This window comes from Ambystoma mexicanum, chromosome 13, assembly GCF_040938575.1.
Source record: "Ambystoma mexicanum isolate Mex_15411 chromosome 13, UKY_AmexF1_1, whole genome shotgun sequence".
NCBI classification, from domain to species: Eukaryota; Metazoa; Chordata; class Amphibia; order Caudata; family Ambystomatidae; genus Ambystoma; species Ambystoma mexicanum.
In genome coordinates this window covers 41,158,186-41,446,543 of record NC_090938.1, presented here as the reverse complement: position 1 = coordinate 41,446,543, position 288,358 = coordinate 41,158,186, and the positions used below count along the sequence as shown (strand labels likewise).

The window sequence follows — 288,358 nt, the reverse complement described above, 5'->3', positions numbered from 1 at the left end:
GACCAGAGAGGTGAAGGATGACGATGTGGAAACCATCGAAACAGAGGAGTTTGTGCGACTGGAAATTAGTGAACTCAGGGAGGCGTCTGCCAGTGACAGCTGTTTCCAGTTCTTAAAAGACGCTGTGCTGACTGACAGGGCAGTGGAAGACGACTCCGATGAACCTGGAAGGAAAAATCCGCGATGCGCGTCAAACGTTGGAACAATTATGGAGAGATGACGGCCTCCTGCTAAGGGTGTCGCGCACGATAGTACCCACCGCCCTCATCACCAGAGTGGTCGGACAAGCCCACCATGGGCACCAAGGGGCAGCAAAGACGAAGAATTGTCTCTGTTTAAAGGTATGGTTCCCTGCCCTCGAGCAGAAAATCAATGATTTCATTGGGTCATTTGTATGGTGCAAAGCCACGGTCCTGAAACACAAAGAGTCCTTAATGCAATGCATGCTGAGAAGTGAGGAGGCGTGGCATTGTGTACATATGCACTTCGGCTCCACCCACCGAGAATCACACTTCGTAGTCATGGTCGACCAATAGTCCTGGGACCCAGAAGTAGAGTTTCTCCAATTCACGACCCTCCAAGACATTATTCTGGTGATGGAGAAAATCTTTGCGACTCATGGGTTCTCGAATATTATCTGTTCAGACAACAGGGCCCCCTTCCAGAGCTCAGGCTTCGCAGACTTTCTAGCAGAACGGGGGATACAATATCAGAAAATCACCCCTGTGTGGTCCCGGGCAAACGGGGAGGTGGAGCGACTGATGCGCACACTGAACAAGACTTACCTAATTGCGCACAGCCAAGGGGTCTGTGAAAAGAGAGTCTTCTTCCAATTTTTACTTGAATATCGTACAACCCCACATTGCTCGACAGGAGTAGCTCCTGAGACGGCCCTATTGCAGAGTTGCCCACGGAACCTGCTCCCTGAACTTGGAGGACAGGAAACAGGATCCATTGACAATGAGGCTGTGCGTGCCAACAGGGAGGGATTGAGCGTGAAAATATCTGCAGAGGGCTCCATGACAGTAACATCGCAGTGGGCGATATGGTCCTGGTCCGCATCAGAAACCCTGCAGGGAAGATGTCTCTCACTCATGAACCAATCCCTCTTCAAGTTGTGAACATACAATGGTCACAGGTGACTGCGTCAGATGGACAGGGACGGATCACCTGCAATTCCATTTCTTTCCGTAAGCTGTCTGGAATGCCAGACAGGGGAGGAGAAAACAGCAGAAGAACGTCCGATGCCCTATACCAGGAGTGATGACACAGGACTGCGACGGGAACGATAACCACCCGAGATGGCTGACACAGAGAGAAATGAATGACCCTTTGAGTCCGGGGGGGAGGGTACAGAACCTGATACGACACCAGAAAGAGAATCTGAGCCGGTAATCAACAGAAGGTATCCGATGCAGGAGTACAGGTGCCATCCAGCTTACATGGATGACTATGAGATTGGCACATAGTGTGACAAATCAACTTCTGGGGCACCAGTGGTCCAGGGATGACTATCGGTTTCTAAACCATCAATCAACCCCACACCTCTAGTACACCAGAAGGGATCCAAACAGATTGGAATATAGGTGAATTATAAGACTTCCTTGTCCTATTTTGGTACCGTGGACGGAAAGGCAGGCTTATCTCTGCATAGTCGTGGATCGTTGGTGAGTTGCAACACAGCAAGAATACAAGTATTACCCAATGATAAAAGGGACTGTCCAGCCAAAGTTGTATAAAACAATCTACTTTATTATTACTACAACAGACAGTTCTAGCACACTCAGGCTTGGACTGGCTTATAGGGCAATAGGCCCATGGCCGAACCAAAAACACAAAATGCTTGTGTGGGCCAGTTTTTTGGGTCAAAGTGGGGCACTTTTTTGGCCAGTGTGGGCCAGTTTGATGATTTACTTCAATATGCGATCAATAGTTTTGACCAGTGTTGCTGAATAAATACAATTTGCATCACATTTGATCAAAAACCTCCCCCTTGGGTACTATTCTAACAGCGTCACAAAAGGAATCCATTCCAATTTGCAACTGTGGGCCACTTTTTCGTTGGTGCCAAAGACAATTGTATGCCCCAGTCCGACCCTGAGCACACTACAGATACAACCCTCCCTGTAAAGGAACACAGAGGACAGGCATTTTCCACAAGGAAAGGAATGCACTCTGGATACTGACAGGAGGGTAGTGGGTAAAGCAATCAGTCTTACTATTCAAGGTATTCGGTTCCAGCACCAGGTGGGCAAAGGGTTGTAACTGTCTCTAGGGGCCTTTGGAGAAGGACCAGGGGGAAGAACCACAATGTACCTGGTGCTGAAGAAGTTCTTGGTGCTCGACAGCGTGAGGCGGTTCCAGGGTGCTTTGCAGCCCTTGAGACAGAATTAGTTGTGGGAGACAGCTTCGGGTACCAGGTGGCAGGCATTCGGCAAGCGAGGCTGGACGGACGTCTGCAGGCTGTCTGGTACGGCGGCTCGGGCCAAGAATCATTGTCTATGTGCTGGTTGGCAGATCTGGAATGCTGGTCGAGGCACCTTGGACGGCTCTGGTGACTGTGGCGTGACTACAGTCAGCGGTGCAGCCGGATGTGGTTTGAGGACTTGACTGTCTTGAAAATGTCCTTAAAAGATGGACGCTGGATGATGCTTGTGTGGCACTCCTCCTAGCTTCTTCGCAAGGTTCATATTGTCCTTTCAAGGCGGACGGCCCAAAGCTCAGGAGAGTGATTGCAGGCAGCAGCCTTGTCCTTTGTCCAGAGACTCTCTGGTACTTCCCACCTGGGAAGCTTGCTGGCAGAACCTAGCAGGGCACGCTGTGTGCTGGCTGGGTACTGGTTCTGGAGCTGCTGGATGAGTCCTCTGAGTCTGGGATCTCCATCTGTTCCCTGGGAGATGTTTAGGGGAGGGATCCTGCTTCCCTCTTGGAACTCCTGGCCTGCCTTCACTGGCGGAAGCTGTAAGGTAGACTGTACCTTCAGCCCGTGTACTTATTAGTCCTTCTTCTTACTCCTTTCGAAGTCATCAGATGATCTGCTGAGGGGTTCAGCCCTATTTTAAAGCCAAATGGGCCCCAGTGATTGGTGCAGGCTAAGCCTACTTTAATGAACCGATCCTGGGTCCCCACCAACAATCTTCTGTTATGCATGAGGTCAGGACCAGAGTGCTCTGCAAAAGGAGAGATAAGGGGTGACAACATATACCCAAGTCCCACTCATCTTCCTGTCTGTTGTAGATCAAAGTGTGTCTCTTGTTAACTGAGTCCTTTGTGACTCTTGATTAAAGTGCAAGTTTCCCTTGAAGTTTGTGATGGAAGCAGACTTCCTGTCTCCCCCAAATCACATCCTTTGTCCTTCTGAAAGGGGTCTGCTGTGCATGGACACCTGCGGTAGCTGCTGGACACAGACAGGCCATTCTCTGCCTTTCATACATAGGTGGGAACTAGCTTCAAGCTGACACATTGCATACCAAAGGGGTGTTAGCCCCGCCTTCCCTGTTGTCTGTCCAGAGAAAGTCATTTTGGATTGTTGATAAAGTTCTTTTCGCCAAAAAACTCTTTTTTTGACATATGACGTCACACGCGCCTCAGTGGGGTGATGTCATCATGCCACGTCGCTAGCCCCATATCATCGCACTACAGTAACGGCCCGCTTCTGGGTCCTGCTACATGGCGAGAGAACGCGAGTCCGCATCCGTACGTGGAGTCCATTTGAATCCACTGTAAGTACCAACAAGACGCAAATGCTGCAGCTTCACTTCATAGTACTATCCCTGGCTGACTGTATGCTCCGTACATATCTTTCTAGATCCGTGACTGGCAACTGAACTCCCTTTGCTTCATCTGATGTCACAACTCTCCAAAGAAGTGATACTTACCCGACAACTTTATCTACATTTGTAAGTTTACCCCTTACGTTTTCTCTTCGGTTTCTTTATTGAATAGGATGCATTTACACCCCAGAGCACGCTGACCTCTCATAAAGACAGCCGACTGAGTTTTTACCCTCTCACTTATTCATCTATATTTTACAAACTATCCTCTGACAACTGAGACCTACCTGGGCCATGTTGCCCATTATTTTATTTAAGAACACCACACATGTGGCACACAGTTATCTATATTTAAGACATTTCTGCAATTGCCGCTTTTTTCTATCCCCCATTTTTTAGTTTCTGTGTCTTTTTATTTTTTAGAAAGTTTGTTGCAGTATACTTAGATCCCTTTCGCCGTCACAACACGGTTGACCCGAATAGCGATAACAACTTAAGCTCTGTTTTATTGTTTTACACATAGACAATGACTATAATTGAGACATTTTTCTCCTGTATAGAGGACTTCTTTGGCAAGGAGCCGATCCTGAACCCTGGTACACCGCGTTTGGACTAAGTTATTTAATTGACTCACTGCTTCTGGTTACCTTACAGGTAAAGGCCTTCCCCTTCAATTTTAGGGAGAATGTTCATCAGCCCACCCCGCTATTCCCGGCTGGGTGGTACTAGGTAATTTATGTATCCCCTTGTGTTTTTTACACAAAATACCAACAGCCTTTTGAAAACCCTTACAACCCATTCCGTTACTCATCGGACCTTAACCAAACACGCACTTGAGTAAGACTTAGGGGTTCACCTAAGCCTTTCTATTTCATTTTAACGCTTCGTTTTTATTACAATACACCAGAGACCATTGAGGCAGTCCATTTTTCCTTTATCATAGGTAAATTAGACCATTTCCCTAATTAGCTGTGTAGTCACTTATATCAACCACGTTATTTTGAAACCCTAAATGTTATCAAATTAAAAATATTATGACATGATACTTACCTTTTTTTCAATACCATTTCGTATGTGTTTTGAATACAGTATGTTTTGTGTTCAGGTACTGCAACACTAGGCGAAGACTGTTGAATTACATCAATTTTAGACATATACGATTAATCCTTTGTTCTAGGATTTCTACCATGTTGTTTACAGCATTTGAATGCTTTATACTCTCTTGATACCTAGGAACTAGAGTTGATCATTATGAAGTTGAGCCGATCACTGACATTGTAGCTAGTTTATCTTTATGTAAATTTGTTTTGATTGTCTAAATTGTTATGAAGTGTGACCGATATCTGATATTACCGTTGTTTGAATTCTCTTTGTAGAGTTCTTATATGAAGCCCCGATGAAGAGTGTCTTAACCCGAAACGCATTGGGCCATCCCTCACATTAAAATTTGATGAATCCATGGACTATTGAATGTCTCTGTTTACTGAATATGTATGAATCTAATTGACCAAGTATCTGTTATTATGCTCTAATTAACTGACTTTACCTATCTTTAATTAAGAGTAGCATAGGGTTTTCAATAAACCTTTTTAGGATTCTTTTGGAGACCTGATGCTACAGATTCTCAATTATTTGCCTAACTTTAGGCCACAAGAGAGTGCGCAGGGGATGTAAGTTCCCACATTGGGAACTTTCGTCTTTCATTTCACAGCAACCAGGCCCCTTCAGGCGTGCTTCAATGATCTCATTAGTATGTACTGCCACCAACCCGATTAGACAAAGGGAAACCAGATTCATGGAGCCTTTCATATTTCAATTAGGCTGCTCATGGCTGGAGGAAGGTTTGCCTTGCCCCTACTTGAGATGCTTGATGTACCCGTGGCTGTCACATTCCAGCTGAATATGACAGGGGAAGACGGTGCCTCTAGGCTTTAGGCTGTGCCTTCCTGGAGTACATGTGACTATGCGTTTTGTGCAGGAAGCAGATGAAATGGGTGCGGAATGGCCGCACACATTTCTCTGAGGTTGGTCACCCACCAATCCTTTTTCTTTATAAAAAAATTAAAAAGCCCAGGCGAGCACACTCTCCCCGTGCAGATAGTCGAATTCCTCACACATAGCTGCTGTTTACGAATTCAAATGGTTGTGTTTTGCAGCAAATGTTAATCAAATGGTCATGTTGGCATGTTTCGAACTTTTTTGTTCATTGATGGAAAAGATGGTATGTTTTGTGGTGCGTTAATATGCGCTGTGATGTAGCACGTCATGGTGTTCTACAATAAAGCCAGCCCCACGCCTGACGTGAGGCATTCACGAGTGGGGGGGAGGCTAGTGAAGACATCCCAGGTGTCTGTGTCTTCTTTTTGCCCTGTGCCACGCGGCCTGCCTGCACTCCCCCGCTCCTCAGTGCCCAGACATCAGAACACCCGCCACCACCAAGCCCGCAAAAATCAGTCCACGCCCTCCAGCCACGCCCCCGCCACCCTCTACCGCGCACCAGCCGCCCAGGCTTTGCGTTGTGACACCATCATTGTGCGCCATGAGGGGAAGGGGTGGGAGACAAAAGGCCAGGGGGCCGTGGCGCCATTGCTCCTCCTCTCTTGTCGCCCCTGTCTTCCCAACCTGATCACCCTTCCAATCGGAGGGTTCTTTCCTCTGTTCTGTGCCTTCCCTGCAGAGTACTCAATACATCAGCCTGTAGGAAGGACTGCTGCAGACGAGCCACATGCTCTCCATTAAATGGTCTCTATATTATTTTAAACTGCCTCAGACCTCCATATGCTTTCAGGTTCAGAGGCATGTCATGTTATCTTGCATCTATATATCGCCCCCGTGAAAAATGCACTCCCAAGGAAAGCCAGTCAGAGCAGATCCTAGCGCAGCCCACCTCCCAGACATCCATCAACACCACACCTTGCAACCCTGCTTTTATGGAGATGTGACAGCACCCCTCACCCCTGGCCGCTAAGGGGATTTCACCCTCAAGGTAAACCTAATCCCAGCAGATCTTAAACTGCCAAACTAGTTCCTAAGGAGTCCTGACACCCCCACACATGACTGCTGAGGAAAGTTACTAGACTCGTGTAAGGTGTTTCTGCCCTTGATTAGTACTGTGTGATGAGCACCTGTGGGGATGTATGATTAAACAGCAACCTATTGGTAAACCTGAGGAAGGGCGCATGCGCCTTACATGCATGCATGCGTGAGTTGTGAATCTGGGGGTCATAACGACTTCTGATCAACCACCTGTATCTATCCTCTGAACCTGAGTGCCTTTGCAGCGCAATGCTGTGGGGATAGTGCCCTGAACCCCTTCGTACCTGTGGCAAAAAGAAATCACCCATCCAATCTGTCTTGAATAAATGTCTCATGGGCAGCTTTTATATGATGGACATACATAAATAATGTAACATTAACAACGCAGTGCATAGTACAGTGGAGCAAATACATATTACTCTATGCGGTTATCTTTATAGCAAAATGTCATCTCAGCTAAGGCTTATCCAAGTGGTATAGGGGTGCCTGAGGACCACTAGAGAAATAAATCTAGCGCCTACTTACAAAATCGGACAGGCCCTGTTAACAGATGCCTTGGGGAAATAAAACATGAATACATTATTAGTGAGCTCATTACACTAGATAGTTCATTAGAACCCTGAGTAACCCAGGGTGTGGCTGAACCTGAGCCCACCACTTTGCATACGTTTATCCTTACCCTTGGATAAATACACACTGTAATAACTACAGCTGGTAAGATATGATAAAATATGATGGGTTATTTATAACGCACTTAATACCCAGAGGTTTCTAAGCGCGGACCCGGGGATCGGTGTGTTGCTCCGCGTGGTCTTGCGTCCAAGGCGAGCACGTAGCCGCTGAGCTATCCTCCCGAAACAGAAGAATCTCTGGCATTCATATAACCAATGTTTATACAATGTCTTGCATAAACTGTATATGTGCTCAGAGGTTTTCCGACAAATACATAGGTCCAGTTCTGTTACCATCAAGCTATACCTTAGTAGTAGACATATGTCACTTAGGTGCAGTTTGACAATATTACTGTATTTATTTGTTCACTGAAACCACCGAGACATATACATAATTACTGACTTCCAGTGAAACCAATAAATAACGTCTATGGTAGCTGCAGTCCACCACACCACTGAACATAAGGCACACACACACATATATTCCCACCAACCAATGACAGGGAAACCCCCTGTGAGGGCAAGTATATAACTACCAACAGTGGTATACTCTAACCCAATGTAGAACCAGAAGACCTCCTACCATTGAGAGAGAGGGATCTATACACCCAGAGATGGTGTCAGTGGCTACTGTGAGGGCTATATGTCTAAATGAAACTTACCGATCTGCTGAACCCACATCATTTTATCGACTGCCTTGGAAGAACAGCTAATGGAGTTCCTGTGAGTTATTGCGATGCCACCCGTCTGATGGCTCCCGAACTGACCCATATGACCAAGACCGAGTTAAGACAAGCGCAACTGAAGGACACTGAGATACGTGAGGTGCTCAAAGCCAAAGAAAATGGGGCAGAGGGACCACCAGACAATCTCAACCTGACAAGTCGACAGAGATGCAACAAAGAATGGAAAACTCTAGGGTGGGGTGTTGTTCAAAGGGATTCAAGTTCAAGGGTGACTTATCCACCGACTAGTGCTTCCTCGCTCGTTTCGTCCAGTGGCACTTTGAGCCCTACATGATCAATATGGGCATCTGGGAAGTGAACACACACTGTATTTTATCCAAAGTCATTTCTACTGGCCATGATTGGGCCCTGAGGTAGAGGAATACTGCCAGGCATGTGCAAGTTGCATCGCCAGGAAGAAGCTAAACCATCCGGCTGCATCACTTCAACACATGGCCACACTTCAACACATGGCCACACATGGCCTCTGCCTGAACGATGACAAAACTGAACTGCTCCTTGTCGGCTCACCCAACACTATCCGGAATCTCAGCCCGAGCTACTCTAGTTTCATCATTGACGGCAACACCATTCCCACTGCCAAAAGTGTAAAAACTCTTGGTTTCTATCTCGACACTAACACCAACCTCGCCAAACAAATTAATATGACCGCCTCAGCCACTGCTTACACTGGGAAACTAATCAGAGCCTGCAGACCTCTGATATCCTCCAACAATTGCCTTACTCTAGCCAGAGCACTTATACAATCCAAACTGGATTATTGCAACAGCCTGTATGTAGGTGCCAATAAAACGGTTGTTAACAAACTACAAGTTCTACAAAATAATGCACTCCGCGCCGCCCTTAATATTCCCAGAAGAGAACACATCTCAGCCACAAGAATCACATGCAAATGGCTATCCATCCAACAAAAAATAGACCTAAAAACTATCTGCCTCACATACAAAGCTCTTAACCACCTGGCCCCACCTTATTTAACCGATAAATTCATCTTAAGACAGAATCTTAGAACCGCCAGATCCTCTAATACACTACAACTGACAGTGCCCAAATACTCCCTCAAAAGAGCCGGCGGATCCAGTTTCCCAGTTCTAGCTTCACAATTATGGAACACTATCCCTTCGGACATCAAATCTACCCCTACATTTCAACCTTTCAGAACTAAGATCATCACCTGGTTACTTAACAATTAACTAGCACTGTATGTATGTATGTCACTCATTCTACTACAACTACTGTCATAACCGATGTTGTAACTTTACTTACATTGCACAATTGTACAAATGTTCCTACCTATGCCTGTAACTTGATGCTCAAGCGCCCATATACCTCTGGGTCAGGTGCGCTATACAAATAAATAAACAAACAAACAAACAAACAAACAAACAAACACCTAAAGAGCTCTGGACCAATGGATTTAGTCTGTGTTGACTTCCTGAGTTTCGAGTTTGACAGCAGTGGGACCCAAAACACACTACTGGTGACTGATCACTTTACCCAGTATGCCCAAGCATACCCAATAAAAGACCAAAAGAGCACCACGATAGCAAAAGTACTGTGGGAAAAATTCTTTGTACATTATGGCTGGCCAGTACGCATGCATTCAGATCAAGAGCCAGACTTTGAATCTAAGCTGATTAAAGAATTGATGCACTTGATTGGGGTGCAGAAGACAAGGACCTCCTCGTACCACCCCAAGTTGATGGGCAAGCTGATTGTTTCAATCGCACATTACTGAGTATGCTGGGAATTCTGACTGCCAAAGAAAAACCCTAATGGAGTCCGCATGTGTCAACATTAGTGCACGCCCACAATTGTACAAAAAATGACAGCACTGGTTTTACCCCCTATCACCTGATGTTTGGTAGAGATGCCAGGTTTCCCATAGACTTGAGTTTTGGGGTCTCTTCAGATGGTACCTGTGAGGAATTTGACCATCCGAATGGGAAAAGGGCACTCGCCGGGGCTTTTTTGTTTGTTTAAAAAGAATGTGTTATACAGACAAAGTAATCACATAGTCGAATGATACACATAATATGTTGGCCAGAAGCGAATCGCATCATGTGACAAATATCGCAATCCGAGAAACCTGAATGTAACCATAGGCAGTCCATTTTGTGAAATGGCGGCCATTTTCTTTTTGTGTAACGCTTTGCAAATGTATTCTATGCTTTAGATCCGCACACGGTGCGAGGCCACGGCTTGAACTCTGAAATGCTAATGCAGACAGGAATGCAGAACTGTGTAGAAATACATTGTTTTCCCTCTCACTAAGTCCTTGAAGCCATGCAGAAGCCGCGCCTAATCAGTAGTCCAGGTGCCGGTTTGTCTTGCAAGCACTGTTGTAAAAGGCAGTTAAACATGAATTATATTCTTCTAGCGGTGCTCCTTCACGGAGGATGGTATTTTCTGCTTCAGAACTGTCTGACCCTTAGCTCATGAGCCGTAACACACAGATAATGTAGTATGGAATGTTTCTCTGCTAAGAACAAGATATCCTTACCGAGCCAGAGCTCCATGTTCCTCATAACAGAAAACTGTCTCTGCAGCCTTTGCTAGAATAACTAATGTTTAGACTAAATGAAGACTTGTCATAACGTGTCATAATTGTGAATCACTGAACTCTAGCCTGTATGATATGTCTGAGGGCGGGTCGAATAGCATTAGCAAAGGATGATGTATGATGTATATATATTGCTGCTTGAGCGATGTTCGCTCTCTCTCGCATTTCACGGTGTCTGAGAACACACGTCGTGAGGCATTGAGACCCAGTCGGCCGACTGAGATACTCTGAATAAAACCAGACTTGTTTGGAAAACAAACCTCACGACTGACTTGTCTTTGGGTATATGGTTATTGTGCCTTATTTCCATGTATGGCCATTTTGCGGCCTAGCAAATAAATGATGGGGCCATTCCCGTGCACATTTTCCACGCTCACCGCACAGCAGAAAAATAGTCATGTACTCTGGGAGGACACAGCTTACTATTGCCACCCTCCCCTGTCATGTGTAGCTGACACCTGACAGCCATGGGTACATCAAAAGCATTTGGCCATGGGCAGCCTGATTAGAATTTCAAGGCCCCATGAATTTGCATCTCCATTGTGAAACCTTGCTGGTTGTGGCGAATACTGAATAATGTTAATTAGCAGGGCTCAGGGAAGGCCTGGGTGCAGGAAGTGACAATGGAGACCAGACACCTCTTTGTAATGCAATATGTCAACTTGGTACTAACACCCCTCCCTGGTATGAAAGGGCAGTGAATGTCCTGACTGGAACCACTCCTTTCAGAGCAGGGAAGTATGTGAATTGTAGGAGACAAAAGTCTGCCTGCAACTCCCTACTTCAAAGGAGGCCCATGTTGTGATCAAGCGCTGCATAAGGCTCAGTTAATTAGGGAGACACTTTGATGTACAGCTAACAGGATGATGGGTGGGACTTAGAAGTATATGTTGTCATCCTTCCCCTGTCTGTTGCCAAGCGCCCTGGTTCTGATCTGAAGCATCACTGAAGATTGTTGGTGGGGACCCAGGATTGGTCAATTAAGGTGGGCTTAGTCTACACCAATCGCTAGGGCCCATTTGGCTTTAAAAGAGGGCTGAGCCCCTCACTGATCAGATCATCTGAAGACTTTGAAAGGAGTAAGAAGGACTCATTTTGACTCAAGCTGAAGGTACTATCTACCTTACATCTTCCATCAGTGAAGGAAGGCCAGGAGATCCAAGAGGGAAGCAAGATCCCCCCCCTAAACATCTTCCAGGGAACAGAGGGAGATACCTGACTAAGAGGACCCGTCTAGCAGCTCCAGAACCGGTACCCAGCTAGCACACAGCGTCCCTGCCAGGTTCTGCCAGCAAGCTTCCCAGTTGGGAAGTGCCTATGAGTCTCTGGACAAAGGACAAGGCTGTTGCCTGCAACCACTCTCCTGAGTTTTGGGCGTCCGCCCTGAAAAGTACACAATCCCTGTGAAGAAGCTAGGAGGAGTGCCACACAAGCATCATCCAGTGTCCATCTTTTAAGGACAATTTCGAGACAGTCGAGTCCTCGAACCGCATCCGACTGCACCGCTGACTTCTTTCACGCCGCAGTCACCAGAGCTGTCTGAGATGGCTCGACCAGCATTCCAGATCCACCAACCAGCACAGAGACAGCGATTCTTGGCCTGGAGCCGCAGTGCCGGGCAGCCTGCAAACATCTGGCCAACCTTGCTTGCCGAACTGCCTGCCGCCTGGTACACGCAGCTGTCTCCCACCACTAACTCTGTCTGTTCCTCTACAGTTGGGATTGTAATTGTAGTGTGCTAGAACTGTCTGCTGTAGTAATAATAAAGTTGATAGTTTTATACAACCTTGACTGGACAGTTCCTTTTATCATTGGGTTATAATTGTATTTTCGCTGTGTTGCAACTAACCAACGATCCACAACATTGCAGGTATAAGCCTGCGGTTCCGTCCACTCTACCAAAATTGGACAAGGAGGTCTTATTATTTACTTGTATTCCAATCTGTTGGGGTCCTTTCTGGTGTACTAGAGGTGTGGAGCTGATTGATGGTTTAGAAACCGATATTCATCCCTGGACCACTGGTGCCCCGGAAGTTGATTTGTCAGAGTAGCGGTGAGGAAAACTAGCACAATTAAATGAAAGACCTTCAAGACCAACTCACTCAAGCTTTCCAACTGGCTCAAGCCGCTGCTGAAAACAAGACCAAGGAAAACGAGAAGATATGATGGCAAGGTCAGGTTCCAAAACCTGCAGCCTGGTGACCAGGTGCTCCTCATAAGTTTAGGGAAAAAAGGATGCAACAAGTTGCGGGATGGCTGAGAGTCACAGCCCTATCTTATCGATCACCAGTTGCAAGGACTGCCTGTGTTCAGGTTGAGAGCAGAGGGAAATTCCTGCTATGTGAAGAGACTGCACTAAAATCACCTCCTAGCCATAGGAACACTTTGCAACACTCATAAATGCCTCTCCAACAAAGCACCGAAATACATTAACAACGCAGTCCACAAAAAACTTGCTATGAGAACTCTTAGGTCTAATGAAAATGCTCTCCTTGAAATCCCCCCGTACAAAAGCTCCAGGGCTGGAGGCAGCAGCTTTAAAGTACTGACCCCCAAATGTGAAAACAGAAAAAGAATATCGAGGCTGAGTACCCCAAAAGGAAATACACCGAACACGGGTTACAAAGGAACATACAAAGTACTTTATTTTATACTGAATCCAGTTACAAAAACAGAGCAAAATCAGATAGCTATCGACCCTCAGAACAACACAGCGAACTCCGGTGTGGTTCAGTGTGTTCAGTGAGAGACGCTGTACATTAGAATGCATTCGCTTTTTATACATTTAGTGGGCGCGATGTCCAGCCCCACTTCGGGTTAATATTCCTTTTAAGACATCACCGATCTAGTATGCAATAACTGTGCATTCTAGAGTTTTCCATGCAGGCCTTCTTAAACATTAATACAATGTAGTTCAAACAGATGTTCTTTGCTCAGTATTTGAATACATTGTCTCAACATATGCTCGTGGATTAGTTTTCATTGGACGAGTAATCCTTCTACACATAGGTCAATGAAGGACAAGGTCTCAGTTCATGACCTCAACAAGTGGCCTGCAGGCAAATTACACATTAGCTATGTACAGAGGTCAAGACGGCCATGTTGTATTCTGGAATGACATCGTCCACCATTTTAGCTCACAGGGTGACTTTTACACAACAAATCCTAAAATGGCGGTTTGACCTAAAATGGCGGCTTACATGGATTTAAGGTCAGGACCTTGCAACACAGATTTCTTTCGCAAGCGGCTTTTGAGAAGTTTGGCGTAGGCCAATATTAATATATTTATTACAATAGGAGGCACGATATACTTTCTATTTCGACACAAACACTGGAACGCACTTCCAATAAGCATCAAGCAAGAAGAGTCCTTCCAACGCTTCATTAAATCACAAAAAACGTGGCTGTTCAACTAACTTCCAACCACCACCCATCCCACCCCACCAGTTCTCCTCCTACCCAGCTTGTATATATGCTAGCCTACTGTCTTTTAACTATGTGATAACAATGTGCTGTTTTGTTTTCCTTTTCATTCCAGCTGTGTAATAACTAAACTGTCTGTACCTACGCGGTGATAGCTCAGGGTCTGGGCGTATGACAAATGTAATAAATACACAAATAAATAAATAAATAAATAGATAGGGGATGACATGGAAATGGGCCCAGCGGGTGCCGAAGTGCCTCTTTCAGCCAGTAAGAGGGTCACTAGAAGTAGGCAACAGGTGTCACTTTACGAGGACGTCTCAAACCCCCCCCCAGCGCCGAGTACTGTCCGGCCAGTAGTCTCCAACCCTAAGGAGAATGAAGAGAGGGGGTAAGGAGAGTCACAGTGCCCAGAAGTGGCTATAGACCCCTCTGGGATTCATACAAGTCAAGAAGAAGCAGCAGAAGAAGAGTGCCAGGGTGAATCGGAATACCCTAATGTGTCAAACTTTCATGAAAGTTGAAACACAACTCGAGGGCCCTCAAGTCCAGAGAGCCACTTGAAAGCAGGGCAGAGGTGATTGTTACTGTCATCCTGGATCCTGTGTTTCCAGCGCAGGAGGATCATATGCAGAGTTCAGACTCGGTTACAATGGGCTGGCCTCCTGCAGCATTGGAAGGCACGGATGGCATCACAGTCTGAACCCCATTCGGAAACAGGTTGTGAACTCTGGAGATCTCACCGGGAAGTGAAACCTGTTAAGATGATGAGCCACGATGTTTCTCGAGAACAATATGAAACTCTTAGAAGGGGAATTCCTTTACGGGTTTCTCCATGTGCAGCTTCACACACGTTCATACAAGTTCCCACTGTGAAGTCATGGTGGGATATTCCATCTGTTGCCATCTAGGTAGCTGAAACCATCAGGGACAAGGGTTTCTACATGATAACCGGGCGGTGAGTGCAACCCTCCAGGAAGGATAGCCCAGCGGCAACATGTACGCCTTGGAAGCAAAACGACACGAAGCAACAGAGGGTTCGATCCCCGGGTTCATGCTTAAAAACCTCTGGGTATTTAAGCGAGTTATAAACACGCAACTAAGAAAAAAAAAAGACAATTATGCAACTAAAAAAATGACAATTCTTGTAACAGTGCCTCGATGCCCGCGGGCTGTGTAAGTGCTTTAAAAATGCAAAAAATAAAATAAATACTATTCCTGATTCACAGTTTCAACCCTGGACACAGGATTAATAGAAAGAGCTGCTTGTTCTAGTGTTTCATTTTCTCACCATTGACATCTGCATTTCGTCAAGAGCAACATGTGTGTGGTATGTGTAGGCAGGCATGCCGTACATATATCATGAAAGTGGAAATGTGTGTTTAGTTTTTCGTGGTTTAACGCCGACTGTATGTTAGTCATGTTTGTGGAACTCTGTGTTTTATGTGTTTCCCATCCCCTCACAACCCTTATGCAAATATATTTCTCACATTCCTTCATCCATTTTGGCCTCATTGTCGGGTTGCTATTGTTTATTTTCAGGTACCTTAAAATGGAGGAATATGGTATGGCCCGCCAGTAGGGGGAGCCGGGGTGTTCCTGTGGTGGTTTCACCTCTGGTGCTGTTGAAACTCCCCTGCATTTAGACAGGGTTGTGGATGGTCCCACGGGACGGTGGGACATACGAGGCATGGGAGAAGGGCCCCTGCAAACTCCCCAGATGGAATTTATTTATTTATTTATTTAAATTTATATAGCGCGCAAGTAACCCATGGGCATTGAGGCGCTGTTACTTGCAAGAGCTTAGTTACAGGCAAAGAGGCATTCAGCAGTACATTATGTATTCAACAGGCATAGAGCTGCTATTTTGGTTGGTACAGTTGGTCATTAAAAACAGTTTATGCACTGGAACATAAGAGATGTATTCAACTGGTGCGAGGAATCTTATGTGAATAAGATGTTTTTTATGGATTTGCGGAAGGTGCAACGGGAGGCCTCACCTCGGATTATAGGAGGTAGGGCGTTCCAGTGAGTGGGTGCGAGATATGGGAAGCTGGAACCGCCAGCTCTGGCTTTTTTTATTAATGGCACAGAAAGCATGTTAGTATTAGGCGGGAAACACGCAAGCCCCCTGCCCCGACACCTCCTGCCTCTCTCCCATGCCTCGTATGCCCCCCCCGAATAGCAGCCAACACTGATCTGCTGGGCAACAAGTACATGCAGGCCACACAGAAGGCCCTCAGCGTCCACAGGCAATACATATACACATAATTGTGCCTTTTGCAAATATGACCTGGTGTGGCTCAGTACAGAGTAAGTTTCTCCCAGCCACAAGCCGGGACCAGTCAGTATTAAAGATGGAGGGATTCCTGAAACTGAACTCTCAAAAATGCTTTATTCTGCCTGTTTCTCCGTAGAACAGAACTTCCACATGTCTACGGCACGTCTCTGGTGCCAATGCCGGCGGTGAATGTCAGCCCTCTCTTGTGCCCCGGCCTGCAGCAGAAGCCAGTCCTCTCTCTCACCCGTGCCTGAAGCAGATGCCAGTCCTCTCTCTGACCCATGCCTGCAGCAGAAGCCAGTGCTCTCTCTGACCCATGCCTGCAGCGAAGCCAGTCCTCTCTCTGACCCATGCCTGCAGAAGATGCCAGTCCTCTCTCTGATCCATGCCTGCAGCAAAAGCCCGTCCTCTCTCTGACACAGGCCTGCAGCAGAAGCCAGTCCTCTCTCTGACCCAGGCCTGAAGCAGAAGCCAGTGCTCTCTCTGACCAATGCCTACAGCAGAAGCCAGTCCTCTCTCTGACCAATGCCTGCAGCAGAAGCCAATCCTCTCTCTGACCAATGCCTGCAGCAGAGGCCAGTCCTCTCTCTGACCCAGGCCTGCAGCAGAGGCTAGTCCTCTCTCTGACCCATGCCTGCCGAAGATGCTAGTCCTCTCCCTGACCCATGCCTGAAGCAGAAGCCAGTGCTCTCTCTGACCAATGCCTGCAGCAGAGGCCAGTCCTCTCTCTGACCCATGCCTGCAGCAGAAGCCAATGCGCTCCCTGACCCAGGCCTGCAGCAGAAGCCAATTCTCTCTCTGATCCATGTCTGCAGCAGAAGCCAATCCTCTCTCTGACCCGTGCCTGAAGCAGAAGCCAGTGCTCTCTCTGACCAATGTCTGCAGCAGAAGCCAATCATCTCCCTGGCCAATACCTCCAGCAGAAGCCAATCCTCTCTCTGGCCCATGTCTGAAGCAGAAGCCAGTCCCCTCTCTGACCCATGCCTGCAGCAGAAGCCAGTCCTCTCTCTGACCTGTGCCTGCAGCAGAAGCCAGTCCTTTCTCTGACCCATGCCTGCAGCAGAAGCCAGTCCTCTCTCTGACCCATGCCTGGAGAAGATGCCAGTTCTCTCTCTGATCCATGCCTGCAGCAAAAGCCAGTCCTCTCTCTGACCCAGGCCTGCAGCAGAAGCCAGTCCTCTCTCTGACCCATGCCTGCAGAAGATGCCAGTCCTCTCTCTGACCCATGCCTGCAGCAAAAGCCAGTCCTCTCTCTGACCCATGCCTGCAGCAGAAGCCAGTGCTCTCTCTGACCAATGCCTGCAGCAGAGGCCAGTCCTCTCTCTGACCGATGCCTGCAGCAGAAGCCAATCCTCTCCCTGACCCAGGCCTGCAGCAGAAGCCAATCCTCTCTCTGATCCATGTCTGCAGCATACGCCAAATCTCTCTCTGAACCATGTCTGCAGCAGAAGCCAATCCTTTCTCTGACCCATGTCTGAAGCAGAAGCCAGTCCCCTCTCTGAGCCATGCCTGAAGCAGAAGCCAATGCCCTCTCTCACCCATGCACGAAGCAGAAGCCAATCCTCTATCTGACCCATGCCTGCAGTAGACGCAATCCTCTCCCTGACCCATGGCTGCAGCAGAAGCCAATCCTCTCTCTGAACCATGTCGCAGCAGAAGCCAATCCTCTCCCTGACCCAGGCCTGCAGCAGAAGCCAATTCTCTCTCTGATCCATGTCTGCAGCATAAGCCAAATCTCTCTCTGAACCATGTCTGCAGCAGAAGCCAATCCTCTCCCTGACCCATGCCTGAAGCAGAAGCCAATCCTCTCTCTGACCCATGACTGCAGTAGATGCCAATCCCCTCCCTGACCCATGGCTGCAGCAGAAGCCAATCCTCTCTCTGACCCATGTCTGAAGCAGAGGGCAGTCCCCTCTCTGACCCATGTCTGCAGCAGAAGCCAATCCTCAGACATCAGTCCTCTATCTGACCCATGCTTGCAGCAGAAGCCAATCCTCTCCCTGGCCAATGCCTCCAGCAGAAGTCAATCCTCTCTCTGGCCCATGTCTGAAGCAGAAGCCAATCCTCTCTGGCCCATGTCTGCAGCAGAAGCCAATCCCCTCTCTGACCAATGCCTGCAGTAGATGCCAATCCTCTCCCTGACCCATGGCTGCAGCAGAAGCCAATCCTCTTCCGTGATCATTCCTGTAGCAGAAGCCAGTCCTCTCTTGCCCCATGACTGAAGCAGAAGCCAATCCTCTCTTTAACCCATGCCTGCAGCAGAAGCCAATCCTCTCACTGACCCATGCCTGCAGTAGGCACCAATCCTCTCCCTGACCCATGGCTGCAGCAGAAGCCAATCCTCTCTCTGTCCCATGCCTGCATCAGAAGGCAATCCTCTGTCTGACCCATCCCTGTAGCAGAAGCCAGTCCTCTCTTGCCCCATGACTGAAGCAGAAGCCAATCCTCTCTCTGACCCATGCCTGCACCAGAAGCCAATCATCGGAAGTCAGTCCTCTATCTGACCCAGACCTGCAGCAGAAGCTAATCCTCTCACTGACCCATGCCTGCAGTAGGCGCCAATCCTCTCCCTGACCCATGGCTGCAGCAGAAGCCAATCCTCTCTCTGTCCCATGCCTGCATCAGAAGGCAATCCTCTGTCTGACCCATGCATGTAGCAGAAGCCAGTCCTCTCTTGCCCCATGACTGAAGCAGAAGCCAATCCTCTATCTGACCCATGCCTGTAGCAGAAGCCAGTCTTCTATTGTCCCCATGCCTGTAGCAGAAGCCAGTCCTCTATTGTCCCCATGCTGTAGCAGAAACTAGTGCTCTATTGTGCCCATGCCTGCAGCAGAATCCAGTCCTCTATTGTCCCCATACCTGTAGCAGGATCAATTCCTCTATTGTCCCCATGCCTGCAGCAGAATCCAGTCCTCTATTGTCCCCATACCCGTAGCAGAAGCAATTCCTCTATTGTCCCCATGCCTGTAGCAGAAGCAAGTCCTCTATTGTCCCCTTACCTGTAGTGGAAGCCATTCCTCTATCTTACCCATGCCTGAAGCAGATGCCAGTCCTCTATTGTCCCCATACCTGTAGCAGAAGCAATTCCTCTATTGTCCACATACCTGTAGTGGAAGCCATTCCTCTATCTTGCCCATGCCTGAATCAGATGCCAGTCCTCTATTGTCCCCATGCTTGCAACAGAAGCCAGTCCTCTATTGTCCCCATGCTTGTAGCAGAAGCAAGTCCTCTATTGTCCCCATACCTGTAGTGGAAGCCATTCCTCTATCTTACCCATGCTTGCAACAGAAGCCAGTCCTCTATTGTCCCCATGCCTGTAGCAGAAGCCAGTCCTCTATTGTCTGTTGACTCTAATCTCTCTTCTGTCCTACTTCTCCTTGATGTATCCTCTGATTTTGACACGGTCAACCATGCCATCCTGCTCAATCGTCTCTCGGACAACCATGGTATTAGTGATCAGGCCCTGGCCTGGTTGACCTCTTTTCTCGCCAACCGACCCTCTCAGGTTCAACTGGGCTCCTTTCTCTCTTCTATCTCTCTCTCTACTTGTAATGTTCCCCAGGAGTATAACCTCTCTCTCTGGCTCTTCAACTACTACCTGGCTCCTCTTGCCCACCGCATTACTACTTTCTGCTCCAATTTTCAATGTTATGCAGATGACACTCAGCTCTCCTACAGGCTCCCCTCAGCCACCTCTGCTTCTTCTCTCATACCAGACCGTCTGGCCGCATTTCAGGAATGGTGTGATGCCAATGAGCTCTCCCTTAATGCCAGTAAGGCAGAGATCCTCCTCATCAGCACACCCGCTCCCTCCTTTCCTGTTACTCTCTGGCCGGCCTCTCTTAGCCCTCTTCCTGCTCCTTCCTGTGAGGCTAAGAACATTGGTGTGATCTTCGACTCCACCTACTCCTTCTCTCCGCACATCCCTGACGTCTGTAAGAAGTCAAACTATCAGCTGCACCTCCTCAGAGGTATTCTTCCTTCCCCCAGAAGCTCACTGTTTCCCGAGCTCTGGTGCTCTCTAGGCTGGACTATTGCAACAGCTTCTTTCTAAATCTTCCTGCCTCTACTCTGCGACCTTTACAACTTATCCAGAACAGGACTGTGAGACTTGACCTTGGCCTCAAGCCCAGGGATCATATTTCTCCAGCTCTGAAATTTCTTCACTGGCACCCTGTGGCTGCAAGGATCAACTTCAATACCCTTGGGATTGCCCACAAGGCTTTCTCGGGCCGGGGACCACTATACCTCCAACTTTCCCTTCCAGAACATCTTCCTTCTCGAGCACTCTGCTCATCCACCTCCAACTCGCTGAGGTTCAGACGCTTCTCTAAGCAGAGTGTTGGGGGAAGATCTATTTCCTCGGCTGGGGCCTCCCTCTGGAACAGCCTCCCTGCCTCTCTCAAACTTGAGCAGAACCAACTCCGGTTACGGAAGCAACTCAAGATCTTCCTTTTTGCTTCCGCTTTCACTCTTCCTCTCCCCTGCTGATGCACCTGACTGCTCTGCGCACTGGTCACCCTCTGCCAGGCTCCTGCATGTCTAGTTGCCCTGGCACTGCCTCTGGGCTCCCCAGCACTTAAGGGTCTGTATCTGTAACTCTACAGTCCCTTCTCTCTGCACTTATGAGCCACCGCTGGCTGCACTTGTGAATTAACTGCACTTCTCCCCTTCCCTCTTCCCAGCACTTGCGTGATCTGAATGACACAAGGCCTAGTAAGATAGTTATTTTGTCCTCCCTTGTTTTGCCCTCCTTGTCTTGTTGCACCTAGAAACACTTGTGTACAGGTGCGTTATAAATGCCACATCATATCTAGGGTTTCCGAAATTCTTAGAAATACTGAACAAATCTGATATATGCCCCCTGTTTCCATTATTATATTCCTTGTGGACTCCAATAAACCCCAATATTTTCTATGCAAAGTGCGGGGTGCGGGAATCTAACCCCAATTGTTCTGCGTTGTCTTGTTTTCAAGACCGAAGCATTGCTGAGGAGCTATCCTCACAGCTCTGCTTCAGCATTGTCTATTGGAACTGACATTGTTATGAAGTGTCAAATGATTATCCACCATTGCCACCTTGTGGCGGAAGGTGGAATTGACTGCCTAGTCGGAACACGGACACGACCAATGAAACGAAACACAACTTCTTTCCATTTCTTTTAAATAATTTAAATGTCATTGTTTAGGTGCTACATCAGTTCATACAAATCCACAAGAGCCTGCTCAACATGCATATTAACAGGCCCCTTATTGTTTTTTGACTGAGCCATGTTCTTTTGAGTTGGGGTCTTACATTGTGCACTATTAACGCTTTAGTGACAAACGGAGAAGAAAGCAAACACCTTTTCCTTTCACGATCTGACGTACAGTCCCATGGGATTTCTTTTCCCTGAAAATGAAACATTGGAAACAAAAGAACTTTTCGTGCATTCAGTGGACAGGACCTGTTTCATTGGATCTGAGCTGTAATAATTTGATATCTGCCTTTGTTCTTCTGTGTGCCGCCACCTTGTCTGCTGCTCTGACATGAACTAAAAATCATTTTCTGGTGAAACAAGGGATCTGTTGTTTTGAGCAAAGTACTGCACTGTATTTTTCTGCCTGCGCTGATAAAAGAACGTGGCTCCAGTGAGGCACCAGTATGGTTGCCTATTTTGATTTCTTTAGAAAAGTCACTTGCAGTGTTTGCAAGACAGGCAACAGGCCCATGGCCTAAACATGCATGTAGAGGAGGTACCGACAACTGAATGCAGTAGGGGGCAACCCCCCCCCCCACTTAAAGCTAGGCATAGACATTTGTGTGGGGTGATATAGTATTGTAAATGTGTGAAAATATAACCCATAGGGTTAGAAGACATTAGTGCTTTAATGGTGTTATGTTTATAAAGTCGAAAATGCTTTATATCATGATTTAGTAAGTAGGCAGGATACAGAATATGTATTATAAAAATTGGGTAGAAAAACAACCAAGTGTTTAAATGTAACCAGACAGAAATGAAATCCACCATTTTGTGTAAGTGGCCAATGCCTTTAATTAAAACAATGCCTTTAATGACCAATAGAATGGTTTTAATGAAGCTCATCTTTGCAGACAGTGTTGAAGTGAGTCAGCCCTGAGCAGGAAAGTTTCAAGGCCACAGAGCCCTGCGGAATCAGATAAGCAGCCTGACACCAGACAGATAACGAGGCCGTGTCTGGGTTTTAAGCAAAAGGACACAGCTGCATGACCAAATAAGGGTATTTTGACCAGGAAATTCCAGTGACGGGTGCCAAAATGTATCTCAATTTGAAGGTTTAAGCCGAGAATGACTAAATGCCAGGTGCAAGAGTAAAGTCAATTGAGAGATTTGCCTGGGCATGTATTAGGAAAGGGTGGGGGGTTGGACATTTTCGAAAAATGGTATTTAAACAAGCTCCTTCTTCAGCATGGGGCCAGAGTTCCTGTACTTGATAAGGATGCATTGAGTGTATCAGTCTGGCGTGATGAAACAGAACGTCCCTGAAAAGCTGTCTCTGCCTCATGGTATGCTTCCTGAGTGTTTCTTCTGAGTGTAGAGAGCCCAAGAAAGCCCAGGAGAGCCTGTCAGAGCCAGAAGAGGTGCTGAGGAGCAAGATGGGGGTCCGAGGACCTCGAGAACATGCGTGTACAGAAATGCATTTAATGTTGGTGCACTAGGTGGCATGTACCACGGTATAGACATACATAACATATGTAATAGTGTGGCTGTAGCCTTGCTGCAGATTAACATTACGTTTTTGACGGAGGCCTGACAGCAGAGCAGGTATTTGTTTCAAGCTTTGCAGTGAAATGCAGAATAGATAAGATCACATTCAAAAGAACTTGTTTTGAAATATGCACCATGCATGTAGCCGAGAGATATTGTAATTATGGACTTTATGCTATTGGCATCATAGTTCTAGTTCTACCTGACCATAAACAAAACAAGAAACATTAAACCTCTGATCCCATTTCTCGCCATAGTTCCCACTAAATAAAACATGGCTGACTTCAAGAATAGCATTGTGTGGTGCACTTTTTTGGGCCCAGGGCAGCAGTAAGCCTAAATACGCCACTGATTGCCATTCCTCTCTTGTCCCCATGCCTGTAGCAGACGCCAGTCCCCTCTTGGCCCCATGCCTGCAGCACGAGCCAGTCCCCTTTTGTTCCCATGCCTGCTGCAGAAGCCATTCCTCTATCGTGCTCCTGTCCAGAGCCGGATGCCAGGTCTCAATTATGCACATGCCTGTGGCAGAGATCATGCATGCATGCATGTGCTGATTTTGTTTGTAGGGCAGTCCTCTATTGGGCCCATTGATCCGGTCAAACCTAATGTTCTATCATACCCAACCCTGCTGCAAAGCCAGCCCCTACAGTGCCCTCAGTCATGTACCCTGCCATAGCCCTGTAACCTGCTCCCTTCTCTTAAACAGCCCAAGAGCATTACTGCCCTCAGTATAATACCCTGGCACAGCCCGTACCCTAAAACATCCCCTTACCTTCATTGAAGATATGTGGATGAATGTTGCCCAGGTGTAAAGGACACTGAGCCTAGCCCACCCCATACTGGTTTCAGTGTAACCACTGGCGTAACAGGGGCTGCCGCAGCCCCTGCAGTGCTGGGGACCCCGCGACCACATCTCCTGAGAGGGGGACCCACTTGGAGTTAAAAAAAAAGAAAAGAAAATTGTTTTTCTTTTTCTTTTTTTTACATAACAGAAATAATTTCTTTATGAAGGCAGGGTGAATACAAAAATAAACTTTCTTTTTGAAGTATGAGCGCTATCCCCTCCCCATGACATGAAGATCCTAGGCTGGAGGCCTCCATGTCATGGGGTGGGGTAAGCCCTATGACTTCAGAAATAAATAGTTTATTTTTTAAGTGACTCTGCCTTCATACAGAAATTACTTTTGAAGTATTATGGCTCCCCTCAACCCCATGACGTGTGCGTGTGAGTGTATGGTGAAAGCGTGCACACAAATATATGGGTGGCTGGGTATGCGTGTGTGCGTGTACAGTGAAAGGATGCACAGTTAAATGTATGGGTGGCTGCCTGCATGAGTGGATGGTGAAAGGGTGAACACTTAAATGTAGGGGTGGCTGCCTGGGTGTGCCTGTATGGTGAAAGGGTGCAACGTTAAATGTATGGATGGCTCAGTGTGCGTGTGTAAATATGGTGAATGGTGTGTGTGCTTGTGTTCAGGGGCACGGCAAAACCTACATTTCAGGGGGGCTAACCCTTCAAATGTTGGGAGAGGCGCTAACTTCACGTGTGGTGGGGAGGAGCAAACTTATTTGTGTGGGGGCATCTAACTTCCTCACACATTTTAATGAGACTATTCTAGTGCAGCTTCAATGGTACAAGCAGTTAACTCTCTCCTTTAAGTCTGAAAGCACCCACTTCTGGACTGCTGTGAGAATGACTGGAATGAAGGGTTCCCTCTCTACCCTTCCAATCACTCCCCTGGCATGCAAGTAGTGAACCCACATCACAATTTCAATTGCTTAAAAAATTTGGCATTTGAATGCAAGTACTAACAGCGAAATGCTGTACATTAGTAATTAATGTCCCGGGCCCTTGTTAACAGCGAAAACCAGGTGCCATTTAACATCTGTGTCCTTTTCTGTCCGGCAACTGCTCTGTAGGTCAGCCAGGTCAAGTCAACATAGCCCACAATTTCAGGAGGGGGAGTGCTGAAGCCCATTCAGCTCAATGGTGTTGCACCACTACTTGTGTTTAATGCCTTGATTACTTATTGGTAATCTTCATTACTCCTAGTCCCACTCTTCCTCATCCCAGTACTTACCTGTGAGGCAAGGAGCCTCATACGTAAGCACTGGGACAAGGAAGAGGGACGTGGAGGTAATTCTGGGCCAATGAGCTGATTTTGGAGGTTGGGATAGGGGATATGAGGGAGAGGGGATGTGTGGGGGGTTGGGATTGTGCAATAAATCAGAATGGTCGGCCTTGTCCATGCTAAGCAGGCATGATATGTGGTATGAGTGGCTAGAGAGGCATTTTGGTGCAGGCAGTCTAGTCACTCCTATGTTTGGTATGACTTTTTTAACTGGGCATTTCTGATAAAGCAGTAATGCTAAGTGTAATTACCTAGCTAGACTGGCATTTGCATTCTGCCAGTCTAGCCGTTTCTTACTGCGGCATTGTATATTTTTCTGGGCATCTGTGATAAAATTATATGATATGATATGATAAGTCATATATAACGTGCCTGTACACAAGTGTTTTAGGCACGACAAGACAAGGGAAGGAAAACAGAGGGAGGACAAGACAAATGATCTTACTAAGCCTTGTGTCATTCAGATCGTGCAAGTGCGAGAATCAGAAGTGCAAGGAGAAAGGGAGGGGGGAAGTGCAAGGGAGAGGGGAGGGGAAAACAGGGCAGCAATGCTCTGATTAAGTGAAGCCAGGGCAGCGCAGCTCTGGGTAGTACAAGGAGAACAAGAGACTGTATGGTTACAGTTACAGCCCCTAACTGCATGGAAGGCCCGGAGGCAGTGCAAGGGTAACTGATCAAGAAAGAGCCTGGACTCAGTGAGACTGAGGATATCCAAGCAACCAGTTGGTACAGCAGGCAGGTAGGTCAGGTAGGTCAGCAGGGGAGGGAGAGAGAGAGAGAGCAGAGGAGAAGAGGAATGTTTTGAGCTGCTTCCAGAACTTCAGGTGGTCGGGCTCAAGTTTGGGAGGGTCAGGCAGGCCATTCCAGAGGGAGGTACCTGCAGGGGAGAGGGGCCTACCCCCCACCCTGCTCTCTGCCTGGAGAAGCATATAACCCTTAGGGCTCGAGAAGGAAGCTATTTTGGAAGAGACCGTTGCATGTAGTGCGGATCCCAGCACCAGAAAGTCTTGTGGAGAATGCAAAGGGTCTTCAACTTGATCCTTGCAGCCACCGGGAGCCAGTGGAGAGATTTCATGGCTGGAGAGATACGGTCCCTGGGCTTTAGGCCAAGGATAAGTCTCGCAGTCCTGTTCTGGATTAGTTGCAGAGGTCAGAGAGTAGAGGAAAGCAGATTGAGAAAGTGGCTGTTGCAGTAGTTCAGCCTAGAGAACCAGGGCTCTGGAGACAGTGAGCATCTGGAGGATAGTGAGAAAGGGAAGAGTCCCTTTGAAGAGGTGCAGCTGGTAGTGGGACTTCTTGGCGATGTCCGAGATGTGAGGAGAGAAAGTGAGAGTGGAGTTGAAGATGACACCAGGAATGAGCGAGAGAGGCGAGTAGGCTGAGGGGAGCCTGACGGAAAGTTGAGTGTCATCCGCATAACACTGAAAGTTAGTGAAGGTAGAGATCAGGTGGGCCAAAGGGCCAAGTAGAGGTTGGAAAGATAGGGTGAGAGGATAGTGCCCTGGGGAACGCCACAGGTAGAGAGAGGTGGTTGAGTGAAAGGGACCAAGTTGAACCTGAGAGGGGCGGTCCAAGCGGAAGGAGGTCAGCCGCTGCAGGGCCTGATCCAAGATGCCCAGATTCTCACTGAGTCAATTGATCAGGTGTTGAGGATGAGGACAGAAGGAATGCTGGAATCAAAGTTAGATATCAGATCTTAACAGGTGTTCAGGAGAACAGTCTGGCAGCTCTTAAGCCAGACTGATGGTCATGGAGACAGCCAACAGATTCAGTGTGGAGAGTAAGCTGGGAGATGGCCAGCTTTTCCAAAGGTTTGGGGGAGGTGAAAGTTCCGGTGGCAAAAGAATGATTACAGAAATCGGCCAGGGCTGGAGCAAGGGTGTCAATGTGGTCCTTGATGGTTCTGGAGCAGCAGGCGAGCACCTGTTTCAACAACACTTCCATAGATGGGACGTGTCTAGAAACCTCGTCAGGTGTTAGAGGGAAAGAGAGAAAGGAGGAGGAGAGGGGAGAGATGGCTAAAGGGGTCAGAGAGAGGAAGAGGGAGAGGAAGAGGAGATAGTGGACAGGATGTCCTGAGTTTTAGCGGAGAAGCGAGAGGCCAAAGCCGTACCGAGGTCCTGTTGAGGGAACAGGAGAGGTAGAGACCGCAACAGAATTGGCCAGTTCCTTGCAGATTTTAAAGAGTTTGTCTGTGTTGTTAGAGGCCGCTGAGACACAGGCTTGAATGTGTGCTCTCTTCTTGATGAGTCTTATTGCTTCGGCTGGCATTTTGGAGCAACCAGTCTAGGTATGTCTTAATGTGGCCTGGCGTGTGCAGCCAGTTGGAAATGTTTTCATTGTGGTATGGCATTTTTAATAGCAAAGCATTAATGTTCATGTGCACTGTTGGAGACTTGCATGTATTGGATTGGTGCTAACCTACAAAACAATAGCAAACACTGGCTTTCTAGGCAATTTTTCTCAGAAAGTGTGCTGTAAATTGCATTAAAACACATATTTATATCTTTCTCTTACTGCAGTTTGCGCCATACCTCTTCAGTAGCACGTTCGTGCGTATTGCGCAAGCGTGGTAATCTAGGACGGCCCAGAGTGTGGCACGACCTGTGATTTGTTGCCAAGTTGGGAGGAGGGCCCCCCTCAGCATGACTCGCAGGGGGCCCCCAGATCTTGTGTTACGCCACTGAGTGTAACAGAATAATAGTAAGTAGGAGGGTGGACCCTGGGTGGTGTGGGCTAGTGCTCCATGCTCTTCCCAACCGCGCCAGAGCTTTCGCAAAGCGAGAGTATTCCAATGTGGCATGGAGAGAGCCATCAAATACTGAGGGCTAGAACCAACAGAATAACCCACACCAGCCTATTATCCAAGGGCACAACTCTAATATAGAGCGAGACAAGATCCAAGAAACCGGAACTGGTCTCAGACCCAGACACAAACCCCCTGCTCACCATCTAACACGCAGCCATTCACAGCAATGCCCCAAAAAGCAACTCATACGCCTCAGCCAGCAGGCCACACTAACCCCAAAACCAGCCTATTATCCAAGTGCACGACTCTAATATAGGGCGAGACAAGATCCAAGAAACCGGAACTGGTCTCAGACCCAGACACAAACCCCCTGCTCACCATCTAACATGCAGCCATTCACAGCATTGCCTCACAAAGCAAATCATGCGCTTCAGCCAGCAGGCCACACTAACCCCAAAACCAGCCTATTATCCAAGGGCACGACTCTAATATAGAGCGAGACAAGATCCAAGAAACCGGAACTGGTCTCAGACCCAGACACAAACCCTCTGCTCACCATCTAACATGCAGCCATTCACAGCATTGCCTCACAAAGCAAATCATGCGCTTTAGCCAGCAGGCCACACTAACCCCAAAACCAGCCTATTATCCAAGGGCACGACTCTAATATAGAGCGAGGCCTAAGAAACTGGAATTGGCCTCAAACCCAGGCACGAACCCCCTGCTCACCATCTAACAGGCAACCATTCACAGCAATGCTCCACAAAGCAACTTGGGCGCTTCAGCCAGCAGGCCACACTAACCCCAAAACCAGCCTATTATCCAAGTGCACGACTCTAATATAGGGTGAGACCCAAGAAACCGGAACTGGCCTCAGACCCAGGCACGAACCCCCTGCTCACCATCTAACACAGAGCCATTCACAGCAATGCTCCACAAAGCAACTCATGCGCTTCAGCCAGCAGGTCACACTAACCACAAAACCAGCCTATTATCCAAGTGCACGACTCAAAGATAGGGCGAGGCATAAGAAACCGGAACTGGCCTCAGACCCAGGCACGAACCCCCTGCTCACCATCTAACACGCAGCCATTCAAAGCAATGCCCCACAAAGCAAATTCTGCTCTTCAGCAAGCCGGCCACACTAACCCCAAAACCAGCCTATTATCCAAGTGCACGACTCTAATATAGGGCGAGACATAAGAAACCTGAACTGGCCTCAGACCCAGACACGAGCCCGCTGCTCACCATCTAACACGCAGGCAGTCATAGCAATGCCCCACAAAGCAACTCACACGCTTCAGCCAGCAGGCCACAATAACCCCTAAACCAGCCTATTATCCAAGTGCACGACTCTAATGTAGGGCGAGACCCAAGAAACCTGAACTGGCCTCAAACCCAGGCACGAAACCCCTGCTCACCATCTAACACGCAGCCATTCACAGCAATGCCCCACAAAGCAACTCATGCGCTTCAGCCAGCAGGCCACACTAACCCCAAAACCAGCCTATTATCCAAGGGCACGACTCTAATATAGAGCGAGACAAGATCCAAGAAACCGGAACTGGTCTCAGACCCAGACATAAACCCCCTGCTCACCATCTAACAAGCAGCAATTCACAGCAATGCCCCACAAAGCAACTCATGCGCTTCAGCCAGCAGGCCACACTAACCCCAAAACCAGCCTATTATCCAAGTGCACGACTCTAATATAGGGCGAGACCTAAGAAACCTGAACTGGCCTCGACCCAGGCACAAACCCCTGCTCACCATCTAACACACAGCCATTCACAGCATTGTCCCACAAACCAACTCATGCGCTTCAGCCAGCAGGCCACACTAACCCCAAAACCAGGTTATTATCCAAGTGCACGACTCTAATATAGGGCGAGGCCTAAGAAACCTGAACTGTCCTCCATCCAAGGCACAAACCCCTGCTCACCATCTAACACAGAGCCATTCAAAGCAATGCCCCACAAAGCAACTTGTGCTCTTCAGCCAGCAGGCCACACTAACCCCAAAACCATCCTATTATCCAAGTGCACAACTCTAATATAGGGCGAGACCTAAGAAACCTGAACTGGCCTCAGACCCAGACACGAACCCGCTGCTCACCATCTAACACGCAGGCAGTCATAGCAATGCCCCACAAAGCAACTCGCGCTCTTCAGCCAGCAGGCCACACTAACCCCAAAACCAGCCTATTATCCAAGTGCACGACTCTAATATAGGGCGAGGCCTAAGAAACCTGAACTGGCCTCAAACCCAGGCACGAAACCCCTGCTCACCATCTAACACACAGCCATTCACAGCAATGCCCCACAAAGCAACTCATGGGCTTCAGCAAGCAGGCCACACTAACCCCAAGACCACCCTATTTCCAAGTGCACGACTCAAATACACAGCGGCACCCAAGAAACCTGAACTGGCCTCCAACCCTGGCACGTACCGCCTGCTCACCATCTAACACGCAGCCATTCACAGCAATGCTCCACAAACCAACTTATGCGCTTCAGCCAGCAGGCTACACTAACCCCAAAACCAGCCTATTATCCAAGTGCATGACTCAACGATAGGGCAAGGCCTAAGAAACCAGAACTGGCCTCCAACCCAGACACAAACCCCTGCTCAGCATCTAACACGCGGCCATTCACAGCAATGCCCCACAAAGCAACTCATGCGCTTCAGCCAGCAGGCCACACTAACCCCAAAACCAGCCAATTATCCAAGTGCAAGACTCAAAGATAGGGCGAGACCCAAGAAACCTGAACTCACCTCCAACCCAGGCACGAAACCCTGCTCACCATCTAACACACAGCCATTCACAGCAATGCCCCACAAAGCAACTCGTGCGCTTCAGCCAGCAGGCCACACTAACCCCAAAACCAGCCTATTATCCAAGTGCACGACTCAAAGATAGGGCGAGACCCAAGAAACCTGAACTGGCCTCCAACCAAGTCACGAAACCCCTGCTCACCATCCAACACGCAGCCATACACAGCAATGCCCCACAAAGCAACTCGTGCGCTTCATCCAGCAGGCCACACTAACCCCAAAACGCCTCAACTCAAAATCAATCCATGCGGAACACCCATCATTGCAAATGCCAAAAATTAAACCGCCCAGCCCGCCATCCAATATTAAAAAGCGACACTGCATGAAATGTGCAAAATCCGCACACTCGGACACTCCGTCACATGCCAAAAACCAACACAAATAAGCGCTCGGTTAATATAAAAATCAGCCCACCCCAACACCTCAAGGCAAAAAATCAACTAACACAGACATGGCATCAAATGCCAAACATACACATATGTAACAGCAGCTAGACGCTTCATCAATACCAAAACCAACCCATCTAAACACTGCATCAATGCTAAAAACCAACCCACAAAAATACTTCAATAAAGACAAAAGCTGAGCACTGCATCAAATGCCAAAGAAGAATTGATGCTCCAACACCCAGACACTTAATAAGAGGCCAAAAATCAATTCACCCTGACACTCCATGAAATACCCAACATCAACAATGCTCAAATTCCCAGACACTCCATGAAATACCCAACTTCAACAATGCTCCAATACCCAGACACTCCATGAAATACCAAACATCAACAATGCTCAAATTCCCAGACACTCCATGAAATACCCAACATCAACAATGCTCCAATACCCAGGCACTACATGAAACACCCAACATCAACAATACTCCAATACGCAGACACTCCATGAAATACCCCAAATCAACAATGCTCCAATACCCAGACACTCCATGAAATACCCAACACCAACAATGCTCCAATAAACAGACACTCCATGAAATACCCAACATCAACAATGCTCCAATACCCAGACACTCCATGAAACACCCAACATCAACAATGCTCCAATACCCAGACACTCCATGAAACACCCAACATCAACAATACTCCAATAGGCAGACACTCCATGAAATACCCCAAATCAACAATGCTCCAATACCCAGACACTCCATGAAATACCCAACATCAACAATGCTCCAATACGCAGACACTCCATGAAATACCCAACATCAACAATGCTCCAATACCCAGACACTCCATGAAATACCCAACATCAACAATGCTCCAATACGCAGACACTCCATGAAATACCCAACATCAGCAATGCTTCAATACACAGACACTTCATGAAATACCCAACATCAACAATACTCCAATACGCAGACACTCCATGAAACACCCAACATCAACAATACTCCAATACGCAGACACTCCATGAAATACCCCAAATCAACAATGCTCCAATACCCAGACACTCCATGAAATACCCAACATCAACAATGCTCCAATACGCAGACACTCCATGAAATACCCAACATCAGCAATACTCCAATACCCAGACACTCCATGAAATACCCAACATCAACAATGCTGCAATACCCAGACACTCCATGAAATACCCAACATCAGCAATGCTTCAATACCCAGGCACTCCATGAAATACCCAACATCAACAATACTCCAATACGCAGACACTCCATGAAATACCCAACACCAACAATGCTCCAATACGCAGACACTCCATGAAATACCCAACAATGCTCCAATACCCAGACACTCCATGAAATACCCAACATCAACACTGCTCCAATACCCAGACACTCCATGAAATACCCAACATCAAAAATGCTCCAATACCCTGGCACTCCATGAAATACCCAACATCAACAATGCTCCAAAACCCAGGCACTCAATGAAATACCCAACATCAACAATGCTCCAATACCCAGGCACTCCATGAAACACCCAACATCAACAATGCTCCAATACCCAGGCACTGCATGAAATACCCAACATCAACAATGCTCCAATACCCAACATCAACAATGCTCCAATACCCAGACACTCCATGAAACAACCAGCATCAACGATGCTCACATACCCAGGCACTCCATGAAACACCCAACATCAACAATGCTCCAATACCCAGACACTCCATGAAATACCCAACATCAACAATGCTCCAATACCCAGGCACTCCATGAAACACCCAACATCAACCATGCTCCAATACTCAGACACTCAATGAAATACCCAGCATCAACAATGCTCCAATACCAAGGCACTCCATTAAATACCCAACATCAACAATGCTCCAATACCCAGGCACTCCATGAAATACCCAACATCAACAATGCTCCAATACCCAGGCACTCAATGAAATACCCAACGTCAACAATGCTCCAATACCCAGACACTCCATGAAACACCAAACATCACCAATGCTCCAATACCCAGGCACTCCATGAAACAACCAACATCAACAATGCTCCAATACCCAGGCACTCCATGAAACACCTAACATCAACAATGCTCCAATACCCAGACACTCCATGAAATACCCAACATCAACAATGCTCCAATACCCAGGCACTCCATGAAACACCCAACATCAACAATGCTCCAATACCCAGACACTCAATGAAATACCCAACATCAACAATGCTCCAATACCCAGGCACTCCATGAAATACCCAATATCAACAATGCTCCAAAACTCAGGCACTTCACGAAATACCCAACATTAACAATGCTCCAATACCCAGGCACTCCATGAAATACGCAACATCAGCAATGCTTCAATACCAAGGCACTCCATGAAATACCCAACATCAACAATGCTCCAATACCCAGGCACTCCATGAAATACCCAACATCAGCAATGCTCCAATACCCAGGCACTCCATGAAATACCCAACATCAACAAGCTGCAATACCCAGACACTCCATGAAATACCCAACATCAACTATGCTCCAATACGCAGACACTCCATGAAATACCCCAAATCAACAATGCTCCAATATCCAGACACTACATGAAATACCCAACATCAACAATGCTCCAATACCCAGACACTCCATGAAATACCCAACATCAACAATGCTCTAATACCCAGACACTCCATGAAATACCCAACATCAGCAATGCTCCAATACCCAGACACTCCATGAAATACCCAACATGAACAAGCTGCAATACCCAGACACTCCATGAAATACCTAACATCAACAATGCTCCAATACCCAAACACTCCATGAAATACCCAACATCAACAATGCTGCAATACCCAGACACTCCATGAAATACCCAACACCAACAATGCTCCAATATCCAGACACTCCATGAAATACCCAACATCAACAAGCTGCAATACCCAGACACTCCATGAAATACCCAACAACAATAATGCACCATAACCCGGACACTCCATGAAATACCCAACATCAACACTGCTCCAATACACAGACACTCCATGAAATACCCCAAATCAACAATGCTCCAATATTCAGACACTCCATGAAATACCCAACATCAACAATGCTCCAATACGCAGACACTCCATGAAATACCCCAAATCAACAATGCTCCAATAACCAGACACTCCATGAAATACCCAACATCAGCAATGCTCCAATACCCAGACACTCCATGAAATACCCAACATCAACAAGCTGCAATACCCAGACACTCCATGAAATACTTAACATCAACAATGCTCCAATACCCAGGCACTCCATGAAACACCCAACATCAACAATGCTCCAATACCCAGACACTCAATGAAATACCCAACATCAACAATGCTCCAATACCCAGGCACTCCATGAAATACCCAACATCAACAATGCTCCAATAATCAGGCACTCCATGAAATACCCAACATCAACAAGCTGCAATACCCAGACACTCCATGAAACACCCAACATCAACAATGCTCCAATACCCAGACACTCCATGAAACACCCAACATCAACAATACTCCAATACGCAGACACTCCATGAAATACCCCAAATCAACAATGCTCCAATACCCAGAAACTCCATGAAACACCCAACATCAACAATGTTCCAATACGGGGGCGTGGCCTGCATGCGATCGATGCGGACGTGAGCCCGTGGAGCTCCGGCAGGCGCCAAATACATCCTGCTTAAATATCCTTATTCTGGCGGATTACGAACCGACTAACGGCTTGGATCGGACCAGCGAGGCGGCAGGTGCTGCCCGACCAAATTTGCTGTTACCATCTGGCCGGGCAACCGAGCAATCCGAGAAGCACAGAGGGCCGGAGCACGGGGACCAGACACCTAAAATGGCCACCGCCTGAGAGCGATACCCCTCCAGCTTCTGGAAGTGCAGCAGCGACTTCACGCGGCCGCGAAGCAGAGGAGGCACCAAGACCTGCCAAATAACCTCCCCCCGAAGCTCGATCCGAGGGACAGGAGGTGGGGAGCTACCAACACCCTCTCGCCGGAGGCCCGTGGAGAGGCGTGTGTCCCCGAAATAGACTCCCCCCGGGGTCGCGCTGGCGGCGCGGAGTGCGGGATCCAAGAGACGGAGGGTAAGAGACGCACCTCCCACGGACCTCCCTCGTAGCACGACCCGGGGGACAAGAGGTGGGGAGCAACAACATCCACGTACCGGAAACCCGCAGGGAAGCGTACTTCCCCGAAACAGACTCCCGGAGCAGCGCTGAATACGGATTCAAGAGGCGGAGGGTAGGCGGCCCAAACCCCCCACCGGAGAACAGTGGCGGAGTGTGCACCATATACACGCCTCCGCTGCCCAAATGTGAGTTTAGCACCCACAACTACGGGTCGCCTCTCTGCCGGCGGCCCGGAGCAGAGGGACTAATTAAGGAGAAGACTACCCGTGTAACGGAGAAAGCGGGACTGTATCCGTGACACACGGCAGGTAACTGGGCCCCCCCCTCAGCTGAACAATCCTCCTGGCTGGACCTGTGACATAGAAGAGGAGATTTCAGGGCTGGGGGAGGCCATCCACTTTCTGTAAAGACGCACAGGTGCAATGGGACTCCATACAAACTAATCAGGACAGAACGGCCAGCGAATAGCGCGGGGAGCCGGCTGCAAGGCCCTGTCCGGGAACACCACAGCCGCCATTGGGGAGAGAGCTTCCCCCATCGGTCACCTCTGCCTGGAGTCGCCTCAATAACCCACCATGTCAATGCCCATAACACGATACCGGGACACAAGGAGTTAATCCATAGTAGAGACAGAGCACATCCCGGCGGACCGGAGAAGGGTTAAAGCAGAAGGAGGGAGATCTGTTGATCCTTGCCACCCTCGATCTGGCAAGACTGGTACTGCAGGCGACCTCGCACCGGTTCAGCTACCAAGCTCAAGCTTCATAACCTCCGCAAAATGGTCAAAGACAGACAAAAGAAAACTTCCACACAAAGCAGCATGGACCAGTTTGCGGTCGCCTCCGCCCCAGCTCCGACCAACCGACCAACGCGATCGAACTCCCCTGTAGGAGAAGAGGCTCTTTCACTCCGTGATGTGATGGCGGCGATTGCTAGTTCCCGCTCCTCGATGGAGATAAAAATGGATAGCATAGCGGCGGATGTTTCCTTCTTGCGCCATGACCTGCAGAAATTAACCGCGAGAACCGGGGAAGCAGAACACCGTATCTCTGAAGCTGAGGACAACATCACTGGGATCAACAGGAAGTTATCACAAGCCATAACCCGCCTCAAAACCCTAGAATCAAGGGTGGATGAGGGAGAGGGAAGGTCTCGCCATAACAATGTGCGTATCCTCGCACTACCGGAGGGAGAGGAGGGGCAATGCATGGAACTATTCCTCAAACAATGGCTTAAGGACCTCTATGAACCCTATCCCTTCTCAAAATTCTTTTCGGTGGAAAGAGCCCACAGAATACCCTCGGGCAAAAGGATCCCAGGGGCTCCACCTCGAACTATAATTGCCCGATTACTAAACTACTGCAACAGGGACGCTCTCCTCCAGATGTCGTGCTCACGCGGGACGATCACATATAATGGCTCGAGAATCGCAATATTTCCTGATTATACCCGTGAAGTACAGCGAGCGAGACAATTGTTCGAACCACTCAAGAAACAGCTGGCTAACATGAATGTAAAATACGGCCTGCTCTTCCCGGCGCAACTTAAGATTTACCACAAGGGAACGACGGTACATTTTTCTGATCCACAGGAGGCCTGGAAATGGGCAGAAACCCACATCGAAGGGGACTGGACTGCAGGACCAAGGAGACAGAAAGGAAGACCCCAAAACGGGCCAGGAAGGGCCTCCCCGAGGAGGGACCCGGAAAGGGCCGGTCAGGACGCCCCAGAACAGGCAGCAGAACCAAATGAGTAAGGTCCAGGCCACAAGCCCACATAAAAAGGAGAGCGTGACCCACTGCAGTTCACACGCCGACCCAAGACCTCTGACCCTATAGCATGCAGCAATCCACCAAGAATGACTCTAACAGCTGGCGCAGGAGAAGGGACTCCCAGATGGGCTCCTCCCACCCCCCGGTAGGAACTCACACTTTCTTGAGCTCTACACACCAGCGCCAGCAGCGGCACTCCCCCCCCTTGTTGCATTTCTCAAAGGGGAGCCGCCTATATCCCTAAAGAGTATAGCAGTACTACTTGGGGAATAGTTCTTAGTTGATGAGTTGACTGTCCTTTGACAGTGTGTTGCATTTGTATGTTTGGGCGACAGGTACTTCAAGTTGGGGTGGAGTATAGGGAGGGGGATGAAAGGGAAAGTTCTTATGTTGTTTTGTTAGTTCGGATCTATAGCATGTCCAAATACCGACCCAAACACAGCCCTCTGCACATTATACCCTGCTGCACTACGTATCGGGACCATATTCCCGGCAGACACCAGGGAGAGGCAGCTCTCCCGACCAAAGTATCCTGCATGCCCTCCAACAGGAAGTTTTAGATGACACACCCACAAATACACCCACCACCGCCTGACCGCCCCAGGTCCCTTAAGCTGCTCACTTGGAACGTGAACGGAATGGGCTCTGGGATTAAGAGACGTCTGATTAAGCAGCTGTTGAATAGACACTCTCCCGATCTGGCCCTCTTATCAGAGACGCACCTAGCAGGGACACACTGCACCCTTTTCCACAGAACAAATTACAGGGCCGCATTCCATGCGGGGTACACAATGGGATCCAGGGGCCCCCTTATCCTTATACACAAGAGGCTCCCGTTCTGCCCACAAGTTGTGGAATTGGACCCACGGGGTCGCTATGGACTCATCCTGGGTTCGCTCTGGGGAGAAACACTGGCCATTGTGTCAATATATTCCCCGCCCGGGCTGGGCCAGAGATTACTGGAGGATGTCACCACTCTCCTAGGGAAACACCACCCAGACCGATGGATCCTGGAAGGAGACTTTAACAATGTTATGTGCAACACCATGGATCGTACCCACCTTAGAGGGCGTAACCCAGATGCTCCCACGAAACTCTCCAACTTTGTGTCTGCTCTAGGCCTCCGGATGTGTGGCGCGAGCTACACCCCCAAGGCAGAGGCTACTCGTTCCACTCCGGAACCCATGGCTCCCTCTCTAGACTCGATTACCTCCTCGTCCCGAACACAGACCTACATAGGGCGATATCCGCAGAATTCCTCCCTCGTGGAATCTCGGACCACTCCCCCCTAATAATAGAAATACGAACGCACGCCGTGACCCCCCCTAGAACATGGACACTAAACAACTACCACCTTGGATTCCCAGAATTGGTGGACCACCTCACGGAGGTGTCCGATGAATACTTCGACATAAACGAACCAGCAGTGGATGACCCGGTAGTGGTGTGGGAGGCTTATAAAACGGTGCTGCGTGGGGAAATCATCTCCTGGGTAGCGAACAAAAAGAGGGAGAGGCTCCACAAAATAGTAGAGGTGGAGGCTGCAATGATCCAGGCCGAAAACACACATGTTCTTGACCCCACCCCACAGACTCAAAGGTCCCTCAAATTAACCACAGAGACCCTCAGAAATATTATGCTGGATAATGCCAAGCAGGTCCACTGGGACACCAGAGCGAGGATATATGAACTGGGGGACAAAGCAGGCAAAATGTTGGCCTGGCTAGAGAGGAGGGAGGAGGGGAGACGTCATGTCCGGGAAATTGTTGCCCCGAACGGTGCCGGGTACCAGACGGATGCTGAAATAGCAGAGGCTTTTGCCCAGTTCTATGCGGAACTCTACCGAGTCCCGACAACACCATTCGACCCGACCCTTCTAGATGAAGTAACACTCCCAGCACTGAACCACAACAACGTGAAGAGCTGGACTCGGATCTCTCTGAATCCGAAATAGCCAAAGCCTTAGCGCAACTTCAAACAGGGAAAACACCAGGCCCTAACGGATTCCTGGCCGAGGCCTGGCAAAAACTTGGAGGGAATAAAATAGCAACCCCCCTCTACAAGATGTTTCTCGGCGCCCGCGACCAAGGCACCCTCCCACCTGACCTATGTAAAGCCACCATTGTGGTCATTCCAAAACCCGATAAGCCCCCGGAACTGTGCGCCTCTTATCGGCCCATCTCATTAATTAACAGTGAAGCCAAGGTTCTTGCCAAGCTCCTTGCCAACCGATTGCAGTCAGTGACCCATATCTTGATCCACCCGGATCAATGTGGCTTTATGCCACACAAATCGACCCGTATGAACCTGCGTCGGCTCCACTTGGCGCTAGAGCGCGTCCCGATCATTGATACCCCTCTCGCTCTACAAGCAATCGATTTTGAAAAGACCTTCGACTCGGTCAGGTGGGACTGCCTTTGGAGGTCATGAGACGTATGGAGTTCGGAGACAGCTTCTTGAGATGGGTGAAATTACTCTACACTAACATTCAAGCGGAGGTCAGGGTGAACGGTTGGCTGTCCCGATCCTTCCCACTGGGAAAGGGCACGAGACAGGGTTGTCCCCTTTCTCCCCTTCTCTTTGCCCTGGCAATTGAACCTCTTGCCCTTTGGCTTCGCCAGAATGCCGCATGGACAGGGTTCAGGTGGCCTGAAGGAGATGAGGACCGCGTCTCCTTGTACGCAGATGACCTCCTGATCTACCTGTTTGTTTATTTATTTGGTATAGCGCAAAACCAAACCCGAAGGGGTAGCTGGGCGCAGACAATACAAGGATACTTGAGAACTTGGTTACAGGAAAAATACAGTTATACCTGGGGGACCCAGCTCGATCCTGCCCCAGGGTGACACAGATGCTTACCCGCTTTGGAGAACTTAGTGGGCTAAAAATTAATTGGGGAAAATCAGTTCTCTTCCCAGTGAAAGGCAATGTGCAGGTTGACCCCCAGGAATGTCCATACCAAATGGAATCACAAGGGTTTCGATACTTAGGGATCTGGGTGACTACAAACCTGACTGAATACATACTACACAATTTCCAACCGGTCCTTGATAGTTTTGTCAATGACGTCCACCACTGGAGGCTTCTCCCTCTTACGCCCATGGGGAGAGCTGCACTCTTTAAGATGATGACTCTTCCAAGGTTTCTCTATGTCTTACAGAGCGCCCCATTAAAGATCCCAGATTCCGACTTCAAACGGGTTGAATCCCTCTTCCGGGAACTAATATGGGGGGGAGGCCAGCCGAGGATAGCGCTAACCACGCTCCACAGATCGATCTGGGAAGGTGGGATAGGAGCTCCCCGCCTCCAACCCTATTATTGGGCTGCACAGTTGGCAGTGGTAAATGACCTGCTTCATGGAGATAGGGAACTCCCCCACATCAAGGCCGAGGTTGCGGCCATGCACGGTACCGACCCATGGCAACTGCTATACCAAACCCTTCCGAGACCCCTTCCACCAACGACCACGACTCATATTATTGCGGTTTGGAAGCAGGCGCACAGATTCGTTGGGTGGGAACATAACGTAACTGTGGCACAACCCCTGTGGAGAAATTGCAACCTGCCCGAGATAAAGAAACTCCAACCATGGCCCCGATGGGTAACGGCCGGGATTCTGAGGGTCGGGGATATTCTTGAGGAGGGGGATATAGCCTTGTTTGAAATCATCCAGCAAAAATTCCAACTCCCGGGCACTGAACGATACCACTATGTACAGCTGGCTCACGCCCTAAGAAACCACATACCTGCAGGCACCAATGTCCTGGACTATACACCAATAGAGCGCAAGATGTTGCCAGCCTTCATCCCCACCAAATGCACCTCCATCCTATATAATGCTATTACATCCTTTGCTACGCCAGAACTCACGACTCTGAAAGCCAAATGGGAGGTGGATGTAGGGGTAATAGATCCAGAAGACTGGATCCAAGTACTAATGCACCCAAGGGAGGTGGCCATTTCTTCCAGGCTTCGGCTGGTCCAATTAAAGATCCTGCACAGGGTCTATTACCCCAGGACGATACTATATAGGTGGGAGAGAGCCTCAAACCCGAACTGTCTCCGATGCGGAGAAGAGGAGGGGACCTTCTTTCACATCCTCTGGACATGTCCCCGAATCCGTACCTTCTGGAATGAATGCTGTACTGTACTTAGCAATGTTTTGGCGTGCCGTATACCACTGGACCCAAAGATTCTCATTTTGGGTGTTCCGGATGAGATTGCACTTGACAAATGGGGCAAACTGCTCTTGAACATGGCAGCGGGATTGATGAAGCGCAATATAGCGCAAAAATGGGGAGCCCCAGAGTCCCCAACGATGGAGCAATGGGCAACAGACATGAACATTTGTGCAACTATAGAGCACAGAGTATATACTGCCAGAGGTTGCCCTACCAAGGCGGATAAGATATGGGGGAGGTGGAAAGAAGATGGACCTTAGATCCTGTTGGACCCTGTTGTATGCAGTGAGGGGGATATGGTTTAATCGCACTAAAGACCTGGGGTAATGAAATGGGTGATTGATAACTGATCTGTTAATGATGGAATCTTGAAAGGACATGCTAGTCCACACATGTTGTTGTGTCAATGAGAATGTAAAACAATAAAAAATGTTTTATCAAAAAAAAAAAACAATGCTCCAATACGCAGACACTCCATGAAATACCCAACATCAACAATGCTCCAATACCCAGACACTCCATGAAACACCCAACATCAACAATACTCCAATACACAGACACTCCATGAAATACCCCAAATCAACAATGCTCCAATACCCAGACACTCCATGAAATACCCAACATCAACAATGCTCCAATACCCAGACACTCCATGAAACACCCAACATCAACAATACTCCAATACACAGACACTCCATGAAATACCCCAAATCAACAATGCTCCAATACACAGACACTCCATGAAACACCCAACATCAACAATGCTCCAATACCCAGGCACTCCATGAAATACCCAATATAAACAATGCTCCAATACTCAGGCACTCCATGAAATACGCAACATCAGCAATGCTTCAATACCAAGGCACTCCATGAAATACCCAACATCAACAATGCTCCAATACCCAGGCACTCCATGAAATACCCAACATCAGCAATGCTCCAATACCCAGGCACTCCATGAAATACCCAACATCAACAAGCTGCAATACCCAGACACTCCATGAAATGCCCAACATCAACAATGCTCCAATACGCAGACACTCCATGAAATACCCCAAATCAACAATGCTCCAATATCCAGACACTATATGAAATACCCAACATCAACAATGCTCCAATACCCAGACACTCCATGAAATACCCAACATCAACAATGCTCCAATACCCAGACACTCCATGAAATACCCAACATCAGCAATGCTCCAATACCCAGACACTCCATGAAATACCCAACATGAACAAGCTGCAATACCCAGACACTCCATGAAATACCTAACATCAACAATGCTCCAATACCCAAACACTCCATGAAATACCCAACATGAACAAGCTGCAATACCCAGACACTCCATGAAATACCTAACATCAACAATGCTCCAATACCCAAACACTCCATGAAATACCCAACATCAACAATGCTGCAATACCCAGACACTCCATGAAATACCCAACACCAACAATGCTCCAATATCCAGACACTCCATGAAATACCCAACATCAACAAGCTGCAATACCCAGACACTCCATGAAATACCCAACATCAACAATGCTCCAATACCCAGACACTCCATGAAATACCCAACATCAACACTGCTCCAATACGCAGACACTCCATGAAATACCCAACATCAACAATGCTGCAATACCCAGACACTCCATGAAATACACATCAACAATGCTCCAATACGCAGACACTCCATGAAATACCCCAAATCAACAATGCTCCAATGTTCAGACACTCCATGAAATACCCAACATCAACAATGCTCCAATATTCAGGCACTCAATGAAATACCCAACATCAACAATGGTCCAATAACCAGACACTCCATGAAATACCCAACATCAGCAATGCTCCAATACCCAGACACTCCATGAAATACCCAACATCAACAAGCTGCAATACCCAGACACTCCATGAAATACCCAACATCAACAATGTTCCAATACACAGGCACTCCATGAAATACCCAACATCAACAATGCTCCAATAATCAGGCACTCCATGAAATACCCAACATCAACAATGCTCCAATAATCAGGCACTCCATGAAATACCCAACATCAACAATCTGCAATACCCAGACACTCCAAGAAATACCCCAAATCAACAATGCTCCAATATCCAGACACTACATGAAATACCCAACATCAACAATGCTCCAATACCGAGACACTCCATGAAATACCCAACATCAACAATTCTCCAATACCAGACACTCCATGAAATACCCAACATGAACAAGCTGCAATACCCAGACACTCCATGAAATACCTAACATCAACAATGCTCCAATACCCAGACACTCCATGAAATACCCAACATCAACAATGCTGCAATACCCAGACACTCCATGAAATACCCAACACCAACAATGCTTCAATATCCAGACACTCCATGAAATACCCAACACCAACAATGCTCCAATATCCAGACACTCCATGAAATACCCAACATCAACAAGCTGCAATACCCAGACACTCCATGAAATACCCAACATCAACACTGCTCCAATACGCAGACACTCCATGAAATACCCAACATCAACAATGCTGCAATACCCAGACACTCCATGAAATACACATCAACAATGCTGCAATACCCAGACACTCCATGAAATACCCCAAATCAACAATGCTCCAATATTCAGACACTCCATGAAATACCCAACATCAACAATGCTCCAATACGCAGACACTCCATGAAATACCCCAAATCAACAATGCTCCAATACCCAGACACTCCATGAAATACCCAAAATCAACAAGCTGCAATACCCAGACACTCCATGAAATACCCAACATCAACAATGCTCCAATAATCAGGCACTCCATGAAATACCCAACATCAACAATGCTCCAATACCCAGGCACTCCATGAAATACCCAACATCAACAATGCTTCAACAGCCAGGCACTCCATGAAATACCCAACATCAACAATGCTCCAATACCCAGGCACTCCATGAAATACCCAACATCAACAATGCTCCAATACCCAGACACTCCATGAAACACCAAACATCAACAATGCTCCAATACGCAGACACTCCATGAAATACCCCAAATCAACAATGCTCCAATATTCAGACACTCCATGAAATACCCAACATCAACAATGCTCCAATACGCAGACACTCCATGAAATACCCAACATCAACAATGCTGCAATACCCAGACACTCCATGAAATACCCCAAATCAACAATGCTCCAATATTCAGACACTCCATGAAATACCCAACATCAACAATGCTCCAATACGCAGACACTCCATGAAATACCCCAAATCAACAATGCTCCAATACCCAGACACTCCATGAAATACCCAACATCAACAATGCTCCAATAATCAGGCACTCCATGAAATACCCAACATCAACAATGCTCCAATACCCAGACACTCCATGAAACACCAAACATCAACACTGCTCCAATACGCAGACACTCCATGAAATACCCAACATCAACAATGCTGCAATACCCAGACACTCCATGAAATACACATCAACAATGCTGCAATACCCAGACACTCCATGAAATACCCCAAATCAACAATGCTCCAATATTCAGACACTCCATGAAATACCCAACATCAACAATGCTCCAATACGCAGACACTCCATGAAATACCCCAAATCAACAATGCTCCAATACCCAGACACTCCATGAAATACCCAACATCAACAAGCTGCAATACCCAGACACTCCATGAAATACCCAACATCAACAATGCTCCAATAATCAGGCACTCCATGAAATACCCAACATCAACAATGCTCCAATACCCAGGCACTCCATGAAATACCCAACATCAACAATGCTTCAACAGCCAGGCACTCCATGAAATACCCAACATCAACAATGCTCCAATACCCAGGCACTCCATGAAATACCCAACATCAACAATGCTCCAATACCCAGACACTCCATGAAACAACAAACATCAACAATGCTCCAATACCCAGGCACTCCATGAAATACCCAACATCAACAATGCTCCAATACCCAGACACTCCATGAAACACCAAACATCAACAATGCTCCAATACCCAGGCACTCCATGAAACACCCAACATCAACAATTCTCCAATACCCAGGCACTCCATGAAATACCCAACATCAACAATGGTACAATACCCAGGCACTCCACGAAACACTCAACATCAACAATGCTCCAATACCCAGACACTCCAGGAAACACCCAACATCATCAATGCTCCAATACGCAGGCACTCCATGAAATACCCAACATCAACAATTCTCCAATACCCAGACACTCCATGAAACAACCAACATCAACAATGCTCCAATACCCAGGCACTCCATGAAACACTCAACATCAACAATGCTCCAATACCCAGACACTCCATGAAATACCCAAAATCAACAATGCTCCAATACCCAGACACTCCATGAAACACCCAACATCATCAATGCTCCAATATCCAGGCACTCCATGAAATACCCAACATCAACAATTCTCCAATACCCAGACACTCCATGAAATACCCAACAACAACAATGCTCCAATATCCAGGCACTCCATGAAACACCCAACATCAACAATGCTCCAATACCCAGACACTCCATGAAATACCCAAAACCAACAATGCTCCAATACCCAGACACTCCATGAAACACCCAACATCAACAATGCTCCAATACCCAGACACTCCATGAAACACCCAACATCAACAATGCTCCAATACCCAGGCACTCCATGAAACACCCAACATCAACAATGCTCCAATACCCAGACACTCAATGAAATACCCAACATCAACAATGCTCCAATACCCAGACACTCCATGAAACACCCAACATCAACAATGCTCAAATACCCAGACACTCAATGAAATACCCAACATCAACAATGCTCCAATACCCAGACACTCCATGAAACACCCAACATCAACAATGCTCCAATACCCAGACACTCAATGAAATACCCAACATCAACAATGCTCCAATACCCAGACACTCAATGAAATACCCAACATCAGCAATGCTTCAATATGCAGACACTCCATGAAATATCCCAAATCAACAATGCTCCAATATCCAGACACTCCATGAAATACCCAACATCACCAATGCTCCAACACGCAGACACTCCATGAAATACCCCAAATCAACAATGCTCCAATATCCAGACACTCCATGAAATACCCAACATCAACAATGCTGCAATACCCAGACACTCCATGAAATACCCAACATCAGCAATGCTCCAATACCCAGACACTCCATGAAATACCCAACATCAACAATGCTGCAATACCCAGACACTCCCTGAAATACACAACATCAACAATGCTCCAACACGCAGACACTCCATGAAATACCCCAAATCAACAATGCTCCTATATCCGGACACTCCATGAAATACCCAACATCAACAATGCTCCAATACCCAGACACTCAATGAAATACCCAACATCAGCAATGCTGCAATACCCAGACACTCCATGAAATACACAACATCAACAATGCTCCAATAACCAGACACTCCATGAAATACCCAACATCAGCAATGCTCCAATACCCAGACACTCCATGAAATACCCAACATCAACAAGCTGCAATACCCAGACACTCCATGAAATACCTAACATCAACAATGCTCCAATACCCAGACACTCCATGAAAAACCCAACATCAACAATGCTGCAATACCCAGACACTCCATGAAATACCCAACATCAGCAATGCTCCAATACCCAGACACTCCATGAAATACCCAACATCAACAAGCTGCAATACCCAGACACTCCATGAAATACCTAACATCAACAATGCTCCAATACCCAGACACTCCATGAAATACCCAACATCAGCAATGCTCCAATACCCAGACACTCCATGAAATACCCAACATCAACAAGCTGCAATACCCAGACACTCAATGAAATACCCAACATCAACAATGATCCAATACCCAGACACTCCATGAAATACACAACATCAACAATGCTCCAATAACCAGACACTCCATGAAATACCCAACATCAGCAATGCTCCAATACCCAGACACTCCATGAAATACCCAACATCAACAAGCTGCAATACCCAGACACTCCATGAAATACCTAACATCAACAATGCTCCAATACCCAGACACTCCATGAAATACCCAACATCAACAATGCTGCAATACCCAGACACTCCATGAAATACCCAACATCAGCAATGCTCCAATACCCAGACACTCCATGAAATACCCAACATCAACAAGCTGCAATACCCAGACACTCCATGAAATACCTAACATCAACAATGCTCCAATACCCAGACACTCCATGAAATACCCAACATCAGCAATGCTCCAATACCCAGACACTCCATGAAATACCCAACATCAACAAGCTGCAATACCCAGACACTCAATGAAATACCCAACATCAACAATGATCCAATACCCAGACACTCCATGAAATACACAACATCAACAATGCTCCAATACCCAGACACTCCATGAAATACCCAACATCAACAAGCTGCAATACCCAGACACTCCATGAAATACCTAAAATCAACAATGCTCCAATACCCAGACACTCCATGAAATACCCAACATCAGCAATGCTCCAATACCCAGACACTCCATGAAATACCCAACATCAACAAGCTGCAATACCCAGACACTCAATGAAATACCCAACATCAGCAATGCTCCAATACCCAGACACTCCATGAAATACCCAACATCAACAATGCTGCAATACCCAGACACTCCATGAAATACCCAACATCAACAATGCTGCAATACCCAGACACTCCATGAAATACCCAACATCAACAATGCTGCAATACCCAGACACTCCATGAAATACCCAACACCAACAATGCTCCAATATCCAGACACTCCATGAAATACCCAACACCAACAATGCTCCAATATCCAGACACTCCATGAAATACCCAACATCAACAAGCTGCAATACCCAGACACTCCATGAAATACCCAACATCAACACTGCTCCAATACGCAGACACTCCATGAAATACCCAACATCAACAATGCTCCAATACCCAGGCACTCCATGAAACACTCAACATCAACAATGCTCCAATACCCAGACACTCCATGAAATACCCAAAATCAACAATGCTCCAATACCCAGACACTCCATGAAACACCCAACATCATCAATGCTCCAATATCCAGGCACTCCATGAAATACCCAACATCAACAATTCTCCAATACCCAGACACTCCATGAAATACCCAACAACAACAATGCTCCAATATCCAGGCACTCCATGAAACACCCAACATCAACAATGCTCCAATACCCAGACACTCCATGAAATACCCAAAACCAACAATGCTCCAATACCCAGACACTCCATGAAACACCCAACATCAACAATGCTCCAATACCCAGACACTCCATGAAACACCCAACATCAACAATGCTCCAATACCCAGGCACTCCATGAAACACCCAACATCAACAATGCTCCAATACCCAGACACTCAATGAAATACCCAACATCAACAATGCTCCAATACCCAGACACTCCATGAAACACCCAACATCAACAATGCTCAAATACCCAGACACTCAATGAAATACCCAACATCAACAATGCTCCAATACCCAGACACTCCATGAAACACCCAACATCAACAATGCTCCAATACCCAGACACTCAATGAAATACCCAACATCAACAATGCTCCAATACCCAGACACTCAATGAAATACCCAACATCAGCAATGCTTCAATATGCAGACACTCCATGAAATATCCCAAATCAACAATGCTCCAATATCCAGACACTCCATGAAATACCCAACATCACCAATGCTCCAACACGCAGACACTCCATGAAATACCCCAAATCAACAATGCTCCAATATCCAGACACTCCATGAAATACCCAACATCAACAATGCTGCAATACCCAGACACTCCATGAAATACCCAACATCAGCAATGCTCCAATACCCAGACACTCCATGAAATACCCAACATCAACAATGCTGCAATACCCAGACACTCCCTGAAATACACAACATCAACAATGCTCCAACACGCAGACACTCCATGAAATACCCCAAATCAACAATGCTCCTATATCCGGACACTCCATGAAATACCCAACATCAACAATGCTCCAATACCCAGACACTCAATGAAATACCCAACATCAGCAATGCTGCAATACCCAGACACTCCATGAAATACACAACATCAACAATGCTCCAATAACCAGACACTCCATGAAATACCCAACATCAGCAATGCTCCAATACCCAGACACTCCATGAAATACCCAACATCAACAAGCTGCAATACCCAGACACTCCATGAAATACCTAACATCAACAATGCTCCAATACCCAGACACTCCATGAAAAACCCAACATCAACAATGCTGCAATACCCAGACACTCCATGAAATACCCAACATCAGCAATGCTCCAATACCCAGACACTCCATGAAATACCCAACATCAACAAGCTGCAATACCCAGACACTCCATGAAATACCTAACATCAACAATGCTCCAATACCCAGACACTCCATGAAATACCCAACATCAGCAATGCTCCAATACCCAGACACTCCATGAAATACCCAACATCAACAAGCTGCAATACCCAGACACTCAATGAAATACCCAACATCAACAATGATCCAATACCCAGACACTCCATGAAATACACAACATCAACAATGCTCCAATAACCAGACACTCCATGAAATACCCAACATCAGCAATGCTCCAATACCCAGACACTCCATGAAATACCCAACATCAACAAGCTGCAATACCCAGACACTCCATGAAATACCTAACATCAACAATGCTCCAATACCCAGACACTCCATGAAATACCCAACATCAACAATGCTGCAATACCCAGACACTCCATGAAATACCCAACATCAGCAATGCTCCAATACCCAGACACTCCATGAAATACCCAACATCAACAAGCTGCAATACCCAGACACTCCATGAAATACCTAACATCAACAATGCTCCAATACCCAGACACTCCATGAAATACCCAACATCAGCAATGCTCCAATACCCAGACACTCCATGAAATACCCAACATCAACAAGCTGCAATACCCAGACACTCAATGAAATACCCAACATCAACAATGATCCAATACCCAGACACTCCATGAAATACACAACATCAACAATGCTCCAATACCCAGACACTCCATGAAATACCCAACATCAACAAGCTGCAATACCCAGACACTCCATGAAATACCTAAAATCAACAATGCTCCAATACCCAGACACTCCATGAAATACCCAACATCAGCAATGCTCCAATACCCAGACACTCCATGAAATACCCAACATCAACAAGCTGCAATACCCAGACACTCAATGAAATACCCAACATCAGCAATGCTCCAATACCCAGACACTCCATGAAATACCCAACATCAACAATGCTGCAATACCCAGACACTCCATGAAATACCCAACACCAACAATGCTCCAATATCCAGACACTCCATGAAATACCCAACACCAACAATGCTCCAATATCCAGACACTCCATGAAATACCCAACATCAACAAGCTGCAATACCCAGACACTCCATGAAATACCCAACATCAACACTGCTCCAATACGCAGACACTCCATGAAATACCCAACATCAACAATGCTCCAATACCCAGACACTCCATGAAATACCCAACATCAGCAATGCTCCAATACCCAGACACTCCATGAAATACCCAACATCAACAATGCTGCAATACCCAGACACTCCATGAAATACCCAACACCAACAATGCTCCAATATCCAGACACTCCATGAAATACCCAACACCAACAATGCTCCAATATCCAGACACTCCATGAAATACCCAACATCAACAAGCTGCAATACCCAGACACTCCATGAAATACCCAACATCAACACTGCTCCAATACGCAGACACTCCATGAAATACCCAACATCAACAATGCTGCAATACCCAGACACTCCATGAAATACACATCAACAATGCTGCAATACCCAGACACTCCATGAAATACCCCAAATCAACAATGCTCCAATATTCAGACACTCCATGAAATACCCAACATCAACAATGCTCCAATACGCAGACACTCCATGAAATACCCCAAATCAACAATGCTCCAATACCCAGACACTCCATGAAATACCCAACATCAACAAGCTGCAATACCCAGACACTCCATGAAATACCCAACATCAACAATGCTCCAATAATCAGGCACTCCATGAAATACCCAACATCAACAATGCTCCAATACCCAGGCACTCCATGAAATACCCAACATCAACAATGCTTCAACAGCCAGGCACTCCATGAAATACCCAACATCAACAATGCTCCAATACCCAGGCACTCCATGAAATACCCAACATCAACAATGCTCCAATACCCAGACACTCCATGAAACACCAAACATCAACAATGCTCCAATACCCAGGCACTCCATGAAATACCCAACATCAACAATGCTCCAATACCCAGACACTCCATGAAACACCAAACATCAACAATGCTCCAATACCCAGGCACTCCATGAAACACCCAACATCAACAATGATCCAATACCCAGGCACTCCATGAAATACCCAACATCAACAATGGTACAATACCCAGGCACTCCACGAAACACTCAACATCAACAATGCTCCAATACCCAGACACTCCAGGAAACACCCAACATCATTAATGCTCCAATACCCAGGCACTCCATGAAATACCCAACATCAACAATTCTCCAATACCCAGACACTCCATGAAACAACCAACATCAATAATGCTCCAATACCCAGGCACTCCATGAAACACTCAACATCAACAATGCTCCAATACCCAGACACTCCATGAAATACCCAAAATCAACAATGCTCCAATACCCAGACACTCCATGAAACACCCAACATCATCAATGCTCCAATACCCAGGCACTCCATGAAATACCCAACATCAACAATTCTCCAATACCCAGACACTCCATGAAGTACCCAACAACAACAATGCTCCAATATCCAGGCACTCCATGAAACAACCAACATCAACAATGCTCCAATACCCAGACACTCCATGAAATACCCAAAATCAACAATGCTCCAATACCCAGACACTCCATGAAACACCCAAAATCAACAATGCTCCAATACCCAGACACTCCATGAAACACCCAACATCAACAATGCTCCAATACCCAGGCACTCCATGAAACACCCAACATCAACAATGCTCCAATACCCAGACACTCAATGAAATACCCAACATCAGCAATGCTCCAATACCCAGACACTCCATGAAACACCCAACATCAACAATGCTCAAATACCCAGACACTCAATGAAATACCCAACATCAACAATGCTCCAATACCCAGACACTCCATGAAACACCCAACATCAACAATGCTCCAATACCCAGACACTCAATGAAATACCCAACATCAACAATGATCCAATACCCAGACACTCCATGAAACACCCAACATCAACAATGCTCCAATACCCAGACACTCAATGAAATACCCAACATCAGCAATGCTTCAATATGCAGACACTCCATGAAATATCCCAAATCAACAATGCTCCAATATCCAGACACTCCATGAAATACCCAACATCACCAATGCTCCAATACGCAGACACTCCATGAAATACCCAAATCAACAATGCTCCAATACCCAGACACTCCATGAAATACCCAACATCAACAATGCTGCAATACCCAGACACTCCATGAAATACCCAACATCAACAATGCTCCAACACGCAGACACTCCATGAAATACCCCAAATCAACAATGCTCCAATATCCGGACACTCCATGAAATACCCAACATCAACAATGCTCCAATACCCAGACACTCAATGAAATACCCAACATCAGCAATGCTGCAATACCCAGACACTCCATGAAATACACAACATCAACAATGCTCCAATAACCAGACACTCCATGAAATACCCAACATCAGCAATGCTCCAATACCCAGACACTCCATGAAACACCCAACATCAACAAGCTGCAATACCCAGACACTCCATGAAATACCTAACATCAACAATGCTCCAATACCCAGACACTCCATGAAATACCCAACATCAACAATGCTGCAATACCCAGACACTCCATGAAATACCCAACATCAGCAATGCTCCAATACCCAGACACTCCATGAAATACCCAACATCAACAAGCTGCAATACCCAGACACTCAATGAAATACCCAACATCAACAATGATCCAATACCCAGACACTCAATGAAATACCCAACATCAGCAATGCTCCAATACCCAGACAATCCATGAAATACCCAACATCAACAATGCTCCAATACCCAGACACTCCATGAAACACCCAACATCAACAATGCTCAAATACCCAGACACTCAATGAAATACCCAACATCAACAATGCTCCAATACCCAGACACTCCATGAAACACCCAACATCAACAATGCTCCAATACCCAGACACTCCATGAAATATCCCAAATCAACAATGCTCCAATATCCAGACACTCCATGAAATACCCAACATCACCAATGCTCCAATACGCAGACACTCCATGAAATACCCAAATCAACAATGCTCCAATACCCAGACACTCCATGAAATACCCAACATCAACAATGCTGCAATACCCAGACACTCCATGAAATACCCAACATCAACAATGCTCCAACACGCAGACACTCCATGAAATACCCCAAATCAACAATGCTCCAATATCCGGACACTCCATGAAATACCCAACATCAACAATGCTCCAATACCCAGACACTCAATGAAATACCCAACATCAGCAATGCTGCAATACCCAGACACTCCATGAAATACACAACATCAACAATGCTCCAATAACCAGACACTCCATGAAATACCCAACATAAGCAATGCTCCAATACCCAGACACTCCATGAAATACCCAACAATGCTCCAATACCCAGACACTCCATGAAATACACAACATCAACAATGCTCCAATAACCAGACACTCCATGAAATACCCAACATCAGCAATGCTCCAATACCCAGACACTCCATGAAACACCCAACATCAACAAGCTGCAATACCCAGACACTCCATGAAATACCTAACATCAACAATGCTCCAATACCCAGACACTCCATGAAATACCCAACATCAACAATGCTGCAATACCCAGACACTCCATGAAATACCCAACATCAGCAATGTTCCAATACCCAGACACTCCATGAAATACCCAACATCAACAATGCTCCAATACCCAGACACTCCATGAAATACCCAACATCAGCAATGCTCCAATACCCAGACACTCCATGAAATACCCAACATGAACAAGCTGCAATACCCAGACACTCCATGAAATACCTAACATCAACAATGCTCCAATACCCAGACACGTCATGAAATACCCAACATCAACAATGCTGCAATACCCAGACTCTCCATGAAATACCCAACACCAACAATGCTCCAATACCCAGACACTCCATGAAATACCCAACATCAACAAGCTGCAATACCCAGATACTCCATGAAATACCCAACATCAACAAGCTGCAATACCCAGACACTCAATGAAATACCCAACATCAACAATGCTCCAATACCCAGACACTCCATGAAACACCCAACATCAACAATGCTCCAATACCCAGACACTCAATGAAATACCCAACATCAACAATGATCCAATACCCAGACACTCCATGAAACACCCAACATCAACAATGCTCCAATACCCAGACACTCAATGAAATACCCAACATCAGCAACGCTGCAATACCCAGACACTCCATGAAATACCCCAAATCAACAATGCTCCAATATCCAGACACTCCATGAAATACCCAACATCACCAATGCTCCAATACGCAGACACTCCATGAAATACCCCAAATCAACAATGCTCCAATACCCAGACACTCCATGAAATACCCAACATCAACAATGCTGCAATACCCAGACACTCCCTGAAATACACAACATCAACAATGCTCCAACACGCAGACACTCCATGAAATACCCCAAATCAACAATGCTCCAATATCCAGACACTCCATGAAATACCCAACATCAACAATGCTCCAATACGCAGACACTCCATGAAATACCCCAAATCAACAATGCTCCAATATCCGGACACTCCATGAAATACCCGACATCAACAATGCTCCAATACCCAGACACTCAATGAAATACCCAACATCAGCAATGCTGCAATACCCAGACACTCCATGAAATACACAACATCAACAATGCTCCAATACGCAGACACTCCATGAAATACCCAACATCAGCAATGCTCCAATACCCAGACACTCCATGAAATACCCAACAATGCTCCAATACCCAGACACTCCATGAAATACCCAACATCAACAATGCTCTAATACCCAGACACTCCATGAAATACCCAACATCAGCAATGCTCCAATACCCAGACACTCCATGAAATACCCAACATCAACAAGCTGCAATACCCAGACACTCCATGAAATACCTAACATCAACAATGCTCCAATACCCAGACACTCCATGAAATACCCAACATCAACAATGCTGCAATACCCAGACACTCCATGAAATACCCAACATCAGCAATGCTCCAATACCCAGACACGCCATGAAATACCCAACATCAACAAGCTGCAATACCCAGACACTCAATGAAATACCCAACATCAACAATGATCCAATACCCAGACACTCAATGAAATACCCAACATCAGCAATGCTCCAATACCCAGACACTCCATGAAATACCCAACATCAACAATGCTCCAATATGCAGACACTCCATGAAATACCCAACATCAACAAGCTGCAATACCCAGACACTCAATGAAATACCCAACATCAACAATGCTCCAATACCCAGACACTCCATGAAATACCTAACATCAACAATGCTCCAATACCCAGACACGCCATGAAATACCCAACATCAACCATGCTGCAATACCCAGACACTCCATGAAATACCCAACCCCAACAATGCTCCAATACCCAGACACTCCATGAAATACCCAACATCAACAAGCTGCAATACCCAGATACTCCATGAAATAGCCAACATCAACAATGCTTTAATACCCAGACACTCCATGAAATACCCAACATCATCACTGCTCCAATACGCAGACACTCCATGAAATACCCAACATCAACAATGGTCCAATACCCAGGCACTCCATGAAATACCCAACATCAACAATGCTCCAATACCCAGACACTCCATGAAATACTGTCGAACGGGAAATCATATTATACCCTCTAGATCGTGTGTATATATATTAGCCTAGGCTAAGTCGCTCTGCAAGGAAATCCGCGTTGCAAGGTCCTGACCTTAGATCAGTGTTAGCCGCCATTTTAGGTTCATCTGCCATTTTAGATTCTCTCTCTAAAGTCACCCTGTGTTCTAAGATGGTGGACAGTGTTGTTTTGAATGTAACATGGCCGTCTTGACCTCTGTGTATAAGTTAATGTGTAAACTGCCTGCAGGTCAAATGTTAGGGTCATGTACTGAGACCTTGTCCTTCATTGATCTGTGTATAGAGGATTACCTGTACCAACGAAACTAATCCATGAACATATATCGTGCACAATACTGTTTAAGCATCTAAAGTGAACACTTCTGTAACTATATTGTATAAATGTGTATGAATGCTCAATATGAAATCCAAAGAAACACTGTTGCTATTGTAACTTGTTGGCAAATGTATTAAGGATAACCCCTAAATTTATAGATGCATAAATTAGGAACTAAGTCGGCACAAACCCTAGATCCGAGATTCATTAACTACAAGTGGGTTGGACATCATGTTTTGGAGTGTATAAAAGGTGCGACTATTCTGATGTACAGTCCCACTCACTGAACACACCAAACAGGGCTGGAATTCGCTGTGTTGTACTGAGGTCCTGATAGCTATCTGTTGCTTTGTCCTTTGAAACGGTTCAGTTGTAGAATAAAGATCTGTGTATCTTTTGAACCTGCGTTTGGTGTATTTCCTTTTGGGGTACTCAGCCTCGATATCTTCTTTTTGATTTCACAGATGGCGCCCGAATAGGGACCCTCAAGATTGATGCCAGCTCGTTGAAGGTTGACGCGGCTATCGGACCGGGATCGGACGGTGTAAAATGGGCCCCTTTCCTAAATGAGAAGCGACACCTCAGCAGCGCTGCATGGCCCGATCCCTGGACGCTGAGCATGCGGTCGGAGTCGGCATCTTGACGAGGGTCCACTTATCGAGGCGGGCAGATTTGCCAAAATCACCAAACACGAGGTAAAATTTGTTAGTAAATTTTTAAATCCGATCGGACTGCCTTAGACTTGATCAGGTGAGTCGTGACCCGATTCTTAAGTATCCTGATAATTTGTTTTGGGGCATTGTGCTTGCAAGTACAATTATTTACCAGGTAACACCAGAACTCTGATATGCCTGGGAAATTGTCTGCCTGCTTCAGGGCGTTATTCCGCAGTGACAGACAATCTTTGGAATTAAGCCGTCCGGCGCCACAGGAGGGGTCGCCGGTCTGTACTATGTACTGTAAGCATGACATTGGTAGTATAGTGTTTAATGATATTTGGCACAGACAAACTAGACATGCTTCCAAACTTCAGTGGCCAATCAATGGTAGTTTTGAAATCCCTCGTATTGAGTATTTAGAATCTATATTATTAAAGAAAAAGGCTAGACCTGCAGCATTTGATGTATTACAGAATTGGAAGAAAGAAGATTTACAGCAGCTTAAGAGTAGAGAAAAACATGCGCGCTGTCATAAGACGAACGCCGAAAAAGCGTTGTTATATGACCAAAATAAACAGTCTGAGTCAGCTAGGAATATGGATAGGGCTTTCTCACTGGGTATCCAGATAATCTATCCTTCCAAAGACTTTCATGTTTCCGATGAACTTATCGATAAATTGTTAAATGAGCGAAGGCCTGATGCCACTGTGCCACCTCCGTATGTTCCTCTCCCTGCTGGTTTGCCTCTTCCTGCTGCTTTGCCTCCTGCTCCTCCTACTGGTCCTCCTCCTCCAATTGTTGGTCCTCCTTTTGTCGCTGCTCCTGCACCTGCTCCTCCGCCTTTGCCTGTTGTACCAGTGGTAACACCTCCGTTGAACATGCCTACTCTCCCACTTCCAAGTGGTTCTATACCGCCTGTAGTAGATCAGGGAGCGGGATCGAGGGTTGTCACTCATAATACTGTACCTCCAGAGAAGAAACGTGAGTTAATTGCGTGGGCTGAGTATTGTATGGAGAAGGATGATCAAGCTAATGTTTTTGCCACACTCTCTAATATGGACAATTTTCCTGAGAAAAATGTTTTATTGAGGGATTAGGGATTAATTTGTGTGTAATGTGGGACAGATTAAACGATACAGACCTCCCACAAGGGTTGAGGGATCTGAACACCTTAGCGTTCTCTAGAGCCTCTACAGAGAAAGTACAAGAGCATGTTAAGAGGGTACTTGAGTATAGAAAGGAGTTGGAAAGTTTGCAGATTGAGGATGAAGATGGAGATAGTATGTATGTGCAGAAACGGTTCCTTCCTTGTCGCAAATTGATATCTGAGGAAATGCGAATCTGCATGAAAGAAGCGATTAGATGGATCTCAGACACATCAATAACTCTTGTTGAAGTATATGACAAATATAGTCAGTATACGCTAGAAATGCAGAGGAAAATGATACAGGTAATGGTAGAGTACCTACAGGATGAGTGTGTAAAAAGAAAGATTTGTTGTCCCGCAGAGTTATTCAGTATTTACAAGAGAGTTTTTTCATTTGACACTTCTTCGGCTGCTTTAGCGCTCGATTTAGCTCTGTTGCTTAGTAAGCGTTCGGAGTTCCCTACTTCTAAGTTGCCTATGGGAGAGGTTCCTCCGACAATTGTCCCAATAATCGAGATCCCTGCTAATGTTGCAGCGAGTACAGCTGCTCAGGAAATCCCTGCACACTATGTGTCTCAGTTTGTTCACGTCCCGTTCTCAAGATGGAAGTGAACACCATTAGGCAATCTATTCCCGACATTAGGAAAAATCCGACAGGGTTCTATAAAGAAATAGGGTCTGTTTTGCAATCCTCAGTATTCACTTTGAGTGATATTGATCTGTTATTTCCCGTACGCCTGCCCGTAGATTTGTGGAAACAGGTTAGAACTATAGATGATGTAGCAGGGTTAGGAGATACATGGGCTAACATAATTAGACTCGATGGAGAAAGGCCAGCTGGCGAAAGACCGCCTCAGGTGATACTAACTTTGCCTGACAGAATAGTCACGAAATTGTAAACTATAATTCCTGAGAAAAGAATTATTTGGGACAAGCTTACTGCTTGTGTACAAGGGAAGTCTGAGGGTGCTACTGAGTTCTTTAATGGGTTCAAACAGGTATTCTCGGATTTCAGTGGACAAGATTTAGGCACAGACTCTGGGAAATTTGTGCGTGGATTGCTGCCTGACATCCAGTCGCAAATTATGTCTTCCGAGAGCGCTTGGCAAGCAAAGTCTCAATCAGAAGTATTGCACATGGCTCAGTACTATGAGAATCATGTCAATAATGAAAAGGAAAGGGTCGAAAAAGAGAAAAGGTGATTTGAAGACAAATGTATTGTTACAGAAACTTGTTAGAGGCCCTAGAGTGGGTAGTTCCCAAATGTGTGGTCAGTATGTTCCACAAGGAAATGTGCCCTTGGGTCCCATAAACATTAACCAGTGTGCCTATTGTAGGCAAGAGGGTCATTGGCGTGCACAATGCCAATTCTCTGACAGAGGTCAAATAACACATTTGGGAATATGGGTAGATGGTCCAGAGGTCGCCCGGGCGTAGGGGGCCCTGGTAGAGGTCAGTTTGCACAAGATTCACAGCAACCTTTTTCACAGGATAATCAGGCACCAAGTGTGGATACTAGAAACATTTTTGACCATACTTCTGTCGCTTACCTCTCTGAAGAACTACCTTTTGATGACATTCTGTTTCATTGGGATTGCCCGAAGCAGGGTTTGGAACCGACGCCTATTCCCGTTAATCAGAAAGGTCCCTACGTTGAAATGATAGTGGGAAATAGGAAACATCTATTCTTGATAGATACAGGGGCACAGAAGTGTTCCATTGATCATTCTCGGGTTCCAAACATTCCACTGTCAGGGAAAACTAATGTTTCTGTAGGGTTTTCTGGCACACCAGTTGTCTGCCCGGTTTCCTCACCGGTACCTATTTCTTTAGGTCCCTTTACGGACCACTGTCCATTCCTTTTGACTTTGAATCGTGGAGAGCATTTGCTGGAGTTAAATCTGTTGAAGGAATTAAATGCGGTAATTCATTGTTCCTCTGGTGGAGTGCGTTTGACGATTTCACCACAGCAACTTTCTGTCTCTCAATTCTTGACTAGACCTTAGCCGCTGGAAATTGGTGATGTTCCAGAGTGTTTGTAGGCTATCGACGATAATGATGTTAGTGTTTTGTAAATTGAGCCTGTTAAAATTGTCTTGAAACATGGAGTGAAGCTGCCACGTATTCCACAGTATAAGAATTCAGTCGACGGTGAGCAAGCTTTGAAATGCATCGTCTCCGATTTTGTGCATCGAGGGGTGATTGAGGAAATTGCAGATAGTTTGTGCAATGGTTCGATTTTGCCCATGTACAAAAAAGGCGATAATGCAATTCCTTTTCGTTTCATAATTGATTTGCGTGCTATCAATAAGATCGTCGCTCCACAATTTCCAATTGTGCCTGATGTGACAACGATATTGACTATGATTCCGGCTTCAGCTACTCACTTTAGTGTTGTGGATCTAAAGAATGCTTTCTTTAGTATTCCTATACACAAGGACAGTAGATACTTGTTCGTGTTCACCTTGGGGGGACACTCCTTCACATTTACCTGTGCACCACATGGTTACAAGAAAGTCCTAGCATTTACAGTAGGGCTTTGAAAGAGCACCTTTATACCCTTGAGTTGCCCTCTACTTGTACACTGCTTCAATATGTTGATGACTTGCTTTTAGCTGCCAACTCAGAGAGCGCTTGTAAGGAGGGCACTGTGTTGTTACTTATTCACCTGGCTAAACACGGACATAAAGCTTCGCTTAAAAAATGTCAATATTGTTGCCAGGAGGTCGCCTATTTAGGCTATCTCCTGTCAAAGGAGAGAAGAAGATTGATGCCTGAACGGATAAAACTCATTTCTAGCATGTCTGTTCCAAATACACAGAAGAAAGTCAGAGCCTTGATAGGAATGGCTTCTTACTGTAGGCAGTGGATCCCTAATTTTTTGTTAACGATTAAGCCGATGTTGGCTCTGACGAAGAAGGGCATTTCTTCGCCATTGCCGTGGAACATGGAGCACCAGTGTGCATTTGATTTGCTCAAGACTGCATTGTGCTCGGCACCGGTTTTGGGCACACCAAATTATGAAAAGGCCTTTGTGTTGTTTGTGCATGTATGTGATGGATTTGCTTTGGTTGTATTAACGCAGGAACATGGAGGGAAGAATAGGCCGTGCAGTTACTTTTCTTCCGCCCTTGATCCTGTAGCATGCGCTTTGCTAAGATGTTTGCGAGCTGTCGCTGCTGTTGCTGTGTCTGTAAAACAGAGTGAGGGAATGGTCCTAGGCCATGCTTTAACCCTGATGGTACGTCACTCTGTAGACGTTCTACCGAACAGAACTCAAACGCAACACCTCACTTCCGCACGGTTGACGAGATATGAATTGATCTTGTTTGCGCCACACATTCAAATTAAGAGGTGTTGTGTTCTTAATCTGGCTGAACTCTTACCTTTCCCGCAAGGAACTGCTTGCAGTGATGAAGAGTCATATGACTGCCTTTACACCACCGAACAAGAGACAAAAGGTAGAATTGATCTAAAAGATACTCCTTTGAACAGCCCACAAGGGGAGCTGTTTTGCGATGGCTCCTGCTTCAAACTTCCGGATGGTACATCCACAACTGCTTATGCAATCACTACATTGAGCACAATCGTGGAAACCAAGAGAATCACGCATAACTCTGCGCAGGCCGCAGAGATTATAGCATTGACCCGAGCTTGCAAACTTTCTGAAGGGCTTACCGTGAATATATACACTGACAGTCAGTATGCCTTTGGGGTGGTTCACAACTTTGGGAGACTTTGGTCAGAAAGAGGGTTCTTAACTTCACATGGTACAAAAATCCACCATGGCCCCCTGATAGTACAGCTACTCTCAGTGCTTGCACCCCTTACTCAGCTGGCTATTGTAAAATGCGCAGCGCATCAAAAGATTGTAGATGATGTAGGAAAAGGGAACGCTTTCGCTGATCAGATAGCCAAACAGACTGCCACTGATCTCTCTTCAGATATGTACACTTCAAGGGAGGCCACAAATGCCTGTACTATGGATGAGGGTATTGATTCCGTAAGGGATATCCAAGCTGATGCCACATTAGAAGAGTCTAAGAAATGGGCTGAGGGCTTGGGAAAACTTGATGACGACGAGTGTTGGGTGGACAGAGTTGAAGGGAAGTGGCTACTTCCTGACGCGTACATTATGATGATGGTTGTTATGGCCCATGGTCCCACACATATATGTGCACGTAAAATCACAAAAATGCTGGAAAAAGTATGGGTAAATGACAAAATCTCTAAGGTAGCTGAACGCTTTGTCCAAGACTGCATGATCTGTTTACAGCATAATGTGGGAAAGGGAACGTCAACTCCTAGGGGATGTTTTGGTCTGCCTTCTGTCCCCTTCGAGGTTATACACTTTTATTTTATTGAGATGGAACAGTGTAATAATCTGAAGTATGTGTTAGTTGTCATCTGTGCTTTCAGCAAATGGGTTGAGGCTTTTCCTGTTAAAGATGCCACAGCTATGACCACGGCAAAGACTATGTTAAAGGAATATTTTCCAAGATCTGGGCAACCAAGAGTCATCTGGTCGGACAATGGTCCACATTTTATCGCTGCTGTAATCCTGCAGATATGCGAGGGATTACAGATCGATAAATGGTTGCATTCAGCCAGACATGCTCAGAGTGCTGGACTAGTGGAAAGGCACAACGGCATCATCAAGAACAAGCTCGCTAAGACGTGTGCCGGCACCAAACTAAAATGGCCGGACGCCTTACCGATCGTGTTGTTATCAATGCGTACAACCCCTCAAACTAAGACTGGACTCTCTCCCTTTGAGGTGGTAATGGGGAGGCCTGCTAACATCTGGAACATTCCAAAATGTCGTTCCTTTAGAAATGTTGAAAATGTACTTCTTTCAGATTACTGTAGCCAGTTGACTAAAAACTTGTATTTCATTTATCACCAGGTGCGAGAGGCGTTACCTGTACGATACAAGGGCCCCAGTCACAGTATACGACCTGGGGAATGGGTTCTTGTAAAGGCCTTCGAACGATCGTCTTGCCTTGTACCTCGTTGGCAGGGCCCCTTCCAGGTCCTACTGGTCACACAGACGGCAGTGCGAGTGGCAGGCAGGAAAAATTGGATCCACGCAACACACACCAAGAAAATTCCACACCCAGTGCCATACGATACAGAAGAAGCAGAACCCCTCATCAGTACTGCCACCAACGATCCCGAAGCAGTAACTGGCATCGAAAGTGTGTTGGGGATTCTCCCTGATCCTGTGAGGTCTGGGGAAACAGCCATTCCACCCCCACACTCTCCAACCATTTTGTTTCCAGAGGCAATCCACAATTGTGCCTCTAACCTTACTTCCGTTCATTCGCCGCTTCCAGTGGGAAGTGACGACATGTTGTTCATGGATCAATCAGTACCAGGGATCGCAAGATACGATCTGCTTCCAAAGAAATAGACTTAAGGCACGGTTCGGCTGTGCGCTTGGAAAAGAAGAAAGTCATCAGGGGCTTACTTTTGGCCCGATTAATTGTTTAAAACAGGGGATTCTGTTGGCTAGGGTTTGTGGAAGGACTAAGAAGACGCTCGGCCTGGAGGCCGCCAGCTAAAAACACTGGTGTTTTTCATTTGAAGACTACAATGCCTGCAACTGCTTCCGCTCGTATGGAAAAGGGAAAAGACTGTGTGACCAGCTACTGAAACGAACACTTAACTATGTGGGCCCCAAAAACCTACTGCTGCTTTTTGATGATGTTAATTGGTTTTATAATAGTCATTGTTTTAGGCTTCTGGTACCTAGGAGAAGTAGATCCACTTGTGTATTGCCGATTGAAAATGTACCTACTGTTTCTACTCCTTTCGTGCATCTGCACACTCTTTCTCCTAGAGACTCTCAACGTAGACAGAAATATTATAACAACACATTATTACTTATCATGAATGCTACACATGCCATTATTAATAAATCCAACTGTTGGGTCTGCTCACATTTACCGCAGTATGGGGATAAGGGGCTGGGTTGGTATATTCATCCTTTACCTTTGACAACCGCATGCTATGCTTCTCTTAGAGCACTATTCTTTGGTTGCTGGAACGACAGCATCTCAGGGAACTTTGATGGGACTAATTTGAATCAGTTTGAAAAGCGTGTTCTGACTCCCTTGGGATGCTTGCTCTTTGCGATTAGGAGTAAGCCTAATGTTGCTTCTATTAGACCTTCTGATAGACTGTCTCGTCCTTTTCAATCTTTGATTCCTTTTTAAATGGCTCCTATAGGCAATAAGGATGCCACACCTCCTTCCTATACTGTCAATCATAGCCCCGATTCAGTTTCTTTCTGCATACAGAGGAATGGTACCAACGTTGCGAATTTGACTGGGGAAGACAGACCTTTGTTTGTAGTCGAACCTGTCTACTTCGTTTGCGGTAATGTAGCATTTCCATGGTTACCTAGGGATTGGCAGGGAACTTGTTATTTAGGGACCCTGTTATCTGGGGTATTCATAGCCAGTACTGTAGAGGTTTCAAAGGCTCGTCCACGGCGGGACGAGGATGGTGACACTTCAGCGCAAATTCTGGACGATGTAGCTAAGTCCTTTGTGCCATTTTGGGTACAAATACTGAACTCTGAAGATATCAGGAGACTAGCGAGAGTACTGGAGAGAACCATCAACCGGACCACTGACATACTCTATAATATGACTCTAGAACAAAAAGCAATAAGGTCAGTAGCACTTCAGAACCGGGTGGCATTAGATGTCATCCTAGCTGAACATGGAGGGGTATGTAAATTAGTGTGGTCCGCTTGCTGTGTTTTTGTGCCAGATTCCTCCCCAACTATCTTCAAGGCAATACAGAATCTGCATGTCCTAAGTTCAGAAGTTCATGTTCCCAAAGGAAACTGGGATCTTAGCGCTTGGTTCTGGGACTTCTTGCGATCTTGGGGTTGGAAGGTACTTCCAGTATTGCTGAGCATTTTGGGAATTCTGTTGTTCCTTTGTTTCTGTATACAATGTCTTCCTGGTATATGTTCGATGCTAGGGGGATGTTGCGCACAGGCGATGGGTACATTAGGACGCAAGGTATACGCCCCAGACAAGAACTCCAATGAATATGTGCTGAAAGAAATTCTGGTGACCAACCTAATGGCAATAGATATCTCCGATGGTGATTCAGGGTGTATGGACATTAAGACGTGGAATTATTCGTAAAGAGATTAGAAGTAGTTTAGCGCTTGGCATAGGCCAAAAGGAGGGTTTGTCGAACGGGAAATCATATTATACCCTCTAGATCGTGTGTGTATATATATATTGGCCTAGGCCAAGTTGCTCTGCAAGGAAATCCGCGTTGCAAGGTCCTGACCTTAGATCAGTGTTAGCCGCCATTTTAGGTTCATCTGCCATTTTAGATTCTTTCTCTGAAGTCACCCTGTGTTCTAAGATGGTGGACAGTGTTGTTTTGAATGTAACATGGCCGTCTTGATCTCTGTGTACAAGTTAATGTGTAAACTGCCTGCAGGTCAAATGTTAGGGTCATGTACTGAGACCTTGTCCTTCGTTGATCTGTGTATAGAGGATTACCTGTACCAACGAAACTAATCCATGAACATATATTGTGCACAATACTGTTTAAGCATCTAAAGTGAACACTTCTGTAACTATATTGTATAAATGTGTACGAATGCTCAATATGAAATCCAAAGACACACTGTTGCTATTGTAACTTGTTGGCAAATGTATTAAGGATAACTCCTAAATGTATAGATGCATAAATTAGGAACGAAGTCGGCACAAACCCTAGATCCGAGATTCATTAACTACAAGTGGGTTGGACATCATGTTTTGGAGTGTATAAAAGGTGTGACTATTCTGGTGTACAGTCCTACTCACTGAACACACAGAACAGGGCAAGAATTTGCTGTGTTGTACTGAGGGCCTGATAGCTATCTGTTGCTTTGTCCTTTGAAACTGTTCAGTTGTAGAATAAAGATCATAAAGATCTGTGTATCTTTTGAACCCGCGTTTGGTGTATTTCCTTTTGGGGTACTCAGCCTCGATATCTTCTTTTTGCTTTCACAATACCCAACATCAACAATGCTCCAATACCCAGCCACTCCATGAAATACCCAACATCAACAATGCTCCAATACCCAGCCACTCCATGAAATACCCAACATCAACAATGCTCCAATACCCAGACACTCCATGAAATACCCAACATCAACACTGCTCCAATACGCAGACACTCCATGAAATACCCAACATCAACAATGCTCCAATACGCAGACACTCCATGAAATACCCAACATCAACAATGCTCCAATAGCCAGACACTCCATGAAATACCCCAAATCAACAATGCTCCAATACCCAGACACTCCATGAAATACCCAACATCAACAATGCTGCAATACCCAGACACTCCATGAAATACCCAACATCAACAATGCTCCAATACCCAGACACTCCATGAAATACCCAACATCAACAATGCTCCAATACCCAGACACTCCATGAAATACCCAACATCAACATTGCTCCAATACCCAGACACTCCATGAAATACCCAACATCAACAATGCTCCAATACCCAGACACTTCATGAAATACCCAACATCAACAATGCTCCAATACGGGGGGGCGTGGCTTGATGGCTATGTGAGAGGACGTTCCTTGGAGGAGCTCCCGATATCCTGATCCTGGGAAGAAGTGATGGTTTTTGGCGGACTTTCGAGCCCACAGTGTAACCAAAGGCGTATGAAAGTGGGGGGCACATGGTGAGTGCCCTCCCCACCAGCGAGACTGCATATCCACGGAACTAGACTCTGAAGAAGGTGGCGGTCGCGCAAAGGAAGGGGAGCACCCAAGATGGCCGTCTGTGGACAAAGGGCCATAAATGGTCCGATGAGCTGAGGAAGTTGGTCGGAACGTGGGCAAGCCCAACCAGACAGACGGGTCGCATGCGCCTCTGGCAGAAGGCAAAAACATAAGGGCGAGCCCACACTGAAGAGGCCCTGGATCGTGGTGGGCTAGCAGAGTGAACCCGGGTCCAGCGGAACCTCGCTGTGAAGAGGCCGGTGAGCGAACCCCGCGAGGATACAGCTGGGCGCGTGGGCCCAACCGACGCCGCAGGATGTCCTCCAAGGTGGTGCAACCCCGGATCAAACAGCCCACGATGGAGACCTACGTTAGGTCGCCCTTGGGCGCGGAAGGGGGCAAGAGCAAAGAAACCCCCGCGGCGGCGACGGACCCACCGGGTACTATCCAGGAGGTGCTGGCAGCAATTGCCGACTTGAAGGTGGCCTGGGAGACGAAGCTGGGCCTTGCCATGAAAGAGCTGCAAGAGGGCCTAAACCTTAAGATAGGAGCGGTCCGAGAAGAGGTGAACCTGTTGCGCCAGGATGTGCGAACGATCGCGGAACGCACTGGGGAACTGGAGAAGGAGTTGGCCCCGACCACGGAGGCGTGCAACACACACGCCAAGGAGCTTCATGCCCTCGTGCAACGAGTGGGCAATTTGGAGGACAGAGCAGAGCAGGCAGAGGGGCGCGCCAGGCGCAACAACATTCGCATAGTGGGGGTACCGGAGGGAATGGAAGGATTGAACCCCACGGATTTCGTTGAAACCATGCTTTTGCAGGAGATTACAGGCGGGGAGCTGACCCAGGGGTTCGCGGTCGAAAGGGCGCACAGGGCCCTGACTAGGAGACCGGCCCCAGGAGCCCCCCCGCGGCCATTGATCGCGAAGATCTTGAACTATCGTGACCGCGAGAAGATTCTCGAATTTTTCCGGAAAGGAGGCACGATAGAAAGGGGGTCAGCGAATATAACGGCGTATCCGGATTATACGCTGCTCGTACAATGGAGTCGAATGAACTTTGGAACGGTGAAGAGGAGGCTTAGAGAAACAGGCCACCGCTACATGTTGCTTTACCCCGCCAGGTTAAAGGTGTTTTATAAGAACAGATCCCTCTTCTTTGAGACGCCGAGTGAAGCGATGGAATGGTTGGATATGCAAGGTCGACCTCAGGAATCGGATGCCCAGACAGAAGCGGCTGGAGATAAGTAGCACATGGCAGAGGCACCCGTGAGGCCATAGCTATGACATTGGGACTGGAATTTAGTTTGATATTGTGCTTGTGTGGAGGAAGTCACGGCATCTGCCGGCGGGTCCCGTTGAATTCACTTCTCCTAAATAGATGACTGGGAGCTCCTGGGGAGCAACCTCTGCACCCGATAGTAGTATATTTAGTTAGGTCACTGTTAGATTGGTGACACCCCGCGGGGTCCTTGTTCTTGGTCACGAGACGGGTTCAGACGTGGGTAGGCCTGAGATCCAGGGATGGAGCTGGGCTATTGTTGGGGGTTGGCGGGGAGGGGGGGGAGTTATGTGCAGTGGTGTGAGGTTGGGGAAGGGGGGAGGGGGGCACTGTTCGTGAATAGAAGGGAAAGAGCCTACGTGGGGAACATTATGGGAAGGAGCGGGATGGAGATAGACCGACCGGATGGCATCGGGTAATCTCAGAATCGTGACCTGGAATGTACGGGGCCTCAAAAGCTACCTTAAACGTAACAAAGTGATGTTGTATTTAAAGAGGATGCGCGTAGACATAGCCCTGCTGCAAGAGACCCACCTCACTAGGGAAAGGCTGGAGGTGGTCAGGAGGAAATGGAAGGGCACTGTTGTGGGGGCGGCGTACTCGGCGTATGGCAGAGGGGTTGTCACCTGAGTGGCGCCCCACGTGCCGTTTCGGGTGCTTGATTCTACGGTGGACCCGGAGGGTAGAATGGTGGTGGTAACGGGTCTCTTGGAAAACAGAGAAGTGCACATCATAAATTTGTATGCCCCCAATAACGATACAGCGGCTTACTTTAGGACCCTCTACGGTAATCTTGGCCTCCTGGCAGGGGGTACGGTAGTGTGTGGGGGGACTTTAACTGTACCGTAGACCCCAGAATGGACAGGTCCAAGGACAGGGCAGGAAAAACGGCACCGGCGGCTAAAGCGCTGAGTACCTTACTGAAAGACCTAGGCCTAGAGGATGCGTGGAGAAGGCTACATCCCACGGATAGACAGTACTCACACAACACAGCGCCACATGATTTGTACACTAGGTTAGACTACGTGTTTGTAACAGCCGAGATAGTGAGAGATATAGAAGGAGCGGAATACAAAGCCCGAGTGCTGTCGGACCACTCGCCCTTGGTGGTAGACTAGAGACACCAGCCCCCACAACCGCGGATCCCTACATGGAGACTTAGGACCGAGGCTCTGCAGGATGAGGGGTTTCGGGAGGGCCTGAGGGATGCCATTGAAGAATACTTTGATACAAATACGGGAAGCGTAGGCTCTGTGGGCACACTGTGGGAAGCGTTTAAGGTGGTGGTGCGTGGGGTAGCCATTTCCCAAGCTAAGGGGCTACAGGTGGGGGTCGAAAGGGAGCCCCGGGAGGCGGAAAGGGAGCTAGAGGAGCTCATGCCTTGCGAGAGCACCGCTTATGATAACAGAACCAAAGTAGAGGAGCTACAGTTGTCCTGCAGCTCACTCTGGGATAGACTGTGCAGACTCAGCTACAGGAAATATACGGAGAGGATACATGCAGGGGGCGACAAGGCGGGCAGACTGCTGGCTTGGCTGTATAAGAGTGAGACCCCCCGCTCAGTGATTAGTGAGATTCAGGGCGAGGGAGGTTGCATATGCAACACCCAGAAAGAGGTAAATGAGGAATTCCTTAAGTTTTACAGACACTTGTATGAGGACACGGGGGAGGATATGGGTCAAGACATACTGGACACATTGGGGGACATTGAGCTGCCCACCTTAGATGATCTAGAACGTTCTGAGTTAGACGCACCCGTCACCTCGGACGAGCTGGAGGTAGTGATTCGGAACTGGCCCACTTGCAAGGCGCCGGGTTCGGATGGGCTGCCCAGCGAGTTCTACAAAACATACCAGCAAGAGTTGCTTCTGCCACTGCTTGCTACTTTCAACGAGGCCTATGAGCAGGGAGAACTCCCGTTGTCCCTCCGTGAGGCTGTAATCATCCCACTCCTGAAACCAGGCAAACCGGCCGTGGAGCGCGGGTCTTACAGACCGTTGTCCATGCTTAACCAGGACAGCAAAATACTCACGGTGGTGCTGGCTAATAGACTGAAGAGGGTGATTAAGAAACTGATACACCCAGATAAGACGGGATATGTTCCAGGTAGGAACATCACCGATAACCACAGGAGGCTACACCATGTCATAGACCAAACTGAGGAAGACATGGGCGAGTTGGCTATAGTGTTGTTAGACGCGGTCAAGGCCTTCGCCTCGGTACGATGGCCCTGGCTGAAAGCGGTCCTGAAGGGGTACGGAATGGGACCTGGATACCTCAGATGGGTCCAGTTGTTTTATAGCACCACGATGGCGAGGGTCAAGACAGGGTCCATAGTCTCAGATTCTTGGCAACTAGACAGGGGGACCAGACAGGGATGCCCCTGGTCACCCATGCTATATATACTGGCATTGGAGCCGCTGGTAATATGCCTGCGACAACAATATGGGGAGGTGGGCATAAACACGGCCAGTGGAGAGCATCTGATATCATTATATGCGGATGATATGCTCCTTTATTTGCGCTACCCAGAGAAAAACCTACAGTACGTACTTGAGGTAATAGAACGGTACGCCATCCTCTGGGGAATATCGGTGAACCCTGGAAAGTCCAGTCTGTTCCTCTTGGGCAGATATAGGAATGTCCCGGTGCAGAGGCTGCCTGTCCTGCCAATACCATGGCAGCCCGTGACATTTAGGTATTTGGGAATAAATATTTACCACAAGGTTGAGGCAGAACACAAGCACAACACGGAAACAGCGATTTAGGGGATCAAGAACAGCATGGTATTCTGGTCCAGATTGCCCCTGACCATGATGGGTAGGGCAGCCTTGCTCAAGATGGTGGTCCTGCCTAGACTTTTGCACTTCTTCGTAAACGTCCCGTTTCTGATACCCAGGAGCCTATTCGCGAAACTTCACAGAGTGTGTAGGGGTTTCGTGTGGGGCAGCTCTAGGAAAAGGGTGGCTCTGTGGAAGCTCCAGAACCAGTGTGACAGGGGGGGGGATAGGCCTGCCTAATTTCGAACTCTATTACCTGGCGGGGCAGCTGCAGTATGTGGCCAGGTGGCTCTCAGCTGAAGACTCGGCGGAAGCCAGGCTCCTGCGTGGAGATACAGCCCCATACTTTCTGATGGAAGTGGTGTGGTTGGGCAGGGACAAACTAGTGGGCAGGGGGCGGCTACTGAGGCTGGGCTGGGAGATCTGGCACAGGACATGGAAGATTGGGGGGGACTCGGAGCCGTACTCCCAGCAGGCCCCTTTGCCGGCACTGTGCGGGAGCGACCCCCAACTACTTGAATCGGTCCGCAGATACTGGGAACAGGTAGGCCTAGCCACCCTCAGGGACATATGGCAGGAAGGGGAGGCAGTGGACTTTCAGAGGTTGCAGGAAGAGACGGGAGTACATGGTGGCCAATATATAACCTACACTAGGCTTGTGAAAAAGACTAGAGAAAGATGGCCCGAGACAGTGCTAGCGGAAGACCCAGACGCCTCCCTGGAAACCATGTATGATGTATCGGAGGGGGGGCACGAAATATCGAGGATATATGAGCTCCTGCGAGTAAGGGCAGGGAAGGAGTTGCTCCAATTGAGACAAGATTGGGAGGAGGAGGTGGGAGGACCCATGACGGATGGGCAGTGGGAACGGGCTCAGAGGTACCACAAAAAGGTGTCCCGAAACGCGAGATTCCAACAGCTTCAACTGTATGTTACCCACAGGGCTTATTTAACACCCGGGAAGATTGCAAAGTTTGGGGGATCAGCTATGCAGCAATGCCCCAGGTGTGGGGAGATGAATGCGGGATTGCTACACATGTTGTGGGCTTGCCCGGAGGTGCATTGATTTTGGGACGAGGTCAAGACGAAACTGGCCGGCGGGGGGTGGTGCTGGATGTGGAATCGGCCTGGTGGTCATGCATGCTTGGGCTTTTCCCTAGACCCCGGCATTTGAAACACATAAGCAAGATAAAGGACCTGGCTTATGTCTTGGCCAAACGTAGGATTGCCATGGGCTGGAAGGCAGCCCACAGACCTAGGGTGGAGTTATGGTGGACAGACCTCTTGAGGTGGGCGGAAGCTGAATCCGTAGTCTGGTTTGAAGCGGTCTCTAGGGGGGGCGAGGAGGAAGTCGGGCCCTTGCTGGCCTGGCGGCAATTGGTGGCCTCGTTGGCAAACCCTCACCAGGGTGACAACGAAACAGAAGACCCGGATGATGGCTGCCTAAGTATTGTGCCACCCAATGATGTTCCCGTAAACGACATGTGAGAACCGGCTCTAGTTTAAGGGGGGAGAGGGGAGTTGGGGAGTTTGAAAATATGTTGGAATATGATGCTTTCTATGTTTTGAAACAGTTGTAGTGTGTTTGTTTGATTTTATAAAATAAAATAAAAATATTTAAAATAAAAACAATGCTCCAATACGCAGACACTACATGAAATACCCCAAATCAACAATGCTCCAATACCCACACTCCATGAAATACCCAACATCAACAATGCTCCAATACGCAGACACTCCATGTAATACCCAACATAAACAATGCTCCAATATCCAGAAACTCCATGAAATACCCAACATCAACAATGCTCCAATACCCACACACTCCATGAAATACCCAACATCAACAATGCTCCAATACCCAGACACTCCATGAAATACCCAACATCAACACTGTTCCAATACGCAGATACTCCATGAAATACCCACCATCAACAATGCTCCAATATGCAGACACTCCATGAAATACCCACCATCAACAATGCTCCAATACGCAGACACCCCATGAAATACCCAACATCAACAATGCTCCAATACCCAGACACTCCGTGAAATACCCAGCATCAACAATGCTCCAATACCCAAACACTCCATGAAATACCCAACATCAACAATGCTCCAATACGCAGACACTCCATGAAATATCCCAAATCAACAATGCTCCAATACCCAGACACTCCATGAAACACCCAACATCAACAATGCTCCAATACGCAGACACTCCATGAAATACCCAACATCAACAAGCTGCAATACCCAGACAATCCCTGAAATACCCAACATCAACAATGCTCCAATACCCAGGCAATCCATGAAATACCCAACATCTACAATGCTCCAATACCCAGTCACTCCATGAAATACCCAACATCAACACTGCTCAAATACGCAGACACTCCATGAAATACCCAATATCAACAATGCTGCACTACCCAGACTCTCCATGAAATACCCAACATCAACAATGCTCCAACACGCAGACACTCCATGAAACACCCAACATCAACAATGCTCCAATACGCAGACACTCCATGAAATACCCAACATCAACAAGCTGCAATACCCAGACAATCCCTGAAATACCCAACATCAACAATGCTCCAATACCCAGGCACTCCATGAAATACCCAACATCTACAATGCTCCAATACCCAGTCACTCCATGAAATACCCAACATCAACACTGCTCAAATATGCACACACTCCATGAAATACCCAATATCAACAATGCTGCAATACCCAGACACTCCATGAAATACCCAACATCAACAATGCTCCAATACCCAGACACTCCATGAAATACCCAACATCAACAATGCTCCAATACCCAGACGCTCCATGAAATACCCAACACAAACAAGCTGCAATACGCAGACACTCCATGAAATACCCCAAATCAACAATGCTCCAATATCCAGACACTCCATCAAATTACTGAAAATCTACCTAGGCTCCAACACGAAGACTCTCAAATAGAAAAAATCAAGCCGGGCTCTTTTCTTGAGATCTAATCCTCAACGCTGTCTTCAAATACCAAAAATGATCTATTCCCCAACGCTGTCTTCAAATACCAAAAATGAACTCCAGTTCCAACATCCAGACTATCAAACACCAATAATGATCCCACGATTCGACCAACACCCATACTGACCTTACGTTAAAAAAAATCAACTCAACTCTACCAAACCTTAAGATATGCTTTACTCCTATTGGCCTACAGACACCACCTGACCTCCAAACACCTAAACTCGGCACAAAGTGTTCCAGTCACAAACTGCTTGTTGCTCTGCAGGGTTTTTTATTTTCCTGCGGTGACTTTGGAACTAGGTGGCCCTCCGCTTGCCATGCCATAGGAGTTCATATGTTTTACATTCACTTTGGCCATAGCGGCTGGTCAAGGGGGAACATATTGACACCCTATTCAGTTCTGCACAGAGGACCCCCTGAACAGGCACCAGTGCACCGCCAATCAGAGCTCTGAAAGCAGGCATTCATGCTCAGCTTTGTGTGGATCTACACGATGTAACAGTGCAAGTAATAGTAAGTACTGCGTCAAATGTGCAGTAGTGTTTCTTCTTCCAGTCTCCCGCACCAAGCCATTCCATACCTAGTTCCTTTTCGTGTAACGACGTGGTTCACGCGATATTGCGCCATCATCTTCGTAAAATTCCACAATCCTTGCACCAAAACAAGATTACCGCTGCTGGCTCTCGGAAAGGAGGCGAAATGTCAAGGTAATTAGTTTTATTAACAAAAGGGTGAAATCAAAGTGCCACAAAACATTCTTAAAGCTACGGCTGCCTGGTGACATTGCTCGCGTTGCTGCTGCGGCGGCCATCTTGGAATTGGCTTTCTGCAGCCATTTGGGTTGAAGGTTTGGAAGGTTTTAAAGCTGCCATATTTTGTCTTCCACTCTCCGAATTCCACTAAAAAGATGTCAATGTCCCAGTGCACTTATTGATGTCATAATTAATACGATCTAACACTGCCTGTGACTTGATGGGAAACGCATGTAAATCGTAAATGGGTATACAGGGAGGGTTTTTACCAAAGAAATGTACGCTTTCATAAATATCTTCACAAAATGCTAGGGGGAGCTTCGGGAGAGTCAATGTGCGATGAGGGGAGTGGTGGGTGGACGAGGTGAAGTCTGAGGTCTTCCCTAGCATTTTGCAGCATGAAAATTGCTTTAAAAAATTAAGTAAAAAATAGAGCAGCGACATTTCTGCAGTAAAAACGTGTGACACTGAGGCTTTGCTGGAGGGGAGGTGGATGGGGCTATAGCCCCTGATCTTTTGGTTGTAGCCCCGGGTAGAAGTTCAGGGTCCTGATAGCCCAGCATTAGCATAGCCCCGGATCTTTTGGTTACAGCCCTGGATAGAAGTGTAGCCCCGGATCTTTTGGTTATAGCCCTGGATAGAAGTTCAAGGTCCTGACATTAGCATAGCCCCGGATCTTTTGGTTATAGCCCCAGATAGAAGTTCAGGGTCCAGACATTAGCATAGCCCCGAATCTTTTGGTTATAGCCCCGGATAAAAGTTCAGGGTCCCGAAATTAGCATAGCCCCGGATCTTTTGGTTATAGGCCCAGATAGAAGTTCAGGCTCCCGACATTGGCATAGCCCCGGATCATTTGGATATAGCCCCAGATAGAAGTTCAGGCTCCCGACATTGGCATAGCCCCGGATCATTTGGATATAGCCCCAGATAGAAGTTCAGGCTCCCGACATTGGCATAGCCCCGGATCTTTTGGTTATAGGCCCAGATAGAAGTTCAGGCTCCCGACATTAGCATAGCCCCGGATCTTTTGGTTGTAGCCCCAGATAGAAGTTCAGGCTCCCGACATTAGCATAGCCCCGGATCATTTGGTTGTAGCCCCAGATAGAAGTTCAGGCTCCCGACATTAGCATAGCCCCGGATCTTTTGGTTGTAGCCCCAGATAGAAGTTCAGGGTCCAGTAGCCCCAGAGAGAAGTTCAGGGTCCTGACAGCCCAGCATTAGCATAGCCCTGGATCTTTTGCAAACTTAGCGACACCAAATGCATTTACATGACAGCTCGCTCTGGGGGGGCACTTTGAGTGATCAGCATGTGTGCATACACCGCCATCATTCTGACTTTGGTTGCAAGTGGGTATGAGCTGGCGTTGTCTGGCAGAGGAACAAGGTGAGGCGGCTTAGGAGATTTCTGGGACGGGGTGTAATCTTCTAAAATGAACCATATACCACATCACGAGCATTAAATAGGCACACAGGGTATTTAAAGATCCAGGCTTTCTTTTGGGAATAGGCGAGTCTTCATCCGGACCCGTGGCTTCCTGTGTGTTTGCTTTGTTTTGGTTTTTTTCTCCCCTGGTTGCTTATGGTGGTGGTTTCTTGTATTTTTTGTACTTTTATTGTTTTCTAGTCTTACTAGGCAGGCCGTGCCCTGTGCCCTTGTGTTTGATGGAGATACATTTGTGGGTAACTGTCCCCCTTAAACACATGCGCCTAGAATGAGCATCTTTTGAGGGGAGACTGGGCGGTCTTGGGGACAACCTCTCAAGTAAGGGACACCTGGCTGCTCAGAGGGTTCGGTGCCAGCTGTGCCAATGCTCTTGGCTTTAGACCCATCATTGCTTTCTTAAGTTAGTGGACTTTACCCAGTGTAGGCCCCCTCTACGGACTCCACCCCCCCTCCACCAATAATGGGCTATTATAAATAACTTTTTTTTTAGCAGGACGGGGTAGACCTTACAGGGCCATTTATTCCGAGGGATTCCCAGGTTGGAAATGAAATGCAGAGTCATTTTAAAAAAACATTCTTTGTTTTCAGAATCATGTTTATACATGGTTTTATAAGGCAAAACAAGCGAGTAGATAAGCAGCTTCAAGTTTTGGCGCCAAATTTTCCTGTTTTTTTGGTAGCTTAAAAAAAAAGTCCCTGCCTTTTGGATATCCACACCATGACGTATGAGACGTTCTAGCGTCTAAAAATATGTTCCTGGTGTTGGCAAAAGCTTCTGCATCTAAGCACTTTGCACGCGTGGCCTGTCGTTGCCAACAATATCCTGTGTGGAGTGAGGTTTCCCCCTCACCCTGTTTGCTTCTCCTCCATGTCTTGTAGTATTCTGTAACGCCATAGGCTGAGGTCAGTGCTCCAGGGAACCAATCAGGAGCAGTGTCATCATGGCGCCTGTCACAGCGGCGGACGTCATGACGCTGGCAGAGGATTTTCCCACCATCATATTCGTGCCTGTAACCAGATAAAATAGGAAATTCCTGAATTCAAAAGATAAACAGGTTCATATGAAAATTCAGCTATTGAATTGGAACCCACCAAGTTGGGTAGAGCTTGACGTTTTTCATACCCCAGCCAGGCCAGCAGTCACCCACAAAGCAGCTCCCTCAGCACCTGACTTCTTGAGCTACTTAGCCTAGCCTGCGTTTTACAGTGTTTTTCAAAAGCGAGCAGCGACTCAGCAAGACCAGCCCTTCCTGCGCCGCTTCTAATGTGCTGAGCACACAGCATTGAATTGAATTGATATTTTATTTCTATCGCGCTCGTACACAAGTGTTTCAGAGCGCGACAAGACAAGCGAGGGGAACAGGGGAGAACACAACAGCGATCTTACATCTTTCTAGGCCCAGTGATATTGAGAACGCGCAAGTGCATGGAAGAGGGAGGGGAAAAGTGCAAGGAAGGGGTGAGAAGTGGAAAGTGCGGAGCAAACGGAGAACAGAATACATAATAAATAAATAAATAATAAAAGCAACAAAAGTGGTAGTGCAGCCAGCAAGTGCTGAGTTTAAGGCAGCAGACAGGGTAGGCCAGATAAGTGCTGATCCCTGCACGCTCAACGTCACGGGACAGCTTGCTTGGCCTTCTTGGAATACAAACCAGACCATTCTTAATGAATTTGCTTGCAGAGTTTTCTATAGTAGTGGCCATGTCACAGCACTGTTGGGCTGTAGGACCAAGCGATAAAACCACTCCTTGGTTGATGGAGGGCGGGGGTGGGGTGGGGAGAGACATCCATCCTGGGGTGTGTGATGTTATATCTAAGTTTCAACAATAGCTCCCGCCTCGCCTCCCTATATCCTCCTAACTGCAGCCATAATATTCTGGCTTTCCAGCTCGCTCATTGTCATATGCTATCACTCTTGCTGTGCAGCGCTCTGCTGTTTCACACCTTTGCCAGTGCTACACAACCCAATACATACATGCATACATACACAGATTAATAAGAAAGCACACAAGTGGATAAGATAGCTCTCAGGGTTAAAGTGCCTGCTGCGTGGTCCACGCGCGACCGCTGGGTACTGACATCTTTTATTTGAGCGCGCCACATGCAAGTTCCACATTGTATGAAGTCGATGTGACACCATCACCCGTGATCCGACGCTCATGGATGGAGGAGAGGTGTCTAGACGTACCGCTGTCCCGGGGGATGTGGACCTCCGCCGGCGTGCCATCGCCACCGACGCCCGTGGCCCTGATCTGCACCGTTGCGTGGCTGGCGTCCTCCGGCAGGGGGAAGTCGAACCGTGTCTTCGTGGTCACGTAGAGCGTGGGCGCGGACTGGGAGTCCAGACGGTAGAGCATCTGTGGGCGGACAAGAGATGGCTGCATTTCATTATTTATTTATGACGTGCCTGGTGTCAGCTGCACGGCCAGCCGCTCAGTGGCGCCCTCGAGGTGAATGGGAAAGGGCAGGGGTCTTCCGCAGGCCTTGGGAGAATTCCGACCAGTAAGTGCAAGGAGGGGCGTGCGGGGGGGGGGGGGGGGTGACCGGGGAGACAGGAAAGTGCTAAGAGCCAGTAAGTGTCAGTATGGTCAGACATGAACGGCAGGTTCCCGCGCCATTCGGAGAATGGGTTTCGGCGGGGGCCTCCCCTTAGTGCCGACACCCCTCATTGGGGCACGGCGGGAGCAAGGGGGGGCGGGGCCACGGCCAACCATGGCTCCGCCCAGAGGAGAGGGTGGGTGATGTCATCGCGGGGCGCAGGCGACAGCCGGGGACTTATAAAAGAGGCCCCTGCAAATGGGTTGGGTCTCTTGCTTCTTGCTCCCAGGAATTTTGACCTCCCACCCGCCCTTTTATATTGTGTGTTACTTATTATCATGTTTTTTCTTACAGGCAAGCCCAGCGGATGTTACCTGGTGTTCCCGTTAGAAAGTACTGGCGGATACCACAAGGGGAACTGCACAGCCATCAGTTTATTATGAACGGCACCCAGGAGTATTACACTCAGGGGAGGCCCATGTTTAAAGGGGAGGGTTAGGGGGCTTGGAAGACCTTCCAACTCCAAAAGTGGGTGGGGGAAATGGGAAGTGCATCGTTGGAAACAAAAATGGAGAGCAACAATGAAGGCAGCAAGGTGGGGGGAATGAAAGATTGTCAGCAAACGGGGCTCGGCCAAGTAGGTTGGAAACTGGGGGGAGGGGGTCTGTATGGGATTAGGAGTTGGTGAGGGGGGTGTTAAGAGAAGTGGGGCATTGCAATTGTCAGCTATAGGAGATGTGTAGAAACACATGGGAGGGGGGTGCTTAGAATGCGGGGGGTAGGGGCCGAGAGGAACAGGGGGGATAGTTGGGGAGGTCCCCTCTTTAGCGAAAGGCAGGGGAAGAGGATGGGGATAAGAAGGCTGCTGGGCTCTGGGGTGGAGGTAGCACTGGATGGGGCTCTTGGGAACAGGAGCGTGCGATGGGGAAAGAGGGACAACTAAGCTAAGGCTGGGGGAGCTAGGGCAGCCCGGGGTCACTCGGCGGAAGGGGGGGTGATCCCTGGCTGGACGGGCTAGGGGAAGACCTTTTGGGGGAGAGAAAAAATTAACAAGGATTAATAAGCCAACCCGGGGAAAGGGGAAGAGGGAATCCAGGGGTAAAGGAAAGCAAGAGGGGGAAAAAGGAGACTGCAACACATCCTTAAAAAAGGAGCCAAAGCGGAAAATGGAGAAGGAAAAGAAAGAGAAAATGCACGTAAATAGAGATGGGGAAAAGAAAATGAAAAGAAAAATTGCAAAAGAAAGAAATGGCCAAAGGGTAGAGAGGGACTGTTAGGGAGGGGCGGGGTGGGCGCCGGCGACGGGTCCCCCAAGGACCCGAAGGGGCAGGGGGGGGGGTTGCAAAGTTGCATTGCTCTCAGCGCAGAATCCTGAGTTTAAAACGGAACACCTGTAAGCTAACTCCTGACTTTATGTATTCAATAAAGTTTGCTGTGGCAATTTTTCTCCCGCTCAGTCAACTGGTCATGCCTCTCATTTGTTGCAGGGGAGGGGGTGGAGGGGCGGCTCCAAGGGAGGAGGGCAGCGGGTAGGGAATAGGGATAAGGGGGGGGGGTTGTGCATGCAGCATATGTACGTAGACGTGCCCCCACTGAGACTCTCGGCGCTAAGTGCTGGGGTTGTGATGGAGTGGCAGCCGCGTGACCCTGATCAGGGATGCATGGTGACACGTTCAGTGTGAAGTCTTTTTCAAAATGACAAGTTTTCACTTTATTCTTGAACCCCAAGTGTCTCTTTTAGCCAGGCAGGGAGCCCATGAGTAAAGGGCTAGTCTTTGACATGAGGACAGCCTGTACTTAGCATGTTCAAATCTGTTGACTTGAATGCATGTGTCAGTTGCCACCTAGTGCCCATCGTATGTAAATGGCTCGGGTAGCAGTCAGACACTGCTACAGTAGTGACACCTTGTGGCCATTCAGAGTAATGGCACTGGTTCTGGAGGCCATAGTCACTGGTGCAATGGTGACTTCCAGAGGACACTTAAGGTATGTTATGGACTGTCGGTGTGGCGCAGTCAAGCAGACGCAGCAGCACTGCCTTTGTGTATGGAAGGAGATAGCAGAAACCACAGTAACAGTAACTTCCCGTGAGCAGCCACAGTGCTGCACTGTTTAAGGTCTTGGGTGCCGCAGTTAGACACACGTGCCACAGTGACACCGATGGCCAGAGCATGACATTCCTAGGGCTATGCAGTGGATTAAGTGGGATGCTAAATCGAGGGGGGGCTCTCATTAGGGTGCGTGGCCTATGTATGTGTGTACTTAGGCCACCCCCCCTAATGAGAGACCCCGCACCACCGCTAATGGGGGTAGGGGTGCTGGTGAAAGAAGAAGAGCTGGGGCGCATTGGTTTTATTACATTTGGTGCGCCCAGCCCTTCTGGGGTGGGCACACCAAAGGTGTAACACCAGTGCGCCCCAACTCACACACACAGCAGGCAGCCCTTTCATTGAAGGCGCTGCATGTAGAAAAATCACAGGCTCCTTGAATAAAAGGGCTGCGTGATGACTCAGTACTCCGAAACAGGAGGAGGGCTAGAGGTCCCATCTCTCCTTTTGATTCCGAGTAAAGAGTCATCACACAGCATGAAGCCTCGTTTAAAAGGCTTCATGCTGTATGATGACTTTTGACTCAGAAACAAAAGGAGAGACCGGACCCTCCAGCCCATCCTCCTGTTACAGAGTTCAGAGTCACCTGGCAGCCCATGGAGCAGAAGCCACAGTTACACTGGCTGTCTGCAGATGCCAGTGCTTCCGAAGTGCTGATACCTGCACGCAGTCCCTTTAACTGTGCAGCGCTTCTGCTACATGGCTGCCAGAGGTGTTGGCATGGCTGGGGCTAGTCGGGGTTAGCCCGGTAGGGCCCCAGCTTGGGGGCCTTTCCTGGTGACTGCTGGTGCTTGGCCCTGGCTGGCCCCAGCCCACTTAAAGCGCCAGGGTTATGGCATTAGCAGTCACACATTCGGGTGTCCGAGGCTTTGGGTGGTGCAGGAAGCAGCTAGACACGGTGCACCCCTGAGGACTTTTTAGAGGTCTGGAAGGAAGCATCCCATGTGCCACAGCGACCCCCAACGGCCAGTAAGAGCAGGCATGGGTTGGCGCCCTGGAGAGAATACAAAGACACTTATCCCAGAGGCCTTGAAGTGGGCAGTTGGGCAATGATAAAACCCTTACACCTAGCGGACAGGCATAACCTGAGATTTGTTAAGAAGCCGGTAATGGGCAGCATTTCAAACTTGACAATGAATGGTCAGTCAGATTAGGAATGACTTCAAAGATGTAGAGATTAAAGTCAGTTAGTTTATGGTGTTTGCTTATTTCCCTCAGTGGGCATTCCACCACTGACGCAGCAGTGACACACAGTCGCGAGTCATTGGGCCTCATTACGAGTTTGGCTGTACGTTGTAAAGTTGGCGGTAAATCCTTACCGCCATGTTTACCACTATGCCAAATTATGGGTATGGGGTGGAGGATTTGCTTGCAGGAAAAACCTGGAGGTAAATCCTCCAACCCACCACTGAAAAATCAGCAGAATCGGCAGAATTGCTGCAGCGGTAATTCCACCAAAAAAACACCATTGGACTCAAATTTAATGGGGAATTACACCGCCACCACAACTTGTAATCCATCATAAATTCCGCCTGACCAAGTGGCAGTAACAGTAATTCATTTGGGTGGAATTCCAGCAGTTTTACCACCACGATAACGCCCATCTTGTAATGAGGCCCATTGTATGGTATCAGTGGTATTGTGGAAGTTGAAAAGACTGGCGCAGCAGTGGCACCCAGCGCTTATTTAAGGTGGGGTATTGGTAGCATTGTGGAGGTAAAGAAAGACACTGGTGCTGCTCTGACACCCAGTGCCCAGTTACAGTACGGTGGTGTTATGGCAGTAGACATAGACATTGGTACAACAGTGATTGGTTTTGCTGGTGCTGTGGAGGGATAGGCCAACATAAGTGCAGCAGTGTCACTGGTGGCTACTTAGGGTATTGTATTGGTGGAGCTGTGGAAGTACAGCAAGATACTGATGCGGTGGGGACACCCAGTGGCCAGTAAGAGTATGGTATTGCTGCTGTCACGGAAGTAGAGGCAGACAGTGGTGCAGCAGTGACACCCATTGGTGACTGGATGGTACTGGCTGGTTTCCTGGAGGGAGATCTGTATTACAGAGAAACCATGCAACAAGAGTCTGGGATTGGTTTAGGGACATGAGAAGATGTGCTGGTAATTTCTCAGTCACAGGCGTTCGTTGTGAAAGGTTGTCTCTGCGAGGAGAGCAATGCAAAACAAGCATTGACAATGCCAACTGTTTCAGTTTTTGTGTGGGCATGAGAAAGGCACTTGCCAGGCACTGACGTAGTGGTATTAACTGTCCATTAATGGTAACAGGTGCCAAATGGTGCAAGTGCCTGGGCATCTAATAGTGCCTGGCAACTGCCTACAAGCCAAAACTCTTTGCTTTACCAATGCTTGTTTTTAACAGGAGTTCGGTGATGGACACACAGGGCCTCATTACAACCTTGGTGCTAAGTGCACCAACTTTACCACCATGGTGTAAACTCCGTTTACACCATGGTGGATGGCGGATTTACCGCCCCATTCCAAGGTGAGTGGGGCGGTAAATCCCCATTTCCCATTTTCCCTTCCCCATTCCCATTTTTGCCCCATAGGGCATAATGGGAGTGGGGAAGGCGCTAATTACGGCACCGTAAATTACGGTGCCGTAATTAGCACCAAGGTGCCTTAGCACCATGGAACTTAACGCCTGCAAAAAGCAGGCGTTAAGGTGGGAATCAGGCGTTAAGGGTTAACGGTGGCGTTAACCCTTAACGCCTGAGTTGTAATGAGGCCCACAGAGTGCTTATAAATCAAGAGGCTGAAGGCAGGACTGGTAAGACAGCTGGTTTACAACTCCAATTAAGTAATGAACTGTCAGACGGCTGCTTTGAGATAATACTGACAGGGACTTTGAGTGCAAAGTTTGATGGTAAGGCTTGATTAAAGCGAGCTCAAAGAGTTCCCATGAGGAGGTGTTTAGGGCACGGAGGGGCAGGAACTGGGTGGGAACGGCCATAGGAATTAGCATGGCCATGGACAGTCAACGGGCGTACAAATAACCAAACAACACCTACAAGCTGCGGGGCCCTCCTCATATGCCATTTCTCCCCATCTCCACTCTAATACAATAGTTTCGACATATAGCCCAAAGTAAAAACAGGGTAGAAACCCAGGTGAGCCTGTGCCAGTATAAGTGAGAAGTTGGGGTTCTCTCATTTGTACACAAATGAGTGGGCAAGCAAACACATGGCACAGAAATGATGCCGCCCGTCCACCTACAAGACCTTTATTTTCACGAAAGCCTATATACCGGGGAACATAGGCCATTAAATTATTGAAAGCGTTGCAAACCACATTTTTAAATGTAACTATCGTTTTGTTTGTGTGCATGTCACCGACTGGCCGTGATGCCGGCGACGGGGAGAGTGGCATTGCTGTGAGGGGCTTTTCCTCCCCTGAAATAATAGGCAGTCGGTTTAGTGCCAAGAAACAAACACTCCATGATGCCCTTCTCCGCGACTGTTCCCCTGCTCTGGGTGATGAACGAGACGTTCATCCGCCCGCTACAATGACAATGATGTATGATCATTGAGCTTATTGGACGTGTTAAATGATAAATGCTTCTGGTATAAAATCAATAAAGGATAGGAGTCGAGATGAAGAAAAAAAAACGTGGACCACTTGAAAGCTCTCTGCTAGTCCCACTCTCACTTGAAGCGAAGGAGGGAGAGAAGTGTTGAACTCTGCAATCACCACCTTATCTATTAGTCTCGTTAGGACCTGCTCATCCTCTCCTTCTGGGAGACCCAACAGCCCAAGTTATGTGTTTCTGAGTGTGTTCTCAACAGTTGTTCTGGCTCATTTCTTGAGGGTGTTGGTTAGTCTGAGATATGTGTGCTTTCTGTTTGGTTATTATTGAGAGTGAGATATTGGTGCTATTGATGCAGAGTTAGAAAGTGGGGGTGAAATCTATGCAGGGTGCTATTGGTTTGTTCTAGGTGTAGACGGGAACCCTTTGTGGGACTCGAATTGGCCCTAATGGTACTTGTGTCTCCCTTTCTTCTGGTAATGACACAAAGCCGGTAAGAATTGGGCCACCTAGACCCATCAAGTGCTGTACGCCACTAAGGAGAGTAATGCGGTTGTGTATGTTGAATGTGGCTGTGCAGTCTGTGAGGATGGAGACATTGGGCTTCTATTTCTCCAGGGACTTGAGGAGTTAATTCCTGATGTTAGTTGCGGTCATTCCTCTGCTCTTCGCCAGTCTCAAACCTTATTGGCAGCTATTCAAGTGCCGTGATCATCGTTGTATGACTGCAGTTAAAGAAATATGATTTTTTTTCTCTCAAGTCTTTTGGAGTTTGAGATTGAGCAGTAGTTTGCTAAGGGGATGGAAGCAGCATTTGGGTTTTTCTCCAGGATGGACCTGGTCATGGCATTCTTCAGCAAGAGTTGTGATTCTTCCCTTAATGTGGTGAGTTGGACACAAGTAGCTCTGGGTTGTTGAGGCTTTCCTTAGCTTGCAGAGTTGACCCTTTGTGATGGGCGAGGAAGCGAGGAAGGCGAAGGTGGTGAGGCGATCAGCATAAGAGCAGACCTCCGGCACAGTTTGGTGTTCGGAGATGCTGTTGATAGTTTGAAGGCAGTCCTCCAAGGCGGCCCCCAGTCTCTTTGGTAAGCCCTTGGTTTAGGAGGGGCTGTAGGATGTCCTGCTGAGGGTTGCTCAGTTGCTTGTAAATTTGAAACAGCAGGCCCGGCATTTTATTTGCTGCCATGAGACGCAGCGAGTGTAGAGTTCTATCTTTCTACGTGCAGTTCTATAGCCCTTGGTACCCACACGCTGAGATGCTTCAGGTAAGTGTGTTTTGGAGGGTCAGGGAGAGTGTCATCGATTTGGCCCATCCTCTGTCCCGCCTCCTTTTATAAGGGCTAAGTCTTTATGGGGCCATCCACTGGCCTGTTTGGGGTGGATTGTGTTTTTTGGTGATTGCTGGGACTATGGTGTCTTTAGTTCTTTCTTGATCTTTGGAGGGGAACTGAGCAAGGGGTGCCAGTGGATCCGCAAAGGTGTTCACCAAGGTTTCCTGGGTGATCAGTTCTGTGATTCAGTAGGACCCGTTGGGTTCTTTGGCTGATTTCTGGTGTGTGTGTTGTTGCTTGGCGACCTTCTCATCTTGATGCCGATTAGAATGTGATCCAATCAGGAATTCCAGCTCGAGGTTGGTAGAGAAGATGATGTCCATCTAACTTTCTGGGTTCTAGATCCGACCCTTTGAGTACAGCCTAAGCTGTGCGTATTCTATTGGAATTTCTGGGCAGGTTTGCTGGTGGCAATCTCTAGCCACGAGCGGAGGACCTCAGTGCTAAACTATTCTCAGTGGAAGTCTGTAGAATTGGACGCTACAAACCATTTATCCAGGAAGGCAGAGATGTTTCTGGGTCGGCGGTGGGCGGTCACTATTATAAGAGAGGTATATTATTACTTTAAGTTCTTCAAAGCAAGGATGGCTATGGTGGTTATTTTGCGGCACTCTCGTTAGTTAAGTGACACCCTCTTTCCTATTTGTGGGTACATCCAAATGGACAAAAAATAATGAAATGATTAGTCCCCAGGAGCTCCAGTTCACGTGTTTGAGACACTACATTTGTAGCTGGTTTGTCCAACGAGGAGATAGAGTTAAACACTGTTTTTTAAGGTAAGGCACACAATAAACTATATCTGTTTAAAATAGCAACCTAGCATAATGAACATAGAAAGTAACCAGAGGAGGCGTTAGGGCAAGTGGCCGGTACACAGGAAGATGAAGTGGTATTACTCTGTCATGTCCACAATTGAAGGGCCTCAATAATGGCAATGAGTACACAATCGACTCTACTTGCAGGGATTGGTTTAGCCAGGTCGGCACTGAGAATCGCTTGCTATACTCAATTAGCTGCTACGTTGAGCAGTGAGCTGAGCTGAGCCGATATCTTTCTTGGCAGCCATCTTGGATCAGAGAATTGTGGTCCGCACTGTGGTCTTCAGACTAGACTGCTCACGTGCACTTCTCTTTCTGCCTGAACTCAGTGTTTGCTCTCCTTCGGCTGCCGTGGCTCTTGCCTGATGTCCAGGAAAGGTTTGCAGGTGGTGCGAAAGGTGGGACCCTCGGCTTGCTGACACTGAGAACTCCTGAACATTAAAAGCCCTGAACATAACCTGATTAGACACTCACTCACCAGGCAGGTTCCTTAAGGGTGCTTGGGTGCTGACTCAATGACACATGGTCTAACAGCCCTTCAAAGGGGCAAGAAATATTTCATTATTGTGAGCTGCTGCCAAGTGACTGGGGCATTGGGGGATTAGGGGTGTAAGTCAAGGGATCCCTTAGTATGTAGCAGTACCCTGGCGCCCATGGATACCCCAAACATTATCCCAAGAGTCAGGCCAAGAACTTCGTCATAGAACCCTCAACACAGTAGTCAAAACCTCACCCCATACTGCGGCACGAGCCCCAGTTTTTGCCCCCCCGGAGCGCATGTCCAAGTGACCAGCAGGGAGTGGCCCTGTTCTCTGGCACACTACGCCTCCATTGTATCGGACCAATGGTTACTATTAACACAAGGAGCGGACTCACCACTGATGCCCTTACCTTGTATCCGGTAACAGATGATTCGTTCTCCAGCGCCATCACCGGATCCCACTTAACGCTCAGACTAGAGCTGGAGAGCTTCCATGAGATGTTCCCCGGGGGGTTACTCGGGGCTACAAAACACAAGGGGGGACAGGAATAAGTGCTACTTTTAGCCCTTTCTGGAAGGTCTTATGTGCCCCACCACCCTCCAACCTTGCATATCAAGGCCTCGTCTCCCCACCTTCATCAAAACGGAGGATCTCTCCATTGTAGACACCTCAACATTCTCATTGCATCTCCCTCCAGTCTTGGCCCTACCCCTTTTCTTGAACCATATGGTTTCCCACGCCTGGCCTTTCACCCCCAAACAGGCCCTGTGATCACCCCCTCTCCAGATTTCAATGTTGCCTGTCACAAGCACCATCACCCATCATCCTCTCTTATCTGATCCCTGTCATCCCCTCTAAAGAGCCCCCCCACAGTTCCGGTCTCAGTCAATTCTCATAGGGTCACCAGTATAATTATTATTATGGTATTTATTAAGCACGGAGATGGATGTGAGCGGTAACGAAGCACGCTACAGTCATAAGAGGAAGAACATGTGGTTGCTGTCCCCCCACAAAGACTATTTCGGTAGCCAGTGATTTTAACGAAAACATTTCAGAGAATGATTTTATAATGAAACAATTATAACGAAATAACAAGCGGTTAAAACAGGTGGGGAGGGGGTTGGGGTTAAAAGCAAAGGAAAACTGGGGATACTGGGGGTGGACCCCCAAATAAAAAAAATAAAATAGTACCCTTTCTTTTTACCTGTTCCCCGACCCCAGACTCTTTCCATACCTGCCCCCACAGAGACTCTTCCATTACCTGCCCCCACAGCGACTCTTTCATTTGACCTGCCTCCCCACAGAGACTCTTTCATTCCCTTCTCCCCACAGAGACTCTTATTATCTGTCCCCCAACAGAGACTCTTTCATTATCTCTCCCCCCACAGAGACTCTTTCATTGCATGTCCCCCTACAGAGAATCTTTCATTACCGGCCCCCACAGAGACTCTTTCAGTACCTGCCGCCCAGAGAGTCTTTCATTACCTGCTCCGCCACAGAGACTCTTTCATTACCTTCCCCCCACAGAGAGTCTTTCATTACCTCTCCCCCAACAGAGACTATTTCATTACATGCCCCCACAGAGACTCTTTCATTATCTCTCCCTCCACAGAGACTCGTTCATTACCTTCCCCCCACAGGGACTCTTTCATTACCTGTCCCCAAACAGAGACTCTTTATTTGACCTGCCCCCCACAGAGACTTTCATTTGACCTGCCCCCCACAGCCACTCTTTCGATACCTGCCCCCCACAGACCCTTTCATTACCTGTTCCCCCACAGAGATTTTCATTACCTGCCCGGCACAGCGACTCTTTCATTGCCGCCCTCCCGCAGCGACTCTTTCATTACATGTCCCTCCACAGAGACTCTTCCCTTACCTGCTTCCCCACAGAGACTCTCATTACCATTCACCCCAGAGTGACTTTTTCATTACCTGTCCCCCAAAGAGACTCTTTCATTACCTGCTCCCCACAGAGACTTTCATTTGACCTGCCCCTCACAGACTCTTTCATTACCTGTCCCCCACAGAGACTATTTCATTACCTGCCCCGCAGAGAGATCCTTTCACTACTTGTCCCCCCACAGAGACTCTTTCATGATCTGTCCCCCAAATAGACTCTTTCTTTACATGTCCCTACACAGAGACTCTTTCATTACGTGGCTCCTGCAGAGACTTTTTCATTACCTGTCTCCCCACAGAGACTCTTTCATTTGAACTGTCCCCACACAGAGACTTTCATTAAACTGCCTCCCCACAGAGACTCTTTCATTACCTGTCCCCGACATAGAATCTTTATTTGACCCGTCTCCCCACAGAGACTCTTTCATTACCTGCTCCCCACAGAGACTTTCATTTGACCTTCTCCCCACGGCAACTCTTTCAATACCTGCTCCCACAGACTCTTTCATTACCTGTCCCCCCACAGAGACTCTTTCATTCCCTTCTCCCCACAGAGACTCTTTCATTACCTGCCCCCCCCACAGAGACTCTTTCATTCCCTTCTCCCCACAGAGACTCTTTCATTACCTGCCCCCCACAGAGACTCTTTCATTACCTGTCCCCTACAGAGACTCTTTCATTACCTTCCCCCCACAGAGACTCTTTTATTACCTCTCCCCCAACAGAGACCATTTCATTACCTGCCCCCACAGAGACTCTTTCATTATCTCTCCCCCCGTAGAGACTCTTTCACTACCTGCCCCCACAGAGACTCTTCTCTTACCTGCAACCCCACACAGACTCTTTCATTACTGCCTCCCACACAGACTCTTTCATTACCTGCCCCCTACAGGGACTCTTTCATTACCTGTCCCCACACAGAGACTCTTTATTTGACCTGCCCCCCACAGAGACTTTCATTTGACCTGCCCCCCACAGCCACTCTTGCGATACCTGCCCCCCACAGACCCTTTCATTACCTGTTCCCCCACAGAGATTTTCATTACATGCCCTGCACAGCGACTATTTCATTGCCAGCCCCCCGCAGCGAATCTTTCATTACCTGTCCCTCCACAGACTCTTCCCTTACTTGCCCCCCCACAGAGACGCTTTCATTACCTTTCACCCCAGAGTGACTCTTTCATTACCTTTCCCCCAAAGAGACTCTTTCATTACCTGCTCCCCACAGAGACTTTCATTTGACCTGCCCCTCACAGACTCTTTCATTACCTGTCCCCCACAGAGACTCTCTCATTACCTGCCCCGCACAGAGATGCTTTCACTACCTGTCTCCCCACAGAGACTCTTTCATTACCTGTCCCCCAAAGAAACTCTTTCATTACATGTCCCTACACAGAGACTCTTTCAATACCTGTCCCCTGCAGACTCTTTCATTACCTGTCTCCCCACAGAGACTCTTCCCTTACCTGCTTCCCCACACAGACTCTTTCATTACTGCCTCCCACAGAGACTTTCATTCCCTTCCCCCACAGAGACTCTTTCATTACCTGCCCCCACAGACTCTTTCCTTACCTGACCCCACAGTGACTCTTTCATTACCTGCCCCCTGCAGAGACTCTTTCATTACCTGCCCCCACAGACTCTTTCATTACCTGTCCCCACAGTGACTCTTTCATTACCTGCTTCCCCACAGAGACTCTTACATTACCTTTCACCCAGAGTGACTCTTTCATTACCTGTCCCCCAAAGAGACTCTTTCATTACCTGCTCCCCAAAGAGACTTTCATTTGACCTTCCCCTCACAGACCCTTTCATTACCTGTCCCCCACAGAGACTCTTTCATTACCTGTCCCCCACAGAGACTCTTTCATTAGCTGCCCCCTGCAGAGACTCTTTCATTACCTGCCCCCTGCAGAGACTCTTTCATTACCTGCCCCCACAGACTCTATCATTACCTGTCCCCACAGTGACTCTTTCATTACCTGCTTCCCCACAGAGACTCTTTCATTACCTTTCACCCCAGAGTGACTCTTTCATTACCTGTCCCTCAAAGAGACTTTTCCATTACCTGCTCCCCAAAGAAACTTTCATTTGACCTTCCCCTCACAGACTCTTTCATTACCTGTCCCCCACAGAGACTCTTTCATTACCTGTCCCCAACAGAGACTCTTTCATTACCTGCTCCCCACAGAGACTTTCATTTGACCTGCCCCTCACAGACTCTTTCATTACCTGTCCCCCACAGAGACTCTTTCATTACCTTTCACCCCAGAGTGACTCTTTCATTACCTGTCCCCCAAAGAGACTCTTTCATTACCTGCTTCCCACAGAGACTTTCATTCGACCTGCCCCTCACAGACTCTTTCATTACCTGTCCCCCACAGAGACTCTTTCATTACCTGCCCCGCACAGAGATACTTTCACTACCTGTCCCCCCCACAGAGACTCTTTCATTACCTGTCCCCCAAAGAGACTCTTTCATTACATGTCCCTACACAGAGACTCTTTCAACACCTGTCCCCTGCAGAGACTCTTTCATTACCTGTCTCCCCACAGAGACTCTTCCCTTACCTGCTTCCCCACACAGACTCTTTCATTACTGCCTCCCACAGAGACTTTCATTCCCTTCCCCCACAGAGACTCTTTCATTACCTGCCCCCACAGACGCTTTCATTACCTGTCTCCAGAGCGACTCTTTCATTACCTGCTTCCCCACAGAGACTTTTTCATTACCTTTCACCCGAGAGTGACTATTTCATTACCTGTCCCCCACAGAGACTCTTTCATTACCTGCTCCCCACAGAGACTTTCATTTGACCTGCCCCTCACAGACTCTTTCATTACCTTTCACCCCAGAGTTACTCTTTCATTACCTGTCCCCCAAAGAGACTCTTTCATTACCTGCTCCCCACAGAGACTTTCATTTTACCTGCCCCTCACAGACTCTTTCATTACCTGTCCCCCACAGAGACTCTTTCATTACCTTTCCCCCACAGAGTGACTCTTTCATTACCTGTCCCCCAAAGAGACTCTTTCATTACCTGCTCCCCACAGAGACTTTCATTTGACCTGCCCCTCACAGACTCTTTCATTACCTGTCCCCCACAGAGACTCTTTCATTACCTGCCCCGCACAGAGATGTTTTCACTACCTGTCCCCCCACAGAGACTCTTTCATTACCTGTCCCCCAAAGAGACTCTTTCATTACATGTCCCTACACAGAGACTCTTCCCTTACCTGCTTCCCCACACAGACTCTTTCAGAGACTTTCATTTGACCTGCCCCTCACAGACTCTTTCATTACCTGTCCCCCACAGAGACTATTTCATTACCTGCCCCGCAGAGAGATCCTTTCACTACTTGTCCCCCCACAGAGACTCTTTCATGACCTGTCCCCCAAATAGACTCTTTCTTTACATGTCCCTACACAGAGACTCTTTCATTACCTGTCTCCTGCAGAGACTTTTTCATTACCTGTCTCCCCACAGAGACTCTTTCATTTGAACTGTCCCCACACAGAGACTTTCATTAAACTGCCTCCCCACAGAGACTCTTTCATTACCTGTCCCCGACATAGAATCTTTATTTGACCCGTCTCCCCACAGAGACTCTTTCATTACCTGCTCCCCACAGAGACTTTCATTTGACCTTCTCCCCACGGCAACTCTTTCAATACCTGCTCCCACAGACTCTTTCATTACCTGTCCCCCCACAGAGACTCTTTCATTCCCTTCTCCCCACAGAGACTCTTTCATTACCTGCCCCCCTCACAGAGACTCTTTCATTCCCTTCTCCCCACAGAGACTCTTTCATTACCTGCCCCCCACAGAGACTCTTTCATTACTTCTCCCCACAGAGACTCTTTCATTACCTGCCCCCCCCACAGAGACTCTTTCATTCCCTTCCCCCCACAGAGACTCTTTTATTACCTCTCCCCCAACAGAGACCATTTCATTACCTGCCCCCACAGAGACTCTTTCATTATCTCTCCCCCCGTAGAGACTCTTTCACTACCTGCCCCCACAGAGACTCTTCTCTTACCTGCAACCCCACACAGACTCTTTCATTACTGCCTCCCACACAGACTCTTTCATTACCTGCCCCCTACAGGGACTCTTTCATTACCTGTCCCCACACAGAGACTCTTTATTTGACCTGCCCCCCACAGAGACTTTCATTTGACCTGCCCCCCACAGCCACTCTTGCGATACCTGCCCCCCACAGACCCTTTCATTACCTGTTCCCCCACAGAGATTTTCATTACATGCCCTGCACAGCGACTATTTCATTGCCAGCCCCCCGCAGCGACTCTTTCATTACCTGTCCCTCCACAGACTCTTCCCTTACCTGCCCCCCCACAGAGACGCTTTCATTACCTTTCACCCCAGAGTGACTCTTTCATTACCTTTCCCCCAAAGAGACTCTTTCATTACCTGCTCCCCACAGAGACTTTAATTGACCTGCCCCTCACAGACTCTTTCATTACCTGTCCCCCACAGAGACTCTTTCATTACCTGCCCCGCACAGAGATGCTTTCACTACTTGTCCCCCCACAGAGACTCTTTCATTACCTTTCACCCCAGAGTGACTCTTTCATTACCTGTCCCCCAAAGAGACTCTTTCATTACATGTCCCCCAAAGAGACTCTTTCATTACATGTCCCTACACAGAGACTCTTTCAATACCTGTCCCCTGCAGACTCTTTCATTACCTGTCTCCCCACAGAGACTCTTCCCTTACCTGCTTCCCCACACAGACTCTTTCATTACTGCCTCCCACAGAGACTTTCATTCCCTTCTCCCACAGAGACTCTTTCATTACCTGCCCCCACAGACTCTTTCCTTACCTGACCCCACAGTGACTCTTTCATTACCTGCCCCCTGCAGAGACTCTTTCATTACCTGCCCCCACAGACTCTTTCATTACCTGTCCCCACAGTGACTCTTTCATTACCTGCTTCCCCACGGAGACTCTTTCATTACCTTTCACCCCAGAGTGACTCTTTCATTACCTGTCCCCCAAAGAGACTCTTTCATTACCTGCTCCCCAAAGAGACTTTCATTTGACCTTCCCCTCACAGACCCTTTCATTACCTGTCCCCCACAGAGACTCTTTCATTACCTGTCCCCCACAGAGACTCTTTCATTAGCTGCCCCCTGCAGAGACTCTTTCATTACCTGCCCCCTGCAGAGACTCTTTCATTACCTGCCCCCTGCAGAGACTCTTTCATTACCTGCCCCCACAGACTCTTTCATTACCTGTCCCCACAGTGACTCTTTCATTACCTGCTTCCCCACAGAGACTCTTTCATTACCTTTCACCCCAGAGTGACTCTTTCATTACCTGTCCCCCAAAGAGACTTTTCCATTACCTGCTCCCCAAAGAGACTTTCATTTGACCTTCCCCTCACAGACTCTTTCATTACCTGTCCCCCACAGAGACTCTTTCATTACCTGCTCCCCACAGAGACTTTCATTTGACCTGCCCCTCACAGACTCTTTCATTACCTGTCCCCCACAGAGACTCTTTCATTACCTTTCACCCCAGAGTGACTCTTTCATTACCTGTCCCCCAAAGAGACTCTTTCATTACCTGCTTCCCACAGAGACTTTCATTCGACCTGCCCCTCACAGACTCTTTCATTACCTGTCCCCCACAGAGACTCTTTCATTACCTGCCCCGCACAGAGATACTTTCACTACCTGTCCCCCCACAGAGACTCTTTCATTACCTGTCCCCCAAAGAGACTCTTTCATTACATGTCCCTACACAGAGACTCTTTCAACACCTGTCCCCTGCAGAGACTCTTTCATTACCTGTCTCCCCACAGAGACTCTTCCCTTACCTGCTTCCCCACACAGACTCTTTCATTACTGCCTCCCACAGAGACTTTCATTCCCTTCCCCCACAGAGACTCTTTCATTACCTGCCTCCAACAGAGACCATTTCATTACCTGCCCCCACAGAGACTCTTTCATTATCTCTCCCCCGTAGAGACTCTTTCACTACCTGCCCCCACAGAGACTCTTCTCTTACCTGCAACCCCACACAGACTCTTTCATTACTGCCTCCCACACAGACTCTTTCATTACCTGCCCCCTACAGGGACTCTTTCATTACCTGTCCCCACACAGAGACTCTTTATTTGACCTGTCCCCCACAGAGACTTTCATTTGACCTGCCCCCCACAGCCACTCTTGCGATACCTGCCCCCCACAGACCCTTTCATTACCTGTTCCCCCACAGAGATTTTCATTACATGCCCTGCACAGCGACTATTTCATTGCCAGCCCCCCGCAGCGACTCTTTCATTACCTGTCCCTCCACAGACTCTTCCCTTACCTGCCCCCCCACAGAGACGCTTTCATTACCTTTCACCCCAGAGTGACTCTTTCATTACCTTTCCCCCAAAGAGACTCTTTCATTACCTGCTCCCCACAGAGACTTTAATTGACCTGCCCCTCACAGACTCTTTCATTACCTGTCCCCCACAGAGACTCTTTCATTACCTGCCCCGCACAGAGATGCTTTCACTACTTGTCCCCCCACAGAGACTCTTTCATTACCTTTCACCCCAGAGTGACTCTTTCATTACCTGTCCCCCAAAGAGACTCTTTCATTACATGTCCCCCAAAGAGACTCTTTCATTACATGTCCCTACACAGAGACTCTTTCAATACCTGTCCCCTGCAGACTCTTTCATTACCTGTCTCCCCACAGAGACTCTTCCCTTACCTGCTTCCCCACACAGACTCTTTCATTACTGCCTCCCACAGAGACTTTCATTCCCTTCTCCCACAGAGACTCTTTCATTACCTGCCCCCACAGACTCTTTCCTTACCTGACCCCACAGTGACTCTTTCATTACCTGCCCCCTGCAGAGACTCTTTCATTACCTGCCCCCACAGACTCTTTCATTACCTGTCCCCACAGTGACTCTTTCATTACCTGCTTCCCCACGGAGACTCTTTCATTACCTTTCACCCCAGAGTGACTCTTTCATTACTTGTCCCCCAAAGAGACTCTTTCATTACCTGCTCCCCACAGAGACTTTCATTTGACCTGCCCCTCACAGACTCTTTCATTACCTGTCCCCCACAGAGACTCTTTCATTACCTGCCCCGCACAGAGATGTTTTCACTACCTGTCCCCCCACAGAGACTCTTTCATTACCTGTCCCCCAAAGAGACTCTTTCATTACATGTCCCTACACAGAGACTCTTCCCTTACCTGCTTACCCACACAGACTCTTTCAGAGACTTTCATTTGACCTGCCCCTCACAGACTCTTTCATTACCTGTCCCCCACAGAGACTATTTCATTACCTGCCCCGCAGAGAGATCCTTTCACTACTTGTCCCCCCACAGAGACTCTTTCATGACCTGTCCCCCAAATAGACTCTTTCTTTACATGTCCCTACACAGAGACTCTTTCATTACCTGTCTCCTGCAGAGACTTTTTCATTACCTGTCTCCCCACAGAGACTCTTTCATTTGAACTGTCCCCACACAGAGACTTTCATTAAACTGCCTCCCCACAGAGACTCTTTCATTACCTGTCCCCGACATAGAATCTTTATTTGACCCGTCTCCCCACAGAGACTCTTTCATTACCTGCTCCCCACAGAGACTTTCATTTGACCTTCTCCCCACGGCAACTCTTTCAATACCTGCTCCCACAGACTCTTTCATTACCTGTCCCCCCACAGAGACTCTTTCATTCCCTTCTCCCCACAGAGACTCTTTCATTACCTGCCCCCCCCACAGAGACTCTTTCATTCCCTTCTCCCCACAGAGACTCTTTCATTACCTGCCCCCCACAGAGACTCTTTCATTACTTCTCCCCACAGAGACTCTTTCATTACCTGCCCCCCCCACAGAGACTCTTTCATTCCCTTCCCCCCACAGAGACTCTTTTATTACCTCTCCCCCAACAGAGACCATTTCATTACCTGCCCCCACAGAGACTCTTTCATTATCTCTCCCCCCGTAGAGACTCTTTCACTACCTGCCCCCACAGAGACTCTTCTCTTACCTGCAACCCCACACAGACTCTTTCATTACTGCCTCCCACACAGACTCTTTCATTACCTGCCCCCTACAGGGACTCTTTCATTACCTGTCCCCACACAGAGACTCTTTATTTGACCTGCCCCCCACAGAGACTTTCATTTGACCTGCCCCCCACAGCCACTCTTGCGATACCTGCCCCCCACAGACCCTTTCATTACCTGTTCCCCCACAGAGATTTTCATTACATGCCCTGCACAGCGACTATTTCATTGCCAGCCCCCCGCAGCGACTTTCATTACCTGTCCCTCCACAGACTCTTCCCTTACCTGCCCCCCCACAGAGACGCTTTCATTACCTTTCACCCCAGAGTGACTCTTTCATTACCTTTCCCCCAAAGAGACTCTTTCATTACCTGCTCCCCACAGAGACTTTAATTGACCTGCCCCTCACAGACTCTTTCATTACCTGTCCCCCACAGAGACTCTTTCATTACCTGCCCCGCACAGAGATGCTTTCACTACTTGTCCCCCCACAGAGACTCTTTCATTACCTTTCACCCCAGAGTGACTCTTTCATTACCTGTCCCCCAAAGAGACTCTTTCATTACATGTCCCCCAAAGAGACTCTTTCATTACATGTCCCTACACAGAGACTCTTTCAATACCTGTCCCCTGCAGACTCTTTCATTACCTGTCTCCCCACAGAGACTCTTCCCTTACCTGCTTCCCCACACAGACTCTTTCATTACTGCCTCCCACAGAGACTTTCATTCCCTTCTCCCACAGAGACTCTTTCATTACCTGCCCCCACAGACTCTTTCCTTACCTGACCCCACAGTGACTCTTTCATTACCTGCCCCCTGCAGAGACTCTTTCATTACCTGCCCCCACAGACTCTTTCATTACCTGTCCCCACAGTGACTCTTTCATTACCTGCTTCCCCACGGAGACTCTTTCATTACCTTTCACCCCAGAGTGACTCTTTCATTACCTGTCCCCCAAAGAGACTCTTTCATTACCTGCTCCCCAAAGAGACTTTCATTTGACCTTCCCCTCACAGACCCTTTCATTACCTGTCCCCCACAGAGACTATTTCATTACCTGTCCCCCACAGAGACTCTTTCATTAGCTGCCCCCTGCAGAGACTCTTTCATTACCTGCCCCCTGCAGAGACTCTTTCATTACCTGCCCCCACAGACTCTTTCATTACCTGTCCCCACAGTGACTCTTTCATTACCTGCTTCCCCACAGAGACTCTTTCATTACCTTTCACCCCAGAGTGACTCTTTCATTACCTGTCCCCCAAAGAGACTTTTCCATTACCTGCTCCCCAAAGAGACTTTCATTTGACCTTCCCCTCACAGACTCTTTCATTACCTGTCCCCCACAGAGACTCTTTCATTACCTGTCCCCCACAGAGACTCTTTCATTACCTGCTCCCCACAGAGACTTTCATTTGACCTGCCCCTCACAGACTCTTTCATTACCTGTCCCCCACAGAGACTCTTTCATTACCTTTCACCCCAGAGTGACTCTTTCATTACCTGTCCCCCAAAGAGACTCTTTCATTACCTGCTTCCCACAGAGACTTTCATTCGACCTGCCCCTCACAGACTCTTTCATTACCTGTCCCCCACAGAGACTCTTTCATTACCTGCCCCGCACAGAGATACTTTCACTACCTGTCCCCCCCACAGAGACTCTTTCATTACCTGTCCCCCAAAGAGACTCTTTCATTACATGTCCCTACACAGAGACTCTTTCAACACCTGTCCCCTGCAGAGACTCTTTCATTACCTGTCTCCCCACAGAGACTCTTCCCTTACCTGCTTCCCCACACAGACTCTTTCATTACTGCCTCCCACAGAGACTTTCATTCCCTTCCCCCACAGAGACTCTTTCATTACCTGCCACCACAGTGACTCTTTCATTACCTGCCCCCTGCAGAGACTCTTTCATTACCTGCCCCCACAGACGCTTTCATTACCTGTCTCCAGAGCGACTCTTTCATTACCTGCTTCCCCACAGAGACTCTTTCATTACCTTTCACCCCAGAGTGACTCTTTCATTACCTGTCCCCCACAGAGACTCTTTCATTACCTGCTCCCCACAGAGACTTTCATTTGACCTGCCCCTCACAGACTCTTTCATTACCTTTCACCCCAGAGTGACTCTTTCATTACCTGTCCCCCAAAGAGACTCTTTCATTACCTGCTCCCCACAGAGAGTCTTTCATTTTACCTGCCCCTCACAGACTCTTTCATTACCTGTCCCCCACAGAGACTCTTTCATTACCTTTCACCCCAGAGTGACTCTTTCATTACCTGTCCCCCAAAGAGACTCTTTCATTACCTGCTCCCCACAGAGACTTTCATTTGACCTGCCCCTCACAGACTCTTTCATTACCTGTCCCCCACAGAGACTCTTTCATTACCTGCCCCGCACAGAGATGTTTTCACTACCCGTCCCCCCACAGAGACTCTTTCATTACCTGTCCCCCAAAGAGACTCTTTCATTACATGTCCCTACACAGAGACTGTTTCAATACCTGTCCCCCGCAGAGACTCTTTCATTACCTGTCTCCCCACAGAGACTCTTCCCTTACCTGCTTCCCCACACAGACTCTTTCATTACTGCCTCCTACAGAGACTTTCATTCCCTTTCCCCACAGAGACTCTTTCATTACCTGCCCCCACATACTCTTTCATTACCTGCCCCTGCAGAGACTCTTTCATTACCTGCCCCCACAGACTCTTTCATTACCTGTCCCCACAGTGACTCTTTCATTACCTGCTTCCCCACAGAGACTCTTTCATTACCTTTCACCTCAGAGTGACTCTTTCATTACCTGTCCCCCAAAGAGACTCTTTCATTACCTGCTCCCCACGGAGACTTTCATTTGACCTGCCCCTCACAGACTCTTTCATTACCTGTCCCCCACAGAGACTCTTTCATTACCTGTCCCCCACAGAGACTCTTTCATTACCTGCCCCCTGCAGAGACTCTTTCATTACCTGCTCCCCACAGAGACTTTCATTTGACCTGCCCCTCATAGACTCTTTCATTACCTGTCCCCCACAGAGACTCTTTCATTACCTTTCACCCCAGAGTGACTCTTTCATTACCTGTCCCCCAAAGAGACTCTTTCATTACCTGCTTCCCACAGAGACTTTCATTCGACCTGCCCCTCACAGACTCTTTCATTACCTGTCCCCCACAGAGACTCTTTCATTACCTGCCCCGCACAGAGATACTTTCACTACCTGTCCCCCCCACAGAGACTCTTTCATTACGTGTCCCCCAAAGAGACTCTTTCATTACATGTCCCTACACATAGACTCTTTCAACACCTGTCCCATGCAGAGACTCTTTCATTACCTGTCTCCCCACAGAGACTCTTCCCTTACCTGCTTCCCCACACAGACTCTTTCATTACTGCCTCCCACAGAGACTTTCATTCCCTTCCCCCACAGAGACTCTTTCATTACCTGCCCCCACAGTGACTCTTTCATTACCTGCCCCCACAGTGACTCTTTCATTACCTGCCCCCTGCAGAGACTCTTTCATTACCTGCTTCCCACAGAGACTTTCATTCGACCTGCCCCCCACAGACTCTTTCATTACCTGTCCCCATAGTGACTCTTTCATTACCTGCTTCCCCACAGAGACTCTTTCATTACCTTTCACCTCAGAGTGACTCTTTGATTACCTGTCCCCCAAAGAGACTCTTTCATTACCTGCTCCCCACGGAGACTTTCATTTGACCTGCCCCTCACAGACTCTTTCATTACCTGTCCCCCACAGAGACTCTTTCATTACCTGTCCCCCACAGAGACTCTTTCATTACCTGCTCCCCACAGAGACTTTCATTTGACCTGCCCCTCACAGACTCTTTCATTACCTGTCCCCCACAGAGACTCTTTCATTACCTGCCCCCTGCAGAGACTCTTTCATTACCTGCTCCCCACAGAGACTTTCATTTGACCTGCCCCTCATAGACTCTTTCATTACCTGTCCCCCACAGAGACTCTTTCATTACCTTTCACCCCAGAGTGACTCTTTCATTACCTGTCCCCCAAAGAGACTCTTTCATTACCTGCTTCCCACAGAGACTTTCATTCGACCTGCCCCTCACAGACTCTTTCATTACCTGTCCCCCACAGAGACTCTTTCATTACCTGCCCCGCACAGAGATACTTTCACTACCTGTCCCCCCCACAGAGACTCTTTCATTACGTGTCCCCCAAAGAGACTCTTTCATTACATGTCCCTACACATAGACTCTTTCAACACCTGTCCCATGCAGAGACTCTTTCATTACCTGTCTCCCCACAGAGACTCTTCCCTTACCTGCTTCCCCACACAGACTCTTTCATTACTGCCTCCCACAGAGACTTTCATTCCCTTCCCCCACAGAGACTCTTTCATTACCTGCCCCCACAGTGACTCTTTCATTACCTGCCCCCACAGTGACTCTTTCATTACCTGCCCCCTGCAGAGACTCTTTCATTACCTGCTTCCCACAGAGACTTTCATTCGACCTGCCCCCCACAGACTCTTTCATTACCTGTCCCCACAGTGACTCTTTCATTACCTGCTTCCCCACAGAGACTCTTTCATTACCTTTCACCTCAGAGTGACTCTTTGATTACCTGTCCCCCAAAGAGACTCTTTCATTACCTGCTCCCCACGGAGACTTTCATTTGACCTGCCCCTCACAGACTCTTTCATTACCTGTCCCCCACAGAGACTCTTTCATTACCTGTCCCCCACAGAGACTCTTTCATTACCTGCTCCCCACAGAGACTTTCATTTGACCTGCCCCTCACAGACTCTTTCATTACCTGTCCCCCACAGAGACTCTTTCATTACCTTTCACCCCAGAGTGACTCTTTCATTACCTGTCCCCCAAAGAGACTCTTTCATTACCTGCTTCCCACAGAGACTTTCATTCGACCTGCCCCTCACAGACTCTTTCATTACCTGTCCCCCACAGAGACTCTTTCATTACCTGCCCCGCACAGAGATACTTTCACTACCTGTCCCCCACAGAGACTCTTTCATTACCTGTCCCCCACAGAGACTCTTTCATTACCTGCTCCCCACAGAGACTTTCATTTGACCTGCCCCTCACAGACTCTTTCATTACCTGTCCCCCACAGAGACTCTTTCATTACCTTTCACCCCAGAGTGACTCTTTCATTACCTGTCCCCCAAAGAGACTCTTTCATTACCTGCTTCCCACAGAGACTTTCATTCGACCTGCCCCTCACAGACTCTTTCATTACCTGTCCCCCACAGAGATTCTTTCATTACCTGCCCCGCACAGAGATACTTTCACTACCTGTCCCCCCCACAGAGACTCTTTCATTACCTGTCCCCCACAGAGACTCTTTCATTACCTGTCCCCCACAGAGACTCTTTCATTACCTGTCTCCCCACAGAGACTCTTCCCTTACCTGCTTCCCCACACAGACTCTTTCATTACTGCCTCCCACAGAGACTTTCATTCCCTTCCCCCACAGAGACTCTTTCATTACCTGCCCCCACAGTGACTCTTTCATTACCTGCCCCCTGCAGAGACTCTTTCATTACCTGCCCCCACAGACGCTTTCATTACCTGTCTCCAGAGCGACTCTTTCATTACCTGCTTCCCCACAGAGACTCTTTCATTACCTTTCACCCCAGAGTGACTCTTTCATTACCTGTCCCCCACAGAGACTCTTTCATTACCTGCTCCCCACAGAGACTTTCATTTGACCTGCCCCTCACAGACTCTTTCATTACCTTTCACCCCAGAGTGACTCTTTCATTACCTGTCCCCCAAAGAGACTCTTTCATTACCTGCTCCCCACAGAGACTTTCATTTTACCTGCCCCTCACAGACTCTTTCATTACCTGTCCCCCACAGAGACTCTTTCATTACCTTTCACCCCAGAGTGACTCTTTCATTACCTGTCCCCCAAAGAGACTCTTTCATTACCTGCTCCCCACAGAGACTTTCATTTGACCTGCCCCTCACAGACTCTTTCATTACCTGTCCCCCACAGAGACTCTTTCATTACCTGCCCCGCACAGAGATGTTTTCACTACCTGTCCCCCCACAGAGACTCTTTCATTACCTGTCCCCCAAAGAGACTCTTTCATTACATGTCCCTACACAGAGACTGTTTCAATACCTGTCCCCTGCAGAGACTCTTTCATTACCTGTCTCCCCACAGAGACTCTTCCCTTACCTGCTTCCCCACCAGACTCTTTCATTACTGCCTCCTACAGAGACTTTCATTCCCTTTCCCCACAGAGACTCTTTCATTACCTGCCCCCACAGACTCTTTCATTACCTGTCCCCACAGTGACTCTTTCATTACCTGCCCCTGCAGAGACTCTTTCATTACCTGCCCCCACAGACTCTTTCATTACCTGTCCCCACAGTGACTCTTTCATTACCTGCTTCCCCACAGAGACTCTTTCATTACCTTTCACCTCAGAGTGACTCTTTCATTACCTGTCCCCCAAAGAGACTCTTTCATTACCTGCTCCCCACGGAGACTTTCATTTGACCTGCCCCTCACAGACTCTTGCATTACCTGTCCCCCACAGAGACTCTTTCATTACCTTTCACCCCAGAGTGACTCTTTCATTACCTGTCCCCCAAAGAGACTCTTTCATTACCTGCTTCCCACAGAGACTTTCATTCGACCTGCCCCTCACAGACTCTTTCATTACCTGTCCCCCAAAGAGACTCTTTCATTACATGTCCCTACACATAGACTCTTTCAACACCTGTCCCCTGCAGAGACTCTTTCATTACCTGTCTCCCCACAGAGACTCTTCCCTTACCTGCTTCCCCACACAGACTCTTTCATTACTGCCTCCCACAGAGACTTTCATTCCCTTCCCCCACAGAGACTCTTTCATTACCTGCCCCCACAAAGACTCTTCCATTAACTTCCCCCCACAGCGACTCTTTCATTACCTGTCCCCCACAGAGACTCTTTCATTACCTGCGCTCACAGACTCTTTCATTACCTGCCCCCACAGAGACTCTTTCATTACCTGTCCCCCACAGAGACTCTTTCATTACCTGCCCCCACAAAGTCTCTTTCATTATCTGCCCCCACAGACTTTCATTAGCTGCCCCCCACAGAGACTCTTTTAACTGTTCAGTACAGAGACTCTTTCATGACCTGCCCCCTCACAGACACTCTTTTATTACCTGCCCCTCCACAGACTCTTTTATTACCTGCCCCCTCACAGAGTCTCTTTCATTACCTGCCCCCCACAGAGACTTTTATTACCTGCCCCCCACAGCGACTCCTTCATTACCTTTCCCGCACAGAGACTTTCATTACCTGCCCCCCACAGAGACTCTTTCATTACCTGCCCCCACATAGACTATTTCATTTGACCTGCCCACCACAGAGACTTTCATTATCTGCCCCCCACAGAGACTCTTTCATTACCTGCCCCACACAGAGACTTTCATTACCTGCCCCCCACAGAGACTCTTTCATTACCTGCCCCACACAGAGACTTTCATTATCTGCCCCCCCACAGATACTATTTCATTACCTGCCCCCTCACAGGGACTCTTTCATTACCTGCCCCCCGCAGAGACTCTTTCGTTACCTGCCCCCAGAGAGACTCTTTCATTACCTGCCACCCAGAGACTCTTTCATTACCTGCCCCCCGCAGAGACTCTTTCGTTACCTGCCCCCCACAAAGACTTTTTCATTACCTGTTCCCCACAGAGACTCTTTAATTTGACCTGCGTCCCACAGAGACTCTGATTACCTGTACCCCCAGAGACTGTTTCATTTGACCTGCCCCCCACAGAGACTCCTTCATTACCTGCCCCCACCAAGACTCTTTCATTACCTGCCCCCCCTACAGAGGCTCTTTCATTACCTGCCCCCCACAGAGACTCCTTCTTTACCTTCCCCCCACTGAGACTTTCATTACCTGCCCCCCAAAGAGACGCTTTCATTACCTGCCCCCACAGAGACTCTTTCATTACCTGCCCCCCACAGAAACTCTTTTATTAACTGCCCCCCACAGAGACTCTTTCATTCCCTTCCCCACACAGAGACTCTTTCATTACATGTCCCTCCACATAGACTCTTTCATTACCTGCCCCCCCTACAGAGGCTCTTTCATTACCTGCCCCCCACAGAGACTCCTTCTTTACCTTCCCCCCACTGAGACTTTCATTACCTGCCCCCCAAAGAGACGCTTTCATTACCTGCCCCCACAGAGACTCTTTCATTACCTGCCCCCCACAGAAACTCTTTTATTAACTGCCCCCCACAGAGACTCTTTCATTCCCTTCCCCACACAGAGACTCTTTCATTACATGTCCCTCCACATAGACTCTTTCATTACCTGCCCCCCGCAGAGACTCTTTCATTACCTGTCTCCACAGTGACTCTTTCATTACCTGTCTCCCCAGAGAGACTCTCATTACCTGCCTCCCCCCCACAGAGACTTTCATTTGGCCTGCCCCCCAGAGACCCTTTCATTACCTGTTCCCTCCCAGCGATTTTGATTACATGTCCGGCACATCGACTCTTTCATTACCTGTCCCCCCACAGAGACTCTTCTATTACCTGCTTCCACAGAGACTCTTTCATCTGAACTGTTAATGCACAGAGACTTTCATTACCTGTCCCCCACAGAGACTCTTCTATTACCTGTCCTCCAAAGAGACTCTTTCATTACATGTCCCATCACAGAGACTCTTTCATTACCTGTCCCCCCACAGAGACACTTTCATTACCTGACCCCCACAGAGACTTCCATTTGACCTGCCCCCACAGAGACTCTTTGAATACCGGTTCCCCACAGACTCTTTCATTACCAGTTCCCCCACAGAGATTCTTTCTTTACCTGCCCCCCACAGAGACTCTTTCATTACCTGTTCCCCCACAGAGATTTTCATTAACTGCCCCCCACAGCCACTCTGTCATTACCTGCCTCCCACAGAGACTCTTTCATTCCCTTCCCCCCACAGAGACTCTTTTATTACCTGCCCCCACAGAGTCTCTTTCATGAACTGTCCCTCTACAGAGACTCTTTCCTTACCTGCCACCCCACAGAGACTGCTTCATTACCTGCCCCCCACACAGACTATTTCATTACCTGCCCCACACAGAGGCTCTTTCATTACCTGACCCCTTCAGAGACTTTTCCATTACCTGTTCCCCACAGAGACTCTTTAATTTGACCTGCGTCCCACAGAGACTCTGATTACCTGTACCCCCAGAGACTGTTTCATTTGACCTGCCCCCCACAGAGACTCTTTCATTACCTGCCCCCACAGTGACTCTTTCATTACCTGCCCCCACAGTGACTCTTTCATTACCTGCCCCCTGCAGAGACTCTTTCATTACCTGCTTCCCACAGAGACTTTCATTCGACCTGCCCCCCACAGACTCTTTCATTACCTGTCCCCACAGTGACTCTTTCATTACCTGCTTCCCCACAGAGACTCTTTCATTACCTTTCACCTCAGAGTGACTCTTTGATTACCTGTCCCCCAAAGAGACTCTTTCATTACCTGCTCCCCACGGAGACTTTCATTTGACCTGCCCCTCACAGACTCTTTCATTACCTGTCCCCCACAGAGACTCTTTCATTACCTGTCCCCCACAGAGACTCTTTCATTACCTGCTCCCCACAGAGACTTTCATTTGACCTGCCCCTCACAGACTCTTTCATTACCTGTCCCCCACAGAGACTCTTTCATTACCTTTCACCCCAGAGTGACTCTTTCATTACCTGTCCCCCAAAGAGACTCTTTCATTACCTGCTTCCCACAGAGACTTTCATTCGACCTGCCCCTCACAGACTCTTTCATTACCTGTCCCCCACAGAGACTCTTTCATTACCTGCCCCGCACAGAGATACTTTCACTACCTGTCCCCCACAGAGACTCTTTCATTACCTGTCCCCCACAGAGACTCTTTCATTACCTGCTCCCCACAGAGACTTTCATTTGACCTGCCCCTCACAGACTCTTTCATTACCTGTCCCCCACAGAGACTCTTTCATTACCTTTCACCCCAGAGTGACTCTTTCATTACCTGTCCCCCAAAGAGACTCTTTCATTACCTGCTTCCCACAGAGACTTTCATTCGACCTGCCCCTCACAGACTCTTTCATTACCTGTCCCCCACAGAGATTCTTTCATTACCTGCCCCGCACAGAGATACTTTCACTACCTGTCCCCCCCACAGAGACTCTTTCATTACCTGTCCCCCACAGAGACTCTTTCATTACCTGTCCCCCACAGAGACTCTTTCATTACCTGTCTCCCCACAGAGACTCTTCCCTTACCTGCTTCCCCACACAGACTCTTTCATTACTACCTCCCACAGAGACTTTCATTCCCTTCCCCCACAGAGACTCTTTCATTACCTGCCCCCACAGTGACTCTTTCATTACCTGCCCCCTGCAGAGACTCTTTCATTACCTGCCCCCACAGACGCTTTCATTACCTGTCTCCAGAGCGACTCTTTCATTACCTGCTTCCCCACAGAGACTCTTTCATTACCTTTCACCCCAGAGTGACTCTTTCATTACCTGTCCCCCACAGAGACTCTTTCATTACCTGCTCCCCACAGAGACTTTCATTTGACCTGCCCCTCACAGACTCTTTCATTACCTTTCACCCCAGAGTGACTCTTTCATTACCTGTCCCCCAAAGAGACTCTTTCATTACCTGCTCCCCACAGAGACTTTCATTTTACCTGCCCCTCACAGACTCTTTCATTACCTGTCCCCCACAGAGACTCTTTCATTACCTTTCACCCCAGAGTGACTCTTTCATTACCTGTCCCCCAAAGAGACTCTTTCATTACCTGCTCCCCACAGAGACTTTCATTTGACCTGCCCCTCACAGACTCTTTCATTACCTGTCCCCCACAGAGACTCTTTCATTACCTGCCCCGCACAGAGATGTTTTCACTACCTGTCCCCCCACAGAGACTCTTTCATTACCTGTCCCCCAAAGAGACTCTTTCATTACATGTCCCTACACAGAGACTGTTTCAATACCTGTCCCCTGCAGAGACTCTTTCATTACCTGTCTCCCCACAGAGACTCTTCCCTTACCTGCTTCCCCACCAGACTCTTTCATTACTGCCTCCTACAGAGACTTTCATTCCCTTTCCCCACAGAGACTCTTTCATTACCTGCCCCCACAGACTCTTTCATTACCTGTCCCCACAGTGACTCTTTCATTACCTGCCCCTGCAGAGACTCTTTCATTACCTGCCCCCACAGACTCTTTCATTACCTGTCCCCACAGTGACTCTTTCATTACCTGCTTCCCCACAGAGACTCTTTCATTACCTTTCACCTCAGAGTGACTCTTTCATTACCTGTCCCCCAAAGAGACTCTTTCATTACCTGCTCCCCACGGAGACTTTCATTTGACCTGCCCCTCACAGACTCTTGCATTACCTGTCCCCCACAGAGACTCTTTCATTACCTTTCACCCCAGAGTGACTCTTTCATTACCTGTCCCCCAAAGAGACTCTTTCATTACCTGCTTCCCACAGAGACTTTCATTCGACCTGCCCCTCACAGACTCTTTCATTACCTGTCCCCCAAAGAGACTCTTTCATTACATGTCCCTACACATAGACTCTTTCAACACCTGTCCCCTGCAGAGACTCTTTCATTACCTGTCTCCCCACAGAGACTCTTCCCTTACCTGCTTCCCCACACAGACTCTTTCATTACTGCCTCCCACAGAGACTTTCATTCCCTTCCCCCACAGAGACTCTTTCATTACCTGCCCCCACAAAGACTCTTCCATTAACTTCCCCCCACAGCGACTCTTTCATTACCTGTCCCCCACAGAGACTCTTTCATTACCTGCGCTCACAGACTCTTTCATTACCTGCCCCCACAGAGACTCTTTCATTACCTGTCCCCCACAGAGACTCTTTCATTACCTGCCCCCACAAAGTCTCTTTCATTATCTGCCCCCACAGACTTTCATTAGCTGCCCCCCACAGAGACTCTTTTAACTGCTCAGTACAGAGACTCTTTCATGACCTGCCCCCTCACAGACACTCTTTTATTACCTGCCCCTCCACAGACTCTTTTATTACCTGCCCCCTCACAGAGTCTCTTTCATTACCTGCCCCCCACAGAGACTTTTATTACCTGCCCCCCACAGCGACTCCTTCATTACCTTTCCCGCACAGAGACTTTCATTACCTGCCCCCCACAGAGACTCTTTCATTACCTGCCCCCACATAGACTATTTCATTTGACCTGCCCACCACAGAGACTTTCATTATCTGCCCCCCACAGAGACTCTTTCATTACCTGCCCCACACAGAGACTTTCATTACCTGCCCCCCACAGAGACTCTTTCATTACCTGCCCCACACAGAGACTTTCATTATCTGCCCCCCCACAGATACTATTTCATTACCTGCCCCCTCACAGGGACTCTTTCATTACCTGCCCCCCGCAGAGACTCTTTCGTTACCTGCCCCCAGAGAGACTCTTTCATTACCTGCCACCCAGAGACTCTTTCATTACCTGCCCCCCGCAGAGACTCTTTCGTTACCTGCCCCCCACAAAGACTTTTTCATTACCTGTTCCCCACAGAGACTCTTTAATTTGACCTGCGTCCCACAGAGACTCTGATTACCTGTACCCCCAGAGACTGTTTCATTTGACCTGCCCCCCACAGAGACTCCTTCATTACCTGCCCCCACCAAGACTCTTTCATTACCTGCCCCCCCTACAGAGGCTCTTTCATTACCTGCCCCCCACAGAGACTCTTCTATTACCTGTCCTCCAAAGAGACTCTTTCATTACATGTCCCATCACAGAGACTCTTTCATTACCTGTCCCCCCACAGAGACACTTTCATTACCTGCCCCCCCACAGAGACTTCCATTTGACCTGCCCCCACAGAGACTCTTTGAATACCGGTTCCCCACAGACTCTTTCATTACCAGTTCCCCCACAGAGATTCTTTCTTTACCTGCCCCCCACAGAGACTCTTTCATTACCTGTTCCCCCACAGAGATTTTCATTAACTGCCCCCCACAGCCACTCTGTCATTACCTGCCTCCCACAGAGACTCTTTCATTCCCTTCCCCCCACAGAGACTCTTTTATTACCTGCCCCCACAGAGTCTCTTTCATGACCTGTCCCTCTACAGAGACTCTTTCCTTACCTGCCACCCCACAGAGACTGCTTCATTACCTGCCCCCCACACAGACTATTTCATTACCTGCCCCACACAGAGGCTCTTTCATTACCTGACCCCTTCAGAGACTTTTCCATTACCTGTTCCCCACAGAGACTCTTTAATTTGACCTGCGTCCCACAGAGACTCTGATTACCTGTACCCCCAGAGACTGTTTCATTTGACCTGCCCCCCACAGAGACTCCTTCATTACCTGCCCCCACCAAGACTCTTTCATTACCTGCCCCCCCTACAGAGGCTCTTTCATTACCTGCCCCCCACAGAGACTCCTTCTTTACCTTCCCCCCACTGAGACTTTCATTACCTGCCCCCCAAAGAGACGCTTTCATTACCTGCCCCCACAGAGACTCTTTCATTACCTGCCCCCCACAGAAACTCTTTTATTAACTGCCCCCCACAGAGACTCTTTCATTACCTTCCCCACACAGAGACTCTTTCATTACATGTCCCTCCACATAGACTCTTTCATTACCTGCCCCCCGCAGAGACTCTTTCATTACCTGTCTCCACAGTGACTCTTTCATTACCTGTCTCCCCAGAGAGACTCTCATTACCTGCCTCCCCCCCACAGAGACTTTCATTTGGCCTGCCCCCCAGAGACCCTTTCATTACCTGTTCCCTCCCAGCGATTTTGATTACATGTCCGGCACATCGACTCTTTCATTACCTGTCCCCCCATAGAGACTCTTCTATTACCTGCTTCCACAGAGACTCTTTCATCTGAACTGTTAATGCACAGAGACTTTCATTACCTGTCCCCCACAGAGACTCTTCTATTACCTGTCCTCCAAAGAGACTCTTTCATTACATGTCCCATCACAGAGACTCTTTCATTACCTGTCCCCCCACAGAGACACTTTCATTACCTGCCCCCCCACAGAGACTTCCATTTGACCTGCCCCCACAGAGACTCTTTGAATACCGGTTCCCCACAGACTCTTTCATTACCAGTTCCCCCACAGAGATTCTTTCTTTACCTGCCCCCCACAGAGACTCTTTCATTACCTGTTCCCCCACAGAGATTTTCATTAACTGCCCCCCACAGCCACTCTGTCATTACCTGCCTCCCACAGAGACTCTTTCATTCCCTTCCCCCCACAGAGACTCTTTTATTACCTGCCCCCACAGAGTCTCTTTCATGACCTGTCCCTCTACAGAGACTCTTTCCTTACCTGCCACCCCACAGAGACTGCTTCATTACCTGCCCCCCACACAGACTATTTCATTACCTGCCCCACACAGAGGCTCTTTCATTACCTGACCCCTTCAGAGACTCTTTTATTACCTTCCCTCCACAGAGACTCTTTCATTACCTGTCCCCCCAGAGACTCTTTCATCTGAACTGTCCCTGCACAGAGACTTTCATTAACTGCCTCCCCACAAAGACTCTTTAATTACCTGTCCCCCATAGTGACTCTTTTGTTACCTGTCCCCCACAGAGACTCTTTCATTAACTGCCCCCCAGAGAGACTCTTTCATTACCTGTTCCCGACAGAGATTTCATTACATGCCCCCCACAGACACTCTTTCATTACCTGTCCCCCAAAGAGACTCTTTCATTACCTGTCTCCCCACAGAGACTCCTTCAATACCTGTCCCCCACACAGAGACTTTCATTCCCTTCACCCCACAGAGACTCTTGCATAACCTCTCCCTCACAGAGACTCCTTCATTACCTGCCCCCCACAGAGACTCCTTCATTACCTGCCCCCACCGACGCTTTCATTATCTGTCCCCACAGTGACTCTTTCATTACCTGCCCCCTGCATAGATTCTTTTATTACCTGTCCACCCACAGAGACTCTTTATTTGACCTGCCCCCCCACAAAGACTCTTTAATTACCTGTCCCCCCATAGTGACTCTTTCGTTACCTGTCCCCCCACAGAGATTCTTTCAATTCCTGCCCCCACAGACTCGTTCATTACATGTTTCCCCCACAGAGACTCTTTCATTACCTGTTCCCCCACTGAGATTTCATTACCTGCCCCCCCACAGACACTCTTTCATTACCTGCCCCCCAGAGAGACTCTTTCATTACATGTTCCCCCACAGAGACTCTTTCATTACCTGCCCCCCACAGACACTCTTTCAATACCTGCCCCCCAGAGAGACACTTTCATTACATGTTCCCCCACAGAGACTCTTTCATTACTGCCCCCACAGCGACTCTTTCATTCCCTTGTCCCCACATAGACTTTCATTACCTGTCTGCACAGAGACTCTTTCATTTGACCTGCCTCCCCACAGAGACTCTTTCATTATCTGCCCCCTACAGAGACTCTTTCATTCCCTGCCCCCCACAGAGTCTTTCGTTACCTGCCCCGCACAGACTTTCATTACCTGCCCGCCACAGAGACTCTTTTATTAACTGCCCGCACAGAGACTGCTTCATTACCTGCCCCCCACAGAGACTCTTCCATTACCTGCAGCGTAGAGAGACTCTTCCATTTGACCTGTCCCCCCACAGATACTCTTTCGTTACCTGCCGACCACAGAGACTCTTTCATTATCTACCCCCCACAGAGACTTTCATTACCTGCCCCCCACAGAGACTCTTTATTTGACCCGTCTCCCCACAGAGACTCTTTCATTACTGCCCCCCACAGCGACTCTTTCATTCCCTTGTCCCCACATAGACTTTCATTACCTGTCTGCACAGAGACTCTTTCATTTGACCTGCCTCCTCACAGAGACTCTTTCATTATCTGCCCCCTTCAGAGACTCTTTCATTCCCTGCCCCCCACAGAGTCTTTCGTTACCTGCCCCGCACAGACTTTCATTACCTGCCCGCCACAGAGACTCTTTTATTAACTGCCCGCACAGAGACTGCTTCATTACCTGCCCCCCACAGAGACTCTTCTATTACCTGCAGCGTAGAGAGACTCTTCCATTTGACCTGTCCCCCCACAGATACTCTTTCGTTACCTGACGTCCACAGAGACTCTTTCATTATCTACCCCCCACAGAGACTTTCATTACCTGCCCCCCACAGAGACTCTTTATTTGACCCGTCTCCCCACAGAGACTCTTTCATTACCTGTCTCCCCACAGAGACTCTTTCTTTACCTGCTTCCCCAAAGAGACTCTTTCATTACATGTCTCCCCACAGAGACTCTTTCATTCCCTTCCCCACACAGAGACTCTTTCATTACATGTCCCTCCACATAGACTCTTTCATTACGTGCCCCCCGCAGAGACTCTTTCATTACATGTCCCGTCACAGAGACTCTTTCATTACCTGTCCCACACAGAGACTCTTTCATTACCTGCCCCCCCCACAGAGACTTCCATTTGACCTGCCCCCACAGAGACTCTTTGAATACCGGTCCCCCACAGACTCTTTCATTACCAGTTCCCCCACAGAGATTCTTTCTTTACCTGCCCCCCACAGAGACTCTTTCATTACCTGTTCCCCCACAGAGAGTTTCATTAACTGCCCCCCACAGACACTCTGTCATTACCTGCCTCCCACAGAGACTCTTTCATTCCCTTCCCCCCACAGAGACTCTTTCATTACCTGCCCCCCCCACAAAGACTCTTCCATTAACTTCCCCCCACAGCGACTCTTTCATTACCTGTCCCCCACAGAGACTCTTTCATTACCTGCCCTCACAGACTCTTTCATTACCTGCCCCCACAGAGACTCTTTCATTACCTGTCCCCCACAGAGACTCTTTCATTACCTGCCCCCACAAAGTCTCTTTCATTATCTGCCCCCACAGACTTTCATTAGCTGCCCCCCACAGAGACTCTTTTAACTGCTCAGTACAGAGACTCTTTCATGACCTGCCCCCTCACAGACACTCTTTTATTACCTGCCCCTCCACAGACTCTTTTATTACCTGCCCCCTCACAGAGTCTCTTTCATTACCTGCCCCCCACACAGACTTTTATTACCTGCCCCCCACAGTGACTCCTTCATTACCTTTCCCGCACAGAGACTCTTTCATTACCTGCCCCCACATAGACTATTTCATTTGACCTACCCACCACAGAGACTTTCATTATCTGCCCCCCACAGAGACTCTTTCATTACCTGCCCCACACAGAGACTTTCATTACCTGCCCCCCACAGAGACTCTTTCATTACCTGCCCCACACAGAGACTTTCATTATCTGCCCCCCCACAGATACTATTTCATTACCTGCCCCCTCACAGGGACTCTTTCATTACCTGCCCCTCGCAGAGACTCTTTCAATACCTGCCCCCAGAGAGACTCTTTCATTACCTGCCACCCAGAGACTCTTTCATTACCTGCCCCCCGCAGAGACTCTTTCGTTACCTGCCCCCCACAAAGACTTTTTCATTACCTGTTCCCCACAGAGGCTCTTTAATTTGACCTGCGTCCCACAGAGACTCTGATTACCTGTACCCACAGAGACTGTTTCATTTGACCTGCCCCCCACAGAGACTCCTTCATTACCTGCCCCCACCAAGACTCTTTCATTACCTGCCCCCCCTACAGAGGCTCTTTCATTACCTGCCCCCCACAGAGACTCCTTCATTACCTTCCCCCCACTGAGACTTTCATTACCTGCCCCCCAAAGAGACGCTTTCATTACCTGCCCCCACAGAGACTCTTTCATTACCTGCCCCCGACAGAGACTCTTTTATTAACTACCCCGCACAGAGACTCTTTCATTACCTGCCCCCCCACAGAGACTCTTTCGTTACCAGCCCTCCACAGAGACTCTTTCATTACCTGTCCCCCCACAGAGACTCTTCCATTACCTGCCCCCCCACCAAGACTCTTTCATTACCTGCCCCATGACCAAGACTCTTTCAATACCTGCCCCCCACAGAGGCTCTTTCATTACCTGCCCCGCACAGACACTCTTTCATTACCTGCCCCAAACAGAGACTCTTTCATTTGACCTGCCTCCCCACAGAGATTCTTTAATTACCTGCCCCACCGAGTCTTTTTTCATTACCTGCTCCGAACACAGACTCTTTCATTACCTGCCCCCCACAGAGACTTTTATTTCCTGCCCCGCACAGAGACTCTTTCATTACTTGCCCCCCACAGAGCTCTTTCATTATAGGCCCCTCAAAGAGACTCTTTCATTACCTGCCCCCACAGAAACTTTTATTACCTGCCACCCAGAGACTCTTTCATTTCCTGCCCCCCCACAGAGACTCTTTCATTACCTGCCCCCACAGAGACTCTTTCATTACCTGCCCCCCGCAGAGACTCTTTCATTACCTGCCCCAAACAGAGAGTCTTTCATTACCTGCCCCCCACAGAGACTCTTTCATTACCTGCCCCCCACAGAGACTGTTTCATTACCTGCCCCCACAGCGACTCTTTCATTACCTGCCCCCCACAGAGACTCTTTCATTACCTGCCCCCCGCAGAGACTCTTTCATTACCTACTGCCTCCCACAGAGACTCTTTCATTACCTGCCCCCCACAGCGACTCTTTCATTACCTGCCCACCACAGAGACTGTTTCATTTCCTGCCCCCACAGCAACTCTTTCATTACCCGCCCCCACAGCGACTCTTTCATTACCTGCCCCCCAAAGAGACTCTTTCATTACCTGTCCCCCACAGAGACTCTTTCATTACCTGCTCCCCACAGAGACTTTCATTTGACCTGCCCCTCACAGACTCTTTCATTACCTTTCACCCTAGAGTGACTCTTTCATTACCTGTCCCCCAAAGAGACTCTTTCATTACCTGCTCCCCACAGAGACTTTCATTTGACCTGCCCCTCACAGACTCTTTCATTACCTGTCCCCCACAGAGACTCTTTCTTTACCTGCCCCCTGCAGAGACTCTTTCATTACCTGTCCCCCACAGAGACTTTCATTTGACCTGCCCCTCGCAGACTCATTCATTACCTGTCCCCCAAAGAGACTCTTTCATTACCTGTCCCCCACAGAGACTCTTTTATTACCTGCCCCCACAGAGACTCTTTCATTACCTGCCCCCACAGAGTCTCTTTCATGACCTGTCCCTCTACAGAGACTCTTTCCTTGCCTGCCACCCCACAGAGACTGCTTCATTACCTGCCCCCCCCACACACAGACGATTTCATTACCTGCCCCACACAGAGGCTCTTTCATTACCGGCCCCCTGCAGGGACTCTTTCATTACCTTCCCTCCACAGAGACTCTTTCATTACCCTTCCCCCAGAGACTCTTTCATCTGAACTGTCCCTGCACAGAGACTTTCATTAACTGCCTCCCCACAAAGACTCTTTAATTACCTGTCCCCCATAGTGACTCTTTCGTTACCTATCCCCCACAGAGATTTCATTACATGCCCCCCACAGACACTCTTTCATTACCTGTCCCCCAAAGAGACTATTTCATTACCTGTCTCCCCACAGAGACTCCTTCATTACCTGTCCCCCACACAGAGACTTTCATTCCCTTCACCCCACAGAGACTCTTGCATAACCTCTCCCCCACAGAGACTCCTTCATTACCTGCCCCCACAGAAATTCCTTCATTACCTGCCCCCACCGACTCTTTCATTATCTGTCCCCACAGTGACTCTTTCATTGCCTGCCCCCTGCAGAGACTCTTTCATTACCTGTCCACCCACAGAGACTCTTTATTTGACCTGCCCCCCCACAAAGACTCTTTAATTACCTGTCCCCCCACAGTGACTCTTATGTTACCTGTCCCCCCACAGAGATTCTTTCAATAACTGCCCCCACAGACTCGTTCATTACATGTTCCCCCACAGAGACTCTTTCATTACCTGCCCACCAGAGAGACTCTTCATTACCTGTTCCCCCACAGAGATTTCATTACCTGCCCCCCACAGACACTCTTTCATTACCTGCCCCCCAGAGAGACTCTTTCATTACATGTTCCCCCACAGAGACTCTTTCATTACCTGCCCCCCACAGACACTCTTTCATTATCTGCCCCCAGAGAGACTCTTTCATTACATGTTCCCCCACAGAGACTCTTTCATTACCTGCCCCCCACAGACACTCTTTCATTACCTGCCCCCCAGAGAGACACTTTCATTACATGTTCCCCCACTGAGACTTTCATTACCTGCCCCCCAAAGAGACGCTTTCATTACCTGCCCCCACAGAGACTCTTTCATTACCTGCCCCCCACAGAGACTCTTTTATTAACTACCCCGCACAGAGACTCTTTCATTACCTGCCCCCCCACAGAGACTCTTTCGTTACCAGCCCTCCACAGAGACTCTTTCATTACCTGTCCCCCCACAGAGACTCTTCCATTACCTGCCCCCCACCAAGACTCTTTCATTACCTGCCCCATGACCGAGACTCTTTCATTACCTGTCTCCCCACAGCGACTCTTTCAATACCTGCCCCCCACAGAGGCTCTTTCATTACCTGCCCCCCACAGACACTCTTTCATTACCTGCCCCAAACAGAGACTCTTTCATTTGACCTGCCTCCCCACAGAGATTCTTTAATTACCTGCCCCACCGAGTCTTTTTTCATTACCTGCTCCGAACACAGACTCTTTCATTACCTGCCCCCCACAGAGACTTTTATTTCCTGCCCCGCACAGAGACTCTTTCATTACTTGCCCCCCACAGAGCTCTTTCATTATAGGCCCATCAAAGAGACTCTTTCATTACCTGCCCCCACAAAAACTTTTATTACCTGCCACCCAGAGACTCTTTCATTACCTGCCCCCCACAGAGACTCTTTCATTACCTGCCCCCACAGAGACTCTTTCATTACCTGCCCCCCGCAGAGACTCTTTCATTACCTGCCCCCCACACAGACTCTTTCATTACCTGCTCCCCACAGAGACTCTTTCATTACCTACTGCCTCCCACAGAGACTCTTTCATTACCTGTCCCCCACAGAGACTCTTTCATTACCTGCTCCCCACAGAGACTTTCATTTGACCTGCCCCTCACAGACTCTTTCATTACCTTTCAACCTAGAGTGACTCTTTCATTACCTGTCCCCCAAAGAGACTCTTTCATTACCTGCTCCCCACAGAGACTTTCATTTGACCTGCCCCTCACAGACTCTTTCATTACCTGTCCCCCACAGAGACTCTTTCATTACCTGTCCCCCACAGAGACTCTTTCTTTACCTGCCCCCACAGAGACTCTTTCATTACCTGCCCCCACAGAGACTCTTTCATTACCTGCCCCCTTGCAGACTCATTCATTACCTGCCCCCCGCAGAGACTCTTTCATTACCTGCCCCCCACACAGACTCTTTCATTACCTGCTCCCCACAGAGACTCTTTCATTACCTACTGCCTCCCACAGAGACTCTTTCATTACGTGCCCCCCACAGTGACTCTTTCATTACCTGCCACCCACAGAGACTGTTTCATTACCTGCCCCCACAGCGACTCTTTCATTACCTGCCCCCACAGAGACTCTTTCATTACCTGCCCCCCAAAGAGACTCTTTCATTACCTGTCCCCCACAGAGACTCTTTCATTACCTGCTCCCCACAGAGACTTTCATTTGACCTGCCCCTCACAGACTCTTTCATTACCTTTCACCCCAGAGTGACTCTTTCATTACCTGTCCCCCAAAGAGACTCTTTCATTACCTGCTCCCCACAGAGACTTTCATTTGACCTGCCCCTCACAGACTCTTTCATTACCTTTCACCCCAGAGTGACTCTTTCATTACCTGTCCCCCACAGAGACTCTTTCATTACCTGCCCCCACAGAGACTCTTTCATTACCTGCCCCCTTGCAGACTCATTCATTACCTGCCCCCCGCAGAGACTCTTTCATTACCTGCCCCCCACACAGACTCTTTCATTACCTGCTCCCCACAGAGACTCTTTCATTACCTACTGCCTCCCACAGAGACTCTTTCATTACGTGCCCCCCACAGCGACTCTTTCATTACCTGCCACCCACAGAGACTGTTTCATTACCTGCCCCCACAGCGACTCTTTCATTACCTGCCCCCACAGAGACTCTTTCATTACCTGCCCCCCAAAGAGACTCTTTCATTACCTGTCCCCCACAGAGACTCTTTCATTACCTGCTCCCCACAGAGACTTTCATTTGACCTGCCCCTCACAGACTCTTTCATTACCTTTCACCCCAGAGTGACTCTTTCATTACCTGTCCCCCAAAGAGACTCTTTCATTACCTGCTCCCCACAGAGACTTTCATTTGACCTGCCCCTCACAGACTCTTTCATTACCTGTCCCCCACAGAGACTCTTTCATTACCTGTCCCCCACAGAGACTCTTTCTTTACCTGCCCACTGCATAGATTCTTTCATTACCTGTCCCCCACAGAGACTTTCATTTGACCTGCCCCTCGCAGACTCATTCATTACCTGTCCCCCAAAGAGACTCTTTCATTACCTGCCCCCCACAGACACTCTTTCATTACCTGCCCCCAGAGAGACTCTTTCATTACATGTTCCCCCACAGAGACTCTTTCATTACCTGCCCCCCAAAGACACTCTTTCATTACCTGCCCCCCAGAGAGACACTTTCATTACATGTTCCCCCACTGAGACTTTCATTACCTGCCCCCCAAAGAGACGCTTTCATTACCTGCCCCCACAGAGACTCTTTCATTACCTGCCCCCCACAGAGACTCTTTTATTAACTACCCCGCACAGAGACTCTTTCATTACCTGCCCCCCCACAGAGACTCTTTCATTACCAGCCCTCCACAGAGACTCTTTCATTAGCTGTCCCCCCACAGAGACTCTTCCATTACCTGCCCCCCACCAAGACTCTTTCATTACCTGCCCCATGACCGAGACTCTTTCATTACCTGTCTCCCCACAGCGACTCTTTCAATACCTGCCCCCCACAGAGGGTCTTTCATTACCTGCCCCCCACAGACACTCTTTCATTACCTGCCCCAAACAGAGAGTCTTTCATTTGACCTGCCTCCCCACAGAGATTCTTTAATTACCTGCCCCACCGAGTCTTTTTTCATTACCTGCTCCGAACACAGACTCTTTCATTACCTGCCCCCCACAGAGACTTTTATTTCCTGCCCCGCACAGAGACTCTTTCATTACTTGCCCCCCGCAGAGCTCTTTCATTATAGGCCCATCAAAGAGACTCTTTCATTACCTGCCCCCACAAAAACTTTTATTACCTGCCACCCAGAGACTCTTTCATTACCTGCCCCCCACAGAGACTCTTTCATTACCTGCCCCCACAGAGACTCTTTCATTACCTGCCCCCCGCAGAGACTCTTTCATTACCTGCCCCCCACACAGACTCTTTCATTACCTGCTCCCCACAGAGACTCTTTCATTACCTGTCCCCCACAGAGACTCTTTCATTACCTGCTCCCCACAGAGACTTTCATTTGACCTGCCCCTCACAGACTCTTTCATTACCTTTCAACCCAGAGTGACTCTTTCATTACCTGTCCACCAAAGAGACTCTTTCATTACCTGCTCCCCACAGAGACTTTCATTTGACCTGCCCCTCACAGACTCTTTCATTACCTGTCCCCCACAGAGACTCTTTCATTACCTGTCCCCCACAGAGACTCTTTCTTTACCTGCCCCCACAGAGACTCTTTCATTACCTGCCCCCACAGAGACTCTTTCATTACCTGCCCCCACAGAGACTCTTTCATTACCTGCCCCCCGCAGAGACTCTTTCATTACCTGCCCCCCACACAGACTCTTTCATTACCTGCTCCCCACAGAGACTCTTTCATTACCTACTGCCTCCCACAGAGACTCTTTCATTACGTGCCCCCCACAGCGACTCTTTCATTACCTGCCACCCACAGAGACTCTTTCATTACCTGTCCCCCACAGAGACTCTTTCATTACCTGCTCCCCACAGAGACTTTCATTTGACCTGCCCCTCACAGACTCTTTCATTACCTTTCACCCCAGAGTGACTCTTTCATTACCTGTCCCCCAAAGAGACTCTTTCATTACCTGCTCCCCACAGAGACTTTCATTTGACCTGCCCCTCACAGACTCTTTCATTACCTGTCCCCCACAGAGACTCTTTCATTACCTGTCCCCCACAGAGACTCTTTCTTTACCTGCCCCCTGCATAGACTCTTTCATTACCTGTCCCCCACAGAGACTTTCATTTGACCTGCCCGTCGCAGACTCATTCATTACCTGTCCCCCAAAGAGACTCTTTCATTACCTGCTCCCCACAGAGACTTTCATTTGACCTCCCCCTCACAGACTCTTTCATTACCTGTCTGCACAGAGACTCTTTCATTACCTGTCCCCCACAGAGACTCTTTTATTACCTGCCCCCACAGAGACTCTTTCATTACCTGCCCCCACAGAGTCTCTTTCATGACCCGTCCCTCTACAGAGACTCTTTCCTTACCTGCCACCCCACAGAGACTGCTTCATTACCTGCCCCCCCCACACACAGACTATTTCATTACCTGCCCCACACAGAGGCTCTTTCATTACCTGCCCCCTGCAGGGACTCTTTCATTACCTACCCTCCACAGAGACTCTTTCATTACCCTTCCCCCCGAGACTCTTTCATCTGAACTGTCCCTGCACAGAGACTTTCATTAACTGCCTCCCCACAAAGACTCTTTAATTACCTGTCCCCCATAGTGACTCTTTCGTTACCTATCCCCCACAGAGACTCTTTCATTACCTGCCCCCTTGCAGACTCATTCATTACCTGCCCCCCGCAGAGACTCTTTCATTACCTGCCCCCCACACAGACTCTTTCATTACCCTTCCCCCCGAGACTCTTTCATCTGAACTGTCCCTGCACAGAGACTTTCATTAACTGCCTCCCCACAAAGACTCTTTCATTACCTGTCCCCCACAGAGACTCTTTCATTACCTGCCCCCACAGAGACTCTTTCATTACCTGCCCCCTTGCAGACTCATTCATTACCTGCCCCCCGCAGAGACTCTTTCATTACCTGCCCCCCACACAGACTCTTTCATTACCTGCTCCCCACAGAGACTCTTTCATTACCTACTGCCTCCCACAGAGACTCTTTCATTACGTGCCCCCCACAGCGACTCTTTCATTACCTGCCACCCACAGAGACTGTTTCATTACCTGCCCCCACAGCGACTCTTTCATTACCTGCCCCCACAGAGACTCTTTCATTACCTGCCCCCCAAAGAGACTCTTTCATTACCTGTCCCCCACAGAGACTCTTTCATTACCTGCTCCCCACAGAGACTTTCATTTGACCTGCCCCTCACAGACTCTTTCATTACCTTTCACCCCAGAGTGACTCTTTCATTACCTGTCCCCCAAAGAGACTCTTTCATTACCTGCTCCCCACAGAGACTTTCATTTGACCTGCCCCTCACAGACTCTTTCATTACCTGTCCCCCACAGAGACTCTTTCATTACCTGTCCCCCACAGAGACTCTTTCTTTACCTGCCCACTGCATAGATTCTTTCATTACCTGTCCCCCACAGAGACTTTCATTTGACCTGCCCCTCGCAGACTCATTCATTACCTGTCCCCCAAAGAGACTCTTTCATTACCTGCCCCCCACAGACACTCTTTCATTACCTGCCCCCAGAGAGACTCTTTCATTACATGTTCCCCCACAGAGACTCTTTCATTACCTGCCCCCCAAAGACACTCTTTCATTACCTGCCCCCCAGAGAGACACTTTCATTACATGTTCCCCCACTGAGACTTTCATTACCTGCCCCCCAAAGAGACGCTTTCATTACCTGCCCCCACAGAGACTCTTTCATTACCTGCCCCCCACAGAGACTCTTTTATTAACTACCCCGCACAAACACTCTTTCATTACCTGCCCCCCCACAGAGACTCTTTCATTACCAGCCCTCCACAGAGACTCTTTCATTAGCTGTCCCCCCACAGAGACTCTTCCATTACCTGCCCCCCACCAAGACTCTTTCATTACCTGCCCCATGACCGAGACTCTTTCATTACCTGTCTCCCCACAGCGACTCTTTCAATACCTGCCCCCCACAGAGGGTCTTTCATTACCTGCCCCCCACAGACACTCTTTCATTACCTGCCCCAAACAGAGAGTCTTTCATTTGACCTGCCTCCCCACAGAGATTCTTTAATTACCTGCCCCACCGAGTCTTTTTTCATTACCTGCTCCGAACACAGACTCTTTCATTACCTGCCCCCCACAGAGACTTTTATTTCCTGCCCCGCACAGAGACTCTTTCATTACTTGCCCCCCGCAGAGCTCTTTCATTATAGGCCCATCAAAGAGACTCTTTCATTACCTGCCCCCACAAAAACTTTTATTACCTGCCACCCAGAGACTCTTTCATTACCTGCCCCCCACAGAGACTCTTTCATTACCTGCCCCCACAGAGACTCTTTCATTACCTGCCCCCCGCAGAGACTCTTTCATTACCTGCCCCCCACACAGACTCTTTCATTACCTGCTCCCCACAGAGACTCTTTCATTACCTGTCCCCCACAGAGACTCTTTCATTACCTGCTCCCCACAGAGACTTTCATTTGACCTGCCCCTCACAGACTCTTTCATTACCTTTCAACCCAGAGTGACTCTTTCATTACCTGTCCACCAAAGAGACTCTTTCATTACCTGCTCCCCACAGAGACTTTCATTTGACCTGCCCCTCACAGACTCTTTCATTACCTGTCCCCCACAGAGACTCTTTCATTACCTGTCCCCCACAGAGACTCTTTCTTTACCTGCCCCCACAGAGACTCTTTCATTACCTGCCCCCACAGAGACTCTTTCATTACCTGCCCCCACAGAGACTCTTTCATTACCTGCCCCCCGCAGAGACTCTTTCATTACCTGCCCCCCACACAGACTCTTTCATTACCTGCTCCCCACAGAGACTCTTTCATTACCTACTGCCTCCCACAGAGACTCTTTCATTACGTGCCCCCCACAGCGACTCTTTCATTACCTGCCACCCACAGAGACTCTTTCATTACCTGTCCCCCACAGAGACTCTTTCATTACCTGCTCCCCACAGAGACTTTCATTTGACCTGCCCCTCACAGACTCTTTCATTACCTTTCACCCCAGAGTGACTCTTTCATTACCTGTCCCCCAAAGAGACTCTTTCATTACCTGCTCCCCACAGAGACTTTCATTTGACCTGCCCCTCACAGACTCTTTCATTACCTGTCCCCCACAGAGACTCTTTCATTACCTGTCCCCCACAGAGACTCTTTCTTTACCTGCCCCCTGCATAGACTCTTTCATTACCTGTCCCCCACAGAGACTTTCATTTGACCTGCCCGTCGCAGACTCATTCATTACCTGTCCCCCAAAGAGACTCTTTCATTACCTGCTCCCCACAGAGACTTTCATTTGACCTCCCCCTCACAGACTCTTTCATTACCTGTCTGCACAGAGACTCTTTCATTACCTGTCCCCCACAGAGACTCTTTTATTACCTGCCCCCACAGAGACTCTTTCATTACCTGCCCCCACAGAGTCTCTTTCATGACCCGTCCCTCTACAGAGACTCTTTCCTTACCTGCCACCCCACAGAGACTGCTTCATTACCTGCCCCCCCCACACACAGACTATTTCATTACCTGCCCCACACAGAGGCTCTTTCATTACCTGCCCCCTGCAGGGACTCTTTCATTACCTACCCTCCACAGAGACTCTTTCATTACCCTTCCCCCCGAGACTCTTTCATCTGAACTGTCCCTGCACAGAGACTTTCATTAACTGCCTCCCCACAAAGACTCTTTAATTACCTGTCCCCCATAGTGACTCTTTCGTTACCTATCCCCCACAGACTCTTTCATTACCTGTTCCCCCACAGAGATTTCATTACATGCCCCCCACAGACACTCTTTCATTACCTGTCCCCCAAAAAGACTCTTTCATTACCTGTCTCCCCACAGAGACTCCTTCATTACCTGTCCCCCACACAGAGACTTTCATTCCCTTCACCCCACAGAGACTCTTGCATAACCTCTCCCCCACAGAGACTCCTTCATTACCTGCCCCCACAGAAATTCCTTCATTACCTGTCCCGACCGACTCTTTCATTATCTGTCCCCACAGTGACTCTTTCATTGCCTGCCCCCTGCAGAGACTCTTTCATTACCTGTCCACCCACAGAGACTCTTTATTTGACCTGCCCCCCCACAAAGACTCTTTAATTACCTGTCCCCCCACAGTGACTCTTTCGTTACCTGTCCCCCCACAGAGATTCTTTCAATAACTGCCCCCACAGACTCGTTCATTACATGTTCCCCCACGGAGACTCTTTCATTACCTGCCCCCCAGAGAGACTCTTCATTACCTGTTCCCCCACAGAGATTTCATTACCTGCCCCCCACAGACACTCTTTCATTACCTGCCCCCCAGAGAGACTCTTTCATTACATGTTCCCCCACAGAGACTCTTTCATTACCTGCCCCCCACAGACACTCTTTCATTACCTGCCCCCAGAGAGACTCTTTCATTACACGTTCCCCCACAGAGACTCTTTCATTACCTGCCCCCCACAGACACTCTTTCATTACCTGCCCCCCAGAGAGACACTTTCATTACATGTTCCCCCACTGAGACTTTCATTACCTGCCCCCCAAAGAGACGCTTTCATTACCTGCCCCCACAGAGACTCTTTCATTACCTGCCCCCCACAGAGACTCTTTTATTAACTACCCCGCACAGATACTCTTTCATTACCTGCCCCCCACAGAGACTCTTTCGTTACCAGCCCTCCACAGAGACTCTTTCATTACCTGTCCCCCCACAGAGACTCTTCCATTACCTTCCCCCCACCAAGACTCTTTCATTACCTGCCCCATGACCGAGACTCTTTCATTACCTGTCTCCCCACAGCCACTCTTTCAATACCTGCCCCCCACAGAGGCTCTTTCATTACCTGCCCCCCACAGACACTCTTTCATTACCTGCCCCAAACAGAGACTCTTTCATTTGACCTGCCTCCCCACAGAGATTCTTTAATTACCTGCCCCACCGAGTCTTTTTTCATTACCTGCTCCGAACACAGACTCTTTCATTACCTGCCCCCCACAGAGACTTTTATTTCCTGCCCCGCATAGAGACTCTTTCATTACTTGCCCCCCACAGAGCTCTTTCATTATAGGCCCATCAAAGAGACTCTTTCATTACCTGCCCCCACAGAAACTTTTATTACCTGCCACCCAGAGACTCTTTCATTACCTGCCCCCCACAGAGACTCTTTCATTACCTGCCCCCACAGAGACTCTTTCATTACCTGCCCCCCGCAGAGACTCTTTCATTACCTGCCCCCCACACAGACTCTTTCATTACCTGCTCCCCACAGAGACTCTTTCATTACCTACTACCTCCCACAGAGACTCTTTCATTACCTGTCCCCCACAGAGACTCTTTCATTACCTGCTCCCCACAGAGACTTTCATTTGACCTGCCCCTCACAGACTCTTTCATTACCTTTCAACCCAGAGTGACTCTTTCATTACCTGTCCCCCAAAGAGACTCTTTCATTACCTGCTCCCCACAGAGACTTTCATTTGACCTGCCCCTCACAGACTCTTTCATTACCTGTCCCCCACAGAGACTCTTTCATTACCTGTCCCCCACAGAGACTCTTTCTTTACCTGCCCCCTGCAGAGACTCTTTCATTACCTGTCCCCCACAGAGACTTTCATTTGACCTGCCCCTCGCAAACTCATTCATTACCTGTCCCCCAAAGAGACTCTTTCATTACCTGCTCCCCACAGAGACTTTCATTTGACCTGCCCCTCACAGACTCTTTCATTACCTGTCCTCCACAGAGACTCTTTCATTACCTGTCCCCCACAGAGACTCTTTTACTACCTGCCCCCACAGAGACTCTTTCATTACCTGCCCCCACAGAGTCTCTTTCATGACCTGTCCCTCTACAGAGACTCTTTCCTTACCTGCCACCCCACAGAGACTGCTTCATTACCTGCCCCCCACACACAGACTATTTCATTACCTGCCCCACACAGAGGCTCTTTCATTACCTGCCCCCTGCAGGGACTCTTTCATTACCTTCCATCCACAGAGACTCTTTCATTACCCTTCCCCCAGAGACTCTTTCATCTGAACTGTCCCTGCACAGAGACTTTCATTAACTGCCTCCCCACAAAGACTCTTTAATTACCTGTCCCCCATAGTGACTCTTTCGTTACCTATCCGCCACAGACTCTTTCATTACATGTTCCCCCACAGAGACTCTTTCATTCTCTGCCCCCCAGAGAGACTCTTTCATTACCTGTTCCCCCACAGAGATTTCATTACATGCCTCCCACAGACACCCTTTCATTACCTGTCCCCCAAAGAGAATCTTTCATTACCTGTCTCCCCACAGAGACTCCTTCATTACCTGTCCCCCACACAGAGACTTTCATTCCCTTCACCCCACAGAGACTCTTACATAACCTCTCCCCCACAGAGACTCCTTCATTACCTGCCCCCAAAGAGATTCCTTCATTACCTGCCCCCACCGACTCTTTCATTATCTGTCCCCACAGTGACTCTTTCATTACCTGCCCCCTGCAGAGACTCTTTCATTACCTGTCGACCCACAGAGACCCTTTATTTGACCTGCCCCCCCACAAAGACTCTTCAATTACCTGTCCCCCCACAGTGACTCTTTCGTTACCTGTCCCCCCACAGAGATACTTTCAATAACTGCCCCCACAGACTCGTTTATTACATGTTCCCCCACAGAGACTCTTTCATTACCTGCCCCCCAGAGAGACTCTTTCATTACCTGTTCCCCCACAGAGATTTCATTACCTGCCCCCCACAGACACTCTTTCATTACCTGCCCCCCAGAGAGACTCTTTCATTACATGTTCCCCCACAGAGACTATTTCATTACTTGCCCCCCACAGACACTCTTTCATTACCTGCCCCCCAGAGAGACTCTTTCATTACATGTTCCCCCACAGAGACTCTTTCATTACCTGCCCCCCACAGACACTCTTTCATTACCTGCCCCCCAGAGAGACACTTTCATTACATGTTCCCCCACAGAGACTCTTTCATTACTGCCCCCAACAGCGACTCATTCATTCCCTTGTCCCCACATAGACTTTCATTACCTGTCTGCACAGAGACTCTTTCATTTGACCTGCCTCCCCACAGAGATTCTTTCATTATCTGCCCCCCACACAGACTCTTTCATTCCCTGCCCCCCACAGAGTCTCTTTCGTTACCTGCCCCGCACAGACTTTCATTACCTGCCCGCCACAGAGACTCTTTTATTAACTGCCCGCACAGAGACTCCTTCATTACCTGCCCCCACCGACTCTTTCATTATCTGTCCCCACAGTGACTCTTTCATTACCTGCCCCCTGCAGAGACTCTTTCATTACCTGTCGACCCACAGAGACCCTTTATTTGACCTGCCCCCCCACAAAGACTCTTCAATTACCTGTCCCCCCACAGTGACTCTTTCGTTACCTGTCCCCCCACAGAGATACTTTCAATAACTGCCCCCACAGACTCGTTCATTACATGTTCCCCCACAGAGACTCTTTCATTACCTGCCCCCCAGAGAGACTCTTTCATTACCTGTTCCCCCACAGAGATTTCATTACCTGCCCCCCACAGACACTCTTTCATTACCTGCCCCCCAGAGAGACTCTTTCATTACATGTTCCCCCACAGAGACTATTTCATTACTTGCCCCCCACAGACACTCTTTCATTACCTGCCCCCCAGAGAGACTCTTTCATTACATGTTCCCCCACAGAGACTCTTTCATTACCTGCCCCCCACAGACACTCTTTCATTACCTGCCCCCCAGAGAGACACTTTCATTACATGTTCCCCCACAGAGACTCTTTCATTACTGCCCCCAACAGCGACTCATTCATTCCCTTGTCCCCACATAGACTTTCATTACCTGTCTGCACAGAGACTCTTTCATTTGACCTGCCTCCCCACAGAGATTCTTTCATTATCTGCCCCCCACACAGACTCTTTCATTCCCTGCCCCCCACAGAGTCTCTTTCGTTACCTGCCCCGCACAGACTTTCATTACCTGCCCGCCACAGAGACTCTTTTATTAACTGCCCGCACAGAGACTCCTTCATTACCTGCCCCCCACAGAGACTCTTCCATTACCTGCAGCGTAGAGAGACTCTTCCATTTGACCTGTCCCCCCACAAAGACTCTTTCGTTACCTGCCCTCCACAGAGACTCTTTCATTATCTCCCCCCCCACAGAGACTTTCATTACCTGCCCCCCACAGAGACTCTTTATTTGACCCGTCTCCCCACAGAGACTCTTTATTTGACCCGTCTCCCCACAGAGACTCTTTCATTACCTTTCCCCCCACAGTGACTTTCATTGTCTGTCCCCCCCACAGAGACTCTTTCATTACCTGCCTCCCACAGAGACTTTCATTTGTCCTGCTCAGCACAACAACTCTTTCAACACCTGCTCCCACAGACTCTTTCATTACCTGTTCCCCCACAGAGACTCTTTGATTACCTGCCCCCACACAAACTCTTTGATTACCTTGTGCCCCACAGAGATTTTCATTACCTGCCCTCACAGAGACTCCCATTACCCGTCCCCCCAAAGAGACTCCTTCATTACATGTCTCCCCACAGAGACTCTTTCATTCCCTTCCCCACACAGAGACTCTTTCATTACATGTCCCTCCACATAGACTCTTTCATTACGTGCCCCCCGCAGAGACTCTTTCATTACCTGTCCCCACAGTGACTCTTTCATTACCTGTCCCCCCACAGAGACTCTCATTACCTCCCCCCACCACAGAGAATTTCATTTGGCCTGTCCCCCACTGCCACTCTTTCGATACCTGCCCCCCAGAGACCCTTTCATTACATGTTCCCTCCCAGCGATTTTGATTACATGTCCGGCACATCGACTCTTTCATTACCTGTCCCCCCACAGAGACTCTTCTATTACCTGTCCTCCAAAGAGACTCTTTCATTACATGTCCCATCACAGAGACTCTTTCATTACCAGTTCCCCCACAGAGATTCTTTCTTTACCTGCCCCCCACAGAGACTCTTTCATTACCTGTTCCCCCACAGAGATTTTCATTAACTGCCCCCCACAGACACTCTGTTATTACCTGCCTCCCACAGAGACTCTTTCATTACCTGCCCCCACAGAGTCTCTTTCATGACCTGTCCCTCTACAGAGACTCTTTCCTTACCTGCCACCCCACAGAGACAGCTTCATTACCTGCCCCCCCCCACACAGACTATTTCATTACCTGCCCCACACAGAGGCTCTTTCATTACCTGCCCCCTGCAGAGACTCTTTCATCTGAACTGTCCCTGCACAGAGACTTTCATTAACTGCCTCCCCACAAAGACTCTTTAATTACCTGTCCCTCATAGTGACTCTTTCGTTACCTGTCCCCCACAGACTCTTTCATTACCTGTTCCCCCACAGAGATTTCATTACATGCCCCCCACAGACACTCTTTCATTACCTGTCCCCCAAAGAGACTCTTTCATTACCTGTCTCCCCACAGAGACTCCTTCATTACCTGCCCCCCACACAGAGACTTTCATTCCCTTCACCCCACAGAGACTCTTGCATAACCTCTCCCCCACAGAGACTCCTTCATTACCTGCCTCCCACAGAGACTCCTTCATTACCTGCCCCCACCGACTCTTTCATTATCTGTCCCCACAGTGACTCTTTCATTACCTGCTCCCTGCAGAGACTCTTTCATTACCTGTCCACCCACAGTGACTCTTTCGTTACCTGTCCCCCCACAGAGATTCTTTCAATACCTGCCCCCACAGACTCGTTCATTATATGTTTCCCCACAGAGACTCTTTCATTACCTGCCCCCCACAGAGACTCCTTCATTACCTGCCCCCACCGACTCTTTCATTATCTATCCCCACAGAGACTCTTTCATTACCTGCTCCCTGCAGAGACTCTTTCATTACCTGTCCACCCACAGTGACTCTTTCGTTACCTGTCCCCCCACAGAGATTCTTTCAATACCTGCCCCCACAGACTCGTTCATTATATGTTTCCCCACAGAGACTCTTTCATTACCTGCCCCCCACAGAGACTCTTTCATTACCTGCCCCCCAGAGAGACTCTTTCATTACCTGTTCCCCCACAGAGATTTCATTACCTGCCCCCCACAGACACTCTTTCATTACCTGCCCCCCAGAGGGACTCTTTCATTACATGTTCCCCAACAGAGACTCTTTCATTACCTGCCCCCCACAGACACTCTTTCATTACCTGCCCCCCGGAGAGACTCTTTCATTACATGTTCCCCCCAGAGACTCTTTCATTACCTGCCCCCCACAGACACTCTTTCATTACCTGCCCCCCAGAGAGACACTTTCATTACATGTTCCCCCACAGAGACTCTTTCATTAATGCCCGCCACAGCGACTCTTTCATTCCCTTGTCCCCACATAGACTTTCATTATCTGTCTGCACAGAGACTCTTTCATTTGACCTGCCTCCCCACAGAGACTCTTTCATTATCTGCCCCCCACAGAGACTCTTTCATTCCCTGCCCCCCACAGAGTCTCTTTCGTTACCTGCCCCACACAGACTTTCATTACCTGCCCGCCACAGAGACTCTTTTATTAACTGCCCGCACAGAGACTCCTTCATTACCTGCCCCCCACAGAGACTCTTCCATTACCTACAGCGTAGAGAGACTCTTCCATTTGACGTGTCCCCCCACAGAGACTCTTTCGTTACCTGCCCTCCACAGAGACTCTTTCATTATCTACCCCACAGAGACTTTCATTACCTGCCCCCCACAGAGACTCTTTATTTGACCCGTCTCCCCACAGAGACTCTTTATTTGACCCGTCTCCCCACAGAGACTCTTTCATTACCTGTCCCCCCACAGTGACTTTCATTGTCTGTCCCCCCCACAGAGGCTCTTTCATTACCTGCCCCCCACCGAGACTTTCATTTGTCCTGCTCAGCACAACAACTCTTTCAACACCTGCTCCCACAGACTCTTTCATTACCTGTTCCCCCACAGAGACTCTTTGATTACCTGCCCCCACACAAACTCTTTGATTACCTTGTGCCCCACAGAGATTTTCATTACCTGCCCTCACAGAGACTCTCATTACCCGTTCCCCCACAGAGACTCTTTCTTTACCTGCTTCCCCAAAGAGACTCTTTCATTACATGTCTCCCCACAGAGACTCTTTCATTCCCTTCCCCACACAGAGACTCTTTCATTACCTGCCCCCCAAAGAGACTCTTTCATTACATGTCTCCCCACAGAGACTCTTTCATTACATGTCTCCCCACAGAGACTCTTTCATTCCCTTCCCCACACAGAGACTCTTTCATTACATGTCCCTCCACATAAACTCTTTCATTACCTGCCCCCCGCAGAGACTCTTTCATTACCTGTCCCCAGAGTGACTCTTTCATTACCTGTCCCCCCACAGAGACTCTCATTACCTGCCCCCCGCAGAGACTCTTTCATTACGTGTCCCCACAGTGACTCTTTCATTACCTGTCCCCCCACAGAGACTCTCATTACCTGCCCCCCCCACAGAGACTTTCATTTGGCCTGCCCCCCACTGCCACTCTTTCGATACCTGCCCCCCAGAGACCCTTTCATTACCTGTTCCCTCCCAGCGATTTTGATTACATGTCCGGCACATCGACTCTTTCATTACCTGTCCCCCCACAGAGACTCCTCTATAACCTGCTTCCACAGAGACTCTTTCTTCTGAACTGTCAATGCACAGAGACTTTCATTACCTGTCCCCCACAGAGACTCTTCTATTACCTGTCCTCCAAAGAGACTCTTTCATTACATGCCCCGTCACAGAGACTCTTTCATTACCTGTCCCCCCACAGAGACTTCCATTTGACCTGCCCCCTCAGAGACTCTTTGAATACCGATCCCCCCCAGACTCTTTCATTACCAGTTCCCCCACAGAGATTCTTTCTTTACCTGCCCCCCACAGAGACTCTTTCATTACCTGTTCTCCCACAGAGATTTTCATTAACTGCCCCCCACAGACACTCTGTCATTACCTGCCTCCCACAGAGACTCTTTCATTCCCTTCCCCCCACAGAGACTCTTGCATTACCTGCCCCCCCACAAAGACTCTTCCATTAACTTCCCCCCACAGTGACTCTTTCATTACCTGTCCCCCACAGAGACTCTTTCATTACCTGCCCCCACAGACTCTTTCATTACCTGCCCCCACAAAGTCTCTTTCATTACCTGCCCCCACAGACTTTCATTAGCTGCCCCCCACAGAGACTCTTTTATTAACTGCTCAGCACAGAGACTCCTTCATTACCTGCCCCCACCGACTCTTTCATTATCTATCCCCACAGAGACTCTTTCATTACCTGCTCCCTGCAGAGACTCTTTCATTACCTGTCCACCCACAGTGACTCTTTCGTTACCTGTCCCCCCACAGAGATTCTTTCAATACCTGCCCCCACAGACTCGTTCATTATATGTTTCCCCACAGAGACTCTTTCATTACCTGCCCCCCACAGAGACTCTTTCATTACCTGCCCCCCAGAGAGACTCTTTCATTACCTGTTCCCCCACAGAGATTTCATTACCTGCCCCCCACAGACACTCTTTCATTACCTGCCCCCCAGAGAGACTCTTTCATTACATGTTCCCCAACAGAGACTCTTTCATTACCTGCCCCCCACAGACACTCTTTCATTACCTGCCCCCCGGAGAGACTCTTTCATTACATGTTCCCCCCAGAGACTCTTTCATTACCTGCCCCCCACAGACACTCTTTCATTACCTGCCCCCCAGAGAGACACTTTCATTACATGTTCCCCCACAGAGACTCTTTCATTAATGCCCGCCACAGCGACTCTTTCATTCCCTTGTCCCCACATAGACTTTCATTATCTGTCTGCACAGAGACTCTTTCATTTGACCTGCCTCCCCACAGAGACTCTTTCATTATCTGCCCCCCACAGAGACTCTTTCATTCCCTGCCCCCCACAGAGTCTCTTTCGTTACCTGCCCCACACAGACTTTCATTACCTGCCCGCCACAGAGACTCTTTTATTAACTGCCCGCACAGAGACTCCTTCATTACCTGCCCCCCACAGAGACTCTTCCATTACCTACAGCGTAGAGAGACTCTTCCATTTGACGTGTCCCCCCACAGAGACTCTTTCGTTACCTGCCCTCCACAGAGACTCTTTCATTATCTACCCCCACAGAGACTTTCATTACCTGCCCCCCACAGAGACTCTTTATTTGACCCGTCTCCCCACAGAGACTCTTTATTTGACCCGTCTTCCCACAGAGACTCTTTCATTACCTGTCCCCCCACAGTGACTTTCATTGTCTGTCCCCCCCACAGAGACTCTTTCATTACCTGCCCCCCACCGAGACTTTCATTTGTCCTGCTCAGCACAACAACTCTTTCAACACCTGCTCCCACAGACTCTTTCATTACCTGTTCCCCCACAGAGACTCTTTGATTACCTGCCCCCACACAAACTCTTTGATTACCTTGTGCCCCACAGAGATTTTCATTACCTGCCCTCACAGAGACTCTCATTACCCGTTCCCCCACAGAGACTCTTTCTTTACCTGCTTCCCCAAAGAGACTCTTTCATTACATGTCTCCCCACAGAGACTCTTTCATTCCCTTCCCCACACAGAGACTCTTTCATTACCTGCCCCCCAAAGAGACTCTTTCATTACATGTCTCCCCACAGAGACTCTTTCATTACATGTCTCCCCACAGAGACTCTTTCATTCCCTTCCCCACACAGAGACTCTTTCATTACATGTCCCTCCACATAGACTCTTTCATTACCTGCCCCCCGCAGAGACTCTTTCATTACCTGTCCCCACAGTGACTCTTTCATTACCTGTCCCCCCACAGAGACTCTCATTACCTGCCCCCCGCAGAGACTCTTTCATTACCTGTCCCCACAGTGACTCTTTCATTACCTGTCCCCCCACAGAGACTCTCATTACCTGCCCCCCCCCCCACAGAGACTTTCATTTGGCCTGCCCCCCACTGCCACTCTTTCGATACCTGCCCCCCAGAGACCCTTTCATTACCTGTTCCCTCCCAGCGATTTTGATTACATGTCCGGCACATCGACTCTTTCATTACCTGTCCCCCCACAGAGACTCCTCTATAACCTGCTTCCACAGAGACTCTTTCTTCTGAACTGTCAATGCACAGAGACTTTCATTACCTGTCCCCCACAGAGACTCTTCTATTACCTGTCCTCCAAAGAGACTCTTTCATTACATGCCCCGTCACAGAGACTCTTTCATTACCTGTCCCCCCACAGAGACTTCCATTTGACCTGCCCCCTCAGAGACTCTTTGAATACCGATCCCCCCCAGACTCTTTCATTACCAGTTCCCCCACAGAGATTCTTTCTTTACCTGCCCCCCACAGAGACTCTTTCATTACCTGTTCTCCCACAGAGATTTTCATTAACTGCCCCCCACAGGCACTCTGTCATTACCTGCCTCCCACAGAGACTCTTTCATTCCCTTCCCCCCACAGAGACTCTTGCATTACCTGCCCCCCCACAAAGACTCTTCCATTAACTTCCCCCCACAGTGACTCTTTCATTACCTGTCCCCCACAGAGACTCTTTCATTACCTGCCCCCACAGACTCTTTCATTACCTGCCCCCACAAAGTCTCTTTCATTACCTGCCCCCACAGACTTTCATTAGCTGCCCCCCACAGAGACTCTTTTATTAACTGCTCAGCACAGAGACTCTTTCATGACCTGCCCCCTCACAGACACTCTTTTATTACCTGCCCCTCCACAGACTCTTTCATTACCTGCCCCCCACACAGACTTTTATTACCTGCCCCCCACAGCGACTCCTTCATTACCTTCCCCGCACAGAGACTCTTTCATTACCTGCCCCCACATAGACTATTTCATTTGACCTGCCCACCACAGAGACTTTCATTATCTGCCCCCCACAGAGACTCTTTCATTACCTGCCCCACACAGAGACTTTCATTACCTGCCCCCCACAGAGACTTTTTCATTACCTGCCCCACACAGAGACTTTCATTATCTGCCCCCCCACAGATACTATTTCATTACCTGCCCCCTCACAGGGACTCTTTCATTACCTGCCCCCCGCAGAGACTCTTTCGTTACCTGCCCCCAGAGAGACTCTTTCATTACCTGCCACCCAGAGACTCTTTCATTACCTGCCCCCCGCAGATACTCTTTCGTTACCTGCCCCCCACAAAGACTTTTTCATTACCTGTTCCCCACAGAGACTCTTTAATTTGACCTGCCTCCCACATAGACTCTGATTACCTGTACCCCCACAGAGACTGTTTCATTTGACCTGCCCCCCACAGAGACTCCTTCATTACCTGCCCCCCACCAAGACTTTTTCATTACCTGCCCCCCCTACAGAGACTCTTTCATTACCTGCCCTCCACAGAGACTCCTTCATTACCTTCCCCCCACTGAGACTTTCATTACCTGCCCCCCAAAGAGACGCTTTCATTACCTGCCCCCCACAGAGACTCTTTCAGTACCTCCCCCCACAGAGACTCTTTTATTAACCACCCCGCACAGAGACTCTTTCATTACCTGCCCCCCACAGAGACTGTTTCGTTACCTGCCCTCCACAGAGACTCTTTCATTACCTGTCCCCCCACAGAGACTCTTTCATTACCTGCCCCCCCACCAAGACTCTTTCATTACCTGCCCCCGACCGAGACTCTTTCATTACCTGTCTCCCCACAGCGACTCTTTCAATACCTGCCCCCCACAGAGGTCCTTTCATTACATGCCCCCCACAGACACTCTTTCATTACCTGCCCCAAACAGAGACTCTTTCATTTGACCTGCCTCCCCACAGAGATTCTTTAATTACCTGCCCCACCGACTCTTTTTTCATTACCTGCTCCGAACACAGACTCTTTCATTACCTGCCCCCCACAGAGACTTTTATTTCCTGCCCCGCACAGAGACTCTTTCATTACTTGCCCCCCACAGAGCTCTTTCATTATAGGCCCCTCAAAGAGACTCTTTCAATACCTGCCCCCCACAGAGGCTCTTTGATTACCTGCCCCCCACAGAGATTCTTTAATTACCTGCCCCACCATTGCTCCGAACACAGACTCTTTCATTACCTGCCCCCCACAGAGACTTTTATTTCCTGCCCCCCACAGAGACTCTTTCATTACCTACCACCTCCCACATAGACTCTTTCATTACCTGCCCCCCACAGAGACTCTTTCATTACCTGCCCCCACAGCGACTCTTCCCTTACCTGCTTCCCCACACAGACTCTTTCATTACTGCCTCCCACAGAGACTTTAATTCCCTTCCCCCACAGAGAGTCTTTCATTACCTGCCCCCCACAGAGACTCTTTCATTACCTGCCCCCCGCAGAGACTCTTTCATTACCTGCCCCCCACAGAGACTTTCATTACCTACCGCCTCCCACAGAGACTCTTTCATTACCTGCCTCCCACAGATACTCTTTCATTACCTGCCCCCCACAGCGACTCTTTCATTACCTGTCTCCCACAGAGACTCTTTCATTACCTGCCCCCACAGCGACTCTTCCCTTACCTGCTTCCCCACACAGACTCTTTCAGTACTGCCTCCCACAGAGACTTTTATTCCCTTCCCCCACAGAGACTCTTTCATTACCTGCCCCCCACAGAGACTCTTTCATTACCTGCCCCCCGCAGAGACTCTTTCATTACCTGCCCCCCACAGAGACTTTCATTACCTACCGCCTCCCACAGAGACTCTTTCATTACCTGCCTCCCACAGAGACTCTTTCATTACCTGCCCCCCACAGCGACTCTTTCATTACCTGCCCTCCACAGAGACTCTTTCATTACCTGCCACCCCACAGAGACTCTTTCATTACCTGCCTCCCACAGAGACTCTTTCATTACCTGCCTCCCACAGAGACTCTTTCATTAGCTGCCTCCCACAGCGACTCTTTCATTACCTGCCCTCCACAGAGACTCTTTCATTGCCTGCCCTCCACAGAGACTCTTTCATTACCTGCCTCCCACAGAGACTCTTTCATTACCTGCCCTCCACAGAGACTCTTTCATTACCTGCCCTCCGCAGAGACTCTTTCATTACCTGCCTCCCACAGAGACCCTTTCATTACCTGCCTCCCACAGCGACTCTTTCATTGCCTGCCCTCCACAGACTCTTTCATTACCTGCCTCCCACAGAGACTCTTTCATTACCTTCCGCCTCCCACAGAGACTCTTTCATTACCCGCCTCCCACAGAGACTCTTTCATTACCTGCCTCCCACAGAGACTCCTTCATTACCCGCCTCCCACAGAGACTCTTTCATTACCCACCTCCCACAGAGACTCTTTCATTACCTGCCGCCTCCCACAGAGACTCTTTCATTACCCGCCTCCCACAGAGCCTCTTTCATTACCTGCCGCCTCCCACAGAGACTCTTTCATTACCCGCCTCCCACAGAGACTCTTTCATTACCCGCCTCCCACAGAGACTCTTTCATTACCTGCCGCCTCCCACAGAGACTCTTTCATTACCCGCCTCCCACAGAGACTCTTTCATTACCCGCCTCCCACAGAGACTCTTTCATTACCCGCCTCCCACAGAGACTCTTTCATTTCCTGCCTCTCACAGAGACTCTTTCATTACCCGCCTCCCACAGGGACTCTTTCATTACCCGCCTCCCACAGAGACTCTTTCATTACCTGTCTCCCACAGAGACTATTTCATTACCCGCCTCCCACAGAGACTCTTTCATTACCCGCCTCCCACAGAGACTCTTTCATTACCTGCCTCCCACAGAGACTCTTTCATTACCCGCCTCCCACAGAGACTCTTTCATTTCCTGCCTCCCACAGAGACTCTTTCATTACCCGCCTCCCACAGAGACTCTTTCATTACCTGCCGCCTCCCACAGAGACTCTTTCATTTCCTGCCGCCTCCCACAGAGACTCTTTCATTACCCGCCTCCCACAGAGACTCTTTTATTACCCGCCTCCCACAGAGACTCTTTTATTACCCGCCTCCCACAGAGACTCTTTTATTACCCGCCTCCCACAGAGACTCTTTTATTACCCGCCTCCCACAGAGACTCTTTTATTACCCGCCTCCCACAGAGACTCTTTTATTACCCGCCTCCCACAGAGACTCTTTTATTACCCGCCTCCCACAGAGACTCTTTTATTTCCTGCCGCCTCCCACAGAGACTCTTTCATTACCCGCCTCCCACAGAGACTCTTTCATTACCTGCCGCCTCCCACAGAGACTCTTTTATTTCCTGCCGCCTCCCACAGAGACTCTTTCATTTCCTGCCTCCTCGCCATTGTTTCTACCTTTGTGATATTTCTTCATAAGTTGATTTCTGCTGTTCTCTCATAAACTCTTTCTTTTTACTTAATATTAATGTCAGAGTGGGGCTTATTCGGGAAACACCTCATCACTCCACCCCAATGAGGCACTATGCATGACTCTTAGCACAGGAGGCGCGTGGGGAGGGGAGCAAGGGGTTAATACTGTTCCCAGACCCACCCCCCTGGACAGGGAACTTCCTTCCGGAGGTTGTACATAATCATGAGGGTATCAGTGGAAACATCCCCACTCTCCTGCACCTCTACAGTGGCGTTGCTAGGGGCTAGAGGGCGGGCCCCTCATCTGAAATCCTTGGACCCCCTACGTCAGCTGGGCTACTCACTCTGCAATGCTGTGTTCGCCCGCACAGCACACACACACACACAAGGCCGCAATCAACATTGAAGAGCTGTAAAGTTCCCTCTGCCGTCAAGAGCAGCCCCTCCAATCAGAATGTAGCGCACGCAACTGTGAACGATGGGTCATTAGTGACTTAATGGTTTCGTGCCTACATTCTGATGGGAGGGGAGGTGCAGTGGGGTGCGGTAGTTGGTATGCTTACGTGCTTTTGTGGTGGTCAGGTTGGTGGAGGGACTGGGTGGCCCGGTCCCTGCGCGGTTGTAGGCTCGGACCGCCACATGGTACGCGGTGTCCGGCTTCAGACCACTGACCCGAGCGGTGGTCTCCAGTCCAGCCGTCCTGACTCTGTCTGCCGCCGCTTCCTTGTCCCCATCCTTCCAGTACCGGATCTGAGTGGAACAAGAGTGCAGAGGGGTCACTGGCACATTCTGGGGTTTAGGCATCTGCCCCCACCCTGCACCCTTTCACCAATGCCCCACCAGTCTCATAAAGAAGGCGCCCTGGCGAGTGCACATATCGGGGCAATAATAGTAGCTGGAACCAGAATATCATAAATCAGTCTCTCTCTCTCTCCTCTCTCTCTCTCTCTCTCTCTCTCTCTCTCTCTCTCACACACAAACACACACACACTCACTCTCACACTCTCACTCTCTCACTCTCTCATTCTCACACTCTTACTCTCACTCTCACACTGTCACACTGTCACACTCTCTCTCTCTCTCTCTCTCTCTCTCCTCTCCTCTCTTCTCTCTCTCTCTCTCTCTCTCTCCTCTCTCTCTCTCTCCCTCACACACAAACACCCACCACTCACTCTCACACTCTCACTCACTCTCACTCTCATTCTCACACTCTTACTCTCCCTCTCACACTGTCACACTCTCACACTCTCACTCACTCTCTCACACTCACTCTCACTCTCTCTCTCTCTCTCTCACACACAAACACACACACACTCACTCTCACACTCTCTCACACTCTCATTCTCACACTCCTACTCTCACTCACACTCTCACACTCTCACATTCTCTCTCTCTCTCTCTCTCTCTCTCTCTCTCTCTCTCTCTCTCTCTCTCTCTCCCTCTCTCTCTCTCACACACAAACACACACACACTCACTCTCACACTCTCACTCTCTCACACTCTCATTCTCACACTCTTACTCTCACTCTCACACTGTCACACTGTCACACTCTCACTCACTCTCACTCTTGCTCTCTTTCACTCTCTCTTTCTCTCTTCTCTCCTTCCTCACTCTTTCTCTCCCTGTATTGTCTCTCTTCTTCCCCCCCCTCTCTCTCTCTCTCTGTCTCTCTCTCTCTATCTCTCTCTCCCTCTCTCTCCAACCTAGTGGTCTGGAGATTTCCCAGTGGGCCTCTACACACTCTGCAAGAGCTGCATTTTTAAGCTTTTCTGTCTCTCAGGAGTGTTTAGCTGCTTCTTGGGACTGCATCGCTGGCTCTGTTTTTGACTCTGTCTCTCTGTGTCTGTATGTTTCACTCTCTCTGTCCCCCCCCTCGCTATATTTCTTCCCTCTTTCTAGCGCTCTTCCATCCCCTTGCGCCTCCTCTCTTCCCACCCCACTCTACCTCTATCTCCCTTTCCCCCCTGGGCCCTGTGCGTTGATGAGGGAGTCCTCCTTATCGCTCTCCCCTCTTCTCTCTTTCTCTAGCCCGTTCTCCCTCATCCCCACCCACCTCTGCCATCCCTCTCATCTTTCCCCGCATACCCCCTTCACCCCCCTCGCCTCCAACCCCCCTTTCTGCTGTGTTTCCTTCCCATCGCCCCCTCTCTCTCTCCCTCCGTTTCATGTTCCTTCCCCCTGCGAGTGTGAGTCCGTGTACCTTCCTTCACCCCCAAGCCAACTCTGGCAGCTTTCTATGGCAGCTAAGCGCGTGCCCACCTGAAAGGCATGCGTGCCCACCTGCGCCTGGCAGCTTGAAAGGGCACCCCCAGCCAGAACGCTCTTGCACGACTCGTTTTGTTAGGGACGGTTTGCAGGCCCTGGGCAACGCATGACCCTGGGCTGCAGGCATGGGTGTCATTTTATGGGGGTGAGGGAGGCAAGGGTGTTTGTGCCCCCCAACATTTTGTGGCACACCATTTTGCCCCACTTATTTGGCAGGGTGCCCTTTTTTCATTTAGAGATCATGCCCTCCCCCCGCTTCTCCCCCCTACCCCCAAACATTTTCAGCAAAGTGGACTCCACTGGCGCAGGAAGAGGTGCCCAGAAGACTAGGGCACGACGTTCGGCTTCGCCCATGAACATTTCTAAATATGACCTGGAATAAAAGAACGCAGCTCCCGGCCCGCACTGACCCCTGGTGGACAACTGAGGGAACTTTATTTTATTGAGGGGTGAGTGGCTGTGGGAGGAGGGAGAGACGTAGGGTCTCATTCACAGAAGCGTTTTATAATGGCAAAGCCCTATTGGAGAGGGCTCTGTGAATAAGACTCTTAGAGTGAGACAGAGAGAGACTGTGCAGGGCTATAGGACTATGCAAAGCTTATGGCATTCTCAATATCCAAAAGAATAGTGTTCGGGAATGTTTGGGATCTGCCCGAGCAGGTGTGTCTTGTAGGGCCACTGTTTTAGAACTATATGAACAAGACACATCTGTTGTTCCTCGCTCGCCACAGGGAACCAGGCTGCACCTCACTGAGGAGGCCCAACAAGGCCGAAACATGTCTGGGGTTGCTCGTGTTTCCTGCAGGGAGGACCTGGCCTAGCAGTTCAGGCAGGGCTGCTCCCATTGGTGGCAGTACCTAACTGATTTGCATATGGCTGGACCCCTTTTGCAATGGCGCAGACGGGCTAAAAAAAACGGTGGTGTGGAAGGTTGCCCAGAGCATTGCCAGTGGTTTAGATTCATTCGAAACCTTCCACCCATCACTTTTTTGATTTTTGATGTAAACACAAGCTGAGTACAGTTTATAATGAGTTCTACTAGCCGAGTATTATTATCCAGTGACTGTATGAATATCAGCACTGTCTCTTTAAAATCCCCTACTCCCTTCCCCTTTTCCATACCCTTTCCTTTCCCCTTTTTCTACAGCTTTCTAGAGATCCATAAACAGCCTAATCTCCTTAAAGCAAAGCATGTGCCGGGACAGGTGTGTCCGCTGCTTCTTTTGTAGTCTGTGCACGTCAAGATAATTCTAATGATTATAAATGTTCTTTTGTAACACGCTTAATACTCCAGGCCAGCTTCTAAGCGTGAGTGCGGGAGTCAAACCTGCGTTGCTATGCGTTGTCTTGCTTCCAAGAAAAAAGCGTTGCCCCTGAGAGAGAGATTCCCAAGTTTCCCTGCATGCTACAGTGTGAGACATGACCGTTCAGGCATCGGCCTGCATAGGCTCGGGCGCCATTACCAGCCCTGTATGCCCCCTCGACATGGGGATGAGAGCCATTTCAAAACTTAGGGGATAGGTTGGTCACAACATTTGTATAACATGCTATTCTACTTTACTTTGGGAACTATACAGTAGGGGGGGGGGGGGGGGGGGGGGGGGGGGGGGGGGGGTGGTGTGTGTGTGTGTGTGTGTGTGTGTGTGTGTGTGTGTGTGTGTGTGTGTGTGTGTGTGTGTGTGTGTGTGTGTGTGTGTGTGTGTGTGTGTGTGTGTGTGTGTGTGTGTGTGTGTGTGTGTGTGTGTGTGTGTGTGTGTGTGTGTGTGTGTGTGTGTGTGTGTGTGTGTGTGTGTGTGTGTGTGTGTGTGTGTGTGTGTGTGTGTGTGTGTGTGTGTGTGTGTGTGTGTGTGTGTGTGTGTGTGTTTTTTTTTTTTTTTTTTTTTTCATGGAACTCTGTCATCTATTCCAAGGGCGCTGAGCTAACGATGGAATGAGCAAAGTGGGAGGCTTGTCACTGTCTATCCCAAAGCAACTGACTGCACTTGTGGGCCCTGCAATACTGTGAGGAACTGTATGTTACATTTCAGGCAAATGATCAGATCAACTGTACAGTACACTACATTTCAGGGAAGTAATCATTGCTTTGACAGAGGTGGGGAATACAGTAATGATCTGCACTACATGTTGAGGGGCTACAATCTATCCTGAAGCAACTGATTGCTGTTGTGGGCTCTGCCATTATACCCAGCACTTACCACACCCCTTTGGGGCCATGAATCTTTGTAATCAGCTTAGATGTTTTACTGACCTGAGGGCATATTTGTACGTGCCAACGGGGGACACACACACACACACACACACACACAACCCCCCCCCTCCTCCCCACCCACCCCCACTTTTCATGGGATACCCTGGTTTGTACGTGCGACTGACTCTCTACTCACAGCAGCGACCATTAGAAGGGCTTCAGTGTTTGATGTGGTGCCTCGAGTATGCCCTCTCTCTGAAGTGTAATACTCGGCTCTTAGTAGCACCTGGATCAGAGTGTGCTTGCAAACTCACCTTAAAATGCGGTAAAGATATGTGGTAATGGAAGGGCCACGTCACCTGTGCTACCGGTGTTTTCACCTGTTCTACGTAGAACATCATGACAGGTGGCCTTCCCAAAGATGTACCCTTGTCAACTGGCTTTGGGACTGGAGCCAGTTCTGGTGGACAGTGAATGGGGTCTATAAAATGCATGCACCCCTTGATGTTGTGGGACTGACTAGCCTGCATCAATACATGTCCCACATCAAGGGAGCAGTGAAGCGGCGTAGGTGGGGTTGATGAGCAGGTTCTTGAGCCGCCCAGTTCAAGGGTCTGCAGCATTTGGCTCTGCAGATGTTTTTTGACTGACACCCTGGAAACTTTGCCATTGACTATGCTAGTGTAGAGGAGCAGCTGAATGCCTCTGCAGGAAGTCCCACCCCCAGACTTCCTGTATGTTGCAAGGGCTCCAAGCTCGCTGGCGAGGGCGATGGGAGGTGTGGTCCGAATCATAGGAGAGACAAACGATGCAGACATCCAGCCCCATCACATCTGCTCACCTGGATATGGACCAATCAGAGATATGGAAATGAGAGGGAGGTTCACAGCTTGATGGGTGTGGCTTGGGCTGACCACTGGGAGGGGTTAACTCACCCACTCAAAATGTTAAACTTCAACACCAAACATGCACTCTCGTTTAAATGTCGTCCCTTTGCATATCGCGGTATTCGGCCACGTATTAACTAGTGACCTAAGTAGCAAGGAGGAACGCTACGCAGAAACCCAGTCATACCCGCTGCTGTGCAAAGGCATAACAGCAGAGACAGTGGGCCACCCCGAGATTGGAGTCAACCCTGAGGTTAGTATGACACCTTGAGAGTTTCCTGCTGTTAGTGTCTGTGTATTTGTGTTTTCCATTTGTATTTATATGAAGAACAAGGAGGTCAATTACGATCAGAAATGACTTAAAATAACACACTTACAGATGGCGGAGGCATGCCCCAGAAGGGTGCCTCTACAATAGCACACAGATGAGGACCAAGGGTGTGCCATGTTCATGGTGTAAACAAAGCGGGGCATAGAGCGGGGACAGTACAAACACAAACAAACAAAATATATATGAGATTCAGGCGACTTACAAAATTAGCAATAAACTGTCAGGGGCAAGTGCTTCGACCTAAAGAGGGGCAGCCTAGGAGCAAAGAAAGTGTCATTATTTAGCGTCCCTCTGAGGAGTGCTGCGGTCAGGTAGGGAGGGTGGGGAGAGGGCAGGGGGAGCTCCCTCTTTAGCAAGTACGTGAAGTTTAAGCTGAGCTTTGAATGGATGCCCAGTTGGGCCAGCTTTGATTGGCATGGGCGGTGGGTTGCAGTGGAGCGGGCGAGTAGGGAGAAAGAGCGGAAGCGATAGGAGGCACAGGGAAGGTGCGGGGCAGTGAGGCGTTGTGCAGAGGAGGAGCTGTTCTGGTGTGTGTGTGCATGGCTAAGCCATTTGCCATTTGTAACAGCGAGTGTGTGTGTGCCGTACTTTGCAAGGCACTTTAACCTTGCCAAATTGTGTATGTCTGTACTTTTTCTAATCGTTTATTTAATTTCGAAACAAAATCCATGTAGAGAAACAAGTACATGTTATCAATATCAGGAAGGAATTATAATAAAAGAAACTCATTCTTTTTCTATTAGGAATCGCATCTTCTGCTGCGCAACTAATGTGCGCTTTGATGAACCCTTGGGGGCGCATTTATGAAGTTGCTCAGGTGTAATCTTGATTTTCACTACCCCCAGGGATTACTGCCACAGCACCGCCTTCAAAGCTCAGCCCCATTTGCTGGACATTTTACACACACTAGACTTAATGTTGCCCTGCGCAGCCATGAAAAGATGGAAGGTTGGATATTACAATTTATTTCACTTACCTGAACGCAAATTGCCTGAATGTATTAACATTTGCGGATATGGAGTCAAGGTGCCTGGGATAGTTCATTCCTTTCCTCAGATGACAATAACATTTCATTGCGTAATTATCATAGACGCTGTAATGGGTTCTGCACCGGCAGCCGCGGTCCATTAGCTGCATCTGGGTTCAGCGCGAGCGCAGGCCATTTAGAAATGAATGGGTCCCTGAAAAGACGCATGACGTCACACTGTGTTTGGCTATACGTTGTAGAGTCTGCGGCGTGACATGATTAGAATACCTGCATTTAAATTCATTACTCAAATGGCCTGTTTAGCGCCATGCCCGTAATGATACAAAGTGGGTGCGACCTCGCCAGACATCTCCCCCGCGTGCATCTGTCATGCGTCCCTGCATCGCGTGCGAGTGGCTTTAGTTAGAGGTGCATGCCAGGTTTGGAAAGTATTTTTATCTGGGAATGTTTCTGTGTTTGCATTCATGGCAGTGTGTGTCTGTCTCTTCAAACTGTGGGGCTTGTCCAGAGAGAGGGGTGCAAGAATCTCATTGGTGTATGGTGTGAGGAATCACGAGATTTGATCCCTTCTCCCCAGGGGGAGCCTTTCCTCCTGAGGCTAGGGAGGTGAGCCTGCTACGCAACATTCCCCCTAGGGGTGGTGGTAAGCGGGAACTCACTGGGAGAGACTTCCCTTTTGGGGACAAAGACTCCTGCTCTGTAGAGGATTTCCCTACAACCCTTTCTCGTGGGCCAACAGTAACATCAGGGCTTTAGAAAAGTCCACCACTACAAGCCACTGTTTGTTATCCAACATTAGTCCCCACATTCAACTTGAAGAAGTGTCTGGTAAAATTAACTAGGAGAAAGGTGAGCGAGTAATGTCGACCGTTCAATGTTTGGAAACCAACCATACTGTGATGACGAAGAACGAACGAGCAATGGAGAATGCTCAACTAAGAACGAGAAAGGACTATAATCCTCTGCTGGGGAGGATCTAGCAGTCTGACAAGAAAAGTAAAGAAGGACTAACATGGAGGAGCTGTGAAATCCAGGAGTTTCAAATCAGCAAGATCGTGGACACTAAGGAAGACCGTGAGATCCTCTGTTGGGAGGAAACAGCCAGTTGGTGTGTGTGCAGGAAGCACAGAGAGAGCAGAGAGCCGAAGCATGCAGGGGAGGCGAACCCCAAGTGAAGGAGCCAAGAGTGAGCAGTGGCTTGACCAGCGTAAGGTGGATTCTACAGTCTGGAAACAATGCCGAGACCAGTGCAGCATTGGCTCTGTGGAGCCGCGAGGAAGAAACAGAAAGAGTCGGAGTGAACACCGGACCCTTTCTAACTGCTAGTGTCGTCCCGATCCTGTACGCAGAACTGGTGATGCAAGCCTGTGAGAAACAAGGTAACGGGAACAGTGGAAGATCTGGGAGGGACCACGGGAATAAAGAGCACACTTCACCTACTCAGTCCAGTTAATGATCAAGTGTCGGACGGAGTGAGAAGCATTCAGGGACTCAGCCTACTCGTCCCAGTTAATGGGCAAATATCAAGTGGAGTGGGAATCCCTCAGGGACTCGGCATACTCGTCCCAGTGAATGGTCAAGTATTCAGACGAGGGAGAATAATTCAGGGACTCAAACTACTCATCCCAGTGAATGGCCTAATCCTACGAAAGGTGAAACTCACCAGGGAAGTCATCAAATTGATCCCCTTAATCCAAGAGGGAGTCAAGAGAGTAAGAATTACAGTGCAACCTATTTTACTAATTTCCACAAGGCAGGAACTGATCAAAGTGATAAAAGCAGCTATTTTGGCTACTATATTCGTGCCAAAGAGAAAGTCTGTATATAGGGCAAGGAGAAACAGGATATGAGAGATGTTGCTAATGAGGACCTCGAGAACTAGAGATATATGAAGAGCAGTGACCAAGTAAATGGGGATTTCAGTTTCCCAAAGGTCTCTGAGAAATATAGCTTTAAAGAGACACTTCAAGAAAACATAGTATGAGAGGGTCCCAACCCCAAAACAGTGAGAAGAAGTTTACCACAAGAAGGAAAAGGGCACCTGAGAGATGGAAAAGTCCCCTGGAGCAACTGAACAAATTAATATGAGAAATAGCCAAGAACTATTTAGAAATCATATACTGAGGCTGAGGAAGCCTATCCAGGAGAAGGAAGCCATTCTCCTGGGCTTTCTATACTGAGGCTGAGGAAGCCTATCCAGGAGACGGGAGTCATTCTCCTGGAACCTCTATACTAAGGCTGGGGAAGCCTATCCAGGAGAAGGGGGTCATTCTCCTAGACTTTCTATACTGAGGCTGGGGAAGCCTATCCAGGAGAAGGAAGCCATTCTCCTGGGCTTTCTATACTGAGGCTGGGGAAGCCTATCCAGGAGAAGGAAGCCATTCTCCTGGGCTTTCTATACTGAGGCTGAGGAAGCCTATCCAGGAGACGGGAGTCATTCTCCTGGAACCTCTATACTAAGGCTGGGGAAGCCTATCCAGGAGAAGGGGGTCATTCTCCTAGACTTTCTATACTGAGGCTGGGGAAGCCTATCCAGGAGAAAGAAGCCATTCTCCTGGGCTTTCTATACTGAGGCTGGGGAAGCCTATCCAGGAGAAGGAAGCCATTCTCCTGGGCTTTCTATACTGAGGCTGAGGAAGCCTATCCAGGAGAGGGGAGTCATTCTCCTGGAACCTCTATACTGAGGGTGGGGAAGCCTATCCAGGAGAAGGAAGCCATTCTCCTGGGTTTTCTATACCGAGGCTGGGGAAGCCTATCCAGGAGAAGGGAGTCATTCTCCTGGGCTTTCTACTCTAAAGCTGGGGAAGCCTATCTACGAGAAGGAAGTCATTCTCCTGGGATTTCTATACTGAGGCTGGGGAAGCCTATCCAGGAGAAGGGATTCATTTTCCTGGGCTTTCTATACTAAAGCTGGGGGAGCCTATCTACGAGAAGGAAGTCATTCTCCTGGGATTTCTATACTGAGGCTGGGGAAGCCTATCCAGGAGAAGAATGCCATTCTCCTGGGCTTTCTATACTAAGGCTGGGGAAGCCTATCCAGGAGAAGGGGGGGTCATTCTCCTAGACTTTCTATACTAAGGCAGAGGAAGCCTATCCAGGAGAAGGGAGCCGTTCTCCTGGGTTTTCTATACTGAGGCTGGGGAAGCCCATCCAGGAGAAGGGAGCCATTCCCCTGGGCTTTCTATACTGAGGATGGGGAAGCCTATCCAGGAGAAAGGAGACATTCTGCTGGGTTTTCTATGCTGGGTCTGGCAAAGCCTATCCAGAAGAAGAGAGTCATTCTCTTGGGCTTTCCATACTGAGGCTGGGGAAGCCTATCAAGGACAATGGAGACATTCTCTGGGGCTTTCTATACTGAGGGTGGAGAAGCCTATGTAAGAGAAGAAAGTCATTCTCCTGGGCTTTCTATACTGAGGGTGGAGAAGCCTATGTAAGAGAAGAAAGTCATTCTCCTGGGCTTTCTATACTGAGGCTGGGGTTGCCTATCAAGAAGAAGAAAACCATTCTCCTGGACCTTTTATACTAAGGATGGGGAAGCCTATGCAGGAGAAGGGAGCCGTTCTCCTGGGTTTTCTATACTGAGGCTGGGGAAGCCTATGCAGGAGAAGGAAGTAATTCTCCTGGACTTTCTATACTGAGGCTGAGGAAGCCTATGCAGGAGAAGGAAGCCATTCTCCTGGGCTGTCTATACTGAGGCTGAGGAAGCCTATCCAGGAGAGGGGAGCCATTCTCCTTGTCTTTCTATACTAGGGCCGGGGAAGCCTATGCAGGAGAAGGCAGTCATTTTCCTGGAATTTCTATACTTAGGCTGGGAAGCCTATCCAGGAGAAGGGAGTCATTCTCCTGGGCTTTCTATACTATCGCTCGGGACACCTATCCAGGAGAAGGGAGACATTTTCTGGGCTTTCTGTACTGAAGCTGGGGAAGCCTATCTAGGAGATGAAAGCCATTCTTCTGGACTTTCTATACTGAGGTTTGAGGAGGCCTATGCAGGAGAAGGGAGTCATTGTCCTGGACTTTCTATTGTTTTCTGTTAGTGGTAGGGACAGAGTAGATTCGTTTTAGGATGTAAGGCAGTTGGCTTATTCTAAACTTCAGTGTTGCCAACAAGCCCTCTAGTTAGTTTTGTTAGGCAGGGGAACCCATAGATTAGGGATTTTGCCAATAATGCCAACAACTGGTCTGTCTCCTTCCTCTGACCTACCACAATGGTTATGCATGCAGATTTATAAGTGCTTGCAGTGCGTGCGTGTGGTGAGATGGGTTGGTGGGTGTGGAGTTGTGCTTACAGTTGTTGTTCCATGTCTCTGCCTGTGTGGAGGATGGCTGTGTATACAGTAGTATTGGTAGAGCTGCAGTGCATGTGTGTGGAGAGGTGTGAGGTCATGGCATGGTTGGCACGGTGTGTGTGGGGCACTGGAAAGGATTGGCGTGTGCCCACCACGGCTCACTCACCTCGTAGCCCTGCAGCACTCCATTGATGTCCCCCTCCTCGATGGCCTGCCAGGCAACTTCCATTTCACTTGCAGACAGCACCGTGGCGCTCACGTCACTGGGGGCCACGCGGGGTTCTGGAAAACGAGAACATTGGAACAAGGTTTCACACAAGCACCCCTCCGATATCCCTTACAACTCCCTGCCTAGTTCTGGCCTCTGCTGGTTGGACAGGGTCCTGGAAAGTGTGGCTGTTTCACGCTCCGGCCTCCACTGGTTGGGCATGGTCCTGGAGAGCATGGCGGTTCCACACTCTGGCCTATGCTGGTTGGACATGGTCCTGGAAAGCGTGGCTGTTTCACGCTCTGGTCTACGCTGGTTGGACATGGTCCTGGAAAGCGTGGCTGTTTCACGCTCTGGCCTCCGCTGGTTGGACATGGTCCTGGAGAGCGTGGCTGTTTCATGCTCTGGCCTCCGCTGGTTGGACATGGTCCTGGAAAGCGTGGCTGTTTCACGCTCTGGTCTACGCTGGTTGGACATGGTCCTGGAAAGCGTGGCTGTTTCACGCTCTGGCCTCCGCTGGTTGGACATGGTCCTGGAGAGCGTGTCTGTTTCATGCTATGGTCTACGCTGGTTGGACATGGTCCTGGAAAGCGTGGCTGTTTCACGCTCCGGCCTCCACTGGTTGGGCATGGTCCTGGAGAGCATGGCTGTTCCACACTCTGGCCTATGCTGGTTGGACATGGTCCTGGAAAGCGTGGCTATTTCACGCTCTGGTCTACGCTGGTTGGACATGGTCCTGGAAAGCGTGGCTGTTTCACGCTCTGGCCTCCGCTGGTTGGACATGGTCCTGGAAAGCGTGGCTGTTTCACGCTCTGGCCTCCGCTGGTTGGACATGGTCCTGGAGAGCGTGGCTGTTTCATGCTCTGGCCTCCGCTGGTTGGACATGGTCCTGGAGAGCGTGGCTGTTTCCATGCAGGGGCACGCAGCTTCAAGGATATCTGGGGGTCCAGTGCTTGTAGTAGTAGTAGCCCTGACCAGAAGCACTGTTCCATGCAGGCCAGACTGTGCAGCCCACCCTCCTAGACCCCTGCTGGGAATGGTCCCTGCAGTAGCCCCCCCTAAGCAGGAGGCCTGCCTATCAGTGCCCCCCCTCACCCCTAGCCACCTTCGAGACACCTTCTGGGAATGCCACCCGCAGAAGCCCCCTGATCTAGTTCCCATAGTCCGGGCTACTCCAATATCACCTTTCAGTTCAGCAGCTGAGCCAAACACATGGCTCTTGTAGGCCAGGTTTCTCTTAGCCCACCCCCCCCCCCCCCCTTCCTGAATTTCATGGCAGCAGAATTTTGAGGGTGCAAGCACTGGAGTTGTCTGAAGAAGGCCATGTTGCACATATCTGCTGGGGGTTAGTAGATACCCGAACATGAGGACCGTGCCATAGAGGCTGCCACAGGCCGGGTTATGGAAACGCAAAGGGACACATTTCAAAAACCCTGGTGTTCAGACTCTTCTTAAAAGTTTGACCATTTTCCAAATACCCCAATGGAAGTTCTGGATGAACATGTGTCACTCCTAAGGTTCGTCCGGGTATCCTTCCCTGAGCATTTAACCCCACAACAGGGATCAGATAATGGCCCTAGAGATTGAAAATCCCAAATGAGAGAATGTCTCCAGACCTCCAAGCCCACCCCGGAAGGAGTGTTCCAGGAAAGGGCCATAGACACAAAGAGACATTGTACTACAGACCACGCCTGCTCTCATCCCCTCCGCTCTCCCGTGCGTGGGTTCTACGCTCCTCACCGTCCTCCGCGGAGTACACCAGCGCAGCCAGGCTCTCGGGCCCTTCGCCTTTGCGGTTGTACGCTCTCACTTTCACGTCGAATGGCGTGTAGGGTGCGATGCTCTCGTTGCGGTAGACGTAGTGGAGGGATTCTGCCGCCGGCACCTTGGCAGTCTGCCAGTCGCTGGTGCCCTGCTTGCGGAAGGCCAGGATGTAGCCAAAACCATCTCCGTTCTGGTACTCCCGAATCATGGGCTGCAGGAGGTAAAACGCAACGGTGAAGCCCAAGTGATTCGATGCACAGTGCACGTATATTCATGTCATTATATATGTTTATGACCGTTTTATAATGTACCACATGTATACAAGATACTTCAGAGCAGGAAATCCCACTGAGAACACCATTCATGCGGTGACATCACACTGAGAGCCGCCCAGATGTCATCAGCTAACCCCAGCATCGCCATCTCGGCTCCACTATCCCTACCCGACTCCGGCCCAGCGGTATCACCAACTGAGTCCACCATCGCCAAGTGGTGACTCGGCATGACTAGCAGACCCCCGATCCGGCGTAAGACCCCGACACTTACCGTCCAGGTGATTATCAGCTCGTTGGGTGCGCCTCCCCCTCCGCTGAGCCCGGACGGCGCGACTGTGGGAGCTGAAGCGGGAAAAAGAGAGTGCGTTTGTCAGTACTTTGCATAGTAATACCACAATTTACGCCGCAAGGTGAGACCAAATGTACTCCCAGGGCCATGCCGCACCTTATGCACTGGCACACTACAGACAAGGTCACCTGCCTCTTTGCAGCACACCAGTGCCAATGTATGTAGCAAGGACAGATGTGTGCCTCACATACACACGTGCAAACCATAACGCAAATCATGCACCCCTTATCTTTTCAGGGAGTAGCTGCTGCCCCGTATTCTTATTCATCACTAAGGTTAATATTGAGCTTGGTGCCCCGGGTGGTCTGCTTGTTTGTTCAGCATACCTTTGTGATGCCCCGCCCTCCTCTCTCTGGATACTCTGGCCAATCACTGATTGCTCCACTCAACCCAACTTCTCCATTCAGGAATCCGCCCCCCCTGGAGCCCCCTTGCCCCGGCCAGTTCCTCTGCTACTCCCGCACTCTACACGTAACCCCCTGGGTCTGGGCACACTTCTACAGAGCGCCCTGGTCTCCTCAGCCAGGTTACATGTTATACACCCCATACATACAGATTCTGTAAACATGAAAGGCTTTGGAGAGGAGCATCTCCCTACATCTTACTTTCGGCTATCAAGTGACCCTTTGGGGGCATTGGCAAGTTGTTGGCACATTGTCCTGATGCTGACCCCCTAGCCCGCTAGCCCCCTCGGTAGTGAATTGAATTTCATCACCTGCCTCTGTCCTTAAAAGGATCAATAAAACATGTTTACTACATTTCAGTGGAGATCATTTTTAGTGCTGGATAAAAACGAGACACGTGAAACAAGCAAAAGCAAGCGTCTGATGTTATTCTGGCGTGACAGGCTTTCTGGTCCCTTCAGTTGCACTGGAGCCAAATCAGAGGATTGGATTCAGGGTCTTGGGTGAGATCCCTACTTCTACTTTTCAATCCTGCACGGTGCTTGCGTCACAAGGATCTCCGCAGCAGGCGCATGTACGCACTCTGCGATCTCACCGCTGTGTTTTGGGTATTTGTATATCACTGACAATATGATGGTAGAATGCAACTATTAGAAAAGTTTGGCATTATTTGTTTGTAAAACCACTAGATCACGTTCACTATGAAAGATACATGTTGATTTGTAAGACTAATGATGACTATCAATACTATTTCATGTAATTAACAGTCTCATGATTAAATAATCAATATCATTGAATAAGAAGCTGTCTATACTGTAAGCGCTTTCTGTGCTTGGTTTCTCCCTGAGGAAGCGATAGATTCTCTCGAGACATTGGTTGAATCATTAAATATTGCGGTTCCAGTGTCTGTTGGTCTTTTTTAGGGGCCGAAAATGTAGGGTGATATCTTGTGTAATACATTTTCCATGATTGCCTTCTTTTAATATTTTAATCGTGCTCCATTGCAGGTCGGATTCTGGAAGCCCCAAAACCTGAAATGCTTGCACGAGGGTTCCCATTCGCTCCTCAGGAATTTTGTTTTGCAACGAGGCTGTTCTAACTTTGCAGCACGTTGGGTTGAACGTTTCTGGTTCTATTTAATTTGGGGTCTCACCCGCCAGGTATCGTAACATGTGTTGGTTTTTGCTTTAGGGCTAAACATCATGTTGGTCAGTGGTCTTGGGAGGATAGCTCAGGGGCACCATGCTCGCCTAAGAAGCAAGACAACACGGAGCACCACAGGTTCGGCACCCGGGTCTGCACTTAGAAACCTCTGGGTATTAAGCATGTTATAAATAACGTATCATATCACATCTGTGGTCGTAATGTGGTTGCTTCAGCCTATGCCTGTGGTCCCGGGATTGGGATCAGAGCTAGCTGCACTGGAGTTCTGCAATCCTTGGCTCTCCAGATATTGTTAAACTTCAACTTCATCTCCCTAGAATGCATAGTCAATGTTGAGGTATTATGGGAGTTGTAGTGCAAAACATCTGCAGAGCAACAGGTTGCAGACCCCTGGTACATTGTCTCTTGGGTCTTGGGCCTGTGTTTTGTTCATGTTATCTGCCCAGAGATTAGAGTACTCCAGAAGTATTGTGTATCCTAGATGCAGTAATTCAGTTAGTAAAAACAGAAATATTTGTGGTCAAACACTGGTAGTTCTGGGATGTGTTTTCTCTCTTATCTTATTAATGCGCATAAGGACGACAGGAGGGTGTTTCTCAGACTTCTGTTCCCACCTGCTTCTTTGGTGCGTGTTTTGGCGGATGGGCCGCTTGGCTCCCCCACCCCGAGGATGTTACTGGCTAGCACTCGAAACTCATAGTCCATCCAGGGGGTGAGGTTGATCACCTCGGCCGTCTCGGCGTTGCCCTCGATGGTTGCTGGATCTGAAAAATATAATGAGTCGAGAATGAACATAGTGAAAAGACTTCCCAGGGAGGACCTGATGGAAGGAGGAAGGGGCCGGGAGAAGGAGGCCCTGGGTTAAACAGTGAACCCCTAAACACGCGAAGGATACCACTATAAAGAGGAAACACTGCTCTTGATATATAGTCTATAGTACTATACTGGGAAACAGGCAAAGCACAGAGGGAAGTCTTGAAAAAATCTCTGCTGTCAGATGAATCTTCCGGGGAAGTCTTACTGGTGCGTGCTGGTTTCCAGTGGTTGGCCAAAATGCTGCGGTACTGGATGCTGTACTTGGCGATGGGGCTGTGGTTGTCAGACCCATGACTCCAGCTGAGCCGCATTGTGGTCTCCCCGATATCCCGGACCACCACGCCTCCTGGGGGACCGGGAGGACCTGCAACCACAAAAGAAGAACCTCTTACACCGTACTCTTTACAGAGGTGTTGCTTCATTTATAAAATAGATTTTAAAATAGTAAATTCTACAAGGGAAATGTATACAAACAATTTTATTTAAAGGATCCTCATATGCGTGTCAAAAGCTCCGGCAAACGTAAACAGAAAATAGGCCCGCCGCAAGATTTATCTTTATGAATTAGAGGATAATGATCGCAATCCATATTTTTTCTATGGTGCCTTAAATGCAGACACATGAAAGAACACTGCCCAACCTTTTCTTCATAAACAAACACTGGAGTGCCTTCTTCTATGGATATAGATGGGGAGAAAGTTTCCATGGGTTGTTTTTCTGCATAGACCTCCTGTCCACTTAAATGCAAATAATCGCTAAACCCTTCCCAAGCTTCTTACTCTTGCTATTTCCAAACATAAGTTATTTGGCTGAATCAAGATGTTGGTGCAGATAACAGAGCACCCCTGGATGAGGAAGGCTAAATGGTTACCTCTCACAATCAGGATCGCAGACTCTGAGGTGCTATCCACAACGGTCTGGGCCGTGCAGGTGTATTTGCCAGCATGCTTCAGCTGGGCGTGGACCACAGTCAGATCACCAATGGCCTCATTCTGTGCATGTGGAAAGGAAACATTAGGGTCAGAAGAGATTTTGTGTTGATACAAGGGGAGTGGCCAGGCCACACATGCCAGCCTTGGCATTGAAGCACTCGCACTGTCACACGGCCAGTATATCACACACTGGAACACTCTGCATCACAGCCAGTATATCTCACCCTGGAACACTTTTATTGCCACAGAGTTAGTATACCTGACACTGGCGCATTCTCACACAACCCGTGTATCACACAATGGAGTACTCCATCACAATCAGTAAAGCTGACACTGGAACACGCTTACAGTCACAAAGTCAGCATCTCTCACACTAGCACTGTCACGAAGTCAGAGTATATGACAATGAAGAAATATCACAAATTCAGAAAATATCTCAATGGTACACTAACACACTGTCAGTATACTTCACACAGTAGCACTTTCAAACTATTATGTTTAACACTTGAGTGATGTTGCTGTTTCAAAGCCTCATACATAAGCCTGCTCAGAAAAAGGTGTGTAGTCTGGATACATTATCTGGTCCAGCAGAGGGTGGTGCACCAATTGTGCATATTTGCACTAACTCTTAAGTGCTCCAGGCTTTCTCAGGCCCAGACTGCAGGTGACCAGGAGAGGAGGGTCTTTCTCCTAAGAATTGGTCTGGCAGTGGGTGGCACATGAAGTGGTGGCACACGTGTAGTTATTATCGTGGATCCCCAGACCCACCGGTACTTACTGTTGTAGTTGTCAGGTAGTGCCCTGATGCCTTCTCCGCGTCGATGGGGAGGCCTTGCAGGGACCAGGTGAAGGACAGGTCCATGGTGGGATCATGTGACGCATGACACTGCAATGTTACGTTGTCTCCCATGTTGATGTCTGCGTTGGTGGGGGCCAGGGTGATTTTAGTGGCATCTAAAGAGCAAGGCAAAGGTGATGAAAATATCTAATTCATGACAGTTTGCCCATGGTACCCCCTTTCTTTGATACATTCTTAGGGGCTATTGTAGTGATGGCATGCGCAGTCTTTTCTGTCTCAGATACATTCTTAGGGATTATCACAGTGACTGCCTGGCCCTAGTCCTCTTTGTCAATGATAGCTCCTTGGGGCTTATCACACTGATAACCTAGACCCAGTCCTCTGGGTCTATGTAAATCATTAGGGTTTAATATAGTGATGGCCTAGCTCCCACCCTCTTTTGGGGGTACATCCTTAGAGTGTATCATGTTGACAAACTATAGCCAGACCTCTTTGGCTAGGATAAATCTTAAGGCTTATCATAGTGATGACGTAGACTCAGTGCTTGGATTTAATGTGGTGATGACCTAGAAAGAATTGTCTTTGTTGAGGGTAAAGCCCTTGGATGTATCATGCTGAAGAGCTATTCCTAGTGCTCTGTTAAGGATAAATCCTTAGGTTTAATGTGATGATGCCCAGTGCGTTTTGGGACAAGGATAAATCCTAAGGTTTATCATAGCGAGGATATAGATTGACGCCTCTTTGTCGAGGATAAATCCTTAGGGTTTATCATATTGACGTCCTTGTGTCCCTTGTCAAGGATAAATCCTTAGGGTTTCTTGTAGTGGTGGCCTAGACCCAGTTTTCTTTGTTACGGATATATCCTAAGGTTTATCATAGTGAATATTTTGACCCAGTGCTTTTTGTCGAGGATAGATACTTAGGGTTTATCATATTGACGACCTCAACTTAGTGCTTTTTGTTAAGAATAAATCCTCAGGGTTTATCATGCTGACGATCTATACCCAGTTTTCCTTGTCAAGATAAACCCTCAGGGTTTGTGCTGACGGCATAGACCCAGTGCTCGTTGTTGAGGATAAATCCATAGGGTTCATAGTACTGATGACATGGTTCCAGTTCTGTTTGTTGAGGTTACATGCATAGGGGTTGTGGTAGTGATTCTGCTTGGAAAAAATACTAAATTTCTGCTGCAGTGTTGCATACAGCTGTGGGAGAGAGGTCAGTGGAGAGTGTTTTGTGCAGGGGCCTGGTTTGCAGGCTGCTTCAAGTGTGGTGCTGGAGTGTGTGCCAGTTTGGGGGGTGGGGAGGAGTGTTGCTGAAGGATCCTGTTTACTTCTGTGTATGTGTGTGAGTAATTCAACCATCTGCACGGGGAGTGTGCGCTCGCCAGGGCTTTTTTGAAATTTTGTAAGAAATGGCATGATGGGAGATCAACCTCAGAAAATGGGTGGGGCTAATCTGCCCACATAATCCTATGCTCGCCGCACAACAAACACATAGTCAAGTGTACTCCAGGGGGGGGACACAGTCTACAGGCACAGTCCTCCCTGTCACATTTAGCTGGAATGTGACAGCCATGGGTACATCAAAGCATCTCAGGAAGGCGGAAGGCAACACAATCCTAATTATACATCACAGTCCCCCTGGATCCGCGCTGTTCTATTGTCAAAGTTATGTGTGGTGGCAGCACATACTGATGAGAGTTAAATGAAAGCAGGCCTGAGAAGTGGCATATCATAGAACTAACATAAGGGACAGGAAACTAACACCTTTGGGTATGAAATATGTCAGCTTGAAGCTAGCTCCCACCCCTCTGTATGAAGGGCAGTGAATGGCATGTCTGGGACAGCTGTTTACAGTAGGCAACCCTGCAGGAAACAACCTTTCAGAAGGAAGAAGTATGTGATTTGATGGAGACAGAAAGTCTGTTCTTGCCACAAACTTCAAGGGAGACCTGCACTTTGATCAGGAGCTACCGAGAGCTCAATTAACCAGAGAAACACTTTGATCAGCTACAGACAAGAAGATTGGTGGAATTTAGTAGTACATATTGTCACCCCTTACCTTTCTTGTTGCAAAGTACTACTGTGGTTATGACCTCACACATTAAAGAATATTGTTGATGGGGACCAAATATTGGTTTATTAAGGTAGGCTTAGCATGCACTAATCACTGGGGCCCATTTGGCTTTAAGAGAGGGTTGAGCCCCTCTTTTGGCAGATCATCTGACAACTTCGAAAGGAGTAAGAAGGACTCATTTGGACCATGGCTGAAGGTACAATCTACCTTACAGCTTCTGCCAGTGAAGGAAGGCCAGGATTTCCAAGAGGGAAGCAAGACCCCTCTCCTAAACATCACCCAGGAGGGAACAGAGGGAGATACTGGACTCAGAGGACCTGTCCAGCAGCTCCAGAACCGGTACCCAGCCTGCACACAGTGTCCCTGCTAGGTTCTGCCAGCAAGCATCCTAGGTGGGAGGTGCCAGAGAGTCCCTGAACAAACGACAAGGCCGTTGCCAGCAAACACTCTACTCAGCTTTGGGACATCTGCCTTAAAGGACGATGCAAGCCCTGCGAAGAATCTAGGAGGAGCACATCGACAAGCATCAACCATCGTTCATCTTGTAAGGACATTTCTGAGGCATTCAAGTCCTCAAACCACGACCGCTGCACCACTGACTGTTGTCACGCTGCAATCACTAAAGCCGTCCGACACGCCTCGAACAGCATTCCAGATCTGCCAACCAGCACAGAGAAAACAGTTCTTGACCCTGAACCGCTGTGTAGGTCAGCCTGCAGCCATCTGTCCAGCTTTGCTTGCCGAACTGCCTGCCGCCTGATACCCACAGCTGTCTCCCCTCTTGAACTGGAATCGCCTCGACGCTGTCGGGCATCATGAACATCTCAAGCACCAGGTACATTGTGGTTCTGACTCCCTGGTCCTTGTCCAAAGGCCCCTAGTGACATTTGCGACCCCTTGCTCACTAGCTGCTGAAACCAAATAACCTTGAACAGTTAGGACGGATTGCTTTACCGACAATCCTCTTGTCAGTATCCAGCGTGCATCCCTTTTCTTCATGAAACTGTCTGTCCTCTGCGGTCCGTTACAGTGTGGGTTGTAGTTTGTAGTGTGATAGAACTGTCTGTTGAATAATAATAAAGTAGATATCTGTATACAACCTTGACTGGACAGTCCCTTTTATTTTTGGGAAATAATTTTACTTTCGCTGTGTTGCAACTAACCACAATCCACGACCTTGCAGAGATGAGCCTGCCGCTCTGTCCACGTTACTAAAATTGGACAAGGAGGTTTATAATTGGCTTGTGTTTCTAATCTGTTCGGATCCCTTCTGGTGTACTAGAGGTGTGGGGCTGATTGATAGTTTAGAAACCGATATTCATCCCTGGGCTTGAATCGTCACAGTGTGATTGGGGTCCTCTGTGTGCCTGCGTACACATGTGGACTGGCCGCATGTGAACACAGTAACAGAACGCACACACAGTCATGCATGGAAGAGTGTCTTCTTCCTGGTGCGTTTGCCTCTACTTCGGGAAGATGAAACTGGCGAAGTTGGCAGATTTTGCGAATTTCTGCCTCGTTAGCTGGCATTGCCCCAAGTTTCCCCATGTGTACATCCGTTCACTTAGAATGCCCCAGAAACGGGGCCGGACTCTAATATCCGGGTGGAGAAAAGCGCCCAAACAAAAAATTACGCTCTGGCCAGTTTTGGCCGCATTTTCTGCACACACAGACTTGGGGTGCAAGTCCATTCTCGGTGCAGAAGATGGGACTGCATCCCTGCAGCCATTGAATGGCCATGCAGACTCCTTGGGGATTCCGTCTGCAGCTCATAGGGATTCAGTGGGACGCCACCGCCATGCGCGTACATGGCAGTGGGCATTGACTATGTCTTTCTGTATTGGCAGTAGTAGAAATGGAAAAAAAATGGGTGGGTCCGAGGTGGGGGCAGAGATGGGTGGGGGTCAGAGGAGGCAGGGTTTGGGCGGGCGCAGCTGGCAGTTGCCCTCCGATCAAAGGAAATGTGCCAAATAATAGTTTAAAGCGGCGCTATTTCTTTCGTGCTGCTTCTTTTCCAAACTATAGATCAATTCCACTTTAAACCACTTCCATGGCACTGGTGATGAGTTACTTCACTGTGAGCATAATAGTTTTGGCCAGTGTTGCCGAGTAAATATTCTTTAAAATGCACAATTTGCATCCCATTTTATTTTTAATAAATCCCCCTTGCGTACTATGCAAACAGGGTGATTTCTGTTCGTCATAAGCAACGTTTTCTTTTACTTGAATCCCACCCAGAACAGCTCCTGCATCTCCCTTCAATCGTGTGTGATGTTAATAGGGGTATTTATTCATGCAATGTTTGTTGGATACCTGTATATTTATTTATTTATGCAACGTTTGTCAGATATAAATTTCCGGCAAACATTGCATGAATAAATAAATAATCCGGCTCCATGTATCCGACAAACATTGCATAAATAAATCGAGTCATGGCTGAGGACTGCAACTTCCTCTTGTGACCTCTCCCATGGGGTCACCAGAGGAAGTTCCAGTTTGCTTGTGTGAGTCTTTTTTTTCTTCGCGCCAGCGCTGGCCGGATCTCGAGATGTGTAATCCCCTGTGCTATCGTTAAAACCATGATTGCTGTAGGTCTTACAGCACAATGTCTATAGACCCTAGGTTTTTCTCACCAGTCCTTCAACATTCCCGCTCAAGCCAGTCCACCTTTTCTCGATCGCCACCGACCATGTAGGTAGCACCATTCAAATTCTCTGTATTCAGTTTATTTTACGTGGATAACTCGAAAAACCGGAGTGGATTTCACTTTTAAGGACTGAACTTGGACTCCTCCAGTGGGACTTAGATATGTGGACAGATGACATCACTTGTAGGATCGGTATAGACCTAAAACCCGTCCGGGAGATCAACAAGAAGGAAACATCCATGACACAAGAGGGCACGAGGAGGCCTCATGTCCAAATTCAGGGAGTCAAAACAATCCTGGATTAAAAAATCCTTAACTGACAGGCTATTATGCAAGTCTATGCAAAAACCACGAGCATACTCGTCTGCCAGGCTATTATGCAAGTCTATGCAAAAACCACGAGCATACTCGTCCTTAAGGGGTTTAACCTCAATTTGCGACATGCACGTAAATTGCCGGCAATCCAGATCGATCTCATTGGAGCTGTTCCTTCAACGCCAAGACCAGTGAATGCGGCGCTATCGCTCCAGCAAAAGCTTGAGATCATTTTGACAGTCCTGTTAATCACACTTGCAATACTCTAGAACCGCAAACCCTGAGGTTCCGAAAGACAGTAATTAAAGTGGACTGTACTGTACTCAAGCAAGCTGCGAGTTATAAAAAGCCCAGGCTGCAGGTTGAAATCGGCTTGGATCATGCTCCAAGCCTCCCTTAGACACATTGCTATTCCAGACACATCGAAAGAGTCCTCGAAGTACAGATACAGGACGCCGAGAAGAGTGCTTTGCACAAGGGACCTGAGACAGCAGCAGCAGCTCTGCTCGGTTATTCAATATCCTCAAGGAGTGATCCAATAGCGTTGGCCAAGCGCATGTACATTGACTCGAGCACGGATTTGGCAATACCTTGCACGAATAAGTCGGGAACAAAAAGAGCTGATCCGCTGTAATCTTGGAGGAGCACGGCGAGGCGCGACACAACAACAGCGAAGAGTGCCAATTCACCTGCCTGTCCTTTACCCAACTTAATTCTTCTCACTCTAGAGGAAATGGACACATAAATCCGTCCTCTTCGCACTGGGGGGTTTCATAAATCGTCAATTTTCGTACTCATGGGAAGGATCAGGCAATCAAACCAGACTGAAAGCTTTCCATTGGCTACCAGTTAACGGAACTGTCCAGACCCTCTACGCTTCAAGAAAAAGACCAAGTTAAGGATACCGAGGAGTTCATGTGATTAGGGGGTGTAGGCTCCTGGGGGCCTCGTTGTTTTATCTGCTTCTTTCTTATTCCCTGACCCCTCTTCTAGCTCAAGCGCTTCAAATCTGCCATTAGATGGTGAGTGCTGTGCAAGCAACACAAATAAACAAAAACGTTACATTTTATTTGTGTCTGTTTAGTGGATCCAGTAAGCAAATAAATATGTTGTATATTACCGCCTTGCATTTTTGCTTGAACCCAATGCGCGCGGGCAAGGTGGCTTGCCAGGAAGGGTGCATTAGTAATAGCGCACTGTTATACAGTGATGTACCACTCAGCAGAGTTTTTTGGAGGCCTGCCGGTGGTCTACAGGCGAGGGGGCTTCAGAAGTTTGCCATGATGGGAAGCATGTGTTGGTCTGTCTTCTTGGAGATTCTGGCGCTCGCGCCCCTTACCTCGCACGGACAGGGTCCCGGTGCTGTTGGCTTTGCCCATCAGGTTCTCCGCAAAGCAGGTGTATTTGCCTTCGTCGGAGCGGCTAATGTTGCGGATGATCAGCGTGCCGTCCAGCATGATGGACACTCTGCGGAGACAGACAAGCAGACTGCGTGAAACACTGGGCTCCTACTGGGTACAGAAGAGGGCTCACACCTCACTTACTAGATGCAGAGGCATTGCTGCGGGGGGGTGGGGGGGGCTGAGCGGGCTATAGCCCCGGATAGAAGCTCAGGGGCTACAACCAAAAGGCTAGCTAGTGCCGAATCCCGCGAGTCTCGACATTAGCGTAGCCCCGGATCTTTTCCAGACCTAGCAACACATGGGACGAGGAGCTCATAGGCGGGGCTTTGCAGGAGCTCCTCCCCAGGGTTGACAAAGAACTGCACTCAGGCCAAGAATGATAATATTTGCAACCGGTACATCCACCACCAGGTCAAGCACGACTGAAGCCCAGGAAGTTATCACACAACTCAGTGCTCATCACTCTCTCAACCCCACAGTGTCCATCTTGGCCCAGTGGCCCTGACACTCCCCCTGGCACCTACCTGGTGTTGTTGACCAGCAGCTCCGTCCCTTTGCTCCAGAAGACGATGGGGCTGGGTGCGGCTCTCGGCTGGCACGGAATCCTAACCTCGCCACCTCGTGCCGCCGGAATCAGCCGCTTCACCGGGTTGAGACGGAAATCCGGAGCCAGAGCTGGAAAGAGCAGAGAGTTGAGGTGAAGCTGCAGGAAGGGCCTCAACACCAGCGATTCTAAGCGTGGCCAGACCCTAGAACTGCACAGTGATGGCCTGGCCATCCCCACATGTGCACTGCATTTCTGTGCTCAGAAAAACTGACCCGAACTAAAAGGAGAGCATGGGGGCTTAACACCCTTGCCTTGAGCTGCCTCAACACCCTCGTAAGGATTCAGGACAGAAGCAGGCCATACAGACACTTTGAAACACATGGATCTGCCCCTATGGTAGGATAGGCTTACATTTTTCAGAAGTTCTGGGGGATGTGGTGGAGGGGGGGGGGTGGGCTTAAATCATTCAAGGCACATACAGGAGTATTTAAACTCAGGACTTTCTCACAAGATCTCAGGGCATTTCAAGTTAGAAGAAAGTAAAAAGGAAACGTCCCTTGCCTATCACAGCAGTGGTTTTCTATTTCAATATTTAATACAGATTTACACACAGTACATAATCCTGCCCCCTAGAGGTCATTTTAGGGAATTGCATCTTGTTTTGTCCAAGTGTCACCTGTAGCTGTCAACCCATTGGTCTGTCAAATAACCCAAAAATCCCTGCGATTTTTAAATGATATTTTCGTCTCCTTCGCTACTCCTGGTTGGGGATAACCACAGGGGCGACCCATTAGTCTGGCTCGAGTGGGACCCACCCTGCTACACACGTGAGCGCCATTTTTGTTTTTAGTGCTGTTGGATCAGGATACGGGGGCTCATGTGGCGAAAAGGCGACTGGCCTCTGTGACGAAATAAACTCGGGTGCAAATAAGAACGGATTCAACGATTGGCCTTTTGCTTTCTTACTCTTGGAAAGGCGGAAGTACCTTCGTTTTGTAGAACATGGGATTACAGAGGCATGCACCTCTCTACCATTTCTCGGCACTAGTTCGGCTGGACGGAATTACCGTTAACGGCGATGGTTGGTGCGCGCAACAGCTGTCGGTAATTCTGCTGAACAACACGGCGTTCATGGTAATTTCTTCCAGCAGAATGATTGCCAAAGTCACTGCCACACTCGTAATGAGGGCCTGTGTTTTTAGCCGGTCAGAGTCTATTAAGGTGTATGGCCGGGTAAGCGGCTTAGTGGGTGAGTGAAATGACTCCATGGTGGGTGAGACCAGCTAGAAATGTGTGAGTTGAGAGGTACAGGCGTGCACTGTGGGGCTTGTGATTTGTAAAACACTTAACGTGATTATCTTCAATTAAGAAGGGCGCTGAAAACCTTTCTGTTTTAGGGCCACAGCTGGGGCCGGTATTTCTTCTTTTCCTCGTGCCAAGATGCCCTCGGGCGAAAGTGCGCACTGTAAGTACTCCTAACATAACAAGAAAAGATGTTGGCTCCGTAACATAACAGGTGTGCGGATTGAGTACATGTTGACCTGACCGAGGCATCTTGGCCCTGATAGGAGATGCTTATTGTTTCCCAACTCAATGGTACTCCTTTCACCAACCTCGAAAGGATAAAGTGGACTGCCTGGGATTCAAACCCCTGACCAGGAGGTCAATCAAAGATCCCTGTAGCGGGTGCATTAGCCCACTGAGCTATAGACCCGCTTATGGAGAGGCGCAGAATCCAGCGGGCAGGTCGCAGCACATGCTACTCAGCTGGAGCCGAGCAGTCAGGACACGAGCACCCCTGTAGTGTTCAGAAAGGGAGACTTATTCAAGAGGAGGAACTTCTCACAGAAGCACCTTAGACAATAACTGAGGCATGTCCATCAAATATCTATGATTTAAAAACAATGAAACCTAGAGTGGCCCACACTGACCCTCATGGCAAAACACCCTCACAAGGACAAACCCGAGGAAGGAAAAATCAAAAATATATTTAATGAACGCCTTTACAGGAGTGACACATCATCTATATGTCACTTTGCGTGTTGACGTCCCTGCGTCCTGTCGTAGTGCCCTGTACCAGGCCTTTCTCCCATCGCCGAGGCCTCGCTTCCATTGCACCCCCTTCTCGTGCTCTACCAGTCCCTGCGTCCTGTCCTAGTGCCCTGTGCCAGGCCTTTCTCCCATCGCCGAGGCCTCGCTTCCATTGCGCCCCGTTCTCGTGCTCTACCAGTCCCTGCGTCCTGTCCTAGTGCCCTGTACCAGGCCTTTCTCCCATCGCCGAGCCAACACTGCCATTGCGCCCCTTCTCGTGCTCTACCAGTCCCTGCGTCCTGTCCTAGTGCCCTGTACCAGGCCTTTCTCCCATCGCCGAGGCCTCGCTTCCATTGCGCCCCCTTCTCGTGCTCTACCAGTCCCTGCCTCCTGTCCTAGTGCCCTGTACCAGGCCTTTCTTCCATCGCCGAGACCTCGCTTCCATTGCGCCCCCTTCTCGTGCTCTACCAGTCCCTGCGTCCTGCCCTAGTGCCCTGTACCAGGCCTTTCTCCCATCGCCGAGGCCTCGCTTCCATTGCGCCCCCTTCTCGTGCTCTACCAGTCCCTGCCTCCTGCCCTAGTGGCCTGTACCAGGCCTTTCTCCCATCGACGAGGCCTCGCTTCCATTGCGCCCCCTTCTCGTGCTCTACCAGTCCCTACCTCCTGTCCTAGTGCCCTGTACCAGGCCTTTCTCCCATCGCCGAGGCCACACTGCTATTGCGCCCCCTCCTCGTGCTCTACCAGTCCCTGCGTCCTGTCCTAGTGCCCTGTACCAGGCCTTTCTTCCATCGCCGAGGCCTCGCTTCCATTGCACCCCTTCGCGTGCTCTACCAGTCCCTGCGTCCTGCCCTAGTGCCCCGTACCAGGCCTTTCTCCCATCGCCGAGGCCTCGCTTCCATTGCACCCCCTTCTTGTGCTCTACCAGTCCCTGCGTCCTGCCCTAGTGCCCTGTACCAGGCCTTTCTCCCATCGCCGAGGCCTCGCTTCCATTGCACCCCCTTCTTGTGCTCTACCAGTCCCTGCCTCCTGTCCGAGTGCCCTGTACAAGGCCTTTCTCCCACGCCAAGGACTCCCTTCCATTGCGATCCCTTCTCCTGCTCTACCAGTCCCTACCTCCTGTCCTAGTGCCCTGTACCAGGCCTTTCTCCCATCGCTGAGGCTTCGCTTCCATTGCACCCCCTTCTCGTGCTCTAACAGACCCTGGGTCCTGCCCCTGTGCTCTGCCAGTTCTCTGCCCTGCGTGCTCCCTTTCCCAGGCGCAGGCTTCTTGGCACTTCTTACCCTGCACTGCAAGCTCTGCACTGCTGTATATGATTCCGTGCTTGTTCTCAGCGATGCACTGGTACATCCCAGACTCCTGCAGGGTCAGTTTTGAGAAGCGTATTTCCCCGTTCTTGACACTGATTCGCTCCTGTGAAGAGAAGTAACAGCTTTAGCTTAAAAAGGAGAAAACACCAAGGCAAGTTTGAGAGAGTCTTGGGTACAAAACGGAGAAGACATTACAAGGATGTAAGTGACTCATGATGCAAAAATACAGTAAATAATTGGAGTATGTAACACAAACTAGAAGTCCAACTGCCCAAAATATGCTATTGCTTCCTGTTGGATCTTCTCCTGCTGCAACTCTTCTCTCACTGTGTCACTTTCTATTGAAGCTCTTCCTAACCCAACCCAGAAACACTCCATCCCTTCCTAACCCAACCCATAAGCACTGTATCCCTTCCTAACCCAACGCAGAAGCACTGCATCCCTTCCTAACCCAACGCAGAAGCACTGCATCCCTTACTAACCAAAAGCAGAAGCACTGCATCCCTCCCTAACCCAACCCAGAAGTACTGCATCCCTTCGTAACCCAACCAAGAAGCACTGCATCCTTCCTAACCCAACACAGAAGTACTGCATCCCTTCCTAACCCAACCAAGAAACCCTTCATCGTTCCTAACCCAACCTGGAAGCACTGCTTCCTTCCTAACACCAACCCAACCCAACCCAACCCAGAAGCACTGCATCCCTTCCTAACCCAACACAGAAGCACTGCATCCCCTCCTAACCCAACACAGAAGCACTGCATCACTTCCTAACCCAAACCAGAAGCACTGCATCCATTCCTAACCCAACCCAGAAGCACCGCATCCCTTCCTAACCCAACACAGAAGTACTGCTTGCCTTCCTATCCAAACACAGAAGCACTGCATACCTTCCTGGCCCAATACAGAAGTACTGCATCCCTTCCTGGCCCAACACAGAAACACTGCATCCCTTCCTAACCCAACACAGAAGCAGTGCGTCCCTTTCTACCCCAACCCAGAAGCACTGCATCCCTTCCTAACCCAACCTAGAAGCACTTCATCCCTTTCTAACCCAACCTAGAAGTACTGCCTCCCTTCCTAACCCAACCCAGCAGCACTGCATCCCTTCGTAACCCATCCCAGAAGCACTGCATTCCCCCTAACCCAACCCACAAGCACTGCATCCCCCCTAACTCAACCCACAAGCACTGCATCACTTCCTAACCCAACACAAAAGCACTTCATCCCTTCCTAACACAACCCAGAAGCACCGCATCCCTTCCTAACCCAACCCAGAAGTACTGCTTCCCTTCCTATCCAAACACAGAAGCACTGCATACCTTCCTGGCCCAATACAGAAGTACTGCATCCCTTCCTGGCCCAACACAGAAACACTGCATCCCTTCTTAACCCAACACAGAAGCAGTGCGTCCCTTTCTACCCCAACCCAGAAGCACTGCATCCCTTCCTAACCCAACCTAGAAGCACTTCATCCCTTTCTAACCCAACCTAGAAGTACTGCCTCCCTTCCTAACCCAACCCAGCAGCACTGCATCCCTTCGTAACCCATCCCAGAAGCACTGCATTCCCCCTAACCCAACCCACAAGCACTGCATCCCCCCTAACTCAACCCACAAGCACTGCATCACTTCCTAACCCAACACAAAAGCACTTCATCCCTTCCTAACACAACCCAGAAGCACCACATCCCTTCCTAATCCAACCCAGAAGAACTGCATCCTTCCTATGTCAACCCAGGAGCACTGCATCCCATCCTGGCCAAACACAGAAGCACTACATACCTTCCTAACCCAACCCAGAAGCACTGCATCCCTCCCTAAACCAACCCAGAAGCACTGCATCCCCTCCTAACCCAACTCAGATGGACTGTATCCCTTCCTAACCCAACCAAGAAGCACCAAATCCCTTCCTAACTCAACCAAGAAGCACTGAATCCCTTCCTAACCCAACCCAGAAGCATTGCACCCCTTCCTAATGCAACACAGAAGCACTGCATTGCTTCCTGACCCAACACAGAAACACTGCACACCTTCCTAACCCAACACAGAAGAACTGCATCCCTTCCTAACCCAACCCCAAAGCACTGCATCCCTTCCTAACCCAACACAGAAGTACTGCTTCCCTTCCTAACCCAACCCAGGGACGTCATTTGGGGGTCGCCAGGGGTCGCAATTGCGACCCCTGAGATCTCCCTTGCTACCCCTGGGGTCTCCCTTGCTACCCCTAGAAAGAAAAAATAGTAATTTTTATATTTTTTACTATTTTTAATTTTTTTAAATGTAAGCTCATGGGCTGTGGCCAGTTTCATGTGTCTCTTTATTTTTGGAGTGGCCTACTTTCTTGATCAGGCCTCTGAAAAAAAACAGGGTTCCACAAGTGTATCACTTTGAGCAGTGACGCTAAATAAAGAAAGAATAGGAATAACACATAATTAGTCTTTCTGGAATTCTATCCAATAATTGGCAGACTCATAACGGTTTATTTCCAGGCACACTTCAGGTGGTGAGTCACTGATTTAGCCTGTTCGTAAACACCTCAACTCAGAATTTGACCCTCCTGGGGTTGGTAAATGAGAACCAACACAGGTTGGGTGATATTGTATGTATAAGCGCTTAAGCGTAAGTGCTATATAATAACATATCATTCTCATTAGACTTGGAACGTCTGCTTGCATTCACAGTAATTTGGTAATATGGGCCTATACGCACTGATATTAACGATATGTATAGTGATCCATTCTTCTATGAAATGTATATAACATTATAGTGATATTGCAACCATATTTCTCGTAGTATACTTAGGAACAATATGTCATGTCCCTTCCTGTTTAGTCAAGGGGTGAAAGGTTGTGTTCCATCGCTTCTCGTGATGTCACTTTGAGGTGGGGGGTCAAATTATATCACTTCCTATGATGCCATCAGAGTTCAAAGGTCATGTGATGTCACTTCCGCTACCCCTGGCATTTTGGTGAAATGACATCCCTGACCCAACCCAGAATCACCGTATCCCTTCCTAACCCAACCCAAAAGCACTGCATCTTTACCTAACCCAACACAGAAACACTGCACCCCTTCCTAACCCAACCCAGAAGCACAGCCTCCCTTCCCACCCCAACCCAGAAACACTGCATCCCTTACTAACCCAACCCAGAAGCACTGCATCCCTTCCTAACCCAACCAAGAAGCACTGAATCCCTTCCTAACCCAACCCAAAAGCACTGCACCCCTTCCTAACCCAACCGAGAAGCACTGCCTCCCTTCCTATCCCAACCCAGAAACACTGCATCCTTACTAACCCAACCCAGAAGCACTGCATCCCTTCCTAAACCAACGAAGAAGCACTGAATCCCTTCCTAACCCAACCCAAAAGCACTGCACCCCTTCCTAACCCAACCAAGAAGCACTGCCTCCCTTCCTATCCCAACCCAGAAACACTGCATCCTTACTAACCCAACCCAGAAGCACTGCATCCCTTCCTAACGCAACCAAGAAGCACTGAATCCCTTCCTAACCCAACCCAAAAGCACTGCATCCCTTCCTAACCCAACCAAGAAGCACTGCACCCCTTCGTAACCCAGCCCTGAAGCAATGCACCCCTTCCTAACCCAACCCAGAAGCACTGCATCCCTTCCCAACCCAACCAGGAAGCATTGAATCCCTTCCTACCCCAACCCAGAAGCACTGCATCCCTTCATAACCCAACACAGAAGCGCTGCATCCCTTCCTGGCCAAACACGGGAGCACTGTATACCTTCCTAACCCAACACAGAAGCACTGCATCCATTCCTTACCCAACCCAGAAGAACTGCATCCTTCCTAAGTCAACCCAGGAGCACTGCATCCCTTCTTGGCCAAACACAGAAGCACTGCATACCTTCCTAACCCAACACAGAAGAACTGCATCCCTCCCTAAACCAACCCCGAAGCACTGCATCCCTTCCTAACCCAACCAGGAAGCACTGAATCCCTTCCTAACATAACCAAGAAGCACTGAATCCCTTCCTAATCCAACCCAGAAGCATTGCACCCCTTCCTAATGCAACACAGAAGCACTGCATTGCTTCCTGACCCTACACAGAAACACTGCACACCTTCCTAACCCAACACAGAAGCACTGCATCCCTTCCTAACCCAACCCCAAAGCACTGCATCCCTTCCTAACCCAACACAGAGGTATTGCTTCCCTTCCTAACCCAACCCAAATCACTGTATCCCTTCCTAACCCAACCCAAAAGCACCGCATCTCTACCCAACCCAATACAGAAGCACTGCACCCCTTCCTAACCCAACCCAGAAGCACTGCCTCCCTTCCTATCCCAACCCAGAAACACTGCATCCCTTACTAACCCAACCCAGAAGCACTGCATCCCTTCCTAACCCAAGCATGAAGCACTGAATCCCTTCCTAACCCAACCCAAAAGCACTGCACCCCTTCCTAACCCAACCCAGAAGCACTGCCTCCCTTCCTATCCCAACCCAGAAACACTGCATCCTTACTAACCCAACCCAGAAGCACTGCATCCCTTCCTAACCCAAGCAAGAAGCACTGAATCCCTTCCTAACCCAACCCAAAAGCACTGCACCCCTTCCTAACCCAACCCAGAAGCACTGCCTCCCTTCCTATCCCAACCCAGAAACACTGCATCCTTACTAACGCAACCCAGAAGCACTGCATCCCTTCCTAACCCAACCAAGAAGCACTGAATCCCTTCCTAACCCAACCCAAAAGCACTGCGCCCCTTCACAACCCAGCCCAGAAGCACTGCACCCCTTCCAAACCCAACCCAGAAGCACTGCATCCCTTCATAACCCAACACAGAAGCACTGCATCCCTTCCTGGCCAAACACGGGAGCACTGTATACCTTCCTAACCCAACACAGAAGCACTGCATCCCTCCCTAACCCAGAAGCAGTGCATCCCTTCCTAACCCAACATAGAAGTACTGCTTCCCTTCCTAACCCAACCCAGAATCACTGTATCCCTTCCTAACCCAACTCAAAAGATCTGCACCCCTTCCTAACCCAACCCAGAAGCACTGCCTCCCTTCCTATCCCAACCCAGAAACACTGCATCCTTACTAACCCAACCCAGAAGCACTGCATCCCTTCCTAACCCAAGCAAGAAGCACTGAATCCCTTCCTAACCCAACCCAAAAGCACTGCACCCCTTCCTAACCCAACCCAGAAGCACTGCCTCCCTTCATAACCCAACACAGAAGTACTGTGTCCCTTTCTAAACCAACCCAGAAGCACTGCATCCTTCCTAACCCAACCAAGAAGCACTGAATCCCTTCCTAACCCAACCCAAAAGCACTGCGCCCCTTCACAACCCAGCCCAGAAGCACTGCACCCCTTCCAAACCCAACCCAGAAGCACTGCATCCCTTCATAACCCAACACAGAAGCACTGCATCCCTTCCTGGCCAAACACGGGAGCACTGTATACCTTCCTAACCCAACACAGAAGCACTGCATCCCTCCCTAACCCAGAAGCAGTGCATCCCTTCCTAACCCAACATAGAAGTACTGCTTCCCTTCCTAACCCAACCCAGAATCACTGTATCCCTTCCTAACCCAACTCAAAAGATCTGCATACCTTCCTAACCCAACACAGAAGTACTGCATCCCTTCCTAACCCAACCCAGAAACACTGCATCCCTTACTAACCCAACCAAAAAGCACTGCACCCTTTCATAACCCAGCCCAGAAGCACTGCACCCCTTCCAAACCCAACCCAGAAGCACTGCATCCCTTCATAACCCAACACAGAAGCACTGCATCCCTTCCTGGCCAAACACGGGAGCACTGTATACCTTCCTAACCCAACACAGAAGCACTGCATCCCTCCCTAACCCAACCCAGAAGCAGTGCATCCCTTCCTAACCCAACCCAGAAGCACTGCATCCCTTCCTAACCCAAACCAGAAGCATTGCACCCGTTCCTAATGCAACACAGAAGCACTGCATTGCTTCCTGACCCAACACAGAAACACTGCACCCCTTCCTAACCCAACCCAAAAGCACTACATCCCTTCCTAACCCAACATAGAAGTACTGCTTCCCTTACTAACCCAACCCAGAATCACTGTATCCCTTCCTAACCCAACTCAAAAGCACTGCATACCTTCCTAACCCAACACAGAAGTACTGCATCCCTTCGTAACCCAACCCAAAAGCACTGCATCCCTTCCTAGCCCAACACAGAAGCACTGCATCCCTTCCTAACCCAACCCAGAAACACTGCCTCCCTTCCTATCCCAACCTGGAAACACTGCATCCCTTACTAATCCAACCCAGAAGCACTGCATCCTTACTAACCCAACCCAGAAGCACTGCATCCCTTCCTAACCCAACCACGAAGCACTGAATCCCTTCCTAACCCAACCCAAAAGCACTGCATACCTTCCTAACCCAACACAGAAGTACTGCATCCCTTTCCTGGCCCAACACAGAAGTACTGCATCCCTTCCTGGCCCAACACAGAAACACTGCATCCCTTCCTAACCCAACCCAGAAGTATTGCACCCCTTCCTAACCCAGCACAGACGCACTGCATCCCATCCTAACCCACCAGAGAAGCCCTGCACCCATTCCTTGTGCAACACAAAAGCACTGCATCCACTCCTAACCCAAAAACAGACGCCCTGCATCCCTTGCTAGCCCAATACAGAAGCACTACATCCCTTCCTAACGCAACACAGAAACACTGTATCCCTTCCTAACCCAACACAGAAGCACTGCATCCATTTCTAATGCAACACAGAAGCACTGCATCCCTTCCTAGCCCATCAGAGAAACACTGCATCCTGTCCTAATCCAAGCCAGAAGCACTACATCATGTCCTAATCCAACACAGACACACTCGGTCCCTTCTCAACCCAACACAGTAGTACTACATCCCTTGCTGTCCCAACACAGAAACACTGCAACCCTTTCTGACCCATCACATAAGCACTGCATTCCTTCCTGGCCCAACTCATAAGTATTACATCCATTCCTAACCCACCACAGAAGCACTGCATCCCATCCTAACCCATCACAGAAGCCCTGCACCCATTCCTAGTGCAACACAGGAGCACTGCACCCTTTCTAACTGAACACAGAAGCCCTGTGCCCATTCCTAAGCCAACACAGAAGCACTGCATCCCTTCATGGCCCAACACAGACACACTGCATCCCTTCCTAGCCCAACACAGAATCAATGCATCCTGTCCTAACCCAACACAGGCACACTGCATCCATTCCTAACCCAACACAGAAGTACTGCCTCCCTTACTAACCCAACACAGAAGTACTGCTTCCCTTCCTAACCCAACACAGAAGCACTGCATCCCTTCGTGGCCCAACACATAAACACTGCACCCCTTCCTAACGAAACACAGAAGCACTACATACCTTCCTGGCCCAACACATAAGTACTGCATCCTGTCCAACCCAACACAGAAGTACTACTTCCCTTCCTAACCCAACACAGAAGCACTGCATACCTTCATGGCCCAACACAGAAGTACTACATCCCTTCCTGGCCCAACACAGAAACACTGCATCCCTTTCTAAAGCAACACAGAAGTACTGCATCCCTTCCCGACCCAACACAGAAGCACTGCATCCTTTATTAACCCAGCACAGAAGTACGGCTTCACTTCCTGGCTCAACCCAGAAGTACTGCATCCCTTCCTACCCCAACCCAGAAGCACTGCATCCCTTACTAGCCCAACCCAGAAGCACTGCATCCCTTACTAGCCCAACCCAGAAGCACTGCATCCCTTCCTAACCCGACCAGAATTACTGCCTCCCTTCCTACCCCAACACAGAAGTACTGCATCCCTTCCTAACCCAATCCTGAAGCACTGCATCCTTCCTTACCCAACCCAGAAGCACTGCATCCCCTCCTAACCCAACACAGAAGTACTTCATCCCTTCCTGGCCCAACACAGAAACACTGCATCCCTTCCTAATCCAACACAGAAGCACTGCATCCCTTCCTATACCCAACACAGAAGTATTGCATCCCTTCCTAATCCAACACATAAGTACAGCATCCCGCCCTAACCCACCACAGAAGCCATGTGCCCATTCCTAGTGCAGCACAGAAGCACTGCACCCCTTTCTAACTCAACACAGAAGCAGTGCATCCTTTCCCAACCCAAACCAGAAGTATAGCATCCTGTCTTAATCCAACACAGAAGCAGTGCATCCTGTCTTAATCCAACACAGACACACTGCATCCCTTAATGACCCAACACAAAAGCAATACACCCCTTCCTACCCCAAAGCAGAAGCAATGCATCCCTCCTTGTCCCAAAACAAAAGCACTGCATTCTTTCCTGTTGCATCATGCAACACAAAAGCACTGCATCCCCTCCTAACCCCAAAACACACACCCTGCATCTCTTGCTAGCCCAATAAAGAAGCACTGTATACCTTCCTAACCCAAACCAGAAGAACTGCACCCTTTCCTGGCCCAACACAGAAGTACTGCATCCCTTCCTGGCCCAACACAGAAACACTGCATCCCTTCCTAACCCAACCCAGAAGTATTGCACCCCTTCCTAACCCAGCACAGATGCACTGCATCCCATCCTAACCCACCAGAGAAGCCCTGCACCAATTCCTTGTGCAACACAAAAGCACTGCACCCACCCCTAACCCAAAAACAGACGCCCTGAATCCCTTGCTAGCCCAATACAGAAGCACTACATCCCTTCCTAACGCAACACAGAAACACTGCATCCCTTTCTAACCCAACACAGAAGCACTGCATCCATTTCGAATGCAACACAGAAGCACTGCATCCCTTCCTAGCCCATCACAGAAACACTGCATCCTGTCCTAATCCAAGCCAGAAGCACTACATCATGTCCTAATCCAACACAGACACACTCGGTCCCTTCTCAACCCAACACAGTAGTACTACATCCCTTGCTGTCCCAACACAGAAACACTGCAACCCTTTCTGACCCATCACATAAGCACTGCATTCCTTCCTGACCCAACTCAGAAGTATTACACCCATTCCTAACCCAACACAGAAGCACTACATCCCATCCTAACCCATCACAGAAGCCCTGCACCCATTCCTAGTGCAACACAGAAGCACTGCACCCTTTCTAACTGAACACAGAAGCCCTGCACCCATTCCTAAACCAACACAGAAGCACTGCATCCCTTCATGGCCCAACACAGAAGCACTGCATCCTGTCCTACCTAACACAGACACACTGCATCCCTTCCTAGCCCAACACAGAATCACTGCATCCTGTCCTAACCCAACACAGGCACACTGCATCCATTCCTAACCCAACACAGAAGTACTGCCTCCCTTACTAACCCAACACAGAAGTACTGCTTCCCTTCCTAACCCAACACAGAAGCACTGCATACCTTCCTGGCCCAACACATAAGTACTGCATCCTGTTCCAACCCAACACAGAAGTACTACTTCCCTTCCTAACCCAACACAGAAGCACTGCATACCTTCCTGGCCCAACACAGAAGTACTGCATCCCTTTCTAAAGCAACACAGAAGTACTGCATCCCTTCTCGACCCAACACAGAAGCACTGCATCCTTTATTAACCCAGCACAGAAGTACAGCTTCACTTCCTGGCTCAACCCAGAAGTACTGCATCCCTTCCTACCCCAACCCAGAAGCACTGCATCCCTTACTAGCCCAACCCAGAAGCACTGCACCCCTTACTAGCCCAACCCAGAAGCACTGCATCCCTTCCTAACCCAACACAGAAGTACTACATCCCTTCCTGGCCCAACACAGAAACACTGCATCCCTTTCTAAAGCAACACAGAAGTACTGCATCCCTTCCCGACCCAACACAGAAGCACTGCATCCCTTACTAGCCCAACCCAGAAGCACTGCATCCCTTACTAGCCCAACCCAGAAGCACTGCATCCCTTCCAAACCCAACCAGAAGTACTGCCTCCCTTCCTAGCCCAACACAGAAGTACTTCATCCCTTCCTAACCCAATCCTGAAGCACTGCATCCTTCCTTACCCAACCCAGAAGCACTGCCTCCCTTCCTATCCCAACCCAGAAACACTGCATCCTTACTAACCCAACCCAGAAGCACTGCATCCCTTCCTAACCCAACCAAGAAGCACTGAATCCCTTCCTAACCCAACCCAAAAGCACTGCATCCCTTCATAACCCAACACAGAAGTACTGTGTCCCTTCCTAAGTCAACACAGAAGCACTGCATACCTTCCTAACCCAACATAGAAGCACTGCATCCCTCCCTAAACCAACCCCAAAGCACTGCACCCCCTCCTTACCCAACCCAGAAGCACCACATCCCTTCCTAACCCAACCAGGAAGCACTGAATCCCTTCCTAACCCAACCAAGAAGCACTGAATCCCTTTCTAACCCAACCCAGAAGCATTGCACCCCTTCCTAATGCAACACAGAAGCACTGCATTGCTTCCTGACCCTACACAGAAACACTGCAAACCTTCCTAACCCAACACAGAAGCACTGCATCCCTTCCTAACCCAACACAGAAGCACTGCATCCCTTCCTAACCCAACCCCAACACACTGAATCCCTTCCTAACCCAACACAGAGGTATTGCTTCCCTTCCTAACCCAACCCAAATCACTGTATCCCTTCCTAACCCAACCCAAAAGCACTGCATCTCTACCCAACCCAATACAGAAGCACTGCACCCCTTCCTAACCCAACCCAGAAGCACTGCCTCCCTTCCTATCCCAACCCAGAAACACTGCATCCCTTACTAACCCAACCCAGAAGCACTGCATCCCTTCCTAACCCAAGCAAGAAGCACTGAATCCCTTCCTAACCCAACCCAAAAGCACTGCACCCCTTCCTAACCCAACCCAGAAGCACTGCCTCCCTTCCTATCCCAACCCAGAAACACTGCATCCCTTACTAACCCAACCCAGAAGCACTGCATCCCTTCCTAACCCAAGCAAGAAGCACTGAATCCCTTCCTAACCCAACCCAAAAGCACTGCACCCCTTCCTAACCCAGCCCAGAAGCACTGCACCCCTTCCAAACCCAACCCAGAAGCACTGCATCCCTTCATAACCCAACACAGAAGCACTGCATACCTTCCTGGCCAAACACGGGAGCACTCTATACCTTCCTAACCCAACACAGAAGCACTGCATCCCTCCCTAACCCAGCCCAGAAGCAGTGCATCCCTTCCTAACCCAACCCAGAAGCACAGCATCCCTTCCTAACCCAACCCAGAAGCATTGCACCCGTTCCTAATGCAACACAGAAGCACTGCATTGCTTCCTGACCCAACACAGAAACACTGCACCCCTTCCTAACCTAACCCAAAAGCACTGCATCCCTTCCTAACCCAACATAGAAGTACTGCTTCCCTTCCTAACCCAACCCAGAATCACTGTATCCCTTCCTAACCCAACTCAAAAGCACTGCATATCTTCCTAACCCAACACAGAAGCACTGCATCCTTCCTAACCCAACCCAGAAGCACTGCATCCCGTCCTAACCCAACACAGAAGCACTGCATCACTTCCTAACCCAAACCAGAAGCACTGCATCCATTCCTAACCCAACCCAGAAGCACCACATCCCATCCTAACCCAAACCCAGAAGCACAGCCTCCCTTCCTATCCCAACCCAGAAACACTGCATCCTTACTAACCCAACCCAGAAGCACTGCATCCCTTCCTAACCCAACCAAGAAGCACTGAATCCCTTCCTAACCCAACCCAAAAGCACTGCATCCCTTCATAACCCAACACAGAAGTACTGTGTCCCTTCCTAAGTCAACACAGAAGCACTGCATACCTTCCTAACCCAACACAGAAGCATTGCATCCCTCCCTAAACCAACCCCGAAGCACTGCATCCCCTCCTTACCCAACCCAGAAGCACTGCATCCCTTCCTAACCCAACCAGGAAGCACTGAATCCCTTCCTAACCCAAACAAGAAGCACTGAATCCCTTCCTAACCCAACCCAGAAGCATTGCACCCCTTCCTAATGCAACACAGAAGCACTGCATTGCTTCCTGACCCTATACAGAAACACTGCACACCTTCCTAACCCAACACAGAAGCACTGCATCCCTTCCTAACCCAACACAGAAGCACTGCATCCCTTCCTAACCCAACCCCAACACACTGCATCCCTTCCTAACCCAACACAGAGGTATTGCTTCCCTTCCTAACCCAACCCAAAAGCACTGCATCTCTACCCAACCCAATACAGAAGCACTGCACCCCTTCCTAACCCAACCCTGAAGCACTGCCTCCCTTCCTATCCCAACCCAGAAACACTGCATCCCTTACTAACCCAACCCAGAAGCACTGCATCCCTTCCTAACCCAAGCAAGAAGCACTGAATCCCTTCCTAACCCAACCCAAAAGCACTGCACCCCTTCCTAACCCAACCCAGAAGCACTGCCTCCCTTCCTATCCCAACCCAGAAACACTGCATCCTTACTAACGCAACCCAGAAGCACTGCATCCCTTCCTAACCCAACCAAGAAGCACTGAATCCCTTCCTAACCCAACCCAAAAGCACTGCATCCCTTCATAACCCGACACAGAAGTACTGTGTCCCTTTCTAAACCAACCCAGAAGCACTGCATCCTTCCTAACCCAACCAAGAAGCACTGAATCCCTTCCTAACCCAACCCAAAAGCACTGCACCCCTTCACAACCCAGCCCAGAAGCACTGCACCCCTTCCAAACCCAACCCAGAAGCACTGCATCCCTTCATAACCCAACACAGAAGCACTGCATCCCTTCCTGGCCAAACACGGGAGCACTGTATACCTTCCAAACCCAACACAGAAGCACTGCATCCCTCCCTAACCCAGAAGCAGTGCATCCCTTCCTAACCCAACATAGAAGTACTGCTTCCCTTCCTAACCCAACCCAGAATCACTGTATCCCTTCCTAACCCAACTCAAAAGATCTGCATACCTTCCTAACCCAACACAGAAGTACTGCATCCCTTCCTAACCCAACCCAGAAACACTGCATCCCTTACTAACCCAACCCAAAAGCACTGCACCCTTTCATAACCCAGCCCAGAAGCACTGCACCCCTTCCAAACCCAACCCAGAAGCACTGCATCCCTTCATAACCCAACCCCAACACACTGCATCCCTTCCTAACCCAACACAGAGGTATTGCTTCCCTTCCTAACCCAACCCAAAAGCACTGCATCTCTACCCAACCCAATACAGAAGCACTGCACCCCTTCCTAACCCAACCCTGAAGCACTGCCTCCCTTCCTATCCCAACCCAGAAACACTGCATCCCTTACTAACCCAACCCAGAAGCACTGCATCCCTTCCTAACCCAAGCAAGAAGCACTGAATCCCTTCCTAACCCAACCCAAAAGCACTGCACCCCTTCCTAACCCAACCCAGAAGCACTGCCTCCCTTCCTATCCCAACCCAGAAACACTGCATCCTTACTAACGCAACCCAGAAGCACTGCATCCCTTCCTAACCCAGCCAAGAAGCACTGAATCCCTTCCTAACCCAACCCAAAAGCACTGCATCCCTTCATAACCCAACACAGAAGTACTGTGTCCCTTTCTAAACCAACCCAGAAGCACTGCATCCTTCCTAACCCAACCAAGAAGCACTGAATCCCTTCCTAACCCAACCCAAAAGCACTGCACCCCTTCACAACCCAGCCCAGAAGCACTGCACCCCTTCCAAACCCAACCCAGAAGCACTGCATCCCTTCATAACCCAACACAGAAGCACTACATCCCTTCCTGGCCAAACACGGGAGCACTGTATACCTTCCAAACCCAACACAGAAGCACTGCATCCCTCCCTAACCCAGAAGCAGTGCATCCCTTCCTAACCCAACATAGAAGTACTGCTTCCCTTCCTAACCCAACCCAGAATCACTGTATCCCTTCCTAACCCAACTCAAAAGATCTGCATACCTTCCTAACCCAACACAGAAGTACTGCATCCCTTCCTAACCCAACCCAGAAACACTGCATCCCTTACTAACCCAACCCAAAAGCACTGCACCCTTTCATAACCCAGCCCAGAAGCACTGCACCCCTTCCAAACCCAACCCAGAAGCACTGCATCCCTTCATAACCCAACACAGAAGCACTGCATCCCTTCCTGGCCAAACACGGGAGCACTGTATACCTTCCTAACCCAACACAGAAGCATTGCATCCCTCCCTAACCCAACCCAGAAGCAGTGCATCCCTTCCTAACCCAACCCAGAAGCACTGCATCCCTTCCTAACCCAAACCAGAAGCATTGCACCCGTTCCTAATGCAACACAGAAGCACTGCATTGCTTCCTGACCCAACACAGAAACACTGCACCCCTTCCTAACCCAACCCAAAAGCAATACATCCCTTCTTAACCCAACATAGAAGTACTGCTTCCCTTACTAACCCAACCCAGAATCACTGTATCCCTTCCTAACCCAACTCAAAAGCACTGCATACCTTCCTAACCCAACACAGAAGTACTGCATCCCTTCGTAACCCAACCCAAAAGCACTGCATCCCTTCCTAGCCCAACACAGAAGCACTGCATCCCTTCCTAACCCAACCCAGAAACACTGCCTCCCTTCCTATCCCAACCTGGAAACACTGCATCCCTTACTAATCCAACCCAGAAGCACTGCATCCTTACTAACCCAACCCAGAAGCACTGCATCCCTTCCTAACCCAACCACGAAGCACTGAATCCCTTCCTAACCCAACCCAAAAGCACTGCATACCTTCCTAACCCAACACAGAAGTACTGCATCCCTTTCCTGGCCCAACACAGAAGTACTGCATCCCTTCCTGGCCCAACACAGAAACACTGCATCCCTTCCTAACCCAACCCAGAAGTATTGCACCCCTTCCTAACCCAGCACAGACGCACTGCATCCCATCCTAACCCAGCAGAGAAGCCCTGCACCCATTCCTTGTGCAACACAAAAGCACTGCATCCACTCCTAACCCAAAAACAGACGCCCTGCATCCCTTGCTAGCCCAATACAGAAGCACTACATCCCTTCCTAACGCAACACAGAAACACTGTATCCCTTCCTAACCCAACACAGAAGCACTGCATCCATTTCTAATGCAACACAGAAGCACTGCATCCCTTCCTAGCCCATCAGAGAAACACTGCATCCTGTCCTAATCCAAGCCAGAAGCACCACATCATGTCCTAATCCAACACAGACACACTCGGTCCCTTCTCAACCCAACACAGTAGTACTACATCCCTTGCTGTCCCAACACAGAAACACTGCAACCCTTTCTGACCCATCACATAAGCACTGCATTCCTTCCTGGCCCAACTCATAAGTATTACATCCATTCCTAACCCACCACAGAAGCACTGCATCCCATCCTAACCCATCACAGAAGCCCTGCATCCATTCTTAGTGCAACACAGGAGCACTGCACCCTTTCTAACTGAACACAGAAGCCCTGCGCCCATTCCTAAGCCAACACAGAAGCACTGCATCCTGTCCTACCTAACACAGACACACTGCATCCCTTCCTAGCCCAACACAGAATCAATGCATCCTGTCCTAACCCAACACAGGCACACTGCATCCATTCCTAACCCAACACAGAAGTACTGCCTCCCTTACTAACCCAACACAGAAGTACTGCTTCCCTTCCTAACCCAACACAGAAGCACTGCATCCCTTCGTGGCCCAACACATAAACACTGCACCCCTTCCTAACGAAACACAGAAGCACTACATACCTTCCTGGCCCAACACATAAGTACTGCATCCTGTTCCAACCCAACACAGAAGTACTACTTCCCTTCCTAACCCAACACAGAAGCACTGCATACCTTCCTGGCCCAACACAGAAGTACTACATCCCTTCCTGGCCCAACACAGAAACACTGCATCCCTTTCTAAAGCAACACAGAAGTACTGCATCCCTTCCCGACCCAACACAGAAGCACTGCATCCTTTATTAACCCAGCACAGAAGTACGGCTTCACTTCCTGGCTCAACCCAGAAGTACTGCATCCCTTCCTACCCCAACCCAGAAGCACTGCATCCCTTACTAGCCCAACCCAGAAGCACTGCATCCCTTACTAGCCCAACCCAGAAGCACTGCATCCCTTCCTAACCCGACCAGAATTACTGCCTCCCTTCCTACCCCAACACAGAAGTACTGCATCCCTTCCTAACCCAATCCTGAAGCACTGCATCCTTCCTTACCCAACCCAGAAGCACTGCATCCCCTCCTAACCCAACACAGAAGTACTTCATCCCTTCCTGGCCCAACACAGAAACACTGCATCCCTTCCTAATCCAACACAGAAGCACTGCATCCCTTCCTATACCCAACACAGAAGTATTGCATCCCTTCCTAATCCAACACATAAGTACAGCATCCCGCCCTAACCCACCACAGAAGCCATGTGCCCATTCCTAGTGCAGCACAGAAGCACTGCACCCCTTTCTAACTCAACACAGAAGCAGTGCATCCTTTCCCAACCCAAACCAGAAGTATAGCATCCTGTCTTAATCCAACACAGAAGCAGTGCATCCTGTCTTAATCCAACACAGACACACTGCATCCCTTAATGACCCAAAACAAAAGCAATACACCCCTTCCTACCCCAAAGCAGAAGCAATGCATCCCTCCTTGTCCCAAAACAAAAGCACTGCATTCTTTCCTGTTGCATCATGCAACACAAAAGCACTGCATCCCCTCCTAACCCCAAAACACACACCCTGCATCTCTTGCTAGCCCAATAAAGAAGCACTGTATACCTTCCTAACCCAAACCAGAAGAACTGCACCCTTTCCTGGCCCAACACAGAAGTACTGCATCCCTTCCTTGCCCAACACATAAACACTGCATCCCTTCCTAACCCAACCCAGAAGTATTGCACCCCTTCCTAACCCAGCACAGATGCACTGCATCCCATCCTAACCCACCAGAGAAGCCCTGCACCCATTCCTTGTGCAACACAAAAGCACTGCACCCACCCCTAACCCAAAAACAGACGCCCTGCATCCCTTGCTAGCCCAATACAGAAGCACTACATCCCTTCCTAACGCAACACAGAAACACTGCATCCCTTTCTAACCCAACACAGAAGCACTGCATCCATTTCTAATGCAACACAGAAGCACTGCATCCCTTCCTAGCCCATCACAGAAACACTGCATCCTGTCCTAATCCAAGCCAGAAGCACTACATCATGTCCTAATCCAACACAGACACACTCAGTCCCTTCTCAACCCAACACAGTAGTACTACATCCCTTGCTGTCCCAACACAGAAACACTGCAACCCTTTCTGACCCATCACATAAGCACTGCATTCCTTCCTGACCCAACTCAGAAGTATTACACCCATTCCTAACCCAACACAGAAGCACTACATCCCATCCTAACCCATCACAGAAGCCCTGCACCCATTCCTAGTGCAACACAGAAGCACTGCACCCTTTCTAACTGAACACAGAAGCCCTGCACCCATTCCTAAACCAACACAGAAGCACTGCATCCCTTCATGGCCCAACACAGAAGCACTGCATCCTGTCCTACCTAACACAGACACACTGCATCCCTTCCTAGCCCAACACAGAATCACTGCATCCTGTCCTAACCCAACACAGGCACACTGCATCCATTCCTAACCCAACACAGAAGTACTGCCTCCCTTACTAACCCAACACAGAAGTACTGCTTCCCATCCTAACCCAACACAGAAGCACTGCATACCTTCCTGGCCCAACACATAAGTACTGCATCCTGTTCCAACCCAACACAGAAGTACTACTTCCCTTCCTAACCCAACACAGAAGCACTGCATACCTTCCTGGCCCAACACAGAAGTACTGCATCCCTTTCTAAAGCAACTCAGAAGTACTGCATCCCTTCTCGACCCAACACAGAAGCACTGCATCCTTTATTAACCCAGCACAGAAGTACAGCTTCACTTCCTGGCTCAACCCAGAAGTACTGCATCCCTTCCTACCCCAACCCAGAAGCACTGCATCCCTTACTAGCCCAACCCAGAAGCACTGCACCCCTTACTAGCCCACCCCAGAAGCACTGCATCCCTTCCTAACCCAACACAGAAGTACTACAGCCCTTCCTGGCCCAACACAGAAACACTGCATCCCTTTCTAAAGCAACACAGAAGTACTGCATCCCTTCCCGACCCAACACAGAAGCACTGCATCCCTTACTAGCCCAACCCAGAAGCACTGCATCCCTTACTAGCCCAACCCAGAAGCACTGCATCCCTTCCTAACCCAACCAGAAGTACTGCCTCCCTTCCTAGCCCAACACAGAAGTACTTCATCCCTTCCTAACCCAATCCTGAAGCACTGCATCCTTCCTTACCCAACCCAGAAGCACGGCATCCCCTCCTAACCCAAAACAGAAGTACTTCATCCCTTCCTGGCCCAACACAGAAACACTGCATCCCTTCCTAATCCAACACAGAAGCACTGCATCCCTTCCTATACCCAACACAGAAGTATTGCATCCCTTCCTCATCCAACACATAAGCACAGCATCCCGCCCTAACCCACCACAGAAGCCATGTGCCCATTCCTAGTGCAGCACAGAAGCACTGTACCCCTTTCTAACTCAACACAGAAGCAGTGCATCCCTTCCCAACCCAACCCAGAAGTATAGCATCCTGTCTTAATCAAACACAGAAGCAGTGCATCCTGTCTTAATCCAACACAGACACACTGCATCCCTTAATGACCCAACACAAAAGCAATACACCCCTTCCTACCCCAACGCAGAAGCAATGCATCCCTCCTTGTCCCAAAACAAAAGCACTGCATTCTTTCCTGTTGCATCATGCAACACAAAAGCACTGCATCCCCTCCTAACCCAAAAACACACACCCTGCATCTCTTGCTAGCCCAATAAAGAAGCACTGCATACCTTCCTAACCCAAACCAGAAGCACTGCACCCTTTCCTGGCCCAACACAGAAGTAGTGCACCCCTTCCTAACCCAGCAAAGACGCACTGCATCCCATCCTAACCCACCAGAGAAGCCCTGCACCCATTCTTTGTGCAACACAAAAGCACTGCATCCCCTCCTAACCCAAAAACAGACGCCCTGCATCCCTTGCTAGCCCAATGCAGAAGCACTGTACCCCTTCCTAACGCAACACAGAAACACTGCATCCCTTCCTAACCCAACACAGAGGCACTGCATCCATTTCTAATGCAACACAGAAGCACTGAATCCCTTCCTAGCCCATCATAGAAACACTGCATCCTGTCCTAATCCAAGCCAGAAGCACTACATCATGTCCTAATCCAACACAGACACACTCGGTCCCTTCTCAACCCAACACAGTAGTACTACATCCCTTGCTGTCCCAACACAGAAACACTGCAACCCTTTCTGACACATCACATAAGCACTGCATTTCTTCCTGACCCAACTCAGAAGTATTACACCCATTCCTAACCCAACACAGAAGTACTGTTATGTTATGTGTTATGTTATTAAATTTCTATAGCGCTACAAGCCCTGAGGCATCCAAGCGCTCCATCACAAGCAGAGAGGTCAGTGAGGACAACCGAAGATGTAGGTTAGATGAAAAGTTCTGTCTTCAAGAGTTTCCGGAAAGCCAGGTGATTGCTCTCTGTACGGAGCCCTAACGGTAGATTATTCCAGGCCTTAGCCACGAGCACCGGGAAAGAACGTCCATTTCCACGGGCTTTCTTAGTCCTTGGCACCTGCAGACTTAGAGTCGTTGTAGAGCGCAGATTTCTTGCCGGTTGATATATCATGATTTTGTCCTTCAAATAATTAGGGACTGTTCCATAGATGCATTTATGACCTAACGTCAATAATTTAAAGGAAATCCTGGCTGATACTGGGAGCCAATGTAGCTCCCTTCTCGCGTTAGAGGTGGGTTCATGCCTCTTCATACCGTATATTATACGTACGGAGGCATTTTGGATTTTCTGCAATTGCTGTACGTCTTCTCTACTAGCCCCCCCCAACAGAGCATTGCAATAGTCAAGTCGTGGCAAGATAACGGCTCTGACCAGTTTGGCTCGGTTGTTTTCAGAGATAAGAGGGGCGACCTGCCTCAATACTCGTAGATGATATTGGGTATTTTTTACTATAGCATCCACGTGTACGCCTGCATCCAAGGAAGCCTCCATATAAACACCTAATGTTTTTACCTTGCCAACAACTTCAATAAAGCTATCATCAACCTGAAAGCCAGTGAAAGCCTTAGCTAGTCCCTCTCTCGGTTTATTGGGCCCGTAGATCATTAGTTCCGTCTTTCCTGCATTTAGGCATAGCCAGTTTGTGGTCATCCAGTCTTTTATTACACTGTATAACTTATTTAATTTGAGTTGGTCTGCTTGATGGTCACCTGAAAGTTCCATTGACAACTGGAAATCATCTGCATAATTGGTGAAAAAATAGCCCAACTTCTCCAATTCTCTGCATAGAGGGACAATATAAATGTTAAAGAGCAAGGGCGACAGACAAGCTCCTTGTGGAACGCCACAAAGGATAGTCTCTACTTCCGAGAAGGCCTCGCCCCAATGCACCCTGGAACTTCTACTCTCTAAAAAAGATCTCACCCAGTTAACAGTTTCAATGGCCAAGCCGCCGGTATCCCGCAGTCTATGTAGTAGAATCTTATGATCTAAAAGATCAAAAGCAGCACTGAGATCAAGTAATATTAACAGGCCTAATCTGCCTTTCTCAATTAGTGATAGCATCTGCGTCTGGAGATCGACCAAGGCGCTCTCTGTGCCATAGAAGCGGCGGAAACCCGATTGCCTCTCGTGCAACCTTCCCGTGTTTTCAATATATGATTGAAGTTGAGAGGTAGCAACCTTATCTACCAGTTTTAGAAAGAAAAGAGTGTTGGTAATTGGACGATAGTTAGCAGCATCTTTAGGATCCAAGCCAGCTTTTTTTAGAAGGGGGGTAACAGCCACTGATTTAATGGCTTGTGGAACTGTACAATGCCTGAAAGAGGCGTTTACAAATCTGCACAAAAATGGTGCAAAGATGTTTTGATGATCTAATATGATTTTCGATGGAATCAAGTCTCCTGGACAACTGGTAGGATTCATAACTCTCATGATGTTTTCAATCTCTGCCAATGTGATTTCAGGGAATTTAAAACCAGTATCCATTGATTTTTGCTCCTCTTCTTGTGGTTCAGTGTGATTGATCATATGGTTAAAATTTACCTCTTGAGTTAAAGTAGGGTTTATCTCAAGGGTTTGTTGAGGTAATTGCCTCCGAATTTTATCTTGGGCACATGTAAGTTTATCAGAGAAGGCTTTTTGTGTTCTAAACAGTCCTCTTTAGTGGGGATAATTGAGTGATTTAAAACTTCCGGTTTTTCCCAGGACCTAAAAAGGCGAAAAAGTTCCTTAGTGTCATTATCAGCTGAAGCTATTTGATCATTGTAATAAGTCCGCTTTGCTTCCGCAATGGCGTCTTTGTATGTTTTGGCATGGGTTTTCCAGATAACTCTGCCAAATTTTGGTCTTTGCGCCAAGCGCGCTCTGCTCGTCGCTTAGTGGCCTTCAGTATAGTTAACTGTGGTGAGAACCATTTTTGTTTGTGGTTAGATTTTCTTATACTTTTTAATTTCATAGGGGCTACTGAATCCAATAAGATGGCCATTTTGGAATTATATTTTTCCACAAGGTGATCCGGATGATCGGAATCAGTTGTGGCGGACATGAGTGAGGACAGGCATTCTGTTAGAATTTCTGTAGTAAGTGCCTTGTAATTACTACATCCCTTCCTGGCCCAACACAGAAACACTGCACCCCTTTCTAAAGCAACACAGAAGTACTGCATCCCTTCCCGACCCAACACAGAAGCACTGCATCCTTTATTAACCCAGCACAGAAGTACGGCTTCACTTCCTGGCTCAACCCAGAAGTACTGCATCCCTTCCTACCCCAACCCAGAAGCACTGCATCCCTTACTAGCCCAACCCAGAAGCACTGCATCCCTTCCTAACCCAACACAGAAGTACTGCATCCCTTCCTCACCCAATCCTGAAGCACTGCATCCTTCCTTACCCAACCCAGAAGCACTGCATCCCCTCCTAACCCAAAACAGAAGTACTTCATCCCTTCCTGGCCCAACACAGAAACACTGCATCCCTTCCTAATCCAACACAGAAGCACTGCATGCCTTCCTATACCCAACACAGAAGTATTGCATCCCTTCCTAATCCAACAAATAAGCACAGCATCCCGCCCTAACCCACCACAGAAGCCATGTGCCCATTCCTAGTGCAGCACAGAAGCACTGTACCCCTTTCTAACTCAACACAGAAGCAGTGCATCCCTTCCCAACCCAAACCAGATGTATAGCATCCTGTCTTAATCCAACACAGAAGCAGTGCATCCTGTCTTAATCCAACACAGACGCACTGCATCCCTTAATGACCCAACACAAAAGCAATACACCCCTTCCTACCCTAACGCAGAAGCAATGCATCCCTCCTTGTCCCAAAACAAAAGCACTGCATTCTTTCCTGTTGCATCATGCAACACAAAAGCACTGCATCCCCTCCTAACCCAAAAACACATACCCTGCATCTCTTGCTAGCCCAATAAAGAAGCACTGCATACCTTCCTAACCCAAACCAGAAGCACTGCACCCTTTCCTGGCCCAACACAGAAGTATTGCACCCCTTCCTAACCCAGCAAAGACGCACTGCATCCCATCCTAACCCAACAGAGAAGCCCTGCACCCATTCTTTGTGCAACACAAAAGCACTGCATCCCCTCCTAACCCAAAAACAGACGCCCTGCATCCCTTGCTAGCCCAATACAGAAGCACTGTACCCCTTCCTAACGCAACACAGAAACACTGCATCCCTTCCTAACCCAACACAGAAGCACTGCATCCATTTCTAATGCAACACAGAAGCACTGAATCCCTTCCTAGCCCATCACAGAAACACTGCATCCTGTCCTAATCCAAGCCAGAAGCACTACATCATGTCCTAATCCAACACAGACACACTCGGTCCCTTCTCAACCCAACAAAGTAGTACTACATCCCTTGCTGTCCCAACACAGAAACACTGCAACCCTTTCTGACCCATCACATAAGCACTGCATTCCTTTCTGACCCAACTCAGAAGTATTACACCCATTCCTAACCCAACACAGAAGTACTACATCCCTTCCTGGCCCAACACAGAAACACTGCATCCCTTTCTAAAGCAACACAGAAGTACTGCATCCCTTCCCGACCCAACACAGAAGCACTGCATCCCTTACTAGCCCAACCCAGAAGCACTGCACCCCTTACTAGCCCAACCCAGAAGCACTGCATCCCTTCTTAACCCAACCAGAAGTACTGCCTCCCTTCCTAACCCAACACAGAAGTACTTCATCCCTTCCTAACCCAATCCTGAAGCACTGCATCCTTCCTTACCCAACCCAGAAGCACTGCATCCCCTCCTAACCCAAAACAGAAGTACTTCATCCCTTCCTGGCCCAACACAGAAACACTGCATCCATTCCTAATCCAACACAGAAGCACTGCATCCCTTCCTATACCCAACACAGAAGTATTGCATCCCTTCCTAATCCAACACATGAGCACAGCATCCCGCCCTAACCCACCACAGAAGCCATGTGCCCATTCCTAGTGCAGCACAGAAGCACTGTACCCCTTTCTAACTCAACACAGAAGCAGTGCATCCCTTCCCAACCCAACCCAGAAGTATAGCATCCTGTCTGAATCCAACACAGAAGCAGTGCATCCTGTCTTAATCCAACACAGACACACTGCATCCCTTAATGACCCAACAAAAAAGCAATACACCCCTTCCTACCCCAACGCAGAAGCAATGCATCCCTCCTTGTCCCAAAACAAAAGCACTGCATTCTTTCCTGTTGCATCATGCAACACAAAAGCACTGCATCCCCTCCTAACCCAAACACACACACCCTGCATCTCTTGCTAGCCCAATAAAGAAGCACTGCATACCTTCCTAACCCAAACCAGAAGCACTGCACCCTTTCCTGGCCCAACACAGAAGTATTGCACCCCTTCCTAACCCAGCACAAACGCACTGCATCCCATCCTAACCCAGCAGAGAAGCCCTGCACCCATTATTTGTGCAACACAAAAGCACTGCATCCCCTCCTAACCCAAAAACAGACGCCCTGCATCCCTTGCTAGCCCAATACAGAAGCACTGTACCCCTTCCTAACGCAACACAGAAACACTGCATCCCTTCCTAACCCAACACTGAAGCACTGCATCCATTTCTAATGCAACACAGAAGCACTGAATCCCTTCCTAGCCCATCACGGAAACACTGCATCCTGTCCTAATCCAAGCCAGAAGCACTACATCATGTCCTAATCCAACACAGACACACTCGGTCCCTTCTCAACCCAACACAGTAGTACTACATCCCTTGCTGTCCGAACACAGAAACACTGCAACCCTTTCTGACCCATCACATAAGCACTGCATTCCTTCCTGGTCCAACTCATAAGTATTACATCCATTCCTAACCCACCACAGAAGCACTGCATCCCATCCTAACCCATCACAGAAGCCCTGCACCCATTCCTAGTGCAACACAGGAGCACTGCACCCTTTCTGACCCATCACATAAGCACTGCATTCCTTTCTGACCCAACTCAGAAGTATTACACCCATTCCTAACCCAACACAGAAGTACTACATCCCTTCCTGGCCCAACACAGAAACACTGCATCCCTTTCTAAAGCAACACAGAAGTACTGCATCCCTTCCCGACCCAACACAGAAGCACTGCATCCCTTACTAGCCCAACCCAGAAGCACTGCATCCCTTACTAGCCCAACCCAGAAGCACTGCATCCCTTCTTAACCCAACCAGAAGTACTGCCTCCCTTCCTAACCCAACACAGAAGTACTTCATCCCTTCCTAACCCAATCCTGAAGCACTGCATCCTTCCTTACCCAACCCAGAAGCACTGCATCCCCTCCTAACCCAAAACAGAAGTACTTCATCCCTTCCTGGCCCAACACAGAAACACTGCATCCCTTCCTAATCCAACACAGAAGCACTGCATCCCTTCCTATACCCAACACAGAAGTATTGCATCCCTTCCTAATCCAACACATAAGCACAGCATCCCGCCCTAACCCACCACAGAAGCCATGTGCCCATTCCTAGTGCAGCACAGAAGCACTGTACCCCTTTCTAACTCAACACAGAAGCAGTGCATCCCTTCCCAACCCAACCCAGAAGTATAGCATCCTGTCTGAATCCAACACAGAAGCAGTGCATCCTGTCTTAATCCAACACAGACACACTGCATCCCTTAATGATCCAACAAAAAAGCAATACACCCCTTCCTACCCCAACGCAGAAGCAATGCATCCCTCCTTGTCCCAAAACAAAAGCACTGCATTCTTTCCTGTTGCATCATGCAACACAAAAGCACTGCATCCCCTCCTAACCCAAACACACACACCCTGCATCTCTTGCTAGCCCAATAAAGAAGCACTGCATACCTTCCTAACCCAAACCAGAAGCACTGCACCCTTTCCTGGCCCAACACAGAAGTATTGCACCCCTTCCTAACCCAGCACAAACGCACTGCATCCCATCCTAACCCAGCAGAGAAGCCCTGCACCCATTATTTGTGCAACACAAAAGCACTGCATCCCCTCCTAACCCAAAAACAGACGCCCTGCATCCCTTGCTAGCCCAATACAGAAGCACTGTACCCCTTCCTAACGCAACACAGAAACATTGCATCCCTTCCTAACCAACACAGAAGCACTGCATCCATTTCTAATGCAACACAGAAGCACTGAATCCCTTCCTAGCCCATCACAGAAACACTGCATCCTGTCCTAATCCAAGCCAGAAGCACTACATCATGTCCTAATCCAACACAGACACACTCGGTCCCTTCTCAACCCAACACAGTAGTACTAAATCCCTTGCTGTCCCAACACAGAAACACTACAACCCTTTCTGACCCATCACATAAGCACTGCATTCCTTCCTGGTCCAACTCATAAGTATTACATCCATTCCTAACCCACCACAGAAGCACTGCATCCCATCCTAACCCATCACAGAAGCCCTGCACCCATTCCTAAGCCAACACAGAAGCACTGCATCCCTTCATGGCCCAACACAGAAGCACTGCATCCTGTCCTACCTAACACAGACACTCTGCATTCCTTCCTGACCCAACTAAGAAGTATTACACCCATTCCTAACCCACCACAGAAGCACTGCATCCCTTCCTAACCCAGCCCAAAAACAATGCAACCCCTCCTGGCCCAACACAGAAGCACATGCCAACAAAAAAGATGTGTCCCCTTTCCCATTTTACAAAATTTGAGTGCCCTCCTCAAGGCTAATGGGGGCATCAACTTGTTCCTGCCTTGTCTATGTATGAATCATCACTGGATGTTTTGACAAGGGGGCTACTGAGGAGCTTTCCTACATTTCCCTATATTGGTTGCGGTCTGTAACTGCTTCTATAGTTTATGCATATGCCTTTTTGCTTTAGGCCATTTAATGGCTGAACTAGAGAAGAAAGACCGTAATTTACGGTGGCGTAATTAACGCCTTCCCCACTCCCATTATGCCCTATGGGGCAAAAATGGGAATGGGGAAGGGTAAATGGGGATTGGGGACTTACCGCCCGCCAAGGTCGGAATGGGGCGGTAAGTCCGCCAACCACCATGGCGTAAACGTAGTTTACGCCATGGTGGTAAAGTCACGGCCCAGGCGGTAACTTACCGCCTGGGTCGTAATGAGGGCCAATATCTTAAAAGAACAATTTATATAATCAAACGACAATTGCTGTGGTACAGGTGTGTAACAGTCAAATAGTGGTGATACATATAGACAGTATGTGACCAAAGCCAAATGAAATACATCTATGTTGCACTTTTGAATTCTTAGTGACAACCAAAATAAATCAAGCTACATTAGTGTTGCACTACAAGTTCTTGGTGTCAACCACATTTTTGTTTGAAAAGGAATAAGCATGAATTCTGCCTAAACATTTCTTACAACCTTTTTTAAGAAACAAAAAAACAAGGAAAAAAGGAAGAAAAAGTGACATGCAATCAGACAGAATAATTACAAAACATAACTAAAATGTCACATGTGTTCTGAGGCGTGGTAGCCTCACAAAATTATTTCTTTGAGCAGAGTGTTAACAGTTCTTTCAACTACAGTGCTCAAGGTAGGTTTTCTGAAGTCAAGGTTATCGGACTAAAGGGATATCTCTGTTTTTTTCAACACAGAAGCACTGCATCCCTTCCTTGTCCAACACAGAAACACTGCGTCCCTTCCTAACCCAACACAGGAGCACTGCATCCCTTCTTAACCCAACACAGAAGCACTGCACCCCCTCCTGGCCCAACCAGAAGCACTGCAACCCCCCCTGACCCAACACAGAAGCACTGCAACCCCCCCCCCCCCCGACCCAACACAGAAATACTGAATACCTTCTTGTCCCAGCTCAATCAGGTCGCATTGCATGACTTCCTAACCCGACAGAGAAACACTGCATCATTTTTCAGGGATGAGTGTTAGGGAAAGCGTGGGCAGCAGGGCCTGACTCAGGCCTCAGAGGAGAAGCAAAGCCAGGGTCATGGGATGACTGAGAGTTTTGACAGGCAGCTAAAGCAGTGACTGGAATTGAGGAGGTGAGTTAGATGCTTTTGGTACCTGTGAGGTCAAGGGTTGCCCGTTCCTCAGCCATCGTGTCGTAGGTCGAGGTTTGCCTGCAGCCGCACAGCTCCAGTGCAGGTTGGAACCAATGTTGGCCTCAGTGTCGGTAATGACCTTCAGCCACTCAGGAGAAGCTGAAAGAGCAGAAAATACAGAAGTGAGGGGGTCAGCCATTATGGGCCAGAAATACCAAGGGCAGCCATAATGGGTCAGAGGTGAGAATACAAGTCATGGTGGGTTAGAGGAGTGAACGGCAGCCATGAATGGATCACAGGGGAAGAAGTCAGCCATGATGGGAAGGGATAAGAATGGCAGCCATGATCGGAGGCGATGAGTGCCCGCCCTGAAGGATGCACAGGGAAGATGGAAGCCATGATGGAGCAGTGATGAGGAGGGCCACCATGATGGATCAGAGGTGAGGTTGGAAGCCGTGATGGGGAAGAGACAAGGATGGCAGCCATGACTGGAGGTGTGGAGGGCAGCCCTGAAGGATCCACTGGGAAAATGGAAGCCATGATGGAGCAGTGATGAGGAGGGCCGCCATGATAGATCAGAGGTGAGGTTGGAAGCCATGATGGGCAAGTGGGGAGAAGGAAAGTCAAGAGTTGACAGAGACATGGTGAATCCAGATAGTTTCCTGTGGCAGCACCACATAACTGTGTCGCCATGGGAGCACCGCATGGCTTTATCATTGTGGGTGCATTCCTGGGCTATGTCTCCACAGCGCCTTTCCACTGCCATTACGGCAACATTTTTGGGGGTACTGCTCCTACCTGCAAGGCAAAAAACCTCGGGGTCATCTTCGACTCCACACTCTCCTTCTCTCCTCATATATCTGACGTCTCTAAGAAGTCACATTACCAGCTGCACCTCCTCAGAGGTATTCTTCCCTTCCTCTCCTTCCCCCAGAAGCTCACTGTCTCCCGAGCCCTGGTTCTCTCAAAGCTGGACTACTGTAACAGCCTCTATCTTAATCTGCCTGCCTCCACTCTCCGCCCTCTGCAACTCATCCAGAACAGAACTGCGAGACTTGTCCTTGGCCTCAAGCCCAGGGACCGTATCTCTCCAGGACTGAAATCTCTACACTGGCTCCCAGTGGCTGCGAGGATTAAGTTCAAAACCCTCTGCATTGTCCACAAGGCCTTCTGGGGCCTGGGGCCTAAATACCTTCAACTCTCTCTTCCTAAATATCTTCCTTCCCGAGCCCTACGCTCATCCGTCTCCAACTCCCTCAGGGTCAGCCGCTTCTCGAAGCAACGAGCTGGGGGTAGATCTCTCTCCGCGGCAGGGGCCTCCCTCTGGAACAGCCTTCCTGCCTCCCTGAAACTTGAGGAGAACCATCTCCGGTTCCGGAAGCACCTCAAAACCTTCCTCTTCACTTCTGCTTTCTCTCTCCCTCTCCCCTGCTAAATTCTTCACCTAAACTGCACTGATTCTGCAACTGGGCCACTCTCACCGACCTCGGTCCTGGACCCAGTCACTCTTCACTTGCACTGCCTCCCTGGCAACCCCTGCACTGCGGGACTGTCTCTGTATCCCTACAGCCCACCCACCCCCCAGCACTTGTCTGCACTTACCTTGCACTTGCCACCAGCTGGCCCTATTTATTTATTATTTTATTTCTATTCTACTTATTTGTACTGCACTCCCCCCCCCTTCCCCTTGCACTTTTTCCCTTCCCCCACCCCTGCACTTGCGCGGTCTGAATGACACCTGGCCTAGTAGGATCGTTGTCTGTCTTCCCCTTGTTCCCCCCTCCCTGCCTCGTCGCGCCTTGAAACACTTGTGTATAGGCGCGTTAGAAATGCCATATCATATCATACTGCAATCAGGCACAAAGACCTTTTGGTCTTTGGTAGAAGTGTACGAAAAGGAGTCCTGGAACAATGTTTCCTTCCCATTCTGGAACGGTTTATTTTTTAAATAAATGTATAGCACCTTGAAACTTAATTTAAAAAGTAGAGGATCAGCGCCACCAACCGCTCTCGCCCACTTCGACCAACGCTTGTGGTAGAATTCTCAGGGCTGTGTCTGCATGCACCCAGGTGCCCCGGTCCCAGGGCAGCACCAGCGTGTAAGCAGCCTGTGTGGCAGTGTCTCCGCTGCAGTGTCCCTGTGGTGGCACCCCAGTGCCCGCATGGCCCTGGCTGTACCCCAGTAACCGTGTCCCACAGTCCAAGAGAAAGCGCCCCGCGCCCCCACTGTGGCAGTGGTCGCCCTTACCCTGCACGATGACACGCCCCTGGAAGGTGTCACGCCCCTTGGCGTTGGAGGCTTCGCACTCGTACGTCCCTTCGTCCTCGAAGCCCACGTTGGTGATCTGCAGGGTTGGCTCCGTGGACGCCCACTTTGGGGACAGTGCCCCGTCCACTTTACGCCACTTGATCTTGGGAATCGGGCTGGAATGAAAGAGAAAGACACCTGATGTTACGGAGGGGGCACAGGGAAGGGCGGTGCAGCGCAGTGAAGCAGGCTTGGGGAACTAAGCGCACTGCTGCCAGTGCCAGCTAGAGGTGTCACTGCAGTTCAGAAGAATGGCAGGAGCGTGTCTTCCACCGCTAGGGGCGCACGGTCTCATTCTAATAGCATATCGTCTTAATGACATAATAACAGGCCGGAGGATAGCTCAGGGGCAACGCGCGTGTCTTGGAAGCAAGACACTGCAGAGCAAAACACGTCGAATCACCCCTCCAGTATTAAGCCTGTAATCAAAGATTAATGAATAACATTCTTAACCCACCTACATAAAGTGAAGGCGCTCTAACGCGGGTTCCCTTGATTTCCCATTCGTGTGAATCTGGCGCCACTGTGTGGCGGGCTCAGAAACTGCAGTTTAAAGTTCGATTAAAATAGTGTGAATTTGGTGACGTGTGGAGTGGAGTGGAGTGGAGTGTCCCTGGGGAGTTAGTCTTTGATGAACCTGGCTTAGAGGAGCAGCGTATCGGACAACCACAGGGTGGCGCCAGATTCCGATGATTCGGCAGTGGTGGGGAAACTTTTGGCGCCGCCAGTTCGACTCACGTCGTTTTGGTGCCGACGTTTAGCCGCACGACCCGTTTCGGCGCGCACTCTAAAACTAGGGATGAAATATCACACAGGCCGCAATTATTGGGGAATCTGGATAACCTCCCACCTTCACCCCAGCCACAAGATGTGCAAGCGATGCAGGTGATTGAGGCCTCAGAACTGTGATGTGCGTCATTGAGGACTCAGAGCCAAGATGTGGGGGATTGAGTCCTCAGAACCGCGATGCCGGTGATTGAGTCCTCAGAACCGCGATGCAGGTGATTGAGACCTCAAAACTGCCAATGAGGGTAACTTCGTCATCTTGTTCGCCATTGCTCCGCGGGTGAATGGCGCTATGAATGAGTGCCATGTTGCTCGCTTATATTAAAGCGACTCCGCTCAAGGCGCTTATTGACTAAGTGTTTCCTGGCACCCACCTCAAACCAGAACCAGCCAAAACTGTGAATCCACCCTCTTCAGCAGCGAAGCTAAGCCAGCAGTAGTGCAGCGATGGCTGGAAGAACGGGTACCCCTCGAACCCCATGCACAGTTTCATGGCTTTACCACCAGAAAGTGCTCCCTAACACCTCATCTGCTGGGCTATTATGTATGTCTATGCAAATAGGACGAGCATACCCGTGCCCTCATGTTGCACAGACATGTCTCGGGAGCTGGAACTGGTGCCTTCAAGCTAACCCTCACAGTCGCCTGTTAGTGCCGTTGGGATGGGCGATGATTTGACATGAGGGTGTTTAGACTGGCTGCAATCTCAGTCACATCCAACTGTCCCTGTGCCAAATGGAAGGCGTCAGACAGGCTTCCGCACCGAAATGGACGCGCCGAAACGGCGGCTGCGGGCGAAGGAGCCATGCTGAACCGGCCTGCGTCGAAACGGCAGCATCGAGAGAGGGTGTACCGAAACCCCTGAGGTCAAGGCGGCCTGCACTCAAGTTTCCACAAGAGTTTAATGGAATAAATGTGCCAACAGCCACCACCTTCCAGGCTGTGGCTATGGGGGGCATTTTAACCAGGCAAACATGGTCCAGAGAAGACATGCCGCGGAAGTAATTCAGATGTGCAACGGGCCTTCAGGATAAGTCGACTCCAGTGTGTGTGTGTATCCACGCTGTGCTGATCAAGTGATAAGGCTGTTAACAGTGGCGGAGCCAGGGGGTTTGGGGAGGGGGCGGTAGCGCCATCCAGCTTCTTACTGGTGCCCTATTAGCTGCCCCTCTCCCTGGGCACCAAAAGCCGCCTCAACTACTAGTTAAGTGCACAGGCCAACAGCCTTCTGCCCTGATATCGTGGGCTGAGGGGCTATCGTTGGATGCGAGAAATGTAAATCAATGATCCTTCCCTATTCTAGTACTCCTCACACCGCAGGGGCAAATTGGAGAGTACCCCCCACCAGTGAGTTCATAATTGGGTGAGTTGCTGCCTTACTGTTATTTTATTTGAGTGTGAAAAGCAAATCTATGTCCCCAAAGGTTCACCTGGTGATGAGGGGATCTAACCAGCAAAGTCCTGAACAGGCAAAGTCTGGGTGTTGCGATGATAACAGCAGGCCAGGCCGGCTGCTCTGTGGACATCTGACATTTCAGGGCTGCCTTCTTCCGGGGTGGCTTGTGATTGGATAGTGTTCATAAACTGGGTTTCCCGGGCTGGCCCATGATTGGTTGGTCACGTGCACGTGCTGTCATTGTTCTCATGAACTCACCTTCCAAAGGCGAAGCACTCGAGGGTCAGCGTCTGCCCAGACAGCGCGTAGGTCTCTGCGGGGAACTTGGCTTTCAGGCTGGGCGCGTACTGCCGGGCATTTACTGCAAGGATACAAGAAAACGAGATGAGCACACACCCATCACACTGGCCTGTGCACAGAACGAGGCCTCACCGTCGCCACACACACAGAAACAAAGGGACCGCGGCCTGCAGACATCACATGCACGAGAACAAGGCCCAGCGGCCATAGGGCATGCTTAGAACACGTCCTGTGGCCGTGCTACTGCTGGGAACAAGGCCCAGCGGCCATAGGGCACGCTTAGAACACGTCCTGTGGCCGTGCTACTGCTGGGAACAAGGCCCGGTGGCCATAGGGCAAGCTTAGAAGACGTCCTGTGGCCGTGCTACTGCTGGGAACAAGGCCCGGTGGCCATAGGGCAAGCTTAGAAGACGTCCTGTGGCCGTGCTACTGCTGGGAACAAGGCCCAGCGGCCATTGGGCATGCTTAGAAGACGTCCGTGGCCGTGCTACTGCTGGGAACAAGGCCCGGTGGCCATAGGGCAAGCTTAGAAGACGTCCTGTGGCCGTGCTACTGCTGGGAACAAGGCCCGGTGGCCGCAGGAAATGCTTAGAAGACGTCCGTGGCCGTGCTATTAGTGGGAACAAGGCCCAGTGGTATTCGCTATTACTGGGAACAAGACCCGGTGGTATTCGCTATTACTGGGAACAAGGCACAGTGGTATTCGTATATACTGGGAACAAGGCGCAGTGGTATTCGCTATTACTGGGAACAAGGCCCGGTGGTATTTGCTATTACAGGGAACAAGGCACGGTGGTATTCACATATACTGGGAACAAGGCCCAGTGGTATTCACATATACTAGGAACAAGGCCCTGTGGTATTCACTATTACTGGGAACAAGGCACAGTGGTATTCGCATATACTGGGAACAAGGCCCGGTGGTATTCACTAATACTGGGAACAAGGCCCGGTGGTATTCGCTATTACTGGGAACAAGGCACGGTGGTATTCACATATACTGGGAACAAGGCCCAGTGGTATTTGCATATACTGGGAACAAGGCCCAGTGGTATTCGTTATTAAAGGGAACAAGGCCCAGTGGTATTCGCATATACTGGGAACAAGGCCCAGTGGTATTTGATATTACTGGGAACACGGCCCAGTGGTATTTGCTATTACTGGGAACAAGGCACGGTGGTATTCACATGTACTGCGAACAAGACCCGGTGGTATTTGCATATACTGGGAACAAGGCCCGGTGGTATTCGCATATACTGGGAACAAGGCCCGGTGGTATTTGCATATACTCGGAACAAGGCCCGGTTGTATTCGCATATACTGGGAACAAGGCCCGGTTGTATTCACATATACTAGGAACAAGGCCCGGTGGTATTCGCTATTACTGGGAACAAGGCCCAGTGGTATTCACATATACTGGGAACAAGGCCCGGTGGTATTCGCTATTAATGGGAACAAGGCACAGTGGGATTCGCATATACTGGGAACAAGGCCCGGTGGTATTCACTAATACTGGGAACAAGGCCCGGTGGTATTCACTATTACTGGGAACAAGGCAGGGTGGTATTCACATATACTGGGAACAAGACCCAGTGGTATTTGCATATACTGGGAACAAGGTCTGGTGGTATTCGCTATTAATGGGAACAAGGCCCAGTGGTATTTGTATATACTGGGAACAAGGCCCAGTGGTATTCGCCATTACTGGGAACATGGCCCGGTGGTATTTGCATATACTGGGAACAAGGCCCGGTGGTGTTTGCCTATACTGGGAACAAGGCACAGTGGTATTCGCATATAATGGGAACACGGCCCGGTTGTATTTGCATATACTGGGAACAAGGCCCGGTGGTATTCGCATATACTAGGAACAAGGCCCGATGGTATTTGTATTTATTGGGACAGGCCCGGTGGTATTCGCATATACTGGGAACAAGGCCCGGTTGTATTCGCATATACTGGGAACAAGGCCCAGTTGTATTCGCATATACTCGGAACAAGGCCCGGTGGTATTCGCATATACTAGGAACAAGGCCCGATGGTATTTGCGTTTATTGGGACAAGGCCCGGTGGTATTTGCTATTACTGGGAACAAGGCCCGGTGGTGTTCGCTATTACTGGGAACAAGGCCCAGTGGTATTCCCATATACTGGGAACAAGGCCCGGTGGTATTTGCATATACTAGGAACATGGCCTGGTGGTATTCGCTATTACTGGGAACAAGGCCCGGTGGTATTTGCTATTACTGGGGACAAGGCCCGGTGGTGTTCGCTATTACTGGGGACAAGGCCCGGTGGTGTTCGCTATTACTGGGAACAAGGCCCGGTGGTGTTCGCTATTACTGGGAACAAGGCCCAGTGATATTCCCATATACTGGGAACAAGGCCGGGTGGTATTTGCATATACTAGGAACAAGGCCCGGTGGTATTCGCATATACTGTGAACAAGGCCCGGTGGTATTCACTATTACTGAGAACAAGGCTCGGTGGTATTCACATATACTGGGAACAAGGCCAGGTGGTATTCGTATATACTGGGAACAAGACCCGGTGGTATTCGCTATTACTGGGAACAAGGCCCGGTGGTGTTCGCTATTACTGGGAACAAGGCCCGGTGGTATTCGCATGTACCAACGGGCATCACATATGCTGAGAACACGGCCCATGCACGTCACATATGCTGAGCACCTGGCCTGCGGGCATTGCTATTAATGAGATTCTATCCTGCGGTTACTGCACATATTAAGATAAAGTCCGCGCTCACACACATGCTGAGAACAAGGCCTGAGGCTACCACATGTAATGAGGGTAAGGACTCACACTATCGCACACACTGAAAACAAGGGCTTTGGCAATCACACACACTGTAAACAAACACGGGCACGCACACACACACACACACCCACACCCCCAGGCCACACTTTAAACTTGGCACCCATAGACTCACATCATGTGTGCCCCCCAAACTCACCGTCACCAATGACGTTGAGGGTGGTGAACGTGCTGAAGACGCTCTTAGTCACAAAGTCAAGATGGCTGGTTGCAAAGCACGCGTAGCCTCCCTGGTCCGCCGCCTCTGCCCGCGCGATGTACAGGTTCCCCGTCACCTGTGACACGAAGCGCCGCTCGTCCACCGCCACGAACTTGGGAAACTCGTTGAGGAGCCAACGGTAAATGAGCACTGCCGGGAAAAAAGGGGGTGTAGGTCACTTCAGGGCATGGGGCAGGTATCAAACATTACTGATAAAATGTTGATCTGCCAACCAGATCATTAAGCCTTGTGGGGCATCCCTGGGCCTTGTAGTTCTCGAGTCACCTTTCATCAAAGAGGCCAAGGACTCAATAGATAGGGTGGGCGGAGCTGCCCTCTCACCTCCCAGTGATCTATGTTAGGTTGTGATGCCACAGTTTGCAGAGTAGGGGCACCAAAGCCCCTCCTTGTATGATATGATATGATAGGTTATTTATAACGCGCTTAATACCCAGAGGTTTCTAAGCGCCGACTCTGGGATCGAACCTGTGTTGCTCAGTGTCGTCTTGCTTCCAAGGCGAGCACGTTGCCCCTGAGCTATCCTCCAGGCATTGTGTAGAAAGGGGTGTTGGGGGTTAATAAGGGACCACAGAAACCCACAGTAGGCATGGCAGAGGATGTGTGCACACTAGAACCCAACTTTAACATGTTGCTGATTATCCCGAGCCTTATCTGCCGGGGAAGTGGATGCTGTGTCCTTATCTGCCGGGGCGTGGGTGAGGAAGTGGATGCTGTGTCCTTATCTGCCGGGGCGAGGGTGAGGAAGTGGATGCTGTGTCCTTATCTGCCGGGGCGTGGGTGAGGAAGTGGATGCTGTGTCCTTATCTGCCGGGGCGAGGGAGAGGGAGTGGATGCTGTGTCCTTATCTGCGCGGGCGTGGGTGAGGAAGTGGATGCTGTGTCCTTATCTGCCGGGGCGTGGATGAGGAAGTGGATGCTGTGTCCTTATATGCCGGGGCGTGGGTGAGGAAGTGGATGCTGTGTCCTTATCTGCCGGGGCGTGGGTGAGGAAGTGGATGCTGTGTCCTTATCTGCCGGGGCGTGGGTGAGGAAGAGGATGCTGTGTCTTTATCTGCCGGGGCGTGGGTGAGGAAGTGGATGCTGTGTCCTTATCTGCGGGGGCGTGGGTGATGAAGTGGATGCTGTGTCCTTATCTCCCGGGGCGTGGGTGAGGAAGTGAATGCTGTGTCCTTATCTGCCGGGGTGTGGGTGAGGAAGTGGATGCTGTGTCCTTATCTGCCGGGGCGTGGGTGAGGAAGTGGATGCTGTGTCCTTATGTGCGGGGGCGTGGGTGAGGAAGTGGATGCTGTGTCCTTATCTGCCGGGGCGTGGGTGAGGAAGTGGCTGCTGTGTCCTTATCTGCCGGGGTTTAGGTGAGGAAGTGGATGCTGTGTCCTTATCTGCCGGGGCGAGGGGGAGGGAGTGGATGCTGTGTCCTTATCTGCCGGGGTGTGGGTGAGGAAGTGGATGCTGTGTCCTTATCTGCCGGGGCGAGGGTGAGGGAGTGGATGCTGTGTCCTTATCTGCCGGGGCGAGGGTGAGGAAGTGGATGCTGTGTCCTTATCTGCCAGGGCGAGGGTGAGGGAGTAGATGCTGTGTCCTTATCTGCCAGGGCGTGGGTGAGGAAGTGGATGCTGTGTCCTTATCTGCCGGGGCGAGGGTGAGGGAGTGGATGCTGTGTCCTTATCTGCCAGGGAGTGGGTGAGGAAGTGGATGCTGTGTCCTTATCTGCCGGGGCGAGGGTGAGGGAGAGGATGCTGTGTCCTTATCTGCGGGGGCGTGGGTGAGGAAGTGGATGCTGTGTCCTTATCTGCCGGGGCGAGGGTGAGGGAGTGGATGCTGTGTCCTTATCTGCCGGGGCGAGGGTGAGGGAGTGGATGCTGTGTCCTTATCTGCCAGGGCGTGGGTGAGGAAGTGGATGCTGTGTCCTTATCTGCCGGGGCGAGGGTGAGGGAGTGGATGCTGTGTCCTTATCTGCGGGGGGGTGGGTGAGGAAGTGGATGCTGTGTCCTTATCTGCCGGGGCGTGGGTGAGGAAGTGGATGCTGTGTCCTTATCTGCCGGGGCGTGGGTGAGGAAGTGGATGCTGTGTCCTTATCTGCGGGGGCGTGGGTGAGGAAGTGGATGCTGTGTCCTTATCTGCCGGGGCGTGGGTGAGGAAGTGGATGCTGTGTCCTTATCTGCCGGGGCGTGGGTGAGGAAGTGGATGCTCTGCCGGGGCGTGGGTGAGGAAGTGGATGCTGTGTCCTTATCTGCCGGGGCGTGGGTGAGGAAGTGGATGCTCTGCCGGGGCGTGGGTGAGGAAGTGGATGCTGTGTCCTTATCTGCCGGGGCGAGGATGAGGAAGTGAATGCTGTGTCCTTATCTGCCGGGGCTTGGGTGAGGAAGTGGATGCTGTGTCCTTATCTGCCGGGGCGTGGGTGAGGAAGTGGATGCTGTGTCCTTATCTGCCGGGGCGTGGGTGAGGAAGTGGATGCTGTATCCTTATCTGCCGGGGTGAGGGTGAGGAAGTGGATGCTGTGTCCTTATCTGCCGGGGCGAGGGTGAGGAAGTGGATGCTGTGTCCTTATCTGCCGGGGCGTGGGTGAGGAAGTGGATGCTGTGTCCTTATCTGCCGGGGCGTGGGTGAGGAAGTGGATGCTCTGCCGGGGCGTGGGTGAGGAAGTGGATGCTGTGTCCTTATCTGCCGGGGCGAGGGTGAGGAAGTGGATGCTGTGTCCTTATCTGCCGGGGCGAGGGTGAGGAAGTGGATGCTGTGTCCTTATCTGCCAGGGCGTGGGTGAGGAAGTGGATGCTGTGTCCTTATCTGCCGGGGCGTGGGTGAGGAAGTGGATGCTCTGCCGGGGAGTGGGTGAGGAAGTGGATGCTGTGTCCTTATCTGCCGGGGCGTGGGTGAGGAAGTGGATGCTCTGCCGGGGCGTGGGTGAGGAAGTGGATGCTGTGTCCTTATCTGCCGGGGCGAGGATGAGGAAGTGAATGCTGTGTCCTTATCTGCCGGGGCTTGGGTGAGGAAGTGGATGCTGTATCCTTATCTGCCGGGGCGTGGGTGAGGAAGTGGATGCTGTGTCCTTATCTGCCGGGGCGTGGGTGAGGAAGTGGATGCTGTATCCTTATCTGCCGGGGTGAGGGTGAGGAAGTGGATGCTGTGTCCTTATCTGCCGGGGCGAGGGTGAGGAAGTGGATGCTGTGTCCTTATCTGCCGGGGCGTGGGTGAGGAAGTGGATGCTGTGTCCTTATCTGCCGGGCGTGGGTGAGGAAGTGGATGCTGTGTCTTTATCTGCCGGGGCGTGGGTGAGGAAGTGGATGCTGTGTCCTTATCTGCGGGGGCGTGGGTGATGAAGTGGATGCTGTGTCCTTATCTACCGGGGCGTGGGTGAGGAAGTGAATGCTGTGTCCTTATCTGCCGGGGTGTGGGTGAGGAAGTGGATGCTGTGTCCTTATCTGCCGGGGCGTGGGTGAGGAAGTGGATGCTGTGTCCTTATGTGCGGGGGCGTGGGTGAGGAAGTGGATGCTGTGTCCTTATCTGCCGGGGCGTGGGTGAGGAAGTGGCTGCTGTGTCCTTATCTGCCGGGGTTTAGGTGAGGAAGTGGATGCTGTGTCCTTATCTGCCGGGGCGAGGGTGAGGGAGTGGATGCTGTGTCCTTATCTGCCGGGGCGTGGGTGAGGAAGTGGATGCTGTGTCCTTATCTGCCGGGGCGAGGGTGAGGGAGCGGATGCTGTGTCCTTATCTGCCGGGGCGAGGGTGAGGAAGTGGATGCTGTGTCCTTATCTGCCAGGGCGAGGGTGAGGGAGTGGATACTGTGTCCTTATCTGCCAGGGCGTGGGTGAGGAAGTGGATGCTGTGTCCTTATCTGCCGGGGCGAGGGTGAGGGAGTGGATGCTCTGCCGGGGCGAGGGTGAGGGAGAGGATGCTGTGTCCTTATCTGCCGGGGCGAGGGTGAGTGAGTGGATGCTGTGCCCTTATCTGCCGGGGCGTGGGTGAGGAAGTGGATGCTGTGTCCTTATCTGCCGGGGCGTGGGTGAGGAAGTGGATGCTGTGTCCTTATCTGCGGGGGCGTGGGTGAGGAAGTGGATGCTCTGCCGGGGCGTGGGTGAGGAAGTGGATGCTGTGTCCTTATCTGCCGGGGTGTGGGTGAGGAAGTGGATGCTCTGCCGGGGCGTGGGTGAGGAAGTGGATGCTGTGTCCTTATCTGCCGGGGCGAGGATGAGGAAGTGAATGCTGTGTCCTTATCTGCCGGGGCTTGGGTGAGGAAGTGGATGCTGTGTCCTTATCTGCCGGGGCGTGGGTGAGGAAGTGGATGCTGTGTCCTTATCTGCCGGGGCGTGGGTGAGGAAGTGGATGCTGTATCCTTATCTGCCGGGGTGAGGGTGAGGAAGTGGATGCTGTGTCCTTATCTGCCGGGGCGAGGGTGAGGAAGTGGATGCTGTGTCCTTATCTGCCGGGGCGTGGGTGAGGAAGTGGATGCTCTGCCGGGGCGTGCGTGAGGAAGTGGATGCTGTGTCCTTATCTACCGGGGCGTGGATGAGGAAGAGGATGCTGTGTCCTTATCTGCCGGGGCGAGGGTGAGGAAGTGGATGCTGTGTCCTTATCTGCCGGGGCGAGGGTGAGGAAGTGGATGCTGTGTCCTTATCTGCCGGGGCGAGGGTGAGGAAGTGGATGCTGTGTCCTTATCTGCTGGGGCGAGGGTGTGGATGCTGTGTCCTTATCTGCTGGGGCGTGGGTGAGGAAGTGGATGCAGTCTCCTTATCTGCCGGGGCGAGGGTGAGGGAGTGGATGCTGTGTCCTTATCTGCCGGGGCGTGGGTGAGGAAGTGGATGCTGTGTCCTTATCTGCCGGGGCGAGGGTGAGGAAGTGGATGCTGTGTCCTTATCTGCCGGGGCGTGGGTGAGGAAGTGGATGCTGTGTCCTTATCTGCCGGGGTGAGGAAGAGGATGCTCTGCCGGGGCGTGGGTGAGGAAGTGGATGCTGTGTCCTTATCTGCCAGGGCTTGGGTGAGGAAGTGGATGCTGTGTCCTTATCTGCCGGAGTGTGGGTGAGGAAGTGGATGCTGTGTCCTTATCTGCCGGGGCGTGGGTGAGGAAGTGGATGCTGTGTCCTTATCTGCCGGGGCGAGGGTGAGGAAGTGGATGCTGTGTCCTTATCTGCCGGGGCGTGGGTGAGGAAGTGGATGTTGTGTCCTTATGTGCGGGGGCGTGGGTGAGGAAGTGGATGCTGTGTCCTTATCTGCCGGGGCGAGGATGAGGAAGTGGATGCTGTGTCCTTATCTGCCGGGGCTTGGGTGAGGAAGTGGATGCTGTGTCCTTATCTGCCGGGGCGTGGGTGAGGAAGTGGATGCTGTGTCCTTATCTGCCGGGGCGTGGGTGAGGAAGTGGATGCTCTGCCGGGGCGTGGGTGAGGAAGTGGATGCTGTGTCCTTATCTGCCGGGGCTTGGGTGAGGAAGTGGATGCTGTGTCCTTATCTGCCGGGGCGAGGATTAGGAAGTGGATGCTGTGTCCTTATCTGCCGGGGCTTGGGTGAGGAAGTGGATGCTGTGTCCTTATCTGCCGGGGCGTGGGTGAGGAAGTGGATGCTGTGTCCTTATCTGCCGGGGCGAGGGTGAGGAAGTGGATGCTGTGTCCTTATCTGCCGGGGCGTGGGTGAGGAATGCCAGGGCGTGGGTGAGGAAGTGGATGCTGTGTCCTTATCTGCCGGGGCGTGGGTGAGGAAGTGGATGCTGTGTCCTTATCTGCCGGGGTGTGGGTGAAGTGCTGCCGGGGCGAGGATGAGGAAGTGGATGCTGTGTCCTTATCTGCCGGTGCGAGGGTGAGGAAGTGGATGCTGTGTCCTTATCTGCCTGGGCGTGGGTGAGGAAGTGGATGCTGTGTCCTTATCTGCCGGGGCGTGGTTGAGGAAGTGGATGCTGTGTCCTTATCTGCCGGTGCGTGGGTGAGGAAGTGGATGCTGTGTCCTTATCGGCCGGGGCGTGGATGAGGAAGTGGATGCTGTGTCCTTGGGTGAGGAAGTGGATGCTGTGTCCTTATCTGCCGGGGCGTGGGTGAGGAAGTGGATGCTGTGTCCTTATCTGCCGGGGCGTGGGTGAGGAAGTGGATGCTGTGCCTTATATGCAGGGGCGTGGGTGAGGAAGTGGATGCTGTGTCCTTATCTGCCGGGGCGTGGGTGAGGAAGTGGATGCTGTGTCCTTATCTGCCGGGGCGTGGGTGAGGAAGTGGATGCTGTGTCCTTATCTGCCGGGGCGTGGGTGAGGAAGTGGATGCTGTGTCCTTATCTGCCGGGGCGTGGGTGAGGAAGTGGATGCTGTGTCCTTATCTGCCGGGGCGTGGGTGAGGAAGTGGATGCTGTGTCCTTATCTGCCGGGGCGAGACTGAGGAAGTGGATGCTTTATCCTTATCTGCTGGGGCGAGGGTGAGGAAGTGGATGCTGTGTCCTTATCTGCCGGGGGTGAGTGAGGAAGTGGAGGCTGTGTCCTTATCTGCCGGGGCGAGGGTGAGGAAGTGGATGCTGTGTCCTTATCTGCCGGGGCGTGGGTGAGGAAGTGGATGCTGTGTCCTTATCTGCCGAGGATGAGGAAGTGGATGCTATGTCCTTATCTGCCGGGGAATGGGTGAGGAAATGGATGCTGTGTCCTTATCTGCGGGGGCGTGGGTGAGGAAGTGGATGCTGTGTCCTTATCTGCGGGGGCGTGGGTGAGGAAGTGGATGCTGTGTCCTTATCTGCCGGGGCGTGGGTGAGGAAGTGGATGCTGTGTCCTTATCTGCCTGGGCGTAGGTGAGGAAGTGGATGCTGTGTCCTTATCTGCCGGGGCGAGGATGAGGAAGTGGATGCTGTGTCCTTATCTGCCGGGGCGTGGGTGAGGAAGTGGATGCTGTGTCCTTATCTGCCGGGGCGTGGGTGAGGAAGTGGATGCTGTGTCCTTATCTGCCGGGGCGTGGGTGAGGAAGTGGATGCTGTGTCCTTATCTGCCGGGGCGTGGGTGAGGAAGTGGATGCTGTGTCCTTATCTGCCGGGGCGTGGGTGAGGAAGTGGATGCTGTGTCCTTATCTGCCGGGGCGTGGGTGAGGAAGTGGATGCTGTGTCCTTATCTGCAGGGGCGTGGGTGAGGAAGTGGATGCTGTGTCCTTATCTGCGGTGGCGTGGGTGAGGAAGTGGATGCTGTGTCCTTATCTGCGGTGGCGTGGGTGAGGAAGTGGATGCTGTGTCCTTATCTGCCGGGGCGTGGGTGAGGAAGTGGATGCTGTGTCCTTATCTGCCGGGGCGTGGATGAGGAAGTGGATGCTGTGTCCTTATCTGCCGGGGCGTGGGTGAGGAAGTGGATGCTGTGTCCTTATCTGCCGGGGCGTGGGTGAGGAAGTGGATGCTGTGTCCTTATCTGCCGGGGCGTGGGTGAGGAAGTGGATGCTGTGTCCTTATCTGCCGGGGCGAGGGTGAGGAAGTGGATGCTGTGTCCTTATCTGCCGGGGCGTGGGTGAGGAAGTGGATGCTGTGTCCTTATCTGCCGGGGCGTGGGTGAGGAAGTGGATGCTGTGTCCTTATCTGCCGGGGCGTGGGTGAGGAAGTGGATGCTGTGTCCTTATCTGCCGGGGCGAGAATGAGGAAGTGGATGCTTTGTCCTTATCTGCTGGGGCGAGGGTGAGGAAGTGGATGCTGTGTCCTTATCTGCCGGGGGTGAGTGAGGAAGTGGATGCTGTGTCCTTATCTGCCGGGGCGAGGGTGAGGAAGTGGATGCTGTGTCCTTATCTGCCGGGGCGTGGGTGAGGAAGTGGATGCTGTGTCCTTATCTGCCGAGGACGAGGAAGTGGATGCTATGTCCTTATCTGCCGGGGAATGGGTGAGGAAATGGATGCTGTGTCCTTATCTGCGGGGGCGTGGGTGAGGAAGTGGATGCTGTGTCCTTATCTGCGGGGGCGTGGGTGAGGAAGTGGATGCTGTGTCCTTATCTGCCGGGGCGTGGGTGAGGAAGTGGATGCTGTGTCCTTATCTGCCTGGGCGTAGGTGAGGAAGTGGATGCTGTGTCCTTATCTGCCGGGGCGAGGATGAGGAAGTGGATGCTGTGTCCTTATCTGCCGGGGCGTGGGTGAGGAAGTGGATGCTGTGTCCTTATCTGCCGGGGCGTGGGTGAGGAAGTGGATGCTGTGTCCTTATCTGCCGGGGCGTGGGTGAGGAAGTGGATGCTGTGTCCTTATCTGCCGGGGCGAGGGTGAGGAAGTGGATGCTGTGTCCTTATCTGCCGGGGCGTGGGTGAGGAAGTGGATGCTGTGTCCTTATCTGCCGGGGCGTGGGTGAGGAAGTGGATGCTGTGTCCTTATCTGCCGGGGCGTGGGTGAGGAAGTGGATGCTGTGTCCTTATCTGCAGGGGCGTGGGTGAGGAAGTGGATGCTGTGTCCTTATCTGCGGTGGCGTGGGTGAGGAAGTGGATGCTGTGTCCTTATCTGCGGTGGCGTGGGTGAGGAAGTGGATGCTGTGTCCTTATCTGCCGGGGCGTGGGTGAGGAAGTGGATGCTGTGTCCTTATCTGCCGGGGCGTGGATGAGGAAGTGGATGCTGTGTCCTTATCTGCCGGGGCGTGGGTGAGGAAGTGGATGCTGTGTCCTTATCTGCCGGGGCGTGGGTGAGGAAGTGGATGCTGTGTCCTTATCTGCCGGGGCGTGGGTGAGGAAGTGGATGCTGTGTCCTTATCTGCCGGGGCGAGGGTGAGGAAGTGGATGCTGTGTCCTTATCTGCCGGGGCGTGGGTGAGGAAGTGGATGCTGTGTCCTTATCTGCCGGGGCGTGGGTGAGGAAGTGGATGCTGTGTCCTTATCTGCCGGGGCGTGGGTGAGGAAGTGGATGCTGTGTCCTTATCTGCAGGGGCGTGGGTGAGGAAGTGGATGCTGTGTCCTTATCTGCGGTGGCGTGGGTGAGGAAGTGGATGCTGTGTCCTTATCTGCGGTGGCGTGGGTGAGGAAGTGGATGCTGTGTCCTTATCTGCCGGGGCGTGGGTGAGGAAGTGGATGCTGTGTCCTTATCTGCCGGGGCGTGGATGAGGAAGTGGATGCTGTGTCCTTATCTGCCGGGGCGTGGGTGAGGAAGTGGATGCTGTGTCCTTATCTGCCGGGGCGTGGGTGAGGAAGTGGATGCTGTGTCCTTATCTGCCGGGGCGTGGGTGAGGAAGTGGATGCTGTGTCCTTATCTGCCGGGGCGAGGGTGAGGAAGTGGATGCTGTGTCCTTATCTGCCGGGGCGTGGGTGAGGAAGTGGATGCTGTGTCCTTATCTGCCGGGGCGTGGGTGAGGAAGTGGATGCTGTGTCCTTATCTGCCGGGGCGAGGGTGAGGAAGTGGATGCTGTGTCCTTATCTGCCGGGGCGTGGGTGAGGAAGTGGATGCTGTGTCCTTATCTGCCGGGGCGTGGGTGAGGAAGTGGATGCTGTGTCCTTATCTGCCGGGGCGAGGGTGAGGAAGTGGATGCTGTGTCCTTATCTGCCGGGGTGTGGGTCAGGAAGTGGATGCTGTGTCCTTATCTGCCGGGGCGAGGGTGAGGAAGTGGATGCTGTGTCCTTATCTGCCGGGGCGAGGGTGAGGAAGTGGATGCTGTGTCCTTATCTGCCGGGCGTGGGTGAGGAAGTGGATGCTGTGTCCTTATCTGCCGGGGCGTGGGTGAGGAAGTGGATGCTGTGTCCTTATCTGCCGGGGCGTGGGTGAGGAAGTGGATGCTGTGTCCTTATCTGCCGGGGCGTGGGTGAGGAAGTGGATGCTGTGTCCTTATCTGCCGGGGCGAGGGTGAGGAAGTGGATGCTGTGTCCTTATCTGCCGGGGCGTGGGTGAGGAAGTGGATGCTGTGTCCTTATCTGCCGGGGCGTAGGTGAGGAAGTGGATGCTGTGTCCTTATCTGCCGGGGCGTGGGTGAGGAAGTGGATGCTGTGTCCTTATCTGCCGGGGCGTGGGTGAGGAAGTGGATGCTGTCTCCTTATCTGCCGGGGCGTGGGTGAGGAAGTGGATGCTGTGTTCTTATCTGCCGGGGCGTGGGTGAGGAAGTGGATGCTGTGTCCTTATCTGCCGGGGCGTGGGTGAGGAAGTGGATGCTGAGTCCTTATCTGCCGGGGCGTGGGTGAGGAAGTGGATGCTGTGTCCTTATCTGCCGGGGCGAGGGTGAGGAAGTGGATGCTGTGTCCTTATCTGCCGGGGCGTGGGTGAGGAAGTGGATGCTGTGTCCTTAGCTGCCGGGGCGTGGTGAGGAAGTGGATGCTGTGTCCTTATCTGCCGGGGGCGTGGGTGAGGAAGTGAATGCTGTGTCCTTATCTGCCGGGGCGTAGCTGAGGAAGTGTATGCTGTGTCCTTATCTGCCGGGGCGTGGGTGAGGAAGTGGATGCTGTGTCCTTATCTGCCGGGGCGTGGGTGAGGAAGTGGATGCTGTGTCCTTATCGGCCGGGGCGTGGGTGAGGAAGTGGATGCTGTGAACTTATCTGTGCGTGGGTGAGGAAGTGGATGCTGTGTCCGTATCTGCCGGGGCGTGGGTGAGGAAGTGGATGCTGTGTCCTTATCTGCCGGGGCGTGGGTGAGGAAGTGGATGCTGTGTCCTTATCTGCCGGGGCGTGGGTGAGGAAGTGGATGCTGTGTCCTTATCTGCCGGGGGTGAGTGAGGAAGTGGATGCTGTGTCCTTATCTGCCGGGGCGAGGGTGAGGAAGTGGATGCTGTGTCCTTATCTGCCGGGGCGTGGGTGAGGAAGTGGATGCTGTGTCCTTATCTGCCGATGATGAGGAAGTGGATGCTATGTCCTTATCTGCCGGGGAATGGGTGAGGAAATGGATGCTGTGTCCTTATCTGCGGGGGCGTGGGTGAGGAAGTGGATGCTGTGTCCTTATCTGCGGGGGCGTGGGTGAGGAAGTGGATGCTGTGTCCTTATCTGCCGGGGCGTGGGTGAGGAAGTGGATGCTGTGTCCTTATCTGCCTGGGCGTAGGTGAGGAAGTGGATGCTGTGTCCTTATCTGCCGGGGCGAGGATGAGGAAGTGGATGCTGTGTCCTTATCTGCCGGGGCGTGGGTGAGGAAGTGGATGCTGTGTCCTTATCTGCCGGGGCGTGGGTGAGGAAGTGGATGCTGTGTCCTTATCTGCCGGGGCGTGGGTGAGGAAGTGGATGCTGTGTCCTTATCTGCCGGGGCGTGGGTGAGGAAGTGGATGCTGTGTCCTTATCTGCCGGGGCGTGGGTGAGGAAGTGGATGCTGTGTCCTTATCTGCCGGGGCGTGGGTGAGGAAGTGGATGCTGTGTCCTTATCTGCAGGGGCGTGGGTGAGGAAGTGGATGCTGTGTCCTTATCTGCGGTGGCGTGGGTGAGGAAGTGGATGCTGTGTCCTTATCTGCGGTGGCGTGGGTGAGGAAGTGGATGCTGTGTCCTTATCTGCCGGGGCGTGGGTGAGGAAGTGGATGCTGTGTCCTTATCTGCCGGGGCGTGGATGAGGAAGTGGATGCTGTGTCCTTATCTGCCGGGGCGTGGGTGAGGAAGTGGATGCTGTGTCCTTATCTGCCGGGGCGTGGGTGAGGAAGTGGATGCTGTGTCCTTATCTGCCGGGGCGTGGGTGAGGAAGTGGATGCTGTGTCCTTATCTGCCGGGGCGAGGGTGAGGAAGTGGATGCTGTGTCCTTATCTGCCGGGGCGTGGGTGAGGAAGTGGATGCTGTGTCCTTATCTGCCGGGGCGTGGGTGAGGAAGTGGATGCTGTGTCCTTATCTGCCGGGGCGTGGGTGAGGAAGTGGATGCTGTGTCCTTATCTGCCGGGGCGAGAATGAGGAAGTGGATGCTTTGTCCTTATCTGCTGGGGCGAGGGTGAGGAAGTGGATGCTGTGTCCTTATCTCCCGGGGGTGAGTGAGGAAGTGGATGCTGTGTCCTTATCTGCCGGGGCGAGGGTGAGGAAGTGGATGCTGTGTCCTTATCTGCCGGGGCGTGGGTGAGGAAGTGGATGCTGTGTCCTTATCTGCCGAGGATGAGGAAGTGGATGCTATGTCCTTATCTGCCGGGGAATGGGTGAGGAAATGGATGCTGTGTCCTTATCTGCGGGGGCGTGGGTGAGGAGGTGGATGCTGTGTCCTTATCTGCCGGGGCGTGGGTGAGGAAGTGGATGCTGTGTCCTTATCTGCCTGGGCGTAGGTGAGGAAGTGGATGCTGTGTCCTTATCTGCCGGGGCGAGGATGAGGAAGTGGATGCTGTGTCCTTATCTGCCGGGGCGTGGGTGAGGAAGTGGATGCTGTGTCCTTATCTGCCGGGGCGTGGGTGAGGAAGTGGATGCTGTGTCCTTATCTGCCGGGGCGTGGGTGAGGAAGTGGATGCTGTGTCCTTATCTGCCGGGGCGAGGGTGAGGAAGTGGATGCTGTGTCCTTATCTGCCGGGGCGTGGGTGAGGAAGTGGATGCTGTGTCCTTATCTGCCGGGGCGTGGGTGAGGAAGTGGATGCTGTGTCCTTATCTGCCGGGGCGTGGGTGAGGAAGTGGATGCTGTGTCCTTATCTGCAGGGGCGTGGGTGAGGAAGTGGATGCTGTGTCCTTATCTGCGGTGGCGTGGGTGAGGAAGTGGATGCTGTGTCCTTATCTGCGGTGGCGTGGGTGAGGAAGTGGATGCTGTGTCCTTATCTGCCGGGGCGTGGGTGAGGAAGTGGATGCTGTGTCCTTATCTGCCGGGGCGTGGATGAGGAAGTGGATGCTGTGTCCTTATCTGCCGGGGCGTGGGTGAGGAAGTGGATGCTGTGTCCTTATCTGCCGGGGCGTGGGTGAGGAAGTGGATGCTGTGTCCTTATCTGCCGGGGCGTGGGTGAGGAAGTGGATGCTGTGTCCTTATCTGCCGGGGCGAGGGTGAGGAAGTGGATGCTGTGTCCTTATCTGCCGGGGCGTGGGTGAGGAAGTGGATGCTGTGTCCTTATCTGCCGGGGCGTGGGTGAGGAAGTGGATGCTGTGTCCTTATCTGCCGGGGCGTGGGTGAGGAAGTGGATGCTGTGTCCTTATCTGCAGGGGCGTGGGTGAGGAAGTGGATGCTGTGTCCTTATCTGCGGTGGCGTGGGTGAGGAAGTGGATGCTGTGTCCTTATCTGCGGTGGCGTGGGTGAGGAAGTGGATGCTGTGTCCTTATCTGCCGGGGCATGGGTGAGGAAGTGGATGCTGTGTCCTTATCTGCCGGGGCGTGGATGAGGAAGTGGATGCTGTGTCCTTATCTGCCGGGGCGTGGGTGAGGAAGTGGATGCTGTGTCCTTATCTGCCGGGGCGTGGGTGAGGAAGTGGATGCTGTGTCCTTATCTGCCGGGGCGTGGGTGAGGATGTGGATGCTGTGTCCTTATCTGCCGGGGCGAGGGTGAGGAAGTGGATGCTGTGTCCTTATCTGCCGGGGCGTGGGTGAGGAAGTGGATGCTGTGTCCTTATCTGCGGGGGCGTGGGTGAGGAAGTGGATGCTGTGTCCTTATCTGCCGGGGCGAGGGTGAGGAAGTGGATGCTGTGTCCTTATCTGCCGGGGCGTGGGTGAGGAAGTGGATGCTGTGTCCTTATCTGCCGGGGCATGGGTGAGGAAGTGGATGCTGTGTCCTTATCTGCCGGGGCGAGGGTGAGGAAGTGGATGCTGTGTCCTTATCTGCCGGGGTGTGGGTCAGGAAGTGGATGCTGTGTCCTTATCTGCCGGGGCGAGGGTGAGGAAGTGGATGCTGTGTCCTTATCTGCCGGGGCGAGGGTGAGGAAGTGGATGCTGTGTCCTTATCTGCCGGGCGTGGGTGAGGAAGTGGATGCTGTGTCCTTATCTGCCGGGGCGTGGGTGAGGAAGTGGATGCTGTGTCCTTATCTGCCGGGGCGTGGGTGAGGAAGTGGATGCTGTGTCCTTATCTGCCGGGGCGTGGGTGAGGAAGTGGATGCTGTGTCCTTATCTGCCGGGGCGAGGGTGAGGAAGTGGATGCTGTGTCCTTATCTGCCGGGGCGTGGGTGAGGAAGTGGATGCTGTGTCCTTATCTGCCGGGGCGTAGGTGAGGAAGTGGATGCTGTGTCCTTATCTGCCGGGGCGTGGGTGAGGAAGTGGATGCTGTGTCCTTATCTGCCGGGGCGTGGGTGAGGAAGTGGATGCTGTCTCCTTATCTGCCGGGGCGTGGGTGAGGAAGTGGATGCTGTGTTTTTATCTGCCGGGGCGTGGGTGAGGAAGTGGATGCTGTGTCCTTATCTGCCGGGGCGTGGGTGAGGAAGTGGATGCTGAGTCCTTATCTGCCGGGGCGTGGGTGAGGAAGTGGATGCTGTGTCCTTATCTGCCGGGGCGAGGGTGAGGAAGTGGATGCTGTGTCCTTATCTGCCGGGGCGTGGGTGAGGAAGTGGATGCTGTGTCCTTAGCTGCCGGGGCGTGGGTGAGGAAGTGGATGCTGTGTCCTTATCTGCCGGGGGCGTGGGTGAGGAAGTGAATGCTGTGTCCTTATCTGCCGGGGCGTAGCTGAGGAAGTGTATGCTGTGTCCTTATCTGCCGGGGCGTGGGTGAGGAAGTGGATGCTGTGTCCTTATCTGCCGGGGCGTGGGTGAGGAAGTGGATGCTGTGTCCTTATCGGCCGGGGCGTGGGTGAGGAAGTGGATGCTGTGAACTTATCTGTGCGTGGGTGAGGAAGTGGATGCTGTGTCCGTATCTGCCGGGGCGTGGGTGAGGAAGTGGATGCTGTGTCCTTATCTGCCGGGGCGTGGGTGAGGAAGTGGATGCTGTGTTTTTAAGGAGTGATATTCCAGTTATGTCTCATGATGTTACCAAATTGGCAGGGCAGTAGAAAGTTCTTCAATTCTTTAATGAATGTATCAGTTTGGTAGACCGCCATCATATGTTGTGGATGAGCCATCGCTTGTTACAGTCCATGCCACAATGCTGTTGTGGAAAGTGCACAGTATTACTTCTATATAATAAAAGGCCAGATGTATGCTTGTCCGAAGCAGTCATGCTTAGTAGAGACTGCCTGCTTCACCTGTTGTCACCACTAGAGGGAGATTTTGCCTTAGGAAATATATAAAGTTCTACTGTCATTTCCTTACGCACTTTGGCCCATGTACACAGGCTTTGGCACCAGTTACACCATAAAAGCACAGCGCCACTAGCACTGGACCAATCAGGGTTTTCAGAAACCGCAGTGATCAGCTTAAGGGATCGCTGAAAACTGGAGCACAAACCTATATTATTTCTTCTCTCTTCCAGGTGAAGAGAAATTCTCATCCATCTCTCTTTCGGATTAAGAGCCGGAAGGACATTGATGGCTTGAGCTGCACATGCGTCAGAGCAACCACAGAACTCCTAACTAGTCTTCAGATCCTTTGCATTGTACCACGTATGATGCAAACGGCATGAATGATTTAGTGCCCTGTTGTATTGTGGTGGGTCGACATTTGGCAGAGCAGGGCGCTTGGATGGGAAGGCAATGTACTCATGATGCATCATCCAGAATGCCATGGCTATCCTACTTTAGATGTGTTATCCTGCTCCTGCAAACCCAGTCTCACCCCCACTTTTGAATTGCCCCCCTTTCCATGAAAGTTGAACACCAGTACCCTCTACATCGCTGCTTTTGCAGTATGAGATGAAGGTGAAATGAACTGTTTTTAGAGATCCGCGCCAGGACAGTTGCTAAGACCTCTGCAAAGTGGGAAGTGTTCAAAGCATACATTAGAGGCGAAAATATTTAAGCTAGTCCATTTTTTGGAAGCCTAAATACTTCACTGCTGAAATTGTTTAGAGTAAATGCCTTCCTCATCAAGAAATACATGTCTATTCATTAGGAATTGTTAGGTAAGGTTCGAGCAGAACCTGACCACTCTCCACCTCTGTTTTTTCAAGTTTGAAAGCTACATTGAGGGCGGGGCAATCAGCTGAATTTGTGAACATCCCAATCTGGTCCCAGAAAGGGAAGGGAGTGGGGTATGTGTTTTAAGGCGACATGCTAGATGTGAGCTGCCTTAAGTGCACACTGGAGGGGCTCCAGGTTGAGGTTGTGGCTATATTTTAAACACACTGAAATCTAGGGAAGTCTTGGCCCATAATTTAAGCTTCTTCTGACCTCAAAAATACCCCAAAGAGCACAAATTATGCACCATTAGGGTTGTTTTGTCAATGAAGGGTCACATGGGACTAACGTCGGTAAGATTGCGGAAGAGATGAAAAATTTGAGGAGACAACATGACTGGTTGTGCGACACGTTGTTGCATCCTTCATTGCGGTTTAAATTTGTGTAGCGTTCCACACAACGTCTTGCAGGGAAGTGCAGTGTTGAATATGTATTGAAGTGGCAGAAAATATACTGTAGGCGAGAGGCGGATACCGAGACGCGGAAGCAGGAGAAGGGGTTGGCCGCAATTAGGAAAGTCACCGGGTTTGATGGACATCCAATGTCACTTCTGGAATTGCTTTTCCAGTTTTATCACTCCCTGGGCAGAGCACAAATGAATATCATTCCGACTGACCTCCATTTGTACTTGGCACAGACTTCACTGTGTAAATTTGATTTGGATATGAAGACCGCGTATGACGCTCTCTTGGAAAGATCGGTGGTCGGTTCTTGCGTTCGGTGATCACTCCGGCCCTGACGGCTGATATTATAAGGCCTTACCCTCGTTTCTGCTTCCGTAACTGTGAGCCGGGGGATGCTAGTTGCAGTCTCGCTCTTTACTAAGGTACAGAGAATACTACATGTTACACTCAGTGTTTTGTTGTAGATCATGTGTGGGGAACAATGAAACCGGATCATCTTACCACATTCAACATGACATGGGTAAGGCTTTCCGCGGTTCCATTTGGCCTAAATGGGAGTGGTGCTGCACCATAGAATGGGGCAAGACAGGAGTTCAGAAAAGGGTCACAAGAGGGCTCGTGGGTCACAGTGAGGAAAGGGGAATAAGGGGGTCACATTTGGCACATGGGATTTTACAGGCCTTCTCTACCAACGAATAGAATTAATTTGAAGAATTGGGTGACAATGAATAAAATTTGTGAATAAGTCAAGGGATCGCCACTTATCTTCTGAGGTTCGCCTCATTCACTGATAAGTCTTATTTTTCTTGATATTTGGTTTCACAGTGTACTAAGGGTGACCTTTTCAGGGGTCTCCAGGGGGACATACCCCTGTGAAAGACTCCTCTCAACCAAAAGCACAGTAGTCGAGCTAGACCTGCACCAGGGACAGAGTGCTGTAGAGCACCATCTCAGTGGGCGGAAGCCGGTCCTGGTGCAATGGGGGGGGGGGCTGTGGTTCGACATCAGGGGACGGGAAGCTGGGGGGTTTGTGGATTTCCCGTCTCAGCAAGAAAGCAAGGGGAGCAGTTTGGTGTACCCCGGAAACATGGCTCTGATGGCCTTCTGATGGACCAGCATCTTCTGCTTATCAATATGTGTATGGTTTTGGGACCTCAGTGGATGTTTTGTAGGGCTCAAATGAACACAGTTATCAATGCCTCCCTTTGGAAGGACCCTCAGATGTTCTGAAGTATTACACTTCACCTCTTACATCAACATTGGGCCTGGCTCCTATCTAAGTTCCTTCTCTGGTCTCTTTCATCAGTATTAGGCTTGGCTCCTATCTAAGATCCCTCTCTGGTCTCTTGCATCAGCATTAGGCCTGGCTCCTATCTAAGATCCCTCTCTGGTCTCTTGCATCAGCATTACGCTTGGCTCCGATCCAAGTTCCCTCTCTGGTCTCTTGCATCAGCATTAGGCTTGGCTCCTATCTAAGTTTCCTCTCTGGTCTCTTGCATCAGCATTAGGCGTGGCTACTATGTTAGTTCCCTCTCTGGTCTCTTGCATAAGCATTAGGCTTGGCTCCTATCTAAGTTCCGTCTCTGGGCTCTTGCATCAGCAGTCGTTAGCTGGAGTCAGGACAACTGGGCCAAACTCCGGTCTACTGCTAGTGGGACAGGCCGCTCGATCGAAAAGTTGCAGGTCGACAGTCTCTCTTGGATTTGGCCATTGACTTCTCTTACTGGGACTATTCGTTCACACAAGGGAATTACAACTATGACCTGGAATAATGTGAGAAGTTCTCCTCCTTATAAAATCACTCTTTCAGTATTACATTAAATTAAAAATACCTGTTTTGCATTTTGTATTTCTGCATTGGGATTTCTGTGATACAATAGTGTATGTTATGTCGGTAGGCTTTTATACTGCACCAAATAACCACTGTAGTCATTTTAGAGCACCCAAGCTTGGCCGTGGAGTGCTGCACTGTTCAATTATATTCGGTCAAATATTTTTTAAACAATTATAACGTGCAAGTCCACTCTAAAAGACACAGAACAGGATGTTTCTAACCCAAAAGGGACAAACAAAGACCAGGTGAAGTGTTGGTGCATAAATCAATTGTTTTGTTTCCTAATCATTCCCAATATTATCACATTTACTCGATTTTCTTCCTGTTTCACTAGTTGTTTAACACCGCCTCAGCTTTACAAACCATCCCAATGTCTGGTACAAGAAAGAGAGAGTAACAGCATGAAACTGTGAGAAGTAAATCTAAACGAATCCTGGCGCTTTCGAGACTGCATGTGCTCTTGGGCAACTGCCACCTGTTGAGACAGTGGATTCCACACAGTGGAGAAGAGAAAACTGTTCCCAGGTATTAAAACTAATCTGCGTGCCAATGCGGCGATCCGGCAGCATGCCAAGCTATATAAATACAAGACTCTGGTACATCTGACCACGTGGCCCAATTTACCTCAGTTTTCTGCACATGCTCCCAGTTCTACCCCCGCACCCCTCATCACCCCAACCAGCCAGACACCTACCCCTATTCTACCCTTACCCTGTTCACCTTGGCCCCAAATCCTACCGTTGTAAAATGTCATAAGTTGACCCTCTGGCTAATGTGTTCAGTCGGCTGCGGCCAGATACCAAATAAAATACATGTAGTGCTAAATAAAGAAATAAAGTGGCATTCATGGATCACCAACGCGGGGAACGCTTGCAGTTGTCTATCAAAGGGTTCAAATTGAACAAATTAACAGGAGTGTATCAACTATGCAAAGTGTGAACTAGGCAAACTTTAAGCACTTTAAAGAGACAAACAATACATCACGTGGCTGAGCTCAGTCTCTTAAGAGGATTTGGACTAGAACTCCCATCAGCCCTAGCAAGCCTATGTCGAGGGTTCTTGGGAGTCTCAGTCCGAACCATCTGGTGATATTCAGGTTGCATGCCCTGGGGCTACTGGAACCGCCCATTCCATGGAAGGCTACAAATGCAACTGAACAGATCTCCACTAGTCGTGTGGAGCTGCTCCTACTGAAGAACTCTTCTTAAATAAGGCAGCTGCTACTTTACTGTTAGTGGCCGATTAATGTGTTCTTGTTGTTATTTTGATTTATGTTAACCATGGTAATGTAAGAGGCTGCAGCAATGAACATATGAACATTGGTGTCAGTAGTGGGATCTGCCTGGAGCACTTGGCAAAAGAATTTGGAACTCTGCATTGATGCTTGCCAACGAGTGACAAATTTGTTAGCCCTGCTTACCTGGGTAATGTGGGGGTGGGTGGCAGGGGATCATTACGCCCCAGCCTTCTGTGGCCTTCACTGCAACTCGCTCATCCGTGGAAGGGAACTCCTGCAGATCTGCAATGACAGTGGGTCATTGTTGAGTGGGTGACAGAGGTGAAGCAATGGAAACATAGAATGTTATGCCAAGTATGAACTGCCTGGTCATAACCCAGCGTTCCATATGCTCACTCAGCAAAAGCAGGGTATAGGCACAATTCAAAACACTTCTAAATGTTCCAAGTTTAAAGTCATTCATCACCAGGTGAGAGTTTTTAAGCCAAATGGGGGTGACAAAACCCTAGCCGCAGCCTAAACCTTTTGATTAAAGAAATCACTATAGTGTTGTTTTCAGCAACAACAAAAAAGGAAAACACGTCATAATAAAAATACAAACAGGAGCAAAGGCCTGGCCACGCCCACTTTCATCCACATTTGCAAGATCACTGAAAAAATGTGCCACTTCTAAACAGGCTGCAGCTGAAGGTGAGATTCTCTGAGCAGTGTGTATAGCATATCTTTGAAAATGTAAGAGTAGTTTGTGTTTGCACACATGCCATTTTCAACCAGCACAGGAAGTCCTAACCACAGCCTGTTACTTCTACATGAACACATGGAGTCATGCATTGAAAGGTCAGTGGGCTGTGCCTTCAATCAGAGAGCTTGTATCTGGTCGAGAAATAGCCAAATCATAGGATTAAAGTGTTGTTTACAAAATATATTTGTTGGGGTCAATCAGCCCTCATCCAAAGTGGCTGATGCAGTGTGCAAGGCGTTGGTGGCCATAAGCAGTGGTAAAGCTGTGGCCCTTTGTCTGAATGAAGGCACGCGGCCTGGTGCGAGCAGCCCCTTCCTCACCTATATGCCTCTATAGTATTGGGGTGGCGAGAGAGGTGAAGTGTGGAAGGCTTGCTGCTCTTATGACGTTGCTCTGGTCGGTTCCGAACACCAATAGTGGCCTCTGCGACCGTCCCCAACCCCCTACTCAACGTTTCACTTGCCTGCACAGATGAATGTCTACTGCCCCTCCCCGCCCCCCGAAAATAGGATCCTTACCTCATATGTTACTCTCAACAACATGTACACCGCATCGGCCATATAAAACCCACATACAGAAATACCTATGGTCCCTGGAAATCCGGCGCCGGACTGATGCCAGGTGAAAGGCTGCTGTACCCCCCCCCCCTTACCCCCTGCAGAGTAATACTGCACTGGCGTTCTGCGTGTGCACGCTTAAGGCACTTAAATGTACGCGCGGCACAGCGCACGGAGCCCTTTCCATCTTCCATGTTATTACTGCCTGTTCTCTAGATAATGAATCGGTCTGCAGGTGTAGAGGAGTGCATTAAGGTAAAAATGCCACTGGATTGTAATGTGCAGTCTTATAATAGCATCATCTATTATTAACGTATTACGCCCACTGGCCAGCATAATACGCATAATACGGGCAGTAGCAGCTAGGAACCTTAGCCACTCTTTCATGTTACGTGTGAAACTATTGTCGACTTAGGCCCAATCTATTGAAAGTGGCTTTTGGATGGATGGCCTCATGTCATTTTCCTCTTCAATTTGCATGAGTGCTTGTTTGCCTTTTTTGCTCTTTCCCTTTTTTATGCTTTCCTTCTATTTTCTGCCTTGCTTTCCATTTGACCCTTTCTTTTGCTGTATTCTACCTTTTTGCTCCTTTTACTCCTTTCTCTTGCTCGCGCTTTCTTTCTGTTGGGTGACATCTACTGGGGTGACTACAAGTTAAGATTGTCGTCACTTCCCACACATTGAATTTCATAGGTTTTGTTGCAATAAGATAATTTACTCCTCTTGACTAAAGACTGTCACAGAATTCTAAATTGGAAGCGTTTTGTTGTGCAACATCTTCTCCCTGGGACTTTTTCCATTCTCTTCGGCCCTGGTCACGGCCCACTCTGGAAGAGTGGCCACAGCCTTCCACTGACTACGTTGCAACAATTAATTGGATCCCGCCGGCGGCGGCCGTGGCCTCATGCTGTGGCCATTGTCTCGGTTGCCACAAATAGGATGAAAAACCAGACTGTGGCCGTGGCCATGTGCCCCTCACTAGTAAATAACCAGATTCCACCGGCCGCAGCCTTTGGCCACAGCCATTGCTCCAGGTCCTACAATTAGGCTAAATGACCATGATCCATTGGCAACTGGCCCATAGCCCCCTTTTCCCCCTTCTTTCATTACTGCCTTAGTTTCCTTCAGCAATTTCCCATATTAACATTCCCGCAAACACATGACAGCATCTTGAGTTGCCTCGGTAATCATTCCAGCCGTAACATAGCCTTTTCGAATTATCGCGATAAGCCGCTAATTCTGGGAAATTAAAAAGCCTTTCCCATCGCCACTGCCACTCTCCATGTTCACCCATCTCCCCTACCCCCAAAGTGTATATCCCTCCTGACCACCTCCTGTTAGCCAATTTCCCCCGCTGTTTCACCTGACCCACTTTTTTGACGGTGTTTTTTTATGTTCCCGCGGAATTCCCATCTATAAGACCAAAACGATGTGACTCAAAACGGCTTTCCAGCCCCCCCCAACATGGCCGCCTAAGTATTTGGTCCCCTTTCCCACTCTCCACCCCTAACCTGAAGGCAAATCATCCCTTTCCCAACGTGTTTCTTATTTGGGGAAAATCCATCGCGCGGTTTTCGTGCTACCTGTGTTCAATGGAATTATCCTTTTCTCTATGTTATGTTATGGGGTCTTGCACCGCTCACTGCTGCCACTTGCACAGTCTCTTGGTGCTTCTGTGGGAACTGAATGAGGGGAGGCTGAAAACATTTTTGTTTTCTTGATGACTTTTGAACCGTTCAAGCAATTTGACCCATCATTTCCAGTTTGGAGGGCCCATGCCAGACATTGTTTTGGGAAAATGTCAGGCAAATTCGTCCAGCGGGTCAAAAGTTATTAGCAATAGAATTTTGAGAAAAGTCTATGCAAATTGTTATTATTGACTGTAGGGCTGCGACCCCCTCGCCGCCCTACGCGCAGCTCTGTGCAAAATCCGTTCTTGCCCTTTTCAACGGGTGTGCGATTCTGGCTGGGGCAGTTGGGGCTCAACGCCTGAACCCCCCCAAATGTGGCACAGCCACAGCAAGACCCCCCAATGCCCTTGCTCATCGACTCTGCCTCTTCTGGCCTGCCCACCAGACCCCTGTCTGCATGCCTCTTACCCGTCATGCCCGACTCACTAAATCACTGTCATTGTTTTTTAAAAGAAACATTTAATCATTTGTTATTCGATTCGCATCCTTTTTATATTTAAAATCCAATGTTTTTAAATCATCTTTAAAAAAATCTTTTTTCATGTACTTCTCTCAAAATTTTTTCTAGATGAGTGTTAATGACTGTGAGAATGTTTCTTTGCTCTCCCAGGACTCTTGGACCAGCAGTGTGTGTGATCTTCCCTGCGCTGCCATCTGCTGCCTGCGCTTGGTACTGCAGCCCAGTCCTTGTATAGGCCCATTAGTGAAGCAGAGAACTCATTAGCTGACCTCTGGTGTCAAGTCCTGGAATTGCAGTCCAGCTCTTTCATCTGTTGCTCTGTGGTGGCTAGGTGTGGAAATGCTGCAAGCCACATTCATGTGGTGCCCTCTAGTGGCTAGAAGTTGGAATGCAGCCCAGCTGCTTCAGATATTGCCCTCTGGTGGCTAGATGCGGTAATGCAGCCAGGCTCCTTCATGTGTTGCCCTCTGGTGGTGAGGTGTGGGATTGCAGCTCTTGCAACGAGGACAGTCACAGTCTACAGTAGTTTTACCAGTTGCCATACACTGAATCAGGACCTGGCGGGTACAAACTGATGCAAGAGCTTCATCTGTAAAAGCTGGAGCTGTGGCATGACAATGTGGTGCCAAGGTCTGAAATTCAAGACTAGTGCCATGATAGGATAAGCTAATGCCAGAACCTGCTGGGGAAAAGCATTTCGATTTAGTTGAGCATGACAAACTCTGTGCCACCGTAGCGAAGGACTTACTGCTCGAATGAAGCCACATCCTGGGTTAAATCCTTTTTAGCCGATAGAACATCCTGTGTCTCCTTTGGAAAGGAGGCTGCAGACCCCATTCTAGTACCTATAGGAGTTCCACAAAGATCCTGCTTGTCCTCCACGTTATACAACGCCTACACCAAGCTGGTATTTGCTGCACTGGATGCCATGGGTGTCATCTACATGAACTTTGCCGATGACATGCAAATACTTATCCCCATCACAGGGAATTACGATCAGGACACAAACATGATCAACAAAATCTACATTATAATCCAAAACTGGATGGCACTAAATAGCCTCAGGCTCGATGATGAGAAGGTAGGCTCGCCAGCAAGAAGCAATACCCTTCACGTAGACTATTCAGCCATCAACATTGACGGCACCCTCATTCCAGTCCTAAAACAGGTTAAAACGCTAGGCGTGTACCTAGACACCACCCTAACAATGTCCAAGCACTTCACCGCTCTATCATCAGCCACATTCTACACAGCCAAATTGATTGCCTTGAGCCGTCAATTCCTATCAGCACAGAACTGCATCACCCTATCCCGGGCTCTCAAAGTATCGAAGTTGGATTACTGTAATGTCCTACTACTACTACTAGGCACCTCAGCCACCAAGTTGGAAAACATGATCAGACCACATATCCACCATCAGAAGGGAAGCCCATTGGCTTCCCATAAAAGCCAGAATTTTATTGAAAGCCCTTTGCATCACTCGTAAGTGCCTCGCTAGAAAAGCACCCACTTACCTCAACAATACTGGGCCTCATTACGAGTCTGGTGGTAGCCGTGCCGGAAAAAACCAGCAGGCTGCCGCCAGACTCGTAGTGAATTACCGGCTCCGGACTTGCCGGAATCACCGGGGCATTACAATCCCGGTGGTCCGGTAAATTTGGAGCCGGCTTTCTGTTACTCCCCATTCCCATGGAAACACTGGCACCGTAATTGATGGTGCCGGTGTTTCCATTTCCGTCTGCAGGCGGGTGGCGTTACTCCCACCAGGTCAGACCTGGTGGGAGTAAGGCCACCCGCCTGCAGAACTCGTAGTTTGCCGGTCCGGATCCAATGGTGGCGGCAAGGTTTACCACCACCGTTGTTTCAGGACCGGCAACTTTGTAATAAGGCCCACTGTCTCTGTGAATAGGTCAGTAAGAACGCTTAGATCCAATGAACACGCCCACCTGGCGGTCCCTTGATCCAAATATGCTAGAGCCGGGGGCAGCAGCTTTCCAGTAATGTCTCCAAAAATCTGGAACATTCTCCCATTACTCATCAGAAATGAGTCCTCCCACCAATGCTTCAAAAAAGCCCTAAAAACCTGGTTATTCAACAAATACCAGGCACCAGCCTTTTTGCACCCTTACACCACTAGCCCGCCCGCTTGCACTACTCAGATGCCTAGTGTAAGTCACGATTCTAATGTTAAATAATTGCTACCAAATGTAATGTTATTTGAGTGTAAAGTAATATTCTATCTGTAATAATTGTCACCTAATATAATATTAGCTAAAATGTAACTGTACTGAATTATGCCAAATTGTCTGTAACTACGCCGTGACACCCAAGGGTTTGGGCGTATAACAAATGCAATGAATACATAAAATAAATAAATAAATGCTATTGTTAGGGCCCTGTGAGAGGAGTCTCCGGCTAGGACCTGACAGGGCACCTAGTGCCAGGGCCTGAGGTAAGGGATTAAAGCCACGGCCTGCTGACCCCTGGGTGTGCTGAGGCCTGAGAAAATAACCCACTGCTGATAACAACATCTGACAGTACCCACTGCTAATGCCAGGTCCGGCAACCAAAATTACCCACCGGTCAATACTCGGCCCCACCCATCCTCCAACATACTTACATCCAAAGCGTAAAATGGCCTCTCTGCTGAGCACCGTGCCCATGTCGTTGGTGGCCACGCACTGGTAGGTGCCCGTGTCAGTGGCTTTCACTGGGCTCTCAATCACCAGGTTACCCCCCACCAGCTCGTAGCGAGTGTCCGCGTCTAGGTGCAGGTCCGTGCCGTTCATTCTCCACCTGGCGGAGAGAGAAGCAGGAATTCAGTGCAGGCAGGTACAGGATGTGTCCCCAGCTAGGGCAGGGGGGCAGATCTGGTTGCTGGGGGCAGTGAATATTACCAAGTTATAGGTGGCGGGATGGGGGCTTCCCTGCGGTTGGAGCTTGGCCCACACATCGGCGGTGGGAAGCTTACGTGTAGGTGGTAGGGCCATTGCCCGTGGTTGCTGTGTGGCTTACTCTTATATTTAAAGTTGTCTTACCAGTTTCCATGTAGGCCCTAGGTAGGTACCACTGTAGGTGGGTGGGGGATGTTCCTAGAAATGGCTGGTAGATACCAAATGTACCTGTAGTTGTACGTGAAGTGCTTGTAGATGGCAAGGTCACTTGGAAATCTGTGGGTTCACCCCATTTTATGACAGTGTGGTATCACAGGGCGGGTGAGCGGGCTTATTTATAGTTTGCATTGCACTTACTGTGGGTGGGCTGCAGGTGGGATGGGTGACGAGGATAGGGCTTACCTGTAAGTCGCGGGTGGGCTTGCTCTTGCTCGACAGGCCAGGGTGACCCTCGCCTCTGTTGAGCCTTCAGGAAAGAGTGCGTTGGATGGCTGTTCTTCAAACACGGGTCCATAATTCCCCCCAACGCTCTCAGTGGGGCACCAGACTATGAAAAACAAGAACACATGATTTGCAGATGGTACAACAGTCCTGCAGACCTTCGGAGCACTACCCCGCCTGACCCTAAGCCATCATTGGATCACATGCAAAACTGAACGGCCCTGCTTGGGAGGTTGGGAATCAATCATAACCACTGGCATTGCTCGAGGCAACCCTCCAGGCTTTTGTTTTTCAGCCTGCCAAGCGAGTAGACAAGGAGCATTAGGACATATACATATGAATCAGGGTTTGTCCCACCATAAAAGAGGCAGTTCAGTGGCCCACTGGGCCACATCCCTTCTGCACGAGGCCACATTGGCCTCTTTCAGTCAAGTGAGGTGAATCTGAGGTCTCTAAACACAGCAAGCTTAAGGCATCCTTTTTTGTTGGCTATTGTGAGTGTGTGTTTTGACAATGCCAAAAAGATCTTCATTGAACACAAGGCACACCCACAGTGGTCTTCATTGGAGCACATGGAACACCCACAGTATTCAGTGGTGTGCACTGTACAGCCCTCTAGGTCCTATTTGGAGCACATGGCATAGCCGCAGAAGTCTACATGGGGGTACAAAAAACAGTCACATTGGTCTTCATAGGAACACTTGACACACCCACAGAAGTCTTCAGTAGCACACACAGCACAGCCACCGAGTTCCTCATTGTATTACATTTCACAGCTACGGGGAGGCTTGTTGGAGCATGCGGCAAAGCCACAAACCTCCTCTTTGGTGCTTGGTTTGGTGCTATCATTGGGTTCTCCTTGTAGAACAGTTTAGCACTGGCATGTGAGTCCTCATCGAGCACGAGACCCATCCACGGAAGTCCTCCATGGAGGATGTTTTGCCACAGCCACAAAGGTTGCCTTTGGTGCTCGGTGTGGTGCTATCATAGAAGTTCTCCTTGTGGCACATGAGTCCTCACCGAGCACAAGACGCTTCCACAGACGTCATCGATGGAGGATGTTTTGGCACAGCCAAAGAGCTCCTCATTAGACCATACTCCAACGTAGCCACAGGCATATCTTTAGTGCACAAAAACTGGCACAGCCACATGCACCTTAATAAGAGAATTCTCTGCCCTGATAATGGGGGTGCTCATTGGATCGCGCTGTGGCACAGCCATGGGGACCCATATTGGATCATGCTGTGGCACAGCCAGGGGGACCCACATTGGATCATGCTGGGGCACAGCCACAGGGAGCCACATTGGATCATGCTATGACACAGCCATGGGGACCCATATTGGATCATGCTGGGGCACAGCCATGGGGACCCACCTTGGATCATGCTGTGGCACAGCCGTGGGGACCCACATTGGATCATGCTATGGCACAGCCATGGGGACCCACATTGGATCATGCTGGGCACAGCCATGGGGACCCACATTGGATCATGCTGTGGCACAGCCATGGGGACCCACATTGGATCATGCTGGGGCACAGCCATGGGGACCAACATTGGATCATGCTGTGGCACAGCCGTGGGGACCCACATTGGATCATGCTGGTGCACAGCCATGGGGACCCACATTGGATCATGCTATGGCACAGCCATGGGGACCCACATTGGATCATGCTGGGGCACAGCCATGGGGACCCACATTGGATCATGCTATGGCACAGCCATGGGGACCCACATTGGATCATGCTGGGGCACAGCCACAGGGAGCCACATTGGATCATGCTGGGGCACAGCCATGGGGACCCACATTGGATCATGCTATGGCACAGCCATGGTGATCCACATTGGATCACCCTGCGGCACAGCCATGGGGAGCCACATTGGATCACTCTATGGCAACACCACATACATTTGTTCTATGATAAAGCCACAGAATTTGGTCAATGATGTGAATTGAATATGTTTTGCCTGTGTGGACAGTGGATTCTCAAGCCTGGGTGCTTGACAAGAGTCGGGTATCTGCACACTCTGATGCCTAAGGCCGAATCCTAGAAATCTGGCACTTTTGGAAGGCTGTTACAGCTGGGCGCAAGTCACACACTGGATGCTTCTTGCAAAAGTCCTTGAACTGAATCCTTCATTTGTCGATGTACAGTAATAGACCACTGGTTCTGGGGCTTTTCATCAGATTAAGCATCTGTGCCTTAACCACTCGATGGGCACCTTGTTTTTTATCCTTGGTTTTATTTCGCAAACCAAAAGATTCTTTGAGTTTTTGTCTTTGTTCACAGTGAATCCAATCTGAATGCGGTCACAGGAATGCAATGTCTGGGCTGGGTATATGCTGTTCCGGGGAATGGACAGTCCCACAGTGGCAGAACTCTAGGCAGCTTCTGTGCTTTCATGAGCATGGAGGCCCCAGAGGCGCCAGACTGGCCATATAAGCAACAAATCGGGCATCATTGCAAGGAGGTTGGTGGCACCAACATGGCACTTCGAGTGAGGTGGCATGGGTCCTTGCCATCAGCCTGTGTCTTGTTGGTCAATCAGAGCTTGTACCCAGTCCTTGCTTGCAAGCGCCCACCCCGCCCCCACCTCAGCTCTGGTATCCTTCCACTAAGTGACTTTAATGGATGGAACATTTTCTGAGTGCTTTGATCTGCTGGCTCTGGAGCACCTAGAGCCCCCCCGCCCATATATGAGTGGTCCATATTACCTCATTGCCCCCATCACCTGGATCTAATGAAGTGAGCAGTTTAATAGTCTGGTGGGTGAATGCCCTTGCGCAGAGTGGGGGCAGAGCACTCTGCAAGCAGCCTAATGGCTCTCTGGTGCTCAAGAGACCCTTGGAAGGCTGCCAGTTAAGGCCTATTTAATAAGGAGGATGGGGTCTGCCTCACCCCTCCCACAATCAGGCGTAATCTTCACTTGCCCTTGGGTCGTGTGGGTGATTCCATAGGATTCTGTGTCTGTTGTAGGGCCAAGACGTTACCCTTTCTCTGACCCTGAGGGGGAAGGGTATGAAAGCACCCTATCCGAAATACTTAAGTACTGAAATACTACCCTGTGGACAGAGACCCCCCCAGACACACCCTAATGGGCCCAATTGTCAGGTTGTAGGTTGACACACTAAGCTATAGGGAATTGGTGTTTGCATAATACCACCCACCCCCCTCAGACGTCAGTATGCTGCCCTCTGGTGAGGGGTGCAATAGCTCACTGTCCGGATAAGCATTGGTGCTGGAAGACCTCTACAGCCATGATTGGTCACAGTACAAAAGCTTATTAACATAACATACGTGTGAGTACTCACTCAGAGGAGGCAGCCGGGGCTGGTAAACGGCTGCCCAATCCCCTTGGTTACGCATACGAGGCACCTATATGTAAGACTTCAGTTGCACTTGTAGCAAAGGACTTACTGCTCGAATGAAGCCACATCCTGGGTTAAATCCTTTTTAGCCGATAGAACATCCTGTGCCTCCTTTGGAAAGGAGGCTGCAGACCCCATTCTAGTACCTATAGGAGTTCCACAAAGATCTTGCTTGTCCTCCACGTTATACAACGCCTACACCAAGCTGGTATTTGCTGCACTGGATGCCATGGGTGTCATCTACATGAACTTTGCCGATGACATGCAAATACTTATCCCCATCTTCTGAGGAGAAGAGTGGGCAACTGGCAACGCGTCTGGGATGCTAAGCCCTTGAGGATTAACACTGCACAAAATGTCTGTGAAAAGTCCCAATGACCACAATACCCAGTGTGTATCTGTATTATTTAGACACCACTTGATTATTTGCCATCCCACAAACATCATGGTCCATGCCTTGGCCATGCTGTGGTATCTACAGTTGACCAGGTTCCCCAGCCAGTGGTCGCCTCTTGATGTGATGCCATCATCAGACAGTCAGATTTGAAGTTGACAGTAGGTGAGCTGTGGCTGTGGTCTGACAGCATGGCTGTGTGGGTTAAAGCAAGGGCTCACGAGTCTAAGTCACACCGTGGCACCTGATAATCCCATTCATGAGCCGGTCATCACGGCTCCACTGATTCCTCATCTCCATCCCAGTCATCAGCTGCCATCACAGTTCTACCTGTTTCATCATCTAGTCCTCCCAGTGCCATCAGATTCACCAGACAGACATCAAAGCCATGGGTGTTGCTAGGTCTGGGGGTACGCTAATGTTAGGACTGCCGGGACTCCTGGCTATAGCCTCCACCCCCATTTCCCTGCTAGCAATGCCTGTGGTCAGAGCTCAGACCCCCATCAGATTCCTTAGTCAGCCAATAGCGCTTACTCAGATTCATCAGACAGCACTCACAGCACCATCGTATTTATGAGCTTCCATCAGGCATCCATCAGATTCATCAGCATGAGGTCACAGATTCATCAGCAGACCATCCAGGCTCCATTGGATTTATCAGCCAGCCACCACGCCACCATCAGATTCATCAGCCAGCTATCATTCCTTCATCAGATTCATGACTCAACTATAATTCCCTCATCAGATTCATGAGCCAACTATCATTCCTCCATCAGATTCATGACTCAACTACAATTCCCTCATCAGATTCATGAGCCAACTATCATTCCTCCATCAGATTCATGAGCCAACTATCATTCCTCCATCAGATTCATGAGTCAACCATAATTCCCTCATCAGATTCATCAGCCAACTATCATTCCTCCATCAGATTCATGAGTCAACTATAATTCCCTCATCAGATTCAAGAGTCAACTATCGTTCCTCCATCAGATTCATGAGTCAACTATCATTCCGCCATCAGATTCATGAGCCAACTATCATTCCTCCATCAGATTCATGAGCCAATTATCATTCCTCCATCAGATTCATGAGTCAACTATAATTCCCTCAACAGATTCAAGAGTCAACTATCATTCCTCCATCAGATTCATGAGCCAACTATCATTCCTCCATCAGATTCCGGAGTCAACTATAATTCCCTCATCAGATTCATGAGTCAACTATCATTCCTCCATCGGATTCATAAGTCAACTATAATTCCCTCATCAGATTCATGAGCCAACTATCATTCCTCCATCAGATTCACGAGCCAACTATCATTCCTCCATCAGATCCATGAGTAAACTATAATTCTCTCATCAGATTCATGAGCCAAATATCATTCCTCCATCAGATTCATGCGCCGCCATCAGGGTTTCAACAGATTCATCTGCCACAATCACGCCTCCATCAGATTTATTAGTCTGAGGTCATGGCTTCACGCAATGGGAGGAGCCAATCAAATTCAGCTTTTGATCACAGCGTTGTGACTTGGAAGGGTCAGAGAGGTGCATGGTGTTCCAAGTCTCGCTCCGCGAAGAAGCAAGAATTTAGCTTTCCTGAGTGGTCACTCCTTGCGGAGGCAGCCACCATCCTCTGCACAGTGTTTGAATTCCAGCTGCTGCCACCTACAGGCACCCTCCAGGTGTCCCCCCCACCTGGAACCCCTGGAGTTAGGCTCTCCTCTCCCATCACTCACCAGCAAGACTGAACACGGCCAAGGAGAGGAACATGGAGACCATTGTGGCGTGCATCCTGTGGGAGGCAGGTGCGCGTCACCCAAAGGCAGGGGCACAGTATGTGTGACCTATAGTAGACAAAGAAAAGGGACAACAGTGAGGAGAAAGGTTTCATGACCCCGGAAGAACAACAGCCTATACACACCAAGAGGCTGGCAGATAGATGCCTCAACTGTTTGTTGAAGGACTACACAACAATGTCCTTAGTTCGCTTTCATCACCATCCACCCATCAATCAACAGCTCACGTGAGGGAAAGAGGAGCTATTCCCCAAGCCCCAAGGGGCTCCCTTGAGTAGCCTGACTGTGCAAGACCCTCCACTTGCTCTGCCGTGCACCGCAGTTACACACCCTGTGTTACATTAGTGCTCTCCAGGGCGCTCCGGAGGCTTAAGTAGTTACAGCCCAGTCTTTCACTAGAAAAGCACCACATATGAGCTCAGCTCAAAGAGGCACACATATGAATAATTTAAAATGTACGGATGCTGCGCTAACTACTCCAGGAAGCTATAAAAAGCCAGTAGAGAGAAAATAGCCACTACAGGTAGTCAGCGTGAGATTCACAATGTCCTGTCTTTGAGCCCTAGTGATGTGAAATCACACCATGCCTCCATCACGCCCAATGGGCATCTCCAACTCTGCCCCCTGGTGGCTCTCAGGCCAGCTGCCAGCGCCGCCCTTCTGAACAAAGAGTTGTGAAGTCCTGAGGTTTTCTCTGGAGGCAGTGGCTACTTGCCAGGAGGTTTGGTGCTGGCTCGCTCCCATGTCCTTCGGGCCTAGCCTGGGTGTGAGTCAGGGGTGTTACTAGGCCTGGAAAAGATCTGGGCCACGCTAATGTCAGGACTCGGGGCTAGCAAGCCTTTTGGCTGTAAACGCTGATCTTCTATCCGGGGCTACAACCAAAAGACCCAGGGCTATAGCCCCCCCCCCCAGTTTCTCCCTAGCAATGCCTCTCATGTGAGTGAACTACACACACATAGCAAGTGTGTATGTGACGTCTGGTCCTTAATTCACCCAGACCAAATTATCGCACCCCGTGTGCGATTATCAACCCAGGTGGTGTTTTGAAATGTTGTCATGACTTACGGGTATTGTAGGTTATACCTACTGTGGCTTGGCCCGGCGTGCAAAGCCCACAAGATCTGACAACCACTTTCCAGTTTCCTAAAGGGAATTTATGTACAAGAGGTTCATTTACAACAAACGCAACGTTCCCCAAAACCAAACTGAGTAAGATAGAGGATGGTGTCACACCCTGGGGAGTTCTGTCACTGCCTCCCCCCGCCCCCAGGATTCACAGTCAGTCTGTTGAATAGGCCCTCTGCTCAGGGGCTACACTAATGTCGGGACTCGGGGCTAGCGAGCCTTTTGGTTGTTTTCACTGAGCTTCTATCCAGGGCTACAAGCAAAAGACCCAGGGCTATACCCCCCACCCCACAGGCCACCTAGCAACGCCTCTGCCTCTGCTAGGTGTGGGCTCTGGGGACCCAAATCCCAACACTGTCTACCAAAGAACAGTTCACAATGGCCTTCTTGCCCAAGCCCCAAATGTTGCTCCGTCCCTGGTTAATGAGAAGGAGGTGTCCAGCAATCCCAACTTCACTTTCTCGGCCGATGGTCCCATGGTGCGGGCTTCCCTTGGATCTGTGTCCAGTGGAGAGGGAGGAGAGGGGTCCAGAGGAGTGGCCTACACTACTGCGAGACCACCTCTGCACCTGCATCTGGTCAGCTGACCCCCTGGGCCACTCCTTTCCATTCATTCGTTCGTTCGACAGAACAAGTCATAAAAGCAACAACTCGTAGATGCATCACATATATACACTTAAGAGAATTCATTTATAAAACCCACGGTCTTCCATCATCACAAGAACGCATATAGTAGTGTAAAACAATACCACATGCAATGCTCAAATTGCAAACACTTTAAAAATCAAGTTATTCATGTACTCCTTTCCCCTCTTTGAGCGAGCTCTCCATGCCCATTTAAGGTCACAGAGACTGCAGGAGTGTCTGCTGAATTTAGGCAGAGACCCGTGGCTTCAGTAACTGTCCCGCAGCCGCGCCTCAGAAATAGCGGTTTCAGGAATCGTTTCCATAAATCCATAGAGACCGGGCGCAGCAACATTAGGTGTTGTGCGTCTTCTTTAAGGTCCTTGCATAACAAGCACGATGAAGAAACAGCATTATCACGCCTATGCAAGAGGTCGGCCGTGCGCAAAATCCCCAAGCGAAGGTTTACATACAGAGATCTTTCAAATGTAGAGGGAATGCAATCTACGTGTTCTTCGCAGCCAACCTGGTTTTTGATGGCAAGATAACGAACTAAGGTTACAGAAGCTTGGGAACTCAGCACGTTGTGACGCTCCACCGTGACCAGAGTAGCCCTCTTCACCACAGCGCTAGAGGCAAAGGTTAGTGCATAAGGGTCCCGCCAGTACTCCTAGAGCCCCAGGTCCTCCAGCAGATTCTTAGCATGCTTGAACCATTGCAATGAGCTGCCTCCTTGTTGGGCCAGAACCTCTTGCAGTGCCTCTCTAAATACCACGAGAGTTCCACTGGGTCACAAGCGGACTCAGTACAGCACCGGTCAGAGCTGGCCAATTGAGACAATACCTTGCATGCCTGTCTCTAAGAGTACTGGTGCACTAACTGGGAGCCCAGGTATGTTTTTCAAGAATGTATTCCCCCCCCCCCTTGGTCCAGTGCCAGCCGGATACCCTTCTGTCTCCTCCTAGCCATCGTATTAAAGATCATGAACTTAGTTTTACTAATGTTAAGCCATAGACCATTTTTCCTGCAGAAGGAGATGACGATCTCCTACTGCTTGCGGACGCCCTAAGGTGTTAGCGATAATAGGACCGCATCGTCCGCAAACAACAGAGCCGGGATCTTTTCAGCGGCCAGAGATGGGCCATCAGTGTGGGGACCCAAAAGCTCCCTTGGTGAACAGCAGAACAGTATCTGCGCCAAAACACACCCTTGGCGGACACCCTTCCTGGTGCCTATGCCGCCCGAGGTACTCCCTTCAGTTCCCCACCGCACCTCTGCAGTGTTGTCTGAGTGAAGACTCTGGACGGCTGACAGAAGTGCACCCGGGAATACTCCTTCCCCTCTATTGTAAGTACCGTCTGAAACCTCCACCCACCTCTGCGTCTGCCTGGGACCGGCCTGGCCTGCCGGATGCTCCCGTTTTATTTCTAGCTCAGAGTTTCCTGTTCTCATGCTTCTAGTTACACCTTTAGCCATCTTAGATCCCCAAAACTTGCAGTGACCCCCCTGGTGACAGGGAAGCTGTTATGCGGGCAGAATCCATCTGCTTTCAGACTTCTGCCACCCAGCTGTGCCCTCTTGAAAGGTACAACTGTTAGCATTTTCTAACCCGAGGATCTCAGAAGCCTTGCACAAAGGTTTTTTTTCTTTTCTGTTGGAGATACAAACATTCTTTGCTCCAGTAACTTCTGCGAATAAGGCAGAGGACCCGGTAGTCAATACGGGCTCAGACCGGGAGCCAATGTAGAGACACAAGAGCTGCCGTGATGTGCTCTCTGGATGCGAGGGCGAGTATAAGTCCAGCTGCTACACACTGCTGGGTGTGTGCGAGGTAGTTAGGGAGCTCAGTGAGAAGACGGCTACACTATTCGGGGCATGAAAGTATCATCGGGAGGGGACCCAAACAATGGCTACACTAGTCAGGCATGGCAATATCATCGAAGAATGGAGGGGTCCCAGAAGGTGGCTACACTATTCGGGGCATGGCAATATCATCGCAGAGGGTCCCAGAAGATGGCTATACTATTCAGGTCAGCAGCATCATTGTGGAGGGGTCCCAGAAGATGGCTACACTATTCAGGGCATGGCAGCATCATTGTGGAGGGGTCCCAGAAGATGGCTACACTATTCGAGTATGGCAATATCATCGCAGAGGGTCCCAAAAGATGGCTACGCTATTTGAGACATGGCAGTATTTTCGCGAAGGGGTCCCAGAAGATGGCTACACTATTCGGGGCATGGCAGAATCATCACAGAGGGGCACCCAGAAAATGGCTACACTATTCGGGGCATGACAGTATCATCGCAGAGGGGTCCCAGAAGATGGCTACACTATTCGGGGCATGGCAGAATCATCACAGAGGGGCACCCAGAAAATGGCTACACTATTCGGGGCATGGCAGAATCATCACAGAGGGGCACCCAGAAAATGGCTACACTATTCGGGGCATGACAGTATCATCGCAGAGGGGTCCCAGAAGATGGCTACACTATTCGGGGCATGGCAATATCATCGCAGAGGGTCCCAGAAGATGGCTACACTATTCGGGGCATGGCAATATCATCGCAGAGGGTCCCAGAAGATGGCTACACTATTCGGGGCATGGCAGTATCAGGGCAGAGGGGTCCCAGAAGATGGCTACACTATTCGGGGCATGGCAGTATCATCATGGAGGGGCACCCAGAAGATGGCTACACTATTCGGGGCATGGCAGAATCAGGGCAGAGGGGTCCCAGAAGATGGATACACTATTCGGGGCATGGCAGAATCATTGAGGAGGGGTCCCAGAAGATGGCTACACTATTCGGGGCATGGCAGAATCATCACAGAGGGGCACCCAGAAGATGGCTACACTATTCGGGGCATGACAGTATCATCGCAGAGGGGTCCCAGAAGATGGCTACACTATTCGGGGCATGGCAGTATCAGGGCAGAGGGGTCCCAGGAGATGGCTACACTATTCGGGGCATGGCAATATCATCGCAGAGGGTCCCAGAAGATGGCTACACTATTCGGGGCATGGCAGTATCAGGGCAGAGGGGTCCCAGAAGATGGCTACACTATTCGGGGCATGGCAGAATCAGGGCAGAGGGGTCCCAGAAGATGGATACACTATTCGGGGCATGGCAGAATCATTGAGGAGGGGTCCCAGAAGATGCCTACACTATTCGGGGCATGGCAGAATCATTGAGGAGGGGTCCCAGAAGATGGCTACACTATTCGGGGCATGGCAGAATCATCACAGAGGGGCACCCAGAAGATGGCTACACTATTCGGGGCATGGCAGAATCAGGACAGAGGGGTCCCAGAAGATGGCTACACTATTCGGGGCACGGCAGAATCATTGAGGAGGGGTCCCAGAAGATGGCTACACTATTCGGGGCATGGCAGAATCATCACAGAGGGGCACCCAGAAGATGGCTACACTATTCGGGGCATGGCAGAATCATTGAGGAGGGGTCCCAGAAGATGGCTACACTATTCGGGGCATGGCAGAATCATCACAGAGGGGCACCCAGAAGATGGCTACACTATTCGGGGCATGGCAGAATCAGGGCAGAGGGGTCCCAGAAGATGGATACACTATTCGGGGCATGGCAGAATCATTGAGGAGGGGTCCCAGAAGATGGCTACACTATTCGGGGCATGGCAGAATCAGGGCAGAGGGGTCCCAGAAGATGGCTACACTATTCGGGGCATGGCAGTATCAGGGCAGAGGGGTCCCAGGAGATGGCTACACTATTCGGGGCATGGCAGTATCAGGGCAGAGGGGTCCCAGAAGATGGCTACACTATTCGGGGCATGGCAGTATCAGGGCAGAGGGGTCCCAGAAGATGGCTACACTATTCGGGGCATGGCAGTATCAGGGCAGAGGGGTCCCAGGAGATGGCTACACTATTCGGGGCATGGCAGTATCAGGGCAGAGGGGTCCCAGGAGATGGCTACACTATTCGGGGCATGGCAGTATCAGGGCAGAGGGGTCCCAGGAGATGGCTACACTATTCGGGGCATGGCAGTATCAGGGCAGAGGGGTCCCAGGAGATGGCTACACTATTCGGGGCATGACAGTATCATCGCGGAGGGATCCCAGAAGATGGCTACACTATTTGGGGCATGGCAGTATCGTCGCAGAGCGGAGGGGTCCCAGAAGATGGCTACACTATTCGGGGCATGGCAGAATCATTGAGGAGGGGTCCCAGAAGATGGCTACACTATTCGGGGCATGGCAGAATCAGGGCAGAGGGGTCCCAGAAGATGGCTACACTATTCGGGGCATGGCAGTATCAGGGCAGAGGGGTCCCAGGAGATGGCTACACTATTCGGGGCATGGCAGTATCAGGGCAGAGGGGTCCCAGGAGATGGCTACACTATTCGGGGCATGGCAGTATCAGGGCAGAGGGGTCCCAGGAGATGGCTACACTATTCGGGGCATGACAGTATCATCGCGGAGGGATCCCAGAAGATGGCTACACTATTTGGGGCATGGCAGTATCGTCGCAGAGCGGAGGGGTCCCAGAAGATGGCTACACTATTCGGGGCATGGCAGAATCATTGAGGAGGGGTCCCAGAAGATGGCTACACTATTCGGGGCATGGCAGTATCAGGGCAGAGGGGTCCCAGGAGATGGCTACACTATTCGGGGCATGGCAGTATCAGGGCAGAGGGGTCCCAGGAGATGGCTACACTATTCGGGGCATGACAGTATCATCGCAGAGGGATCCCAGAAGATGGCTACACTATTTGGGGCATGGCAGTATCGTCGCAGAGCGGAGGGGTCCCAGAAGATGGCTACACTATTCGGGGCATGGCAGAATCATTGAGGAGGGGTCCCAGAAGATGGCTACACTATTCGGGGCATGGCAGAATCAGGGCAGAGGGGTCCCAGAAGATGGCTACACTATTCGGGGCATGGCAGTATCAGGGCAGAGGGGTCCCAGGAGATGGCTACACTATTCGGGGCATGGCAGTATCAGGGCAGAGGGGTCCCAGAAGATGGCTACACTATTCGGGGCATGGCAGTATCAGGGCAGAGGGGTCCCAGAAGATGGCTACACTATTCGGGGCATGGCAGTATCAGGGCAGAGGGGTCCCAGGAGATGGCTACACTATTCGGGGCATGGCAGTATCAGGGCAGAGGGGTCCCAGGAGATGGCTACACTATTCGGGGCATGGCAGTATCAGGGCAGAGGGGTCCCAGGAGATGGCTACACTATTCGGGGCATGGCAGTATCAGGGCAGAGGGGTCCCAGGAGATGGCTACACTATTCGGGGCATGGCATTATCATCGCGGAGGGATCCCAGAAGATGGCTACACTATTTGGGGCATGGCAGTATCGTCGCAGAGCGGAGGGGTCCCAGAAGATGGCTACACTATTCGGGGCATGGCAGAATCAGGGCAGAGGGGTCCCAGAAGATGGCTACACTATTCGGGGCATGGCAGTATCATCATGGAGGGGCACCCAGAAGATGGCTACACTATTCGGGGCATGGCAGAATCATCACAGATGGGTTCTGGATGCTTTGGGACACATTGGGGAGCGGGAGGGTGCACCTCAGGTCATGAGTTTTTGGATCTGAGATGCAAAGGGCAGTAGAGTCTCAAAGATGGCTCCAAGGTTTTCGGGAGAGGTGACACGGTGGGGGGGGGGGGACCCTGTTTTTTCACATCTAATATGTGTTGTAAAAATCAAGCTAATATTCCCTTTTTGAAACTCTTAGGTTTAATTTTAGCCAAGAGCAAAGTCTACTTTTGCGTTTGTGAGCTGTTTTTCTATTACAGTAAGTAAGTACACAGTGCTTTAAGTGGGGTGAGAAATCGAGGTGGGGCTGCAACGAGGGGGTGTGGCCTGCATTACGGGCGTGGTCTGAAGTGTCCCCAGCATTGGACATCGGTTACTTTTTTTTTATATTGTGCCGTGCTGGGGATTCGAACCCGAGCCCTTTAGGTAAAAAGACATTGCACTGTGCCATTTCATGTGTGCTCAATTTCGTTTGTTTCATTCAATAGACTGCTTGACACAATAGAGCACAAATAAAATAGCAGAGTGCAATGTCAGGGCTCGGGTTCGGATCCCCGGCGCGGCACAATACATAAAATTGCTTTTTTTTTTTTTGTAGTGCCTTGCTCGGGGTTTCAGCCCTGCCGCTGACAAACCAGTGTTGCATCGCATGGTGCTATTTCATAGGTGCAGTTTCTTTTGTTTTAACGCAATAGACTGCTTGACACATGAAGCCTGTTGTGAGCGTTATGTGACACGCAGTCTATTGAATGAAGCAAAAGAAATACAGCACCTACCAAACAGCACAGTGCAATGTGGCTCTGGCTAGTCACGGCACTGTACGGGTATGAGAAAGTGGCTATCGGGGGTAGTGTGAAACGGCAGAGCCCTGGGTCGATTGAGGTTTTGGGAGACTGCTGGGACTCACCCCGGCTAGCTCCGCCCCACTTAAAGCCCTGACAGACAATCCACTGAAAAGAGACCCAGTTTAAAGGTAGACACGGCAACACGGGAGGGCAGATGGTAACGCCGCGTGAGGAGAGCAACGCTGCGTGAGGACGGAGAGCAACGGCACACTCGCAGGGTCTGATGGGTAATTACAGAATAGATTGTACCGGCGGTAATGGAGTGTATATAACCATGGGCACACAGTAAGGGACCAGGTAATGGCATGTGATCAATCAGATACGGAAAACACTCCTGTGGTATTCAATGCATACGCCTGGGTGTGTGTGAATTCACTTCTGGAAGTGGAAAAAACATTTTTTCGAAAAGAGTTAATTTATTTATCGTGTGATACAGTTTAGGTGACTAGCTATGAAAGGGTGAAGTCTGCACACGTTGGGAAAGCCAATGGAACGACGTATGTCCCTAATGTAGAGTCCACAGTGGGCTCGTTTAACACTTTCTTACACTTCACGTCACACGACTCACTTTACCAACAGCCCGATGTGTGATTCCTAGCGCCGAATTCGTGGAATTTCCTGCACTGATGAAAAGTGACTTTGCACTGCCGACACAAACCCTGATTCATGGAACTGCGGCAACGGTATTTTTGCAGTGCAAAGTCATTTTTGCAGTACAGAAAAAAAGTCACTTTGAACCGTGCAAAAAATTCCATGAATCGGGCCCCTATTATTATTTAATAATTGTAATCAATCATACCTACCTACACTTTCATGTAAAAAGCGCCTCTTAGCCTTTGGGCTGTAGTGCGCTCTACAAATGTAAAAAACTAAAACAATCAAAAATAAAAGTAACTCTTGTGGAGCAGTGACTCGTGGAGTAATATCTAGGATGGATTTTCTTAATGTTGGGGTACCCTACTTGCACCGAGTATTCTTGCCATCCACACGGCCCAAGGGAACCAAACGCGGTAGGTAGTTTATATGCACCGTGTAGTTAACAATTTCCCACAAAATGTGTTTCTTCTGCTTGTGTCTGTGTGTGTCTGTGTGTGTGTGTGGTTCATCCTAGCCTGTTGTGGGTGCCCCCTGCATTGAGAGACTATTCTGAGTGTCTCATTCGTGTTCATGTGCTTTTTGAAAGTTGTGTGTGCATATTGCGCGTTGTCTATGCATACATGTGTTTCATGCCCATGGTTTGTGTGTACCTGTGCTCCAAGATTGTGAGCATGCGCATACCGTCCGTGTGATCAGTGCTTGCGAGTACTGCGTGAGTGATATGTGTTTTTGTGTTGCGTGTTGTATGCAGTGTATTCGTGGTTTCATTCTCACACATTACAAAGTGGTAAGTCGCATCGTGGCATGGCACACTGTGGTGGAAAACAGACATATGTAGAGTGTTAGCGTCTATGGAGTGTGATGAGTGGGAAGGGTTGGAGGGAAAACCAGGGGGGGCGCACATTAATAGAACATCCCATGATAAAACCTACTGCAGTGTCATTTGGCACTTTGCCATTTCTGGGGATTGCATTATGTAGACCCGGCTTTAGGTGTGCACGTCTATGTGTGTTCCAATCATGTATGTGTGTCCTTAACATGCAGCCCGAGCCGCGAACCTAAGGCATGCGAGTCAGGATGGAGGGACACTTGTGTTTGTGTGTGTGGGTCTGTGTTTGTGGAGGGCAGTGTGCATGGTGGAGGAATTTGAAGTGTATGCCCGAAATGTGTGCTGGTAGGGTGTTTGTAAAGGTGTGCACGCCCTCTCATTCCACACAAACTTTCCAGGTGTGTAGACTGTGCGTGTTGCACTCCCTAATATTCCACATGGACTATGGGTGCACGTGTTTCTTCTGCATGCGGACCAGGAGGATAGCTCAGGGGCAACGCGTTCCCCTTGGAAGCAAGACAACGCATCCTGGCCCTGCGCTTAGAGACTGGTCTCCGGCAGTGCTGGGGCTCAAATATATTCTAACACGCCCATGCCACGCCCGGACGGGCAGCGCCCTGCCCACCCGGGCTCAGAAATAAGCTCCAGCGCTCAGCCCCTCTCCAGTATTAAGTGCATTATGAAAGATGAATGAATTGGGCTGTGTTGTTGCGTGCACGTTTTGTGGGCGCATGTGTGGAGAGTGGGTTCTTGTGTGGAATCGGCGTGAGTTGCTATGGGTCTGCTGTGCGCTGTCATAGTCCGGATTGACATGTGCACGTTGGCATGACACGTTGCTTCCACGCGTGGTACTCGCAGGCTCGCGCTTCTCCGACAGACTGTGCGCGCAACGTGGCCTCACCCCACTATTCTGGGGGTGTGGTTGCTGGTTGGTGCTGACGGTGTGCAGTTCCACGCGTGTGCGTCACACGCAAGCCTACATGTCACTTTTGACTGCAATCCTACTGAACAGGCTTGAATGGCAGAACCATTTTTAAGTTTGAAAAGGTCACTTCTCAACACGTTTTTTTAAAATGTAAACCTTTTTGAAATTTATCGAAATTGTCAGCAATGTTCCAAGCTTGCGAGGTGCGTGGCTTGCTCAATTTGGTGAACTCTCCTGGACGAGGCCAAAGGTTACATAGGAAACCCTTTCCTCATTGCCCCCATGGGACGTGTAAACGTAAGTATAGCGCCGCTATTGCAGCGCTATAATCTAACTACACATGGAATGCTAATATACTCTAAACGACATCTCCTCAACACTCGCTTTAAGCACTAGTACCTTACATCCAAGCAACAGTAAACGTGTGTCTTGTGAAGTTGTGCTGTAGTGTGAGTTAAGGGTTTCATTTGTTGTGAGATATATTTTGTATAAGAGAAATGTCTCATTCAACTGAGTGTACTTAGTTCATTGGTGGCCTTCCCAACGCCTGTACACTTTATAATGTTCTGTTATTTTGCTGCACCACTCCACAGTGGTCCCCCGCTACCCCCCATCCCCCCATTCCCGCCTGCATGGCCTGCTTCCTGCGGCGAGAAGGTTGTCAAATGTAGCACAATATTAAAATTGCCCTCTTTTAGGATAGGTGTGTATAAGACACAACAGGCACCACAATGTCAGCCTATCAAAAGAGGGAGACACAACAGGCACCACAATGTCAGCCTATCAAAAGAGGGAGACACAACAGGCACCGCAATGTCTGCCTATCAAAAGAGGGAGACACAGCAGGCACCACAATGTCAGCCTATCAAAAGAGGGAGACACAACAGGCACCACAATGTCAGCCTATCAAAAGAGGGAGACACAGCAGGCACCACAATGTCAGCCTATCAAAAGAGGGAGACACAGCAGGCACCACAATGTCAGCCTATCAAAAGAGGGAGACACAACAGGCACCACAATGTCAGCCTATCAAAAGAGGGAGACACAACAGGCACCACAATGTCAGCCTATCAAAAGAGGGAGACCCAACAGGCACCACAATGTCAGCCTATCAAAAGGGAGACACAGCAGGCACCACAATGTCAGCCTATCAAAAGGGAGACACAACAGGCACCACAATGTCAGCCTATCAAAAGAGGGAGACACAACAGGCACCACAATGTCAGCCTATCAAAAGAGGGAGACACAACAGGCACCACAATGTCAGCCTATCAAAAGAGGGAGACACAACAGGCACCACAATGTCAGCCTATCAAAAGGGAGACACAGCAGGCACCACAATGTCAGCCTATCAAAAGGGAGACACAGCAGGCACCACAATGTCAGCCTATCAAAAGAGGGAGACACAACAGGCACCACAATGTCAGCCTATCAAAAGAGGGAGACACAACAGGCACCACAATGTCAGCCTATCAAAAGGGAGACACAGCAGGCACCACAATGTCAGCCTATCAAAAGAGGGAGACACAACAGGCACCACAATGTCAGCCTATCAAAAGAGGGAGACACAACAGGCACCACAATGTCAGCCTATCAAAAAAAAGGGAGACACAGCAGGCACCACAATGTCAGCCTATCAAAAGAGGGAGACACAACAGGCACCACAATGTCAGCCTATCAAAAGAGGGAGACACAACAGGCACCACAATGTCAGCCTATCAAAAGGGAGACACAGCAGGCACCACAATGTCAGCCTATCAAAAGAGGGAGACACAACAGGCACCACAATGTCAGCCTATCAAAAGAGGGAGACACAACAGGCACCACAATGTCAGCCTATCAAAAGGGAGACACAGCAGGCACCACAATGTCAGCCTATCAAAAGAGGGAGACACAACAGGCACCACAATGTCAGCCTATCAAAAGGGAGACACAGCAGGCACCACAATGTCAGCCTATCAAAAGGGAGACACAGCAGGCACCACAATGTCAGCCTATCAAAAGGGAGACACAGCAGGCACCACAATGTCAGCCTATCAAAAGGGAGACACAGCAGGCACCACAATGTCAGCCTATCAAAAGGGAGACACAGCAGGCACCACAATGTCAGCCTATCAAAAGAGGGAGACACAACAGGCACCACAATGTCAGCCTATCAAAAGGGAGACACAGCAGGCACCACAATGTCAGCCTATCAAAAGAGGGAGACACAACAGGCACCACAATGTCAGCCTATCAAAAGAGGGAGACACAACAGGCACCACAATGTCAGCCTATCAAAAGGGGGACACAGCAGGCACCACAATGTCAGCCTATCAAAAGGGAGACACAGCAGGCACCACAATGTCAGCCTATCAAAAGAGGGAGACACAACAGGCACCACAATGTCAGCCTATCAAAAGGGAGACACGGCAGGCACCACAATGTCAGCCTATCAAAAGGGAGACACAGCAGGCACCACAATGTCAGCCTATCAAAAGGGAGACACAGCAGGCACCACAATGTCAGCCTATCAAAAGGGAGACACAGCAGGCACTATAATGTTAGCCTATCAAAAGGGAGACACAGCAGGTACCACAATGTCAGCCTATCAAAAGGGAGACACAGCAGGCACCACAATGTCAGCCTATCAAAAGAGGGAGACACAACAGGCACCACAATGTCAGCCTATCAAAAGGGAGACACAGCAGGCACTATAATGTCAGCCTATCAAAAGGGAGACACAGCAGGCACCACAATGTCAGCCTATCAAAAGGGAGACACAGCAGGCACTATAATGTCAGCCTATCAAAAGGGAGACACAGCAGGCACCACAATGTCAGCCTATCAAAAGGGAGACACAGCTGGCACCACAATGTCAGCCTATCAAAAGGGAGACACAGCAGGCACTATAATGTTAGCCTATCAAAAGGGAGACACAGCAGGTACCACAATGTCAGCCTATCAAAAGAGGGGCCCACACTGAGGCAGCCAGTCAGCTTCAGACTGCTGTATTGTCTGTCTGTCTGTCAGCCCCTTGCCTGACAGCCCTGCAGGATTCTGCCTGCCTCCACTGCCCTGTTGCTGATACTCTGTTGGGTTGTCTGTCTGTCCATGTCTCTGGTGGAGTGCTGCCAGTCTGGGTCTGACTGTCCGTCTGCCCCTCGTCTGGTCCTGTGCCCTTGAATTTCATCAGTTAGACCGGCCTCACAGGCTTCAACTGTGCAAATGACACGCAAATCATCTACAAATGACGCAACTTGGACACGCCGGTACTCAACACATGCCTTGCACATGTGGACTCTTGCATGACCTCAAACAGACGGGAACTCAATCCAACCAAAACAGAACTCATGACGTGTGGTGCAAGATCTCCTAACCGCACAGCGATCTCTTGGCTGGCGCAGTGGGCCCTTCTCCTGTGCCCTCTTCTAAGGTGAGAACCGTGGAATCATGACTCCACACTAGAACCAAGGCTTGAGGCCATCATAAGAAGCGGCTTCCCCCATCTCCGCAGCTCACCTGACCTTGGCGGTTATCTCACTGATACCACCAAGACCCAACAGCCTTGAGCTTGGCCTCTCGGAATATCTACTCAAACCACAAGGAGGCCAAAGCGTGGCCATCAGATAACTCCTGTGGTTGAAAAGAGTCACACACATCACCCCAGTGTTCTGTGCAATTTCCTGGCCCCGCCATCAAAAAGCCCCCCACTGCCCACCTTCAAGACAGCTTATTGGCTTCAAACCTCAACTGGAAACGGCGTGCAAGGCCCTCTTACTCCCACCAAGCCACCACACTCTGGAACTCTCCTCCCAAACGCCCACGTCCAGGTGATCAGCTGACCCAGATGAGCGCCCAGATGCCCGAGGGTGACACGGCGCTATAGAAGTAAATACATAAAAAAATAACCTTCAGGAAATCACTGAGATCCCTAATCTTCAACTAGTCCCAGTGCAAGACCGGCAGCAGAATCTTCTCGCCTCACCCTCACCACGAGAAAGGCACCCCATACTCTATAGATAATACTGAACCCCCCCATGCAACTCACCGCCAAAGACTATCAAGGGCTGCGCCGGACCTGGACTCAACCAAACCGGAGAATAGCGAGTACTACAGCAAACACGATGAAATGCCTGTTCATTCTGCCAGGTGGCACACCCTGCTTCACTCCGAGGCTGCCCCACGCCCCCCTGTCTGTCTTACTCCCATCCCTACCACAGCGTCGGCACCCCCTTTATAACCCACCTCCTTCCACTACACACAGGCTCACTAAGTGCCCTCAGCCTCAGGCGGCCACCACAAGCCTATGCCACAACCCGCGGAACATTAATCGAGCGGTAGCTACGCTGCCCTCTCCAGTCCTATCCGGATATCCGAGAAAAAATCGGAAATAACATGTCGAATGGAGAAATTACCTATTTTTTCTGGTCGAAAAACTAAAATTACTTTTGGGCCCCCACTTTTAAAAAAAATAATGCGGGCGGAGACCTCTGACAGCCTCCCCACACTCCCCCCACCCCAATTTATACGCGTAACCCCTCCCCATCTATTTATACGTTAAAATGTACCAACATTTCGAAAGAATTCGACCAAATAAATTCGGTCATTTCTCCTTGGAAATGTTCTCATTAGGTCATGTTTGCGGATACCCACTTCCCTAAATTGGCAGGTCACCTTACCCAAAGCCCTTCTGCCCTTTGACCTTGGCTGCTCTCATCCAAATACCACTGTCCCAAGTGTCTTCCCCAGACCCTATGCCAGCTTTCCCGGCACACAGGACCGGGGTACTTCCGACCTGTACCCCAACACTCCAGGTGCTACACCTGTTTCTCCTACTAACAAGCCCCTCCCACTTTCCTTGCAGAGCCCCGCGCAATGAGTCCCCCAACATGGAGGGAAGGCGCTACACCAGACCCCTTTCTGAGGGAGGTCACCTCGACATTCTTAACCCAGGGGGGTCACCGTATCTGTGTGATGACAGAGAGAGAACATGTCAATGCACAAAGACCGATATGTTTTTCTCTCGAACATGTCCCCGCAATAATTTGCGGGGTACACCCCCCACATCGCCCCCTACTCCCCTTAATATTGTTATAACCCTAACCCCTACCCCCTATTTTGGTGCGCTCAGTACTTGACTGGTCCCGAGGTAACCTGCACTTCGCTGCAATGCATACGAGTGTGTTGGGTGGAGGCGGGGGACAGTAATTCTAGGCCCCTTGGGGACCACCTGCCGCTGCTCCCAATCTCGCAGAGTGCTCAGGGATGTACCCACTACCCCCGTCGCGATATGTCACCGTTAACTCCAGGTTTGACAGTGACAGCAGCTCTCCCCTTGTCTGACCTGAATGCAACCTGATTAGCTGGAGTAATAAGGGACCCCATTAATTCAGGCGCACCCCCAGCCCTCCATTCCAGGAAGAGTGGAGCGCACCGAGAAGATTAAGCGATGTGTTTACCCAGAGACATGCAGCGGTCATTGATGCACTAATACTGTATAAAGGCCCTCTGGGGGCAGGGCTGAGATGAGCCATCCGATGAGCTCATTCAGAGGAGCCTGGGGGGAGGGGGGTATTATAGCTCCAGTCCCACCCTAGCAGCCCCCCCCCCACCACACTCCGCCCAAGACAGTTCATTCTGCAGACCTGGCTTGAGATCAGCGGAGTGCTGCACAGAGTGTGGGTAGCTGTACAGAGTGTGGGTAGCTGGCAGTGGAGTGCTGCACAGAGTGTGGGTAGCTGGCAGTGGAGTGCTGTACAGAGTGTGGGTAGCAAGCAGCGTAGCGCTGTACAGAGTGTGGGTAGCCAGCAGCGGAGCGCTGTACAGAGTGTGGGTAGCTGGCAGTGGAGTGCTGTACAGAGTGTGGGTAGCCGGCAGCGGAGCGCTGTACAGAGTGTGGGTAGCCAGCAGCGGAGCGCTGTACAGAGTGTGGGTAGCTGGCAGTGGAGTGCTGTACAGAGTGTGGGTAGCCAGCAGCGGAGCGCTGTGCAGAGTGTGGGTAGCCAGCAGCGGAGCACTGTGCAGAGTGTGGGTAGCTGGCACTGGAGTGCTTCACAGAGTGTGGGTAGCTGGCAGTGGAGTGCTGCACAGAGTGTGGGTAGCTGGCAGTGGAGTGCTGTAAAGAGTGTGGGTAGCCAGCAGCGGAGCGCTGTACAGAGTGTGCGTAGCCAGCAGCGGCGCGCTGTACAGAGTGTGGGTAGCTGGCAGTGAAGTGCTGTACAGAGTGTGGGTAGCCAGCAGCGGAGCGCTGTGCAGAGTGTGGGTAGCCAGCAGCGGAGCACTGTGCAGAGTGTGGGTAGCTGGCAGTGGAGTGCTGCACAGAGTGTGGGTAGCCAGCAGCGCAGCGCTGTACAGAGTGTGGGTAGCCAGCAGCGGAGCGCTGTACAGAGTGTGGGTAGCCAGCAGCGGAGCGCTGTACAGAGTGTGGGTAGCCGGCAGTGGAGTGCTGTACAGAGTGTGGGTAGCCAGCAGTGGAGCGCTGTGCAGAGTGTGGGTAGCCAGCAGCGGAGCGCTATACAGAGTGTGGGTAGCTGGTAGTGGAGTGCTGTACAGAGTGTGGGTAGCTGGCACTGGAGCGCTGTACAGAGTGTGGGTAGCCAGCAGCGGAGTGCTCCACAGAGTGTGGGTAGCTGGCAGTGGAGTGCTGTACAGAGTGTGGGTAGCTGGCACTGGAACGCTGTACAGAGTGTGGGTAGCCAGCAGCGGAGCACTATACAGAGTGTGGGTAGCCAGCAGTGGAGCGCTGTGCAGTGTGTGGGTAGCCAGCAGCGGAGCGCTGTACAGAGTGTGGGTAGCCAGCAGCGGAGCGCTGTACAGAGTGTGGGTAGCCAGCAGTGGAGCACTGTACAGAGTGTGGGTAGCCAGCAGCGGAGCGCTGTACAGAGTGTGGGTAGCCAGCAGTGGAGCGCTGTGCAGAGTGTGGGTAGCCGGCAGTGGAGGGCAGTACACAGTGAGGGTAGCCGGCATGTGGGCTGCCATCTTTTAACAGTAGCACAGTACTGTGAGGTCTGTGGCTCTGTTAGAATTAGTCCTTGGTCCGGCTTTCTAGGTCAATGCCCTGTCCATGGGACACAGACCCACCCGACCTGCGCCCCCATTCCCTGCTGTTCTACCTTTGGGGCGCACACACAGTTCTGCCACGTGCCCCTGTCCTGATCTGAAGGACCCCTGCTGTACCAGGCCTGGAATCCACTGGCAGGCGTGCCAGTAAACGCCGCTTCTGATTTCCATTACCCCTGCTGTTATGGCACTAGTGCCCACTCTTATCTCTGCCAATGCACCTATGTCCGGGTTTGCAGTGCCCCCTGCTGTCCCACCACAGGAATCCACAAGCAGCTCTACAAATGCACCTCTCTGCTGATATGCAGGGGCCGTTCTGTCTCAGTGCTGGGGCCCACGCGCACACCTCTCGCGGGGGGTGTGGGAAAGGGGGGGGGCGCTCTCTTGTCACAGAAGAGTAAAATGGGTGGAAAGATGGTCTGCGCAGCCCCTGCCCTCCTCTCCCTCCAGGAACAGAGAGGCTCAGTGTGGGCGAGCGATGCCCCTAGGCACCCCGGAGAGGCATGGGGGTGGAGGGGTCCCAGGGTGACAGAATGCTGCTCCCTGCCGGAGGGCGGGCAGATGGCGCAAAGAACAAACGCGCCTTTCTCCTGCCAGCCTCTTCCTGGCAAGGGAATCCCGAAAGTTCAGGGACGTGGCCCCAATCCTGTGCGTGTGAGGGGGGGGGGGCGACGGCGGGGAGTGGCGGGTAACATATCACGTTAAAAGGGGCCTTCTACAAAGTAAGGGGCGGGCCTTCTAATGGGAAGCCCCGCCCTGCCTGAGGTCACGCATTGGGCATGGCTGCACGCCCCTAGAACAGTCATTAAAGGCCTCGTATTAACCTATAGACTGGGACATCACGAGAGAGCACTGTGTGTGTGTGCGCGTGCTGCGGTGCCAAGGGCTCGCTAGACTGATAACATCAGCAGTTCCAATAGGGCATAGCTGCCAAGAACATTGGGGGGGGGGGGGAGGGGACCGTTGCCCCCGTTCTCCTTGAACGACTGGGCAGGAGTGTCATTTTGCACTGAGGAGATAATGAACCCTAAATCAGAAGCGCCAAGGGCTTCCGGGTACCCCCTGCTGGGCGGGGGCTCGCTGAACTGTTAGCCTGCATCTTGCAGAATGACCAGCGCTGCTCGCTTCAGAGTGGGTGCAGGGGCGCTGTCTCACACATGGAACCACCTAAGCCCTAGGGAACACGTGGGGGTGTGGGCTGGCACAGGGTGGGGGTGTGCAGAGGGCACAGGACAGCGGGCATGTTCAGGTGGGCTGTGCGGTCGGGGATCACGCAGCTCAGTTCATCGTCCGCGTGCGGCCTGGCCACACAACACCACGTGCTCCGTCCTGCGCGGATGGTGCGCCGAATAACACCACGTGGAACTCGCAGAGTGCATGCTCAGCCCTGCGCGGATAGTGCGCAACATAACACCACGGGGAACTCGCAGAGTGCATGCGCTCCGTCCTCCTGCGCGGATGGTGCGCAACATAACACCACGGGGAACTCGCAGTGTGCATGCGCTCCGTCCTCCTGCGCGGATGGTGCGCCACATAACACCACGTGGAACTCGCAGAGTGCATGCGCTCCGTCCTCCTGCGCGGATGGTGCGCCACATAACACCACGGGGAACTCGCAGAGTCCATGCGCCCCGCCCTCCTGCGCGGATGGTGCGCGTTTCGCGCATCCAGTCCCCCCGCTGGCCAGCCCGCAGCCCGGTCTTTTTATAGCCGCCGCCGTGTCCGCGCCATCCCAATCCGGGCTCGCAGCCACACTTTTGGCTGCGACAGCAGGTTTCAGGGGGTGGCAGCCGTGTCAGCCTCGTAGAAGCGCTGACGGCCTGCAAAGCAGCTGTCAAATTACCCCCTGTGCCTGGCACACACTGCGCAGGAGACCTCGCCGCTCCCCGACTGCACGGCTGCAGAATAGCTCAGGGGGTTACTGCGTCTGCTGCAGACACAGGGGCAGCCGCGTCAGGTGAACCGACTCAGTCTCTCATCTTTCCGAGGTTGCCGCCTTGAGTGCCGTGGATATATAGACACGTGCTGTTACAGTAGATAGTGGGAGGAGGGGGCGCAGGACAGCCTGGGGATGGGGTGTGCAGAGCAAATATGGGGTGCAGAAGGGCAGAGGAGAGGAGTGCAGAAACATAGGACGGGTGGAGGGCAAGACGGGGTGAAAGGTGGAGCAGGATGTGTTTAAATAAAAGAGGGCCGGATGAAGCCTGCAGAAATGTGTTAACTGTGAAACTTAACACTATGAGAGCAGCTGAGTGCACTGCCATCTTGATTGCGGCAGCCCCCAGGGAAAGGAAGGCTACATTCAGCTCCCGCGGCACGCACACACCTGCAGCCCCCCAGGCCCCGCCCGCACCCCCATGCAGACTCAGCACCCCACACCTCCGCTGCAAGCAGGAACACAGATGAACGCCCAGGGCGCGTGGCCGGTGTACCCGCAGGCTTGCCAGAACGCAGGGGGACAGGTTTCAGTGTTGCACCAGGCATGGGTTGCTTGGCTCATGGTTCGGTGCAAGCCATCGGGAGCCAGCGGGCTAGATTCAATCATGGGGTCCCATACAACCCTGGAACCTGCTTCAGTGTTGACAAGTAATGGGTCACTTGAAAAAGAGGGGGGCCGATATCAGTGTTACACCAGGAGCGACACGCTTCCCAAGTTTCCCGTGCCATGCGTGAGTAGCTCGCCCACTTCATGTTCTGCGCTCGGGTGCACGTAGTTGTATAGCTCTCAACCATTTGTGTCGCAAAGGCAGGTGAAAACACCCGATTTTATTTTTGGTGGGTGAGAGGCCCATTGAAATGAATGGGCGTGCAGGGGGCTTGATACCACGTGCACACTTTTACCTTAGGAATACTGCACAGCAGTAAGCTGCATGCACACTGTTACCCTAGGAATACTGCATAGCAGTATGCCATGTGCACACTGTTACCCTAGGAATACCACACAGCAGTATGCCACGTTCATACTGTTACCCTGAGAATAACGCACAGCAGTATGCCATGTCCACACTGTATACCACGTGCACACTGTCTTCCTAGGAATACTGCACAGCCATATGCCACATGCAAACTGTTACCCCAGTAATACCACATAGCAGTGTACCTCATGCACACTGTCACCCTAGGAATACCGCACCGCAGTATGCCACATGCACACTGTTACTCCCTGAATAGCACACAGCAGTATGCCATTTGCACACTGTTACCTTAGAAACACTGCACAGCCGTATGCCACGTGCACACTGTTACTCTAGGTATACTGCACATAAGTATACCACATGCACACTGTTAGCCTAGGAATATTGCACAGCAGTATACCACATGCACACTGTTATTCTTGGAATCTTGCACAGCCGTATGCCACCTGCACACTGTTACTCTAGGAATACTTCACAGCAGTATACAACCTGCACACTGTCAACCTAGGAATACTGCACAGCAGTATGCCACGTGCACACTGTCACCCTAGGAATACCACACAGCAGTATGCCACATGCACACTGTTACCCTAGGAATACTGTCAAGCAGTATGCCACGTGCACACTGTCACCCTAGGAATAACGCACAGCTGTATGCCAGGTGAACACTGTTTCCCTAGGAATACTGCACAACAGTATGCCACATGCACACTGTTACCCCAGGAATACCAAGAGCAGTATACCACATGCACACAGTTATTCTTGGAATCTTGCACAGCCGTATGCCACCTGCACACTGTTACTCTAGGAATACTTCACAGCAGTATACAACCTGCACACTGTCAACCTAGGAATACTGCACAGCAGTATGCCACGTGCACACTGTCACCCTAGGAATACCACACAGCAGTATGCCACATGCACACTGTTACCCTAGGAATACTGTCAAGCAGTATGCCACGTGCACACTGTCACCCTAGGAATAACGCACAGCTGTATGCCAGGTGAACACTGTTTCCCTAGGAATACTGCACAACAGTATGCCACATGCACACTGTTACCCCAGGAATACCAAGAGCAGTATACCACATGCACACAGTTACCATAGGAAGTACTGCACAGCAGTATGCCACGCTCATACTGTTACCGTAGGAATACCGAACATCATTGTGCCACGTGAACACTTTTACCCCAGGAATACCACACAGCGGTATGCCACGTTCATACTGTTACCCTAAGAATAACGCACAACAGTATGCCATGTCCACAATGTTACCCTAGGAATACCGCACAGCTGTATGCCACATGTGCACTGTTACTTTAGGTATACCACACAGCAGTATACCACATGCACACTGTTACCCCAGGAATACCACACCGCAGTGTACCATGTGCACACTGTTACCCTAGAAATACTGCACAGGAGTATACCACAAGCACACTGTTACCAGAGGATTACCGCACAGCAGTATGCCACATGCACACTGTTACCCTAGGAATACCGCACAGCAGTATGCCATGTGCACACTGTTAGCCTAGGAATACCGCAAAGTAGTATTCCACATGCACACTGTTACTCCAGGAATACCGCACAGCCGTATGCCACGTGCACACTGTTACCCCGGGAATACCGCACAGCAGTATACCATGTGCACACTGTTACCCTAGAAACACTGCACATCAGTATACCACATGCACACTGTGACCCGAGGATTACAGCACAGCTTTATGCCACATTCACACTGTTACCCCAGGAATACCACACAGCAGTATACCATGTGCACACTGTTACCCTAGAAACACTGCACATCAGTATACCACATGCACACTGTGACCCGAGGATTACAGCACAGCTTTATGCCACATTCACACTGTTACCCCAGGAATACCACACAGCAGTATACCACATGCATACTGTTTCCTTAGGAATACCGCACAGCAGTATACCACATGCATACTGTTACCATAGGAATACCACACAGCAGTATACCACATGCACATTGTTAACGTAGGAATAGTATACCAGATGCACACCGTTACCCTTGGAATACCGCACATCAGTATGCCACATGCACACTGTTACCCTGGGAATACTGCACAGCAGTATGCTACATGCACGCTGTTACCCCAGGAATACCACACAGCAGTATACCACATGCACACTGTTACCCTAGGAATACTGCACAGCCGTATGCCACATGCACACTGTTACTCTAGGAATACAGCACAGTAGTAAACCACGTGCACACTGTTACCCTAGTAATACCGAACAGCAGTATACCATGTGCAGTGCACAGCAGAATACCACCTGCACAGTGTTACCCTAGGAACACCGCACAGCAGTATACAACATGCACACTGCTACCCTAGGAATACTGCACAGCCGTATGCCACATGCACACTGTTAGCCTAGGAATACCGCAAAGTAGTATTCCACATGCACACTGTTACCTTAGGTATACTGCACATCAGTATACCACATGCACACTGTGACCCGAGGGTTACAGCACAGCTGTATGCCACATGCACACTGTTACCCTAGGAATACCACACAGCAGTATACCATGTGCAGCGCACAGCAGAATACCACCTGCACACTGTTACCCTAGGAATACCGCACAGCAGTATACAACATGCACACTGTTACCCTAGGAATACCTTCAAAGCAGTATGCCACATACACACACTGTTATCCTAGGAATACTGCACAGCAGTATGCCACGTGCACACTGTTACCCTAGGAATACCGCACAGCGGTATGTCACATGCACACACTGTTACCCAAGACATACGGAAGCCATAGGATTGCATTGTAAAGTCGAGGGTCCGCTGCAGGCAAATAACTCTTTTAACAAGCTGACCCTCCAGGGTCCCAACTGTTTTTGGCCAACTCCTTTTATCCCCCATTATTTCCCAATCTGGGGTGCCACAAAGCCTTCTTTGGAATGTACAATTCCTTGGCATGGCGGCCTATTCGGGCTCTCGTGATTGCCCCCACACCCCCAAAATATTCTCATCTCTGTGGAGGCAGCTGCAAGAATGACTGATTTGGGGTTTGGGTCCACGGTTGTTGAGGAAGTGTGGCTGGTCGCCACCACCCCGCCCCCTTCTCCTTTCCCCCACAGAAGGCGTTGGGCAGAGTGGGGGGTTGATTAATGGTGGGCGCAAAAGAAAACTAAAAATGGGTCAGTAGAAGTCTGAGAATCGGGCCCATGGATAAGCTGGGGTGGGGGGGGGGGGTGAATGCAGTGACGATATAAACTCATATACAAGCAGGCAAGGGGCGCACTGTGCTTCCCGACCTGCGTCCCTCAGCTCCCCGTGTTACCCACCTGCCCCAGGCTCCCCACAGTGCCTACAGTCTCCCGCCTCCTGACCCTCTGTCCAGATTGCCAAAGCTGGCCACATGACTCCAGCTCCTCACACCGACCGCGTGTGCCAGAGCCCCGCGTACACTCTCTGACCCAGGACGCCGGCGCCTCACTCTATGTCCCCGAGCTCCTCACACCGTCGGCCTGTGCTTGTGGCTTGAGTTCCTCATGTTCCCAGCTCCTCGCGCCATCCCCCCGCCTGCACAGGCCTCCCAAGCTCCCCGCACTCTCCACCAGTGGGAACATCCCTGCTATTCTAGAAGGTAGACTGTGACTGGAGCGGTGCTCACCGGCAGCGCCCATCCAGACGTTCAGAAACTGGCAGGCAGAAAGCACCCCTGACGCACCATTAGCTCACCCACGAGTAGCGTGGGCCGAGCTCAAACCTTAATGTGACTAGAGGTGCGTAATTAATTAATCACATTATAATACGATACATAGTCACAGGGATTTATAAACCAAAAAAACAGCCTGCTACATTGCAGGTGTGAAAACTGGTGAAATCAGCATTTAAAGAACTTTAAGCATTACACAGAATTGGACCAGGAGTCAAAGACTGTCCAGTTGGGACAAAGCCATCCCACAGCTACACGGAGTCAAAAGCCTCATGGAGGGAACTCCTCAAAGAGAGTCGGTGAACGTTAGAGATCACATTTGCTACTTTGCTCTTGGAGGATATTTTGGTTTGAAAGTAGGGGGGCTGGAGTGTGGGGGCGGGGGACTGTCCTTTGTATCCGGATGAGTCTTTGAGTAATTTGATTTCCCTCGAGAATTGAGTAATAAGCCGCCGCACTCCGTCCTAAAGAGCCTCTAGGCGCTGGCCTGGACTTTCAGACCCTCACTAGACCATCACCAACTGTTCGCAGGTGCCCCCAGAAATCTAAACGACACCCGTAACGACCCAGTGCCCCCTGGCAGTCAGCCTTTCATAAACCACGTGAATACTGTGCTGTTTGTCAGAAGTGGGGGCCCCTATAATTCAGAGCACCCCCGGAACATACTCCATAATCCACCACCTCTGACTTGATGGTCAAGTGAGTGGGGTAGTGAGTCAATGAGATGGTGAGTTAATGAATGCGTGCACGAGGAGGATGGAGTGAATGGGTAGAGGGAGGACGAGGGTGACTCAATGGATGCGGGTGTGAGTGAGTGCTGGAGCGATCTGGCGGGCCTGTAGGTATGCTTGAAGTGTGAGTTAGTTGGACAGGGAGTGGGTGAGTTAGTACGGGAAGCAGAAAGCGTGAGAGTGAGTGAGTGGAATAGGGAGTTACGGAGTGAGCGAACAACTCAGCCATTAATTGAATTGGTGAAAGCGCGGGTGAGTTCCTGAGGGACACTGAGTGAAAGTCATGGGAGGTAATGGGTAATTGAATGGGAAAGTGAGGGAGTGTTTAGATGAGATGGTCACTGAGTGAGTGCAGCAGTGGGTAGGACAGTGTGACACTGAACAAGTGCCACATTGCATGAATGGGCACCAGGGAGCAAGAAGGTGGACGGTGACCGATTGGGATTGAGTGTGTGGGCAAATGTAATAGTGAGTGAGCGGAAGAGCAATTGTTTGGGTGAGTGGGACTGTGAATAAACGAGTGAGTGGATAGGTAAGTAGTTTATTAAGCAAGTGGGAAGCGGGTGAAACGTGGAATGAGTTGGATAGTGCGTGAGTGGGATGTGGTTGAGTGGGACGTGCTTCAGTGAATGTGCGGGTGAGTGTGTGAAATGGTGAGTGAGTAGGGTATTAGGTGAGTTAATGTATAGTGGGGGATGAGTTAGTGAAACAATGAACGAGTGGAGCGCTGGGTGACTGAGTGTTGTGGTGTGGCGGGTGGGTGTGGAGTGACTGGGAGGATGAGTGAAATGTTCAGTGAGTGGGTGCTTGGTTAGTGAGTACTATGGTGGGTGGGTGACTGAGAGACTGGGTGAGTGAGTGGGCAGGGGTGGAGTGGCTACCAAAATAAGCTCTGGAAATAATTAGCAAACTGGCCCCATATCCCACGTTTTCCCCGAGCCCAGCCCTTTCCCCATGAGAACATTTGGAAATAAAATTGGTTACCACACAAAAGAGGCCCATAGTTCAGAGGCGCCCCTGGTAAATCTCCAGAGTTCCCGAAAGGCCAGTCTATCCCTGACCAGAGTACAGAGGCGCCCTGGGAAATCTCCAGAGTTCCATATAGGCCTATAGGCCAGTCTACCCCTGTCCAGGGTGCAGAGGTGCCCCAGGAAATCTCCAGAGTTCTCTATAGGCCAGTCCACCCCTGTCCAGAGTGCAGAGGCCTGGGAAATCTCCAGAGTTCCCTAAAGGCCAGTCCACCCCTGACCAGAGTGCCGAGGCACACCCTGAAATCTCCAGAGTTCCCTATAGGCCCGTCCACCCCTAACCAGAGTGCAGAGAGGCGCCCCGGGAAATCTCCAGAGTTCCCTATAGGCCAGTCCACCCCCTGACCAGAGTGCAGAGGCACCCCGGGAAATATCCAGAGTTCCCTAAATGCCAGACCACCCCTGACCAGAGTGCCGAGGCACACCCTGAAATCTCCAGAGTTCCCTATAGGCCAGTCCACCCCTAACCAGAGTGCCCTATAGGCCAGTCCACCCCTGACCAAAGTGCAGAGGCGCCACAGGAAATCTCCAGAGTTCCCTATAGGCCAGTCCACCCCTGACCAGAGTGCCGAGGCACACCCTGAAATCTCCAGAGTTCCCTATAGGCCAGTCCACCCCTGACCAGAGTGCAGAGGCGCCCCAGGAAATCTCCAGAGTTCCCTATAGGCCAGTCCACCCCTGACCAGAGTGCCGAGGCACACCCTGAAATCTCCAGAGTCCCCCCTAGGCCAGTCCACCCCTGTGAGTGGGTAGGCGAGGGAGTGACTGGGTGCTGGGGGAGTGCCAGGCACATCCCCAAACACTACCCTCTTTCGATGTCTGAGTAGGGGTCCTGGTGGTCGTGCCTCGCCTCCCAGGGACTGACTCCAGGGTGGCTGAGGGGCGCCTACCTGTGCTTCCGGGGTCCCTGCAGAATTCTCGGACTGGAGGGATGCTGTTGTCCTGAGACTCCGCCAGGGCACCCGCGTGAGTGTTGGGGAGCAGAGGTCCACGGGTGTAGAGGTCCTGCCCCACAGCCGGCCAGAGTTCGTGGTGGGGGTCCTGGTGTCCACAGGACTTTGTCGTCTTGGTGTCCCCCAGGAGCTGCAAAAGTCAGTGATGTGGTCTTGGCGCCCCGTCTGTGGCACCCGCCCGGCTGGGTGCCAACGCCAGTGATGGGGTCCTAGTGTACCCTACAATGGTGATGGGGGTCCCCAGTCTCGCTCTAGGAGCCCACATGCAGAGAACACTGATTAGGGTGGATGCTCTAGGTGTCCCCGTGGGGTGGGGACTGGCGATGGGCTGCGTGGCTCTAGCAGGGTGCCGTAGTCGCTGATCTCCGGTCCTGGGGTACACTGGGACCCTGCCCCCCAAGGGTGCTCTGGCCAGTCTCGGAGCAGGCTCCGTGTAGTCCCCGCAGGTGCACTGGCCTGTGATGGGATGCTGGACCCCCTGCAGGGAGCGCGCGTCTGTGCCTGCCTCCTGAGACCCCCGCTGGCTGCACGTGTCGGTCCTGGGTACCCTGGGGTCCCCCGGGCTGCACAGGGATTGTCAGTGCCGGGAGAAGCGTCGATGCTGCCTGCAGGGTGGGTGTGTTTGTGCGCCTCCGACATCCACTGCGGCTTCGCTGCATCAGGGACCAGCGCTCCACCCCTCCCTCTCCGCCCTCCCTCCCATCCCCTGCCCTCTCCTCCTGCGCTGCTCCCGCCCTCCTCCTAACCCCGCCCCTCGCCTCTCCATGACTCTCGTATCACCCCCTCTCCACTCAAATAGCCACCCCAGCACAGGGAGCACCAGCTACGCACAATAATGACAATCCCAGCACTCCAAGCACCAGCCAAGCACTCCAAGGACCAGCCAATCACTCACATAACCACCCCAGAACAGGGAGCGCCAGCTAAGCACAATATTGACAATCCCAGCACTCCAAGCACCAGCCAAGCACTCCAAGGACCAGCCAATCACTCACATAACCACCCCAGAACAGGGAGCGCCAGCTAAGCACAATATTGACAATCCCAGCACTCCAAGCACCAGCCAAGCACTCCAAGGACCAGCCAATCACTCACATAACCACCCCAGAACAGGGAGCGCCAGCTAAGCACAACATTGACAATCCCAGCACTCCAAGCACCAGCCAAGCACTCCAAGGACCAGCCAATCACTCACATAACCACCCCAGAACAGGGAGCGCCAGCTAAGCACAACATTGACAATCCCAGCACTCCAAGCACCAACCAAGCACTCCAAGGACCAGCCAATCACTCACATAACCACCCCAGAACAGGGAGCGCCAGCTAAGCACAACATTGACAATCCCAGCACTCCAAGCACCAGCCAAGCACTCCAAGGACCAGCCAACCACTCACATAACCACCCCAGAACAGGGAGCGCCAGCTAAGCACAATATTGACAATCCCAGCACTCCAAGCACCAGCCAAGCACTCCAAGGACCAGCCAATCACTCACATAACCACCACAGAACAGGGAGCGCCAGCTAAGCACAATAATGAAAATCCCAGCACTCCAAGGACCAGCCAAGCACTCAAATGACCATCCCAGCACTGTGAGCACCAGCTAAGCACCCAAATGACCATCCCAGCACTGTTTGCACCAGCTAAGCACCCTAACGACTATCCCAGCACAGTGAGCACCAACTAAGCACCCTAAAAACCACCCCAGCACTCCAAGCACCAGCCAAGCACTCCAAGTATCAGCCCAGCACTCCAAGGACCAGCCCAGCACTCCAAGAACCAGCCCAGCACTCCAAACACCAGCCAAGCAGTCAAATAACCACCCAGCACTCCAAGCACCAGCCAAGCACTCCAAGGATCAGCCCAGCACTCCAAGGATCAGCCCAGCACTACAAGGACCATCCCAGCACTTCAAGGGCCATCGCAGCACTCCAAGCACCAGCCAAGCACTCAAATAACCACCCCAGCACAGGGAGCACCAGCTAAGCACAATAATGACAATCCCAGCCCTCCTAGGACCAGCCACGCACTCCAATGACCATCCCAGTACTGTGAGCACCAGCTAAGCACCGCAATGACCATCCCAGCACTGTGAGCACCAGCTAAGCACCCTAACCACTATCCCAGCACAGTGAGCACCAACTAAGCACCCTAATAACCACCCCAGCTCTCCAAGAACCATCCCAGCACTCCAAAGACCATCCCAGCACTCCAAGCACCATCCCAGCACTCCGAGCACTCCAAGCACGAGCAAAGCACTCAAATGACCAGCCAAGCACTCCAAGGACCATCCCAGGACTGTGAGCATCAGCTAAGCACCCTAATGACCATCCCAGCACTATGAGCACCAGCTAAGCACCCCAATGACCGACCCAGCACAAGAAATCACCAGCTAAGCACAATAATGACAATCCCAGCACTCCAAGGACCAACCAAGCACTCCAAGGACCAGCCAAGCACTCCAAGGACCATCCCAGCACTCCAAGGACCACCCAAGCACTCCAAGGACCATCCCAGCACTCCAAGGACAATCCCAGCACTCCAAGGACCAGCCCAGCACTCCAAGGACCATCCCAGCACTCAAAGGACCATCCCAGCACTCAAAGGACCATTCCAGCACTCCATGCACCAGCCAAGCACTCAAAGGATCAACCAAGCACTCCAAGGACCATCCCAGCTCTCCAAGCACCAGTCAAGCACGCCAATGACCATCCCAGCGCGGTGAGCCCCAGCTAAGCACCCTAACGACCATCCCAGCACAGTGAGCACCAACTAAGCACTCCAAGGACCATCCCAGCACTCCAAGCACTAGCCAAGCAGTCAAATAACCACCCCAGCACAGGGAGCACCAGCTAAACACAATAATGACAATCCCAGCACTCCAAGGACCAGACAAGCACTGCAAGGACCATCCCAGCACTCCAAGGACCAGCCAAGCACTCCAAGGACCAGCCAAGCACTCCAAGGACCAGCCAAGCACTCCAAAGACCAGCCAAGCACTCAGAGGACAATCCCAGCACCAGCCAAGCACTGAAACACCCAGCACTGTGAGCACCAGCTAAGCACCCTAATGACCATTCCAGCACTCCAATGACCAGCTAAGCACTCTAATGACCATCCCAGCACCGTGAGCACCAGCTAAGCACCCTAATAACCATCCCCACACTCCAAGGCCAGCTAAGCACTCCAAGGACCAGCCAAGCACTCAAATAACCACCCTAGCACAGGGAGCGCCAGCTAAGCAAAATAATGACAATCCCAGCATTCCAAGGACCAGCCCAGCACTCCAAGCACCAGCCCAGCACTCCAAGGACCAGCTAAGCACTCCAAAGACCATCCAGCACTCCAAGGACCTTCCCAGCACTCCAAGGACCATCCCAACACTCCAAGGACCATCCTAGCACTCCAAGGACCAGCCAAGCACTCCAAGGACCAACCGAGCACTCCAAGCATGAGCCAAGCACTCAAATGACCAGCCAAACACTCCAAGGACCATCCCAGGACTGTGAGCACCAGCTAAGCACCCCAATGACCAACCCAGCACAGGGATCACCAGCTAAGCACAATAATGACAATCCCAGCACTCCAAGGACCAGCCAAGCACTCCAAACACCAGCCAAGCAGTCAAATAACCACCCAGCACTCCAAGCACCAGCCAAGCACTCCAAGGATCAGCCCAGCACTCCAAGGATCAGCCCAGCACTACAAGGACCATCCCAGCACTCCAAGGGCCATCCCAGCACTCCAAGCACCAGCCAAACACTCAAATAACCACCCCAGCACAGGGAGCACCAGCTAAGCACAATAATGACAATCCCAGCCCTCCAAGGACCAGCCACACACTCCAATGACCATCCCAGTACTGTGAGCACCAGCTAAGCACCTCAATGACCATCCCAGCACTGTGAGCACCAGCTAAGCACCCTAACCACGATCCCAGCACCGTGAGCACCAACTAAGCACCCTAATAACCACCCCAGCTCTCCAAGGACCATCCCAGCACTCCAAGGACCATCCCAGCACTCCAAGCACCATCCCAGCACTCAAAGGACCATCCCAGCACTCAAAGGACCATCCCAGCACTCCATGCACCAGCCAAGCACTCCAAGGACCAACCAAGCACTCCAAGGACCACCCCAGCACTCCAAGCACCAGCCAAGCACGCCAATGACCATCCCAGCGCGGTGAGCCCCAGCTAAGCACCCTAATGACTATCCCAGCACAGTGAGCACCAACTAAGCACTCCAAGGACCATCCCAGCACTCCAAGCACCAGCCAAGCACTCCAAGGATCAGCCCAGCACTCCAAGGACCAGCCCAGCACTCCAAGGACCAGTCCAGCACTCCAAACACCAGCCAAGCAGTCAAATAACCACCCAGCACTCCAAGCACCAGCCAAGCACTCCAAGGATCAGCCCAGCACTCCAAGGATCAGCCCAGCACTACAAGGACCATCCCAGAACTCCAAGGGCCATCCCAGCACTCCAAGCACCAGCCAAGCACTCAAATAACCACCCCAGCACAGGGAGCACCAGCTAAGCACAATAATGACAATCCCAGCCCTCCAAGGACCAGCCACACACTCCAATGACCATCCCAGTACTGTGAGCACCAGCTAAGCACCCTAACCACTATCCCAGCACAGTGAGCACCAACTAAGCACCCTAACAACCACCCAGCTCTCCAAGGACCATCCCAGCACTCCAAGGAATATCCCAGCACTCCAAGCACCATCCCAGCACTCAAAGGACCATCCCAGCACTCAAAGGACCATTCCAGCACTCCGTGCACCAGCCAAGCACTCCAATGACCATCCCAGCGCGGTGAGCCCCAGCTAAGCACCCTAACGACTATCCCAGCACAGTGAACACCAACTAAGCACTCCAAGGACCATCCCAGCACTCCAAGGACCAGCCAAGCACTCCAAGGACCAGCCAAGCACTCCAAGCACCAGCCAAGCACTCAAACACCCAGCACTGTGAGCACCAACTAAGCACCCCTAATGACCATCCCAGCACTCCAATGACCAGCTAAGCACTCTAATGACCATCCCAGCACCGTGAGCACCGGCTAAGCACCCTAATGACCAGCCCAGCACTCCAAGGACCAGCTAAGCACTCCAAGGACCATCCAGCACTCCAAGGACCATCCCAGCACTCCAAGGACCATCCCAACACTCCAAGGACCATCCTAGCACTACAAGGACCAACCGAGCACTCCAAGCACGAGCCAAGCACTCAAATGACCAGCCAAGCACTCCAAGGACCATCCCAGCACTATGAGCACCAGCTAAGCACCCCAATGACCAACCCAGCACAAGAAATCACCAGCTAAGCACAATAATGCAATCTCAGCACTCCAAGGACCAGCCAAGCACTCCAAGGACCATCCCAGCACTCCAAGGACCACCCAAGCACTCCAAGGACCATCCCGGCACTCCAAGGACAATCGCAGCACTCCAAGGACCAGCCCAGCACTCCAAGGACCAGCCCAGCACTCCAAGGACCACCCCAGCACTCCAAGGACCAGCCAAGCACTCCAAGGACCATCCCAGCACTCCATGCACCAGCCAAACACTCCAAGGACCAACCAAGCACTCCAAGGACCATCCCAGCACTCCAAGCACCAGCCAAGCATGCCAATGACCATCCCAGCGCGGTGAGCCCCAGCTAAGCACCCTAACGACCATCCCAGCACAGTGAGCACCAACTAAGCACTCCAAGGACCATCCCAGCACTCCAAGCACTAGCCAAGCAGTCAAATAACCACCCCAGCACAGGGAGCACCAGCTAAACACAATAATGACAATCCCAGCACTCCAAGGACCAGACAAGCACTGCAAGGACCATCCCAGCACTCCAAGGACCAGCCAAGCACTCCAAGGACCAGCCAAGCACTCCAAGGACCAGCCAAGCACCCCGAGGACCATCCCAGCACCAGCCAAGCACTCAAACACCCAGCACTGTGAGCACCAGCTAAGCACCCTAATGACCATTCCAGCACTCCAATGACCAGCTAAGCACTCTAATGACCATCCGAGCACCGTGAGCACCAGCTAAGCACCCTAATGACCATCCCCACACTCCAAGGCCAGCTAAGCACTCCAAGGACCAGCCAAGCACTCAAATAACCACCCCAGCACAGTGAGCGCCAACTAAGCAAAATAATGACAATCCCAGCATTCCAAGGACCAGCCCAGCACTCCAAGCACCAGCCCAGCACTCCAAGGACCAGCTAAGCACTCCAAGGATCATCCAGCACTCCAAGGACCTTCCCAGCACTCCAAGGACCATCCCAACACTCCAAGGACCATCCTAGCACTCCAAGGACCAGCCAAGCACTCGAAGGACCAACCGAGCACTCAAAGGACCAACCGAGCACTCCAAGCACGATCCAAGCACTCAAATGACCAGCCAAGCACTCCAAGGACCATCCCAGGACTGTGAGCATCAGCTAAGCACCCTAATGGCTACCCCAGAACCTTGAGCACCAGCTAAGCACCCTAATGACCATCCCAGCACTGTGAGCACCAGCTAAGCACCCCAATGACCAACCCAGCACAGGGATCACCAGTTAAGCACAATAATGACAATCCCAGCACTGCAAGGATCAGCCAAGCACTCCAAGGACCATCCCAGCACTCCAAGGACCATCCAAGCACTCCAAGGACCATCCCAGCACTCCAAGGACCATCCCAGCACTCCAAAGACCAGCCCAGCACTCCAAGGACCAGCGAAGTACTCCAAGGCCCATCCCACAATAATGACAATCCCAGCCCTCCAAGGACCAGCTAAGCACTCCAAGGACCATCCCAGCACTCCAAGGACCAGCCAAGCACTCCAAGGACCATCCCAGCACTCCAAGGACCATCCCAGCACTCCAAGGACCAGCCCAGCACTCCAAGGACCAATGAAGTACTCCAAGGCCCATCCCAACACAGGGAGCACCAGCTAAGCACACTAAGGGCCATCCCAGCACTGTGAGCACCAGCTAAGCACCCCAATGACCATCCCAGCACTGTCAGCACCAGCTAAGCACCTTAACGACTATCCCAGCACAGTGAGCACCAGCTAAGCACCCTAATGACCATCCCAGCTCTCCAAGAACCATCCCAGCACTCCAAGGACCAGCCAAGCACTCTAAGCACCAGCCAAGCAGTCCAAGTACCATCCAAGCACTCCAAGCACCAGCCCAAAACTCCAAGGACCAGCCAAGCAGTCAAATAACCACCCCAGCACAGGGAAAACCAGCTAAGCACCCTAAGTCCATCCCAGCAAAGTGAGCACCAGCTAAGCACCCTAACGACTATCCCAGCACTGTCAGCACCAGGTAAGCACCTTAACGAATATCCCTGCACAGTGAGCACCAACTACGAACCCTAATGACCATCCCAGCACTCCAAGGACTATCCCAGCACTCCAAAGACAAGCCAAGCATTCCAAGCACCAGCCAGGCACTGCAAGCACCAGTCAAGCACTTCAAGGACCAGCCAAGCAGTCAAATAACCACCCCAGCACATTGAGCACCAGCTCAGCACCCCAATGACCATCCCAGCACTGTGAGCTCCAGCTAAGAACCCTAACGACTATCCCAGCACAGTGAGCACCAACCAAGCACCCTAATAACCATCCCAGCACTCCAATGACCAGCCAAGCACTCTAATGACCACCCCCGCACCGTGAGCACCAGCTAAGCACCACAATGACCATCCCAGCACAGTGAGCACCAGCTAAGCACTCAAATGGCTACCCCAGCACCTTGAGCACCAGCTAAGCACCCTAAGGACAATCCCAGCACAGTGAGCACCAGCTAAGCACTCAAATGGCCACTTCAGCACGGTGAGCACCAGCTAAGCACTCTCAGGACCATCCCAGCACTGTGAGCACCAACTAAACACTCGAATAGCCATGCCAGGACAGTAAGCACCAACTAAGCACTCTCATGACCATCCCAGCAGAGTTAGCACCAACTAAACACTTGAATGGTCATCTCAGCACTGTGAGCACCAGCTACACACTCTAATGACCACCCCAGCACAGGGAGTACCAGCTAAACACCCTAAAACCCCCCCCCCAGCATGATGAGCACCAGCTAAGCACTCAAATGGCCATCCCAGCACTGTGAGCAACATCTAAGCACTCTAATGTCCACCCCAGCACGGGGAGCACCAGCTAAGCACTGTGAGTACCAGCTAAGCACTCACATGGCCATCCCAACACTGTGAGCAACAGCTAAGCACCCTAATTACCACCACAGCATAGTGAGCACCAGCTAAGCCCTGTGAGCAACAGCTAAGCACTCTAATGTCCACCCCAGCATAGTGAGCACCAGATAAGCACCCTAATGACCACCTAGCAGCACAAGAACCAGCGAAGCACTCTAATGGCCACCCCAGCACACAGAGGACCAGCTAAGCACCACACTGACCATCGCAGCAGCCTTAGGACCATCACTGTAATGACCACCGTAGCACCCTAAGGACCGGCTCAACACCCTAATGATCCTTCTAGAATTCTAAGAATCACCAAGCATGCTGATGACCAGCTTAGCACCCGGGGGGCAATCCCAGCATTCCAAGGACCTGCGTACCACTCTCAAAAATATCGCAGCATCCAGAGGACATTGTAGCGCCCTGAGGACCAGCTCTGTGGCTTAAGCATAAGCATAGCCGCCGCAGGACTATCACAGCAGCTTGAGGACCAGCTTTACACCCTAGGGACAATGCCAGAATCCAGAGAAGCACCCCAGCATTCCAGGGACCACCCCAGCATCCTTACCAGGGTTCCAAGAACCAGTCCTGCATTCTAAGGACCAATCCAGTATCCTTACCAGGGTCCTAAGAACCAGTCCTGCATTCCAAGGACCAATCCAGTATCCTTACCAGGGTCCCAAGAACCAGTCCTGCATTCTAAGGACCAATCCAGTATCCTTACCAGGGTCCCAAGAACCAGTCCTGCATTCCAAGGACCAATCCAGTATCCTTACCAGGGTCCCAAGAACCAGTCCTGCATTCCAAGGACCAATCCAGTATCCTTACCAGGGTCCCAAGAACCAGTCCTGCATTCCAAGGACCAATCCAGTATCCTTACCAGGGTCCAAGGACCAATCCAGTATCCTTACAAGGGTCCCAAGAACCAGTCCTGCATTCTGAGGACCAATCCAGTATTCTGACAATCAGCCTACACCTTGAGGTCCAGCCTGCTTCCTGCTGACTACCCCATCATCCCATTTCCAAGGACCATGCCAGTATTCTAAGGATCAACATTCTCCCACCCCCAGCCTCTCCCTTTCCCCATCCCTTTTCTTCATAAACTCATACTCCATGACCCAGAGAGCAGGGTCTTCACCAAATACAGCATCTTAAAGGGATCACTCCATCACCCCGAAGACCATCCCAGTATCTCAAGGACCGTCCCAGCATCTCAAGGGTCAAGCGAGCATCAGGAGTGGCATCCCACCACTTATGTGTACACAGTACCTGCCCCTCACATAACGAATAGCCAGCATCTCCTAGACCACCCAACCACACTGTGGCCATCCCATTGTCCTGGGGACCATACTGGGATTCTGAGGGCCATCCCAGCATCCCCAGGAGCAAAAGAGAATAAGGAGTACCATCCCGCATTTCTGTGTACACAGTACCTGCCCATTGCCGTAAGGCCTAGCCAGCATCTTGCAGACCATCCAACTACCCTTTGGACAATCCCACTGTCCTGAGTACCATCCCAGCGACCTGAAGCTCATCAGAACACCCAGAGTGCTATCCCACCATCCCTGAACATTGATGACTCGCTAAGGACTAGCCCAGCATCTCCAGGACCATCCTGAATACCACCCCAGCTACCTAAAGCTCACCAGAACACCCAGAGTGCTATCCCACCATCCCTGAATATTGATGACTAGCTAAGGACTATCCGAGGATCTCCAGGACCATCCTGAGTACCAACCCAGCGACCTGAAGCTCACCAGAACAACCAGAGTGCTATCCAACAATCCCTGCATATTGATGACTAGCTAAGGACTATCCCACCATCTCGAGGACCACCCTGAGTACCATCCCAGCGACCTGAGGATCATCAGAACACCCAGAGTGCCATCCCACCATCCCTGCATATTGACGACTAGCTAAGGACTACCCCAGCATCTCCAGGACCATCCTGAGTACCATCCCAGCAACCTGAGACTCATCAGAATACCCAGAGTGCTATCCCACCACCCCTGCGTATTGATGACTAGCTCTGGACTATCCTAGCATCTCAAGGACCATCCTGAGTACCATCCCAGCGAACTGAGGATCATCAGAACACCCAGAGTGCTATCCCACCACCCCTGCATATTGATGACTAGCTCAGGACTATCCGAGCATCTCAAGGACCATCCTGAGTACTATCCCAGCTACACAAGGCTCATTAGAACACCCAGAGTGCTATCCCACCATCCCTGCATATTGATGACTAGCTACGGACTATCCCAGCATCTGGAGGACCATCCTGAGTACTATCCCAGCTACACAAGGCTCATCAGAACACCCAGAGGGCTATCCCACCATCCCTGCATATTGATGACTAACTAAGGACTATCCCAGCATCTCCAGGAACATTCTGAGTTCCAACCCAGCGACCTGAGGATCAACAGAACACCCAGAATGCTATCCCACCATCCCTGCATATTGACGACTAGCTAAGGACTATCCTAGCATCTCCAGGACAATCCTGAATACCATCCCAGCAACCCGAGGCTCATCATAACAGCCAGAGTGCTAGCCCACCATCCCTGCATATTGATGACTAGCTAAGGGCTATCCCAGCATCTCGAGGACCATCCAGGGGACCATCCCAGCGACCTGAGGATCATCAGAACACCCAGAGTGCTCTCCCACCATCCCTTCATATTGATGACTAGCTAAGGACTATCCCAGCATCTTGAGGACCATCCAGGGGACCATCACAGCGACCTGAGGATCATCAGAACACCCAGAGTGCTCTCCCACCATCCCTGCATATTGATGACTAGCTAAGGGCTATCCCAGCATCTCCAGGACCATCCTGAGTTCCACCCCAGCGACCTGAGGATCAACAGAACACCCAGAATGCTATCCCAGCATCCCTGCATATTGACGACTAGCTAAGGACTATCCTAGTATCTCCAGGACCATCCTGAGTACCATCCCAGCAACCCGAGGCTCATCAGAACAACGAGAGTGCTAGCCCATCATCCCTGCATATTGATGACTAGCTAAGGACTGCCCCAGCATCTCCAGGACCATCCTGAGTACCATCCCAACGACATGAGGATCATCAGAGCACCCAGAGCGCTATCCCACCATCCTTGCATATTGATGACTAGCTAAGGACTATCCTAGCATCTCCAGGACCATCCTGAGTACCATCCCAGCTACCTGAGGATCACCAGAAAACCCAGAGTGCTATCCCACCATCCCTGCATATTGATGACTAGCTAAGTACTATCCTAGCCTCTCCAGGACCATCCTGAGTACCATCCCAGCTACCTGAGGATCACCAGAACAACGAGAGTGCTATCCCACCATCCCTGCATATTGATGACTAGCTAAGGACTATCCGAGCATCTCCAGGACCATCCTGAGTACAATCCCAGCTACCTGAGGATCACCAGAACACCCAGAGTGCTATCCCAACATCCCTGCATATTGATGACTAGCTAAGTACTATCCTAGCCTCTCCAGGACCATCCTGAGTACCATCCCAGCTACCTGAGGATCACCAGAACAACGAGAGTGCTATCCCACCATCCCTGCATATTGATGACTAGCTAAGGACTATCCGAGCATCTCCAGGACCATCCTGAGTACAATCCCAGCTACCTGAGGATCACCAGAACACCCAGAGTGCTATCCCACCATCCCAGCATATTGATGACTAGCTAAGGGCTATCCCATCATCTCCAGGACCATCCTGGGTACCATCCCAGCGACCTGAGGATCAACATAGCACCCAGAGTGCTATCCCACCACCCCTGCATATTGATGACTAGCTAAAAACTATCCCAGAACCTCAAGGACCATCCTGAGTACCATCCCAGCTACCCGAGGCTAATCAGAACACCCAGAGTGCTATCCCACCACCCATGCATATTGATGACTAGCTAAGGATTATCCCAGCATCTTCTGGACCATCCTGAGTACTATCCCAGCTACCTGAGGTTCATCAGAACACCCAGAGTGCTATCCCACCACCCATGCATATTGACGATTAGCTGAGGACTATCCTAGCTTCCCCAGGACCATCCTGAGTACCATCCCAGCGACCTGAGGCTCCTCAGAACACCCAGAGTGCTATCCCACAATCCCTGGATACTGATGACTAGCTAAGGACTATCCCAGCATCTTGAGGACCATGCAGGGGACCATCCCAGCAACCTGAGTAACATCAGAACACCCAGAGTGCTATCCCACCACCCCTGCATATTGATGACTAGCTAAGGGTTATCCCGGCAACTCCAGGACCGTCCTGAGTACCATCCCAGTGACCTGAGGATAATCAGAACACCCAGAGTGCTATCCCACCACCCCTGCATATTGATGACTAGCTTAGAACTATCCCAGAATCTCCATGACCATCTGTTATGTTCAATGATCACCAGGGATTCAGTAGTTTGTCAATAAGAAGTCTTTTATTTCAGTCCGGTGACGACCCCCGGGAGGGACTCAACCAACGTCCACAGCCTTGTCTTTTCCCTGTCTCTCCTCCGCGCTCGGAACCCGGAACCCTTGAGGTTCGGGATCCACATTCCGAGCGCACGGACAAACAGCAACATACTAACATTATAATATGCAATAACTCTGGGCAACTTGTTTCCATCTATGTAACATTGATATCCTAACACCTCCTTCCTTTCCTTGAACTAATGATTGAAAACAATGTCTAAACATATATATCTGAAACATATGTGCTATAAACTTAAGATAAGGTAGAACTCTGACTAAGTGAAAATATCTTACATTGTACTGATAATATTATGTCTATAAGTGATCGTGGTATTGGTGACCCTATATGCAAGTCCATCACTCCCTTCCATTGCCGAACTTGACAATTGCTACTCTCTCCTTGTTCCAAATGCCACCACCTCTGACCAGTACCGATGAGCCTAAATCTTTTACCACTTGTTTAGGCTCAGAATATAAAGATGCTCCTTTGCGAACTTTGGTAGGTAATTTGATTTTGATCCACTCACCTTCATTAATCCTAAATTCCTTACAACAATTTTTCCGATCATATCTTTCCTTAGATTTAACTCCTGCTTCATACATTCTGCTCCTCACTTTTTCCACCTCCACACCAACCATCTTGGATTTTCCCATCCATCCAGGACATAGATGTGAATTAGGTTTTCTACCTCTCAAAATCTCAAATGGCGCTAACCCTGTGACGCTATGGGGTGTTATTCTATACTGGAATGTCCTTTCCATCGCTGTCCTAAACCAATCCCCACCAGTTGCTACCGCAATCCTTATGGCTTCCATCAGTGTCCTATTGAAGCGTTCAACGCAACCATTACTTTGGGGATGATAGAGAGAGGTGTTTGCCTGTTCAATTCCATTCTTATCCAAAAATTCTCTAAATTCCTTGGATACTAATTGGGATCCATTATCCGACAAACGTTTTCTAGGAAAACCCTCTCTCCAAAATAATTGTTCTAAGAATTTCGTAACACTGCTAATGGATATATCTCTAAGTAGACATATCTCCGGCCATTTGGACAATAAATCTATGACCACCAGCAGATAACTGTCTCTGGTCCCTCCTATGTTAAATGGTCCTAAAAGATCTATAGCTATCTCATCCCATGGTACCCGCGGACTTTCCCTGATAACCATGGGTACTTTTTGTACGCTCACACCCTTGTTTCCCTCCAAGCACTCTGGACACTCCTTAACTTGCTCTTCAATATCTTTATCAATTCCAGGCCACCAGAACTCAGATCTTATTATACCTTTAGTCCTAGCTAGACCTAAATGTCCCTCATGGGCTATTTCCATTACCTGTTTCCTCATACCTTGAGGAACTATCATCTGATGTCCTCTATGTAGATGTTTGTCATTGATCCATACATCCCCTTTAACTCTGGCAAATCCACCCATGTCACCTTTATAGTTCATTATTCTGTTTTCTTTAACCAATGTTAGTATTTTCTGGTACATTAAATCTTCACTACTAGCTTTATCCCACTCGTCTTTTTTTAGGGAATCATGTACTTGGAAAATCTCAAATGTTTCTTCCTGATCTGATTGATCTATACTGCTATGGCCTTCTCCGTGAACAGATCTTGACAAGGCATCTGCCACTACATTGACTTCACCACTAATGTGAATCATGGTAAATTGCAAACCTTGAAGAGCCGTGACCCACTTCATAATGCGTCTCGATACACCTTCCAGCCCACCTTTTGTAAAAATACTAACTAGTGGTTTATGATCAGTGCAAATCTTAAATTTCCTTCCCCACAGAAACCTTTTGAATTTTTCAACTCCCCAGATGCAAGCAAGAGCTTCTTTCTCAACTACTGAATATCTAATTTCAGGATCTTTAAGTGACCTTGAGGCAAATGCTATAGTGTGCAGACCTTCTGAATCTTCTTGCATAAGAACCGCACCTATGCCATAATCACTAGCATCTACAAAAAGTGCTGTGGGTTTCCCTTCTTCAAATGTCTTTAGAATAGGAGCATTGATTATGGACTTTTTTATCATTTCAAACTCCAACTTACAGTCTTCACTCCATTTAAATATCACGCCTTTGCGAGTAAGTCTTCTCATGTGTCTTGACATGCCTGACAAATTCTTAATGAATTTGCCATAGAATTCAACTAACCCCAAAAACGACAACACTTCTGCTTTAGATTTGGGATCTTCCATTTTCCTTATTGCTTCAATAGCATCCTCTTTGGGTTTGACTCCCTCAGCAGTGATCTCGTGACCTAAATAAACCACTTTACTTGCTTTGAATGTACACTTCTCTGATGCTATTGTTAGACCAGCTTCTCCTAATATGTCAAGCACCCTTTTTAACCGTCTATCATGTTCCACCTCATCACTGCCACATACTAAAACATCATCTTGATAGTACATCACCCCTTTTTCTCCACTTAGTAACCTGTACATTATACTCTGAAATACACTCGCAGCCGACACCAAGCCAAACGGCATACGTACACATCTAAATAAACCATTAGGAGTGATGAATGCTGTTAAATCTCTGGAATCTGGATGCAATTCTATCTGGTGATAAGCGGACTTAAGGTCTAAAATTGAAAATATTTTGGATCCAGAGACACCCACAAGTAGGTCATCTATCCTGGGTAATGGAAATCTATCTGCCACCACCATACTGTTAAGATGTCTTAAGTCAATGCATATCCTCAAAGATCCAGAGGATTTTCTGACTACCACAATGGGACTCACCCATTCTGAAGAATCTATTCTCTCAATAACCCCTTCATTCTCCATTCTCTTTAATTCATCTTCTACACCCTCCTTGAGTGCCAGGGGAATGGTGCGCAATCTCGCAATCTTGGGAACCGCCCCCTTTTTTAGTCGTATCTTATGAACAAATCCTTTCATACATCCAAGCTTATGTTCCTCTTCAATCAGTCTCTCACCACTCACTGTTAAGACCTGTTCAGGATGACCTGCTTCAAGTCTGATTTTTAGCTCAGCTTGATCGCTCCACGAGAGTAACTCTCCCCCTTTGTTGGCAACATAAATAGTAGTGGTGGCTTTCCTATCTTTAAACTGCAGTTTAGCGTCAAAATATCCTATTATCTCTATTGGTTTGTCACCATATGCATTCGCCTTAATTTTGTTTTCTCGTAATGTACAGCAATTAAATCTCTCTTTCCATACCTGCACTCCTATTAATGTATAATCTGCCCCACTATCCATAAGCATCGATATTTGTATCCCATTAACCAATACTATGGCATAAGGCTTTTTTCTCTTCACTTTCCCATCAATGGCGTTCACCATAAACACCACTTCTCTACCACTTTCAATATAATCATCTTCCTCATTATTGAGGTGGGGATTGGTTTATTCTTTTGCCAACTTTCCCTCTATTACTTTTGTAAATAACTGTGAAATTTGTAACTCACCAGCTAGGTTATAGTATGTGGGGCTGTCCGCTCGTTCTGCCAGACTTGCAAAGTTCGTTGGAGCGTAAATTCGCCCGGCGTCCAGCTGGTTTCCTCTCTCTGTTAATCGTCTCGCGATGCGTCGATGAGCGTTCCGCTGTGCTGAATTGTTCTTCGTTGTTTACATTTGGCTGCCGCTCCGTATGTGCATTCTCTTTTGTTGCGTGTAGACGTCGATCACGGCGTTCGTCACGCCGTAGGGTCCTCTTTTCAGCTGACTCAGTTACGTCGTTGGGTCCTGCTGTGGAACGCTATCGGTGCGTATAGCAGATCCGCATTGGAATGCGCACGCAAGTGTTTCAGCTTTAAATGTAAACACTTCGCGTGCTGGCTTCTTTTCTACCACTCCTTCATACTGTCATTTTCTGTGATAAATAAGATTATCGCCGGTACCTGTATTCCAAACAGTTCTCCCGAGCGTATGTCGATGCGTGGCCGCTCACTCTTCTTTTACGATCCGTAGCCTTTCTAGCTGATCGTGCCGGGGGTCGTCTGAAAAATCCTTTATCCTCGTCGCCAGCTGTTATGTTCAATGATCACCAGGGATTCAGTAGTTTGTCAATAAGAAGTCTTTTATTTCAGTCCGGTGACGACCCCCGGGAGGGACTCAACCAACGTCCACAGCCTTGTCTTTTCCCTGTCTCTCCTCCGCGCTCGGAACCCGGAACCCTTGAGGTTCGGGATCCACATTCCGAGCGCACGGACAAACAGCAACATACTAACATTATAATATGCAATAACTCTGGGCAACTTGTTTCCATCTATGTAACATTGATATCCTAACACCATCCTGATTACCATCCCAGCGACCTGAGGAAAATCAGACCACCCAGAGTGCTATCCCACCATCCCTGCATATTGATGTCTAGCTAAGGATTATCCCGGCATCTCCAGGACCATCCTGAGTACCATCCCAGCTACCTGAGGCTAATCCGAACACCCAGAGGGCTATCCCACCATCCCTGAATATTGATGACTAGCTAAGGACTAGCCTAGCATCTCCAGGACCATCCTGAATACCACCCCAGCTACCTGAAGCTCGCCAGAACACCCAGAGTGCTATTCCACCATCCCTGAATATTGATGACTAGCTAAGGACTATCCGAGGATCTCCAGGACCATCCTGAGTACCACCCCAGCGACCTGAAGCTCACCAGAACAACCAGAGTGCTATCCAACAATCCCTGCATATTGATGACTTGCTAAGGACTATCCCACCATCTCGAGGACCACCCTGAGTACCATCCCAGCGACCTGAGGATCATCAGAACACGCAGAGTGCCATCCCACCATCCCTGCATATTGACGACTAGCTAAGGACTACCCCAGCATTTCCAGAACCATCCTGAGTACCATCCCAGCGACCTGAGACTCATCAGAATACCCAGAGTGCTATCCCACCACCCCTGCGTATTGATGACTAGCTCTGGACTATCCTAGCATCTCAAGGACCATCCTGAGTACCATCCCAGCGAACTGAGGATCATCAGAACACCCAGAGTGCTATCCCACCACCCCTGCATATTGATGACTAGCTCAGGACTATCCGAGCATCTCAAGGACCATCCTGAGTACTATCCCAGCTACACAAGGCTCATCAGAACACCCAGAGTGCTATCCCACCATCCCTGCATAATGATGACTAGCTAAGGACTATCCCAGCATCCGGAGGACCATCCTGAGTACTATCCCAGCTACACAAGGCTCATCAGAACACCCAGAGGGCTATCCCACCATCCCTGCATATTGATGTCTAACTAAGGACTATCCCAGCATCTCCAGGAACATTCTGAGTTCCACCCCAGCGACCTGAGGATCAACAGAACACCCAGAATGCTATCCCACCATCCCTGCATATTGACGACTAGCTAAGGACTATCCTAGCATCTCCAGGACAATCCTGAATACCATCCCAGCAACCCGAGGCTCATCAGAACAGCCAGAGTGCTAGCCCACCATCCCTGCATATTGATGACTAGCTAAGGGCTATCCCAGCATCTCGAGGACCATCCATGGGACCATCCCAGCGACCTGAGGATCATCAGAACACCCAGAGTGCTCTCCCACCATCCCTTCATATTGATGACTAGCTAAGGACTATCCCAGCATCTTGAGGACCATCCAGGGGACCATCACAGCGACCTGAGGATCATCAGAACACCCAGAGTGCTCTCCCACCATCCCTGCATATTGATGACTAGCTAAGGGCTATCCCAGCATCTCCAGGACCATCCTGAGTTCCACCCCAGCGACCTGAGGATCAACAGAACACCCAGAATGCTATCCCAGCATCCCTGCATATTGTCGACTAGCTAAGGACTATCCTAGCATCTCCAGGACCATCCTGAGTACCATCCCAGCAACCCGAGGCTCATCAGAACAACGAGAGTGCTAGCCCATCATCCCTGCATATTGATGACTAGCTAAGGACAGCCCCAGCATCTCCAGGACCATCCTGAGTACCATCCCAACAACATGAGGATCATCAGAGCACCCAGAGCGCTATCCCACCATCCTTGCATATTGATGACTAGCTAAGGACTATCCTAGCATCTCCAGGACCATCCTGAGTACCATCCCAGCTACCTGAGGATCACCAGAACACCCAGAGTGCTATCCCACCATCCCTGCATATTGATGACTAGCTAAGTACTATCCTAGCATCTCCAGGACCATCCTGAGTACCATCCCAGCTACCTGAGGATCACCAGAACAACGAGAGTGCTATCCCACCATCCCTGCATATTGATGACTAGCTAAGGACTATCCGAGCATCTCCAGGACCATCCTGAGTACAATCCCAGCTACCTGAGGATCACCAGAACACCCAGAGTGCTATCCCACCATCCCAGCATATTGATGACTAGTTAAGGGCTATCCCATCATCTCCAGGACCATCCTGGGTACCATCCCAGCGACCTGAGGATCAACATAGCACCCAGAGTGCTATCCCACCACCCCTGCATATTGATGACTAGCTAAAAACTATACCAGAACCTCGAGGAACATCCTGAGTACCATCCCAGCTACCCAAGGCTAATCAGAACACCCAGAGTGCTATCCCACCACCCATGCATATTGATGACTAGCTAAGGATTATCCCAGCATCTTCTGGACCATCCTGAGTACTATCCCAGCTACCTGAGGTTCATCAGAACACCCAGAGTGCTATCCCACCACACATGCATATTGACGATTAGCTGAGGACTATCCTAGCTTCCCCAGGACCATCCTGAGTACCATCCCAGCGACCTGAGGCTCATCAGAACACCCAGAGTGCTATCCCACAATCCCTGCATATTGATGATTAGCTAAGGGCTATACTAGCATCTCCACGGCCATCCTGAGTACCATCCCAGCGACCTGAGGCTGATCAGAACACCCAGAGTGCTATCCCACCATCCCTGGATACTGATGACTAGCTAAGGACTATCCCAGCATCTTGAGGACCATGCAGGGGACCATCCCAGCAACCTGAGTAACATCAGAACACCCAGAGTGCTATCCCACCACCCCTGCATATTGATGACTAGCTAAGGGTTATCCCGGCATCTCCAGGACCGTCCTGAGTACCATCCCAGCGACCTGAGGATAATCAGAACACCCAGAGTGCTATCCCACCACCCCTGCATATTGATGACTAGCTAAGAACTATCCCAGAATCTCCATGACCATCCTGATTACCATCCCAGCGACCTGAGGATAATCAGACCACCCAGAGTGCTATCCCACCACCCCTGCATATTGATGTCTAGCTAAGGATTATCCCGGCATCTCCAGGACCATCCTGAGTACCATCCCAGCTACCTGAGACTAATCCGAACACCAAGAGTGCTATCCCACCACCCCTGCATATTGATGACTAGTTAAGAACTATCCCAGAATCTCGAGGACCATCCTGAGTACCATCCCAGCGACCTGAGTAACATCAGAACACCCAGACTGCTATCCCACTACCCCTGCATATTAATGACTAGCTAAGGAGTATCCCGGCATCTCCTGGACTATCCTGAGTACCATCCCAGTGACCTGAGGCTCATCAGAACACCCAGAGTGCTATCCCACCATCCCTGCATATTTACGATTAGCTAAGGACTATCCCAGCATCTCCGGGACCATTCCTGAGTTCCATCCCAGCGACCTAAGGCTCACCAGAACACCCAGAGTGCTATCCCACAATCCCTGCATATTGATGACTAGCTAAAGACTATCCCAGCATCTAGAGGACCATCCAGGGGACCATCCCAGCAACCCGAGGATCATCAGAACACCCAGAGTGCTATCCCACCATCCCTGCATATTGATGACTAGCTAAGGACTATCCCAGCATCTGGAGGACCATCCAGAGTACTATCCCAGCGACCTGAGGCTCATGAGAACACCCAGAGTGCTATTCCACCATCCCTGCATATTGATGACTAGCTAAGGACTATCCCAGCATCTCCAGGACCATCCTGAGTACCATTCCAGCGACCTGAGGATCATCAGAACACCCAGAGTGCTATCCCACCACCCCTGCATATTGATGAATAGCTAAGGACTATCCCAGCATCTCCAGGACCATCCCGGGTACCATCCCAGCAACCTGAGGCTCACCAGAACACCCAGAGTGCTATCCCACCATCCCTGCATATTGATGACTAATTTAGGACTATCCCAGCATCTCCAGGACCATCGAACCATCCTGAGTACCATCCCAGCGACCCGAGGATCATCAGAACAACCAGAGTGCTATCCCAAGACCCCTGCATATTGATGACTAGGTAAGGATTATCCCAGCATCTCGAGGACCATCCCGAGTACCATCCCAGCTACCTCAGGATCAACAGAACACCCAGAGGGCTATCCCACCATCCCTGCATATTGATGACTAGGTAAGGATTATCCCAGCACCTCGAGGTCCATCCTGTGTACCATCCCAGCTGCCTCGGGATCAACAGAACACCCAGAGGGCTATCCCACCATCCCTGCATATTGATGACTAGCTAAGGACTATCCCAGCATACCAGGACCATCCTCAGTACCATCCCAGCGACCTGAGGATCATAAGAACACCCAGAGTGCTATCACACCATCTCTGCATATTCATGACTAGCTAAGGACTATCCCAGCATCTCCAGGACCATCCCGGGGAGCATCCCAGTGACCTGAGGATCATCAGAACACCCAGAGTGCTATTCCACCATCCCTGCATATTGATGACTAGCTAAGGACTATCCCAGCATCTCCATGACCATCTTGGGTACCATCCCAGCGACATGAGGTTCATCAGAACATCCAGAGTGCTATCCCACTATCCCTTCATATTCATGACTAGCTAAGGACTATCCCAGCATCTCGAGGACCATCCAGGGGACCATCCCAGCGACCCGAGGATCATCAGAACACCCAGAGTGCTATTCCACCATCCCTGCATATTGATGACTAGCTAAGGACTATCCCAGCATCTCGAGGACCATCCAAGGGACCATCCCAGCGACCTGAGGATCATCAGAACACCCAAAGTGCTATCCCACCACTGCTGCATATTGATGGCTAGCTAAGGACTATCCCAGCATCTCGAGGACCATCCTGAGTACCATCCAAGCTACCCGAGGATCATCAGAACACCCAGAGTGCTATCCCATCATCCCTGCATATTAATGACTAGCTAAAGGCTATCCCAGCATCTCCAGGACCATCCTGAGTACCATCCCAGCTACCTGAGGATCAACAGAACACACTGAATGCTATCTGACCATCCCTGCATTTTGATGACTAGCTAAGGACTATCCCAGAATCTCCAGGACCATCCTGATTACCATCCCAGCGACCTGAGGATAATCAGAACACCAAGAGTGCTATCCCACCACCCCTGCATATTGATGACTAGCTAAGGACTATCCCAGCACCTAGAGGTCCATCCTGAGTAACATACCAGCGACCTGAGGATCATCAAAACACCCAGAGTGCCATCCCACCATCCCTGCATATTGACGACTAGCTAAGGACTATTCCAGCATCTCCAGGACCCTCCTGAGTACCATTCCAGTGACCTGAGGCTCATCAGAACACCCAGAATGCTATCCCACCATCCCTGCATATTGATGACTAGCTAAGGACTATCCCAGCATCTCCAGGACCATCCTGAGTACCATCCCAGCGACCTGAGGCTCATCAGAACACCGAGAGTGCTATCCCACCATCCCTGCATATTGATGACTAGCTAAGGACTATCCCAGCATCTCCAGGACCATCCTGAGTACCATCCCAGCAACCTGAGGATCATCAGAACACCCAGAGTGCCATCCCACCATCCCTGCATATTGATGACTAGCTAAGCAGTATCCCAGCATCTCCTGGAACATCGTGAGTACCATCCCATTGACCTGAGGAGCAACAGAATACCCAGAGTGCTATCCCACCATCCCTGCATATTGATGACTAGCTAAGGACTATCCCAGCATCTCGAGGACCATCCAAGGGACCATCCCAGCGAACTGAGGATCATCAGAACACCCAGAGTGCTATCCCACATCCCTGCATATTGATGACTAGCTAAGGACTATCCCAGTATCTCCAGGACCATCCTGAGTACCATCCCAGTGACCTGAGAATCATCAGAACATCCAGAGTGCTATCCCACCACCCCAGCATATTGATGACTAGCTAAGGACTATCCCAGCATCTCAAGAACCGTCCCACTGTCCTGAGTACCATCCCAGCGACCTGAGGATCACCAGAACATCCAGAGTGCTATCCCACCACCCATGAATATTGATGACTAGCTAAGGACTATACCAGCATCTCAAGGACCATCCTGAGTACCATCCCAGCGACCTGAGGTTCATCGGAACACCCAGAGTGCTATCCCACCATCCCTGCATATTGATGACTAGCAAATGACTACCCCAGCATCTCCAGGACCATCCTGAGTACCATCCCAGTGACCTGAGAATCATCAGAACATCCAGAATGCTCTCCCACCACCCCTGCATATTGTTGACTAGCTAAGGACTATCCCAGCATCTCAAGGACCGTCCCACTGTCCTGAGTACCATCCCAGCGACCTGAGGATCACCAGAACACCCAGAGTGCTATCCCACCACCCCTGCATATTGATGACTAGCTAAGGACTATCCCAGCATCTCCAGGACCATCCTGAATACCATCCCAGCTCCCTGAGTATCATCAGAACACCCAGAGTGCTATCCCACCGTCCCTGCATATTGATGACTAGCTAAGGACTATCCCAGCATCTCCAGGACCATCCTGAGCACCATAACAGTGACCTGAGAATCAACAAAACACCCAGAGTGCTATCCCACCACCCCTGCATTTTGATGACTAGCTAAGGACTATCCAGCATCTCAAGGACCATCCTAAGTACCATCCCAGCGACCTGAGGCTCATCAGAACACCCAGAGTGCTATCCCACCATCCCTGCATATTGATGACTAGCTAAGGACTAACTCAGCATCTCCAGGACCAACCCGGGGACCATCCCAGTGACCTGAGGCTCATCAGAACACTGAGAGTGTGATCCCACCACCCCTGCATATTGATGACTAGCTAAATACTATCCCAGCATCTCCAGGACCATCACGAGAACCATCCCTGCGACCTGAGGCTCATCAGAACACCCAGAGTGCTATCCGACCATCTTTGCATATTGACGACTAGCTAAGGACTATCCCAGCATCTCGAGGACCATCCAGGGGACCATCCCAGTGACCTGAGGATCATCAGAACACCCAGAGTGGTATCCCACCATCCCTGCATATTGATGACTAGCTAAGGACTATCCCAGCATCTCCAGGACCATCCCGAGTACCATCCCAGTGACCTGAGGATCATCAGAACATCCAGAGTGCTCTCCCACCATCCCTGCATATTGATGACTAGCTCAGGACTATCCCAGCACCTCGAGGTCCATCCTGAGTACCATCCCAGCGACCTGAGGATCATCAGAATACCCAGAGTGCCATCCCACTATCCCTGCATATTTACGACTAGCTAAGGACTATCCCAGCATCTCCAGGACCATCCTGAGCACCATAACAGTGACCTGAGAATCAACAAAACACCCAGAGTGCTATCCCACCACCCCTGCATTTTTATGACTAGCTAAGGACTATCCAGCATCTCAAGGACCATCATAAGTACCATCCCAGCGACCATGGCTCATCAGTACACCCAGAGTGCTATCCCACCATCCCTGCATATTGATGACTAGCTAAGGACTAACCCAGCATCTCCAGGACCATCCTGGGGACCATCCCAGCGACCTGAGGCTCATCAGAACACTGAGAGCGTGATCCCACCACCCCTGCATATTGATGACTAGCTAAATACTATCACAGCATCTCCGGGACCATCACGAGAACCATCCCAGCGACCTGAGGCTCATCAGAACACCCAGAGTGCTATCCCACCATCCCTGCATATTGACGACTAGCTAAGGACTATCCCAGCATGTCGAGGACCATCCAGGGGACCATCCCAACGACCTGAGGATCATCAGAACACCCAGAGTGCTATCCCACCATCCCCGCATATTGATGACTAACCAAGGACTATCACAGCATCTCCAGGACGATCCAGGGGAACATCCCAGCAAACTGAGGATCATCAGAACACCCAGAGTGCTATCACACCATCCCTGCATATTGATGACTAGCTAAGAGCTATCACAGCATCTTGAGGACCACCCTGAGTACCACCCCAGCGACCTGAGGATAAGCATGACACCCAGAGTGCTATGCCACCATCCCTGCATATTGATTACTAGGTAAGGAAACTATACCATCATCTCCAGGACCATCCTGAGTACCATCTCAGAGACATGAGGCTCACCAGAACACCCAGAGGGCTATTCCACCACCCCTGAATATTGATGACTAGCTAAGGACTATCCCAGCATCTCCAGGACCATCACGAGAACCATCCTTGCGACCTGAGGCTCATCAGAACACCCAGAGTGCTATCCCACCATCTTTGCATATTGACGACTAGCTAAGGACTATCCCAGCATCTCGAGGACCATCCAGGGGACCATCCCAGCGACCTGAGGATCATCAGAACACCCAGAGTGCTATCCCACCATCCCTGCATATTGATGACTAGCTAAGGACTATCCCAGCATCTCCAGGACCATCCCGAGTACCATCCCAGTGACCTGAGGATCATCAGAACATCCAGAGTGCTCTTCCACCATCCCTGCATATTGATGACTAGCTCAGGACTATCCCAGCATCTCCAAGATCATCCTGAGTACCATCCCAGCTACCTGAGGATCATCAGAACACCCAGAGTGCTATCCCACCATCCCTGCATATTGATGACTAGCTAAGGACTATCCCAGCACCTCGAGGTCCATCCTGAGTACCATCCCAGTGACCTGAGAATCATCAGAATACCCAGAGTGCCATCCCACCATCCCTGTATATTTACGACTAGCTAAGGACTATCCCAGCATCTCCAGGGCCATCCTGAGCACCATAACAGTGACCTCAGAATTAACAAAACACCCAGAGTGCTATCCCACCACACCTGCATTTTGATGACTAGCTAAGGACTATCCAGCATCTCAAGGACCATCGTAAGTAACATCCCAGCGACCTGAGGCTCATCAGTACACCCAGAGTGCTATCCCACCATCCCTGCATATTGATGACTAGCTAAGGACTAACCCAGCATCTCCAGGACCATCCTGGGGACCATCCCAGCGACCTGAGGCTCATCAGAACACTGAGAGCGTGATCCCACCACCCCTGCATATTGATGACTAGCTAAATACTATCCCAGCTTCTCCAGGACCATCACGAGAACCATCCCAGCGACCTGAGGCTCATCAGAACACCCAGAGTGCTATCCCACCATCCCTGCATATTGACGACTAGCTAAGGAATATCCCAGCATCTCCAGGACGATCCAGGGGAACATCCCAGCAAACTGAGGATCATCAGAACACCCAGAGTGCTATCACACCATCCCTGCATATTGATGACTAGCTAAGAGCTATCCCAGCATCTTGAGGACCACCCTGAGTACCACCCCAGCGACCTGAGGATAAGCAGGACACCCAGAGTGCTATGCCACCATCCCTGCATATTGATTACTAGGTAAGGAAACTATACCATCATCTCCAGGACCATCCTGAGTACCATCTCAGAGACAT

General features: G+C 50.0%; 1 protein-coding gene across 1 annotated transcript; it reads right to left on the bottom strand.

Annotated features, from left to right (window-relative positions):
• Positions 1-77,491: 77,491 nt before the first annotated feature.
• On the bottom strand, positions 77,492-262,713 carry CNTN2 (contactin 2). Its single transcript, XM_069633133.1, has 23 exons — positions 261,971-262,713; positions 235,135-235,242; positions 229,592-229,736; positions 228,916-229,091; positions 223,029-223,127; positions 203,518-203,727; positions 200,506-200,608; positions 198,006-198,181; positions 195,780-195,916; positions 168,071-168,200; positions 164,736-164,886; positions 164,148-164,275; positions 157,747-157,922; positions 156,908-157,028; positions 156,242-156,400; positions 155,835-155,984; positions 153,575-153,645; positions 153,005-153,239; positions 151,223-151,338; positions 140,671-140,857; positions 88,161-88,273; positions 79,123-79,291; positions 77,492-77,941 (listed from the first exon to the last, which is right to left on the bottom strand). Exons 2-23 carry the CDS (start codon positions 235,187-235,189, stop codon positions 77,838-77,840), a joined length of 3,111 nt encoding a protein of 1,036 aa, XP_069489234.1. The 5' UTR covers positions 235,190-235,242; positions 261,971-262,713; the 3' UTR covers positions 77,492-77,837.
• Between the last annotated feature and the right edge of the window lie 25,645 nt (positions 262,714-288,358).

What these genes read in the sequence shown, in the direction of transcription:
- CNTN2 (XM_069633133.1), bottom strand. Translation starts at nt 235,189, where the DNA reads ATGCACGCCACAATGGTCTCCATGTTCCTCTCCTTGGCCGTGTTCAGT. An exon ending in GGGGCGTGTCATCGTGCAGG is followed by an intron (nt 195,917 to 198,005) that starts GTAAGGGCGACC and finishes CTGCTCTTTCAG; the next exon opens with CTTCTCCTGAGTGGCTGAAG. An exon ending in TGCGATCCTGATTGTGAGAG is followed by an intron (nt 156,401 to 156,907) that starts GTAACCATTTAG and finishes TTGTGGTTGCAG; the next exon opens with GTCCTCCCGGTCCCCCAGGA.